Genomic DNA, 243,793 nt, shown 5'->3' with positions numbered 1-243,793 from the left:
GGACAGCTGTATCATTTATATTCCTTCTGTAGAAGAGTATAAACCAGCCAAGGAAACCATTTCCCAGACTAGCCCTACACAAGCACAGGCTCCTTGGCAAAAACCGTGACATTGGTATTTGGACCTCACTGTCCCTCCTAAATCTGAGTGGCCACAGTTCTTTTTCTGATCAGCCAGCTCCCATGAGTTAACTTGCCATCGATCCATAGTGCTGCCAAGAGTCATCTTGCCTTAAGAACCATGTAGAAAGCTTTCTGGGTGGCACCTAAGTTGAACTGATGTGCTGGGAGGTACTGTAAAGGATCATGGATAATGAATTCCCCCCCCACAAAAAAAAGTCCTCTTTCAAATCACTTTCAAAAGGTCACACTAGGAAGGAGTCAAAGGGCAGTGTAAAATTATTCTAACCCTAAAAAAGCAGGATTCAGTACAACAGACCAGTTTATTCTGTATTTTTCAAACATTACTTAGTTTCATATTCTAAGTCCAGCTCCCAGATCTCCCTCCTCCTGTATTCAAGGTGATTTCCAGATAGCAGGTATAGCTCTCCTAGTTTAATGACTCAATTTCAGTAACAACCATAGCAATTTTCTCTGCATAAGAAAGAGAACAATACAGATTTGCTAGTGTCGCCAGGCATATAATTACAATGACGGGATGGGACTCAGTCATACATCTCTGAAATTCCTTTTTCCAATTATTTTCCAACTATATTTCTATTTCCAACTATGGAATATGTTACAATTCCTAACTACTCTTAAGTGAGCCCTTATGAACTAAAAGAATTTCCGCAGCAGTTTTTTGGATGAGAAAGCCATGAGTTTCCTTATTATGCATCTCAAATTACAGAGCCTAGTCATATTGTTTAGCACACTAGTTTTAAAGCCCCTTATGAAGGAATACTGGAGTTTATATTCAAGCTATCAGATGATTTAGCAACCTCCTTAACTACCTTATGATGGGGGCAGACACACTAAAAGAGAATGTGTTTCATGAAATGAAGTAGCTGTTCCTTTTATCACATTATGCATACGGTTCCTTGGAAGCGTTTGAAAAATCCTACCTGATTTATAACTCTGCTATGGCTTAAAATGCTATTAACAGTACGTTAAAGAAAGTTGAGCTTCCTCTTTTCAAAAACATATCTGCTATAGTCTCTGAAAGCAAAAGTAACATGCTGCACTTACATTTTTCCAATCCAATTGCATAGTTGAGGCAAATTCATTTGTGCTTTGTAGCAGAACTCACAGTAGGTGTTCAGATCTAAAAACTTTGATTTGTAAATGCAAAGTCATGGTCAAGATCACCTTTGCCTGGAGTGTACACTAATGAGATGCATCGCTGTAACACTTCCGTGATTTTGTTAACCACGTACCTTAGCCTTATAGGTATTGGAGCATGAGCATGAAATTAACAAAGCAGAAATGGTAACAAGTCTACCTAAACTCCTCCTTCTTGGACAGAATTGGGAGAAAGGTTCTCAGCCTTGTTGAGGTATCCAGCCCTCAATCAATAGTGGCTGTGTATACTGAGCTTTGTTGGTTTGAGGATTGTGTCTTTAGAGGTTAAAAAAAGGAAAGAAAGAGAAAAAGGCACAGGTGTTTCTCAAGTCGCCAATATTCAACTCAGCCAACAAAACTGAAGTCTTCAAGTGTCAGGAGGGAGGCTACACGGCAACAGGGCTCTCTTCCAGCCTGGGGTCTGGGGAGGAACTTACTGCTTCTGGGAAGGGCCCCGGATAGGTCTGTGCTGCGTATTGGATCCCTTTTCGCAGACAAGCCTCTTCATGGAATTCTCCCTGCGTGCTGAAAGCAGGGCAAGATCTAGTCCGGGCGTGCTTATCAGCACCATCGGGGTGGCCCACCATCTCACTCACAGTGCCCAGAGGGAATTCTCTCCACCTTTGCCTCTGCAGTGCCTCCTCCTTGTATTTAATGGAGTACCAGGCCAGAAAAATAAAAATAAAGCCAACAAATTTGAGGCCTGCGGCCAAACCAAAATAGACAAAACGAAATGACGTCACATTGTACTCCCAGCAAGAGCCTTGCACTCCACATTCCTGTTGCCAGAGCATGCAGGTGGTGTCAATAACTGCTCCAAAATAAATTGGAGTAGGAATGTATGCTACAGGTGTAGAGGGGGGGAAAAAAAGAGAAGAAAAATATTTAGCACATCTGATAAGAGAAAACACATCTGTAAATTAGCAAGGTATTTTGTGTGCTCTGAATTCAGTAGAGGGAAGTGGTTTTCTTGTGTCACTTGATTTTTAAAAATTTGTCACATGTTGTCATAATACATTTATTATAAAAATGTCCAGTAAATTGTGGATACTTTAAATCTTCCAGTTTGCAATTCAGTCAGAATGTGTTACTGATTTTTAGGATCGTAAAAACGTCTATTGCAAAGAATGCAATTTGGGAATCCTTTTAAACATAAAAAATCAGATTAACTATTCAATAGGCTATACTAGAAGCCTTTATGATCCACTAAAATTCAGTACACTGAGTTCCTATGGGTTTGAGTATTGGATGAGGAAAGCATTGTCTCTTATAAGTCAGAAATCATATTAAATGGCAACTTTAAAGGCACTTGGGGTACAGAAATAATTCACACATAAAATTCATCTTTGAAGCTTAGAAAACATCTGTGGTGGGTAATAGTAACTTCATTTTTGGGCCATGATATAGACATTTATTTAATCCTAGAATAAAGAAAGTCTACCCAAGTAGACTTCCTTCATCATGTCACTCCCTTTGCTGAAATGTGTCCCTATCTCCCACTTGTTCACCTTGCATTCAACTATCTATCCCTGCTTTAAATTCCTGACTCACTTGGATACCACTATATCCCCACTACCTTTTGTATATACTGCCATTTTTCAACTATCACACTGTTTGCAAACTGTCATCCATAAGCTAGTTGATGGCCATGCCTTTTATTCTTTGCATCCCACTGACCAAGAGCACAGCCCATGGATCCTCAATAAAAGTTTATAAAAGGAAGTAATGGCAGGGCAGGAGCAGGGAAGGAAGGAAAGAGAGGAGGGAGGAAGGGACAGAGAACAGGTAGGCTAATAGCCCAGGCAGCTATGGATGATATATTTTTAAATATGATACATTTATTTAAAAGGAGACATGTTCACTATAGTTAAATTTTAACACTTTTTAAATACTTAAAAGTATTTTTTTGCTTTGGAATTTGGGGCAATGGAAATTGGCTTGTTGGCAGAACTGTACTTTTTTATAATCAATAGAACCTAAGGTTGCATTAAATAAGAAGTGCCTGAAGCGTTCTCCCTCCTGATGTTTCATTTCCATCTGTCAACCTACCTTTACCTCAGCATCCAGATCAGATCAGCCTGACTCCAGGGCATCGGAGACAGGCCAGCAAAAACAAGGAAAGATTTTTTTCTTTTCCTATTCAACTACCCCTTTGCTGAACAAATTTTCTTAATTGAAAATAACTTTTTAGTTTTCAAGAGAAGTATAAGGCATACTTCTTACTTATATCAAACTATGTCAGAATTTCCTTTAACCAGCATGCTTTGAAAAATGGTACCTTCAATGTCTCATTGGTACCAAAAAAGACAAGCCACACATTCAGCACAACCAGAAGTCTTTGATGCTCACTGGGAAGTGCTTATTCTCAGGCCAACAACATTAAACAAATTGAAAATTCCAAAGATGATTAAGGTTTCAAAGGGTCAGATGATACCATTTTAAAATGTTTCACCTTTCAAAACTGAAATAAAAAATTTGAATCAGAAAACTTTTTTTTTTGTCCTGTGAACAATGATACTGATTACTGTGGGAAAATAACAGCTGTAGAAAATCAGACTACCACTTAAAAAAGAAAAAATATGCCTGATGCTGCGGAAGTCAATTAAAAATACATTGAAATTGATCAAGAGAATGGACTACTACTTCACACGCTATTTCCCATGCATTGTTCCAAGACATCACAGGGTGATGCAGTGTTTGTAAAAATCAAAACAGCATTCATGCCCACGTGAGCTCTGGGACCTTCCATTTAAATACAGCGCTAAGGCGCTTTTCTTGTTAATAAGCATAGGGCAGTCCCTATCGGTCAATTTGGGCATCTTTCTTTTTTAGAAAATTTTTTTTTCTCAGAAAACTTGATAGGTACATTCTTTGCCCAATCCAATAAAATTACTGGGAAGAAGAAATTGAAATTTTCACAAATAAAATGAGCACTACTCTCCATCACTTTCATGTAAAAAAGGCATAAAGGTACAGAAACGCTGGGATGATAAGCCCATCATGATTGCTCAGCTCAATATTTCTTACTATACAAAATTCTCTGGGGAATTTAGCCCAAGTTTATGGTCACAGTGAAAAAGAAGCTGCCCTAAAGTCAGTTTTGTTTTGTTTTGTTTTGTTTCATCATATGACAGAACCAGTCAGCTTTTAGTTCAGATCTGAAAATGAGGAAGTTGTGCCCTCACCACTAACCTGTAAACTCCTCGCTACTACAGTGGTAACAAATGACTTGACTTGCCATTTTTAAAGGACAGTGAGAATTTGCCATCTGCAAAGAGGAACTAAGAGGCACAGTTGGAAACTGAGGGACGTACCAAGTGTTCGCAATAAAACAAATTGCATTCCCAGAGCAAAAGGTCTCTCCTCATCTTCTACAGACCTAAGGAGAAGGGAAAGAGAGAAATGCTTAAAATCGTAGCCTTGAGAAAATGACTGTCAAATCAAACCTGCTTAGCGCAGAGCCAGGGACCAAAGAGATGCTATGCCAAAGGATTTAATTTGCTAGAACTTATTCACAATAGCCAAGCAAGACTGCTGATGGCTAAACCGGTGAATAAATGTATCCCCAATGAAGATACCAGAGAACTGCAGTTTACTCTAAGTGTTTCCATGTAAATACTGATGGAAGGGCCAAAGGGTCAGGGCTGAAAGTACAGGAAGTGGCCCCTGCTGAGCTCCCCAAATCAGTTTTGTTAAATGTATAAAGCATTTTATCCTACTGCATTTTTTTTTTCTCTGCTTGCCTGTATTTTCCTGAATGGTGTGAACACTGAAAATTACTCCCCTAATTTCTCAAGGAAAAGTGTAAAGAAAAAAAATTGTTAATATATAGTTAAAGCAACATATAGGGAACAAGTCAAAAGTTAGGGAAGTAATGAATCCCTTCCAGCCACCTCATTTTTTCTTCTTTTCCTAAAACTTACACTCCAAGTAAATTCCCACATGACAGAAAGATTAGAGTCTATTGATTTTGTAATTAGCAAAGATTAAAAGGCTCCTTTTACGAAGTTTGAGGTTAGATGCCAACTGGTGACGTGCCATGTTTAAACACTATAAATTGGGCAGCCCTTATCTGGGTGACTGAACGTATCTTGCAGAATTAAAGTTAAAAGAATAAGATGATTTAACATCTCCCATAGAATTAAATAAAGGTCAAAGAATTAGATCATGAATGATTTGTAGTTTTCAGTAATGAAGTACCTTCTCCTTTCTATCCCATAACGTGGGTCCTCGGTAGAGAATGTAAAATTCTCAAGGACCAGTGCACTTGCCATCTTTTCCCCACCTTCTTTATTTTCTCAGAGCATTTGCCCAGTGCGGCACACAGAGTTGCTATTCCATTAAGTATGTGCTGAGGGGGGAATTGAGTAAATAAACTATCAGGACTTTCAAGTGCTGTCATCTATTGTCAAGGAAGGAATTGGCTGGGAAACCTCTAACTCAGCATCCCACAGACAGGAAGCCAGATTATGCAGAATAGGCAGGGAAGCAGCCCAAGGGGCCTGCTAAGAAAGCCATCCCCGCAGCAGCTGCTTCCCACCAGGTGCCCAGCGTTGTGGGGGAAGAAGAGCCAGAGAGGACACAAAGAAAGAGTAAGGACTCCTTTCCTTTCCTGACTCCATCATGCACGTATGCCCACAGTCCCCTGAAACTGCTGTGGGTGTGTTCTGGTTCCTCCGCGCTGCCTCCTCCTTCCTTTGCCCACCCCAGTCTTCACTGCAGATACCAGCATCTGACTGGAATGTGCTAGTGGCAACCTTTTTACTAGGACTTCCATTAAGGTAAATTCCATATTCTTATATAAGCAAAACAAACAAAAAACCCACAAATGGGATCTATAATATGGCAAAGAAAGCACAGTGTGAACTAAAAAAATCCCATTTTTCCAGTCTGCTCTTTCCTTGTTCAACTCCGAAAGTGTATGATAGTAAAATTAATGAAAGCGGCACTTTGAGCAGCAGGCCCAGCATAAGCTGTCAGTGGTCTCAGAGATGGGAACTATCTCCAAGGTTGGAGATAATATTTTTTTGCTGTAGGCAGGATTTAGCCACTTCACCAAAATGACTTCCTGCTTCCTCAGGGGCCGGGCTCCTTGTTGCTCACGTGGCACCAGCTCCTGAAACAGAACCTTTTCACGTAGAATCCTCAGGAACCCAAAGCACTCAAAAGAAGTTACACTGAACTACAGGAATAAAAAAAACCCTGACAAAAGAAAGTACGGGAGTGTACAACATGACAACTTCTCCCTTTCTGACATAGGAAAACCCACCTCTAAGTTTGCCAGGCAAATACCGGAGTGCTTTTCCTGCCCAATCCAGTTTTGTTTTCCTCTGTGCATTGGCCCCCAGTCCTGGAATAGGTATCTGGCAATCCTGAGTGTATAAGCCACCCAAGAAGTTGGCTGCTGTTCTCACCTGAGTGTTACTATGATGGCTGATGGCTGAGCACATGCTGTGATGAAGGTGACGATGAAAAGAAAAACTAAGAACGGGATGAGGGTATTGCAGGCCCGTTTGCACTTCCCAGACACAGCATAGCCATTCTCGCTGAGATATGTTTTGACAATAACCACGCGGAGTTGACTGCGCTGCCCCACGGTGGGTGGAGTAATCACTTGCCGGCTTTGGACACAGGTGCATTCAGTATAATTCCTTATCTAAGTGACAGATTAGAAAGATCAGTCAGTTGTGTGCCACTCAAGAGCAAAATTCAGCACAGGAAGAGTCAGACAGAGTTTAGTTCAAATGTACTCCAATAACTCCAGTATTCTAAAAGACACGAAATATTACTTAGAAATAGCTTCCTCAATGTTAACAATAAGTGTCCCAAGTGTGTATCCAACAAGACCCAGATCTGCTGGTCAAAGTTGTTTAAACCTAAACTTTTCTAAGGGGCTTACAACACTCAACATTAGAGCATTCGCATGTTGTGCACTCATGTTTGGTCCTAGTTAAATGCTCCTTCCATTGCTCTTTAACTCCTGGGCCCTTCCATAAGAGAAGCCCTCAAAACCAGAAACCAAACTGTGCTTTTATTTGTGCCCACCAGAGCTCCTAGCACGACCCTGCACGCAGAGTAGCACAACACAAATGCAGACCATTTGTAATGACCTCCATTCTAATAACAGTGCACATAGATGGTATTGGCTGTTGCATTTGAAACCAGCTAACTCAAGGGACTAAAAAGGTGTTTCAATGAAACAACCAATTAAGCTTCTTGCCTATTATGTTGCTTTTACTGAATGGACTTCAGCTGAACTCACTGCCACTGAGACCTCTTAAGTCAGAACAAACGTGAAGCTGGGATGCTACGTGGCCGTCTGAGCTCCAGAGACTGCTGGCTCTTTGTAAGAATGAGAGCTGTGTGCTAGAGGGCTGGCTCACTCTCAGGGAAGGACGTAGCACCAGAAGGACAGGACCATTGTCTCTTTCAACTTGATCACACACTGGAGCGCACCAATTATATAATGGGGAATCAGCGGCAGGGATTCTCAGGTTATCGCTTTTATTTAAAACTCAAAAGTCAAACATGACATTCCAGAAACATGCAGTCAATGGGATAATGCCTTATCACCAGCCTCCTACAATCTGTTTTAATGCAAAGAATGAACCAGGCTCAATAAGGAACTGAACAGAATATGAAAATCTTTCCCCACAGTATTACAGCCTATTTATAATTCACAGGGAAGGGAATTCTCAAAACAGCTTATTCTTGAACTGACAGAAATAGCTTTACTCTGAAAGCTAAAAAAAAAAGAAAGAAAGAAAAAGAACCGATAATCTATGAAAAATGGCCACTGTCCATCTTCCCTGACTCTCAGCAAGGGAGGTACACTCCTGTTCTCTTCAGTCAGCACCAGTGTTGTCATCTTGACCTTCAAATCCATCACGAGGGTGCTGTCGGAGGAACAAATGAGAGGCCCCGCACTCAATCGTATCAAGTTTCACTGAGTTGGCACCAAACGCAAAGTAGGAGAGGGCTGATATAGAAGCAAAGAGCTATACCCAAACACTCCAACCATCCCTGGGAAAAAATAATGGTATTCCATAATTGTCTTTCCTCTGGGTTTGTGTCAGAGGTATGTTGTAGGTTATTTGAAGTTTCTTGATAAGAGAGACTGAAGTCATGTGTTTTCCTGTTAATTCTGACACACTTGTCACAGGATCCTGGATTAACAACAGTACAGAAATTTGTGAAATATACGCACCCCGGTGCTAACATTACCGCTATTAACACAGCCAGCCAGACAGGGGTTAAAGTACGTAATTCCATCTGATCCACAGACTGGCTCGTACTCATGTGTCCTACAACCACAGTTAACATTACAGCTTCCGGTCAGGTTCCTGTGAGGCGTGGTGAGAGAGGGTCTAAGAGAGAAAAGAAGCAGATTGAGAGTAATATTTACTAAAATAAAACTAACAGGGAAGTTCTTGACATCAAGTCATTTGTTTGTTTTAGAGAAGACATTCCCATTAAATCAAAGCTCCGGTACTGTGAAGTGGCCACTCTTGATAATTATTTGTATAACTTTAAAACAAAATATAAAGGAAAATGTTACAATTTTCTGGTACCACAGATTCAGCACTTTTGTATCAAATTATCCATCCTGACTCAATGCCATCCCCCACCCCTTAGTGCTATGGACCTGTCTCAACCTCTGGGCACAGCAGTTCCCACTGCAGACACTTTGTTCTAGGTCTTAACAAATCTGGGTCTCAATTCCTTTAACTGTAAAATGAAGGAAATAATTTGGGGGGGGGGAATTAATATCATTATGAGGGCATAAACATGGAATCCATGAATCACAGTTGTCAACACAGACTCCATTGCCCAGATAATTTAATTGTTCAAGACTAAATGATCAAAGAAAGCCATGAGACTCTAGACAATCATTATTAGTGAGTCTTGGCTCCTCACTTGGCATTAATACTTCCGTTGACTAACTTGTCATAAAGGCTTTCATTTATGGCAAGGTGACAGGCAGTCCCTTTCCAGGAGGGTAAGTGCTGCGTGCTGCAGCCCATGTGCATTTTCCGCCCCTGTGATGGGTTCACTTCAGGCTGAGGAGAGGTTACTTGCACCATTATTATAATCCAGTCTGTTTTCTGGAGAGTGAGTGAGAATCAAACAAGATTTTATATAGAATTCTAAATTCTATTTTATTTCTCACTAATATTGCATAATGAACACTTTCTATCAACTATGTCAATATGAGGTTATGGAATTATAAATTTGGTCCTGAGCTTAATAATATTCATAGGTGCTTTTGAAATAAAAGCTTAAATAGATATTACATAGTTTTATAGATTTCATGTAGATTTGTTTAGATCTCAGTTATAAAATTTAAAACTCATTGGACAGAATTTTGCTTGTATGTCATATTTCCTTGATATTCCTAAAATGAAATAAAGTCTTTGTCTTCAAAAGAGCCAAAAAAAAAAAGATGGAATCGTGTCCTTATAATTAGAAATGAGCTCTAAGCCTATAAATAAAAGCAGCTAGGATATCCCCAGCTGGTGTGGCTTAGCTGGTTGGGCATCGTGCCACAAACCAAAAGTGTGCCAGTTCCATTCCCGGTAGGGGCACATGCTGGATTGCAAGTTCGACCCCAGGTCAGGGCATGTACAGAAGCCAACCTCACATTGATGTTTCTCTCCCTCCCTTCCCCTCTCTCTAAAATCAAAAATAAAATAAAATAATTATTCAACATAGAACTGAAAGTTCTAGCACAGTGATCAGACAAAAAAAAAAAAAAGAAATAAAAAGCATACAAATTGGAAAGGAGGAAGTAAAACTGTCATTATTTGCAGATGACATGATAGTGTACATAGAAGACACTATAGTGAATTTGGCAAAATAGTGGGATACAAAGTCAATATTTAGAAATCAATGGCATTTTTGTACACCAACAATAAAACACCAGACAGAGAAACTAGGGGGAAAATCCCATTTACTATAGCAACATAAAAAATAAAGTATCTAGGAATAAATTTAACCAAGTAGGTAAAAGACTTGTACTTGAAAAACGGTAGAACACAAAAGAAAGAAATTCAGAAAGATACAAATAAATGGAAGCACATACCACATTCGTGGATTGGAAAAAATAACATCATTCAAATGTCCATACTACTCAAAGCAATCGAAAGATTCAACACAATTCCTATTAAAATACCAATGGCATATTTCACAGATCTAGAACCAACATGTATTTCAAATGAAACCAAAAAAGACCCGAATAGTCTCAGCAATCTTGAAAAAAAAGAACAAAGTAGGAAGGATCACAATACCCAATATCAAACTATACTACAAAGCCATTATAATCAGAACAGTCTGGTACTGGCATAAGAACAGATATAAAGATCAATGAAACAGAATAGAGAACCCAAAAATAAACCTAAGTCTCTATAATCAATTAATATTTGTCAAAAGAGGTGATAATCATATAATGGGGTAAAAATAGCCTCTTCAATAAATGGTGTTGGGAGAACTGGTCCATGCAAAAAAGTGAAACTAAACCACCAACTTACACCATACACCAGAATAAACTCAAAATGAATACAAGACTTAAATATAAGTCGTGACACAAAAAAGTCCTAGAAGAAAACATAGGCAGGAAAATTTCAGATATCTCACGCAGCAATATTTTTGCTGATATATCTCCTAGGACAAGGGAAACAAAGGAAAATATCAAATGGGACTACATCAAATTAAAAAGCTTCTGCACAGCTAAAGGAGCCATTATCAAAATGAAAAGGGAACTGACCATATGGAAGAACATATCTGTCAATAATACATTGAACAAGGGTTTGATCTCCAAAATATATAAAGAATTCATATGACTCAACACCAGGAAGACAAACAATCCAATTAAAAAATGGGCAAAGGACCTGAATAGACATTTCTTCAAGGAGGACATACAGAGGGCCCATAGACATATGAAAAGATGCTCAACATCACTAGCCATCAGAGAGATGCAAATTAAAAAGCACAGTGAGATATCACCTCATACCTATCAGAAAGGCCACCATCAACAATTCAACAAACAACAAGTGCTGGCAAGGTTGTGGAGAAAAGGGAACCCTAGTGCATTGTTGGTGGGAATGCAGACTGGTGCAGCCACTGTGGAAACAGTATGGAATTTCCTCAAAAAAATAAAAATGGAACTGCCTTTTGACTCAGTGACTCCACTGCTAGGAATATACCCTAAGAATCCCAAATCACCAATTCAAAAGAACCTATGCACCCCTATGTTCATAGCAGGGTTATTTACAAAAGCCAAGTGCTGGAAACAGCCTAAGTGCCCATCAGTAAATGATTGGATCAAAAACTGTGGTACATTTACACAGTGGAATACTATGCAGCAGAAAGAAAGAAGGAACTCCTACCTTTTGCAACAGCATGGATGAAATTGGAGCATATTATGCTAAATGAAATAAGCCAGTCGGTGAAAGACAACACCATATGATCTCACTTATAAGAAATCTAAGGAACAAAATAGAATCAGAGGCATGGAAACAAGGAACAGATTAACAATGATCAGAGGGGGAGGGGGAGGGGGATAATGGTGGAAAGAAGGGGAAGGGACTAATCAAGGAACATGTATAAATGACCCATGGACATGGACAACAGTGTGGGGATTGGCTGTGGAAGTGGGGGGTTCGATGGGCAGAGGAGGGCAAAGGGGGAACAATTGGGACAACTGCAACAATAATAACTTAAAAATTATTTTAAAAAAGAATTTTAATAACAAATACAATTAAATTTCTAAAAAATTTTAAATAGCTAGTATAATCCAGAAACACACACATCTAAGATCCTCTAAGTAAACTTTTTTCTTATACTTTTCAGAGCTTTCCTTTACTATTAGTAATATTATAATAAATAAAAGAGTTTGAATGGTGTCACAAGATTTAAATAGTAGGGGGTGGGGCACTTCAGTAGGTTAAGCTATCTGTGAGGCACAGATAAGGGGATTAATGGTTAAGAGAATTTAGGGGTGACCTGACCAAAAATACCAGTCACCCAGAGGGCTGGTAGTAGCCTACTATCTAAATACAGTAATCCCTCTCTATATCGCGGTTCACTTATCGTGGGATTTTTACAAATATTACATTTAATTATTTATCCTGGATTTTTCCCTATATCGCGGGAGTTTGCAGTACTGTATACGTATGTTGTTAAAGTTACATAGGTTTAATAGTGTAGAATATGTTTAAGAACATAAGTAGTGTTTATAAAAGTATGGAAAAGGTTAATAAGGGACTGGAAATGGTTTATAAGTGTGTGGGAAGGGTTTATAAAGCCTTAAAATATATGCAAATACTAAAATAAATGTAAGGTTCCCATTTCGCGGATTTTCAACTATCATGGGGGGTTCTAAAACATAATACCCGCGATAAGTGAGGGAATACTGTAGACCGTGTAGCAGGAAAGCAAGCTCAGGAATGCTGACAAGGAGAATAAAATGCACCTGTGTGGACTTCCGGCCAAGATGGAGGCTTAGACGGACACGCTAGGTCTCCCTCTACAACTAGAGAGGAATACAACTACTTCAAAACAAAGGATAACTAGAAATTCCAGAAAATAAAACTACATGGAAGTCCAACATATGAAGTTATAAACCAGCGGCGCCCTTTGGGCAGGTAAGAGTTAAAGAGGGCAGTGCTGTTTGCGGTCGCACCCGGAGCGGCGGGCGGCGAGGAATCCCGGCTGCGCAAGCCCCTGGCGGTGCGCGACCCCGGCGAGGAGTCCTGGCTACGCAAGCCCCTGGCGGTGCGCGACTCCGGCGCTGGGGAGAGCGGCCGCCGCATCACCTTGAACAGTGAGGCCCAGGGGGGCGGGAGGACGGATCCCGGTCTCCTAGCTGAATAACTGTGTGAATCCATCTTGGACCCCCGCCCCCAAAGAAAGCACCACAGGGCTGCGAAATAGGTCGCGGACAGGCAGGCGCCGGTCGCTGATTTGTGACGCCAAACGGCGCCCGCCGGTCGCTGGGTCATTACGAGTACACAGGCACTGCCCCCGACAGCCGGCCCAAGAAAACAAAACGCATCTGTCAAAATGAGGCAGACAACTATAGAAATACCGGTGACACAACTCACCAGACAGCAGATAGAGAACCTGACAGATGAACAGATAAGAAACCTGTCAGAGGCTCAGTTCTGGGCCATTGTTATCAGGTGGCTTACAGAATTCACAAAAGAGCAGGAAAAAGATAAGAAAGAAGCGAAAAACATTCATAACGAAAGGAACAAAACCACATACGAGACAGATGGTGAGGGAAAAAAATCCAGAGTTCATTTCAACAAACTGGAATATGGAGAAGGAACAAGCAGTCAACCAATGCAGAGAGAGGAAATGGGAAGCAACAATGAGAGGATCAGAAACCTCTGGGACAGCTATAAAAGGCCCAACATAAGAATCATTGGTTTGCCAGAGAATGAGGAAGATGAACTAGAACTTGAAAAATTGAGTGAAAATATAATAAAGGAGAACTTCCCAGACTTGGGGAAGGGAATAGACTTGCAGGTCCAGGAAGCAAAGAGAGTTCCCAAGAGACTGGACCCAGGGAGAACCACTCCAAGACACATTATAATCAAAATGTCAAAAATTAAAGATAAAGAGAGAATCTTAAAAGCAGCAAGAGAGAAGAAAAGAATTATGTACAAAGGGGTCCCAATTAGACTATCAGCTGACTTCTCAAGGGAGACCCTACAGGCAAGAAGGGACTGGCAAGAAATATTCAAAGTAATGAAAATCCAAAACCTACAACCACGAATACTCTATCCAGCGAAATTGTCATTCAGAATAGAAGGACAGAGAAAGTGTTTCCAGGACAAAATAAAACTGAAAGAGTTCATTAGATCCAAACCACTGTTATATGAGATGTTAAAGGGACTGGTTTAAAAAAAAAACAGAAGCTAGGGAGATGAAACAAAGGCAAACTAAATAGGCAACGAGAGTGGAAAAGGAACTGTGGGTACGGGAAGCATATTGGGGGGAGGTCAACAGGGAGGGGGAATGGGGAAAGGGAGGGAGATGATATAGGAATTGGGGATCAAGGTAGGAGGGAATGGAATAGACGGAGAGAGGTTGGGAGGAACTGTATGCACAACTAATGGACATAATCTAAAAGGGGGGGACAACTGGAGGGAGGGGGCCACCGGGTGGAGGGGAGCAGAGGGAAGGGAAATTGGCACAAATGTAATATTTTAATCAATAAAACACATTAAATCTGAAAAAAAAAAAAATGCACCTGTGTGAAGCTAAGGCAGAGTCTGAATTAACAGACTACAGTATATCTACTTAATTTCTATAGTCTTAGTACTTTGGAGCACTAAACCTATACTGAGAGAAGTAACTTCAGGGGAAAGTCCCAACCTCTGAGATTTTGGAGCTACGAGGGACTGGGTGGGTCACTCCATCCAACAGTCACTGCTGAACACAGACAAATGAGAAAACGCTTCCTCATCATCTCATAGCTCAAGAAATCATCCCTAGGTAAGTTGTAGCCCAGGACCTCAAGTTACAAAACCAGAAGATGATATAATAGGTTTTAGTTTAAGTTCAAAGACCTGACATGATAAATGAGAGGTAATAAAGCTAGAATTACTAAATTATTTATGAAGACAGTACTGGCAAAAAATTCCATATGTGGACATCAGACTTAACCCCATTTTTAAAAACTATTTGAAGGAAAGGTAAAGTGAGGAGCAATAATTCACATTATGAAATATGCTTATATTTAGTAGTACTTAAGCTGTAGTTTTCACAGTAAACCCTGACTCTTTGGCGTGAAATACAGTTCAGCAGACACCGAGGGGAAGAAAAACACATTTCCTAATTAAAACTGCAGGGAAATTGGGGATGCTGGGAATGTAATTATTTCAGCTGGAAATGGGCCAGGGCATTAGTTACAGTTCCTAGGGTTTTTTATAGGGACAAATCATCAGATTCTTAAATCTGAAGTTTCTTTTTTTTTTTTTCCTTTAATTTTATTTTATTTTGGTTAGAACGCTTAACATAAGGTCTATTCTCTTAATAAATTTTAAGTGTACATTATTGTTGATTGTGGATATACTGTCATACAGCAGAGCTCTACAGCTTATTCATCTTATTTCAGTGAAACTTGATGCTGACTGACCAGTAACTTCACATTTCCCCTTCCCCCAGCCCCTGGCCACCAGTATTCCACTCTTCTGATTCTATGAATTTCACTATTGTAGACCTCATATAAATGGAATCATGCAGTTTTTTGACTTTCTGTGACTTATTTCACTTCAACTTATTTGTGGTTTATTTCACTTAGCATAGTGTCCTCAAGTTTCATCCACATTGTCGCATGTTGTAGTACCCTTCTTTGTAAATCTGAATAGTATTTCACAGTATGTATGCATCCCATTTTCTTTATCCATTCATCCATTGATGGGCATTTAGGTTGTTTCCACAAGTTGGCTTTCAAATCTGAATTTCTAAGGGAACCACTAATATCACATCAGGTTCAGTCTACAAAAAGGCTAAAAAGGAAGAAAGTTCATCCTTCTGAAATTTCCCAGCTCCACCCAGGCACCTAGATGCTTCTTGAATACGTACTCAACACTAATTCAAAGATGGGTCAGTAATTAAGTACTTAAATGTCAAAAAATTCAATGTGCTGGTGAATCACCAATTAAAATTCCTGGTAAACTTCCGGCCAAGATGGAGGCCTAGACTGACACACTCCAACCCCCTCCACAGCTAAGAAGAAATACATCTACCGCAAAACCAGAATTAACCAGAAGTTCCAGAAAATAAAGCTACATGGAAGTTCAACGTATGAAGTTATAAACAAGTGGCGCTCCTCCGGACGGGTAGGAGGAGCGAAGCCGGAGCGGAGAGGTCAAGCTGTGCTGGTGGCAGCAGCTGCAGCGACGGAGGCATGACAGTGGTAAGCATAGACATTCATATTTAAAAAGAGGTAAGAAACACCTGGGGAGCATCCCTGGCTGCAGACCAGACCTGTCAGCTCACGACTCCAATGCCAGGGACAGCAGACACCCATTGACTTGGACTGTGAAGGCCGGAGGGGGTGGGGATGGAAGAAGAAGCTCCTGGTCTCTCAGAGGAGAGTAAACGGCAAGAATTCATCTTGGACACCTGCCCCCACAAACAAAATGCCACAGCGTGATAAGAAGGGTCACCCGGTAGTGACGAGTATACGGGGCTCCGCCCCCTATAGCATAGGAGGTATGACAGCCCCGCCCAGGAAGCAAAGGTAAACACAAAACGGTCAGGATGGCACAGATCATGATAGAGATCCCAATCACACAGCTGACCAGACAGTAAATATCTAATCTAATGGATCAGCAGATAGGAAATCTTTCTGAGGCACAGTTCAGACCTTTGGTTATAAGAAAGTTTACAGACCTAACAGCAGATCTTAAACAAGACAGGGAAGGAATGAAGGCTAGTCCTGCTGAAATGAATGAAAACACATATGAAACAAGTGGTGAGGGAAGGAAAACCAGGGATCAAATCAACAAATGGGAACATAGGAAAGGAACAAACAGTCAACCAGTGCAGAAAGAGGAAATGAAAAGTGAGGAAAATGAGGATCAGAAACCTATGTGACAGCTATAAGTGGGCCAACATCTGAATCATAGGGTTGCCAGAAGGTGAAGAAGAACTAGAAATTGAAAAATTATGTGAAAAAGTAATGAAGCAGAACTTCCCTAACTTGGGGAAAAAGAAATAGACTTACAGGTCCAGGAAGCACAGAGAGTTCCAAATAAACTGGACCCAGGAAGAACCACACCAAGACACATTATCATCAAAATGTCAAAAATTAAGGATAAAGACAGAATCTTAAAAGCAGCAAGAGAGAAGAAGAGAATTACATACAAAGGGGTCTCAAGACTATAGCTGATTTCTCAAAGGAGACTCTTCAGGCAAGAAGGGACTGTCAAGAAATATTCAAAGTAATGAAAATCCAAAACCTACAACCACAATTACTCTATCCAGCGAAGCTGTCATTCAGAATAGAAGGGCAGAGAAAGTACTTCCAGGACAAAGTAAAACTGAAGGAGTTCATCAGATCCAAACCACTGTTATATGAGATGTTAACGGGACTTGTTTAGAAGAAGGAGGATCAAAACTATGAACATTAAAATGAAAACTGTATCACAACAACAACAGAAGCTAGGGAATTGAAACAAAGGCAAACTAAGTAGGCAACGAGAGTAGAAAAAGAACTATAGGTATGGCGGACATATTGGGGGGAGGTCAGCTGGGAGAGGGAAGAGAGGAAGGAGAGGGAGATGGTACAGGAATTAAGAAGCATAGTAGGAGGGAGTAGAGTAAACAGGAAGATGTTGAGAAGAACTATATGCACAACCAATGGTCATGGACTAAGGGGGGGACAACTGGAGGGAGGAGGGTCACTGGGTGGAGAGGAACAAAGGGAAAAGAAATTGGGGCAACTGTAACAACATAATCATAAAGCATATTAAAAAATAATTCCTGGTAAAACTGCAACTCCTCATACAAACTTAAATAAATGGAGTTTGCTTATATTTGGTGCTTCTTCTTTGTGGTTTTTTTTTTTTTTCTTCTTCATAATAGTTTAATAATCAAAGCCATTGCTTTAGGAATCAGAGAAGCCTGAGTTCATATCCTAGCTCTACCATTTCCTAGTTGTGTGACTCTAAGAAAGTTATTTGATCCCTCTGAGCTTCTTTTTTCTCATATTTAAAATGAGGAAAAAATTGATTGCTTATTGTATATGGATTTTATAATTCTCTGTAATTCTAAGAGACCAGAACTATTATTAACCCATATTAATGATAAGGAAATTGAGGCACAGGGGTTAAGAAATTTGCCAAGAACCTTATTCAATCCTCACAGTCATTCGACAAGATAGATATTATATTATCAGTATCCTCACCTTGAAGATGTGAAAACCAAGCACGGAAAGGTTAAATAATTTGCTCGTGCTCAACAGCTAGTGTGTGGCAAAGCCGAGGTGAGAATCTCGACCAGCTGCCTTGAGAGCTGCAGAGCAAAAGCAGTACATGTGCAGAGCACTTAGCTGTATGCCTGGAACTCAGATGTACCAAAGTATTAGAAAACAGGGCACTACTGAAGGAAATGGATACATTCTCTGGCACTCTTTTAGTTAGGAAGTGGTGTGAGCACTTAACTGTGCACCTATATGAAATACAAAGTTTAAAATAGCACCATCGTGATATTTAGAAAGAACACAAACTCTGAAATAGATATTCTGGGTTGGATTTGGTTCCACTCCTTGTTAACTGATGACTTTGAACAAATCATTTCACGACTAAGCCTCAGTTTCTTTAATTGCAACATGTGGATAATAATCTAGACAGTAGAGTAAGGTTGTAAGCATTAGATAAAAAAGACATATTAAGTGCCAGTCACCATACCTGAACCAAACAATGCCTAACAAAGGCCCCTCTCTTCACTGCCACTCCCTTTATCTCTCTATTGGCTTCAAAGAAGAAAAAAATCCCACATGCAAGTCTCAAAATCATGCAGAACAAGAAACAGTTTTTATGAGGCAGGCCAGCCACGTACTGATGAGCAGGCTGTGGACCGCACAAGAGCACTCAGCCAAGGGGGCACAGAGGCTGAAATGTAACTCCCACCCTGATTGGAGAAAGGGTCCCATTATTATTCACACAAAGGTAACCGCCACTCAGAAAGTGGCACACCTATGAGACTGTACATCCCAAAGTGTTTATGCTAATTCAGTTTTAGACTATCTTCCTAGAAGCACTTGGAGAAACCAGAGGAATTCCCCAAGGACACTGGGTTTTGGCTTTGCTGATTTATCAACTTCACTGAGGTCAGCCTGCAGTGCTCAAATGACTAGATCCTTACATCAGCGTCCAGCACTCCTAACCAAGTTTTTCTCTGCTGAATACAATTAAGTGAGAAGAAGTACATATATCAGAAGTCATAAATTTAGATAATTCAGATGTTTATTTACATCAAGTTCTAACTAGTTACAATATCAATTATGGGTAACATCCCTGAGGAGACATAGATGCCAGAACATTCATTCATCTTTCAAAGAAGAAAAAGGGAGTGGCTTTGCATGATCTAGAAGAGAAGGGAGTAGAGACAAAAAAAACTCTTTTCAGCATATACTGAGTGCTAGGCACCCTGCTAGGACATATCAGAACCCTTCCTTTATATAATTCTCAAAATCAAGGCTGCAAACATTTGTTTATAATACTTGAATGCTTCAAACTAGAAGTTGAGGATACGGAAAGGAGAAATAGACATTTTATTTTCTGCCCTCTGAAAGTATTTTAATTTTTCAACCATATGTGTTTTACTTCAGTTGTGCTTATAACCAGATGTGATTCACATTATCACCAATTTTACACATGAGGAAACCAACACTCAACAATATTAGGTAATTTTTTGCAAGGTAACTCAGTTAGAAAATGATGGCACTAGTACTTGCCTTTGAAAATAATACAATTTTTGACTGAGAAGTTTGAGGGAAGAGGGGAGAGAAGTTCAAGGAGTTTATTCCTAGGATCTCTGTTTACTCAAAAATGCAGAATAGCAGGTTGTCCAATACAAGAAACAAGACTATAATTTTATTAACCTATGTCACCCCAACAAATTCAATTTTTTTAAAAGAAAAATAAGAGTAGTGTAAGATAAAAAACTTGAAGAAAGGATTCTTTTTTTTAATGGAACAACCATCATGGGGCATATAGGAAAGGAAACTGAGGAGACGCAAGGAAATGGATTGCCCAGCAAAGATGAGGGTGTGCTAAGATTGGAACTCATAAATCTGTAATGGAGCCAATCAGCTCCATTATATAATTTTTGCCCAGTCATGCTGGGGAGTCCAGAAATCAGTTGATTCAGGACTGGCAAGTGAGATGTGGTGTTAAGCTAGAGCTTTAAAAGGCTTGAGGCAACTTGCAGTGTAAAAACAGGTAAGACCTTTAGTCAGCCTGCTTTCCATTCCTTCTGAAGACGCGCTTAAAATAAAAATAAGATTAAAAGAAGTAAACTGGCAAAGAGCAATGGAAAGAGAGACACCAAACTTCATGAAAAGAGTGCCTCGATAGGCATAGGTTTACGTGAAATGATCAGAGGCCACCATGGAGAGGAGCCAGACAGCCCCATAGGACGGACCTCCACAAGGCTCGGAGCTCCAACTCAGCAGATGTAATGAGGGCAAAAGGGAATGTGTAGCTGAGAACAATGGGACTCATTGCAGATCTGAGAAAGAAAAGACCTGGATCTGAGTGCTTCCATTTTCCTCTATTCACCCACCTTCATCCCCAATTAATAACCCAGACATTCACCAGGGAGTACTTCTCTAAAAAATTTGGAAAAAAAAAAAAAAAAGAATTAACTAAGCTTCTATTCTAGATGTGAACAACTCAGAATAAAACTTTCTCAGTCTTGTATTTGGGGGCCCAGGGGTGGGGTACATAACCTGAGAGATGCTAGACTGAGTGTTGTAAACCTATAAAGCTCAAAATCAAATGATAAAATGTGAGGCATAGAAATAAACTTTTTTAAAAGCTAATTATATACACAGAGAGATCTGCAAAGATATTACTCCCTAAAACAATACGAGGATGCTTTCAAAAGAAAAATCTCAGAATACAACAACAAAAAGAAAAGTATCCTCAAAATAAAAAGTTTATGTAAGACATAGAAAACAATATTTGGAAATGTTTCTCATAGCAGAAGACATCAGAAATATGAGAGAAAAAAATTAAACACATAGGCAAACAGACCATACATCTGATTTATAGAGGAACACAGAAAAAATGAAGAGGAGGGACAGAATAGAGCTATAGTAGAAAAAATTTCCGAGGTAAAAAAACACAAAAAGAGTATATATTAAAATGAGAGAGTTCAGAGAGTACCTGGTACAATGAATGAACAAAGTCATTTGCCAAGAAATTGATTCATATATTCATTCTTTCATGCAAAAAACATTGCTTTGGATGATGGGGACAAAACTATTATGGAAAGAGGTATAATACCTGTTCTCAAGAAGTTCATATTTTGGTGACAGAAGACAAGAGCAAAACAAATAATTAAAAAAGATAAGTTCTGATAGTGCTAAGAGCTGTGAGGAAACTAAAAAGGAGTAATGTGATAAGGAATGAGGGAAGAGTCTCCTCGGATTGGGCAGAGAGGAAAAGACCCTGTTGAGGAAGTGACATCAGAAGGGTCTGGCCAAGATGGAATCTGAGGGTAAAGCATTTCTTAGGAGATTTCAGAATGCCTGGAATAAAATTTTTTTTAAATCCTTAAAATATCCAAATAAAATTGGCCCCAGAAAAATGAGAAGTAGGACTGGTATTAAATTCCTTATCAGCAACAATAAATGTTACATTAGAAATAAAGTGACTTCCAGCCAAGATGAAGACCTAGACAGACATGCTGCATCTCCCTCCACAATTAAGAAGGAATACAACTACCTCAAAACTAGAAACAACAGGAAGTTCCAAAAAATCAAGCTGTGTGGAAGTCCAAGAAACAAAGATATAAAGAAGAAACATTCAGCCAGACAGGTAGGAGGGGTGGAGCTGGGGCGGAGAAGACATGGTATGGTGTCGGCAGCAGCAACGGCAGCAGCAGGCCAGCAGAAAGTGCAGTCACACATTTTAAAAAGTCAGGAGGGACACCTGGGCAGCACTCCCAGCACTCCCAGCACCAGACCAGATGGCGAAATTCACAGTCCGAGCATCTGGGAAAATAAAGCCTCATTGCTTCTGAGCAACCCATGAGGGTTAGAGCAGAGGAAGAAACTGCTGGTCTCTCAGCAGAGTCCGCTTGTTTAAAGGGACCTCATGGTCCTAGAACATCTGCAGACCCACCCACTCTGGGAACCACAGCCAGGGCAATAGCTAGAGGGGCACCAGTCCCATACAGAAGTGGGAGAAGTGCCTGGAAAAGGGGCAAGTGCTGGGCAGGTGGCATTGTTCCCTCTTGGACCCCTCCCCCACATACAGTGCCACAACATGGTGAAACTGGTCGCCTTGTATTGACAAATACCTAAGGCTCCGCCCCTTACAATGTACTAGGTGTGACAGCTCTACCTAAGAAACAGAGGCAAACAAACACAGGAGTCTGTCAAGATGAGGAGTAGGAGAATTAAGCAATGAGGAGATGGCCAACCTGACAGATGAAGAGTTCAAAACAGTGGTGATAAAGATGCTCACAGGCTTGACAGATATCCTTAAGTATGGCAAACACATAAGGGAAGAAATGAAGGCTTTGCTAAATGAAACAAAGGAAAATCCACAACAAAACCATGGTGAAGGGAAGGAAACCAGGGTTCAAATCAGTTATTTGGAACATAAGGAAGAAAAAAAGTCAACCAGTACAGAATGAGGAAACAAGAATTGAAAAAATGAGGAGAGGCCAACTGGGACAACTTTAAACGTGCCAACATCCAAATCATAGGGGTGCCAGAAGGAAAAGAGGAAGAGCAAGAAATTGAAAGCTTATGTGAAAACACAATGAAGGAAGACTGCCCAGATTTGGTGAAGGGAATAGACATACAAGTTCAGGAAGCACAGAGAGTCCCAAACAAGCTAGACCCAAAGAAAACCACACCAAGACACATCATCATTAAAATGCCAAAGGTGAAAGATAAAGAGAGAATCTTAAAAGGAGCAAGAGAAAAGAAGACAGTTGCCTACAAAGGGGTGTCTGTAGGACTGACACTGTTTGAGCTGATTCTTCAAAAGAAACTTTGCAGGTAAGAAGGGGTTGGCAAGAAGTATTCAAGGTGATGAAAAGCAAGGACTTACTACCAAGATTACTCTATCCAGCAAAGCTATCATTTAGAATGGAAGGGCAGATAAAGTGCTTCCCAGACAAGGCAAAGTTAAAGGAGTTCATCATCACCAAGACCTTATTATATGAAATGTCAAAGGGACTTACTTAAGAAAAAGAAGATCAAATTTATGAACATTAAAATGACAACAAACTCACATCAACAACTTAATCTAAAAAATAAAAACAAAATCCAGTGAAGCAAACCAGAACAGGAACCGAATCATAGGTATGGGGATCATTTGGAGGGTTATCAGCTGGGAGGGGGAAAGGGGAGAAATGGGGAAATGGTGCAGGGATTAAGAAGCATAATCAGTTGGTACAAAATTATCAGGGGGAAGTTAAAAATAATATAGGAAATGGTAAAGCCAAAGAACTTACATGCATGATCCATGGACATGAACTAAGGGGGTTGGGATCGCTGGAGGGAAGGAGGGTACTGGGCAGAGGGGAACAAATTGAAAAAAATTGAGACTACTGTAACAACATAATCAATAAAATATACTTAAAAAAAGAAGTAAAGCAATGGCTTCAAAGTTCTCAGAAAAACTATTTTTTACCTATAATTCTATACCCACTCAAATTCTCACTTAAATGTGAGAGAAGAATAAAGATACTTGAATCCACTTACAGGCTTAGAAACATTTTCTTGCCATGTACCCTTCTCTAGGATGTTATCTAAGGATTTTTCTCTGGCCACATGAGTTTACAAATAAACAAAAGCTAGTAGATACAATTGAGATCTGTGAAAAGAAGTTCTAAAATATAAATTATACCAAGAAAGCAACAACTGAAGTAAAGGATGGAGAGATCCAGGGAAAGGAAGAAGTCAATAAACAGAAAGTGTTATTGAAAACTTAAAAATAAAGGCCAGAGGAAAGGGAAAGAAGGACAGGCCTTTAGGACTCAAAGATAAACAACACAAGAAAGTTGTGATCCAAATATGATAGAATTTTAAGGAGATTCCCATGTCTGCTCAGTATCATTTCTACTCTTAGCACCTTCCTTCTCTTACGTCTCTATTTTCTGGAGAAAATGAACTAAAGGAATGACACTTAAGAGTACCAGACGTAAAGGAGCCCTTTGTTGAGATACCAGAATGATGATGACAGGGGAATTAGGTAAAAGTATGCAAAATGAACAGGAAGACCTGCCTGCCACTTCCTGCCAGTTCTAGAATGCCAGCAGCTAGGCTTACAACCCCAAACTCACCCAGCACGGCCCCAGCCAACAGACTACAGCCTCCTTCTGTTGAAGAACTGAAGCACTTCAGCAGTAAGACCTAAGATTCTAACACTGAGCACCCCACTGAAAATGCCACCTGTCTCCCCTCTAATTATCCTGCAGTGAGATCCACCAAATGACAAGTCCTGCCCTCAGACACAGAGCACCTACTCAGCTTTTTAAATTTGCATTCTTCAGTACTAACAGAAAGTAAGGATCATCAGAAATTCCAGAGAAGCTTCTAACACAATGGAGACAGCAAAATAAATAGAAAGTAGGCATTTGTACTATATAGAGACAATCCAGGAAAGAAAAAAATATCTAAATAATGTTGGAGAAATAAGAGATGTTCCATCCATGAGGTAAGACGGCTAGGAGCAAGGAACAATAAAAAATCAAGAAAGAACTTTGAGAATTAAAAATACAATAAGAATTCAGCAGAAGACTAGAAAAATAATTAAAATCTTTTCAAAAAGTCCATTCTGTAAAGTAACATGATTTTTCTAAGTACTTTGCTGTACATCTGGAAGTAATACAGAACAATAGTAAACGTAAACTATAATTGAAAAATTAAAAAAAAAAAAAAAACATATAAAAAGCTCACCAAGTGCCCAGAAAAAAAATTTAAAAAACCCCCCAAAGTGAAATAGTAAAATTTGAGAATACCAGGAATAAATGGAATCTCTAAGAAAAGGAAAACTAGGTCATATATACAAGGACTGGGAGGGTCGGGAAAGCCAGGCTCCCCACAACAGCATTAGAAACTAAATAACTCACCTATTACAGGAAACTAATGAATAACACAAACAAATGAGCAAAATTGAACCAGAGGTATGTAAAAAAGAAGTAGACTAACAGTAACAAGGGGGGAGGGGGGAGGAAGAGAAGGGTGTAAGAAGGGGAAGGGTCAAGTAAAAAAAAAAAAATGTATGAATGACCCACGGACATGGGCAACTGAGTGGAGACTGAATGTGGGGGAAGGGAGGGGAAGGGTGCAGGGAAGCAAGAGGGATAAAAAAGTGAGACAACTGTAATGGAAAAACAAACAAAAAAATTTTTTTTAGTGGTTGAAAAATGAAAATATGAAGAACGGAAATGCCAGTTCAGTGAATATTAGGACAAAGATTTTCCTTCACGTTGTATATTTTTCTCCCTATTTGATCCCTCCAGAGTTTGGCATTCTAAACAAGTAAGTAATGACATAAGTTCCTTTGCATAGAACTAATAAGACCAGTTGTTAATAAAGGTTCCTTTTTTTTTTTGACCAAGTCTTTGACTGGAATGTCAAGCCTAAAGGAAACATACTTGGGCTCAGGTTGTTACCAAAAAGCCCTGAGGAACTGGGAATGACTTTCAAAGGTAATAAAAGCCCGTGAGATAAAAGGCCTGGTACCATGGTTGGTTGTGCGGTCCACAGCAAACTTTCCAGGGAAGGAACGAAGGTTGTTTTCCTGAAAGATGGCTAGAAGGGACCTTAAGGCACAATGAAAAACCAGAAGGACTTGGAAAAAACAGGTGTGTACAGGCAAGGATGAATGCCAGATATGTGACTCAGCTTCTGTGCCCTGAAGAACAGACTGAGGATCACCCCAAATATTCCTTGGGTAAGTTCCAGCAAAGCAGAACTAAAGATCATAAGTGATCATTTGCTGCTCTTGTTATGTTTATGCAAACGAACAGGATAAATTAAAAATGGACTTAATGTAGTCCCTTTAAAGAAAAGGAGGGTAACCTTAGGGAGAAAAATCATTATTCAAGGAAAATCACAATGATCAGTAGTAGAGTATAAAATAGGGCAACTACACATCTTAAAAGTTTCTTCTCATTTAAAATATGGTTTCACTTGAAAATTAAACCATGTCTGTGATATCACCAAAAGAGATTCAAGTTGCAGGCAAATAGTATTTCAAGTGCCTTGCAACTGGATGTCTTCCCAATAAGACAGTCTTACAGATTTAGAGACTTGTTTGTGGGTTATGTTACATAAATTAACACGTGTTTTCTGTTTTCAAAGGACATAAGCCTATGATCGAATTACCTGAGTGATTGTCTGTACGCATAAGCCTCACTTAATCCTCTCTGCAGCGCTGCCTCCTGAGACTCAACGGTTTGGCTGAACTAAATGGCTGGGTTGGTGAAGAATGGGGTGGTCTGTGGGCTTCACTTTAAAACTGGTTTCTCTTTTCTGTCCTAATGGCTTGGACAGAAAAGGCCCAGAGGTGTGAGAGGGGGAAAACCTAAACTATTTCCCTCAGCCCAAACTAAGTATAATGGGCCAAGGGGTTTTGGACAGGTGAGATGTGCCTAGCACACCTTCCTCCAAAGAAGCCCTTTTTTTTTTTTTCTTTTCTTTTTTTTTTTCTTTTCCTTTTTTTTTTTCTTTCTCCTAATATGGAACATTGAAAAATTAATCCCTGCCTTTTGTCATCTAGTAGTTATGGATTGAATGATGTCTTTTAACCCTTTTCGCCAAATCTGTTGCCCCCAGAACACAACAAGGATGCCAGCCTGTTAAACCAAGCATGCCGTTGACCAGAGACAGCCAACTGACCTGGAGTCTGCACGATCCTTCCCCATGTGGGAAGGACACCCTCCCCTCCACACCCCCACTCTTATTAGGGTTTTCTAGACCCAAGGGTAGGTAGGACGACGACCATGTCCAGCTTGAAGCAGCTAGAGGAGCTTGAGACCTTCGCCCATTGTCCTTTACAAGATTACAAAGGGTCCTAATATTCGAGGGGGGGGGGATAGTTATTTTTTACGAACCAGGGGTATGGACTTGGGGGGGGGGATTGCTGGGGGAGGGAGATGCTGGGTGGAGGGGAGCAAAGGGGAGAAAATTGGAACTGTTGTAACAATATAATCAATAAAAAACATTAAAAAAATAAAATTAAAAAAAAAAAGAAACTAAATAACAATTGAGCAAAACTTTAAAGTTCTGAATGAAAGTGATTCCTCCAAAATTCTTTACCCAGCCAACAACTAGGCAACCAAATGTTAACAGTTAACAACAACAAAAGCTCTCCCAAGAAAAAGCTACAGCCTTCACAGCCTTCACAGCCTTCCTGTAACAAAATGAGGAAGCTCTGCTCTAACATAACGAGGGAGAAAATTTTTTTAAAAAGAGGCATCTACAGAGTCTCACAAACAAAAGATCAGTATGGAAAGATGTTAATGGGATTCCCAGGGTGACAGCTGGACAGCATTCCCAAGAGCACTGTGTCTAGCAGAGCCAGCAGATGAGGGCACCCATGCAGATGACTCCATGGGGCAGAGGGGGCGAAATGGAGCCTTAGGTCATTGGGCAGGTGAAAAATCATACTAAGATATTTTGAGCTCTTAGAGCACGTGGGGAGCTGAATGCAGATTCAAAGAAAACAAAGGAACTGGAGAGTATTATGCTTTCTGGAATAAGTGATGCAGTGAAAGACAAATACCACATGATCTCACCTATAAGTGGAACCTGATGAACAAAACAAGCAAATGAGCAAAATAGAACCACTGACATAGAAAGAAGGAACAAGCTGACCAGAGGTGAGAGGGGAGGAGAGAGGGGGATAACCAAGGAAAAAATGGGAAGGGTCTAGTCAAGGAACAAGTATCAAGGACCCATGGACATGGACAACAGGGTGGGGATTGACTGTGGGAGTGGGGGCGTGGGCAGGGCAGAGCAATGGGGGAAAAACTGGGACAACTGTAATTGAACAATAATAACATTTTTGAAAATGAAAAAATATATATAACTTTACAAAGGAAAAAAGAAAACAAAGGCAATGAAAATAAGGCAATTATTAATTCTAGGAAAATCAGTGTTGCACAAAAGAGGAAATCTAATCATAATACCTTACCTGTGGCTCAGCAGCTAATAACACTGTCATAATCATAATGTGAAAATATCAACAGAGGAATTGACCACAAGTTGTGAAGGGAAAGCCGAAGTCCTCATTTACCAGGATAGCAAGCCATGAAAAATGTCTCAATTCATATATTATGCCTTACAAATATACAGATAAACACCAGAAGAGACACCTAAAAAAGAATTTTAGCCTGGCTGGTGTGGTTCCGTGGGTTGAGTACTGGCCTGCAAACCAAAGGGTCGCTGGTTCGATTCCCAGTCAGGGCACATCCTGGGTTGCGGACCAGATCCCCAGTTGGGGGCATGCAAGAGGCAACCACACATTAATGTTTCTCTCTCTTTCTCCCTCCCTTCTCTTCTTTCTAAAAATAAATAAAATCTTTAAAAAAAGAATTTTAAAATCATTGCCCCTGGTAAGTAGGGTTATTCAGGAGACTGCTGTTTGTTGTTCTTGCTTTTTAATTCCATTTGTGTTTTCCAATTGTAATAAAAATAATTTGATAGAAATTATTCTTAATTTATTAGTTATTACTAATAACAATAGCTAAAGTTTAGTGAGCACTTACTGTGTGCCAAATATTGGGCTAAGAGCCTTATAGAGGTTGTTACTCATGTAACCCTTGCCTGCAACCCTCTAAGGTCATTACTATTGCTATAGACTGAGTGTTTGGGTCCCTGAAAAATTCACATGTTGAAACCTAACCCTCATTGTGATGTTATTAGGAGGTGGGGCCATTAGTGTATAATTAGGTCATGAGGGTAGAGAGCCCTCATGATTGGAGTTACAGATGGTACCTGATTTATGATGGTTTGACTTAGGATTTTTTTGACTTTGTGATGCTGCAAAAGCAATATGTATAATAAATTACATGAGACAGTCAACACTATATTATAAAGTAAGCTTTGTGTTAAACAGTTTTACCCAACTGCAGTTTAATGTAAGTGTTCTGAGCACATTTAAGGAAGGCTAGGCTAAGCTATAATGTTCAGTAGATTAAATGCATTAAATGCACTTTTGATGTATGATATTTTCAATTTATGATGGGTTTATCTGGATGTAACCCCACTGTAAGTCAAAGAATATCTGTAGTACCCTTATAAAAGGGAACCCAGAGAAATGCCTCACCCCTTCCACCAGGGGAGGACACAGCAAAGGACAGCCACATAGGCCTAGGAAGCAGGAGCCCACAAGATGCCGTCAGCTGGTGCCTTGATCTTGGACTTTCCAGCCTCCAAACTGTGAGAAATAATTTTCTCTTGTTTTTAAGCCACCCAGTCTATGCTACTTCTGTAACAGCAGCCCAAACAGACTAAGATGCTATTATCATCACCCCATTTTATATGACAATACCGAGACCTAGAGTTAAGCAACAGGTCAAGCAAAGTCAAGATTCAAATTCAGATTTGACTCAGTTAAAGGAGCTCTTATTCCATAGTGGTCTATAATTTTTAAAAGTTTTATTTCTTAGGCCATTCTAATAGGCACTGTCAAGAGCCCACACACCTGGTACATACACACATCATCTCCTGGTGGAAAAAGAACTCTTGGGACAAATGGCCGCCTTCTGTCATCTCAATAAGCTCTGATGGGCTGTTTCTTTTTTCTTTCCCCTCTAATATTCTAGATTGGCTAAATGAAATTAAAGCCTTTGTTATTCAAATTTCAGGTGAAGCATTTTATAATATAGAACTCCACTGAGAATCAAAAGGGAACAGAGTATTTGTCGGTACCAAGCACCAAAAACTAGGCACTCAAGTTCTGTCCAGTGAGTAGATCCTAACAAACCCCTGTGCACTCATGATATAAAAGTTAAGGTTTTCAGAGCTCTCAAAGAATAGTTTTCCACCTTCTTTTGGCAAGGCTGTAGAAAACCAGTGCTTACATCCATTGCTGGTTGTGGTACAAATTGGTACAATACTGGGAAGGCAATCTGGCCATATTTATTGCAATCCCATTTTGGGAAATTTATTTTACAAATATGCAGCACACAAGAGAAGTGATATATGCAAGATGTTGTTTATTGCAACATTGTTTTGACAATTGAAGTTTAAAAATAACCCCACTGACCATCAAATAGAGACTGGTTAAATTAGAAAATAAAATTAAATGAAATCTTAAACCGTGGTTAACAGCAGTGATTAAGGACATGGGCCCTGTAAATTTGAGGTTAAGTCCTGAGTAATATGCAGCATAGCCACCCTGGGTCACAAAAGCCTTCTATTAAATTTTTAGGGATTTTGTTAACTGCTTATTTAGGACAGTCGTTATTAAGAATTAAATAATATAAGTTTACAATTTAATAAATGTTATTGAAAACAAAGATATATATCAAATTCATTACCTCCTAATTATTTTATTTTACTACAATTTACTATGGTCTGTACTCTGGATCAGGCTCTGTAAATCTATCACATGTGTGTGATAAAAATATTATATAATGGTGTGTGGCTGGCATCTCCCCCTAACTCAATGTCTGCACATTGGTAGCTTAAAATCAGCCATGGTGGGAATAATCACACCTCAGAAATTGGCAAATGCTACCGATTGGGTTATTTAGTTTGTTTGTTTGTTTTTTGAGAAATAGAGATTTGTTAGATATTTATCAGCACATCACACACACACACATGTGATCTGTACTTAGGTTTTGCCATCTGTAAAATCAGGAGAATAATAGCACCTACCTGATTGGGTTGTTGTGAAGAGTAGTAAGTTGTTATATATAAAGCACTCAGAAGAAATGTTTGGGATGCAGTGGTGTCAACACAAAGGTTAGCTATGTTGCAAAGCATTACTGCTACAGAAGATCTTCAAGCTGTATCTTAACATTTAAAAGAAAAGCTCAGCAAAGTGTCTATAGAATGCTATATTTTGGATATAAAGCAGGGAAAATTGAAAATACATATTCATAGTCTCTTATCTATAAAAGCCCTGGAAGGATGCACAAAGTATGAATTGAGGTCGTCACTTGGTGTGTCTTTGGTTGGAGAAATAGAGTGGAGGATTTGGGGAAGAGCTAGACTCTTGACTATCTACTGCATTGCCCATTTTGTTTCAAAACTACATCAATGTATAATCTATTCAAATACCACGTTTAAAAAAAGAACAGGTTCCTTAACTCAACAAGCATTTCCTCTTCATCTACTATAATCAAAATGCTATGGGAGACATCGTATAAGGATCAAAAGTGACACAGATGGCAGAGAGTCATGGCCTCCATCCTCAGAGTGTGCATGCTCTACTTGGAAAGAGGAAATGCACAGAGATGGGCTTGGAGGGGAGGCCACAAGTCTGCCCCCAGACATAAACACTTACATCATGATCGCGATGACATGGAATGGCTCTTCTGAGATACTTACCCTGTTGTGTAAGGGATGTTTATGCCTCCTAGATTAATACTTTCACATCCAACAATGAACAGGGTTGAAAAACACAGTAAAGACACACCACTGCAGATCATTGCTAGTTTTGCAGATTCTCTTGCACCAAGTTTCAATTTTTTAATAATGTAGCCTCCCAGGACAATACCAACACCGGCACTGGGGACAATAATAACACCTGCAGAGAAGGGAAGGACAGGATTGATTTATTTTATTAATTTATGACTTAATTAATTTATTAAGTATGTATGTTATTATTTATTTTCCAATTACTTTGTTTCCACTTACTAGTACTAAGGTAAAGAATAAAAGTACTGTAACAAAAATTGGCAGTTATAAAAATAGTCAGTGGGGATGAGCATAGGGAATATACTCAATAATATTTTAATAACTATGCATGGTGTTAGGTGGGTAGTAGACTTATCAAGGTAATCACTGCGTAAGTTATAAATGTCCTATTACTACGTTGTGCACCTGAAACTAATATAATATTGTATGTCAACTGTAACTTAAAATTTTTTTAATTATTTTTTAAAAATTATTTTTCAAATACTTCAATTAATAAATCTTCAATGTGTGTGATTTTATAGTATAATTTAGTTTCAACACATACAACCAACAGAGGATTCATTTCCATTATATAAAAAAAACTTTCGTGCCCTGGCTGCTGTGGCTCAATGGATTGAGTGTCGGCCTGCGAACCAAGTGTTGCTGGTTCGATTCCCAGTCAGGGCACATGACTAGGTTGCATGTCACGGTCCCCAGTTGGGGGACCATGAGAGGCAACCACACAGTGATGTTTCTCTTCCTCTCTTTCTCCTTTCCCCCCTCTCTAAAAATAAATAAACAAACAAATAAATTATTAAAAAAAAAAAAACTTTTGCAAAGCAATACAATAAAGGCAAGCCACCCATGGGAAAAGTAAGAAAAAGTTGAATGGGCCCTTCACTAAAGAGGAAATTCAGCTAACCCATAAACACATAAAGGCGCTCAGCCTCATTAGTAAGAGGAAAATACAAATTTAAGCCACAACGAAAAATTACTCTGCACCCATCAGGTTGATAAAAATGTAAAAGTCTGCCAGTACCACAAGCTGGCAGATATACAGAGCAATGGGTACCCTCAGGTGGGATGTAAACTGTGGCCCCCGCTTTGGCATCATGTGGTCAAGGTGAAGATATGCACACCCTGTGACAGGCAGTTCCATTCCTGGGTCTACACCCTGAAGAAACTGACGCACATGGGGGCCAAAAGTGTATGAGATATCTGAAGAAACGTAAGGGCCAAAAGCTGGAAATGAACCAAATGTCCATTGATAGATAAATAACATGGAGCAAATTCATATAATGGAATGCCACATTATAGCAATAAAACTCAGAAACCTAATTACACTTAACTATGTGGATGAATCATACAAACACAATCTGGAATGAAAGAAGCAAAACTCAACAGAACACATGTGTGACTGCATTTGTATAAAGTTCAAGAATAGGTAAAATGAAATGCTATTGTTTAGAAATATGCATACTGGTAGTACAACTATGAAAAAAATCCAGGAAGTAACTACCATAAAAGCCAAGAGAGCAGGGGGATTAGGTGGGATTAGAAAGGGCACAGGGGGCTCCTGGAGTACTGAAAATACTCCATTCCATGACCTGGGTAATAGGTGCACCTGTGTTCACTTCATAATTATTCATTATCTCTAAACTTTGTTTAATATACTTCTCAGTGCATTATATCTCACAGTAAAAAATATTTTTAAATAGCCATAGTGCCTGCCCCAAGAACTTTTTAATCCAAAAGAGAACCAAACAAAAAATTCAGAACATGAAAAAGGAATTATACAATGAGCAGGGAGAACACAGGAAAGGGAACATCTGAGTTTTCCCTGTGAGAAATCATGGAGGGCTTCCCAGAAGTGGCAGTATTTGAGCTGACATTCGACAGATGGGACAGAATCTGTCCAATGCACCAGCACAGAGACAACATCCTACACAAAGGAAACATGTGCAGAGGCATGAGATAGAATTGCGGAGTCAGAGCAGTCCACATAAATTGGGAGTACGGAATGCAAGCTGCCAGGAAGTGGTGGGACATGCGGAAGAGAGATAAGGAAGAGCCAGACCATAATAGATCACAAACAGGAGATCAGGCTGCACCTGTGGGCAACTGAGACACCACTGAAGAATTCTTAGCCAGGATCTGCCCTGAGATGGAAGACGGCTTAGATGTGGTCAAAACCAGAATCAAAGACATGGTCAGCAGGGTAACCACAAAGGTGCAGGAGAGCCACAGTCAGGCTCTACACCGATGGCATGATAACTTAGCGGAGGAGGACAAGGACAGAGATAGGACTATGCACAGCAACCTGGGTGACAGTCAGCTAGAAGTGCCTCACACAGTTGCACCTGGGCCGCGAGCTGAGGAGAAGCTGGGCTGGGGCATTTATAGCCTATAGCACAATTCATGGCACAGACTGAACAAAGAAAAGTGAAGGGCCAGAACCAGAGTCCTGGGGAGCGCCAGTGTTAATGGGGGATCACAAAAAGATGAGCCCACCGAGGAAACTGAAAGTGAGCAGCCACAGGGGGAGAGGTAATCTAGGACAGATAAAAGTTTCAAGGGGGAGAAGCCTGGGCTTTGGAGTCAGAAACACTGGAAGTCAAATCCACACTCCATCTTTTGTAGCCATGGGATCACAAACAAGCATAAACTTCCTCAATACTCTAAACCAGATTTCTGAACTATAATAGAGATGTCTACCTTTCTTGTTAAAATGAGGATTACTCACAATATCTGTAGACAGAGTACCCTGTATACTGTACACAGTATTACTGTAGTTATTACCAGTACAGTTGTGCCACAGAAACCGAGCAAAGAGAGTTTCAAGGAGAAAATGAAGAGTGTCAAGTGCCTCAAAGAAGTCCCGCAGGATAAAGACTGAAATGAAACAACCACGTCACTGGAGATCTTGGCGAGAACAGTTTCCAGAGCACCGTGAAGGCACGGACCAGATCTCAGTGGGTGAGTAGTCAGCCATGAGGATTTGGAAGTTGGAATCCACACTGGCTTTCCAGAACTTTGGCTGGAAGAAGGAGGGCCACGGGCCCATACACAGAGTTGGGGCTTTCAGTGTCCTGTTTGTTTGCTAAGATATGGAGAGGGCTGAAGCCTATGTATATAGAGTACTGGGAAAAATAGGCTAAAAAGGAGTGGGAGGTAGGAAGTAGGGAAGAAGTTCACTTGATATCAATGCAAGATCCTTGTGAGGTCGGCCCAGACGATCAGGTCAGCCCTTGATGGGCAGAGGTCCCTTCCTCTGTGCTGGGGGGAGGGCAGGGGCAGGGAGAGAGAGTTCACTGGGTGGGTGGTAGTTTTCTTGTTTCCTTATTTTCCCATTATTTTGGAAACATAATGTCATACATGTTGCGGCAGAACAGTTGAAAATCATAGGAAAGTAGGAAGAAACAAAAATCCACTGCTTACACATTTCACTCATTTTTTTTTCTGTCTTTTTCCTTTGAGAATTGATAACATGCTGCCAATTTTTTTTATATAGCTTCGGGTGTTTTGTTTTTTTTTTCTGTATAATTAAAAATAAAAGTGATTCTTAGAGGAAAGGGATACTGAGACTTTAAATGTGGCCAAGGCTTGGGATAACCTTCGTGGGAAAGTAAAGAGAGCAGAAATAGGAAATGTGTTACAGGCGTGGCACGTGCGGAGAGCGGCGGGCCCAGATGAGGCGAGGTTCCAGAGGCCTGCAGCTGCGTCCGTGCGCGCGGTCCAAGCGCTCGCAAAATGTGTTTAACAGCCCTCGCAAAGGCGCAGAGACAGAGGGCTGGCTTTATCGAAAGTCAGAGCCCCGCCTGGCAACCAGAGCTTCATTTTGTAATCCTCACTACAGTCCTGATTTTATAAAAATCAACAACAGCCCTTGTACAAATGAGGCAACTGACCGCTCGCAGAAGTGACTTGACCCATAGTGTACACGGGAGGGAGACTAAAAAAAAACTGAGGTCTCCAATTCCTAGCTCTGTACACATCAGCACAGCAGCCTCTTAGAATCAGCAGGTGCTGGGAATCTTCTGGGTAAACTGACCAGAGCTCTGTCTGGGTTCACAGGAGCTGGCATATGAATTGTCTGTCTCAGTACAGAAAGGTACACATACTGTCAACATGATGAAGTAGGCAAAGCTTTACATTTAGAATGAAAATGACACATTAATAAAATTCCTATTTCAATTGAGCAATTTATGGAGTGACAAATACTGTGCAGACCCCCGGGACAAAAAAACAATCCTCATGCTCATAGCTGTGTTATAACTTAAAAGCAGTATAATTTATTTGACTATACATCCTAAATAGTACTCAGATCTTAAAAACAGGGCATTTGTCATTAGTCAATATGAGGTTACATCAAACAGAGTAAACACCTATTAAAATGTTCTCCTAATGTCCCTCAGCATCTAAATCTCACCACACTATCAACACAGAAAGGTTCTGACTACTCATTCCTGCCAATCTGTGCATTGCTCAGATCTCCTGCCTAAGAGACCCAAATGTCTCCTTGTTGGAGTTTGTGGCCTATGGGATTAGTGGGAAGATCTGGGGCTGGGGAGCAAGAGGATAGGGTACGCTAGCAGAACCTTCTCACTGCCCCCTGACTCTGGGAAACCAGCTTTGCTAGTTTGCGGTTAGCGTATAGAGAACATGGGGTGCTGGGAGTTGGTTTTCCCAGCCGCCGCCACCCTGCCACCTAGGCCCCACAACTTCCACACTCCCTTGTGCAGAGAGGGAAATGATTATCTAAGATGGGCTCTCCAGGCAGAAACTGACTCACTCAGATTCACCTCACTGACTGGTACTCTCCTTCCCTTCCCTCTGACCCCAGACCTCAGCCAGCCAGCTGCTCTACTGCCTCTGCTCCTTTGAGCCTCTGCGTCTGATCCACCTCCTTTCTAGCCCCAGAGGGATGGTTATGCTGTCCTGGAATTTTTGTCCCTCATGCCCTCTAGTGGCTCAGATACGGGGAGGGAGAATGGGGATGCCCAAGGGCATCTGATCAGCTGGTGCCCAGGGACACCTATGGTACAGGTATGGGGGGAGAGGATGGGGACCAAGAAAAATGGGAACACGTGGAGCAAGCCCAGGACCCACCTAAACTAACTGGTAGAGGAAAGGAGTCAATGCAACTCCAAGTATCTAAGAGATAAATCGAGGTAAGAGTATGGGCAGTGTAGACAGATTCCCTGAGTTTGAAACTCAGCTCTGCCACCTACAAGATGCATGTTTCTGAATGCTCCTAGGCCTATCATTTTCTCACCTGTAAAGTATGGGTAAGAATATTATCTTTCTCATAGGGTTATTAGGATTACACAAGTTAAGACATATGAAGCGCTTAAAACAGTGTCTGAGCAATCATCATCATCATCATAAAGAGTATGAACATCAGCAGTATCTGCCTAATATTATGAGTTTAACATTTGCACAAAGAACTATATTGGAATTATAATTAGGCAAATGTCTCTATGCTATTTAATCTACAGAATTGAATTTAAGCTATGATTAATGGTCTAACATTAACCTCTATGTTCTTTAATATGTAAACTTTTGTATGATATTTACCTTGTAAGTCTTAAACACATAAACCTGTTAGCTATTTAGCTACTGTGTGTATATATATGAATCTAAATAACTCATTTCTGCATTAAATCTTAAAAAGTCTTCTTACCAGTCAGAAATCTTTCATCTTCTCATGTATCAAAGCAAATTGATATGTCAGTAGTCTTAACTCTGTTCTCTTATGTCACGCACTATTCAATTTTGAAGTTTTTACTTGGGGTCACAATATTGCATGCCCTTATAAAGTGTGGTTGCATGGAGTTGAAAGGTCTTTAAGAAAAATGATATTCAGTAAATTACCAAATATTAAAGCTAATGGAGGAATTTTTCCTCTTCATGCCAATTTTTGTCAATGTATAGACATTACCTACCTCCATAGACACATAAAATATACCTAAGCTTAATACATGATTTGGAGCACAAGAAATCTTGGACTGAAGGAGAGGTGAAGAAAATTAGGTGACTCACGCATTATTAAGAATGTTTCATGGAGAAAGGTGAGAAGAAAGGGGAAACAAACAAAAAAGACTGTTTTAAGTTCAGGAACATCAACTGTGCTGTAGCTGTTACTATTATTAAGAAAAACAACAGTGTGCTCTCATGGTGCACAGTGCTGACCCTCGTCGGGAGGTCTGCCACCATTAGTGTGTTTACTTCTCTGTCTTTCCTGTTAGCCTTAAGGTTCCAGTACACAGTAAGGAGGTTGTCTTTATCCTTCATACCTTCCTAGCACTTACCAGGACGTGGTAAATGTATGGCTGAATGTACTGATTTTGTTATTTATAATTTACTACATAAAATCTCCAAATGACATCAATTTCTCTGCTCACTTATATCTTGTTTTACAAATAGGAAATCTAAGATATAATTTGGGGTGAAAACATGTTAAAATCAGTATAAAACTGGCAGACTCTGAATAGCTACACTGATGCCTGAAAAATCTGTTATCAAAATTCAAACTTGAACATTATTAGAAGTTTAACTGCCATTCCACTAAATGTGGCAAAATATGTGATGTCTGTAGTCTTCTGACACCTCTTCTGTTGTGAAATCACAATGATGCAGAATGTCCTGTGGTGGATTGAGTTCACATAGACTCAGAATCTTAGATGTCCTCACAACCTTTTCTCTAAACTCACTGACCCTTTCTGTGTATTCTACACCCGAAGTTGAAAATAGATGCCTTAAAAACATAAACTATGAATCAGTAAGAAAGATCACTGTAAGCTGCTATGACTTTCAGGTTCTGCTGCCTCCTTAAAGAAGATGGTTAAGGCATAGGGAGGGAAAGGGAGGGGATAAGAGGATGAGCACCTGGAAAAGAAGGAAGTTACCATTCATTCTTACTGCTGTTCCTATGTATTCATATTCTTCTCCCTCTCTCCCTCTTTCCTCCCATCTCTTTCTCTACACACACACACACACACACACACATTGATGTTGAGGATATACCAGGTAGTGTAATATCTACTCTGCGTATAATACCTCATTTAATTCTCAAACATGTAAGGGCTTTGAGTTGCTCTGAAATTAGAATGTGTCCTACAATCAACAGTATCTCAGCTCTGTGCCACAATCTAGTTAGAAGCATTTTTCTCTCATCATCATTCAAAATCATGGTGCATCTCACAATGAATGATGTCTTAGACTGGGAGAAACCTAGCATTCTTTCCACATCACAGATGAGGAAACTGAAGGAGTGACGGAGTGGGGGCAATGAACTCAGGCTTATTTCACTTTTCCAAAGACTAGGCTTCTGATCTTATGATACCAAATCAATGTTTTTCTATCACCAGAGTAAATTACTTTACTCTGTTAATCTTCCACTTTCCCTTGAAAACATTTTCTTGTAGGAAATATCTATTACTGTCAGCAGGGAATAAAAAAGAGATGTTAAAAAATTCAAACCTTGAAGCAAGAAAATTTTAAATGGTCTGGGAATAGACAACATAGTGAGTACACATTTTCACTAACAATACATAAACCCACAAAGTATCACAAAAGCACAATATATCTTTTTCTCGTTCATATATATCAATACTCACCTTGTGAAAAATCTCAGAAATCCCTTCACAAACAATGAAAAAGTGGTATCATTAGAATTAATTTATGGTAACTTTTTAGTAATTCAGTAACTGTTTTAAGACAGAGAACAGACTAGATCTTGAAGTCCATATTATTTCACAATATAACACTATGTCAAATTGCAAAGGAGGAATAGCAAAGTAGAGAATGATTGACTAGATTAGGAGAGACAGCAGGTGTGTGCTGAACTGAGTAGCATATTCCACAATCAAAGCTTCCAGGACCCGAAGAGAAGGCTACGGGCCCAGAGGAAGAATTTTCAGGGAGGTGCTTTAGGCATTTTCTGGAGGCAGATGAGCTGGGGTAGCTGGCCTCACACCAGGCTGCAGTAGACAGCCTGTCTCAAGTTGTGTCCTCTCTAGTTTCAGATAGAAGACAAAAAGCCAGAAGAGAACCTCTCCAGCCACAGCTTCCTCTGTTAAGTACCCTATGACAGCCACAGTGTGGCTCAGATGGGACCACCTGCAGCTAACAACAGAGAATGCTGTGAAATTTCTAGCATGGCCTTACTGAAATTACCAATCGAGACTTTCAAAGGAATTACACACTTCTGCAAATCTTAGCTTCCCTCACGTCAGCATGGAGATAGCAATCTGAAGCTCATATTTAATTGCTACTTGGGCAAATGGGTCTCATTCACCAGAATAACACTTGCTTCAACTCTGCCAACACAGGGAGACACTGTGCAGTGGGAGAGAAATCTGAGAACCCCAACCTCAGGTGTCAAGGTCTCAGGATCACCGAAGGAAATGTATTAAAAGGTACATTCAACAGAGAAAACAACCACACTTTTCATTCCAGGTTTCTGCAGAGCTCTGGCTAAAATAATACAGAAAAGCAAATGTCAAGTGTGTCATACAAGGGATTCAAAAATCAACTCAAATTACTATTTCATCTTTTACAGCTTAGAAACCTAAAAGAGTTTTCTTCTTCTGGGCACTAAAACCACAGAGGGCACAAACAACTCGAAATGATGAAATGCAAAATCAGAGCATTTACTTCCATTTTTCACTGGTTCTGGGTAACAAGGTGAAATAGCAAAAGCTTTAAACAAGTTACTGCAAAAGGACAGAGGGAAAGCCTCCTGCTGAAAACATTTTACTGGCGAATAACAGGAGCTCATTACCTTTTTGAGGGACCAAAATAAGCTGCAAATGAAGACCTTGGTATTGAGTTACAGCACTTGGTTTCAGTTCACAGAGGCAAGGCCTACCGAGGTGGACCAGTGCCAAGTGCAAAACCCTCTTCGGAGGCCCTTCGGGCGAGATCCATTTTCTGTCAGCAGTTTTCAATGTCTCCCCTTTCCATTGTTGTCCAAATCCAGCAGCTCTCAGAACTTTCCTATCTCCCATTGAGACAGCATCATTGCACCCGCTAATAGCTGAGCCTCAAAAGCCTGAAAAAGCTATCCTCACCCTGCGAGAACTAAGCAGATTTTTAAAACTCTATTGATTGGGGGGGAAATTTTGACACACCTAAACTGTGCTTGTTAGACTATCATTGTCCCATAAAGGCTGGGTGGAAATTTTCCTCATTAAAAAGCATGTTAATTATGCCAAGTTTATAGGCAGGGCCAGAGCAACCACTTAATAAACATAGTCAGGACTTCCGGCCAAGATGGAGGCTTAGACGGACGCGCTAGGTCTCCCTCTACAACTAGAGAGGAATACAACTACTTCAAAACAAAGGATAACTAGAAATTCCAGAAAATAAAACTACACGGAAGCCCAACATATGAAGTTATAAACCAGCGGTGCCATTTGGGCAGGTAAGAGTTAGAGAGGGCAGTGCTGTTTGCGGTCGCACCCGGAGCGGCGGGCGGCGAGGAGTCCCGGCGGCGGTCAAGCCCCTGGCGGTGCGCGACCCCAGCGCTGGGGAGAGCGGCCACCGCATCGCCTTGAACAGTGAGGCCCAGGGGGGCGGGAGGACAGATCCCAGTCTCCTAGCTGAATAACTGTGTGAATCCATCTTGGACCCCCGCCCCCAAAGAAAGCACCACAGGGCTGCGAAATAGGTCGCAGACAGGCGCCGGTCGCTGAATTGTGACGCGTACACAGGCACTGCACCCTACAGCTGGCCCAAGAAAACAAAACGCATCTGTCAAAATGAGGCAGACAACTATAGAAATCCCGGTGGCACAGCTCACCAGACAACAGATAGAGAACCTGACAGATGAACAGATAAGAAACCTGTCAGAGGCTCAGTTCTGGGCCATTGTTATCAGGTGGCTTACAGAATTCACAAAAGAGCAGGAAAAAGATAAGAAAGAAGCGAAAAACATTCATAACGAAAGGAACAAAACCACATACGAGACAGATGGTGAGGGAAAAAAATCCAGAGTTCATTTCAACAAACTGGAATATGGAGAAGGAACAAGCAGTCAACCAATGCAGAGAGAGGAAATGGGAAGCAACAATGAGAGGATCAGAAACCTCTGGGACAGCTATAAAAGGCCCAACATAAGAATCATTGGTTTGCCAGAGAGTGAGGAAGATGAACTAGAACTTGAAAAATTGAGTGAAAATATAATAAAGGAGAACTTCCCAGACTTGGGGAAGGGAATAGACTTGCAGGTCCAGGAAGCAAGGAGAGTTCCCAAGAGACTGGACCCAGGGAGAACCACTCCAAGACACATTATAATCAAAATGTCAAAAATTAAAGATAAAGAGAGAATCTTAAAAGCAGCAAGAGAGAAGAAAAGAATTATGTACAAAGGGGTCCCAATTAGACTATCAGCTGACTTCTCAAGGGAGACCCTACAGGCAAGAAGGGACTGGCAAGAAATATTCAAAGTAATGAAAATCCAAAACCTACAACCACGAATACTCTATCCAGCGAAACTGTCATTCAGAATAGAAGGACAGAGAAAGTGTTTCCAGGACAAAAATAAAACTGAAAGAGTTCATTAGATCCAAACCACTGTTATATGAGATGTTAAAGGGACTGGTTTAAAAAACAGAAGCTAGGGAGATGAAACAAAGGCAAACTAAACAGGCAACAAGAGTGGAAAAGGAACTGTGGGTACGGGAAGCATATTGGGGGGAGGTCAACAGGGAGGGGGAGTGGGGAGAGGGAGGGAGATGATATAGGAATTGGGGATCATGGTAGGAGGGAATGGAATAGACGGAGAGAGGTTGGGAGGAACTGTATGCACAACTAATGGACATAATCTAAAAGGGGGGGACAACTGGAGGGAGGGGGGCCACCGGGTGGAGGGGAGCAGAGGGAAGGGAAATTGGCACAAATGTAATATTTTAATCAATAAAACACATTAAATCTGAAAAAAAAAAAAAACATAGTCAGCCCATTGATAGAATGTGCTGTGTTTCTTTTTTTTATTGACAGCTTCATTGAGCTGTGATTCACAGACCATACAAGTCACCTACTTACATAAATGCACAATTTGATGTTTTTTAGTATATCAGAGATATGCAACCATCACCACAATCATTTTTAGAACATTTTCATCACCGCCCCCCTCAAAAAAACCTGTATCCATTAGGTATCACACCCATTTGCTCCCAACTCTCTCCCTCAGCCTGAGACAACTACTAATCTATTTTTAGTCTTTATAGATTTGCCTATTCTAGACATTCTATATAAATGGAGTCATACAATACCTCTGCCTGGCTTCTGTCACTTAGCATAATGTTTTCAAGGTTCATCCATGCTGTAGCATGTATTGATACTTTATTTCTATTCATGGCCAAATAATAATCCATTATACTGATATACTATATTTATCCATTCATCAGTTTATGGACGTTTGGATTGGTTCTATTTTGGGCTATTACTAATAATGTTGCTATGAACATGCATGTACAAGTTTTATGTAGATATAAATTTTCATTTCTCTTGGATATACTCCTAGAAATGAAATTTCCGGATCATATGGCAACTCTATGTTTAAGGAAGAGCTAAACTGTTTTCCAAAGCAGCTGCACCATTTGACATTCCTACCAGCAGAGGGTGAGGGTTCCAACTTCCCAGGTCTTTACCAGCCATTGTAACTGTCAGATAATATCTAATTATAGTCATCCATGAGGGTGTGAAGTGATATCTCATTGTGGTTTTGATTTGCATTTCCTTGGTAACTAATGAGGTGGAGCATCTTTTCATGTGATCATTGCATATCTTCTTTAGAAAACTGTCTATTCAGATCCTTTGTCCATTTTTTAAATGGCTATTTGTCCTTTTATTATTGAGTTGTAAGCATTCTTTATATATTTGAGATGCAAGTCCCTTATCAGATTTATGTGTTGCAAATATTTTCTCCCATACTGTGGTTTTTGGGATTTTTGTTTGTTTGTTTGTTTTACTTTTTTGATGGTAATCTTTGATGTGCTACAGTTTTTAATTTTGAAGAAATCCAGTTTGCCTATTTTTTCATTGTTTGCATTGTCTAATCCAAGGTCACAAAGATTTATGCCTATATTTATTTCTAAGAGTATTATAATTGTAGCTCTTACATTAAGGTCTTTGATCCATTTTGAGTAAATTTTTATATATGATGTGAATTCCAACCTCATTCTTTTGCTTGGAGCTACCCAGTTGTCCCAGAACCATTTTTTGAAACAACTATTCTTTCCTCATTGAATAGTCTTGGTATTCTTGTCAAAAATCAGTTGACCATAGATATATGGGTTTATTTTTAAAGTCTCAATTCTATTCCACTGATGTTTATGTCTATTTTAAGGATGACACAGGTTTGATTACTGCTGCTTTTTGTTAAGTTTGAAATCAAGAAGTCTAGGTCTTTCAACTTTGTTCTTTGTCAAGATTGTTTTGGCTATTGTGGGTCTCTTGCATTTCTCCATAAATTTTAGGCTCAGCTGGTCAATTTCTACAAAGAGTCTAGTTGAAATTTTGATGGGGATTGTGTTTACTCTGTCTGGAGAGTACAGCCATCTTAATAACATTACATGTTTCAATTCATGAGCATGAGATATCTTTCTATTTATTTAAGTTTTCTTTCATTTTTAAAGTATTTTGTGGTTTTCAGGATATAAGTTTTGCATTTCTTTCATTAAATTTAGTTCTAGGTATTTTATTCTTTCATGCTAGTATAAATGGAATTATTTCCTTTATTTCATTTTTAATTGTTCATTGCTAGTGTATAGAAATACAATTGATTTTTAGATATTAATCTTGTATCTCACAACCTCACTGAACTCACTGGTTCTAATAATTGTTAGTGGATTCCTTAGGATCTTCTCTATAAAATATCACATAATCTGTGAATAGAGATAGTTTTATATCTTACTATCCAATATGAACACCTTTTATGTCATCCTCTTGCCTAACTGCCCTGGCTGGAATCTCCACTGCAATGGTGCATGGAAGTGGCAATTTCCACTTTTCCTGATTTAGGAGGAAGGCATCCAGTCTTTTAACAGCAGGTGTGATGTCAGCTGTGGGCTTTCTGTAGATGCCCTTTGTTACATTCTGTTTTTAACCTTCAATCATCTCAATAGCAGTTGAGCTAAAGTTCATTTTGTGTTTTTTACAAAGGTGTTAAGCATGACTTTCAGAAAAATTATAAAAAGATATAGTTTGTAAACGTATATTTAAGTTAGCAGAAAGCATTTATTGAGCATCTACTATGTGTTCTATGTGTTGGGTCCTTTACTAGACTCTGGAGATCCATGGTTAAAAAGCTGGCAAAAAATCCCATCCATCTTGAGTGTACAATCTACTGTGGGGAAAAACAGACAATAAATAAACCAATAACTAAGCAAATTGTACTGAATGTTAGAAAGTGAAAAGCACTACAGAGAAAAATCTTCAACCCAGCAAGGAAAATCAGGCGTTCTGGGAGAGGCGTGGCATTTTTAAATGAGGGACACTGGGTTAGGTCTCAATGATAAATGGCCATTTGAGCAAGAAGTTGGAGAAAAGGTAGTAAAGCATGCACAGGGAATAAATGACCCCCATTTACGCACTGTTCTCCTCTACCCACTAAAGTGAGTTTACTGAGAGCCAAGACTATTAAAGAACATTTGAGAACTAGAAGAAAATTAAGTTAATTAACAGCCTTCCTTGCTCTCTGAATGAGATAGCTTATCCAAAAAATATAAGAACTTTGGGGAAGACAGTGACAGCTGGAATGGAATTCTCAACCAGTATGCTACATATTGCACTTTTTATCCGAACATGTTGTCTTTTTCCAAAAGACACGCATAATTCCACTAGATAATAAAATCCACAATTTGACAGGCACAACTCAAGTTTTATGAACAAAAAAATACTCTAGTAAACCAATGGTCTGAGCAGCTTTGGAGCACACCAAAATAACTGTTGATGAGAAATTAGGCTTCAGAAATCCATTAATTTATCAACCTTATAAAAAGTAGCCATTGGGTAAAAAGCATTAGAAGAAAAACATGTGACATGGTTCCTGTGCGCCTTCCTAATGTAATAGTAACAGGCTACACCAACTGATCTGTCTCTGAATCTCTCAACAAAACACCAGTAGTCTCCTCCCCTTATTGTTCAGATTGTCTCTATTCTTCGTTTTGAATAATAAAATCATATATCTTCCAATAAAACTTCTTTTTGGAAGATAATCATATATCTTGAAAAGCTAAAAGCATAATAAAAAAGCAATAAATATTTTAAAGTTCACCCCCAATGACATGTGAACGATCAAAGGAAACAAGCACAGTGTAGCAGAGGTCAGTGCACTGTACCTTCCAACCAACAGTCAGAGGCCCCTCTCCCAGCTGATGGTCACCAGTTCAGTCAACCCCTGATGTTACATTAGGGGCACTTCACCAGGATCAAAGCTATCCTTGCACCTCCTCACATTTTTATTGTCACCAAAATGAAGACAAGTGTCAAAAAAATGTAGTTGGAGAGAAGTAGCTGATGTCTTAGACAACTGGGCCGGAACCAAAAACAACCACGTGAGATGGGGAAATGGACAGAATAAAAAAGCAATTTGACAGGCACAACTCAAGTTTTAGCCTGTTTGAGCAAGAAAGAACTTTGTGGTTTAGTGTTTACTAACATGTGTTTTAGTGTTTATTAACATTAACAGGAATAGTTATTCCTCTATCATAAGAAATAGTTTGGATAATTTATTTGTTTATTATCCTAGAATCAGAATCTGGAAGAGTTCTGTGGCAGAGATTGTTACCTGCCCCTGAAAACTATCCTTCTGTCTTCTACAGCAGGAGAGGGCAAGTTATTTTTTTGTTGTTGTTGTTTTTGTTTGTTTTAATAAAGGGCCAGATCGAAGTCTTTTCCACTTTGTGGGCCAAACAGTGCCTGTTACAACTATTATTGTAGCTAAAGTAGTCATGGAGGTGTATAAAAAAAATGGGCATGACTGTGTTTCAATAAAATAAAATTTGATTTGCAACAATAAGCAGCAGGCTAAATTTGGCCCAACACCCCTATTTTAGAGTACTAACTTGGCTTATGGCCACCTGGAATACAGACTACATTTCCCACACTTCCTTGCAACTAGATGTGTCCATCTGGTAAGTTCTGACCAAAGTGATGTAAGCAAAAGTAGTACAGCCATTCATGTCTCTCTTCCTTCTATCATCCTGATGCTTGGAACGCAAAAGATCCATGGAATCTGCTGGACCTCTCCTTTGGACCATGAGGACAAGAGTCCATGATGGAGAAGAAGCAGTCCTGTGCTGCCTTATTCCAGATTTTTTTGGGAAGAATCACCTATTTTGCTTAAGCCTCTGTTACTTTGAGTCTCTAATATTCTCAAAAAAATAATCATAAATTAACACAGGAGCTCAGATCATCTCTTCAACTCCTTCGTTTTATAATTGGCAAAAAAAAAAAAAAGAGAGAGAAGAGGCTCCCCTGACCAGTGTGGCTCAGTTCACTGGGCATCATCCTGCAAAGTGAAAGGTCGCCAGTTTGATTCCCAGTCAGGGCACATGCCTGGGTTGCAGGTTTGATCCCTGGATGGGCACATACGAGAGGCAAACAATCAATGTATTTCTCTTATATCGATGTTTCTCTCCCTCTCTTTCTCCCTCTGATCCCCTCTCTCTGAAAATAAATTAATAAAAAAAATTTTTTAACAAGGCTCTGAAAAGATGGGCGACAACATGGATCAATGGCTTGTTAGCCATATGCTAACAATGGCTAGTCAGAATCGAGCCCTAGACTCTAAGTGTTCTGAATCTAAATTCAATGCTTTTTCTACATTTATACAAGGCTAATACTCCCATAAACACTTGTTTAAATTACAAAGGTTTGTTATTTTCCTTGTGTTATTTTTTTTTCCAACCATTTAAGCCACTTCTGTTCCCCAGGAATGAATGTTCAGTTTTATTCTAAAAGTAAAAGGAAAAATATTTTTTATTTATAGAAACTTGCTTTATAGTTCATTCTTCCAAATTCTATTTATTTCAGCATGGGAAGTGTTTTAGACTAATTTTCTATGTAAAACAGCAGAAAAATCCTCAAAATTCCTTTGAGCAAGCTGACTTCAACTTGAACCAAAATTAGCAGCAATGACCTAACATCATATGAGAGAAATAAACCGTTATAGTTTTTTCAAAGCACATTTGTATCAATTATTTAATTGAGCAGGTAAAGCAGCTCTATGAACAAGTATTTGTCTGCTTATACAGATAAGGAAACAGATTTTGAGAAAATGAAATGACAATGTAATCATCATGACAAGTCTTAAAGCTCTTACACTAAATCTTTATCCCATGAAATGGATTACTAATTATGCACATTTTCCATAAAATTAAGCATTAAGGAAAATAAGACACATGAATGATATCACCAAGCTAACAGAGCACCAGGACACAACGATTTCCAACTCAGAGTTCTTTCCGGTCTGAGACCAGAAATCCGCTACCTGAATTCCAAATCCATTGTTGCTTCTAAAGCTGAAACCTAGTCTCTTAACTCCTACTTAACTCTTTCAATTAGGTACACTGTTTTGTAAAACAAACTCAAACCTACTGCACAAAAAGGCAGAAATTTGTTAACATGGGGTATGTGTAAATGTGTATAGGTACACATAAAAAGGTTAGTATTTCTGATAGCCAATATTTTATTTATTCCTTACATTTCTAAAAAAATAAAAAAGGATTTGAAATGGAAGGTTGGTATTTTAAAAAACACATAAACAGGATTATGAACCAACAGTAAAGGTAACTGACAAGAAGTATATCATCTCTTTCTTCGATGTTTTCTCCCCAAAAAAGAATAGGCACTCAATAGTTTAGGGTAATTTCAGAATGCTTCTCAGAAACAGCAGCAAACACCAAGTCACTAAAAATATCACTGTATATAAATATCTATTCAATTAAAAAGTATTACAGAAAATAATAATACCATCGAAATTAACAGGACTATTACAGAAGCTCTTCTTCTAAAAAATTAGTGTCCATATTTTATATTAATCACTGGTTGATCCTAAAATTCCTCCACAAGGGACTCAAAGCTCTCCATAATATGAAGCCAGTCCACTATTTGTTCTTTTCTATTTCCTCTATCAAAACTCTTTCATTTATCTTCATATGCACCATAATGCCTATCAGAGTAGTCTGCTAACTGGTAGGCACTCGGGAGTCGCTCAATGAGTTCAGGGAATGTACACCGTATCCCTAGGTTATGACCCTAGATGAGCTGGGAGTGCACAGGATAGAGCAAAATTCTCCACCGGGCAGACAGTTTATATTAGCACAAGATTTCTACTGATACCTTGTTCTGAGATTCTTGGAAATCTGATCTAAACCCAAATAAGCCATCTATTATTAGTTGTCAGCACTGAAAATGCACCTGATGTTCTCACAACACTTGAGTCAACTTACAAAGCTGTTCTCCTAAACATTTTTTAAATTCTCTCTAAAAATCTTTAATTAATGTGCAGAATGCTTTGCTCAGCAAAGTTCATGTCAATGACTCTATTCAAGTAAACAAAAAGTTTAAGTACAGTTAACAGTTTGCTGATGTACATATATAAAATATCTGTGTCTTGTAACTATAATACCAATCCATTGATTATGTAAATAACCATCTCTGAGAGCAAGGCTGACATAGGAACAAAGAAAAACTTGTAATTTCATGAATACAGATGTTCAGTTAGAAAACCTGACCAAAGAATATGGACATTTACACAGCTGTCCTACTCTGCGTTATTACTGAATGATTCCACCAAGCTCAATTCCATTTCTAAAAGGATTTGTTATTTATTTATATGGAAGATATTTGAACAAATTTCTAAAAGATGGTACAAAATAATATTGAACTACTCTATATAAAACAATTATATACAAGTTGTTCTTTGGATAGGTAAGAGAAGTATGCACCTAGAATGTTTTTAAATATTTACTTTAATTAGAAAACCAACATAAATTATATTCACCTTTATTGCAAAGAAAGATATGGGAAAACTTTCAATACAAAGACTTGAAAAAAATAACTATTAGCCTGAAATCCAATCAGTCTAACAGTAACAAATCCAAATGTTCTTCCTTCTGGCCACAATGGGAATTTGAGCCTGGCAGCAAAGCAAATCTTCTGTGGTCCACTGTGAGATGGTTCAGGTTACAAAAGGACATTAACTTCTGAAAATGTCTAAGCACATGTTTCATTATTTAGTTGAAAAGAATAAGGTACTTCCTGCCCGTGTGGCAATAACCATATCCTGACCATACTTCAGAGCCAAGATATTCATTAGCTCTGGATGTGATATTCATGAGTTAACAGAAAGTATCTCTGAGGAAATGACAGATGGTGGCATGAGCTGGGAGTCACAACAGTTTGTCTCTCGACCCAGTATGCCACTACCCGAGAGGCCACAGATCCTTCAAGTAGTGTCTATACCTTTACTTACCTATCTCTAAAACTGGGATAACAATATACTCCATCCCCTATTTTCCTCCTTCTCTCATCTCTTTCAATAATAATCCTGATTCTCCTGTCCTATGATAGAGGACAAAATATTCGATGACTAGAGAGGAAAGCAGGATCATTGTCATTACTGATTAATTTTATTATGTTGCTCTTGACACTTAATAACTAATTTTTAACTTTTTAAAACTTCACACCATCTTATAGCCAGTAAAACTGAGGCAAGAGAAATTAGTTAACTCACCCAAGGTTACATAGCAGAGAAATGGCAGAGGCAGCTCTTGAATCCAGAGCTTCTGACTCTAAAATCTATAACATTTCTCTTATAAAATGCTGGCTCACTGCAAAGCAGGAAGGGATCACCTTACTTACTTATGGACCTGCTAAAATGAAATCATGCTCAGTAAAAACTTTCTGGATTCTCAAAGGAGAAATTTAATCATCAAGCTACCTTGCTCCTTGATAGTCCCTCCAAAAAAAGCAAAAAGTGGAACAAGTTAACCTCATTCCATCACACGCATCAAAGGAGAAAATGAATCTATATATATATGAAATTTAAGATGCCAGGAAAAGGCATTACATATATCTGTCTAAAGTGAAATGGTAAGACAATGACTAACTTCAATGCCCACAAGAAGTTGCTCACAAAAATCAAAGGATTTTCAGGGTTAGCAAGGGGAGGTGGAGGGTGGGATGTCTGTTAGTTGATCTTTGGTGAGAGGATATTTAATTCAATCCCTCATTCCCAAGATAAAACCGAGGGTTGGAAAGATAAATGTTTATGTTCCTTCATTCATCAACTCTACTGGGTGTCCCCTGGATGCTGGTTGAACCAAGCACATGATGCGCTTTGTAGCAGAAATGCTCTCACTCTTCTCCTGACACTTCTTTCCCCAGGGTTTGACTCCTTTTGGAAAGCTCTCTAATCTTTCTCAGCTCAACTTTTATACAGAAATGAATCCTGCTCTGTGAACACAATACAGTATTTTTTATGACTAAGGCTCTCAAGAGCCTCTGGACCATTCTGAACATCAATGATCATCAAAAGGCAATGACATTCCTGGCTGCTGTGGCTCAGTGGATTGAGCATTGGCCTGTGAACCAAGTGTCACTGGTTTGATTCCCAGTCAGGGCACATGATCAGGTTGCACACCAGTTCCCCAGTTGGGGGCATGAGTGAGAGGCAACCACACAGTGATGTTTCTCTCCCTCTCTTTCTCCTTTACCCTCTCTCTAAAAATAAATAAATAAATACATACATACATAAAATTTTTTAAAAAGTGTCTCTCCAAATAATGATACCAACTCAAGTATTTTAATCTCATTATATTTTCAGTGTCATATTATCTACTTCATGCCAGTCATTCACTGAATATTTAAGGAACACTCTGACACCACAGTAGTAATTAAAATTTTCTTTCCTCAAGTACTTTACATACTAAAATAAGAGGCAGGTGATAAACAAACCAAAAATGTGGTAAAATGCAATAGAAGAAAAGAATAATAGAGTAACACAGTTAGAGAATGATTAAAAAAAAAAAAAAGGTCAATACTTGAAGCCTTTGTATGTCATATGTTTGTTGGACTGTGGTGAAAAAAAAAAAAGGCAATGAATATGAATGTAGAAATTGGGAGAAAACTGGGCTGAATGTCCTCTGAACCTGAGAATCCCTTATAAGTGATACTTGACTTTCTTTTTCTCTGTGCGTGTGCCTGCACACATGTGTGCACATGCAAAACAAATCCCAGATGTAAGGACTGTGCTACTAATCATCAAATATGAAACAAACACGTTTCCATTTCATTTAATTGAGAAATTTGGTCAACTGACACTTCACTACACTGTATTTCAAATATATTAAATTATAACACTTAAAATGTCTCCTTCCCCATGAGAGTTGTGAAGAATAGACATACTTGAAGTTGAAAAGTAAACATTAAGAATACATAAATCAGAGATGCAAAGATTTAACCTTAGCTCAACACTGATTCAGCTAAAATCACTTACACGTATTATGTGTTACTCTTAAAGCAACTGCACGTTTATCATTTATATTAAATCTCCAAGCCTCCTTCAGTTCAGAGGAAATAATCCCTTGGCCCTTCACATAATCAAAAAGAAACAAAAGAGAAATAAACTAATAAAATGCTACCTATAGAAGAAAGAGAATCGGAGGAAAGTGGGATAGAAGCAAGGCCTATTTGAATGTCTTTTGCTTTATAGTTTTGACTCTCAAATCATATAAATGCCTTACATAATGTAAAAAACAAATTAACTGAAAATATAAAAATACATACGAAGAAACCCAAAACACTAATTCAAAAAAAATATGTGCACTCCTGTGTTCACTGCAGCGTTATTTACAATAGCCAAGATCTGGAAGCAGCCCAAGTGTCCAGCAGTAGATGAGTGGATAAAACAGCTATGGGACATTTACACAATGGAATACTACTTAGCCATATAAAAGAAGAGAATTGTAGCCTTTGCAACAGCATGGGTGGACTGGAGAACATTATGCAAAGTGAAATTAGCCAGTAAGAGAAAGACAAATAGCATATGATTTCACTCACATGTGGAATCTAATGAACTGAACTAACAAGCAAAATAGAGACAGACTTATAAAGAGCAGGATGACAGACAGCTCTGGCGGTGGGAGTGGGGGTTGGGGGTGGAGGGATTGAGCAAAAAAGAAAGAGAACTTATGGACACAGACAACAGCGTGTTGACTGCAAGGGGTGGGGTGTGAGTGTATGTGGAAGAGGGTTTAAGGGGGATAAATGGTAATGAGAAAAAAATACAATAAAGATTAAACTATTAAAAATATATGAAAATAAAGTAATTCCTAAAAACTGAAAATACATTAAAGCAAATAAATTCTACATCATATCAGGTGGCAGGCATAACCCAAACAAAGAATTTTTTCAAGTAAGTTTAGGTCACAGTATTTTGCATATTCATAAAAGATAGCCATTGGGGAAAAAAAGAACCATAAACAAGTCTAAAACTGCACTTCATATTTCATAGTTAGTAATAGTACTGATAGTTGATTTGACACTGTTATATACATACATATATACACACTTGTAAAATAATTTTGTTAAAGTCATTAGGAAAAAAAGATTTTCAGCATTGGAGCAAAGAGAAATAATAAATATCAAAGAAGTAATAGCCTGTCATCTTAAATTTGAAGCAGAAATATCAGTATAACCTCAAGATCTGTTTTTCTCTGTTCATTAACAAAAGTCCTAGAAACAATGACAACCCTGCAGCAATGAGTACCCCTAGTGTTCAGATGGTGATCTCCAAATACCATTTCCTCTAAAAGGAACCAGGCTTCTTGAGAACTATGACCCCAAATCTAGGGCAGGAAACCTGAAATAAATGACTCACTTCTGTCGTACTGGAAACCACAAAGACTACTGAGGTATTGGTGTTAACTTGAAGGGGCTCCCAGTAGCCAAAGACGGGCAACTGGAGCCTCAAAAAGAATCATAACTACAATGGATTAAAGCACATAAAACATAAATAGCCTTGAGTTAGATCATCATTACATTTTAAAAATTTATCAGTCCCTATGCAGATTTGTTACAATATAAATTCTTACTCTAAAATTGGTAAAAAAGGGAAAGAATCACAAAAAAAAATGCTCTTTTGGATAACTGCACATAAAATGAGTCTGGTCATTTGGCGAATTGATTTAGGACAATTAAAAGGAAGAGCGAGCCTGGCTGGTGTGGTTTAGTGGGTTGAGAGCTGGCCTGCAAACCAAAGGGTCACTGGTTTGATTCCCAGTCAGGGCACATGCCTGGGTTGCAAGCCAGGGTCCCAGTTGGGGGCACGCGAGAGACAACTACACATTGATGTTTCTCTCCTTTCTTTTTTCCTCTCTTCCCCCTCTCTAAAAATAAATAATTTTTTTTAAAAGAAAAGGAGTGAGAGAGAAAGAGTCATGAAGCACAGCAATGTGGACACCCCTCCCTAACATCCCCTGGCTGCCTCCTGCCCCAAAGGTTTCTGCTGCTTTGTTCCTATGGTCAAGACTAAAATAGCCTCTCCTTACAATTTTATTTGACTATATTACTTCTCTTAACAGGTGTAATTTAACAAAATGCCTGTGAATTATCGCTCTAAATTAGACTACTAGAAGTTCGTTTTAATTCAGAAAACTTAATGAAACTTTTTAATGGAGATTTAAATGCAACACAGTCTCACAACATAAAAGGGGAGACTAATTTTTATTGAGCATTTACTATTACCAAATGCTGTAAGAGAAAATTATCTCATTTAACTTTTTTCAGTAGCCCTGAGGTCACTCACATTCTACAAATGAGAAACTGAGAAAGAGTGGTTAAGTGACTTGGCTAAAATCACACACTTAGTTAGGCAACAGATCTATAATCAAAAAGATGTCTGTGGACTGCATCAGGCTGCCCGTGGCAAAGAAAAACAGATAATCTTGATGCTGGACATGGCGAAAGGGTGTGGTGATGGAACATTATTAAAAATACCACAACAAGGGGAATAACTTGTCCCCTCGTAAGAAAATAATATAATTCCATGAGGACTATAAGAATAAGTTTATTTGGTATATGCAGCCATGGAAAAGTTAATTCCATTCCAAATTATTATTTCCTAGATAAGAATACAGACCTAGAGAGGAAAACTGATAAGTCTGAAATCACAGGAGGCGCTAGTGGCATAAGGGCAGAGCTGCTGGCCCCCTTAAGTCCTAGCCTTGGGGTAACTTCAGCAGGTCCCGAGTCAGCCTGAGCTTCCTGCGGCATGTGTAGGACACGGATCCCGAGTCACAGTGCGAAATGTGGTGATTAATGGTGCTGCTATGTAACACTAGATTCGAGGAGTTCGGGCATGGTTCATACCAGCTTGTCATCATTGTTAACTGATGACAGTGACCATGACGATTTGCACCTGGTCTTGTTAAGACCCCCTAGGGAGCTCTAATGTTGAGGCTGGTCACAGAGTAGGAACCTATGGGACCAGCAAAATATTTTTTTTAATGTAAAAATATTTTTTTTAATATTAAAGGTATTACAAAAATATTAAAAACTCCAACCATGGCTCCATTTTGAACTCTGGTTCTTGGGTGTTTCATGCACATGTAGACAGGGTCTGATAGAGCGTGGGTCCTACCACACCCTTCAGAGACAGCCTGTGGCTGCAAAACCCATTCTTACTTCAATGCTGTTGTCATATAGTATTGTGTATGCTCACTGTCATTTTGGATCCCCTGACTTTTCTTAAGCAATTGTTTAACTGCCACTATCAGTGCACTGGCTAAGAACTTGCCACATCACATGGTAGGCACTCAAACATGTCCTAAATTAATTGGTTAATGAACAAATACAGAGAATCTGAGTATCTTGACTTAATGTCCACTATCACCTTCTATAAGTTTTAATTAGCATTGAAGAAAAACAAATGTAATTTAGTGTGATAAATACCTCTCTTCCCAAAAGACAAAGAGCCTATAATTGTCACTCTTGTTTCCTAACAGTCTCTAGTCATCTCAAGATCGTTTAAAAGTGGAGCAGTGAGGCGACTCAGCAGCTGCTGCAGGCTGCTGATCGGAGGGACCTGCCCCTTCTCTCCGAAAACACACTATGCTGCATGTGTGCATGGCTCACAGAGTCAAATATCAGAGCTTGACCTTGGAAATGGGCAGCAAGGCTAAGTACATCCATATACCTACGATAGTCTAGTTGCATTTAGAAGTGTGATTTCAATATTTTAAAAAATCTACATATACTGTACATTTATAAAATTAGTACAAAAGTGGATTTTTAAAACTACTCAAAATATTGGAGAGCTGGCATAGAAAAGTTGTCAATGACCTCAGAAGAATGAAACAATCGAACATGTGTACGCCTCTCGTGTGTCTAAAGACATGGTGACTCCCAAAGGCTGCAATCTGAGCTCGGTGCTACCACGTGCATCTCATCGGCCACATCCCAAATGAGTGGTTGAAGATGGATGGCAAATATTTGGTTAATTAGACAACCATAAAAATTAACTTAATTTTTAAAAAATCACGCTTCAACCTAATCCCTTTACCACAGACATATATATCTTGGTTCTACTCCAAGGAAAAACAAAATAGAGTTTTCCAAGGCTGTTTGTCTTGTAAAGACAAATTAGCGCCTAACATCATAATTCCACACACCAGAGGGCAGGATTCCAGGAAAGCAAAGGTGATGCTCAAAGACCACGGGGCTCTGAAAACAAGTTTTGTGACTATGGCTTCCAGGCTGTTGTAGAGTGGGTGGAAGTTGAATCTTAGAATACTATTTCTCTGGAAATAGTAAAAAAAGAATTAAAGCTGACTGCAAGTGATGACAATAGCATGTCTATTATATTATTTCAATAAAAATCACATAGAGATATACACACTCCAAGGAGTACAAACTTTAGCCTCCTGGCTCTCTTATTTGCATGTACTTAAGCAAGTTATTTAAACGTCCCTAGACCCCTGTTTCCTCATCTGGAAAATGGACATAATCAATAATACCTACTGCATATGCATTACTTACATGAAGTAAATTATGTTATCCATATAAAAATGCTTAGTGTCTTCTACTTAACATACTAACACTCAATAAATGTCAGCAGTTTATTATAATTGTTGTCATTACAGCTGTTTCATTCTCTGACCTGTTCAAGCTGCATGACTTCAAGCGTAAGGTGCTTGGTGGTGGCAAATGTAGCTCAGCCCCAGATTGGAAAACCACTGGGAGCGTGGTGGCACACAGGACCCACTTCACACACTGGTTTTCCCGTGGGGAACCAAGGCTGCATTTCTATAATAGCTAAAAAGCTTGCTTTCTGCTAAAGAAGCCCCTCATCCTGGGCTGAGAACAACCGATGTTCAGCGTGTAACCTTGATACAGTTTCTTAGGGCCTCTAATAACAGGATGTGGTTAGACGAGTTATCCTTATCATCCATGCATGTGTAACATTCTTTTCTCTGTTATATAAAAGTAATAATCATATAAGACAATGATTGGCACAATGATTCACAACTTTCTTGGATGTAATCCACCTAAAGAGTTAATAAAAGCCTGTTAGGGCAGGGGCAAACTGTGCTTTCTCCTCTAGAAAGTGGCCAGTTTTGTCCCCTCTTCTCCACAGGATTCTTGTAGTCTGTGTGCATTTATTCATTTCATTCACAACGCTGTGGACCCTGCTGGTCATTATTAATAATTTTCTTTCCAATAATATATGATTAAGTTATATTTTCTAATGCATATTGTACCTATATACATTATAGGTACCTGATATTATGGGTCACCTGATCCTCACAACACTGACACAGGACAGGGGAAATTCTACGCTCATCACACAGATAAACTTCAGAGTTACCTGAAGTTGAGGGAGGTAAGTGACCTGCCCAGAGTCACACAGCTAGGAACCAGCAGCGGCAAGTTCAAAGCTGCTCCGACTAACTCCTCCAACTGGGCTCTGCTGATTATTTCAGGCTTTTCCAAATATCAACTTCATAATATTTAATTTCAATCAATAAATGTGACCCTAAGAGGTTTTGCAGAAAAACAACAAACGAAAAAGTGTACCATGAACACAGACCCGCTGTTGCACAGATGCGATCAATTAAGGTGTTTCAATGACACCTTCATCAAGCCCTGGTACTGCCACCTCCCTCTAGAGCACAGGTGCCCCAAAGTGATGACAATGTAAGCCCAGTGGCACCAAAGGCCCTTGAGCAGATCTCTCACCGCTAATACCAGAAAGCATTCACCTCATCCCTCCTGTAAGTCCCCCACCCCGTCCCACTGTTTGCCTTTAGAACCCGCTCTGTTTTCCTCCTAAGGAACAAATTTCTCCTTTTCTTTTTTTTTTTTTTTTTTTTTTTGCCAAAACAAGCCTTACTCTTCCTTGTCTCTGCCTTTGCTCTAGCTGGTCCTCTACAGGGAATGAAACGCCTTCCCTCCAAACTCCAAATGGCCAAATTCTACTTTCCGTTAAGAGCTTGGTTAAAAGCATTTCCTCCATGAAACATAACTCAAACATACCACTCCACCAGCCAAAATAATCTCTGCAACCCAAATTTTCTATCAAATCATTAAAAAAGCTTTTTCTAAACTTATTACACAAGCTTTCTCCCTCCTCTTAGATCTGTAAGCAACTCACGATCCCGATTTGAGTCTTTTTACACACACACATGCGCACAAAGCTAAGTGCTCAGAGCTGGCGCTCAATGACTATGCAAGAGAGGAGGTGAGCAAAGGCCCGCCTTTTGAATCGTGTATGGCGTTTCATTTCTACCATATAACTCAACACAGGCAAATTGCTATGAAAGATCAAGATATTTATCCAAACTATTTTTTTAATAAAAAAAAACTTTAATTTGAAAATTGTCAGATGAGAAATTAAACTGAAAATAAATAGGCATAACCAATGAAATTCAAGAAAAAAATTAAAACTTTTAAAATTCTTCAAATACATTTATGAATTCTTTGTGTTACTTATATGTGTAGACAAGGATTCAGAGAACAAAAGATGAAATTATATTAGGCCTTAAAAAATACAAATCTCTGCTCAGAGAGTAAAGAATCAGTGATAACAATTCAAAATCAAGCTGAATTTTAGAACAAATTATCGTCTTTGTTTAACTTTACTATGACAGGCCACCCTCTATTCTTAATCGACCTGAATGTCTCTTGACTATTTTTATTTATTATCTATCTGGAAAGGAAGGAAAAAGTATGTGAGCTGGGAATAGAAAGCCTTTTATCAGAACACAGGAGACTACCAAAACATTGCATAAACTGCACTGGCAAGGATCCCCCAAAAATGCTAATGACAAAAGCAGAATAGGATTGGTACTTTGTGACACTGCTCCTGTATTTCTGATGTTAGAATACAGATGAACAAATTCCATGAGTTAATTTTATTCAATCCTGCACCCTCTTCACCACGGGGGCCATACTCAGTGACTACTGCCTTGACCCCACCACTGTGAATTCTGCAGCCAAATATCCCAGGTCAAGTTGAACCCTTTACTCCATTTTTGTACAAAGGGTTGTCTATCTAGCCTTTGCCTCTGCAGTAATTAAGAGCTGGCCTGGTTTATATGTGTTCATTATGCATCAGTTCTTACCTAGCTTGGCACTGTATGTACCCTAGCCCCAACAGAGCTAAATGGCACATCTGGAGGGGAGTTGGAAGATCCAGACAGTACTGCTCTTGGCCGGTCTCGAACAGGACACACAGGATGGACTAGCAATATTCCCAATGTGTGTCCCAAGGAACACTGTCCATGATAAAGATGCCTCTTAAAAAATTGGATTTTGTGGTCAAATAAATTTGAGAAAGACTGTACTCTGAATCTTCCTTGGGGAGTTTCATAATGCACATTAGCATATTAAAGGTTATAAGTCCTACAGCAAAGAACTCTATGATACTTTGCTTCACTCAGCAAGTTTCAAATTTATTTGGCTATAAAACTTCTCAGTAACACTCTTAAGTTTGGGAAATACTTGAAATTACATATAACAGCTATGTGGCTTCAAACATAGCTACAAGCCAACTCCTGGTTTCCCTGTCTAAGAATTGTTGTTCAACAAAAGTGTAGTGTAAGAATTAAACTAGAAATGGGAGGTTAAGATTTTCTGACAACAAAACTAACCTGTCAACCTTAATATAAGGAAAACATTAAACAAGATAAAAACAACATGTTTATGACACAATTAATACAATGGTCCACAGCAGTATACTCTTTATAAAAAATAAATTTCCTATCATGGACCCACAACCCAATTATGTATGTCTTTATGTGCAAAGTGAAAGAGAAAATGAAGTGATTACCTAAATATTCCAAGTCGACATTTCCTTTCTACTATAATATAATTTTGCTTGTTAATTGTCAGATAATTGATGCTTGCTGTGTTTGGATATGGACATGGAGAAGAGTGAGAACAAAAGCCACTGGAAAAAGTTATCACAATTCTCCACTTAACCATTCAAATCAACTTTCTTAATATAGTGAGCCCTAGGTAGATACAATCATTGACCATCTTCGAAACCATTAAGGAAATATCCAGAATACCATATGATATCGTTACGGTTGGTAGTTAGCTAATTATTAATAAAGGAGGAAGGAATCTGACATTCTTGAGTCTAATGAGCTGGGGAGCATGAGCCTGTTTGCTTAGGTAGGAAGCTACAGCTTCACAAACTCCAGGGGATCATAGCAGCGCCCCACCAGGATTGATACTTGTCCCTTCTCCTCTCTGGCACCAGATTGTTGCCGGGAGCAGGGAAAGGTAAGCACATGCAGAAGAGAAGTCAAAATGGTGCAGGTGAAGGGGCTTGACCATAGAAGCCAGCTGGTCTAACCTGAGAAAGGGCTCAATTGGCTGGGGGATGGACCCATCAGAAGCACACTAAAGCTTGGGAAGTTATTTTGAAAAAGCTCTTGGTCCTTCCCAAGCCTGAGATAATATAATCCCAAGGAACAAAGAAGAGCTCTCGCTCGCTCTCTCTCTCTCTCTCTCTCTCTCTCTCTCTCTCTCTCTCTCTCTCCCTCCATACACACACACACTCACCCAGGCACTTCCACATTCTCTCTCCATAACCATGTAGCCCTAGCAGCCGTGTGGCTGACAGTCACATGGACTCCAAACACAGGCTCCAGGAACCTGGATGTGGCAGCACAGCAACAGCCTGCTGCCAGGAACACCAGCTTAGCTAGCTGGATGATGAGAAGGGCTAGACTGGACTACGCTTTAATATGGCACAGACACTCTGGAAACTGGCCTTGTTTTGGCCTTGCTGCAGACATGGTTGGACCTTTTTCCATGACAGGACAGATGGAGATTGGCCATGGTCACCCTTCTACTTCCCCTTGAATAAACCCTGCCACACCACAATCTCCCCGCATGGGGTCAGTGAAATGCTCTTCTCTCGGTCCTATAAAAGAGCCCAATTTCCACCGGCAACAATATAATACACTGAAAATCCTCTCAATATTTAAAAATTAATGTTCCCACATTTCTGAGTGCCCAAGTTACTATGAAAAGATTTGAACACTAAGGTACATGTATCAAAATCTCCCAAAATCAGTTTTTTCAGACGTGAAATAATTTCTAAAACAAAATTCATGACATAATTTCTAAACCAAAATTCATAGATTTCCTTTATAAATCCCAGCATCTCCAATAATTCGATTAAAATCTGTTCACATTTAGGCAAAGAAAATCCTGATACCACAGAACTGATTTACATTTCAAATGATCAATGTTCAAAAACCTAAAACTGTAAGACTCATGCCAACCCCTCAAAGGATTTATGCAGATTTATATTTGAATGTTATTGCCTATTTCATTCTTTTTAACTCAGAACCATAAAAACATAAATATGAAAAATTCTCCCTTTCCAAAACAGTTGGTAAAATCATCACACAGTAACACAATCTGAACCAAAGAGAAAACATTCCAAGACTTTCTTCTCCTGAAATGTGGAAGTCCAGGGAAGATAGCTGTTAATGGGCTTTCTTAACACTTTGGTGTTAGGACGAATGGTAGTTCTCTTCACTCATTGCATTTTAGTTTAGTGGTCAAAAATGATCATGTTTTGCAGAAGCTCTGACGGCGGTGCCTTACCAGTGTAGATGCTGGCATTGGAAGCCGGGATACCAAACTGGGACTCGATGAACTTGGGAATGAAGGTAATGAAAGCAGTTACAATGGCACTCTCAGCTGTGTATGACAAACTCACAAAAAGGAATGTCATGTTGCTTAAGATCCTGACAGCTGCTCTTGGTAGGTCTACAAAATGACAAAAATGACAAATGAATGTTATAAACAAGGGATGGAAAATAAAACTGAATTGTTTTTGAAATGAACTGGAAATAGCCATTCAGCAATATTTGAGAATATTGAATAAAGAATAAAAATTAAAAAATCTGATGATTGATTAGAAAGTATCCCCTTTATTAAATAGATTTGGGGAATGGTTAATTTTCAAGTAGTATAAAGTATTTTCAAAACATACCCATACACAAATATCCTTACAAAAAGTATCCAACTTAAGATTCCTGTTTCAAAAACTATTTAAGATAAATTATTTGCATTTTTTATTTATTAAAACAATGTTATTCTTTGTTAACATTCAAAAATCTACTAAATGTGTAAAGTATACGCAATATATACCTACACTTTCCACTTCACTCAACTAGCATTTCCCTGAGAAAATGACTTCTGGGTTGCCACCTCCCTGACACCCACAAAGTGGAACTAGCACATGATTAGACATCCAGTCTTCCAGCCTCAGGAGATAGTAGAGCTAAAGGGCACATGGGATAAGGCCACCAGGTCAGGCACTCCCAGGGACTTTGGAACAAAGAGAACAGATCTCTGAAGGAGCAGGACAGCCCAGAGGTGGGGGCTCAGCACCCACCCAGTTCCCTCTCAAGGAAGACAGAAGTCCATTCCTAGAGTGGAGGCATTTGTTTCACAGAACTTGCCATACATATGCTTCAAGATGTATGTGCTAGTATTCACATGTCAGCATTGTTTATAACAGCAAAATTTCAGGGGGAAAAATACCTAAATGCCCATCAATGGGAAGTGTTTAAACTATGGCACATATAATAAAATATTATGCACTAATTAAAACTGAAATAAACCCTAGTTGGTGTGGCTCAGTTGGTTGGAGCATCATCCTGTAAACCAAAAAATTGTGGGTTTGATTCCTAGGCTGTGGGTTTGGTTCCTGGATGGGATTTGTACAAGAGTCAACAGACTGATGTTTCTCTTTTACATCAATGTTCTCTCCCTCTCTCTCTCCCTCTCTTCTCCCTCTCTAAAATCAATAAGCATGTTCTTAGGTGAGGATTAAAAAAAAAAAACTGAGATAAGCTGTATGTACCAGCATAAAAGAAACTCCAAGAAATATTTTTATTAATGAATAAAGCCAGATGCTGCAAAAATATATATTTTTTGCAGAAATATATTTATGTGTGTATAAATATTTAATATATTATATAAAGGCATAATATATAATATATCATCTTAATATATTAATATTAATGTATTATATATTAATATATTATATACTATATGTTTACATATATTTAAGTAAAAATCAAACAAACCTAAAATGTATTTATATACAGTCAAATGTGTACATTTCAATATATATAACACTAAGAAATTCTGTGATTGAAAGTAAGATTGATAAAGAGAAATAAAAAGAAATTTTTGTGTATATAGTTTTATATTTTTTGCATGTTTATAATGTGGATTAACTCACATTCACATAATCTGTACATACCTTCATGGAAAAGGTAAGCTGTATTATTTTTGACATGTATAGTCATCTCAGTTATCAGCACAGTTTTTGTTATACTATGACATAATAAAATCATTTCATAAAATTAAGCAAAAACAGTTTTTAAAGCTATACTTTATAGCCTATTCACAGGAATTTAAAACTTAGGAAGGTAAAACTATCATTAATATCATTTTTAAATGTAAATTAATTTTCATGTTCTATAACTTAAAGTTTAAATGAACATTTAAAAGAAAAATTAAGACGCAAACTTAATTTTTAACATGATAAAACACACCAGGAAAAATATAATCAAAGTACATAAAATTACCCTATATTCTCTTATAAGCACTGCAAATCAAAATGTTATATCCAAACTTTAAAAATTAGACAGTTAAAATTTCATATTAATATTTAAAGATTCAGCTGTTATATTAAGTTTAGCTGTTATATTGATAGCAAACTTGAATCTGAAACATCTGGGGAAAATATAAAATAAATTATTTTAATCCAAGAAGATAACATATGTATCACATGAATATTTTAAAAGATACTATTTATATAAAACTAGTTTTTCTTTTACACCCATTTGGTATGGTAAAACAACTTTCTAATTTCAAAGATAAAAATACATGTGATGTCTCTCTCTTCTCTTTCATCAAAAAAAAGTAAAAGCCTGCTGTTATTTAAGAATTTAGCAAAAATTCAGACTTTCACCAACTTTAAGTTACTCTTTTTTTCTTCTACCTTCTTCTTTCCCTTTTGTTGGGGCTACCTTTTAGCCTACATGCTCTGCAGGAGTGGGGGGCCAGGTATCCAGGGTTGTGTCTTTGGCCGATAGGGCTACATACAGGGAAGTAAGCAAGTAAGTGTAGACATTGAGAATAATGGGAAATGGTTTTTAACTGCCAGAGAAGGGAGTTACAAATATTGAAAGGGAACAGTTAGATATAAGATTGAAACTGGAGGTATTTGTATGAATTCACTAGATGATAGATAGATAATAATCAAGCAATGATAGATGATAGATTTGTGTGTACGCATGTATACAGGGTGGGGCAAAAATAGGTTTGCAGTTGGCAAATATGCAAAACAGTTTATTCTTATATTATTCTTTTTTAATTACTGTATTATTTTCTATATGAACAACTATAAACCTACTTTTGCCCCATCCTGTATACACATCTCCTAACTCTGTCTACTAACAGGGCTGAGAAACGAGCCTGGTAGCAATGAGCCCACCTAACACCCAGTTTTTGGTTTCCCAAGAAGCAGAGCTCCTTGGAGAACTGGCCAACTTCAGAGTTGTGCAGAGAAAATACAAGATGAGCCTGGAAAATCTTGCTGAACAAAAAAGCAAAGAAGTACTCAAAGAATGATGGGCACGTGTCAGAAAGACAGAAGACAGCATGAAGGATTCCCAATGGCCAAATGTGGAGCAATTTGAGCTCAACTGATACTAAAAATGGCAAGTGAAGTTGAACAGGAACAAGATGCGGTCAATCCTCATTATTCACAGATCCAGTTTTTGCAAATTCAACTGCTCACCAGGATTTATTTGTCACTATAAAGCCAATGCTAGCAACACATGGACTTTGGGGGGTGTGCACAAAATGGCAAAACATGGGAGCCACAGGATGCACATTCTTGGCTGGGGCTGCACAAGGTCCTCTTGTTTCAGCTCTCATACTATAAACAAGCATCCTTTTCACAACACATTGTCACATATTTTGCATTTTTGTGCTTTTAGTGATTTTATTGTTTAAAATGTCCCACCACCCCCAAGCATCATACTGAAGTGCTGTGTAGTGTTTGTAAGTGCAAGAGGCTGGGATGTGCATTACAGAGAAAATGTGTGTGTTAGATAAGCTTCTTTCAGGCAGGAGTTATAGGGCTGACGGCCATGGGTTCAGTGTTAATGAATCAACAATTATATTAAATAAGGTGCCATTGAACAGAAACACACGTAAAACAAGGTTATGTATTAACGGGTTGGCCATTATGTTTGTAACAGGAATCTAGCCCTGTATTTCCCCTAGAGCAATGTTGCAGTATTGACTATTTCAGTGTTCCTGGTGACTAGATAGAACACAACTTCTGCAATCAACTGTATACAAAGTACTTTTAAATTATTTATCACTTAATAATTGCAATATACTTATTAACTTTAGAATGGAGAGACCTGGCAGATACAATCTTATCCAAGTGATAAAAGTTCACCTACATGGAAACAAGGCAAAGTAACACTGTGGCCTCTGTTACAAAGCGCTGAGCACAGCATCATTTTGGTGCTATGCCTACAAAAGGGCATAAAACAGGGAATGACGTCATTAAACCCAAGTTGAGCGATAAAGAACATAAAAGACCAAAAAATGATGATGAACTTGTCCAGATCAAGAAGGATGAAAAAGACACCAAAACTAAATACATATAATCCTGTATTGGATCTTGGACATAAAGGGCATTAATCAGTGACATTTGAATGGGGCCTCTGGTCTAAAGGATAACATAGGACTGATGTGAACTTCCTGACTTTGATGGCTGCCCAGTGGTCACACAGGAGAGTGTCCTTATATTTAGGAAACACACTGAGAAGTATTACGGGGCAGTAAAGTATCATGTCTTCAACTTCTCAGATGGGCCAAAATGTTAGCAATTGGGGAATCAGTGTACAGCGTACTTAGGAGTTCTGTGTGCATCTTCCATGGCTTTTATGTGATTTCAAGATCATTTCAAAAACACAAAGTTTTAAAACCGAAGTTAGCAAAGGAGCTGCTAAATCCATCAATTTGCAGCCAGATACCTAATTTTTATGCTGCAGGACATAGTTTAGACAAGTTTCTTGGTATTGTTTGTAACTGGGTCTTTGTAAAATCAAAGAAGCGGCAAAAAGCATGAAGGAGAGATGAAATCATGATAGTGATCTTTTTGTAATCATTGAATAAGAAATCCTAAAATAATGGCAAGCTGGCACTAAAACCACAAGACTTTTAGAATATTTACAATGGTGTGTAGCAACACCTCCATCTAGTTTCAAAGAATAAGTTTTTATTGTAAATAAATGTAAGCATCTATGTTCAGGAATGAGTTTGGAACTCATTTTTATTTTAGTCTTTTTAATTTTACATTCTTTCTAAATGCTTTACCATGAGCACTTGTATTACTTCTATATTTTTTAAAAAATTTAAAAATACCTGAAATATTAAAGGGATGCAACAACATGTCATTTTCCAAGAGAAGCTTCCCTAGCTCAGGCAGCTGAGAAATTCCTTCTCCCTCTTTCTTCAAACTTCCTTAGAAGGTGACGTCTCCATTTTAAGATTTATGTTCTATTATATCTATTTCCCTTCAACCTCCCTGTAAGGACATGGACTGTAACTTTTCATATAGGTATCCTGAGTTCTTTATCCTATAGCAGTTGATCAATAAAGGTATTTATAAAAGAGAAAGAAACAAATAAGTTTTCTTAAGATAAATATTTCTAGGACTAGTATAAATGACCCTTGGACATGGACAAGGGGGTGGGGATTGACTGTCGAGGGGGGAAGTGTGGGTAGGCAGGCAAGAGCGATGGAGGGAAAGGGACAACTGTAAGAACAACAATTTAAAAAGTAAATTAATTTTTTTAAAAAACATAGATACTGCCAGGCATATACCTCAGTAATTAGAATGATATTTGGGCACCAGTCTAGTCCTTTCCTAAAAGTCTTACATAATGCCAATTTCTTAAATAAAAGTAAAATTTGAGGGAAGTCTCACTTGAACAAGCAGATAAAGGTGGTTTAAATGGACTAAGTCAAACATGACATAGAATTCATATTAGGCAGAGACAAGACCAACGGTGAAAATGGGAACACCAGAGTTGGGGTCCTTGTTATATAAAAGGTTGGGATTTTTATTGATAAATTATAAAATAATACGATATGGCCAGAATATAGAGTGCTTTCCAAAGCACATGTGCAGGACCCAAGGTCTTGGCCGCAAAGGTGGAGAGAGGGATGACGAGGCAAAGAGAGGAGGAAACACCATATGATAATTATAGTAGAGTCAGGCCAGGTGAGAGTATGCTCTGGCTGCAACACCTGAGCTTTTATATATTAATCGTTTTTTTTTTTTATTTTCTGTATTTTTCAATGTTTTGACATCTTAAAAACCTTGCTGTCTGGAGAGAGACTGACTACCAATTCTCAGAGGTAGGAAGGGCTCAGCTGAGAACACATCTTTACATACACACCAACCAATCCTGAGTCCATAGCCCCGACCACCAACTTGTTTAACTGTCGCACACCAAGTCAGTGTTTCCCCAGGGCCAGGCACCAGACAACTAGAGGCCACCCTCCAGCCCAGAGCCCACTGGAATTATTCAGACTAGTTGATCATAAGCTGTTCGTTCACTCTGACCTGCCCTGTCCTTCCCATGGAAGCCTCCATAAAGTCTCTGGCCCTGGCTTCCCCTCAATTCCTGTCTTTCGTTTCCTGACCAAAACCTGGTGCTTCCCCTGTGGCCCTATATGGCATGGCATGATCCTTCTCTTGGGAAATATAAGTAATAAGCCCTTCTTTCAATGACACTGATCTCTTTGTGTCATCAGTCACCTCCATAAATTAAAATTATAAAATCATTTCTTTTAACACCTCTCCACAAAACTCCTTCACTCCCTTCTTTTATAAGTACTCAGAGTGAGTATTTACTTTTTCCTTTATCTCAGCTCTTTAAGTTTTTACTACTTGTATACTTTATAGCCTTCTGGTGCATGAACAAGTAGGTGGAAACATACCATCACCATGCGGTGAGCCCTCAGCAACTCCCTTTATGGCCTGTGGGTCTTGCACCACACTGTGTATTCCACAGGTGTAGAACAGATACAACTTTTCAATGTCTGTTACCCAGGAGCATCAAACTATTTATTTCTGTAAAAGCAGAACAAAATTTGCTCTTCATACATAACAGGGCCAAATAGGACCCAACTGTTCCTACTCATTTTCACTTCCTCCATCTCATTCTTGCTCATTTTCTTTGAAACTCATGATCCCCTGGGCTCTCCATTAAAGTATTCCAATATTTCCCATCCCTCCATAACACAATGCAAATGAATCCCCTGCCACCAATAAAGGAGTGGAAGGTACTGAATGACCCTGGTGCACTAACAGTCACCTCTGGGCAAGCACATGGAGCTCCTGAAATACTTACCTGCAGATAGTGGGCAGCCAAGAAAGCTGTGGGGCCCAAAATACATCATTAATGGTTGCTGGCCAGAGTACTATCCTACTTGTTTAAATCTGGCACTAATGAGTAAGTATATACATGTATGTACATATGGTATATACTCCACTGATGAGTAACCCCACAGTCAATTTGCACTGAGTATAAAGAAAGTGCTTTCATTTTTAGGAATTCTTGGCCAGTCCTGTTACCATTTACTTTTAACTTCATAAGTTGTAGATTCAAATCTAAACATTCAGCTCATCACAAGAAAACACATGCATATCAAAATGTAAAAAAAAAAAAAAAAATGAAACAAAGAATTTGAGATAAAGAAGACATAAGTTTGTTGGGCATTGTCCCGCAAAGTGAAATGTTGGGGGTTTAATTTCTAGTCAAGGGCATATGCTTAGGTTGTGGGTTCAGTCCCCAGTTGGAGCACATACAAGAGGCAACCAATTGATGTTTCTCTTTCACATGGATGGTCTCACATTGATGTTTCTCTCCCTCCGTTTCTCCCTCCCTTCCCCTCTCTCTAAAAATAAATAAAAATTTTAAAACCCAGAGAAAAGAATTAAATATGTATATAAGATCCTTCCTAGGCTTCAAATTTGACTCCAAAGCAAAAAGTTATATAATCATCATTAGCAGAAACATTCTAACTTCTTCATGGAAAACAAAACTTCTCCTATGTTCTAGAGCGGCGGTTCTTGCAGTGTGGTCTCTGGACGACTAGCGTCAGTATCACTCAGGAACTTGCTAAAAATGCAGGTCCTCAGTCTGCACCCCACACCCACTGGAGCAAAAACTCTGGACCAGGCCCAGCACCCTGGGTTTTAAGAAGTCCTCATGATGCTTCCTAGCAGGCCAAGTTTGAGACCCACTGTCCTCAAGTAATAGGGTTTTATATAAAGGGGACTGAGCCATGCTCCTATGGAAAACTGGGAAATTCAAGTACCACCCTTCAATAGAAGCTGGCAACATAAAACCAAAGTGTAATTCAGCCAAGGAGCAAATGCACTCTGCAAGAGGGCATGGCCCTGGCTTGTGGCTCTTGGTCATCCCTCTTTGCTGAGTCAAGAATTGACCCTAGCATATTCCATACTAACTGGTTCTTAAATGCCTAGCTATGGGCCACATGCAATGCTTCTGGATGTCCTTGGGTAACTCAGATTGAGAATCGATTCCTTCTGCCCTTCTCAACTAGTTCCTCTCCCCACTCCCTGAGGTTGAAACCCTGAATCCATCCTTGATACCTGTCTTCCCATCATTCCCTTGTATCAGTCATCACATGCTATAAGATACAATCTCTCCCTTTTCTCTTCATCATTCAATAACTCATTCATCAAATATGTACCGAGTATCTACTAGATGGTATAAATTCATTAAGGAACATGTGGACAAAAATATTCCTTGCCTTCATGGAGCTTACTTTCTCATTGCAGAGACAATAATATAAAGTAAAATAAATCATGTTAGATAGTGATGACTGTTGAGAAAAATAAAGGAGGAAAGGAGATAAGAAGCTTTGGAGAGAAGGGTGGAGATTTTTAAACAGGATGATTAAGGAAGGCCTTAAACCATTTGAGCTACATCATGAAGGAAGTGAGGTGGTCTGAGATTGTTCCCAGCAAAGGAATGGAAGCCCAAAGGCCCTGAGGTGACAGTATGCCTGGCACACTTGAAGAACAGTGTTAAATTGAAGCAATAATCAAAAAACTCCCAACAAACAAAAGCCCAGGACCAGATGACTTCACAGGTGAATTCTGCCAAACATTCCAAGAGGAACTAGCACCCCTCCTTCTCCAACTATTTCAAAAAATTCAACAGGAAGGAAGGCTCCCAAGCTCATTTATGAGGCCAGCATTATCCTAATTCCCAAACCAGATAAAGACACTACAAAGAAAGAAAATTATAGCCCAATATCCCTGATGAACATAAATGCTAAAATCCTCAACAAAGCATTAGCAAACTGAATACAGCAATGCCTCGAAAAGATCATACAGCATGAACAAATGGGATTTATTCTGGGAATACAAGGTTGGTATAACATTCTCAAATCAATAAATGTGATTCACTGAACAAAATGAGGATGCAGAAAAAGCTCTTGATAAACTCCAACACCCATTTATGATAAAAACTCTCAGCAAAGTGAGAACAGAGAGAACACACCTAAACATAATAAAGGCAATATATGAAAGCCCACTGCCAGCATCATACTCAATGGGCAAAAATTATAAGCATTCCCCTTTAGGTTGGGAACAAGACAGGGATGTCTGCTTTCACCTTCTTATTCAACATAGTACTGTAAGGCCTAGCTATAGCTATCAGATAAGAAGAAGAAATAAAAGGCATCCAAATTGGAAAGAAAGAAGTAAAACTGTCTTTATTTGCAGATGACATAGATAATACCAAAGATTCCACAAAGAAACTACTAGAACTGATAAATGAATTCAGCAAAGTAGCAAGATACAAAATTAACAATCAGAAATCAGTTGCATTTTTTATATGTCTATAACGAGCTAACAGAAAGGGAAATTAAGAAAACAATCCTGTTTACAATTATTTCAAAAAGAATAAAATACCTAGGAATAAACTTAACCAAGGATGTAAAAGGCCTATACGTGGAAAATTATAAGACACTGAAGAAAGAAATTGAAGAAGATACAAGTAAGTGGAAACACATACTCTGTTCATGGATAGGAAGAAGTAACATAATTAAAATGTCCATACTACCCAAAGCAATCTATAATTTCAATGCAATTCCTATCAAGATTCCAATAACATATTTCACAGAACTAGAACCACAAAAGACCCCACATAGCAACAGCAATACTGAGAAAGAAGAACAAAGTTGAAAAAAATCATGCTACCTAATATCAAACTACACTATAAAGCTATAGTAACCAAAACAGCATGGTACTGGCATAAAAACAGAGGCATAGATCAATGCAACAAAATAGACCAGAAATAAACCCATACCTCTATAGGCAATTAATATTTGACAGAGGAAACAAACACACACAATGAGCTAAAGATAGTTTATCCCGTAAATGGTATTGGGAAAATTGGACAAATAAATGAAGAAAAACAAACTAGACCACCTTCTTGAACCACACCCAAGAAATATTCAAAATGGAATAAATACTTAAATGTTAGACTCAAAACCATACAAATCCTAGAAGGAAACATAGGCAGCAAAATTTCAGACAGAGCTCATAGGACTATTTTATCAGATTATCTCCACAGGCAAGGGAAACAAAAGAAAAATAAACAAATGGGACTACACCAAACTGAAAAGTATTTGCACAGCAAAGGAAAGCATCAACAAAATGAAAAGACAAGCCACAGAATGGGAGAACATATTCGCCGATACATCTGATAAGGGATTGATATCCAAAATGTATAAACTTATGAAATGCAACACCTAAAAACAAACAACCCAATTGAAAAATAGGCAAAGGACCTGAATAGACGCTTCTTCAAAGAGGATGTACAGATGGCCAATAGGTATATGAAAAGATACTCAATGTCACTAATCACCAGAGAAATGCTATTTAAAATCAAAATGAGATATCATCTCACATTTGTTAGAGTGGCTCATCAATAAATCAACAAACAACAAGTGCTGGTGAGGATGTAGTGAAAGGGGAACCCTTTTGCACTGTCAGTGGGAATGCAGACTGGTGCAGCCACTGTAGAAAGCAGTACAAAGATAACTCGAAAAGTTAAAAATGGATCTGCCTTTGACCCATATATCCGAAGGAAGCCAAAACACTAATTAGAAAGAACATAAGAACCCCTGTGTTCATTGCAGCATTATTTACAATCACTAAGATATGGAAGTAGCCCAAGTGTCCATTAGTAGATGAGTGAATAAAACATCTATGGGACATTTACACAAAGGAATACTACTAAGCCATAAAAAAGAAGAAACTTTACCCTTTGTGACAGTATAGATAGAATTGGAGAATATAAGTCAGTCAGAGAAATACAAATACCATGATTTCACTCATGTGTGGAACCTAATGAACAAACTGAACTAACAAGGAAAATGGGGACAGACTCATAGATGGAGAGCAGATGACAGCTAAGTGATGAGGGGAGATTAACGGGTGGAAGAATTGAGCAAAAAGGAAAAAGGACTCGTGGACATGGACAACAGTATGGTGATTGCAGGGGAGAGGGAGTATAAGGATAGTAAATGGTAATGGAAAAAATACAATAAAAATTAAATACATAAGTAAATAAATAGAAAAACAACAACAACGATGATGAGCCCAATACGGTTGGAGCAGAATAAACAAATGGGACTACAAGAAAAAGATGGAGTCAAAACAAGTAGCCAGGGGTTAGATCTTAGCCCTAGTAGGTTGTATAGAGAAAGGACTTTTCTGTGAGTGAGGTGGATAACCACAGAAGCTTTGAGCGAGGAGTTGCATTTGAACAGGAGCCTTCTGGCTGTTGAATTGAAATAATTGAAAGGGCCAGGAATGGAAGAGGGAGACCACTTTAGGATGCTTCTGTCCTTTCCTTCTCTATTCATTAAAACCATCATCACCTCTCACTCCAGCTCCGTTCATAGCTTTCTACCTGGGTCCCTCCTTCCATTCCACTTCTTTCCCTCCATAATCTGCCTAAAGGAAGGCTGTCGGATGTCTGCTCATACCTCCCCACTGCCCATCAGGGACAACTTTAGTTAAAGGCTAGAATTCAAGCTCTCCACACACAATATGGCCCTGTCTTATCTTCTGAACCTTATCTCCCAGGCCTTGGCCACTCATATACAACACACCAACCACAATGATGTGTTTAGCACTTTCAAATACATCTGCATCGTCTGACCCTGGCTTTACTCATTCTGATAGGCATACTCTCACCAACCCTCTTCTACCTACTGAAATTCTCCCAGTCTTCCACAGTTCACAAATCCCATCTCCTCCCATGAAACCTTTCTTGATCCCTCAACTACATGTCCCCTCACCTGCCTTTGAATCTCACACTAGCGTGTCTAGCCTCCTTTATGGTCTTTATATATTTCCATCTGTCCTTGTCCTGTCTCCGTCAGTGGACTATAAGCTCTCAGAGGGCAAGTCCTGACTCTCTCATCTTCATATCTGCCACAGTACAGAGGACAGAACCTTCTATAGAGTGAACAGTTGTTTAATTAAATAATGACGTAAGTTCTGTAATTTTCAATGGACTCTTTAAATCCGTTCATCACCTCAGAGTAACTTTTTTTATTTAGTTAGTATTGTAAATGCATTACACTCTTATACAGATCAAGTTTGGCAAAGAAAACTGTTATATTTTATGCTAAATTATAATGCTAAGCAATTAAGCTTAAAAAATTTAAAGTGGTCACAAAAATGAAATTGTTTTTATGATTAACTCCCATCAAAAGTTCTCCATTTAGGAAAATAAACAGTTAAAATTGGAAGACTAAAATGCTCGACCTTGAACCTCAGGAAAATTGATCCACTTTAATATTTTAAGTGTTTATTTTTGTTGGTAAGATTTTGATGCAATCAAAGCTAATCTCTTTAGAGAAAGGTGGTGCAGACACACTAAAAATTCTTTCTCCTTTCTGGTGTTTTAAAACAGTCTTATTCTTGCATAATTTATAGTAAGAATCAAGAAATACTGAGTCAGACTTTCTCAATATCCATCATTACAAAGTGAAGGCAGAGTGGAAAGTATAGTACATTTTCTTCTAGTATTTTCTGCAATAGAACTTGCCAAAAGTGCACCCTTCAGTATGGCCCAAATCATTTTCTTTTAAGGGAGTAGTAACTTAGCTATCTTTCTTCCTCCTCTCTGAAGAAGCTAATATTGGCATCCAAATTTCATATATAGATAGGGTGGGGCAAAAGTAGCTTTTCATATGGAAAAAATAATACAATTAATAAGTAATATAAGAATAAACTCTGTGTTTTGTGTACTCACAACTGTAATTGTACTTTTGTCCCACCCTGTATAAAATAAAGACCCAAAGAAGCCCTGCTCCAGAAAACAGAACAAGGGAAAAGAGGATCTGGAAATCAAGCTCAGATTTAACTCAACAGGAACTCTTAGTAACCATATATTATTCAAGACCTTAATAATGAACCTCAGTTTTGTAATACAAACTTATGTGAACAAGAGAATGATTCTCAGAAATCTGATTTGTTCTTTTGAAAATCAGTTTAAATACTATAGGACTGATTTCATTACCTATAGATGATAAGTATTAGGTAATCTAAAGGAAGTAAATATATGCAAGATAAAAATGAATTAACTTTATATATTTTAACTGAACATTATTCCAATATTATCAACATCATTTAAATCATTTTTAGCATTTTTAGGATTTAGCATTTTTTGTATTTTCATTTTATCAAACCATTAAAATAGAATTCCTGTTTAATAGGAAAAAGTATCTCTTGAGGTTGTGATTTAGATACAATTAGAGAATCCAGGACAAGTGCAAGTAATGAAAGAAACCAGCTCTATGTCTGAATCAGGATATTGAACCACAGAAGTGACATCAGTCATCTCCATTAAGGCATAGATAGGGTGAAAAAGTTGAGAATTTTTCAGAAATACTGACGTGAAAATCAGAATAGAAACAGATTTTATAAAACAACTACCAATCACTATTAAAAGACTCCAGTTACTCTTTCTTTTAAAAGAAAATATCCTGACAAAGAAGGATATGACATAATGATAAAGGGAGCAATCAAACAAGAGAATATAACCCTTGTAAACATTTATGTACCCCACATTGGAGCACCTAAACAGATAAAGCAAATCTTGATGGACATCAAAAGACATTGACAGTAATACAGTCAGAGCAGAAAATTTTAACACCTACAGACATCAATGAACAGATCTTTCAGACAAAAAATCAACAAGAAAACAATGGCCTTAAATGACACACTAGATCACATAGTTTAATTGATAGCTTCAGAACATTTCACTCCAAAGCAACAGAACATACATTCTTTTCAAGTGCACCTGGAACACTTTCTCGGATGGACCATATGTTAGGACACATAACAATTCTCAATAAATATGAAAAGACTGAAATGATATGAAGAATCTTCTCTGAAACAAAAACTCAATCACAGCAACAACAACAAAAAGAAACCTGAAAAACAAAGATGTGGAGGCTGAATAACATGTTACAAAACAATAAATGGGTTAACAATGAGATTAAAGGAGAAATCAAAATATATCTTGAACCCAAAATATATGAAACATAGCAAAAGCGGTCCTAAGAGGAAAATTCATAGCATTCCAGGCCTATCTCAAAAATAAGAAAGATCTTTAACAAACAATTTAATTTTACACTTAAAGGAACTTGAGAAGAACCACAAATTAAGCCCAAAGTGAGTAGAAGGAAGGAAATAATAAAGATCAGAGCAGAAATAAATGAAACAGTCTAAAAACACAGTATAAAAGAGCAGTGAAATCAAGAGCTGGTTCTTTGAAAAGATAAACAAAATTGACAACCCTTTGACCAAACTCATCAAGAAAAAAAAAAAGGAGAGGACAAAATAAATAAAATCAGAAATGAAAGAGGAGAAGTAACAGCGGACACACGCACACAAAAATATACCCACAAGAATTGTAAGAAAATATCACAAGCAACTCTATGCCAACACATTGGACAAGATGGAAGAAATGGATAAATTCCTAAAAACATCCAATCTTCTAAAACTGAATCAGAAAGAATCAGAGAATCTGAATAAGGAGATTACAACTAGTGAAATTGAAGCAGTAGTCAAAAACTCCTAAGACCAGATGGCTTCTTAGGTAAATTTTACCAAACATTCAGAGAAGAACTAACACCTACTTTTCTCAAACTATTCTGAAAATTTTAAGAGGAGGAAAGAATCCCAAGCTTATTTTACGAGACCAGAATTATCCTAATTCCAACCCCAGACAAAGACACTACAAAGAAAGAAAATTATAGGTCAATAACACTGATGAAAATGGATGCTAAAATCCTCAACAAATATTTGTAAACTGTATCCAGCAATGCATAAAAAGATTATACACCATGGTCAAGTAAGGTTTATTCTGGAGATGCAGAGTTGATACAATATCTGCAAATCAATAAATATGATACACCACATAAACAAAATGAAGGGTAAAAAAAATATGTGACCATGTCAATAGATGCAGAAAAACATTGATAAAAAATTTGTAACTCTCAGCAAAGTGGGAATAGAGGGAACATAGCTCAACACAATAAAGGTTATATATGACAAACCCACAGTCAATATCATACTCAATGGGAAAAAACTACAAGCATTTCCCTTAAGATCAGGAAAAGACAAGGATGTGCACTTTCACACTCTTATTCAACATAGTACTGGTAGTCCCAGCCATAGCAATCGGACAAGAAGAAACTTAAAATGAGGAAGCAAACTGTTTTTATTTGCAGATGACATGATAGTTTATATAGAGAACCCTAAAGATTCCACCAAAAAACTACTAGAACTGAAAAATGAATTCAGCAAAGTAGCAGGATACAAAATTAATATCCATAAATCACTTGCATTTTTACACACTATTTATGAACTATCAGAAAGGGAAACTAAGAAAATAATCCTATTCACAATTGCTTCAGAAGGAATAAAATACTTAGGAATAAATTTAAGCAAGGATGTAAAAGACCTGTACTTGGAAAATTATAAGGCACTGAAGAAAGAAATTGAAGATGATACATGTAAGTGTTCATAGATAAAAAGAATTAACATCATTAAAATATGCAAACTACCCAAAGTAATCTATATTCAATGCAATTCCTATCAAGATACCAATGGCATATTTTGCAGAACTAGAACAAATATTCCAAAAATTTATATGGAACCACAAGAGACCCCAAAAGCCACAGCAATCTTGTGAAAGAAAAACAGAGTTGGAGGAATCATGCTACCCGAATCATGCAAACTATACTCTAAGTCCATAGTAATCTTAACAGCCTGGTACTGGCATAAAAACAGACATATATTCAATTGATCAATGGAGCAGCATAGAGAGACCAGAAATAAATCCACGCCTTTACAGTCAATTAATATTTGACAAAGGAGGCAAAAAATAATATGGGGTAAATGTAGTCTATTCAATAAATGGTGTTGGGAGAAACAAGATGGCGGAGGAGTAAGTGGAAGCTACACTAACTTCCTCCCAGAACTAGTCTGGATTTACAACGTAATTTTGGAGAAATCATCTGGAATAACCAACCGAACACCAGCTGGAGAGAAGTCTTATAACCACGGAGAGACAGAAAAGGCCGCTACATCACAACGTGACCGGTAGGGAGTGCGGAGACGCAGAAGGGCTGGCTGGGTTCACACGAGTGGCAGCTGAAGGGACTGAGAAACAGTTCAGCAGCCGGGGGTTCCCCCTGAGAAGGGCAGGGTCTAAACCCCCAGGTGAGCTTACCAGTCTACAGCAACAGAGTGGAAAGTAAAATAGTATCCAGCTGAGAAAAGCGAAAAGCCACAGGGTTTCTTGCTAGCCGGAAAGAAACAGCTGGAGAAAAAGAGCTCTTAAGCGGATCACATATGAAAATATTCTGCCCCCACTTACCCTGGGCACAAGCAGAGGGAAGACAGAGAGGACAGGAAATGCTTGGGGAGAGTTTGGTGTGGTGGCTTTGAGGGGAGAGCTGGGGAAGCGGCCGGCCGGGTCCCAGTGCTGACTCATCCCCACACTGCAAGCAGACCATTCCCCTCCAAGTGGCATCAGCCTGAGGGGACGCAAAAGCCCTGCCTACAGAAATTAAGCTGCCACACCCACGGTCCTTAAGCCTGACGGCTAATCACAGATTGAATAGATTAACAACTAAAGGAGTCAGACAAAGGCAGTAGATCCCTGGAAGTCTCCAACAGGCCGCCTAGGCCCAGACTGGTACAGGATCTGACGCCACCAGGGGCAGATCCAGGAAGTGCAGATCATTCTAAGAAGCACCAACAAACAATAGGAGTCACAAAAATGGGAGACAGAGAAACAACCCCCCATCGAAAGGAAAGGTAGAGTCCCCAGGAAGAGTGCTAAATGAAACAGAGGGGAGCAAACTATCAGATATGGAATTGAAAGCATGGATTATGGAGAAGCTCAATGAGCTCAGCGGAAACTACGAAGAACTCCAGAAAAACTACAGTGAACTCCAGAAGAACTATAAGGAACTTACTGAGAATTATACCAGCATCAAAAAGGACATGGAAGCTATCAATAAGAGCCAGGAGGAAATGAAGAATACAATTTCTGAATTGAAGAACACAGTAGAAGGAATTAAAAACAGGCTAGAGGAAGCAGAAGATCGGATCAGCGAGCTGGAGGACAATGTAGACAAAAACTCACAGACAGTGCAACGAAACAAAAAAAGACTGAACAAGACTGAAGAGGCTCTAAGACAGCTGCAGGACAACATGAAACGTAATAATATCCGTATCATAGGAATTCCAGAAGGAGAAGAAGAAGAGCAAGGAATAGAAAACCTCTTTGAAAAACTAATGACAGAAAACTTCCCTAACATGAAGAGAGAAAGAATCATGCAAGTCCAGGAAGCACAGAGGGTCCCAATGAAGATGAACCCCAACAGGCCCACTTCAAGACACATCATAATTAAAATGCCAACATTCAAAGACAAAGAGAGAATCCTAAAAGCAGCAAGAGAGAAACAACTAATAACATACAAGGGAGCTCCAATAAGGCTATCATCAGATTTCTCAGCAGAAACACTACAAGCCAGAAGGGAATGGCAAAATATATTCCAAGTAATGAAAAACAAAGGCCTACAACCAAGAATACTGTACCCAGCAAGGCTCTCATTCAAAATGGAAGCTGAAATAAGGAGTTTACAAGACAAAAGAAGGCTAAAAGAATACATCTCCACCAAACCAGTACTGCAAGAGATGCTAAAGGGTCTGCTTTAAGAAGATGAAGAAACAGAGAGAGACAGAGAGGAACACGAGTACAAAGGGGGAAAATGACAATGAATAAGTACTGAAAGAAAGAAGGAACTTCTACCATTTGCAACAACATGATTGGAACTAGTGAGAATTACGCTTAGCAAAATAAGGCAGGCAACAAAAGAAAATTACCTTATGCTATCACCTGTTACAGGAAACTAATGAACAACACAAACAAATGAGCAAAATTGAACCAGAGGTATGTAAACGAGGAATAAACTAACAGTAACAAAGGGGGAGGTGGGAGGGAGAGAAGTGGTAAGAAGGGGAAGGGTCTAGTCAAAGAACATGTATAAATGACCCATGGACATGGACAACTGGGTGGGGACTGAATGTGGGAGAAGGGAGGGACAGGGTGCAGAGAAGCAAGAGGGGGAAAAAAGTGAGACAACTGTAATGGAAAAACAAACAAACAGAAAAATTTTTAGTGGGGGGAAAAAATAAAAATATAAAGAATAGAAATGCAAGTTCAGTGAATATTAGAAGGACAAGGATTTTCCTTCACACTGTATATATTTTCTCCCTATCTGATCCCTCCAGAATTTGGCATTCTAAAGAAGTAAGTAATGACCTAAGTTTCTTTGCATAAAACTAATAAGACCAGTTGTTAATAACGATTTTTTTTTGACTAAGACTTTGATTGGAATGTCATGCATAAAGGAGACATGCTTGGGCTTTGGTTGTTACCAAAAAGTCCTGAGCAACTGGGACTGACTTTCAAAGGTAATAAAAGTCCATGAGATAAAAGGCCTGGTACATTGGATGGATGAGCGGTCCATAGCAATCTTTCCAGGGAAGGAGCGAAGGTTGTTTTCCTGAAAGATGGCTAGAAGGGACCTTAAGGCACAATGGAAAACCAGGAGGTCCTGGAAATGACAGGAGTTTACAGGCAAGGCTGAATGCCAGGTATGTGGCTCAGCTTCTGTGCCCTGAAGGGCAGACTGAACGTCACCCTAAATGTTCCTTGCGTAAGTTCCAGCAAAGCAGAACTAAAGATCATAAGTGATCATTTGCTGCTCTTGTTGTATTTATGCAAATGAACAGGATAAATTAAAAATGAACTTAATGTAGTCCCTTTAATGACAAGGAGGGTAATCTTAGGGAGAAAAATCATGATTCAAGGAAGATCACAATGCCCAGTGGTAGACTATAAAGTAGTGCAGCTAACCGTCCTTAAAGTTTCTTTTCATTTAAAATTTGTTTTCATTTGAAAGTTAAACTATGTCTGTGGCATTATCAAAGATGTTTAATTTACAGGCAAGAAGAATGTCAAATGCCTTGCAACTGGATGTCTTTCCGATAAGACAGTCCTACAGATTTAGGGACTTGTATGTGGGTTATGTTACATAAATTAACATGTGTTTTCTGTTTTCAAAGGGCATAAGCCTACGATCTCATTACCTGATTGTCTGTACGTATAGGCCTCACTTAATCCTGTCTGCATTGCTGCCTCCTGAGACTCAATGGTTTGGCTGAACTAAGTGGCTGGGTTGGTGAAGAACGGGGTGGTCTGTGGGCTTCACTTTAAAACTGGTTTCTCTTTTCTATCCTAATGGCTTGGACAGAAAGAGCCCAGAGGCCTGAGAGGGGGGAAATCTAAAATATTTCCCTCAGTCCAAACTAAGTATAATGGGCAAAAGGGTTTTGGACAGGTGAGATGTACCTGGCATACCTTCCTCCAAAGAAGCCTTTCTTTTCCCTAATGTGGGACATTGAAAAATTAATACCTGTCTTTTGTCATCTAGTGGTTACGGATTGAATGATGTCCTTTAACCCTGTTGCCCCCAGAATACAACAAGGATGCCAGCCTGTTAAACCAAGCATGCCGTTGTCCAGAGACAGCCAAACAACCTGGAGTCTGCACGATCCTTCCCCTTGTGGGAAGGCCACCCTCCCCTCCACACCCCCACTCTTATTAGGGATTTCTGGACCCAAGGGTAGGTAGGACGACGACCATGTCCAGCTTGAAGCAGCTAGAGGAGCTCGAGACCTTCGTCCATTGTCCTTTATAAGATTGTAAAGGGTCTTAAGTCTGAGAGGGAGGGATTGTTATTTTTTATTGTTAAAATATTTAACTAATTAATTAATTATTTTAAAAAAAGAAGAAGAAGAATATATGAAAGGGTGAGGCAGGAGAGCTTGTATGTACGACCCATGGGCATGGACTTGGGGAGGGGATTGTTGGGGAAGGGGGGTGCTGGGTGGAGGGGAGCAAAGGGGGAAAAATTGGAACTATTGTAACAATATAATCAATAAAATATACTTAAAAATAATAAAATAAATGGTGTTGGAAAAATTGGACAGTTATGTGCAAAAAAAGAAACTAGACCACCTTCCTACACCATGCATGATAATAAACTCAAAATGGATTAAAGACTTAAATGTAAGGCTCAAAACCATAAAAATCCTAGAAGAAAACATGGGCAGTAATATCTTGGACACCTTTTGTAGCAACATTTTTTTTCTGATGTATCTCCTTGGGCAAAAGAAAGAAAAGAAAAAACAAATGGAACCACATCAAATTAAAAAGTCTAGCAAAGCAACGGAAACCATCAACAAAATGAAAAGGTAACTCATTGAATGGGAGAACATATTTACCAATGATATATCTGATAAGAGGTTAATATCCAAAATTTATAAAGAAATTATAAAACTCAACACCAAAAAAAAAGAAGCAATCCTATTAAAAATGGGCAAAGGACCTGAATAGACACTTCTCCAAAGAAGATATACAGATGGCCAATAGACATACGAAAAAATGTCCAACATCACTAATCGTTACAAAAATTCAAATTAAAACCACAATGAGATATTACCTCACACCTGTCAGAATGGCTATCATCAATAAATAAACAACAAGCACTGGTGAGGATGTGGAGAAAAGGGAATCCTAGTGCACTGTTGGTGGGAATAGAGACTGGTAGAGCCACTGTGGAAAACAATACGGAGTGACCTCAAAAAATTAAAAATAGAACTGCTTTATGATCTAGCAATTCTACTTCTGGGAATTTATCTGAAAAAATAAGAAAACACTGGTTCAAAAGAATATATGCACCCCTGCATTCACTGCAGCATTATTTACAATATCCAAGTTTCAGAAGCAGCCCTATGCCCATCAGTAGGTGAGTGGCTAAAACAACTATGGTACATATACACAATGGAATAATACGTGGCCATAAAAAAGAAAAAATTCTTACACTTTGCAACAGCATGGATGGACCTGGAGAGTATTATGTTAAGTGAAATAAGCCAGTCAGGTAAAGACAAGTAGCATATGATTTAACTCATGTGGAATCTAACGAACAACATGAACTAACAAGCAAAACAGTGACAGACTCACAGAAAGCAGGCTGACAATGGTCAGTGAGAGTTGGGTGGTGAGAGGGATAGAGGGACTGAGCATAAAAGAAAAAATCTCATGGACATGGACAACAGTGTGGTGATTGCCAACGGCAGGGGGCTGGAGGGAGGTGGCAGAAGGTATGGGGGATAAATGATGATGGACAGAGAATGAGTTGGGTGGTAAAGACACAATACAGTGTACAGATGATGTGTTGTGGATTTGTGCACCTGAAACCTGTATAATTTTGTTAACCAGTGTCACCTCAATACATTCAATAAAAAGGAAAAATAGAGAAAACATGAAGCTGAACATAGAAAAGATGGCGGGAAGCAACCCCTAGCAGTACAAGAAGACACCCAACAAAACGGTGCATAGATTCAACCTGTAAAAATAATTTTAAAACTTTGTGATGACTTCTACCACTTTTGAACCTATCTGTCTAAGTAAGCACATGTCCCCCCAGAAGCAGGTCCTGGGATGAGGATTCAAGTCCAAGTCTTTTATTTGGGAGGTTCAGGAAACGCTGGAGAGGGAATGTGGGCATGATGCTCAGGCAAAGAGGGCAGCCTGCAAAGGATGGAGAAACACACATAGGAATCGTCTCATTGGTAAGGGTAGGTAGCTGGGTGTTTATCAGCCATTGGTTAAGACTGTTTTGGGGTTGGGGGAGACCAGGGCATTCACTCCTTGGCATGTGAACCTGTCTCAAGCAGGAGCCCTGCATTTTCCCAGCCTACAAAGAAAGCCTTCAGGCAAATGATGCAGGTCCTGGCAGATGGCAGCCTCCACCACTAAGAGAGGAAGGCCCAGAGTGTGAATGCAGCCCTTATAACATTGTCTGCACCGCATCCCACGTTGTTCCCATCAACATTCATTTCTGCTGCTGGTATCTGGTATCAATCTTCTCTGTCTTTTCTTCGCTATTCAATAGAGCATATGTTTCACATTCAAGTGATCTATTTCTAAGCTATAAAACATAGCATGTTAACTTACCTATGCCTTTATTTCTCCCCTTGAGTTTACTTTATACTCTCTATAAGACTCTAAGTCTATTCCTGTATTGTAAATTTTTTTAAACATCAATCTTGCTTTCATCTAAATTGTAAAATTAAATAAATAAATAAATAAATCGCTCCTTTGGTAGCAGCCATCCTAGTCCATAATAATGTCCACAAAAAACGATGGGCTGGTCCTGGTTCATGGAGTAAGAGCTCAGGCTATGATGGAACCTAGAGAATTCTTTATGTTATGACAGTAGAAGTCCTTTTGGCAGTAGCAAAATATACACTGTCACCAAATGATGAGGAGAGTGGGGAGGCCAATCTAAAACCTAACGGGAAAGAAGCATGTCCAATGAAATGTCACTTCACTTGCTTTGAACGGTACAGTCATTAAAAACAGCCCCATCTAAATAAAGATCATCATTCTTGGGCTGTGCGATAGTTCCATAATGTATCAGCAACTTCCTGCTAGTCCGGGCAGATGTCTCTTTTCCTTTACTGTGTATGTAGTCCAAGTGAGATGATCACGTACCTAGTAAATTTTCCCTAAAACAGTAAGCATTTGACAAATATCATGCTTCATAATTTCGTAAAAATCAATTCAGAGAATTCAGGAAATAGCAGAAACTAAGGGGAGTGTAGCATTGTAGGTTTCTTGGGTTGAAGAAATTTATTGCCACTCAGCTGATATATTGACTACTAGACAAAGATTGGCTGGTTGAGATTCAGTTTAATTGTTTAGGTTTGAGGTTGCCTAATCTAGCTTTAATAAGGTCATTATTTTTAAGAAAAGTAAAAATGCAAAAACAGACCACTACCCATCACTAAGACTTTTTAGATGTTTTTTACACTGTGGTTGGAGCCCCAGCCCTTGGCTACTCTTGTCTCCATCCACTTAACAAGCATTGGCAGAGTCACTGTTGAATGAGATCCCTGACTAGTGTTAGGCTTTATATAGTATTTAAGGAAGGATCAGGCCATACCACCAAATCCACTGTTCCCCTGAAACAAACCACTCATTATATAATGCAATAAGTGCAATATTTTTAAAAATCAGACATCTCAAAATATAGTAAATTACATATATAAATGTATCTTTGGATCTAAAGCAGTTCTTCCCAAACTATCTGTGGGGAAGAATAATTTTTTTATTATTATTATTTCCAGTCTATACTTTTGCAGAATTCATTAAAGATAAATCATTAGAAAACAATTTTTTTAAAAAACATACAAAATATAAGCCCAGTTTGTTATTATCACCATTTAATTCAATAGGCATAAAATGACTCTGTCAAATGTCTTTAAAAGTTTCACAATCCTTACTCTCAGCTTCAGTACTTATTTCATCAGAGACCAGTAATAGCTGTGGGCAGCACCGGCCTGGAACCGCAGTTTGAGTCACACTGATCTGAACGACCATGCACATGTTTATTCAAAAGACATACTTTACCTCTGACATTCTTTCCAAATCCCATAGAAGAAACTTTCTTGTCCAGTTGCTCAGTATTGTTCGATTTCTCCTTCATAACATCATCATCGCTAATAGCATCAACAGAATATTTTTTCTTTTTCTTTTTCTTGTGTCGAGGTGGAAGCTTTTTTGGGAAAGTAAACATTGGGAATATCACAAGAAACATTGCAATGGCACAAAGGAGGAATCCACTCCACCTAAAAAATTGGGAAATGTGAATAGTATTTACAGCTTTTGCATTGTGAGAACAAATTAGCAAAGTAGAAATTTGTGGTGATAAAATTCTTCAAAAAAATTTTTTTGGCCTTCATCAATTATAAAGCAGTAGGAAGTTGAACAAAATAAGAAAATATAGAAATCCTCCCTTTCTGTGGTATAAATGAGAAATCCACCCAAATATACTTGTATTATAATGAACATTATAATAAGCAATCTGACAAGAATTTCATTCAAGTATTTTTAAGCACATGTGCTAGTTCTGCTACAATGTATATTTTATAATAAAACGATAACACATAAATTTAATAGAAAAATAATACAAACACTATAGTATGCTTTATGGACCAGTAGAGACCTTTTTATTTTCTTGGAAGAAAATCATTAATATCTCATGTAAAAAGTATTTTAAATTTCTGATGACACTTTTTCTGCAAGCACTTAATATATTGAATGCTCTTAGCTGGCCCTCACCACACTTAGCCATGAGGGCCAGCAAAGATAGTTCATTTAATTCTTCACTTCAATAATTAGAACCTAGTTATAAGCAAGCTAAAAAATATATCTCCAAGAAATACAAGAATATGTACAATTAAGTGTTAGATCACGTGGTATAGAGCATGAATCCTGTTAAAGTCCAGAGAGGGGAAAAGTGTGTCAAAAAGGTTCTCAGGAGAAGTAGAACTTGAGTGTTGTTGAATCACGAATCTGTCTTTGAACTTGTCTGAGGTTACCATACTGCAGAAACTAGGAAGCAAACACAGACAGAAGAACTCAACCTCTAGCCCCGCATCAGAGCTCTGTGTTCATGACTTCTTGCCTGCATAATTCCCCAGGGGCAGGAATTTCTCAGTCCCCTTCCACACATTTCTTAGCAAATAGCCCCTGGTCCTACCTAACACAGTCACTGCTTTCTAACTAGGATTCCTCAACTCCAAACTCTGTCCTTAAAGCTTCCAAGTTCATGAATGCTCAGACTCTGTTCCTCTGTATCAACACCTTGTCAGTTGTAACTGCAATGCAAGCAGCATTGTAAGCATGAATGTTGGATTCAGCTCAGTAAGAATATAAATCAATTGCAAAGTGAAATGCACTTATAAAATTAGTGTTTCAATTATAGTGCAGTTAGTTGCTAAAGGTCACAGTTTAGCTGAGAGAATCATTCCTAGAACCATCATTAATAATCCGATGTGCTATTTTCAAGCATATTTAGTTATATCAAATAAAGATTTTAAGACAATCAGAAAGCGGCTTTATTTTGAGAAGATTGCTCAAGGACAGACCTGAAGCAATCTCAATTATTCAGAATATAATCACAAACCCAGTGCCTGACATGGATTAGGTACTGAAAAAAATTTCTTGCATAAATACATTGAATGAGATAAGTTTTGAAAAAAATAAAGTCATCTTGTCTGCAGGAAACATAGCTACTATAATGTCTGGCCCCTCTAGTTCTTGGCTGCATGTGAGGCCTTTACTAACCTGGCCCTCCTCATCAGCCTTTCTTCAATCTCTTTCTGCACACCTGACATTCAGTCTTCCCAATCCTCAGCTCCCTAGACCTCTCATCTCTCTCCACAAGGGGGCAGGCAGTATAGTGTAAGGGCCAGTTCTTGAGCTGTGGCTTCAGACTGACCTGAGTTTTTATCCTGTCTTTATCACTTACTAGCTCTAAGATCCCGGGGAACTTATTTTGCTTTCCTGAACCCACTTTCTTCATCTGAAAGAGGGCCAATAGTAACTGTTCTGGAGTAAACAAAATTAATAAGACAATGTACAAAAGGAATCTAATAAAATGCCTGCCTCTTCAGCAATCAATTCTTAATAGCTCATTTTGTTTGTTTTTATGTAGCTCTGTACTCAGACTCCCTCACCCTCAGCCAGAGCCACTGATTTAAAATTATATGCAAACATTAAAGATACACTCATAGTAGCCTAGACTGAGAGTAAATATAGAAGAAGGAGAATAATTGTAGAGCATAAACAATAATACAAAAGGTTTGGGACATTTCTAAGCAGAGCAAAGCAGCCCACATTCTTCAGCGTTCTACAGTAACAAATCATTGTTAACACATCATATAATGATGATGCTAAAAGAAAAAAGCTGAGTAAGACAAGAAATGTGCATTATGTGTTGGCAAAAGAAATATGAATAAGAGCCCAAATTGAAAAGCCAGGGGTCTAACTCCTTTTTATGAACCATTCCTCAGAGACTGATCACTAAGTGTATCAACTAAGACCTCCCTGGACTCAGTTTATCCCAGCTCTCACTGACTCTGAGGCTTTGGGCAAGTTATTCAAATCACTGAGCATAATATTAGTGACTACATATAGCTGTTATAAGGCTTAAACAAAAACATGTGTATACCTCCTAGTATAATGCTTGACACAGGAAGCGCTCAATAAATGTTAGGCTTATTCATTCATTCCTTCATTCTTTCAGCATATATTTATTGAAAAATATATCATTCTACTAGGCATGGTATAAAATAACATTGTAGCAAAAAACTGTGTCTTTATTGAAGATAGAAGTCTTACAAACATGGATACTTGATAAATAAAATTTATTTTTAAATAGATTTCTATGATATATTTCTATATTGAGAAATCTTAGTATTTGTAGAACTAATATCGGGCGACTAACGTGAATAAAACTACTTGGACATTGATGAAATACAAAGGAATGAATAATAACTAACACATTATATAGCAAGAACTATTTAGAGCTCTACATACATACTCATTCATTCCTCACAACTCAGTGAAGCTGGTACTGTACTTCCATTTTCTGGATTTAAAAAAACAATAACGACTGAGGCACGGAGACGTTAAGTAACTTCCTCAAGGTCACACAGCTATTAGGTGGCAGTTTGGGATATAAAATCAGGGGACTATGGCTTCAGGGTCTGTACTCTTAATCATTCCACTTTGCTACCAGTTGGGTTGATATCTACTAGGAAACTTTTTAAAGATAGCATAAAGCACTTGTAAGCTGAAAACTCCTGTTTCCTTCTTTCTACTTGCCTCTAGCTGGTCCTCTTTGCCTTTCTCTCTGCCACCAGATGTCCCCTATTGCCATGCTTTTCTCATGGACATCTATACAGAATACAGAACATACATTGGACATTTATAAATATATTTTAATAATCTAGTTTTCTGAGAACAAAACAAAAAGGTCCTTATTCTGATTTGTTTCAAAGCTTCAAAGAAACAGTAGTTAAGACCAAAAATTTCACTATCAGTCAAGAACTGAAAACTCCAGTGTTAGTCCCTTCATGCTGACAAGGGAACTTCCTTTTGTATAATTTCAAAATTCTACCAGGCCAGGGTCATCTAGATCTTAGCACTTCCATCTTCAAAGAGCATTACTTAGGAAAATAAGAAGTGTCCTATAACCTAATTAATATTTTTCACTGCTTTGAAAATAGTGTTAAACATCATTCCCACAAAGCTCAGAGTTATGAGATTATTATCTTGTAATGAAGCACAGAACACAATACTCTAAGAAACTTTAGAAAGTAATTAATGTCTGATACTGCAGTATTCCCTTTGGTATAAAATGAAAATTTCTTATCAACGTATACCTATTACTAAGCCATGTTAAATGAATTTAGGACTCCAGTACTCCTTAGTGCTTACAATCATGAAAAAAGAACTCACATTCAAGTTGAGGGCTGTGAAGGACTCAAACACTGCCCTGGCTATCTGAATAAATAACCAAATACGCAAAATGGAGTTCTCGTTTTCTAAGTCCCAAACATTATTTACTTAACAAGACCACTAAGGGTTAGCTACTGGGACAGTAGCTAAATCTCCAGCCTAGGTAGGGAGCAAACTATTATCCACTGAAAAGATTAACTGTATGTGCTGATGGAAAAGTAGAGCTAGCGTTCTGGACAGTGGGGGAGGGTTGACAAACAGAAACACAATATAGTAGGGAAGTGGGGGGAAATTTTTTAAAGGCACAGAAAAGCTCATGAAGGCTTTGACTAAAGTACACAGGAAAGTCCCAGCATAGCCACATCACTCTTTTCCTCCATTCTGCTCTAAAGGAAATAAACGCCTCCATCTTCAAGAACCGGGATTAGGCTCTTATTCCCGAACCCTCTGTGTCAGTTTCCTGTTGCTGCTATACAAATTACCACATGCTCCGTGGCTTAAAATAACACACATGTATTATCTTATAGTTCTGGAGGCCAGATGTCTAAAATGGCTCGGTAAGGCTGCATTCCCTTTGGAGGCTCTAGGAAAGCACCTATTTCTTTGCTTTTCCAGCTTCTAGAGTCACTCTGTGGCCCAGGGTCCCTTCCCCTGACTTCACAGCACATCAATCCAACCTGTGCCTCAATCACCATACCACCTTCTCTTACTCTGACCTTCCTGCCTCCTCTACTCACTTATAAAGACCCTTGTGGTTATATTGGGTCCACCAGGGTCATCCAGGAAAATCTCCTCATCTCAAGATCCTTAACTGAATCACATCTACGAAGTCCCCTTTGCCATGAAAGGTGACACATTCTTAAATTCTGGGGATTGGGACACAGATAACTTTGGGGAATTACTATTTTGCCTACTACCCCTCCTAGGGGACTCTTAGCTACATTTTTATATACCCACTGGGGAAACTTTTATGTTAACTACAAGGATACTATGACTCTATCATTAATAGTAAGTTAGATGAAAAATTTAGTAAACAGTTCTTACCAGTTTCCAATGAAACGAGGGTCATTCTGGTCAAGGTGAACAGGATTTTTGGGATCAACATAAAAACCAATAAGAAGTCCACCTAGTAAATATCCCACTGCAGGACCAAGAGCTCCCATGACATACATGATGGCTGAGAAGACAGAAGGGGAAATGTGAAATACAGCAACATGTTCCTCAAGTTTCAGTAGTTGTCTAATTGCAGTCATACCATGCAGATGCCATAGTTAAATCCAGTTAGCAACTTCTAAAAAAAGAGTAAAAAGATTCACTCTCCAGAGAAGTTTAGAGATTGTGTCTGGGTTGACATTTGGGTTTCAAATCATGGCCTTTATTTCACTGTTGTCTGCTCTTCTCTTAGAACATCAAAATCATTTGGAGAACTTATTGGTTGATTTTATTTTGTTTTTTAATATAAGTGTTCAGGACCTAACCCAGACCCACTCAATTTAAATTTCTGAAAGTACAGACTTGGATGGTTAACATGGCAGTCACTGGATAACCAAGAGAGGATAAAAGGTAGTCTCAACAATAAGGAAAAGGAAGGAAAGTAGATGTCACTTGTCACAGCTATTGATGGTTCTAATTGGTTGAGGGAACTCAAGGTCGAATGTTGTCATGAAGCTGGATTCAGTGGAATTGGCAACACTTCGTAAGCACCCTCCAAGCACTAATATTTTCAAATCACCACTTTAGAATCAAAGATCTCGCAATAAGCTTGGTTTCTTGTTCATTGAGGAATCTTATTTAAAGATTACTAAATCTCCTTAAATAGCATGAGTGAGAACCCAAGTGGAAAGCATCCACCTACAGCTGAATTAAAAAATAATTTTTTAAAGCGCACATCTAAATGGGGAGTTGGGTGGGGTCTTACTGTCAGGAGATCAAAAAGGTTGTCATTCTATCCAAAAAATTTCACCATCAAAATGGGCTTATAGCAAAAAGATAAGAAATTCATTGTCATTTTTATCTTGTTTTCATGCTGTGATTTATATTTTTTAAATAAATAATATTTTGCCAATTTTTTAATTTACAGGTAGGGTATGAAACTCCTCGAAAGGCATAGAAAAATCTAGCCACACTCCAAACCTAGTGTTTGTCCTGTTAAAACTCAGTTACTTGGGGACAAATCAACAAACACTTCTGAGGAATGATAACAAACTCAGGTGTTACACGTTTCTCATTTCTAGTGCTGCCCTGCATTTTCATCACTGAAGAAATAAGTAGAGCTCCATCTCCTCTCAGCAGTACTTTATTTACCAGAAAGCAAATGGAATAATCAGAATAGTGGCACCTTTCTTTATAATCTGCACCTGAGTAAACTTTGAATAATCCTGGCCCTTCTGTTCCTAATAGCTACAGACAGTGATTTAACATCTGCTCTCACTTTTCACACAGTTTCAATAGAGAAAGCACAGTGTTTATTTATTTTACAGCATCATCTTGTAACAATGAGACATTAGGTTCTTGGACTTCAACATCTGTGCTTGAAAATGCAGAGCAGAGGAGGCACAACTTCAAGTGACTGGTATTCTTTTGGAAGCATGCTTTTAATAAAACAAAAATAGAGTTTTGATAAACACCTTGTTAACCTCCCTGCTGATAGCCTAATATAGAACTCAAGAATAGAAAGTATTTTTCCAATCCCAGGTATTTCCATATGCATATGAAAACAAAATTTATGTTTACACCTCCAGGCAAACCAGCACCCAGTACAACTTAAAACTGTAAGGAAGCCAAAATGTGACATGAATCATCTCCCCAAAATAGCTCCTCTGGCATGAAAGAGACTGTCTTACAAACACAGATGGGAAAAGGGGTATTTCTGCCAAACTGTTTATGCCTGGCGTGCTGGGAACAGCCTCTCCGAGCACCAAGCTGCATCGTGCAGGGTGTGTGCTACAGACCCGCTGTTATCCAGTGATGGGGGATCCACACCTTAACCTCTTCCTGAGATGCAGATGGAGCTTTTTTAAAGTCAGCTGTGCAATCCAAAAAAAATTATCTTCATTGTAAGTCCAACAAAATCGTTCTCATTAACAGAAATAAATATATACATATATGTTTACCTATATAACTATACTGTATGAGGCATATAGACCCCTGGCTGGTTTGGCTCAGTGGATTGAGCGTCGGCCTGCGAGCTAAGTGTCGCTGGTTCGATCCTCCAGTCAGGGCACATCAGAGAAGGAAAACTCTGACTCCAAAAAACCTCCGCTGCCTTGCGGCATACCTCTTCAGGGGAAAGGCTAAGGGAGTAAACCCCGACAGAAAATCCGGAGCCGGAGTCCCTAAGGCGGTTTGACGTTGTAGTCAACACCGGCAACTCCTGCGGCGCACCTGAAGCCAAGCTGTATTGACTCCGTCTTTCCCTTGGACCCTTCAGCTGCGAAGAGAGGGGGTGTCTGCTGCATGGGCAACAGCAGACCCTCCATATCACCCTGCCCAGGCTCTGTAGCTTCAGCTTCACTGGAGAGGACACTCCAGCGTCATCGCAAGATGTCGATTCAACACGGGAGGAGACAGATACCGTGTCACTCCCGAGTCGGACTGCACAGCCATTCTCGGCGGTGCAGATAGACTCTTAAGAAGCTACACCATCGTCTCTCGAGACAGACGGCTGCCGACAACGATGAGGCATATAGTATCATAAATACTATATTTAACTATGTTTCTTATGTGTATGTTATACACATATATGTATATCTGTGTAACTATAGTATATATAACTTATGCTTATGTATATTTATAAATCTATATCAATAATATACATAATTTATCAAAAATATATAATAACTCACTGATGTGGTCCTATTTCATAAATAAATCATTCTGGCAACTGAGTTAATCTTATCCATTGATTAACCAATGGCACTCATTCAGAGCTTATTAGAGGATCAAACTGTTGAAACAAACACATATCATTCACTCCCCAGTCAAAAATTCACAATCATCCCTCCAGAGTCTAAGATAAAAAAAGTCTCAACTGCTCTACCTGGAGTTCAAGGGTGGGACACACTGGCCTCCTGCTGCTATTTCAATCTTCAGACCTACTGCCTGTACTCAGGGCTCCAGCAGATTGACACTCGGATCAGGCCTGAGCAGAGCTTTCTCCTTCCTGAGCAGTGTCCCCCCGGGGCCTATCTGAGTCCCACCCAATCATCAAGGCCCAGCCAAGTCCAGCACTGACGATCCTCCTGAGTAGCCTCTCTCTCCAGCACCTCCGTAAACTATACAACTTACAGAGGTTGTTCACATGCATGAAAACCCCCGCCTTCTCATCACGCATCCCAATCAGTAAAAGGTTTTAAACATTTGCCTCCAGTGTACTTTTCAGTAAAATAATGTATATATCATTAGTCTCTCTCACTGTTCACATCTAATACATCAGGAAATCTGCTGGTTCTACCATCCAGTCATATCCAATATCCACCCCTTCTCCTTACTTTCACCCTGGTCTAAGCCACGATTGCCACTCATCTGGAGAACCGTCCGAGGCCTCCCAACTGGCCTCCCTGCTGCTCTCCTGACTTACATTGTCAACGCAGCAATGCGTTTAACATGACAGGCTTAATGGTCCTCCAGAGCCATGAGCCATGAGCCATGTCATGTCACCTCTTTGCTCACACTTCCTCACAGGACAACTGGTACAGAGCATCTTTCTGAAGCTAAGCCTGTGCCTATGCCAGTTCTTATTATTCTTTTGAAATAAACTTCACAGTTTTTTCTAATGATTATAATACATTATAGGGATTCACTGTAGAGAAACTCTCAAGAGCATAAAAAAAATTTTTTTAATCACCCTAAACCCCTAACTCCAGATAATAATACTAATAGTAATAACAAATGTTTTTTTACTATTTGTATACTGTATACATTTTAAACAGAATTATACCATACTTGTTCTATAAAACATTTTTCACATAAATATCTCAAATATTGCTTATGTCAACGAGTGTTATTCTAGAGCATTTGTTCTGGCTAAATGGTGTGTCGTCATCTGGCTGTGACATACTTCACTAATAATCCCTGACTAATCCCCACTTTGTGCTCACAAATGTCTGATTGGGGTTATTCTTCTGAAGGTTGTATTGGCCTATGAAGAGCTTTGTCACCACCTATGATGCATAGAACCAGACGTGAGGATGACTATCCCAGCCCCAAACCAAGCTCCACTATACACTTCTGTGGAAATAAGAAGCCACTCTTTACGAGAGAAGGTCTAAAAGGCCCCCTTCAACTGGGTGGAGGCAGCTCTTCATCTTCACCTTGAACATCATGGTTGGTTCAGTAGAGAAACCACTCTTGGGAAGGTTGACCCCTCACCTCTTTCCTTCACTTATTTTTCCCTAAGCTGTTTGACCTTTAGACCTTCCATTTCCATTTTCTTCTTAAATTACTTTATACCTTATTCTGTGATCACATATGCTTTTTACATTAAAGCACATTAACTTATATTTTTAATCCCATTTACCTTCATATTTTAACTACTCTCCTTTACTTATCTTTCACTATAACTAAATGTCTTAATTTAACACCATAAACTGTTTTACTTTTTGATCTTGATTTATGCTTTGACACATTTTATTTTTTTTAAACATTTTTCTTAGGGGTTTTCATTGTTAAAACTAATTTACAAGATTTTTAAAAATTATTTGTCTCCTATTTCTTATACCTTATGTAAGTTTGCTTACTTTTTTAGCTCTCGTTATATGAATCCTTGGTTACACTCCTGAATATTTTACCATATATTTTGGTGTTTAGCTGTTTCCCTTTCCTTTCTCAGCCTTCTGACATCTTCTTTTGACAGACTTTGTTTATCTTAGCCTTCTCTTATGTTTTGCTGTTTTTGACCAATTTCAGTAATTGCTCATTGGAAGCTGGGCCCAACCTCACATCACCTCTGGCCCGTCTCCTGGCTGCCCCTGTCCTGCTCCCATCTGTTAGCGATGGTAGCCTAAGGGACTCACACTGAATTCACTCCAGGTGTCACTTTGCACAAGGCACATTTGGTCAGCTGCACCCTATGATTGCTCTCTCACGTTGTCCAGTAATGAGGAAGTGTGAGTTCCAAATCCAAGGTCTCTGATGAATAAGCACTGCCTCTAAGACAAGCCAGCCCCATAGAGCAAAACAGACAAGCCAGAGGGCTCTTCATTCAGCTCCTGCTGGCCTGGAGAGGGTCCTATGGGTTGAGCTTCCCAATCCTACTCAAGAGAGAAGGCATAACATCATCCTCCAACACTCACCTGGCTGAGGTTTACACCTTCATTCCTGACAGAGTCCGAAGATGCCCCTCCTTCCTCATCACAAAAGCCCGTCTTGGTTGCATTGGGAATCATCTCAAATAGGGTAATTCTTTGGGGTCTGCTGCAATCCAGGGGAACAACTGTCTGAACTCTACAGTCTATATGTTGAATAACTCAACCTGCCTCTTACTCACACAAAATGATTCAGGGACTCCTAATAGTGACCAGCCTGCCATCCATAGCCTCACTAGGTGTGGGAAACTGAGGGGCCCAATCAAAACCAGCAAAGGTCTTGTATTACATGAAGTGACACAGTCACCTCCTTCTTCCAGGTCTCTGCTCCACTATCACTCCTCAGAAAAGACATCACCTGCCACAATATCTACATGTGGCACCTCCAGCCCCAGCACTCTTTGCCGCCCTGCCCTGCTGGAGTTTTCATTATGGCACGCACCGCCATATGCCAGGACATTTGTTTGTTTGCTTAATTTCTGTCTCTCCCACTGGAATGTCATTTCCATGAGAATAAAGACTATTTTTCTCACTGATGCCATATCCATGCCTAAGCAGTCTAACCATAAGTGCTAGTGAATATTGTTGAGTGGAGAAGAGATAAAGACATGGACTTCTGATCTTCAGTAAAGTAACAAAAAGTCGGAGCAGATTCATCCTTGCAACAGTGCCTTGAAGAGCCATGTGTGGGCACCTGCTTCCTAGAGCTGTGGGGCTGCCCTGTACTTGAGAGCCATCTCTATCCTCCTTCCCCATTAAGTCCTCAGTCATGCAGAGTTGGTTTCTGTGCTTCATGGCCACAGAACCTCAACTCTTACCCAGCCTACTCCAGGCCTGACTCTGACCTCTACCAGGCTGTCCATGGGCCACCACCCTCTGGGGTTCCAGAGATCTCAGAGCGTCTTTGGAACAGACCCAGATTTGCAGGACCCTCATTTAAACTTGGTCCCTAATTTATCAGACTCTGTTTCCATGTTGCTCCCCACCTCCCACTTTTCCTTGCTTTCTGTCCATCGCTTCCTCATGTCCCTGCTGGCTCAGACCCACTTTTTCGGCTGCCCCACTTGCCACTGAGTGCTGCTGAGAACTGGTGTCAACAGAGGCATGGGGTTACACGTATAATTTAGGCTCAGTCTCAGGACCTGGGATTGCACCCAGGATGGTCACACAGAGATGTTTCGCATATGTGTCTAAGGTCCTCAAATGATTATTAGACACAGTGAGAGCAGGTCGCCCTCTTAAATATGTCTGGTGTCACAGCTACTGCAGAGGACAAGAGGACATGAAAAGCAATCCGCCCATCACTGCCATCTTACAGCAGCAGGGACACCAACTCACATTCAATTTGCATAATTCCTTGAAAATTAGCCAAGGGACTTGAGAGCATCACATTTAAAGAAATCACTCTTTCCACTCATACGCACAGACAGATAAGAGACCTTTGATCTTGGTTATTTTGAGCAGCAACTTTTTTTCTCTTAAGTGATTCAGTTATTTTAACACAGATCTGAAACCAAAGAACAGCTGCCTCGGCCATCTGGGGATAAGTCTATCACTTTGCTAAAACACCCAGAGGCCACCTTAGGTCACCACTAAGAAGGGAAAAGGGTTTATGTAGATTCAAAGTATTTTTTCCTCACTACCATAGTGAGAAATAGTTGGTTTAAATTCACTCTCTGCCTCTAGAAATATTTTCAAAGTAATTTGTACTCTAAAAGGGAACAATCAAGTACATGTATAAACAGCCAGTTTCACTTAATTCATAACTGTTACAGAAACAGGGGAGTCCAAAAACAAACCCAAGTTTGCGGCTGAGAGATGGGGAAAAGGAGGCAGCTTTCAGGATGCCTTTGCATGCCTGGGGCTAGTGGCTGGAAACTTTGTTGCACAAAGATCTTCTTTGAAACTTCCAAGGCTCAGGAAGATGGGAGGGGCCTTGGACTGTGGGATGGTACAGAAGGAGCCTACAGAGCCTACGTAGGGTTCTGTAAATGGTCAGAACTGTTTGCAACACCCACTGCGTCAGAAGACGCAGTCAGGGATATATAAGCAGCTGCGGAAATTTTAGGGCGTACTCCCTCCAGGCTGCTTTAAGAAGAGGCTCTGGCCATGTGGTTTTGAGAAGGAGAGGAGATCCTTGAGGTTTGCAGGAAGAAGGCAGTTTACAAGGAGGCTGAGAATCCAGGCGGTTCTGCATTGAGAGCTGGAGGGCACCACAGCACAGAATGGACCTCCCCAATCAGAACTGAGTGATTGGCAGCTACTGGTAAAGCTGAACTGTGCCTAGGAAGTAGGGAAACGGTGTTTCTGACTTTCCTATGACTGGCCAGGTCTGGTAGGGGGAGGCAGAACTATGTGCAAATAAACAATTCTTTTTCTTTTCACTAAACTCTGGTATTGAGAGTTATAATTCTGGCGGTGGGCAATCGGACCCCTAACTAAACAGCCCGTGGGTTCTGTTTCAATTGGAACAGCCCAGGGGTTCTGTTACATAACCAGGGCATGAGAGAGGGAAGTATTTAATAAGCTGTGGCTTTAAGACATCAAATTTGATCACCTGTAAGTGCCTTCTATCTATAAACTTAATCCAGTAATCAGGAAGAACCACAAGGACAGCTATCAAGAAAGCATAAAAAAAATATGTGGAAGTTTTAAAATTATATTGGGGGCAATAATATGTTTTATTGAAAGTTAAGTATGGATTCCCAGTGCAAAAATAATCAAGACATTAATAAATTCAGGAGAAACTAACTTCATTAATTACCAAAGAAATAGAAGCTACAATGAGATACAACTCTAACTTCTGGTACAAGCTTTTGGACAGCAATTCATGATATATATCATGATGACATCACTGTTACATATAGAAAAACAAACAATAATAGTGATTAACTATATTTTGAGGCATAATGCAAATATTAATTTTAATGTTTAGTAAGTTTTTATACCTAGAGGAAATACTTACTTTTTAAATTTAAGTAAAAAGAATACAAAATTATGTTGCTGTTGTGATCATGATTATGTAAAAAAATAAAAAAAGTTAAATAAAAAACACTGTCTACAAAAAAGCTACAAGAACTAATAAGTGAGTTTAGCAAGGTTGTAGGATACAAGTTCAATATTTAAAAAATTCATTATCTTTCTATATACTAGCAACAATCAGAAATTAAAACAATACCATTTACAACACTATCAAAAATATAAAAAACTTAGAGATAGATCTGACAAAATATATACAACACCTTTGCACTGAAAATTACAAAACATTGCTGAAATTAAAGCTCTAAATAAATGGTGAAGCATGCCTAATTTGTTGATCAAAAACCCAATATTGTTAAAAGGTTAATTCTCCCAAAATCAATCTAGAAATTCAATGCAATTCCAATCAAAATTCCAGTGGGCTTTTGGTAGAAAGTGACAAAGTGATCCTAAAGTTCATGTGGAAATGCAAAGGTCACAGAACGGTCAAAACAATTTTGAAGAAAAAAAACAAAAGCTGGAGAATGAAGAGTATCTGATTTTAAGACTTATGAAAAAGATACTAAAATCAAGACAATACAGTATTGGCTTAAAGACTGACAAATAGATCAATGGAATAGAAAAGAAAGTCCAGAAATAGACCCACACAGCTATATGGATACCTGATCTTTGAGAAAGGTGTAAAGGTAATTCAATGGAAAAAGGATAGTCTTTTCAACAAATGGTGCTGAAATCATTAGATATTTGTATGCAAAAAATTAACGCAAAATGAACCAAAGACATAAATATAAAACTTAAAACTATAAAACTTCTTGGAGAAAACAATTTTGGAAAAATGTTTTTCAGCAGACAATTTACCTAAGAAAATAAATAGATGGCAAATAAGCATATGAAAGGTGGTCAGCATCACCAGTTATTAGGAAAATACAAATTACAACCACAATGAGAAACCACCAAACTCCTCTTCAAAGGATTAAAATTTAAAAGACAAACTATTCCAAGTCTTGGAGAGAATGTGCAGCAACTAGAACTTTTATACACTACTGATGTGGAATATAAAATGTTCCAGCTACTTTGGAAAACAGATTGGTAGTATCTTAAGGAATTAAAACATAATTATCATATGACTTGACCATTACATTCCTAGGTATTTTTACAAGAGAAATGAAAGCCTATGTCCACCCATAGAGTTACATGCAAATATTCATGGCAGCTTGATTATAGTCACCCAGAAGTGGAAACAACCAGAATGTTCACCAAGTGGTAAATGGATAAACAAATTGCAGTATATTCATACAGTGGAATACTACATAGCAATAAAAAAGGAATGAATTATTGATACATGGTAAAACATGGCTACATCTCAAAATAATTCATGCTGTATGATTCAATTTATAAAATTCTAGAAAATGCTAACTAATCTAGAGTCTGTGGTGACCTGGGGGTGGGAGAGATCAGCAGAAGGAAGGGATGACAAAGAATCTTAAGAAAGCTTTTGGTGACATTGGATACATACATCCAATTGTGGTGAAGGTTTCCTGGGTGTATATATGTGTCAAAGTTTATCAGATTATATACTTTTAATTATTTTTTGTCAATTTTATCTAAGAAAAGACAAATGTTCTAAAAGTGGTTCCACAAGTCTAAATTTACTATGTCATTGAATTACACACTTTAAATGGTTAAGTTTTATGATGCATAAGGTATGCAGCAAAAAGTCATTTAAAAAAACTAAAAAGACCAAAGGGAAACATGCTACATAGTAAAAGTTGTTTGTTCAAGTAGTGAATTTACAATAGGTTTTTTTAGTGTGTTCTTTATACAATTCTGTAGTTTTAGCTTTTTCTAATTGAATGCAAATATAATAAGGGAAAATTTTAATATATCTCCTGGAATTAGTATGTTTATCTCTTTTAACTTTTAATGCTCTAGCCATCAAATGTGTCATCTTTGTGTAAACTTAAGATAAACATGTATTTTTTAAAACTCGAAGAAAGTCATTACAGGTTAATGGACTTGTTTTATTTGTTCTCATATCTATCATATCTACAGTACCTCCTGCAGGGGTGCCTAACACAGAGTGAGCATCCAGTAACTCCGATGAATGAGCATACAGTATTTATAAAGCAATCCTTCCATTTTCCTTAATATCTACCCAATACATCAGGATGAATTCTCTCTAGCTAAGTTATTATAATAAATTAAGGGTCAGCAAACTACTGGCCAAATCAGTGAATAAAGTTTTTTGGAGCACAGCCACATGTGTTCATTCACATTTTGGGTGTGACTACTTTCACACCACAGCAGCAGAATTGAGTAGTTACTACAAAGACTGGATGACCTTCAGACTCAAATATTTATTATCTAGTCCTTTGTAGAAAAAGTTTGCCAGGCTGTGCAATAAATTATGACAGTCATTTATGGTTCATTTAGTCTATAGGAGTATCAAATAAATGTTTGCACACATTATTTCTTTCCATTTTTACCTCTAATGTAGTTATAATGATCTAAGCTATGGATATACAAGGTCTATACAGAAAGGACCTCACACAGTTCTCCCAATCGCCATCAACTGTCCCATAGTATTTTCCTGAATCTCATCAACAATCTGAAATCTCTTCCCTTTCAAAGATGGTATTAGTTTGGGGAAAAGCCAAAAGTCACAGGGCACCAAATCTGGGCTGTCAGGGGCTGAGTCATCTGGGTGGTTTGATGTTTCACAAAAAAACTCTGCACAAGAAGTGATGCGTGAGCAGGCGTGTTGTCATGATGAAGCTGCCAATCACCAGTTGCCCATAACTGCAGCCTTCTGAATAATCCAAATAGTTTCCATGAAGGACTATTCAAGCTTAATGCATTTTGAATGCGATGGACACACAGTACACATGTTCACTCAATGATGTCTAATGCCCCAATTCACTAGTGCAGTGAAGTCATCATTGTTCACACATGCCCATTCCAGTCCCCTCTCCTTAACTGCCAGGTTACATTCATGTCACACAAACTGTTCTTGTTATATTAACAATAGTTGGACTTCTTCTGGACAGACCTCCTATACACAGAGGTATGGGTGAGTCTTTGTTTAAATGCATATCTGAAAAAGCCACTTATCTACAAGTGTTATATTATGAACAAGTTATCTATGTAAATTAAAATTTATAAATGTAAGAGTAAGGAATACTTGTATGAAAAGAAATTCATTTATAAAGTCCATTTTTCCAGTGTTGACAATTTGTCTCAAAGACTCAGTTTATAAGAGTATAAACCTCAAGTAATATTTTAGTTGAACTATAATTCATTGTGAATTAAAATATCACAACTATTGTCTATTGGTGACCTTCCAGAAACTACAATAAGCACTTTACGTCTTTTGTGCCATTTAACACTAACAGCTTTATGGGGGGGGGGGGGGAAATATATATATATATATATATATATATATATATATATATATATAATCCTTCCCAATTTACAGATGAGAAAATTGAGCCCTGAGAAGTTACTAAGTGGTAGAGCTAAAATTAGAACTTGTCTGTATCTGAAACCAAAGCTTTTTCATTTATGGACATATGTCTCTAAAATACAAAAAAAGTAATAAAAGTTTAATTAGAAGTATGTAGGGCTCAGGAGATAAATGGCAATAGAAAAAATACAATAGAAAATAAACTATTACAAATCAAAAGAAAAAAAAGAAGTAAGTCTCTACCACTGAAGAAATTAGTCCCATAAGAGCTGAAAATCTCAAAATATGTTCACAGCCGTTAGTACCAGGATTGTTAAAAGCATTCTAAATGAAAAAGAAGCTCATTGTTTAGATTTCTATCTCCAGCTTCATCACTAATTGGCTGTCATGGAATGGCAGAGAAATGTACATTAACTGAAAAATATATTCCAAATATGTTGTATGACATTTACTTCAATAATTAAGGTGAAGTCTCAGAAGAGTGTACCATCTATTAAGGGCAGATTAAATTTATCTCCTGGGAAGGGAAAGTCTTGCCAGGAAACACCTTCCAGGTAAACAAGCGTAGGTATGACACACTCCAGTTTGCTTTCCAGGCGTTCGAAAAAGCATGATTCTGAGTCTACAGCAACACTTAGGCACAAGTGAAGAATGTCATGTGCAAATGTCTGGACACACATCGGCATCATCATGGCCTTCCATTGACTTTTAAGTGATATAAACTTTTTAGAACACTTTTAATATTACTCCTTTATCCCCAACAATCCACTGAAAGCTAGAGTGAGGCTGCTTACAGTAGGGCTCACTGTAAAGTTTATTGTTGTATTTAGAAAAGTGTTAATGGTCAAAGTCTACAGTCACCGACAGAACTATTGCCAAAAGATGACACTGGGCATCTATTCTATATGTATATATATATAAAAGATACTGTGCTAAATGCTTTTATATGTATTTTCTCACTTAATCTTCACAACAACCTTATGCTGTAGGTACTATTATTGTTCTAACATAAGGTATTTTCCTGTGTAACCACCTCACTGATGAAAGAAGAGAATCAATTCATCTGAATTAAAAAATAGATAATCCCTGACTCTTTGTTATATAACAACAACAAAGGTAATTTATAAATACAAGCAGTTTTACTAAGTTAATATGCCTGAATGTTTCATGTTTCTTCTGTCAAACAACAATTTCACTGAGTAAGAATAAATTCTCATTTGGAAAGCTGGACTAGAGTCAATTTTTATGAGGAGGAAGGATGGTAAATGACCAATCTAATATCTGGGATTTTATTTTAAATAAAAAGTAATAGTCAATGTCCCAGGGGCAATTATGATTCAACTAAACATTTGAGTGGCTTCAGCATCAGACATCTGTGACTGTCAGGGACCGGCTCCATGATCTTAGACAAGATACTCAATCCTGAAAGACAGGCTTTCTCATCTATAAATAGAGAACCATAATTTATCTACTTATAAGAGTTATTAAGGGAATAAATGAGATAATGCACATAAAACCCTTAACACTTACTAAGTGCTTAGTCAATGTCAGCTATAACTATTATCATTATTACTTTTATTATTATATCTATATTGATAGTTAAAATTATGCTTCTGAGACAATACAAGACTGTAAAGTATCTTCAGAGCCACCAAAGAATGGCAATGTTATATTCGGTATCATTTTAGTATTAAATGTATTAATTGAAGTCTTCGAATAGGGAATTCACATAGATGGCTATCAGATAATCAGAATATTTAATTAGCCAAAGCACCCTATTCTCTAGTGATTCATTAATCAGTAGTTATTTGTTGAAATTACACTGTATGAAATACCTGACGTTAAACATTATGAGAGATATATGTGTGGAATCTAAAAACAAAATAAATAAACAAACAAAACAGAAACAAATACAAAGTACAAAGAACAAATTGATGAATCCCAAATGGAAGGGGGTTCACGGACTGGGTACAAAAAGGTACGGGATTAAGAAGTACAGCCTGATAGTTACAAAATAGTCATGGGGATGTAAAGTACAGCAGAAGGAATATAGTAAAAAATATTATCATAATTATATATAGTGTCAAGTGGGTACAAGACTTATAGGGGGATCACCTCATAAATTAATATAATTGTCTAACCACTATGCTGTACACCTGAAACTAATATATCATGTGTCAACTGTAATTGAAATTTTTTAAATTTTAAAAATTACTAGTGATAAAAAGGGCCATGCCCCTTCCTATAAAAGGTTTTTGAGGAACTTTTTCTCAAGAAACAAAACACACAAGAAAAGGTAATTACCAAAATAAGGCATTCTATGATAAGGGCTAAATAGTGGTTCTAATAAGAATTTGAGAAGACTTAAAGAGAGAAATGGAAGAAAACTAATACTTTAAATGTCTCCTCTGTGCCTTTCAAACACGATACCTAATCCTCTCAAAAAATATCTGAATGATAAGTTGAATGAGTTCCCACTTTATAGACAGATCTGACCTTCAAATGTTAAGGAAAAATATATACCCAAGTTTCAATCTTAGTATGTAGTAGATTCAAGACCAAGTCTATCTGACTCCAGAGTCTAAACATTTACACTACATCACATGGCCTCCCGGGTTTAAATGAAACTACAAATGAAATCTCACTTTACACAACAAATATCAAAATCAAACCATACAAAAAAAAAAAAATCATTGTTAGTGTTCTCCCAGCAGAAAGATATTGATTTATGCAACAGTCAAATAATAAATAAGAGGTCCCAACACTAACCCCAATCTTTAAGACGAAAATTCTCAATTGTCATAGGAGCTACTATAATTTTTAGAGCAAAGTTATTAAAGATGTTTTCATAAATTTACTATATAAATTTTTCAAATTTACTCACACACTTTATCAAGGTCTAAAGGACATTTCTAGAGTAATCTCATCACTTACAGGGCATTAATTCTGAGATCTGACTAGAGATAATACAGCTACTATGTAATATTTAAGAGTTCAAAATGGGAAGTTAATATACTTCTAAAAATACCAAAGAAACTAGTATATAAAAATGTCAACTGTGATCAGCAAAAATGGCTTTGATTTCTGTCTAACTCTCTCATACTCTTTTTAAGAGTTCTGCATTTTGTATCCGGGACAGCCTAAATAAATAATATCATTTGCTATCAGGCAACTCTTTCTTATATTTTAGTTCATCCTCAATGATAGAGGTTTATCACTATCTTTTGAACCCCATGACCCATCCAGCCCTTCAAGTTCCAACTACTTTCACGAAGTTTCACCAATAGGCAAATATGGTAAGGGGGCAGGGAGCAGGTACTTGCTAAGATCATTTTTAAAAATAAGAATTCTAAGCTGTGTCTAGCAGGCTTCAATGCTTAAACTATATTTAATTACATTATGCACCAAGTTTTCCTGTGTCATACTCCCTTGCAGTTCAGCTGGAATTTTGGTGATACTATTAATTAGTGAGAAAACTTAGAAATAATTATTGATTCCCTTCAAGAAAATAAACTTTCCATGACCTAGAAAACATACACGCACACAAAGAAATGAAAAGTTAAAACACGTATCTGGTCATCTGGAACCCCTCAGCTAATGATCTTGCCTAAAAGTATCTAGATAATTGAGGGAAAATTATGATTATGTCAAATATTCGGGGGAGGATCTGAATTAATGTATACTTTAAATAGTTAAATAGTCTAAAAGATATTAAGTAAAAGGCTTGATGACCTCAAGTAAATGACTACTCTGTGCAGGAAAATAGTAAGTAGTTAAGGTTCCACTTTTTGGCTATCTATGATTTTGGAAGTGAAAGTGAAGGCTCATTGAAAATGTCAGTAGACTGAATTTGCAAATCTCCCTCCATGGGAAAAGGCATGAAGCTCCTTCATGACCCAATGCTGAGCAGTCTCCACTAAGGATTTGCTTCATCTCTCATTCCCAATTAGGACAGACTGACACTAGAAGCATGAAATCAGGAAGCTTCCATCATTTCAATTCATGGCATCTAGCACTATGACACATCAGGGTAACTTTATTCTAACTTCTGGTACATTTCTGAAAAATCAAAATTCAGACCTATCCACACCCAAAACTGACATGTCCTTTTCCCCCACTGGAAGATGTGATGATTAATTTTATGTGTCAACTTGACTGGGCTATGGGATGCCCAGATCCCTGGTGAAGCATTATTTCTGGATGAGTCTGTTGAGAGTGTTTTTAGGAGGTTAGCTTTTGTGTCAGAAAAATGAGGGAAGAGATCACACCCATCAATGTGGGTGGGCACCATCCAATCCCAAGGGAGCCAAACAGAGCAAAAGGTGGAGGAAGGGCCAATTATCTCTCTCTCTCCTCTTGAACCAGGATTCCTATCTTTCCCTGCCCTCAGACATCAGGGTTCCTGGTTCTCAGCCCTTTGGATTCCTGACCTCACACCAGCAGCTGCCCAAGTTGTCAGGCTTTCAGACTCAAACTGAATGATAGCACTGGCTTTCCTGGTTCTCCAGTTTACAAATGGCAGATTGTGGGACTTCTGGCCTCCATAACCCTGTGAACCAATTCCTGTAAAAAAAGTCTGAATCTCTCTCTCTCTCCATATATATAAAGTATATATAACATATATGTATATGTACTATATATTTACTTTTCAATATTTATATATAAATATATCATACATATATATCTGCTCTTGGTTCTGCTTTTCTGGAGAGCCCTGACTATGACTAACACAGGTTTGCCTCAGTTATCTAATCTCTGTCTGCCATGTGACGATCATGACTGAGCCATAGCTACCACTGAACTGAAAGAAGCCATTAGCTTCACGGACAGCCCTAGTCATCAGCATCTGCATGTGCTTATGTGCCATTGTAATTAATCAAGGTTCTCCACGTGAGATAATGATATTATATAAACTTAGGTCCACAATCCCTGAGCCCAAACTCGAGGCTGGATGTGTCTTGGAATTAAGATTTTTTCACATTTTACAAAATTAAAACAGTGAATAATTCTGTCTATTATGTAACTCCCCCAGCAGAATGTGGAATGGTGCTCCAAAATCAGACATGCTATTGCTTCTGCAAGAAAAATGCATAAATAGTCACACTAAGTATGATTTAAAAAACCAGGCTCCTATCAGATCAGTCCTAATTTTTCCATAAAATGAGTTGCAAAACTAACGTTTGAATTTCAAAGTTATTAACAGAACATAAAGTTAACAGGAGAGGAGTAGTAGCAGTAGAAAATGCTTGCAATTATTATTACAAGAGCTGGAATCTGAGAACAGATGTCAGGCACCAACTACGTGTCCTCCAGAGGGTGTTTTACTCAATCAATTAAGAAACACCTGGGGGAAGGTAGAAGAAGACATAAGGGGGAAAAATGGTGATGGAAGGATATTTGACTTGGGGTGGTAAACTCATAATACAATATACAGATTATGAATCATAGGATTGTACACCTAAAAGTTATATATATGCTTATTAAACAATGTTGCCCCAATAAATTTAATAAAAGAGTAAAAAAATAAAATTAATAAAATAAAATTTTAAAACACCCTCCTAAATCATGGATTAAGTCCAAATTGTTATTAGCCCTTTTTTGACCAGTCTTCTCTTTTTGAACATTACTTCTCTCTCTCTGATTATAGGATTTAATATGATTAAAGGTCTGCATAGTAAGTCAAGAGGTAGATTTAAAAACAAAATCACGTAATTTCATATTATTTCAGGAGATTTAGAAAGCCACAGGATCAACCCTTAGGTTATTCACCAGTTCTGCTCTTTTGGCCAAAAATGTATGTTGACAATCATCCCTTTAAAACAGCTTTGCTTCTTTTAGTGAATTTCTGTATGCTTATCCCATAATTATGAAATTTGTGCTTATTCTAATTACCACTATGAGAAAAAAGCTTGATTAAAAAATAAAAGGCTATAAAAGGGCTCCAAGTGTTCATATTGAATTGGATAGTAATTCGCTGAGTCTAAAACAGGCATACAGACCCTGTGCAAATCTCATTACCTGTCCTCAGCCACTGTCACCACAAGCAGCTTAAGTGATCCAGTCTCTGCACTCCACATTTACCCTAGTAATTTGGATTAGTTCTCATCCAAACGCTGCCAGCTCAGCTTGAAAACTGCCAGCCCACATTATAGCTTGTGGGATTTTTTTATAAACATGATATTCCAAGAGTCACAAACATTATAATATAATGTGACTAGAGTGATGGGAATAATAATCCCTTATACCTCCAGTGAATAGTTCACTCTAACAACCTTGGTATAAACAGATTACACCTATAATTATGATTTTTAATATTCATTTAGTTCAAACAATGAATCAGATATTACAGTATGATGTATGATCATTTTATGCTTTAAATAAGATGCTTCCCTACTGTGCATCTTAATTACAGAATGAGGGCAGCTTGCCAACTAAAACCATAGTCTTAGTACAATGGAAAATTATCTTCTCATGCATATGCAAGTCTTTGCTGTAGCAAGTGTCCTAGGTTGGGTTTCCTCCAGAAGTAAGCCCTAAGAGCTCTTCCTGAAAGACCTGGGGTGACCTCTGAAAATCATTGGCTATTCACTTGGCCCAGAAAACCCCATGAAATCATGCAAATCAAGAGGTTTGAATGTTCATGTTCAGTTTAAGAACACTTGTGAAACTGCAGTTTCACAGCAGAAAAACCACCAAGTATCTGAAGGATGTATGCCATTCTGTCATTACAATGGTGGAGTTGGCAGGTGTGCCCAGGCCTACTAGCGGGGCTGGACACAGGGTCGATGGCCCAAAAAGAGTGAATTTTTGCTGCACATGCTTAAAAATGCAGAGAATAGTGCTGAACTTAAAGGTTTAGATGTAGATTCTCAGCCATTGAGCACATCCAGGTGAACACAGCTCCCAAGATGCAGTGCAGAACTTACAGAGCTCATGGACGGATTAACGCATACATGAGCACTTCCTGCCACACTGAGATGATCTTGCTGAAAAAGAGCAGATTGTCCTAACCCAGAAAAGAAAGATGCACAGAAGAAAAAGATATTCCAGAAGAAACTGAAGAAACAAAAACCTATGGCCTGGGAGTAAATTCAGCATGAAATAAATGCTAATAAAAATAATATGTATAGCCCTGGCTGGTGTGGCTCAGTAGACTAAGCATCGGTCTGTGAACCAGAAGGTTACAGGTTCGATTCCCCATCAGGGCACATGCCTGGGTTGCAGGCCAGGTCCCCAGTTGAGGGCGTGCAAGAGGCAACCAATTGTTTCTCTCACATATCCGCCAATGTTTCTCTTCCTCTCTCCCTTCCCCTCTTTCTAAAACTAAATAAATAAAATCTTTAAAAAAAATGTATATATAAAAGCAGACCCTAAGACAAGGATTTGCATGCAGGTAGTTTATTATGATCCTGTAATACATTCAAACTGAATTTAGGGATATAAAACAGTATGAATCCATGTCGTCGTCGTCGTCGGCAGCCGTCCGTCTCGAGAGACGATGGTGTAGCTTCTTAAGAGTCTATCTGCACCACCGAGAATGGCTGTGCAGTCCGACTCGGGAGTGACACGGTATCTGTCTCCTCCCGTGTTGAATCGACATCTTACGATGATGCTGGAGTGTCCTCTCCAGTGAAGCTGAAGCTACAGAGCCTGGGCAGGGTGGTATGGAGGGTCTGCTGTTGCCCATGCAGCAGACACCCCCTCTCTTCGCAGCTGAAGGGTCCAAGGGAAAGACGGAGTCAATACAGCTTGGCTTCAGGTGCGCCGCAGGAGTTGCCAGTGTTGACTACAACGTCAAACCGCCTTAGGGACTCCGGCTCCGGATTTTCTGTCGGGGTTTACTCCCTTAGCCTTTCCCCTGAAGAGGTATGCCGCAAGGCAGCGGAGGTTTTTTTGGAGTCAGAGTTTTCCTTCTCTGATGTGCCCTGACTGGAAGATCGAACCAGCGACACTCGCAGGCCGACGCTCAATCCACTGAGCCAAACCAGCCAGGGTCATGAATCCATGTAAATATATATAAAAGTGTCTCTGAAATTTTCTCAGACATATTTATTTGTATACATATAATAATCTATTTCAGTTCTCTCCATGTATCTATCACCCACAGAATATGTTTTGTTTTCAAGTAGTAGAAACTGGCCTGGGACACATCACTACTTGTTCTTCTTGGCCAAAGAGCTCGAGCTACCATATAGCATAGTCAGCATCAGCCAGTGACTGGAGTGAACATGTCTACACAGTTGTTGGCTTCTCTTTTGTCCATTTACTTTGTGTTCTGTGAACAAGGTTGACATGTATTGTCCAAAACAATATACAACGAGTAATAGTGCTGGATATCTGACAAAAAAAACCCTAGGAGGAGAACCAACATGGATGTTAAAAGGTCAAGGATACTGAGAATGAAGATCAGTGGGCAGGTGGATTGGTGAAGAAAGCCCTTTAATATTCTGAGGAGTCATAAACATGACTACAACTCATGAGGACCCCTCAACAACTGAGAAAGTGGGAACTGGAAAGAACTAAGGCCAGAGACAGGCATGACAGGGCATCTGAAGAGAACAAAGAGCCATTGCCAAGACTGCCATTATACTAGTGTGTTCCCTTCAGATATATTAACATTATTAAATAAAAGGGAGGAAAGAGGGAGGGAAGAAAGGAAGGAGGGAGGGAGGGAGGGAGGGAAGGAAGGAAGGAAGGGAGGGAGGGAACGAGGAGGGAGGGAGGGAGAGAGAGAGGGAGGGAGAAAGGAAGGAAGGGAGGGAAGGAGGGAAGGAAGAAAGGAAAGGAAAAAGAGCAAAGGGCTGAGATTTCCCTGTTCTGCAAGCCCAAAGGTTCTCTGATCACATCCACTTACTCTCTCTTCCTTTCTGGCTGGGCTCCTATCACCACCCGCCACCTGGGAAGGGCCAGCCTTGGGGGTCCTGGGGTGAGTTTCAAGGCAGTAGAAACTGGAGGCAAGGAAAGGCATATAGCCAGCCAGCATGATCACTCTGCAGGAAGCGGGAAACAGAACTGTGAAATCTCTGCAAATCAGGATGCCATCACAACAAAATGAGTAGGTGCTATAAATCCAACATGTGGATATACTGAGTCAGGAGATGTCTTAGCTCAGGCTGACATACAAAATACCAGAGACTGGGTGACTTAAAGATCCAAAATTTATTTTTTCATGGTTCTAGATACTAGAAGTCCAAGATCAAGGCACCAAAAGGATTGTTTTCCGGTGAGGCCCCTCTTCCTGACTTGCAGATGACCACATTCTCACTGTGTCTTCAGATGGCCTTTCCTCTGTGCATGTGTGGGGAGAGAAAGCTCTGGTGTCAATTCTTGTCCTTATAAGGATAGCAGTCCAATTGAATTAGGATTCTATGCTTTTGGCCTCATTTAACCTTAATCATCTCCTAAAAGCTCTAACTTCAATATAGTCACATTGGGAGTTGGGCTTCCTCATTCATTTTGGAGGGACATAATTCAATCCATAACAGAAAGTGAGAGCTTGTTTGGAAAAAAGCATTTGGTTGTTAAATTGCAGCCTTTAAAAATTGTGTTTTGTTTGTTCATTTAGAAGAAAAATATAAATTCATGACAAATTGAAAAATATCTGAGAAGTGATTTGTTCCTCCTTCCAAGTCTGCAGTGCTGGTCTGCAGTTTTTTCACTTGATGCTCATTCAGCACTCACGTGTGCCAGGGGCCATGTTAGGTCCTGGGACTGTGGAGGTGACAGAGAAACAATGTCTTCCCTTCCCTCATGGTTTGGTGGAATAACATCTGGGTCATAAGCTCCCTGTCATTAATTTTACTAGTTGGAGTTCATTTTTAAAATCCTATACTCAACAATTTAATGGCCTCTTCTAATCAGGGAGTTACAGAAGGCTTGCTTTGAGAGACAGTCAAGCAAATATTGATCTGACCATTAAAAGAAGCTCAGATGATCAGGATAAACAACATTATAAATAGCAAAGTAAAAAATAAAATATCTACATTGAAATTCTTTCCTTTTAAAAAAAGGCAGGCTTTTTATTCAAGCATCTATTTTTATTAAATATTAAAAATACATGAAGTCATCAATCAATATCTTTTGTATACCCCATCTTCTGCAGGACAATGGATATTAAAAATGTGAGCACCGGGACTTCCGGCCAAGATGGAGGCTTAGACGGACACGCTAAGTCTCCCTCTACAACTAGAGAGGAATACAACTACTTCAAAACAAAGGATAACTAGAAATTCCAGAAAATAAAACTACACGGAAGCCCAACATATGAAGTTATAAACCAGCGGTGCCATTCGGGCAGGTAAGAGTTAAAGAGGGCAAAGCTGTTTGCGGAGCGGTGGGGCGGCGAAAAATCCCGGAGGCAGTCAAGCCCCTGGCAGTGCGCGACCCCAGCGCTGGGGAGAGCGGCCACCGCATCGCCTTGAACAGTGAGGCCCAGGGGGGCGGGAGGACGGATCCCGGTCTCCTAGCTGAATAACTGTGTGAATCCATCTTGGACCCCCTCCCCCAAAGAAAGAAAGCACCACAGGGCTGCGAAATAGGTCGCAGACAGGCGCCGGGCGCTGACTTGTGACGCCAAACGGCGCCGGTCGCTGGGTCATTACAAGTACACAGGCACTGCCCCCGACAGCCGGCCCAAGGAAACAAAACGCATCTGTCAAAATGAGGCAGACAACTATAGAAATACCGGTGACACAGCTCACCAGGCAGCAGATAGAGAACCTGACAGATGAACAGATAAGAAACCTGTCAGAGGCTCAGTTCTGGGCCATTGTTATCAGGTGGCTTACAGAATTCACAAAAGAGCAGGAAAAAGATAAGAAAGAAGCGAAAAACTTTCATAACGAAAGGAACAAAACCGCATACGAGAAAGATGGTGAGGAAAAGAAATCCAGAGTTCATTTCAACAAACTGGAATATGGAGAAGGAACAAGCAGTCAACCAATGCAGCGAGAGGAAATGGGAAGCAGCAATGAGAGGATCAGAAACCTCTGGGACAGCTATAAAAGGCCCAACATAAGAATCATTGGTTTGCCAGAGAGTGAGGACGATGAACTAGAACTTGAAAAATTGAGTGAAAATATAATAAAGGAGAACTTCCCAGATTTGGGGAAGGGAATAGACTTGCAGGTCCAGGAAGCAAGGAGAGTTCCCAAGAGACTGGACCCAGGGAGAACCACTCCAAGACACATTATAATCAAAATGTCAAAAATTAAAGATAAAGAGAGAATCTTAAAAGCAGCAAGAGAGAAGAAAAGAATTATGTACAAAGGGGTCCCAATTAGACTATCAGCAGACTTCTCAAGGGAGACCCTACAGGCAAGAAGGGACTGGCAAGAAATATTCAAAGTAATGAAAATCCAAAACCTACAACCACGAATACTCTATCCAGCGAAATTGTCATTCAGAATAGAAGGACAGAGAAAATGTTTCCAGGACAAAATAAAACTGAAAGAGTTCATTAGATCCAAACCACTGTTATATGAGATGTTAAAGGGACTGGTTTAAAAAACAGAAGCTAAGGAGATGAAACAAAGGCAAACTAAACAGGCAACGAGAGTGGAAAAGGAACTGTGGGTACGGGAAGCATATTGGGGGGAGGTCAACAGGGAGGGGGAATGGGGAAAGGGAGGGAGATGATATAGGAATTGGGGATCAAGGTAGGAGGGAATGGAATAGACGGAGAGAGGTTGGGAGGAACTGTATGCACAACTAATGGACATAATCTAAAAGGGGGGGACAACTGGAGGGAGGGGGGCCACCGGGTGGAGGGGAGCAGAGGGAAGGGAAATTGGCACAAATGTAATATTTTAATCAATAAAACACATTAAATCTGAAAAAAAAAAATGTGAGCACCCTCAGAAACACTCAGAGGGGATAAACACATGAAATGTTAAAAGATACAGAGATTAATAATATTTCAATTTTTAAAAAATCACAAGCCAGTGTGTGATTAATTGCCAATGAACAGAAAGGGCCAAAATGTGAACATGTTGGGCAAGGATGTATTTAAGCAAGATCTTCAAGGATGAATAAAATTTGAACATAAGGGGACAGGAGGGTGAAGACATGTACAGAAATATGGTAGGAAAAAACCATCAGTAAGGTAAAGAAGGACTATTTGGGAGAGCAGGGAAAGAGCAAATGTAGAGAATCTTCCACATCAAGCTGCGAAGTTGGATTGTAGCCTCAGTTATGGGGACCCAAGGAGTCCCTGAAAGTGTTTGAGCTAATTATAAAGCAACTCAAGTTCACTGCGTATGTGATATGAAAAAAAAAATCAAAAACATAAAAATCACTCCAAATCCTGCTACCCATAGATGACTACTTTAACACTGTGTCTATCCTCTCAGTCTTTTTTTTTTAATGCCAATAATAATAAGAAGAAGGGAGGAGAGGAAGCAGAGAGGGGAAAAAATGGCTAAGACTTATGGACTGCCTAGTACATTCCAAGTGCTTGTCTAATCTCTTGATATGCATTAATAAAGTTATTCTCTGTAACAACCCTATGAGATAGGCACAATTATTTTCCCTTTCTGCAGATATAGAAACTAGAGCCCAGGGAGCTTAAGAAACCTGCCAAAGTAACAGAGCTTTGGACTCTAAGCCCAGGCAACTCAACCAGACCTGGAATCTTAGCCACCATGTAGTATATCACCTCTTATACTACGTGCTTATATAATTTATATCAATTTGAACACATAATAATAGAACATATACCCATTCATTCATTTTTTAACCAAGTCTTTAAACTTCGCTGTTCACAAGAACAGCAGAATTTCTTAGGAAAAGTCCATTAAGGTGAGGGTGGAAGGAGGGTAGGCTGCCAAGCGGCATCTTTTCTTTAAAATAATTATTTTCCTAGTAGCTGTTACCCATTTGGTCTCTTGGGGTTTCCCTGGTTCACTGAATCCAACAGTCAGGAGAGACTACATTATGTTGCTGTCACAAGCAACCCAAAACATTTTAGGGATCAAACCTTTGTATTTAATTACTGCTCACAATTAATAATCTATCAAGGGTCATCCAGGGGATCTGCTCCATGACTTCTGATGCCAGAACCCAAGTTGATGGCACCAGAAAGTTTTTGTCCTTCCTCTGACAGAGAAAAAGAAGGCCTTGGAGGGTCTTGTCCTGGCACTTTGTGCCCTGGCCTGGAAGTAGCACCTGTTACTAAACATGACTCTGTAGTCAGAACTTGTCACATGGCCCCATCCAACCACAGGGGGACCAGGCGTACCCTCTGCCAAGGGCACAGAATTGGGGAGAACCCACACCTTTGAGCACCTCTGACTTTACATTACCTGTGCATATTCTGAGGCCCTGGAGCCCTCAGTTCCAAGCCACACTTGGACAAAGGTTCTGTTACTAATATCCCTTTAAGGCAAATATAGATTAAATTAGCTGAATGTAAAGGTATATTTATAACACCAGCTTAAATTAAGAGAGTTGTAAAATCCTTAAGTAAAATAAGCCCAGAGAACACCAGTCCAATGTAACCCAAACTAGTAAGACTAAAACCCATGTTTTATTTTTGTTGTTATTCCCTCAACAATTCCTCAGAAAACACACAAGAAAAGGTAAGTTTTGCTGTTGTGATTTACTGTTTACATTCAATTATGATTTCATTAAAATTGAAAGCTGCGTTAAAGTATTTTTCATCAAAGTACATTACCATAGCTCTCAGTATTTCTATGTTTCTTATTTTCGTTACCAATATTTTATAATTCAGAGTTTTACATTCTCTTGCAGGTTTTATTTTAATTGTTAGCCTGCAAAGTGTATTCATTTGCAAGCAAAAAAAAGAGAGTCTAAATAGTAGTATTTGATGAATATATTTACCTGTGTCTCCCAATGTTTTTCCTTTGCCTTAGCTGACACAAACCCAGCAGTCAAAAAAAAAAAAAAAGATACTATCAGTAGCCACACACCCCAAGTGACTCCAGGGTCATTAGAAAGAGACAGTGCAATTGCCTCATTTCATAAGACCCACGGAGCTCAGGTGACTGTTCCACGTCTCCGGTTAACAATGTGCTACAGCAAACAGCGAAGTTTCACATCTTGTCTTCCACCTCCAAACTCAGTGTTCTTTCCACCACACGATGTCACCTCAAGCTTCATTATTTTGCACAAGTCATTTAATTTCTCTGGCCCTCAGTTTCCTTAGCTGGGAAATGAGGGAGAAAAACTCACAAGATAAAGATTTCCCAAATGGATTTCAAAGAACACTAGTCTCTGAGCTGCCTGTGGAATTAAACATTTTGTGCTTGTTGAAGTTTGAGGAAGACCAAATGCCTTAGTCCTCTCCTGGAAATTTATAATTGCTTTCAGCAGAGGAAAGGCTTTAAGAAATTCTGCAATAAAGAGAAACATTTAATAGTGTCGAGACCAGTGTTTCCTGAGCATATGTGGTAACAGCAATGCTGTGTGTGTAACTCATCACTGACCGCTTCCTTCTCTGATCGCTCTCCCTCTACTTGCTCCCTCTACTCCAGTAAGACCAGCCTCAAACACCCAACCCCTTCCAGCCCCTCGGACCAGCTGAACCTCTGCCCAGATGCTCCTGTCTCCCCCAAAAGATCTTCCCTGACTGCCACTCCCCTCTGGTTTCCTACTTGACGTCTTTCTCTTCATAGGCCTCATACCTGCCTACAGTGACATGATGCACTGTCTGCCTCTTGCACTAGAACAAAGGCTTCTGGAGCCCAGGAGTTGGTCTTGGGCAGTGCTGTGATCCCCAGCACCTAACACACTGAGAAAAGTGGAATCACAATAAGTATTTCTTGAATGGATAAGCTAATGAGCCAATTAGCAAAGCCTGTGAAACCAGTGTTCAGTAGAACAAATGGAATTGTCACCAGACAAGGGGCACTAGTATACCTGGACACTGGACAGAAATACAAATTCTCAGGTCCCACCTTGGACCTACTAAACCAGACCCACTGCAGGGGAGGGAGACCCAGCAACCTGGGTTTGAACAAGCCCCCAGGTGACTCTGATGCTCACTAAAGCTGGACAACAACTGGTATGGATTATCTTTAATTAAGATAAATGCAACCCAGGAAGTTCTAAAATTTTTTTATTAAGATGCTTCAAACATTTTATAGGGGAATGGACTAATCTGTCAAGTTTCCTTAGAGTCTTAGAATTATCATATAATGCAACATATTGCTTTTCCCTACAATGAAAATAAAGCCCAATTAACACACAGTGTCCCCTGAACTTAGAAAAATTGGTTACCCTAGAACAATTAAAGCACTCATTAAGACTAGGTTCCTCAAAATAAGAAACACACATAGAGAGAGAAAGACTTTCTCATTATAACTTATTCCCTTAACTATATTCTCAATGATAATACAGAAAACCTAATTAATCTTGACATTGAAAAACAGTCCAGAGGATGATTTATATACTCGCGATGTTTATCTATTTTCACTTTCTATTAACTGAAAATGGGCAATAGGACAATTTCTCATAAAAGTTCTATTAAAAGGTGCCAAATCATGATAGCATTATTGGACCAAAAATCCTGGGGTAAAAATATCATTTACAAATCACAGCACCTTCTAAGTCTTCCAAAACCTGGCCCAAACACACTGCCATGCTCATTCAGGAAGACTCTCGGTTCCTGACAAACTGAGACTTACAAGCTCCACACCATGCCTCTCCCACTTCCTCTTCTTCTGTCTCCTTCATACCCCTCTCACCCTCTTTGGACAAGCCCAACCCTGGCCCTCGCTTAAGGTGAACTACCAGCCCCAGCCAAAAGACTGTCTCCCTCCTGGGAGTTTGAGAGCGCCCAATGACAGGGACTGCCCAGTCATCATCTGATGCGTGTACATTTCATCTTCTCTTATCATCCCTACTTTCAGTGAGAGAAGAGCAGCGTTTACACATTTATCCACCCTTCCTCACCTGTTCTCTCCCAAACCTGCCATCTCGAATCATGGGCTTGTTCCTTGGTTTCTGTGGTGCCCAAAGCTCTAGCTAAAAAACCTTCCTACGCCTCTCAAGGGATTCCACCAGCCAGGCGAGTCCCACCCTCACCTCTTCACCTCCCAATAGGCAAGCAGAAGAAGGGAGGGAGCAACCACAAAGAAATCCTGATGTATAGGAGTCTTGATATAGGAAAAGGGCATATTTATAACATATGTGTTGTTAAGCGTATCAGAGACCAGGGTAGATGTTATACCTGGCCAGGTATATGTGAGTTTTTCACTGTCCTCTGGGAGTAGATATTAGAATTCCAAAGAGAAGAAGAGAAGATGTAGGATAAAACCAAACCTGGAAGCAAGGCATTTTTGTTAGGATCTTAAATCTCTATTTTAGAAATCAATCAGCTTCATGTATTTTCTGAGTTTATCTCCGTCTTTTACAAGCTACAGCCTACTTTAAAGAAAACCAGAGAAGGGGTCATCTGTTCCATAGTTGTTACCACATAGAGAAGGAGGCTACCCAGCCCACCCCCAGGCCTCAGTCGTCGTCGTCGTCGGCGGCAGCCGTCCGTCTCGAGAGACGATGGTGTAGCTTCTTAAGAGTCTATCTGCACCGCCGAGAATGGCTGTGCAGTCCGACTCGGGAGTGACGCGGTATCTGTCTCCTCCCGTGTTGAATCGACATCTTGCGATGACGCTGGAGTGTGCTCTCCAGTGGAGCTGAAGCTACAGAGCCTGGGCAGGGTGATATGGAGGGTCTGCTGTTGCCCATGCAGCAGACCCCCCCTCTCTTCGCAGCTGAAGGGTCCAAGGGAAAGACGGAGTCCATACAGCTTGGCTTCAGGTGCGCCGCAGGAGTTGCCGGTGTTGACTACAACGTCAAACCGCCTTAGGGACTCCGGCTCCGGATTTTCTGTCGGGGTTTACTCCCTTAGCCTTTCCCCTGAAGAGGTATGCCGCAAGGCAGCGGAGGTTTTTTGGAATCAGAGTTTTCCTTCTCTGATGTGCCCTGACTGGAAGATCGAACCAGCGACACTTAGCTCGCAGGCCGACGCTCAATCCACTGAGCCAAACCAGCCAGGCCTCAGTATGAGTGTGGAAATAAGGCAGAAACAAAGTGAGACAGCTTGGGGGGTGAGGGGTGAACAGGCGTGTCAGTGCCATTGGTGAGTTACTCACCACACCTGAAGGTCCTCGAGTTAGAGAAACCTGGGAGTGTCTGGGTTCTCCTGCATTAAGGGTGAGCCCTCACAGTCAGAATAATATGTTATCTGTAAACATACAGATAAATATGTTTAGAGACCACATGTTAATTCCTTCTCACCAGAAAACGAGCACCATGCTTCAGGCTTAGGTGGTCCTAAAGGCAGCAGTCACTGGGTAGAAAAGGTGACTTGGAGCTCAGACCCTGAGACTACTAAGAATCACCCTTCAGACCACCCTCCAGTTAAGAACAAGCTGTGTTCCAGAAGAATGTTTGTCACTAGCCACACTCTACCAGCCACTAAACTCAACTGGACTGCTAATAACCAACCTTTTTAGAATGTAGCTTGAAACATAAAAAAATAAACACATTTTTTAAAAGTCTCTCACTGGAAAATCCCAGGGCTACTCTGTGTTCTCAGATATACTGCTACTGGCTTCCCTGAAAACCCCAGGAGAGGGAGAGAAAAGAGGAAGAGGCTCCTGGTTCCTTTTGACTCAAATTGAGCTTTGCTAGACCTTAGAACCCCAACATCAGAGCCACTGCTAATTCCATATTTAAAACTACTCAGTTATATTAAACATATGTTAAAATATATTAAAGTTGCATTAAAACTAGGTGGAGGACAAATGTACGATGAATTCTGCTATGAGGAATCTCCAGACTTACTTTCATAGTAGATTTCTGAATGTTTTCAATAGGTATAGTCACAAAAAGCATTCAAATTTCCAAAACAGCCCACAACAGTCTACTTTAGATACAATATTATGTGCCAGAATTCTTTTTAATTTTAATTTTTTAAGTATATTTTATTGACTATATTGTTACAATAGTTCCAATTTTTTCCCTTTGCTACCCTCTTCCCAACACCCCTTCTCCCCCAGCAATCCCACCACCCCCAGTCCATGCCCATGTACCAGAATTTCAATACAGTATTCCCTCACTTATCTCAGGTATTATGTTCCAGACCCCACCCCCACCCCTGCGAAGTAGGAACCTTAAGTTTATTCTACACTCTTAAACCTAAGTAACTTTAACAATATACGTATACAGTACCACAAAATCCCATGATAAAGCGAAAAATATGCGATAAATAATTAAATATAATATCTTTAAAAATCCCGGGATACAGTAAGGCCACAATAAGTGAACCACAATATAGCAAAGGACTACTGTATATGCACCAGAAACAGACTTCCTTTCCCCCACTTAAATAGCATCCAGAAGTTTCCCCTCATATAACACACCTGCTGGGACATGAGGACCAGCTCCACACAGTTTTGGGGGGCCCAGGCTTGTTATCACAGAAGTTTCAAAAATGCGTAGAATGAGGTAGGGAACTACACACAGTAGATGGTAAGCAAGATACAAGAAGACTAGGCCACAGTCATTCCTTTGAAAGGAAATTGTTTCTGACCAGGATTTCTCCAGGACAATAGTGTTCCAGGATTATCTGGGAAGCTTTTAAGAAGTATGGGCTCAAGAAAGTGACTATGGTCCTACTAACTCAGAAAGCCCACACAGGAATCAGCATTTTTATAATGATCAGACAGGTGCAAGAAGCTCATTCTACACTATGTTCATTGAAGTATTACTTACGATAACCAAGATATGGAAGCAACCCAAATGCCCATCAATAGACAAATGGATAAAAAAAAAAGCTGTGGTGCATTATACAAAGAAATATTACTTGGCCATAAAATAAATAAATAAATTTTTTTTAGGATCTCAACATTTATGTGTCAGTATGGATAGACTTAGATGGTCTTATGTTCAGTGAAATGTCAGAGAAAGACAAATGTCATATGATTTCACTTATATGTGGAATCGAAAGAACAAAATAAATCAATAAACAAAATTGAAAAAAAAGAAGGAGCCCATTCTAAGGCTTTTGATATCAGAATTATGGACTGACATTACATTTTCCACGCCCCAGTTCTCAAATACCCATTGAGCCTTTGCTTACATATGGCTTCCTCTAAGGATCTTTTTATTAAATACCTCCTACCCAAATGCAATTCCATGCAGTTCCCTTTATTTATAGCACTTAGCATGATTTGTAATTACTTGTCCCTTACCTGTGTATTGTTTGTCTCCCCATCAGACTGAGCTCCATGAAGGCAGCCCTGTTTGTGCCACACCTCAGCATCTAGCACGAAATGTGTGTGTCTATGAACCTTTGATGAATGAAAGAACGTTGTCTTCAATTCTCTCATTTTTTTCTTACGGTCATGTGTATAAGATAGGTGGAGTACTAGTTATTATTCACAAGTGCATGAGATGAATCAGAACAGCTGGGTGACTCAAGGTCACAGGATGATTAAGTGGCGGAACTGCGTCTAAAACTAAAACCTAGGCTCAAGCTTCGGGTTTCAATCCGACTCCTTTCCAGTCTCCAATGCTGCCTCCCTTCAGCTAATATCAAAATGTGGTTCCTGCTTATTAATATCCAACTGACTGAAGCGATGGTGCCTGTGTCTCAAAGTCTTACATTTATCTGTTTGACAGGCAGTTTTGCATCTCAGAAGCATAAGCCACTGGGAGCTCATGTAGAAACTTTGAACACATTCTATTCACTTATCAGAGAAACAATATACATGATTTAGGGTGAAGGAAAATGAAGTTCATTAGAAAATTATGGCATAATAAATTCTAGTTCTAATAAAAAGAAAGATGTATCTTATGAGAGAAAGATTATTTAGCTACAGAGAAACCTGTCAAAAAACTGATACGAGAAGAATCCTTTGCTGGAAATAAAGGAAAGCACATTTAATGGAAACCTGAACATAAAAGGGAGGTTAATGAGTTAAATATAATGAGTTTATTCTAACTTAAAAAATTTACAGGAAGCTAAAAGGAATATCCTATAAAGAAGAAATTCTGGAACTAAATGGATAAAAACAATTAAAATAATGAATAAAAATGCTGGTCATTAAAAATCTATTTTTAACAATAATGAAATTAAACTCACCCATTAGGAATTAGGATTATTAACACTGACCTTGACATATCTGTACTTATATTTACAAAACTGATATTTGATCACAACAGTAGGTTCAGATTGTACAAAGTCACAAGGGAAATCAGTTACTGTGCCTATTAACACAATGGCAATTTTCTTTAAAAAAAAGAAACCAAGAAATATTTCAAATTATATTGACACATATATTTATAACAAAAAATCTCTAATAAAAGAATAATATAAAAGAGAGCATGAATCGTAACAAATTAGCTATTTTTGAAAACGAAAGAGTTTTTATTGAGTAAGTGAGCAGACAAATTAACTCTCGGTAAGCCTTCGACTGTAGGCCTTCCAGGGTCTTCTCTGAAACACTGATTCCGATTGACTCACATTAAAGCAGTAAAAAGTCTTTAACTCAGCAGGAGTAAATTAAAGCAAAGGATAATAATCAACCAATCACGTTTTTAAGAGTCAGGGAACGTACCAGTGGGAACCCACAGACATAGTAGTAAGCTTGAACTGTGACGTTAATGAAATGATTAATAGCCCTCAAATTAAAATCACAGCTGATGCCAAATAAAAAAAAGGAGAAGAAAACTCAAAAGGGAGAGAGAAACTTACTAGCCACATTCTGTGATCAGTGAGAAGTAAATATCTCACATAAGAACATACATGTGTGACAGACAGCAATGTGGCAGTTGCCAGAGAAGGGGGTGGGGGAGTGGGGATTGCAGGGGACCTAATATATGGTGACAGAAGATGGTTTGACTGCAGGTAGTGGCCACACAGTGCAATATACAGACCTAGTATCACAAAAATGTGCACTTGGAACCTATATGATCCTATTAACCAACGTCACCCCAATAGACTTCATGAAAATTCTTTAAAAGAATATACACAGGAGAGATTTTAATGGACGGATATGCTCTTAAAAGGTACAGACAAGGTATGTTTTCTACAATCATAGCTAGAGGAATTTATAAAATAGCAACAACAAAAAAAAACTAATTGTAATGTAAGAAATTCATCCTCCCACCTGAAAAAGGTATGTATTCTGTTTTTATTTTTGCATATCAGTTTTTCTTAAAGCAAGACAACCTACAGGTTCAAAACCGAGCCCACATAATCTGAAATCACCCATTAAAGAAAATGCGCAATAATCAGCATGTACTTCTTAGCCTATTAACTTAGAGCAACAATTTATCTTTTAGGTATTTGAAAGTATATCAAAACCAAAAAAGAAAAGGAATACTTCTTTTTTAAACTAAATACAATGGCCAGTGAAACACATGAATATTTTGTTTGGCATACAAATTTGAAACAAACAAAAAAAGACAACCCATCTATCAGGACACTCTGAAAAGACCTAGAATCATCCCAGTCATTTAAAACCAGCTGGGTCAGAACATTTAAACACCCCACCTTTGCAGGACTACTTACAAGGTGTACAAGGTGATGGTTATAATTGCCATATCATCGTTATTATGCCAAGTTAATTTTTATTATTATTATACATTTTCCATGTAGTGATATAGGGTATTACCTGAAGTGAGGTTTTTTTGGAGGGGGGGTTAGGGGAGGAGAAGTTCTGTGTTTGTTCTTTGCAATGGGGATGGGTGAGCATTGCTCCTATTCCCTGCCTCCTGGAGGTCAGTAAGTAACCTCATTTGCAAGTTGACAGGACAAGGTGGCAGTGCATTATGGGACAGGGCAATGGTGACTGACTCAAAAATAACTCATGGTCATGAGACTCATTAATATTGGGCTGTGCCTAACCCAGTGAGTTCACCAGCCACAGACACAAGATAATCCCCCTATCGAGGTGTGCTGTACACAGCGAAGCACCTGCGTGTGGTTTTGATGTCAGAATTCATGCCAAGACAAGGGAGTCCCATGCCCCAAACCCCAGTGAGGTTCTGAGAGCTGAGCAAGCAGTCTATATACAGGGGCAGTGGCCAGCATCCAGAAAAAGCTAGTAGAGAGCAAAGTTCTGCATCCTGGTGAAGTCATAATTACAATCCAAGGAAACAGTCCACTGGAATCCACAGGGACTGGGCGAGGAGAAGAACATAAGGTCCCAGGCAATGAGGATGAATGGGAGGTGCTAGGGAAGAGCAAACTGGTTGAGAGTTTGGGGTAGGAAGTGGAGCTTGTGGACTTTTTCCGAGACATTTGACAGGTAGCCAAAAGCCTCAAAAGTGGATAGGAAGGGAGTTGGTGCCAGTGCACACAGGAAAGACAGGAAGCAAATAATGACAAATACTAATAACTTGACCATTACCTGTGACATACCCCTGGCTGGTTTGGCTCAGTGGATTGAGCGTCGGCCTGCGAGCTAAGTGTCGCTGGTTCGATCTTCCAGTCAGGGCACATCAGAGAAGGAAAACTCTGACTCCAAAAAACCTCCGCTGCCTTGCGGCATACCTCTTCAGGGGCAAGGCTAAGGGAGTAAACCCCGACAGAAAATCCGGAGCCGGAGTCCCTAAGGCGGTTTGACGTTGTAGTTAACACCGGCAACTCCTGCGGCGCACCTGAAGCCAAGCTGTATTGACTCCGTCTTTCCCTTGGACCCTTCAGCTGCGAAGAGAGGGGGGGTCTGCTGCATGGGCAACAGCAGACCCTCCATATCACCCTGCCCAGGCTCTGTAGCTTCAGCTTCACTGGAGAGGACACTCCAGCGTCATCGCAAGATGTCGATTCAACACGGGAGGAGACAGATACCGTGTCACTCCCGAGTCGGACTGCACAGCCATTCTCGGCGGTGCAGATAGACTCTTAAGAAGCTACACCATCGTCTCTCGAGACGGACGGCTGCCGATGACCTGTGACATCATGGTACAAACCACATGGTTCATTGATATGAATCCAAACTTTTTTTCAGACATTGCCACCTTTCAACATTTGAAGCAAAACCTTTATAAGCATAATTAAATATAAAAAATAAATTAATCAGGCCTTTACTTCCTTTTATCATCCATGCAAACTCTGCATGGAGCACTAATAGGCTGTAAACTCACTACAGTTAGAGAAAGAAGGAAAAACAAGAAGCTTTGATAATAATCTGTCAATTATCATTTGACCATGGAAAACTAAGGATTTGGAGAAATGCAAAAATCCCTACTGCAGTGATAGCAAGGTATGGTCATATTTCTGAGAGGCAATATGAAGCAAGGCCTAAAAATGTAGCTATTTCTTCCACTCACTCTGTTTTTTCTCCTGCACCCCCAACTCAAATATACACACACGAACATAGACTGTGTGCCCTCTATGAGAGAATTAGATCAAGAAGGCCCATTTCTGTATTTCCCAGGCACCGGCTCTCTGCTCCTTCACATCCTCTATCCCACCTCCCCACCTACAATAACCACTCGAGCCAAGATATAAGTGGACTATTCATGAAAATCATAGGTCCGCTCCAAGAACCACAAAATGCTCTGGTTACCAGAACTTGCTGGCTGGGGACCTGATCAGAGACTATTAAATCTAGAATAGGACAGAAAAGGTGTAAAGATAGCCTGTGAGCATATGTGCATAGAGCCACCTCCCTATGATCCTTAGCAATTAAATTTGATTATAGACAGCAGCTCCCATCATAATAATTATCAGAAGCCCACAGCAAGAGCATCTCATCAGGAAGCTATTTGTAACCCAAAAGCTTTGTCTTCTTTCTTCCTTGGGTCACTCTCTTCCTGTAGGGAGATAATAGCCACTCCAGACCCAAGGAAGCACAGAGTCCATGCATTACAATGGGGAGTAAGAAGAGGGGGTGATGCTTCCCGAACAGGCACTGCCTAGTTAAGAACACCGGTGATGTAATAAAACCCACATGCCTAGTTCCACCCGGCTCAGGGCCAGCCTAACACACAGTGACCCAGGCAAGGACAATCAATGCAGGTACATTGAATATAGGTTGTGAGGTAGGCAACCTGTTCAGAAAAGCCACAAGAGAAGCTGTACCCTGCCAGCTACAATGAAAGAAAACACCACTCTCTTCTGGAACAGGATTAACTTTTTTACTTAATGACAGCCAACTTTTTTGAGTGTTTAACCATGTGCCAGGCTGTGTTAAGTGCATCAGGAGCCTAAACTCACAATTAGCCCACAATGATCCTGGTATTAACAGAGATGGGGTTGGACAGAAGGAAGCCACAGAACCTGCCCCAGGTTACACTGGCACTGACAGAACTGGGATTCGAACCCAAGACAACCCAGCTCCAGCATCCAGAAGATTTTACAGCCTCAAATATGCTAGCTTCTGTATTTTGTCACAGTGGGCCCAGAAGAAATCAGAATTTAATCCCAGGAAGGCCCTTTGAGACTCTTAATTCAATTCCATCTGTTTACAAATATGAAAACTAAAACCCCGAGATGTTAAGTGACTTGCTAGACATCACATGGCCTGTATAACATCTCAAATTATTCAGAATAGATAGTGCTAAATAAACAATCAAACTAGATTTAAATTCCTTGAGGATCAGGATCCACATCTTACGGTTAGTTTTAAAAATACAGTATATGGTATATAGCGACTACACACTCCTACTGCTCCAATCCCTAACCAAGCTTTCAAAAAAATCACCATAGATTGGATTAGAAGTCTTCTGGTATGGCCAAACAAGATCATTTTGCAGAAAAGGAAACTGAGGTCCTAAAAGTGATGTGATTTGTTGTAAGTCATGTCCATAATTACAGTTGAGTTTGCATCAAATTACTAACTAACCATCTATATCTGATTTATCATTTCTACAAGATGGATGACTTGAAAGGTTTAAGTCCTTAAACTGGTCATTCCCAAAGTGGTAAGTGAATAAATAGGTGTCGCATGAGAGTACACATGATGGTCCCACAGGCCACTCCCAGACAACAAGGGCTCTAGAACAGAAAAGGAAAGAAAGAGTACAGAGAGGACAACATTGCACAACCAGAAACACTTATTCTAGCCATTGGGAGGAGCTCTGCCCAGCCCCTTCCCTTCTTGCCTTTAGCTACCACTGACCTCCACCATTCCTAAAGAAATTAAGCTCTCTCTTCCCACTGCCCATGATGCCGGAGGGAAGGAAGGCTAAGGGGAAGAAGGTGGCGCCAGCCCCTGCTGTTGTGAAGAAGCAGGAGGCCAAGAAGGTAGGAGATCCCCTGTTTGAGAAAAGGCCCAAGAATTTTGGCATCGGATAGGACATCCAGCCCAAAAGGAACCTCATCCACTTTGTCAAATGGCCATGCTACATTCAGTTCTATGAGTGTCTCAAAGTGCATCCTGCAATTAACCAGTTTAACCAGGCCTTGGACCACCAAACAGCTACATAGTTGCTCAAGCTGGCCCATAAGTACCGACCAAAGACAAAGCAAAAGAAAAAGCAGAGTTCGCTAGCTCGGGCTGAGAAAAAAGAGCTGGCATAGTGGATGTCCCCACCAAGAAGCCACCTGTCCTTTGAGCCGGGGTTCATACTGTCACCTCCCCTGGTGGAGAACAAGAAGTCCCAGCTGGTAGTGACTGGATCCCATTGAGCTGGTTGTCCTCCTGCCTGCCCTGTTTGGAAGATGGGGGTCCCCTACTACCTCATCAAGGCCACTGTTGCCTTCACACAGGTTAAGTCAGAAGACAAAGGCGCACTGGCTAAGCTGGTGGAAGCTATCCGGACCAATTACAATGCAGATGTGATAAGATCCACTGCCACTGGGGAGGCAACGTCCTGGGTCCAAAGTCAGTGGCTCTCATTGCCAAGCTAGAAAAGACCAAGGCTAAGGATCTGGCTACCAAGCTGGGCTAAGTGTACACTATTGAGTTTTCTGTACATAAAAGTAATAAAACTTCTCCTTCAACCAATTAAAAAAAAAAGAAATTAAAACTAATTTCTCTTGAGTCTCTCAGAAATGAAATATTTAACTAGAGAGATCTTAAAAGCTGGCAAAACCAAATCTCAAATCATTGTCTTAAGATTTATATATTTTTAAAGTCAGTCTTTCCCACAGGATAATTTTCAAATTAATCTCAGGAAGATTTTTGCATCTTGTTAAAATTTACTCTGTCCTCCACCTACAGGAAAGTCATTAAAATGCAATTCAAATCAGGAAAGGTTCCCCTTCCAGCTGGAATTACACACCAGGGACATAAGCATATTTCTAGACAAGATACTGGCAAATATCATTCACCCAATAATATAAAAACACTTTGCAAATAAGGACTGTTGGTCCATCTTTACACATTGATCAGAAGGTGATTTGCAGCCAGGAAGTCTCAGGTCTGTAATTCACTATCAACAGTCTCATTCACTTAGTTCGCCCCTCTCTTTGTAAAACAAAAATAAAAACTTAAAAGTTCTATTTCCTTCATAAGAATTCAAGGTCAAAAGAAATAGGAAAAAACCTGACAAGATCAAAACCTATTATTATTATTGAAGTATTGTAGCTAAGAATTTCTTCATGCTGGTAAGTCAGGAACTAGACAATTCAATTTCATATACTTGCAAATTATGTCATTTCATCATGGAGAAAATATTACTTACGTGAATATGCTCTTTACTTTTAAGTAATAGTAACCTGCACCTGTCTTTCTAGGTTATATTAGGTAACAGGGATTAGCATTTTTGCATGGTGATAGTTCCACAAGCAATTTTAACTCCCAGGAGGGGAAGTAGACTTTGAATTTCCCATCAGGTAATACACAGCTGCCTGAAATAGGAGCAAAAGGAATGCCTGATTCCCCACAGACAGCTGTCATATGGCAACATCGCTCAAGCCACCAGGGGCTGGAGGCCCTGCTGAAGAGACATCTCCTCTCCAGAGCCAAGACCCAAGTTCCAGAACAAGCCCATATCAACCAGGGCTAAAAAGGCAAAGAACTGGAGAATTTAAGGGACCATAGGAATCTAAAAAGCCACCAGCCTTGAAGAACATTCCTTAGATCGCTCCTTTCTGCTGTTGGACACCCCGAGTAAATACCATTGAAGTCTCCCCATCCTGCAGTTGTCATGCCTAAGGCAGAGATTCCCAAAGAGCCAGAGCAGCTGCGGAAGCTCCTTATTGGAGGTTTGGAATTTAAAACAACCAATGAGAGTCTGAGGAACCATGTGGAGCAATGGGGAACATCACAGACAGTGTGGGGGAGAGAGATCCAAACACCAAGCACCCGGGAGGCTTTGGATTTGTCACGGACACCACTGTGGAGGAGGCAAATGCAGCCTGGAATGCAAGGCCACACTTAACTGTGAAAAAGAATAGTTGTGGAACTAAAGAGGGCTGTCTTAAGAGAAGATTTTCAAAGACCTGGGGCCCACTTAACTGTGAAAAAGATTTTTGTCATTGGTATTAAAGATACCGAAGAACATCAGCTAAGAGATTAGTTTGAGCAGTATGGAAAAACTGAAGTGGTTAAAATCATGACTGACCAAGGCAGTGGCAAAAAGAGAGGCTTCGCTTTTGTAACCTTTAATGTCCATGACTCTAAACAAGGTTGTCATTCGGAAATACCGTACTGTGAATGGCTACAATTGCAAAGTAAGGAAAGCCCTATCTAAGCAAGAGATGGCTAGTGCTTCGTCCAGCCAAAGAGGTCGAAGTGGTTCTGGAAACCTCAGAGGTGGTCATGGAGGTGGTTTGGTGGGAATGACAGCTTTGGTGGTGGAGGACACTTCAATGGTCAAAGTGGCTTTGGTTGGTGGCATCTGTGGTGGTGGTAGATATGGTGGCACTGGGGATGGTTATAATGGACTCGGTAATGATGGAAGCAATTTTGGAGGTGGTGGGAGCTACAGTGATTTTAGCAATTATGACAATCTTCAAATTTTGGAGCCATGAAAGGAGGATACTTTGGAGGCGTCCGCCCCTATGGTGGTGGAGGCTAATACTTTGCCAAACCACGAAACCCAGGTGGCTATGGTGGTTCCAGCAGTAGTAGTAGCTATGGCAGTGGCAGAAGTTTTAATTACTGCCAGCTATTAATTACAACACTTAGCAGGAGAGGAGAGCCAGAGAAATGACAGGAAAGCTACAGGTTACAACAGATCTGTGAACTCAGCCAAGCATAGTGGTGGCAGGGCCCAGCTGCTACACAGAAGACATGTTTTAGACAATACAAATGTGAATGGGCAAAAAACTCGAGGACTGTAACTGAATAACAGATTATTTTAGTTCCTGTTCTGCGGAAAGTGTAAAGCATTCCAACAAAGGATTTTAATGTAGTTGTTTTTTTGTTTTTGTTATTTGTGCCCATGCTATTGATTACCAAATGTAAGTTTGATCATGATGCTGAATAAAAGTGTCTTTTAAAAGTTAAAAATAAAAAATAAAAAGCTGCCACCCTTGCCTCCTCATCTCCTCTATAGATGACGAAGTTAAGAACTCAGCCAAAGTCACACACCAGAGGTTTATAAACTTGTCTTGCCCTTTCCTTCTCCATAATTTTTAAAGTTAAAGCTTAGGCTTTGGATGATTAGCTTGGACGCTGGTTTTGCCACTTTTTAGATGACCTTGAGCACATTATTTAACCTTGATATCCTCATCTATAAAACATAAAAAGTAAAAGTAGCTGCCAATTTTTGAGAAGGAAGCCAAGAATGCACAATGGCAAAGGAGAGCCTCTTCAACAAATGATACTGGAAAGCTGAATGTCCACATGCAAAACAATAAAGTTGGACCCTTACATTACACCATACACAAAAATCAACCCAAATCAGATTAAAGCCCTAAATGTAAGACCTAAAACTATTAAACTCCTAAAAGAAAATAGGGGAAAAGTTTCTAGACATTGGATTTGTGATGCTATCTTGGACATAACACAAAAGCATAGGCAACAAAATCAAAAATCAACAATGAGACTACACCAAACTTAAAAATTCTGCACATCAAAGGAAACAATCAACAGAATGAAAAGGCAACCTACAAAATTAGAAAAAACAATTGCAAATCACATATCTGATAAGTGTTTAATGTCAACTGTAATTTTTAAATAATTTTTTATTTTTAAATAAAAAATGGCAAAAGGCTTATACATTTCTCCAAAGAAGGTATACAAATGGCCAATAAGTACATGCAAAGATGTTCAACATTACGGAAATGCAAGTAAAACTAAAACAAGATATCACCTCACACCCATCAGAATGGCCACTATCAAAAAGCACAGAAGACTTACTTCCAGCCAAGGTGGAGGCATAGACAGACATGTTGCGTCTCCCTCCACAACTAAGAAGGAATACAACTACCTCAAAACTAGAAACAACCAGAAGTTCCAGAAAACCAAACGGCATGAAAGTCCAGCAAACAAAGATATAAAGAAGAAATACTCATCCAGGGAGGCAGGAGGGGAGGAACCAGAGCAGAGAGGACGTGCTGTGGTGGCGGCAGCGGCCAGTCAGCAGAAAGCGCAGTCACATGTTTTAAAAAGTCAGGAGGGACACATGGGGAGCTTTCCCAGCTCCTCACCGGACCTCACAGCTAACGGTCCCAGCACGCGGGAAAATCAAGCCTCATTGCTTCTGACTGTGCAGACCAGTGGGGATGGGGATGGAGGCAGAAACTGCCGGTCTTAGCAGAGTCCACTTGTTTAAAGGGACCCCATGGTCCTAGAACGTCCGCAGACCCACCCACTCTGGGAATAATGGCCAGGGAAGTAGCTAGAGGGGGACCAGTCCAGTGTGGAAGTGGGAGAGGTGCCTGGAAAGGGGCAAGTGCTGGACAGGTGGCATTGTTCCCTCTCGGACCCCTCCCCCACATACAGAGCCACAACGTGGTGAAATAGGCCGCCCTGTACTGACGAATCCCTAAAGCTCCGCCCCTTACAATGTAACAGGAGTGACAGCTCTACCTGGGACGTGGAGGCAAACAAACACAGGAGCCTATTAAGATGAGGAGACAGAGAAGTATGGCCCAAAACATGAAACAGATCAAGGTTCCAGTGGGATAACTAAGCGACAAGGAGATAGCCAACCTAACAGATGAGGAGATAGACAATGTAACGGATGCAGAATTCAAAACACTGGTAATAAAGATGCTCACAGGCTTGACAGATATGCTTGAATACAGCAAATGCATAAGAGAATAAGTGAAGGTTATGCTAAGTAAAACAAAGGAAAATCCACAACAAAACCATGGTGAAGGGAAGGAAACCAGGGTTCAAATCAATGATTTGGAACATAAGGAAGAAAAAAACAGTCAACCAGTGCAGAATGAGGAGGTAAGAATTTTTTTAAATGAGGAAAACTTCCCAAATTTTGGGAAGGAGATGGCCATACAGGTCCAGGAAGCACTGAGGGTCCCGGGCAAGCTGGACCCAGAGGGGTCCACACCAGGATGCATCATGATTGAGATGCCAAAGGTGAAAGATAAAGACAGAATCCTGGGGACAGCAAGAGAGAGGCGGAGAGTTGTCTATAGGGGGTGCCTATAGGACTAGCAGCTGATTCCTCAGAGAACACTTTGCAGACAGGAAGGGACTGGCAAGAAGTATTCAAGGTCATGAAAGGCAACCTGCAACCAGGATTACTCTATCCAGCAAAAGCTATCATTTGGAATGGAAGGGCAGATGAAATGCTTCCCATGCAAGGTGAAGCTAAAGGTGCTCATCATCACCAAGCCATTATTATATGAAATGTCAAAGAGACTTACTTAAGAAAAATAAGATCAAAACTATGAACACTAAAATAACAACAAACTCACAACTGAATCTAAAAAACAAAAACAAAATCCAACTAAGCAAACCAGAATAGGAACAGAATCATACGTATGGAAATCATTGGGAGGGTCATCAGCTGGAAGGGGGGAGGGGGGAAAATGGGGAAATGGTGCAGGGACTAAGAAGCATAATCGATTGGTACAAAATAGACAGGGAGATGTTAAGAATAATATAGGAAAGGGTGAAGCCAAAGAACTTATATGCACAACCCATGGACATGAACTAAGGGGGATGAGATTCCTGGAGGGAAGGGGGGTACTGGGAAGAGGGGAGCAAAGGGGAAAAAAATTGGAACTACTGTAACAACATAATCAATAAAATAAACTTAAAAAAAGCATAGAAAATAACAAGTGTTTGGTGAGGATGCAGAGAAATTGAAATCCTTGTGTACTGTTGGTGGGCACATAAAATAATAGAGCCATTATGACAAACATTATAGAGGTTCCTCAAAAAATAAAAATAATGTTACCATATCATCCAACAATCTCACTTTTGGGTATATATACCCAAAAGAATTAAAACTAGGATGTCATAGAGATATTTGCACACCTTTTGTTCATAGCAGCTTTATCCATAATAGTCAATAAGTGGAAGCAATGTAAGTGTACATCAACAGATGAATGAATAAAATGTGGTATATACATAAAATGGAATATTATGCAGCCATAAAACAGGAAACCCTGTCATAAGCTACAACATGAGTGAACCTCAAGGACATTATGCTGAGCAAAATAAGCCAATCACAAAAGGACAAATATTGTATTATTCAACTCATATGAAATATCTAAAGTAGTCAAAACCATAGAGAGTAGAAAGGTGGTTGTCACATGGTGGGGGAGGGGAATTGCTATTTAATGGGTATAGAGTTTCAGTGTTATTAGATGAAAGAACTAGAGATTTGTTGTACAACAATGTGAATATATTTAACACTGTTAACCTGTACATTTTTAAAGGGTTGATGATAAATTTAATGTTATGTGTTTTTACCACAATAAAAAAGAAAAAAAGTAGCTGCCACATGGAGTTGTTCTGAGGATAAATTAAGATGATGAAGCATTTATTTTTAAGTATATTTTATTGATTATGCTGTTACAGTTGTCCCAATTTTCCCCTCATTACCACCCTCTGCCCGGTACCCCACTTCCCTCCAGCACTCCCCCGTTTTAGTTCATGTCCATGGGTCCTGCATCTAAGTTCTTAGGCTTCTCCATTTCCTATACTATTCTTAACATCTCCCTGTCTACTTTGTTCCTATCAATTATGCTTCTAAATCCCTGCACCATTTCCCCCATTCTCCCATTTCCCCTTCCCAGCTGATAACCTACCCAATGATTTCCATACCTATGATTCTGTTCCTGTTCTGGTTGTTTGTGTAGTTTACTTTTGTTTTTGTTTTTTAGATTCAGTTGTTGATAGGTGTGAGTTTGTTGTCATTTTACTGTTCATAGTTTTGATCTTCTTTTTCTTAAGTAAGTCCCTTTAACATTTCCTGTAATAATGGCTCAGTGATTATGAATTCCTTTAGCTTTAGCTTTTCTGGAAAGTACTTCATCTGCCCTTCCATTCTAAATGAAAGCTTTGCTGGATCTTGGTTGTAGGTCCTTGCTCTTCATCACTTTTACTACTTCTTGCCAGTCCCTTCTTGTCTGCAAAGTTTCTTTTGAGAAATCAGCTGACAGTCTTATGGGAAGTCCTTTGTAGGTAACTGCTTTTCTCTTGCTGCTTTTAAGATTCTCTCTTTATCTTTATTTAACCTTTGACATTTTAATTATTATGTGTCTTGGTGTGATCCTCTTTCAGTCCAACTTGTTTAGGACCCTCTGTGATCCCTGGACTTGTATGTCTATTTTCTTCACCAAATTTGGAAAGTTTTCTTCCATTATTTTTTCAAATACATTTTCAATTTCTTACTTCTTCCTCTTTTCCTTCTGGCACCCCTATGATTCAGATATTGATACATTTAAAGTTGTCCCAGAGGTTCCTAAGCCTACCCTTGTTTTTTGTTGTTGTTGTGGTTGTTTTGTTTTGTTGTTTTTTAAATTTTATTTATTTACTTTTAGAGAGGGGAAGGAAGGGAGAGAAACCTTGATGTGTAGCTGCCTCTCATACACTCCCAGCTGGGGACCTGGCCCACAGCCCAGGCATGTGCCTTGACTGGGAATCGAACCAGTGACTTTTCGGTCCACAGGCCAGCACTCAGTTCACTGAGTCACACCAGTTAGGGCCGTCATCATTTGTTTTTTGGGTGTTTTTGTTTGTTTGTTTTGCATTCTTGTTTCTTCTTTCTGTTCTGCTTGAGTGTTTATTTCTTCCTTTTGTTCCAAATTGTTGATTTGAATCCAAGCTTCCTTCCATCACTGTTGATTCCCTGTATATTTTTATTTCATTTTGTGTATTCTTCATTTCTTCCTTTTTTTGCTGTCCTCTATGAGTTCTCTGAGCATCCTTATCACCAGTGTTTTGAACCCTGCATCTGATAGGTTCGCTATCTCCATCTCATTTAGCTCTTTTTCTGGAGTTTTGTTCTGTTCTTTCATTTGGGCCATATTTCTTTTTCTCTTCAATTTGGCAGACACCCTGTGTTTGTTTCTGTGTATTAGATATAGCTTCTTTTATTCCCTGTCTTAGTAGCATAGCCTATGTAGGAAAGGTACCTGTAAACTGTGTGGGGCATAGCCTTAGGTAAAATTGTCAAGGCAGGACCACCTGCTTCACTGCTTTCTGGCTCTGTGGTGAGGTGCTCAGAGAGGGGACAATGCTGCTGCCTGGCTTTTGGCAATTTGCCCCACACTTGCCCCATTTCACCAGTCACTTCACCCTGTTCCTGTATGGGATTGGTGCCCTTCCAGTTGCTGCCCTGGGGTTTGCATATGTTCTAAGAGCATGCAGGCCCTTTAAGCAGTGAAAATCCAACAGTTTCTTCCACTGCCCCAACCCCCACTGGTTTTTACAGCCAGAGGTAATGGAGATTTATCTTCCCAATGCTGTAACCCTGGGCTGTGCAGTCTGGCCTGGGTCTGGGATCGCTTGCTCCCATGGTATCCCTCCCCTGAATGCAGGACCATCCATTCTGCAGCCCCTGCTGCAGCTTGCCTGAACAACACCGCCCCCTTCCCCCTCTCCACAATTCCAGCTCTCCTACATGTCTGGATGAATGTGGCTTCTTTAAACCCTTGGTTGTTGGATTTTCATATAGCTCAAATTTCTGATGGTTCTGGTTGTTATATGATCTGGTTGCAATTCTTTCTATGGTTGCGTGAGGAGGCTAAGTGTGTCTACCTATGCCTCCATCTTTTCCAGAAGTCTAAGATGATAAAGCATTTAGCACAATGCCTACCATATATTGAACACTCAAGAATATTTGCTGTTAAAAATAGCCCTTGGTATCCCCTACCTATAAAACCATATCAGGTTATTGTGTTTTTTAGTTAATTAAGCACTGATTTAAAGATAAATTCCAGGCCTTATAACCCCCAATTAAATTTATCTTACATCTCCTCTTGAGGTCCAATTATTAGGTTGGTGAGCTCTGCTTTGGAATGCTGATTAATTGCTTTATAGTTTTCCAGAATCTCTCATCTCAATGTTTTCTTTTATTAAAGCCACCATCACTAAAACAGCACGCCACTTACAGACACACACAGGAGCACACATCATGCCCTCTTCAAGGGTTCCAATATTCCCAACTCCAATAATAAGGTCTAAAAATCTCCATGGTTAGAAACTTTTTTAAGCTGATGGGAACCGAAGTCACAATAAAAAAACAAAACCCTTCATATTTTTAAACTTAGTAAAAATAATCTCCTATGGCACACTATATTATTTCTCACAATCTGCTAATAACAATATAGTATACATACTATAAAATCTATTGAATGACAGTGTAGTAGTGAGCAATGCACAATTAATTTGTATTTCCTATCCTTGGCTTGCAAGAAGTCCTTTTTATCTACAAAGATATGTTGTTGCTGGGTCTTTTCCATCTAAACATTCAGTGCTTTCTGATTACATGACCTAGAAATTTCTATTTCCAGTTTCAAGATACAAAAAACACAAGATAACAGAGTAGTTTGGATGCTTAAGATGAAAAATGTTTAGAGTATCACCATGGACCATTTTTTGCAGAATAATTCCTTGTTGTGGGTTTGTTCTGTGCACTGTAAGATGTTTAGCAACAACACTGGCCAAAACACCACTAAACAACAGTAGGCCCTCTCCAAGTTGTGACAATCAGAACTGACCCCAGACAGTACCAGGTGTGTCCCCTGGGGGCAGGAGGAATCACCCTAAATTGAGAACCATTGTTTCGAATGACCTGTAACCTATGCAGTTTTTCATATGGAACTGAGATTCAGAAAACACAGCATGTGAGTACTGTGAATGGTTTAGCAGGAGGAGAACTAGGCAGCTATGGAATCCCTCTTCTTCTTTTAGAACAAGGAGAGGTGGAAAAAGCTGCATGAGAACACTGGCTCCTGCAGGACAACCCAACACAGCAGAACACAGCAACATGGACCCACAGTCTTTATTTCCGAACATCCCAGTCTCTTCCCCCCTCAAAAAAACAATTGAACAATCCAAACAGCCAGGTATGTTTCTTCACCTTCATTTGTCTCTGAAGACTTCTTCCCTAAAATGCCTACTCTAAAATCCACTTTGCCTCAATTTTTCTTCTCCAAAATCCCTATTTCTTCTTTCTAAAATTATGCCAAGATGGAAAACTTGCAATTTCCTCACACCTGAAAAAAGTTCTCATAATTTATATGCAGTCACACATCAATCAACACATGCTAGAACACTGTAGAGGCTAAGATAGTGACTCTACCATCCAAGGACTTGGAGTTTTCCAAATTTCATTTATATATTAATAATTTTTTAATACAGATTGATTTATAATGTATAAATCAGTTCAGATGCAAACAAGTTAGCTAGCTATGAGTTTGGTAAATCCTTTAATCTTTTTTTTTACCATCATAACCATTGTTAAGTGTATAATTTGATAGTATTAGGTATAGTCACATTATTGTGCAACAAGTCTCCACAACTTTTCATCAAACAAACCGAAACTCTGTACCTATAGAACACTGACTCCCCTGCCCCTGGTAACCACTATTTTATTCTGTTTCTATGAACTTGATTATTCTGGGTACCTCATACAAGTGCAAGGATTCAGTATTTTTCCTGTCTTCTTGCACTTAGCACAATGTCCTCAAAGTTCATCCATGTTGCAGATAAAGATGTCAGAATTTCTTTCCTTTTTAGGCTGAATAATATCCCATATATGTATATGCCACATTTCTTTATCCATTCATCCATTGACAGACACTTGTGTTGCTTCCACTTCTTGGCTATTGTGAATAATACTGCTATAAACATGGGTGTGCAAGTATCTCTTGGGGACCCTGCTTTCAAATCTTTTGGATACCTTAAAGTGGGATTCCTGGATCACATGATAATTCTATCTGTAATTTATTGAAGAACTGCCATACTGTCATCCACAGCATAAATCCTTTAATCTTTTGCAGTCTGGGTTTCCTCACAAGTCAAATGATCATTTTAAAAATGGGGCTGAATGAGATGATCTCTAGGACACGTACTGACTAGACCATTACTACTGGAAAGAATTCAGCCAACCAGGCCAGCTCAGCCCCTTTTCTGCCTAATAATCCTTTGCCAAGGAAAAACTTCTGATCCCCAGCCTGCAAAATCATTTCCAATACATTCACAACACTCCCAATTCACTGCTGAAATTCCTAGGTTGTTTAAAAGGAAAAAAGCAGAGCCAAACACATGGGTTTGTCTGCTTTTCCTTCACCAAGAGGCCTCATGAGGTGAGCTTACCTGGGGTTGCAGAGCTCACAGACTTACCTCTGACATGCAGAGATCACCACCAGAAACTCTGCAGCACAGAGCCTTCGGGGTGGTAAGAGGAGAAAAGAAAGTGGTGTTTCCTTTGGTTCATGTCAAAATGAATGCCATTGGTCCGAGGCCACTTTCTCTCACTGAACTCAGCAGTGATCATGATGTCACACAACTGTGACATTCAAAAAAGTAGCCGCAGCTTATGAAACACCTCAAATGGACATTTTGCCTCTGCAAATGCAATCAGAGGTGCTGGGGTTCTTCCTGATGAAGTAAAACTTTGATCAGCAGCTGGTTTTGCCAACAGTGGCTCCGACCCCAGCCCAAGGGAGATGTCCCACTCATCCAAAGAGTCAAACATCTGTGATCTTTGGACTCTTGCCACCCAAAACATGGCCATTGGACCAGCAGCACGGGCCTCGCCTGGGAGCATATTAGAAATGCAGGATTCCAGGCCCCACCTCAGAAGGACAGGGGCAGAATCTGCATTTTGAAAAGATGCGCGGGATACACCCACACATTTAATGTTTCAGAGGGACTGTCTGGAACCACATGGATAACAGAACTCATAGCAATGTGAAAAACATATCATAAATACCACCAACATGACTGTTTGCTGTTATTTGCAGTGGGCTGAACACACTAATGTGAACCCCGCCATCTTTTCCACAATGAAGCAGTAAACCCTTACAATTTTCAGTTAGAATTTAAAGTTTGTTTATCAGCATTTTGGACCAAGTAGTTTGTTTCACAGGTGAAGGTGAGCCTCAGGCAACTGCTATATCCAGTAATTGCTATGCCCATTCTGACACAGATTAACTGTCCCAGGCACATGGAAAACTCACTACAGTCTAACGTACAGCTGCCACAGGCCCCTCAGTGCTGTGTCCATTCTAGCTACTTCTCCATGTGTCCGGGGTCATCGTCTCAAATCCCTCCATCACCATTCTTCCTCATGTGCACTTTCAGTGGAGATTATTTTATTTATTTATCCATGATTTGTACAGATCCTGCTTCCCAAAAGGATTCTATGTGGCTTACAAAGATAAACACATTGTAAACAAGACGAGCAAAATTAAGTTTTAAAAGATTTTTTAAAAAACAGCTAGAAGTCTTAGGGGATGATTCACGGACCCACTCTTGCTGTTTCTTGGCTCTCCACCCAACCCCCTTGCTGTTCCTGCCAGGAAGGGAGAAGAGAATCCATGTAATTGATGGACTTGAAAATAAACTGTGATGCTCAGCTCGACTCCTCCTTTTGCCTCTTGTAGAGGAGTAGGCACATGGAAATAAAAATCCTGCCCTGTTTCTTCTTGGCATATGTCTGACCTACGTACCACAGCCTAGCCCACGCAGGAGACCCAGGGCTGGCACACTGGGGAGGTGTAGCATTGCCTTGGATGGATGGGTGAGTCTATTTAATGCTGGGGTTATTAGGAAGTCCACTTGCACAAGTATATGAGCTACACTCTTCAACCTCACTTCTATCACAGTTTAATTCCCTTGATTCATTTCTCAACTCAGAACTCAAGTGAGAGGAAAGGGTGCTCATTATTGGGCCCTTAGAAAATCCCACAAAAAAAGATCAGGAAAACTAATGCCACAAGCCACTCAGATTAGAAAATAAAAAGCCTGAATTTTCTGGCTATTGAGGCAAAAGAGAAAACACGACCAGTGGCACAGATACAACTAGAGGGTACTCAGTACTCACACTACCCTTATTTCCCTTGCCTTCTTCTCCCATAGAGACTGGAAAATCTAAAGCTTGCCTTCCTCAAAATCATGTTAGCCAGAAAAGGCTAGGGGACTCCATTCTGGTCCATGGGACAACCTTGATATTAAGTGGGCACAGTGGTGAAATTGGGGATACACAGAGCCTTCAAACTTCAAAGGAGCTTTGAAGGGGCCCAAATACATGTTACAAAAATGTTCAAACATTAAAGAAAGGTGGTCAGTCATCAATGGCTGGCATGTAGAAAGTTCTGGTTACAAATCTTGGATTATCAGAAAGTTCAATTAATCAGAATGTAACACTGCTGCAACACTGATCCAGATTTTCCTGTACAATGATTCTAAGGACTGATTTCCTACAAATGTTTCTTGCCTTTTTTCCAATTATAAAAAGATATTTTTATGGGTTTTCAGACTCAGAGTAAAATCTCTCTTGCTCCCTTCACTGCCCGCACTCTAAGATGAATCTGAATGCTTGCACACACAAAATCCCATTTAGTCCACAAAATATTACAGTAAGGAAACAAATGTAATAATCCTCATGTAGAAAGAGAGGCTGGGAGGGGTTAAGGGATTGGTCTGAAGTCTCACAACTAGACATTGGCAAAGCCAGACTGCAATACAGCTCTCTGCCTCCTCCAGTGCTCTTTCTAAGGCACTGTGCCTATTCCAACTCTTCTCTGGGGTGTGAAGTCAGGGCGGACACACCAGGGAGGTGTGTCCCCACACTACTTGGCCAGTGGCCAGCCCATGCTAATCATCACTTATCCTGAATATCACCCAGTCGAAGTTGAAGCTTTCTATTCTAGAAATGCATCTTTTTTTTTTTTCCTTTTCCCACCTGGTTAGCCACTCTTAATTCATGAATTTCTTGTCCCCAGACAATCACAGTTTCTCTCTCCTTGAGATACAATTACAAATCATGGTGTCATTGCTAACCTTACCTCTTAATACCTACAAAGCTTTCTCTGTGCTCTAGGTCAACACTAAACCTCTCTCAATGCTGAAGGAGTTTGGTATTTAGTGGGTATAAAGGCTGCTGTATCTCATCTATAACCACATCCTTCTACAGTTAAAGCTGCCAGAACGTTAATATTGCGCTTGCAAAAGATTAAGATATACATTTACACTCCATTTCAATGGTTTTAACATCAATTGGTATATTTGTTTCTGCCTGTAATTACTAACCTGCTACCTGTTTTTTTTTTCCTTCTGTGGTTGTAATGAGAAGTTAGAAAGACTGACAAAAAGGTTAAGAAAAAGGTAGGTAGTGAAAAGGATAATCTAGAAGAACTTTGTGAAAAGTACCAAAGATATTTAACTAGTTGTTTATTAGGAAAAAAATTTCCACATCAGAATAGGTTCTAAGAATATAGTAATCCCTCCCATTTGAATCTGTACAGAAGTAATCTATAAAGCCTACTTCTTAAAGGATTTCAAAAATGATCTTGTTTTGTTGACTTCAGGCCAGTCCTGCATCCTCGGCACCATTGTGAGAACTCCGCTGCACATGGCATGACCTTTGGTTTCAGTTGGCTGTCTGAGCCTCTTGCAAAAAGACATGCATCATGGAGGGAAGCTCAAGGGCTCTGGGGTTAGACAGGAATGGGTTTGAAGCCCAGAAGCAATCACTGAAACTCCCTGAGCCTCAGTTTCCTCGTGCATAAAATAGGGAAGTCAATTCCCATATCATAAGGCCATTGGGAACCCTACATAAAGCAATCCATGGAAGATTCTTGGAACTCAAACCACTGGAGCTTTCACTGAGATCCTTTTAATATGAAGCAGAATTCTCATGAGTTTCCTACGGCAATCATCAAAATATTTTCCAAAAAAAATATTATTAGTCAATATCTAAAAAAGAGGAGGGGGAGGAGCAGGAGGAGAAGAACAGAAGGAGGAGGGAAAGGTGAGGGCAAAAAGCAAACACTGTTTGCATAATTTTCTTCCCCTTGCATGTGTTCACACCCCTACCTTCAATTGTCAGTATTTCTTCATTACTCTGAAAGCTCTTCAGGTGCTGGAACTAGGTCTCATTTTTGGTCTTCCCAAAAGTAGCACAGTGTCCAGCACAGAATAAGGGCTCAACATGCACTTGCTGTTTTTCTTCTTAATGGGCAAACCACTACCAGAAAAGTTAACTTTTGGGGTTCTTATTGTGTAGGACTCTGCTTGCATTTTTTGATGAAAGAAATTTGTGTCACTGATACCCAGAAGTGGGGTAGAAGGGAGAGCCAAGTTTCCAAAGTAAATAGAAGCAAAGATCAGCAAGAATATGGAGGTAGGTTCACAGAGTCAAAGTATTACTCTGGAGATTACTTATTATTTCAGAGGGAAAAATGTATCTTTACAATGGAAAGACCTGGCAATCACCCAGTCAACCAAGTGATTAAACTTTGCATCATCAATGAATGGGCAGGTGCATGTAACATAAAACACACAGCATTGGCCATGAAGTAGTCCGTTCAAAAATGTTTTGTCTGAGTCTAATCAAATCTTTTTACTGAACTTACAGCATACAAGAAATAAATGGAATGGACAAATAAGGTAAGTGACACCATGAGGAAATAACCAGATAAATCTAGAATGTGGAACACTCCACAAATCAACCAGCCTTGTTCCTTCAAAAGCCTATGTGATGGGAAAATAAAAAAGTTGAGGCACTCCCTATGCTAGATTATAAGATGTTAATGAGCCTAATGCAATGTATGAGTGAATCTTGATTAACTCCTGGCTTGACAGATATATATATACATAGAGAGAGAGAAATAAATTGATTGATATATAGATATATTTATATATATATTTGGCCCTTGGCTGGTTTGGCTCAGTGGATTGAGCGTCGGCCTGCAAGCTAAGTGTCGCTGATTCGATCTTCCAGTCAGGGCACATCAGAGAAGGAAAACTCTGACTCCAAAAAACCTCCGCTGCCTTGCGGCATACCTCTTCAGGGGCAAGGCTAAGGGAGTAAACCCCGACAGAAAATCCGGAGCCAGAGTCCCTAAGGCGGTTTGACGTTGTAGTCAACACCGGCAACTCCTGCGGCGCACCTGAAGCCAAGCTGTATTGACTCCGTCTTTCCCTTGGACCCTTCATCTGCGAAGAGAGGGGGGGTCTGCTGCATGGGCAACAGCAGACCCTCCATATCACCCTGCCCAGGCTCTGTAGCTTCAGCTTCACTGGAGAGGACACTCCAGCGTCATCGCAAGATGTCGATTCAACACGGGAGGAGACAGATACCGTGTCACTCCCAAGTCAGACTGCACAGCCATTCTCGGCGGTGCAGATAGACTCTTAAGAAGCTACACCATCGTCTCTCGAGACGGACGGCTGCCGACGACGATATATATATTCAAGGGCACAATTGAGGAAATTTGAATATGGAGTGGATACATGAGGATATTACAAAAACAATTATCAACTTGCTTAGGATGTTGAAACTCCTACAGTTATGTAAAAGAAAGTCCTTAACTCAACTTTTTCTTTGCTTAAAAATTCATCATAATAAATGTTAGAAAACATGCAGGCCAAGTAACAAACAAGATATTCCTCTCTTCCCTAAATGGAAATTTCTTTCTCTTTCATTTAATAACAAAAGTGAATTAGAAGACTCTTGAGTTAATGCATTTGGGCCAGTTACTGGGAACTATAAGTGGCTCAGATACCATCTCTAACAGATTCTGGGGACAGCAGGTGTACTGTGGAAAAGTAGAGCCCTCTTAATTGGGTATCATTTTCACTGTCCTTTGAAATCTTATTATTCCCACACCAAGGACCCTAGGAGCACATAGTTAATAAGTTGTTAAATGTGCCTGGTATTTGCTTATTTATCATTTTTGTATAAAGTAAAATCCTTTATCTTCTTTTTGTTGGACTCAAGTAGAGAAACAAATATCGCATCCAACATAACCGCTATTCATCCCTTCCCAAGGGTTCAAATCCATCCCTTAGAGCAGTGGTTCTCAACCTTCCTAATGCCACAACCCTTTAATACAGTTCCTCATGTTGTGGTGACCCCCCAACCATAAAATTATTTTCATTGCTACTTCATAACTGTAATTTTGCTACTGTTATGAATCGTAATGTAAATATCTGATATGCAGGATGTATTTTCATTGTTACAAATTGAACATAATTAAAGCATAGTGATTAATCACAAAAACAATATGTAATTATATATGTGTTTTCCGATGGTCTTAGGTGACCCCTGTGAAAGGGTTGTTGGACCCCCAAAGGGGTCGCGACCCACAGGTTGAGAACAGCTGTCTTAGAAATTCCGTTTTGGCCTTGCCCGGATAGCTCAGTTGATTAGAGCATCATCCCCAACACGCAAAGGTTGCAGGTTAGGTCTCTAGTCAAGCCACATACAAGAAGTAACCAATGAATGAATAAATAAGTTGAACAACAAATTGATCTCTCTCTCTCTCTCTCTCTCTCTCTCTCTCTCTCTCTCTCTCTCCCCTTCCCCTTCCCTCTCAAATCAACAAATAAAAAATTTAAAAATAAAGAAAGGAATAACTTCAGTTTTGAAGGGGTAGCTAGTACAGGGAGGTGCTGACAACCACACAGATTTCTAGAAGCTACATTTTCCTACCAGCTGCAATGGCTACCCAGCCTCACATGAGAACTCTGAACTTAACCCAAGCACCCCCATCCATAGGAGCTGACTCATGCAAGTCAACTCACCCAATCCAAGAACTACTGCTTTCCAGAAAATAATAAGGGATCCTGCCCCTGAGTCCATTTAATTGAGGGTCTTCAACCAGCAATAAAAACAGCTTTTAATAAACTTGACAACTTGTGGTGTTGCTTCTACATAAAGATAGCCTCGTCATATGATATCACTCAAGTTTGTTTGTTTAAATGATGCAGGATATGGAAGAAATGTAGGTATGGAGGCAATAAAGTATGTTTTATGTAGTCTGGGTACTTCACCACCTGAGCTGCTGGGGACAGGAAGAAGAGCCCTTCTAGAAGAACAGCTATCAGAAAGTAAACTTGATTAATTAGAGCTTTTCCAAAGATAGGTGGAGAGACAGAGACTACCTTATAGTTAGAATTTTTTATGACTTGGGAAAAAAGTATAAAGTGTGAGTCTGAAAACTAGTTCACAGCTCTCAACTTTTTGATTCTCTCAAACTTAAACATCCCATCCTAAAGCCAAAACATAAATAAACTAAAACTTAATGGTTATAGTACATATGTAGTACATTATATATAGATAAATATACATAAAATCTCCAAGAAAATGTGAAAGAAAGTGTTTCCTTTTGGGTTTTTGACTTTACACTCATTTGAGAGGACAGGAAAATCTTACCTAGGTACAAGGATGCATTTTCTTTCTTGACATTGTCATCTAAGTAGGTTGGTCCCAGGGTATAAATAGGTGTGGAACCCATTCCAATGAGAATCTGTGCACAAACGAATAAAGCCACATAGACCCAGTGACTATTTCCTCCCGAGTCCTTCCGGCAGGCGGGAGGCTCCAAAGTCCCTGTGGAGTTGCCATTCTGACAAAGGCCGTCATTGGAGGCCGAGGCATTCAGCTCTTGGATCTGGTAGGGAGGCGAGATGAAGTGAGGTAAGGCGAAGAGTACGGCCCCGATGGCGATGAGAAGTCCACCCACAGCCAGCCACAGGGGCCTACGACCCCGGCCACCAAAGTAACTGACAAACACCACCACCACCAGGCTTCCGATGTCAAAGCAGCTAACCAGAAGCCCTGACTCTGAACTCTTCAGACTGTAGCGCCTTTCAATGGTGGTGATGACACTGCTCAGGTACCCGGAGACCATTAACGCCTGGATGAAGGTCAGAAAGCACATGCAAACCAGGAAGCAACGCGAATCAGTGAGGACCACATAGAGGCACCTCCTCCCCTGAAGCGTGGCCAACGTGGAGGACACCGACATGGCTTTGCAGACGTCCACCCTGTGGCTGCAGTCCACGAGCCCCGCCATCTCTGCCGAAGTGGATGGGGCAGAGAGGCTGGGGGCCAATCTGCTCAGGCTTTGTTTCAACTCCTGGTGGCCCGGGGAATCTGTACAGCCTGGCTTGGCGCCCACACCAGTGGGGTTGAGATCGGGCCGACAGGAGGTGCTGTTCAGGGCAGGTAAACTCTTGGACCTAAAGGTCTCTGGTTCGCACTTCTGTTGGACAGCTCCTACTGTGGCCGGGGTTTCGAGCTGCTCTCCCACCTGGGGCTGTAGCCCTGTGCCTCCGTCCATGGCTCTTCGAATTCAGATTCGACCCTGATCGCATTCAAGGACTCCGGAGCTTTTCATCCACCGGCACTAAGGGCCGAAGCCAGGCCAACACAGTCGTGCCCACCAGTGACCAGGGCTGGGGGATACAGAGCCACGCAGCAGGACATCCTCACAAGCAGGATGGCACCCAGGGCATCCTGACCGAAGACGTGGCTCCGAGGCTCCGCAGCCTAGTGCCCCGGGGTGCAGGGGTCCTCGCGGTCCTGTGATGAGCTCTGCTCGGGGTCCACCTCCCGGAGGTAGCTTGCGGAAGGAGCCTTGAGCGTCCAGGGCGCATCCCCTCCGCCGCCGCTCGGCCGGCCGCCCGGAGTAAGAACGCCCGGTGCCCAGGGTTGGGGCATTTAGCGCCGATGCCCGTGCTGCATCCTGCCCGTCTGGTGGGGCCAGAGGCGAGCTGCTGTCGCTGCCTCGGACGCAAATATGCCAACCTGTAAAGCAAAGAAAGGACTGTCAGCGTAGGGCGTCTGCGGTCAGGGCTGGCGTCCCAGTGCCCCAGGGGCCAGCGCGGAATGACTCCGAAGGTCCCAAATGGGACTGAGGGCTTAGTGAGGAAGCGAAGCCCTGGAGGAGGAGGCGACTGCAGGCTGCAGCCTCTAGTGCAGGAACAATAAGCAGCAGGCAGTAGGCAGAGACCCTCCCTCATTGTCTACAGAGGACCTGCCCCTGCCCCGCCCCTTTTGCCTTTAAACAGTGCATCTGCTTTTATATGTTAATAATTATCAACCTGGCAGATCTGACTCAGAGGCAGTGTCTTTTATTTGAGTGAACTAATTGCAACCTTTTGGTACTCCTACTCCATTACTCAAAATAGAAAATGCCCGAAAGAACAAAGGAAAGTTTTTTTTTTAATAATAACAATGCATTCTCAGTCCCAATTTTCAAAAAAAGAAAAGGGGAAAGCTACGTGTGTAGAAATGTGTGTACACACTTGTGCTCAGACACATGTGGGACTGGATGTGAATCTTCAAAGCCCAAGGCAGCCGCTAAAAGGTCAACGTGCTTGTTTCTTTATTCCCAACACTAAAAATAACACCCCGCACGCGGAAGAACTATTCAATGACAAATACCAGGAGCGTTTGAGGCCACAGCCCACACCAAGTCTCAGCGCCCAGTGTCAAGCGAAACCGAAAATCAATTTGCCCTACGGATGGGTAGGGAAGCTACAACCAAACAAAGAAATGCGGACACTGGAGACCACGGAGCAGTCCTGCCATGACCAGGCCGGCAGAGAGGCATGCTATTTACATCAAGCGCACCCCGTGAGGGTGGGATGGGGGTGAGTGTGCGCACGCGCGCGCACACACACACCCACACCCACACCCACCGGCATGTATTTGTAGGAACCCCTCGCGCGATCCCACACCAGGTTGAATTCAGCGAGAGCCGAAAACAGGTGCGTCCCTGGGGTAAACCCCCGTCGGGGGACTCCCACTCCATTCCTCTAGCGGGGAGGGGGACAGGGGACGTGGTGCACCAGGTGGGAAAGAAAAGCAGGACTGCGCTGCATTGGGTTTTTCATTCTGCGGCGCGCTTTTGTGATGCTGCCCAGGAAAAAAAAAGGAGAGAGCAAGGGAAAGAGGCGGAGAGGCTGGGCGGACAGGGGCCGCCGCATCGGCGTCTCCCACGGCATTGCTGGCCAGACCCGCTCCCAGATTCCCCGCCAGCCAGTCTCTCACAGCCCGGACTTCCCCGCCGCCTACCCGCCCAGGAGCCTTCCCGGGAGAACCCCACCTGCGACCGCACGCCAAGCCTGGGAATCCCCACGAACACCCTTCCGCGCCGGGGGCTCTGGGGCCCCTGCCCAGGCAGGCATCCACAACTCAGCACAGACTCGGATGGACAGGGAGCTCTTGGAGCCGACTTGGAATCCCAGGGACACCTCCTGCGCGCGCGCACTCACACACACACAAAGCCCGCTCCGGAGACGACCGCGCGGAACAGCTCGCCGCGCTGTGGGGGCGCACGAGCCGCAGCTACTCACTCGTGAGTCTGTCGGTCAGTCTGGCTGGTTGAGAGTGCAACCGCTCGAGGCACAGACTGGGCCAGTGAGGGAGTAGTTGGAAGCTACCTGGGGAGGTAGCATCGGTCCAGCCACCGAGAAATTAGTGAATGAGACTGTGATTCAGGCTCAACTCTTCCCCCACGCCTCGCCTGTCACCCAAGCCTCTCTTCCTCTCCAAACTGACACCCGCGCACAGAGACGCGCCGGGAGCAGAGCAGCAGAGGGCGCAGGCGCGCGGGCGGCCACCCAGCCCAGCCCGAAGGCGGTGAGCCACCCAGCTGCCCTTCACCTGTGCGACAGGGAAGGGCGAGGAGCGCTGAAACCTCTAGGGAGCAGGTATCCCAAAAAGTCAGCTGCTGAGACAGAGAGTCTATTCTGAATAAAGAAAGTATCTCTGTTCATGGGCACTCACAATATCTCAGAGACCATAGTAGGTTCTTGGGACCAAAGATGATCAGGACAGGAGCACTCTACTAAAAAACCACGGTCTTGTGCAATACTCCTGTAAGTAGCCTAAAGCAACGCAGTCAATTCTATACAGGATGCTACTGGAGAGCCTAAAATCCATTAACATATTAGAGCTTCATTTCCAGGCAGAAGGCAGAATGCAGGGATGGGGCAGAGGACTGGACTGCGAGAGTGGCAGAGTAGAAAAGGTCAGCAAGGGCTTCAGAGATTCTGTACTGTCGGCACTAAAGGGCTAGTGGCATTCTGCCTCACTCACCAGAAAGCTGGTTCTGGCAGTGGTGGGTGAATCGAGGCCACACTGAGGGCACTGCAACAGGTTAGGAAGCAATCTCTGAGCAAAATGTGATGAGGCAGTAAATTACAGAGGAACTGGCTGAAGATGCACTGAGAAGTTAGAAGTGGCCAGACTTGGAAACAGAGGTCATCGTGCATGAGAAAACGGACCAATGCAGGATGTCTCTCAAGTTTAACACTTGGATGACTGGGTGGCTGAGGTCCAGTGAAAACACGAGGGGGAGAAACATGCTCCTGGGGGAAAGATGGTTCTCATTTTAGAGGTGTTGACTTTGAAATGCCTTTGGGACATCCAAGTGTACATGCCCCATAAACCATTTGATATATGACACACAGGTAGTTTGGACTAGGGACATGGATTAGGAGTCAACAGCCCAGAGCTGGCATGAGGTCAATAAGGAAGATCATGCAGACAGCAAACAGGATAGCTGAAAGAGTCCATGAGCTGTAACAAGTAGGAGGACCCTGTTAAAATTTAACAGAGGGAGATTGTTCTACAATTACTGCTGACTACTCTGGCTGTGTCCTGCAATTACTGTTGACTACACTGGCCCTCACTGCCATACCAAAGTCACTTCACTGGGCCTGGCCTTATGCAATGAGAGCATTGTCTTCACTTTACAGATATAATGAATGAAGTGTAGAGAGATTAAGTATCTTTTTAAAGGTGTACAGCTAATCTGCAGATGCTATGAACCCGTGTGCTCCTAAAGTCCACGCTCTTAGTCCTGACTCAATACTCTCTCCCTTACAATAGTGAAGCAGTTTGACTTTTCAGTGCATCTTATAGCTGCTAATGATCTCACTTTGCTTCAACAACCATTGTATCTACAGTTGACACTTAGAGAACATCCGGTGCCACTGTCCCCAGATCTCCATCGAACCTCACATTACTTTTCCACAAACAGGCAATGTGACTCCAGCAGCCACCCCACCCAGTGGGCAAAGATTTGTGGCACTTCTTCTACCTGAATACTGATCTGCATTTATTCAGGGTTCAAACAGAATCAATCCTTCGAAGCTCTTTGGCCCATTCTCTCATTTCAGCCCCAGCCCAGACATACAGTTGTTCTATATAGCAAATTCAGTCTGTTGTGTCAAGTGCCAGCAGAGGACTTCCTTGATGAAAAGTCAAATGGCTGTGTCCCAGAAACATTCTGTGTTTTCTCATGGTCAATTGCCATACTTATACTAAAAACAACTCTAAGAACATATAGATTTTTCTCTTTTTTTGCCACAAATAGAAAGATCATGATTTATAGACAGAATTTAAAAGGCTCAATTAGCTATTCATATAGGAAAGAAGAAGAATATATTTAGCAAGAGACATTTCTTCTGTTTTGTCTTTCATAGTTAAATATGACCTTGGAAAAGGCCAGGTGTGTCTCCATCAGCCCTAATCTTTGGATTCATAGAGTGGGGTTCTGCTACCCTCATGGTTTGTGCCACGTAAGAGAGTATGGCTCTCTAGAGCAAGGCACCTGCCTTGTCAGGTGTATTGGAAGAAGAAGCACATGACTGAAGACTCTTCAAATTTCCAGGCTTGCTTATGCTCCTTCTAAGTCATTAAAGAGTTAACTCACACTTAATTTAAGTTGCTTCTTTCCCAATCTTCATACAATAATGTGGTAACCATCCTGGCTGGTGTGGCTCAGTGGATTGAGTGCCAGCCTGCAATCCAAAGGGTTGACTGTTCGATTCCCAGTCAGGGCACATGCCTGGGTTGCAGGCCAGGTCCCCAGTTGGGGACATGCAAGAGGCAACCAATCGATGTATCTCCCACACATTGACATTTCTCTTCCTCTCTTTCTCTCCCTCTTCTCCTCTCTCCAAAAAATAAATAAAATCTTTTAAAAATAATAATAATAATATGGTAACTTTAGGAATTACCTAGGGCATTCAATGCGCTTAAAATCTAGCTGCTCTGGAAAATGGGACAGGAAAAGCAGAGGGAGCCTTTTCTCCATCCACTTCTCTTCTTCTTTAAATAGGGTTCACCTTTGAGTTCTCCCAGACACAAAAAGAACTGAGTTTTGGTCCAGAATATTTTATGGGCTTAAAATACAATATATAATTGCCTCAGCTATAACTGATTTAGGTATTACTTGTTTAAAAGGGAGCAAATTATATCTGTAAGGTAACCATTTTTTTAAATATAGAAATGCAAATATACTCACAGACTCAGAAGAGGTATCCAGATTATTAAGCTCTGTGACATATTTAAACTACATCTATATTTTTGATTTAAAAAAAAAAAAAAGTTTATGCTATAACTGATTTCCTCAATTTCTTTTTTTCTTTTTTGAATTTAATTTAATTGTAATTGAGATCTAATTGATACATAACATTGAATTAGTTTTCAGTATATGACATAATTATTTGATACATGTATATATTGAGAACTGGTCACCACAGTATGTGTACTTAACACCCATCACCATACATAGTTACAAGTTTTTTTCTTGTGATGAGAACTTTTTTTCTACTCTTAGCCACTTTCAAATATACAATACAATACTGTTAACTACAATAATTATAAACTCTTAACAGAACTTGGCATTTACACCTTTGCTTAGAAGTAAATTCCAAGCTAGATAAACAGAAGAGGAGCAGACCTGGCCCTGGGGTACCGTGGAAACAAACAGTCACTCCAGCCCTGTGGGTTGAGGTCCCTGCAAAAGTTAACAGTGTATGCTGACCAACTGTGTCAGCTTTAGCACTGCAAGTCCCACAGCCCAAGAAAGCACAGTCTTATGAACACTGAACACATGGTCACACTGTAAAGGAGCCAGACAGTTGGGCAGTGCGTTTGGGAAGCATGCAGGACAAGAAGACAAGACTATCAGTCAGGACCTTCTAGAAACTGCCACCTCCCTTAATAAAAGCAAGTCAGAAACTCCATGACTAGTAATGAAGAGAGAGTTTCCTGTGAATAGGAGACATTTGTCCCCAAAGATTCATTCACATTCCCTTAAAAGATGTTCAAAATTACAGTGCCACCTTTTCCTAGAAAAGGAAGGAGGAAGGGCAGGCAGGACAAGGAAGGAGGTAGGAAAGGCAATGGGCCTTGGGCCCTAAGCTTCTCTGCACAATCTTGGTGGAAATGCTAAGAACACAAGACTCTGACCATTCTTTTTGGGGGCCTTGTCTTAGGGTTGTGTTTACAGCCAACAGACTTGAGGAATGAGAGAACACTTTCCCCTGGAAGATGCAGGCTTGCTTTGGCTTGCTTCGGCTTGCTTCAGGGTACCTCCCAAACTCAGGGCTCCTGCAATGCAGTTTACCACTTGTGCAGGCAGCTCCAAGGGACTCTATGTCACACCGTGGGGCTTAGGGGGCATGGGGAACAGGAACAAAATCATACTGGCACTTTCTGCTGCTTTTGCCACAAGTAACAACATCCATTGTCTCTGACTCTCTCTCCCCATCATCCATAAACAGTAGGAGGCTAACTTGTTAGCTTGGATGCAGGGTAAAATCTAGACCCTACACAGTTCCTGATAGCTCCCACTCACTCCCCACCCCCCGTTTTAATATCGTAACCCAGATACTAGCTTCCCTCACACTCTACAATATCAGGGCCAAACCCAGAGCTTTTAAACAGATCCTTCCACAAGTCTAAAGGCTACTAAAGGAAAGGAAGTACAGGGGATAACACGAAACTGGGTTAGATGTGTTGGTTGCCACTCAGCATGCAGCCCTGAGCTTTCTATTCTTTCTTGAATGGCAGAGCCTGGACAGCGAAAAACAAACAAACTAAAACCAGAAAGAACTCATTTCCCAAACTGCCTTGCAGACCTGAATAAGAACTGATGCACTCTTTTGAGTTTTGGAGGGTGGAATATGGAACGGGCCACATCCTTTTGGCTGTCTTATGCCAGCAAGCAGGTCCTGGAGACATGGTATTTTTCTGTTTCAGTTTGCAGCTGTTCAGACTCCAGCTTCTGGGTGTTGAAAGGCAGTTGTAGCTTCGGATCTTTGAATCCAGCCAGAGCAGTGAAGGCCTTTGATTCCCTGCCCTCCAGACTGTGGCAGATGTACCAGCTTCTCTGGAAGGACAGATCTGCAGTGTTCTAAGAGTCATTCTGGCTGCCCAATCTAAAGACAATTTTATCCATCCGTTCCAGTACATAACTTTCACTAGTGACTCCCTTTCTGCCTAAAAGTCCAGAGTGATTTCTCTGTCCCACACCAGGCAAAGATCAACACACTAGATAGTTGGCCTGTAAATTATCACTCACTCATCCACAGTTTAGGGTCCTTCTATCTAGCTCTCAGCTGCCTCTCTGTAACAGAAGCCCCTTTGGGGATCTACCTCAGGAATGACCCAAATCCATCTGTAGATTTCTCAAAGTCTGGATCCAGAGAGCAAAGCCAAGAAGAAGCTGGAATTCTTCTCTCCATTCTACCTTGTGGATTTGCATTTCCTACTTAAGGATTTGCTAATTCCCTGACCTCAGGTTCCCATAAGTAAGTAAAGACTGGGTATTGGATCACTGTTGTTTTATGAGATGGAATCAGGTGACTTTAAATTGAAAAAATCTTAGGGATTAGGGGGGTGGGATGGGCATAGGAGGGCAAAGGGGGGGGGCAGGACAACTGTAATAGAATAACAATAAAAAAGAATCTTAGGGATTATTTTGTCCAAAATTCACAAACCTATGGCCAATCAAGCTGTGGGTGAAGCCCACGAATATGTATTTTATTTAGTTTTCAGAATTCGGTGCCAAAACTAATTTAAAACCTAGGAGATTTCAGAGGAAAAATCCAAGTTTCTAGATTCTTAAAATTGGGCATTTGTCACATTAGGTTCAAAGTCCTCTGTTACCTATCTGGCCAGTATAAGTCTCTATCAAGATCTCTTAATTTAGGTCAATTTCTATCATGACTTTCCCACCCCAGTCTTAAAGATGAAGAAACTGACACTCAAGGACGGTAAGTAACCTTCCCAAAGTTTCATCAGCAGTTAGTGACAAAGTCAATGAAGGATGACATGGTACAGTGACAATTCTGCCTCTCAACAGCAACATGACATATATGGTCTCTGTTCCTCACAAGCCCTAAAAGGCAGATAACATTGTCCCCATTTCACATTGGAAGAAATGAGTTGAGAGAGAGACTAGGTAACTTGTCTTAAACCACAAGGATAGCTGGTCAGCAGCGGAGACAGTGTTCAGACATACATATACCCTAGTCCTTTTATGACACAATCAGTGTGAGATCCCAGAGCCAGACAAACCTGCTTAAAATTTGGCCTGGCCGTTGACTGGCTTTGTGATAGCAAGGATGTTACTCACTCAACCTGTCTGAGTCTCAGCTTTTTAGTCTCTAAACTGAAATGAACACGTATCTAACAGCACTTAACACATTGCAGGAATTACAGTGCCTATGTATTGAGTGCCAGATTTTGTGCCAAACTCCTAATGCTAGAAATAGTTGCTGTTATCTACATTTCAATGGGAGAAAATGAGATTGTAAAAGAATACAACTCCCCTAGGTAGTAAAGAACAGTTTAGATTTGCCCTCCAGCCCAGTCTTACTTGTGTCTCAGCTGCACTCTCCACTGGTCTCCTGATAGGGCAGGGGGTACCCAATTGGTGCTCAATAATTAATAGTTTCTTCCCTTACCCTTACTCCATTTAATTTGACCCTTGTTTTTTTCTGTCTTCTCCATTCTAGTTTTTCAAGAAAAATATGAGTGTTTCTCCTCCAGTCTCAGTAATGTAAACATACTTCTAGGGTCAAAATTGTTAGACAAGTCATCAGAGTAAACCATGGTTTTTACACTTTCATTTAAATACTGTTATGGGCTAAATTGTGTCCTCTCCAAAATTCATATACTGAAGACCTAAACCCAGTACCTCAGAATGTGACTGTATTTGGTAATAGGATCTATAAAGAGGTTAGTAAGTTAAATTGAGGTAATTAAGGTGGGCTCTAATTCAATATCAGTTCTAGCAGAGGATTGAGAGGACCATGTGGGGACACAGACAGAACATAAATGGCCCATCTATAAGCCAAGGAGAGAGGCCCCAGACAAAACCAACCCTCTTCATTCCTTGACCTCTGACTTTCAGCCTCTGGAACTGTGAGAACATGAGCTTCAGCTGTCTACGTTGTTATGTAGTACTTTGTTATGGCAGCCCTAGCAAACTAATAAAAATATTGATTTAAAAAACATAGTCAAATACTGTTAAACAATTTATTTTAAAGGTTATTCTTAAAGAATTTTCAGGATTGTAAACACTTCTAACAATAAGAAAAAGTAGAATTAATTGGAAAGAGATGAACTAAAGAAAAAAAAAATGCATGGTACCCGGTTAATCAGAGAAAATGTTCTCTATGTATTTATCTTAAAGAGAGGGGGAAGGAGGGAGAAAGAAGGAGAGAAACATCAATTAGTTGCCTTTCACATGCCCCCAACCAGGGACCTGGCCTGCAACCCAGGCACGGACCCTGACCGGGAATTGAACCAGGGACCTTTTGGTTTGTGGGCCAGTGCTCAATCCACTGAGCCACACCAGCCAGGGCTCTTAAGAGTCCATTTTAATGCATGAGAAATGTTACAATGATTGATAGAGAAAAATACTGTGATCGGGACATATTAAAAAATAAAAGCAACTTGCATCCAAGTAATGTAATCTCTAAGTAAACAATTTAAAAGAAGATAAAAAGTCAAATAAATGTATCCAGCTTTAAAAATAAAATATATTATACTGTCTAAAATGAAATGCCAGTTACAAATCTTACAACATTCCTAAGATCTTAAAGTATACAGGAAAACATAGATCTGGAAAAAGTGGCAGACTCCTAAGGAACTAGTGGTCACATTTTTTCAGTGTGTCCAGGTTGTCCTCACTCCAGGCTCTGGAACTAAGGCCATGTGTCCCCAGAAACCCCAGGCCACCTGCCAGTAGTAAAGCCACATGATAAACATGGGACATCTTCCTGGAAAATCATCTTTATGAGATTTTGGAAATAATATGATGAAAAAGAAATATATTATGGAGTAAAAATTAAAACTCAGATATATATGTATTTTCAAATAAAACAGGACCCTTTTAAGAAATGTGATGTTTGCTTAAGGTTACTTAGGGCTACCGGCACCCTAGACTCCCTGGAGTATATGGCCACTCCCTTCAGTCAGACCACTTTTGTTGAAAAGTTTAAGAAGTACCTTTATCTGATTCCAGTCTTATCCTTAGAAGGTGAGATTTTATTTAGAGGGCCTCAGGGAAAAAATTATCTCAACCACACACTTTGAAATTTTCTTAATTTTGTTGACACTACTGTTTTTCAAACAAAATACGCCTGAGGGATTATGCTATTGAGCATTCACACTTCCGTATGGATTGCATCATTCATATTTTTTCTCAATATCTAAAAGTAAGCATGTTTCGAAATTCAGAGGTGGGAGGGGAGGTAATCAGGGCTCTCATGGGAAAAATAGCCAACTGTTTTGGGTAATCTGAGGGAACTGTTTACCACGATGTGGCAAAGTGTGGGGAAACCACGAGGATGTGCCATACCCAGGAGTGGGCAGCCTCACCTGTCCCACACCATGCCTCAAGGGGTGGGGAGGGAGCAGTTTTCAAAAGTTGGACAGAGATCACCATATGGCCAAAGCCACAGATGGCAGCTGTTACCTTCAGTAGAAAGACAAGGTCAGCCTGCAGTGACCCTGCAGGGAGAAAACTGGGTGAATAAGCACAGTTAGGTCTTCACTCCTCTAATCTCCAGCTGAGTGGAAGCCACTGGAAGCCAAGAGAGTGAGGGAACTGCCCACTGAAGCGATCTGAACAAGTCAGCCTCCAGGGCACGGAGCGCACTGCAGGGAAGGGGACGTTGAATGGAGGGGAAGCACAGCCTGAGGACTGAAGGGGAGCAGTGAATGGGTGGCGCGTGTTGACAGGGGACTGAAAGGCTGAAAGGACTGAGCGTGTTTAAACACAGCAAGACCTTGAGTTCTATTTTCAAAACTTAAAGCTTTACTGTAAGAACAGATTTCGAAAATGTGAATGGCAGGTTTTTGTTTGAAGTACAGGAGAACATTATAGAGACTAAAGGTGAATAAAATGGAGGCGTGCAGCCTTATGAAGCAGGACACTGAGCTCCTTGTGTGGCAGATGGTTAAGTCTGCCCAACAGTCTTTCCCCAACCCTCTTCCATGTCTCTGTACACGTCTATGGCCACATCTACATCTAGGCACATCCCTGGCCCAGCGGCCAGAAGAGCAGTCACGTGGGATAACTAATCACATTCTCCTGACCAAGCATAGGCCTGGGTCCCAAATCCTTCCCTGGGCTTGTCTAAATGGAAGATAAGAGGGAAAGTCATCTTTCCTTTCGCATCACCACGCTGGAATGTTTCAGGTCTGACCCTGCCTGAAGCCATATGTTCCATGGCCCATGGAAAATCCCCGCCGCAGTGGGGAAGGAGGCCATGCCCAGTGAGGAGTGATGGAGAGAAAGCTAGTGCTCACAGAACAGAGGAGCCCCTCCTATGAGTTATCCCTGAGCTTAGTGCATTCTGTCCTTCCCTTTGATGTGGATGAGGCAAAACAACTACCCCTTTTAGTACAGTGGTTTGAATTTAGTTTCTGTCACTTGCAATGAAAAGAATCCTGACTAATGGTATGGCTTGCACTGTGTTCCCCCAAAAAGAAAGGTTGAAGTACTAACACCCAGTACCTCATAATGTGACCATATTTGGAAGTGGGTCTTTATAGAGGTGATCAAGTTAAAATGAGAGTGGGCCCTAATCTAATCTAACTGGTGTCCCTATAAAAAGATGAACTTTGGAGACAGACATACAGAGAAAACACATGTGAAGAATGGAGCGAGGCTGTCACAAGCCGTGAAGCACCAGAGGCACAGAGCACAGCCCAGAACAAGCCTTCGCTCACGCCTCATAAGGAACCGGACCTGCCAACACTTTGTTCACTTCTAGCCTCCAGAACTGTGAGACAATAAATGTCTGTTCTTTAAGAAATTTGGTTTGAGGTACTTTGTTACAGCAGTCCTAACAAACTAATACACCCATATAATCAGGAAGTGGTAGAAAGAATTCGAACATAGAATTGGACAAGGTGATTTTCAAAGTCTTCCACCTCAGATGTGAAGATTTCAGATACAAATCATTTCAGTCTCTTTTCATTGAGAATGGCATGTGAATAGTTGCTAATCCAAAAATTGCCTTCCTAGTCTTCCAAAGGAGCCACACCAAACCTTATCTGTCAGCCAAGCAGCATTTATTAAATGCTTGTTATTTGTACTTATTAAATACAAACACTAAATAAGAAGACAAAAATAAAAGAAACCATTTTGGAGGTCCTCGTGACTTATATGGGGAAAATATAATGGACATGCATAAAGCAACTTCCATAAACCAAGTTTTCAGAGAGTAGAAACTGGTATCAGTAATTCATTATCACTAGTGAAGCATCTTTGGAGACTCCCTGTGGCCCAGTCCTAGAACAGTCTGTTGGAGCCTTATTTCCAAGCATTTTGTATCATACATCTAGAGTAAAAATGAACTTTCCTAAAGTATGGCAAAATCTTTGTTTAATATATTCCTGAGACCTACATAGTTCTCCAAATATGTAACCTACCTATTAAAAAACTGATAAAAAGTTAAACCAATACGAAATTGAATTTTTTGATGAGTTTTTGGTTTCTAAGTTGTTGACTTGGAAGACTCCATACTTTTTTTAAAAAAACTTCTGTTGCTCATTTGTAATTTGTATTACAGTAGTCAACTTACTCCACTGTTGCTAGTTTGAGTAATAAGGGATTTATTGAGGAGTAGTATCCACCTTATGGGATCTCCAGGAGGGTTGTGGAAGCAGATGTAGGTACTACACAGCCAGACACACTATCTGGAAGAAGGCCTTCAGGACTGTCCTGGCTAGTAACCCAGTGCTGCCACCTCAGGTCACTTGACACCTGCAATGTTAGGGACCAGAACCTTGAACCTCAGCCAGAACTGCCCCAGATGGACCAAATGCTTTAACTCCTGTTCCCTGCAAGGCCACTTCTCTGCCTGGCCACTGCCTCCTATGGCTCATTTCTTCCTCCACATCCCTTGCCAATGTCCCTGTTCAGCAGAACCACCACATTTGTGCCCCCAGCTACAAAAGGGCCCAGGAAGTGGAGATCATAGCTTGCCAGACCCTCTGGATAAGAAAGCATGTAAGAAAGGGGGACCAGTCCACTGTATCTGCCACAAAACTGCCTTCAGAACTAGTTTGTCCACCATAAGAGAAAACTGCATTTCAGTGTTTTATAGTCACACTTGGCTTTGACAGAAAAACACTCAGGGGATTTGATTAGACACTTTGCCTTATTGGCTCTAGAAATCATTTTAGTCTCCAAAGAATAAAATCTTACCCCAAACTCATATAGTTTCAATGATTGAAGGTATTCAAAAGATTGTACCATAAGTTATGAAACTTTTTCCAAAAGAGTCACAAAATGTTTTGGCGATGGTGGTAATATTGGAAGTGATGTTTAGCACCTAAAGATCCTACTTGAGAAGGGACAGTGCTCATCAGGCTGAAGACATCCTGATGTGCTTGCTTTTCAATCAATCCTAGCAGTGACAGACATTCCTCATTGGAGAGATCTGCCAAACACCTGACAGTAAGCAAAGCTCATCACCATTTGACTTCGTACCAGAATTCTTACGATCACCTACCTTTATCACCTACCTTTCAAAAGCAGCCGCTCGTTAACAGGCCTTGCAAACAGCAAGACTTCGAAGACTCAATACTTAGATGAAAGGCCTCTCCTCACACAAGCATGCTTTAAAAAATCTTATCTCCATTTCCCCTTTGGTTGAATCAGCCTCTTTTTAAGATTCTAACGATGTAAAATCAAGTTTTAATTTATACGTTCCACTGCATATTCTTAGACAGTATGTGGAGCTCATGCAGTTTTGCTCTGCCAGTACAAAATTGTGGACAAGATCAAAACCCTTACTCGGAGTTCAGACTTAGTTCTCATTTCGGACAATGGGTTCTCTTTACGGATGCATAGGTAAGTAATTTCCGGTTTTGCCCTGAGTGTGCACATATTTATTCTTGTAAGTACCCATCAGGTCTATATAATTGGGGGAAGGAATAAAGAGGAATATGACTATTTAAAACACACTACTTTAAATGACTTAGGCATCATTTGGCCAAAGAGATTTTATTTATAAATGACAATGTACACCCTCCACCAGGGGTATCATCACAGCAAGGACCTTGGCAGACATGAATCAAGGACCCTGGCCACTGCATAGGCTCTCTCGGTCATGTCATTAACCTTCAGTAAGACAATGCTGCTTCATCTTTTAAATTTTTCAGATTCCACTCAGCACCCCATGGCAGAGTTCGTCTGTACCTACAGTGCTCCTGCCTCTTGTAGATTCTCAATATACACCAGGGCACAATAACCCTAAGGAAATGACAGGACTCAGTCAGGTGTACTATAAATACAATGAAGTTAATTAAGCCTCAGAGCCTCTCACATGCATGACTCCTGGGAGGGTCCCTATACATGTGTACACATGTTCATGTTTTTACAAAATTTGCAAAGGTGAGATGTTCTAAATGTAATCTATAAAGACCTTGGCCTCTTTCCAATACAACTTCCTATTCTGTCTCTTGGTGCTGGAATTGCCTTGGGCATTTGTGAGATCTAACTACGGGAAAATAGGGCAAGGAAACCATTTAGTTTGTAGTATTTTCTGATTACATCCAGGCACAGCTGGATTGTGCTAGCAGGAATGGCATCCAGGAATATACATAAAAGGCACTAGACCCACTCAATCATATTCAAGACCAAAAGGCTGTAGTGCCACAGGCCACACTGTGACACTTGCCTGCCAATTGCAGACAGTGAGTAAGAAATAAAATGTGAAGTATACTGTATAGTTGGGGTTCTCCAGAGATACAGAACTAATAGGTGAATAGATAGATGGACAGACAGATAGATAGATAGAAGAGAGACATGCAGAGAGAGAGATTTATTATAAAGAATTGGCTCATGCAATTATAAAGGCTGAGAAGTCCCAAGATCCACAGTCAGGAAGCTGGAGACTCAGGAGAGCCAATGGGACAAACTCCAGTCAGAAAGCCAGCAGGCTCCAGAACCAAGAAAAGCCAATTTTTCAGTTCAATACAAAGGCAGGAAAAGACCCATGTCCCAGCTCGGGCAGAAAGGGTTCCACTAACCAGCTTTTTTGTTCTATTCAGGTCTTCAAGTGATCGGGTATGTCCCACCCACACATTGGGGCAAGCAATCTGCTTTATCAGTCTACCAATTCAAATATTAATCTTTCCAAAAGGACTCTCACAGACATATCCAGAATAACATTTAGCCAAATGTCTGGCATCCCATGGCCCAGCCAACTTAACACATAAAATTAAACACTACATGTACCAACCCAGAAAATCCTGCCAAACCTCACAGCTCATATGTGATGAAATCTCAGTAGAAATTTTCCCAAATTTGGCAATTCTAAAACTTACATAGCATACCAATAATAAACTCTGAAGCTGGAACAAACTTTTCCAAACTACCCCTAATAAAAATCGGTCAGGCCCTGGCAGGGTACAGGAGGCAGCCAATCGATGTTTCTCCCTCACATTGATGTTTCTATGTCCCCTTCTCTCTCTCTCTCCCCCTTCCTCTCTCTCTAAAATCAATAAAGATAAAATGAAAAAAGAATAAAGTTTTAAAAAATAAAGCAGTTTCAAAAGACTAAGTTTTTAAAAAGTGTTCATTATAGGAAATATTACAAAATTGTTGTCAAATGAAGAAGCAATCAAAGAATACCCAGTTAAGAGTGTAGAAAAAAAAGTATCAAAGATGTATATCTGGTAATTAATAAAAATGTTATCTTATTTTTCTAGATCATTTTTATATCTGTGGTATTTATCAGCTTTTTAAAATTTATAGTTTGTTGTGATTTCTTTTTTATTCTAAATAAAAATCCTTACTGTGCAGCGGGGAGCAAAGGAGAAAAAATTGAGACTACTGTAACAACATAATCAATAAAATATACTTAAATAAATAAACAAATATCCTCTTTCATATCTAATATTGTGTTTGTAATTTTGCATTCTTTTTATTAAAGATGCTCTCTGACATTGCATATAGCAGGAAACCTACACTTGAGAGGTCTAAACAATTTCATTAAAAAAAATTTTTTTCACACTGTTAGAGATATTTCTGGTCAATTTGTTTCCACCCTGACTACACATTAAAATCAACCAAGGAGCTTTTCAAAAATAAACAATACCTGGGTCCCAACACAGACCAATTAAATGGGGATCTGTGGAAATAGAGCCTGTCATGGTATTTTCTAAAAGTTCCCCTGTTGACTCTACCCTGTTGACAGTCAGGTTTGAAAACCCCTGTTCCAGCCTTCATATTACAAATTATGAAATAGAGGCCCCTGGGAGGCTGGAGCTCTCCACGAGTTCCTCAGCCAGTAAATGGTAGACTTGACCTTAGACCAGGAATTTCATAAACCCAGACTGAAACACAACACTGGCACATTCTTTATTTAATCAGAGGAATGGTCACATATGCTATTATGGTAGATTCCCAGAAGTGCACTACTCACAAAGGCTGTGGCCAGGAAGACTAAGAGATTAATGTTTTGAAATCTTTAGGTAGAAACAGACTGCTTACACTCCATATTCATTCTTCTATGGCAGGGCAGTTAAACCCTTCAAATGGTTTAGAGCTAAAAGGTAAAGGATGGAGGTTATAATCGGACTTGAAACTACTATGTTGACTTAAATGTCAAGGTCATGCCAAACTAAAAGCTCCTAAATATAGGTGTGCTATTTTTAGCAAAATAGTTCATTCTGTTTCCATAGTTTCACGTAAAGTTTGTCCTACATTTTTATTTTTTTAAGGCCTTGTTTATGCTCTATTATGTAGATAACAAAAGTCACAAAGACATCCTAGAACTTTAATTTCTATTTAAATGCCCAAGTAAAAAATCATAACTACCTCTCCTTCCCTGGATTTTCATGGTTGGGAATCACTGGACCTGAATGAGCTTTAAGATCCCTTCCAGCATAAAAATTGTTTTATTCTGTAAAATAATAAAAGTCTATCATTTCCCTAGTGTTATTATTATGACTTAGTATTTGTTGGGAGTCTACAATGGGTGGCCACAGTTGGCTTTTTTATTTAGTAGTTGCTATTTTTTAAATGGTTTTATATGGTTCCTTTATTGTATACAGCAATATTTTAATTTTTTTGAAAAAATACTAGCTGTTATTCCCACCTGATATCCTTGGCTTGAACAGTGAGATGAATATCTCATCCTTTGAGAATAAGCAATGGTTAGTCCATCAAAAATATGTATATATTTTAATATACATTGTATTTTGGTAATTAAGACCATAATGTCTGATTTCACAATCTGTCTTAGAATCCTATGTATGTAGGCCTTGTTTCCACAATTGTAAACCTTCAACTTTCCATCTACCAAAGTTAAGCATCTAAAATAAAATGTCTATATTTGTTAGATGGAATAAATTAAAGTCCAAATTTTTAAAAATTCTATTTATAAAATTTTCTCCGAAGGCAACTTTTTAAGACACTCCTATGAAGTGAAGAATATAGTCTACAGCTAATGGAGACCTCACCACTGTCTTAGTCTCTTCAGGCTGCCATAACAGGAATATCAGACTGGGTGTTTACATACATCACAAATTTATTTCTCACAGTTGTGGAGGCTGGGAAGTCCAAGACCAAGGCACCAGCAAATTTGGTGCCTGGTGAGGGCTCAGTCCTGGTTCAGAGAAGTCTGTCTTTTCTCTGTGTCTTCAGATGGTGAAAGGAGCAAGGGAGCTCCCTGCAGTCTAAGAGCACTCATCCTACGATGGCACCAACTCATGACCTAAGCATCTCCCAAAGGCCCCACCTCCAAATACCATCACACTGGGCATAAGGATTTCAACATGTGTATTTTGAGGGGACACAAACATTCTGTCTATAGCAACCACTGATCCAGTCACCTGGGAGTGATGGTTGATTTTTACTCTTTCTTAAACCCCACCCTCACCCAGCATTCTTACTGCCACACCGTTCTGCATACTCAATTACCTCTTATTTGCTACTTATGTTCCTTTCCCACTACTGCTGCCTTAGCCTAGGTTCTTATAATCTCTCCCTGTATCATTACAATAACTCCCTAAGCCTTTCCTTCTCCTTCTGTTCCCCTCCAATCATTTTTTTCCTAATGCTAAATACCTTTTTTTTCTAAAATAAAAGTCCCTTCTTACTGTACTCTACCCTCAGGTGCAGCTTGTCCTGACTCTCAGTTGCTCACAGTGGATAATATAAAGTTGGCCACTGTGGCCCTGGCTAGTGTGGTTCAGTTGATTGTGTGCCGGCCTGTGGACAAAAGGGTCACTGGTTCTGTTCCCAGTCAGGGCACATGCCTGGGTTGTAGGTTGGTCCCCAGTTGGGGGGAGGGGGTGTGTGAGAGGCAACCAAACAATGTTTCTCTCACACAAATCAATGTTTCTTTCCCTCTTTTTCTCCCTCTATTCCCTCTCTAAAAATAAATAAATAAAATCTTTTTTAAAAAATGAATGATTTTCAAATTAAAAATAAATTAATAGAGGGGAATCCTACAGGCCCGCATGGATGACCTGGAGTCTCCACTCCTCCTTCCCTCTCTCCCCTCTCTTTCTCTCTCCCCTCTTTCTCTCCCCTCTTTCTCTAAAAAGCAATAAAAATAAATAAATAAATAAGTAAAGTTGTCCACCGAGGAGTCTCCTCCTTCTGCTTTAGCAGCAACTCTCAATATCCCCCCACATTTACCTCCTGTGCCACAGCCATACTAAACCACTTGTTCTTTAAGTTTTGTCCTGCCTAGAACTCATTAGCATCCTTTAAGACTTGGCTCAACTGTCAACTCCTCTCTGAGGCTTTTTCTAACCACAACCCTCCCATCAACCAGAAAGAGTTGACTGCGCCCTCCTATTCCCCATACACACACTGCACATACTTTGCAGAACACTTTATTTTCTCATATATTTGCCATCCATTTCCTCTTCCTAGAAGGAAGGCTCCTTGAGGGCAAAGATAGCATCTGATTCATCTTTACGTTCATAGCAACTAACTCAGAACTTGAACCTAACTCAGGACTTGACATGCTGTAGATGCATAATATTTATTGGATGGATAAGTTAAATATAGTAGAGTGGGGTGAAAGTCTGAAGACAACATCAGGTAAATATCTTGTGTAATCAAATCACTCTTTACATTTCTAAATTGATTCTAAAGGACATGAGATAGGGCATGTGGTAAAACAGCCATAATTATTAAGGGCTACAGGGATTATCAGGGAAATAGTAAGATTGATCCCCAATGGATTTATGGCTTATAACTGTCAGAAGACCAGCTCAATTCAACATGGCAACTAATTTCACCTTGTGGTAACCCCTAGCCTCATTATACGTTCACTGTAATACACTAGCATTCTAAATGACATCACAAGCTGAAATGGAAGTCCATATAAAGACACAAAATGGCCAATGGGGCTCTTCCAATAAGTCTCCACCCCTTTTCCAGAAAAGTTCTAAATATTCTTTTCTCTTATTGAATGCCCTACTTCTCAATTAAAGGAGCCTCAATAAAAGGAGTAAATCCCACTAGCGAGGGGCTGCTCTGTCCTTGAAGTAGCCACTCTCTTCATGCTTCACTGATAAACTCTTCCACTTTAAACTCTATGCTGGCTTGTGTTTGAATTGTTTCCCAGGTGAAGGCAAGAACCCACAGAGAGTCACAGACTTCCAAGTCTCCAGACCTCTGAAAGTCCTGCATCACATCCACGGTTTCTGGATATACATTATCATCCTTCAGGAGGTCCAACTAAGCCAGTTTTTTTCCCATCTCTGGAACAAATTACATCTTTAAACCTCAAATAAAATATCTGCCTTGCATTTTTTGGCTATATTGTTTTCAAAAAGTGAGGATTTGGAGTGGGGCAGGAAAAGGATGATGGTAGTGCAGAGTATCTGTGTTTGGATTTACTTAATTTAAATGTGTGTAGTAATATAGAATTCCATATAACTGTTTACAAGAATAGATATGAGAATAAACCATAAATCCCATACAGAACAAAGGCTGTTGATAAAATAGTATCACTTAAATGATAGGTCAGGTCTATCCACAGATAAATAATAAAATATCCATACATAGGATGACTGAGGAACAACAAAAACTATGCTCACAAATATTTTCATAATCAACCTGCTAAGCTTCCCTAGGCTCCTACTCATATTGTCACCAATACCCCTCGAAGATGGACTATATAAATCAGAGATATCTCTTATGTTTCATCTTAACTTCATTCAGCTTTTAGTGGCTGTCATGAATAGTGAGTTAGAATGGTTGTAAGTCCAAGTGCGGATTCAGAATGGCAACAGTGCTGACGTTAACCAATGAAGGCTGCCATGCCATGTTAATATAAGCTGTGGCACGTGAATCCTAGAAGATTGGAGCAGAGTAGATGCTGATGAGGAGGAGGAGGAGGATGGCCCTGAATTGATTTCTCAGATTATCATCAAAAACTTCTTAGGTCAGAATGAACAGCCAAGTATAGCAGTGAATAGGAAACATACAATGTTTGCCAGAACTAGAGTGGCTTCCCCTGGTGTGCAGCCAAATGAAGCTAATTGATCAGGAAATCATGGGGACTCAGGAGAGCTGACTTGAAATCAGTATATAGGCCTGACACTGGCTAAATCTAAGTTAGCAAATAAGAGTTCAATTGGTTCTGGGAAAAGCAAGATGCGAGGAAGTGGCTAAGGACCAGAAAGACAGAGCAGGGACTGGGCACTGAACAGACCAGGCTCCCCTTCTGGAATTGGCGTATGAAAGCTACCGGCTAGCATGGCAAGAAATCTCAAAAGAGTTAGGCCCTGAGGAAATGAGATTCAATTAGGAAAGACTTTAATTTGAGAAGGGAAATGGTGGGGGCACAGAACAGAACCAAAAAAGATCTGAAGAGGGTACCACAGACTATGGCCTGGACAAGCGGGAGACCGCATGGAGGGCCAGTGTGAGGCAAGGTGAGCTCTGCCTAAATCAGGGAGGAGCACAGAGTGGGAGACAAATGCAGGCAAGCGGATGTGTGGCACCGGCAGCCCCTGAATCTATGGCAACTGATCCCATTGTCCATACTCCTTCATGTGGGAGAAGAAAATCAATGAAAACATAGAAAAATAGCCTTTGAATTTGTCAGCTTAGAGTGCGGGCTGGGGACATGAAAGAGATCAAACCGAGCTTCATTCAGCAGGCCCATTCTTGTGAGCAGTGCTCATAGGAGATTTGATGAAAGAACAGGCTGAAACTCATGGCTAAAGTAGACCCTGGGGGATTATCAGTTAACATTCATTAGCATGGGAAGTGAGGGCTGGATACACTGCATGGTAAGCCACAGAGTCAGGCACAGTCTCAGAATCGTCATTCTGTGGCAGGTGGACTGCCCAGGCAGCTGGAAGGATAGGTTCTTTGAATTGTGTGAGGAGAAAATGTCACAATCCCACAGTAATGATAGAGCAACAAAGGAAAAGGATCTCTCTCGGCTGTGTTTAAAGAGCTAACGGTGCCCTTTGGCTCTGTCTAGTTTCAGAAATTATACACTCTTGATAACAACTAAGCTGCCCCAAACAAAGGAGCCCTATTTTCCATTCTTCACTTACTCTTACTCCAATCTGCAGAAGCAAAAATAGAATGCTGTTATAATACTGGTCATAACAGGGAAGAGAATGCCTCAGGCAAGAACATAAATGGAAAAAATACATTATATTTAGATTATAAACATCACAGATTAAGTGATTTATCTAGCATATACAAAAATAAAACCATGGTTTAACAAACTGGCAAGTAGGATTTACCATTTCTAAAACAAAGCTTTTTTAAAGATATGAATGAATGAAACAGCGTTAAGATAGAACTGCCCCACATGATTCATTCTTCATTTTAACCATAGATGGTTAAAAGAAAAATTTTCACTCATTTTTTCAGAATAATGATTATGGTTACTGGATTACCACAGTAATCCCCCAATTAACATTTTATACAGTGAAAAGCAAAATTGTGAAAAGAATTTACAAATTCTTAGGTCCATATGTACAACAGTTCCTTGACACTTAAACATACGGTAAACGGTTGAGAACTGCAAACTGTAACACACAATGTTCTGCTGTCTGTTGTCTTTAGTACCTGCAACCATAGTCATAAAGCAAGAAGGCTTTGAGTGAAGATTTAAACTGAATTTATATCCACAGATATTTGAAATGAGAGCCAAGAATACTCAATGGGGAAAAGATAGTTTCTTCAATAAATGATGATGGGAAAACTGGATATTCATATACAAAAGAATGAAACTGGACCTCTAGTTTACATCACTGACAAAAATTAACTTGAAATGGATTAAGGCCTTAAATGTAAGATCTAAAGCCATAAAACTTCTAAATGAGAGTATAGGGGAAAACTCCCTGATGTTGGCCTTGGCAATGATATTTTTTGGATATGACACCTAAAGCACAAGCAACAAAAACGAAAATAAGCAAGTGGGACTCTATCAAACTAAAAAGTTTCTGCACAGCAAAGGAAACCATCAACAAAATTAAAAGACACTTATGGAATTGAAGAAAATATTTGCAAGCCATATGTATGTTAAGGGGTTCCTATCCATAATATATAAAGAAGTCATACAACTCAATAGCAAAAGATAATAATAATATGATTAAGAATTAGCAAAAATCAGACACTTTTCCATAAAAGACATACACATGGCCAAAGGTACATGAAAATGTGCTCAACATCACAATCATCATGGAAATGCAAATTAAAACCACAATGAGACACCACCTCACACCTGTTAGAACAGATACTAAAAATAAGACAAGAAATAACAAGTGTTGGAGAGGATATGGAGAAAAGGGTACCCTTTTACACTGCTAGTGGTGTGGCCGCTATGGAAAACAGTATGGGGGTTCCTCAAAAAAGTAATAATAGAACTATCATATGGCCCAGCTATCCTGCTTCTGAGTATATTCCCAAAGGAAACAAAAACACTGTGTCAAAGAGATATTTGTACCCCCGTGTTTGCTACAGCATTATTTACAAAAGCCACGACATGGAAACAGCCTAAGTGTCCATCCACAGATGAATAAAGAAAATGGGATATGTATATATAACAGAATATTATTCACCCATTTCAAAAAAGAAGGAAATCCTGCTATTTGTGACAACATAGATAAAACTTGAGGGCATTATGCTAAGTAAAATAAGTCAGGTATGGAACACAAATACTGTAATGTCATACTTATATGTGGAATCTTTATTCATTTAAAATTTTTCCCCAGCTTTGTTGAATTATAATTAATAAATAAAAATTATATATATTTAAGGTATACAACATGACAGTTTGATATAAGACCCCACTATTACTAGTATAATAGTTTTATAAGTTCTTCTGGAATATTGAGATTAAAAAAGAAATAGAGAAATTTCTAAAATGTTATAAACCGATGTCACCTCAATTTTCAAAAATACAGAGACTCCAGGAAAAGTAGTGTGTCTTACATTGTCATCTTTAAATAACTAACACCTCCCCCCAAATATATATTTTGCCTATTTAACAAGGAGGAAATATAGGAGAATGAGTAATGCAGTTAAACTAAGATGTGGCTAGGCTCATTATATAACTCTCTTTCTAAAATAAGAAGTAAAAATAAACTCAGTGCATTTTCTACAGATTATTTAGATACCCAAGATGTTTATGTCACATCAAAAAAGAGCTTTAAACTTCCAAATCCAAAAGCATAAAATTTTGCTTTTCATCTATTTAGACTATGAATCTGGTCACCTTCCACTTGCCAAAGAAAAATATTTAAAGCAGCTTGGGGTGTCAGGAGCACTAATCTCCTGCACCCCAACAGAGAAATTCTATTACGTAGACAGATTCAGACATTGAGTAAATTACCTGCACAGTTAACTGTAAATGTGATGACTCAGAGAGGAGGGAGAGCGAGCGGGGAGAGAGAGAGACAGAGAGACTGAGAGAGAGGTGTGCTTGTCAGAAGCCCCAGCCATATTGAAATGAGAGGTCAGGAGGGGAAGGTGGACAGTGTTCCCAGCACTGGCATTGTGGGTGGTGGGGAAGGACAGGCACAAAAACCATGGAATTAACTAGTTTCAAGACTGGAACTCTGGCATTGTCTGTTGTTGCCCCAAAACTGACTCAGCCCTCCGGGTGTGGGGAGGCTATTATTCTTGTCTGCAGACAACTTCCAGTGACCTTGGAAGGTCCCAAAGTGAATCAGAACTCCAGATGCCAGAGCACGCTGATTCTTTTTTAAGAAACCCCCATATGCTGCCCTGGCTGTGTAGCTCAGCTGGTTAGAGCATTGTCCCAATATACCAAGGTTGCAAGTTCAGTCCCAGTCAGGGCACATACGAGAATCAATCAGTGAATGTACAACTAAGTGGAATAACAAGTCAATGTCTGTCTGTCTGTCTGTCTCTCTCTCTCTCTCTCAAATCAATAAAAAAAAATTAAAAAGAAAGGAAGAAATAGCTCAGGCTGGTGTGGCTCAGTGGATTGAGTGCCGACCTATGAACCAGGGGGTCACCAGTTCAATTTCCAGTCAGGGCACATGCCTGGGTTGCAGACTGGGTCCCCAGCTGGGGGCATGTGGGAGGAGGCCACACACTGATGTTCCTCTCCCTCTGTTTCTCCCTCCCTTCCCTTCTCTCTGAAAATAAAAAAATAAAATCTTAAAAAAAAATAGACATAAAGGAAATATGACAAACTGCTGAGAGTTAGTGAAGATAGTTGGTAGATATGAGTCCTTATTATATTCTTTCAACTTTTTTGAATATTAGAAAAAAACCTATATAATAAATAAGATTTTGGATTTTTAAGAAAAGCAAAAATATTGATAATAAGGGGAAAAGAGAGAAAGAAGAAAAAAGAATTAAAGCAACAAAGAGAAGGAGAGAGAAAAAAGAGAAAGAAGAAAGTTCCCTCTGTTTGCAGGACTAAGATTCCTACTACACAGACTCCCTTGTGCTCACTGAAAAGCAGATTGTCTTCAGCTCCTTCTTTTGGGAGCTACACAAACATCCAGACAAGACCATCTCCACGGAGAACCACAGCAGAAAGCTGTGGAGGTTTGCCTGGCCCAAGAGCACCAGAAAGAGCCACTGAGATTTATATACTATTATTACAATTTTCCAAAAGACAGAATCTATGAGCTCTTGTTATATATTTTATTGCTTGTAAGAGGCCCTGTAAGTTAAGTTGACATTAACAGAAAAGGAAATAAACTAATTTCAGGTCCTAAAAGGTTAAAACTTGGACTAGAATACTCGTACAACATTGTTTTAGTTAACAAAGCCACTTTGTACTTAAGGACAATTAAAAAAAAAAAAGATCAACCCTGGCAGGATGGCACAATTGATTGGACCATCATCCCATACACCAAGAGATTGCTGGTTCAATTCCAAATTGGGGCACGTAAGGGAGGCAACCAATCCATGTTTCTCTCTCATATTAATGGTGCTCGCACACTCTCTCTCTCTCTCTCTTCCTCTCTAAAATTAATTTTAAAAATCCTTGGGTAAGTATTTTTAAAATTTTATACAGAACCATTTGATATGATTCCATATTACTTTTATTCCTATTTCTTAAAAAAATTAAAAGTATTTATAATGAACTGTCTTTAATAAATAATTGATGTTCTTCATATCACCACTAATATTTAAAATTACAGGTCTAGACTCATCATGTTTTTAAAAATGTTTTTAAATGTCTCAATATGCTTGCCTTCCAAAAGCATGACCCATTCTGAGGAACACAGGATACTTCTGGGGTTGCATTTATCTACTATAAAAATAACACTGAGTCAACATGGGCTTGTAGAAGTTGATTACCTTTCTCTTCCCAACACCATGTCTTTAATCTGGGAGCTGACCTGATATATAGTAGAAACATTTCAAAAGGCAATGTAAAACAAAAGCAAGATTCCTGAAAGTATTATATTTATTTAATCAAAGTAAACAACAAAAACAATAAATAATATCCCAAAACATGTTAATGGCTTAAGGAATTTTTCAGTAACTGCCATGACGAAGTAACCGCTTGAGCTAATGCCGACCCTTAAGGAATTTTTAATGAGAAAGAAACCTTAGTTTAATTAAACCTATGAGTAAACCATATATTAGACAAAAATTCACTCTAAACAGCCCCCCTCTGAGCACCTCTTAACTTTTATCAGAGTTTAGAATTATATGACTCCACCTAGAAAAGGGATAAAAGCCCCAACCTACTCACCATACATTAGTACCTGAGTGCTTTTGGCAAAATATTCTCAGAAAATTGTTCATCTGACCCAGAAACTAACCTATTTAAAAATGCACCCAGTAACCACTGAGTATAGTGGGTTTTCATTAATTTAACAAGTACTGGCCTAATGCAAATCTGTATGTAGTTAAAAATAAAATACCCCTTTATTTTGCTTCTCAGTACAGGACTGCTACACATATGGCAATGTTACTTTCAGAATGATGGATGTCTACAGAATAATTTAAGCATAGTAATAATGATAACAGGACAAAAAACTGCATGCACTTTGCTCACACAGTATTAAGGTTAAAAAAAAAAGAAGTGAAAGATGCAGTGTCCATGCACAATTGACAGTGGTTAAAAACTTGTGACTAAGCAAGACTGTAACTGAGCAGGGGAGGGATCCCCAAATCCCCACAGCCCATGGTTGATGGAGGAGGGAAGGAGATAAACAGCTTTGAAGGTACTCGGCATATCTATAGCAAGATGGTAGCTAGATAATAGCTGTGCTGCAGCCCAGGGCAAAGGGCTGCCACCTAAGATACTTTTCATAACAGTGACAAGGTGATAGCCTAGCCTTTCCTGAAGGGAAGCTGTGCTACCTCCCAGTAAAATGGCAGATGATATAGTTTAAGATACTTTCCATGATAATGAGATATGGTGCTGGGGTCAGCATTTAAAATTAGTAGAGAGCCATGAGGAAGGGGGCCATGCAGTTTGAAAGGATGTAGAAGGGCCCTGTCCTCCATGAGAAGAATCACGATGAAAGGGGTATGAGAGAGGAGCATGGTGGATAAGCAGGGTGTAGCAGCCCCATGAGAAGAAGCAGCCACGCAGTTTGTAGCCAGGATTAGGCCCTGCGGCCTGGGATAGGAAGAAAGCAGGCATGCGGCTGCTCTGATCATTCCCGCTATACCTGATTCCAAAGTGACTAAGAACTCCTCCTTGCAGACCTGGACTCTCTCTGAACTCTTGGAACTCAGGACATATTTTTGGAATTAGTGATTATACACAAACAAAAATCCCTAAATAACAATGTTCTCAAACTGTGCGTTTAGACACCGTGGGGCACCACAGCAAATTCACAGGTCATTTTAAAATTTTTGAGAGACACCAGCATATGTTGGATGCCATGTAAACTGTTAACTTGAGGCAGGTCACAGCTTCAACATTAGACCATACATTCCTTTCAATGCTGTCACATCTTTACAAAGCTAGGTTGTTGGCAGTTGCAACAACCACATAAAAAGCAAGAACCACATAAAAATGAGTGTGGGAATGCAGGTGGCAGCGTCCCATCTGAGTCCAAGGTTTAAGAAATCAGGCACAGCCCAATAGACACAAACATTTTATCTATAACTTTGGTTATTTAAGAATAAAATTAAAGTATACATTTTTTCCTTTCAATTTATGTGTGTATTTCTTTCGAGGACTGCTGAACACTATTGCTTGAACCTAACTACTCAGTAAGAGGAACTGGGACACTCAAGGGTCCTGTGAACTGAGAAGGTTTGGGAATCTTTGGCCTATGACTTTGCAATTGAAGTGATATGTCAGTTTTATGTGCCATGTTTTATTTTACATGTATGTGTATGTCAGTAGTATTCCTAAAATGTTATATGTGTGTGCAAGTTATGCTACATAAATAGGTACAGGAATCCTTTAGTTTTTCAGAATCTAGATTTCAACCTGATCATCAAGAGTTGATGACTGTTACGGACTAAATGTTTCTGTTTCCCCAAAAATTCATGTTGAAGCCCTAACTGCCAATATATTTGTAGGCGGGGGGATGGGGTGGGGTGGGCAATGAGATTAGTTGCTCTTACAAAAACAGGAACAGACACTGGAGAAGTTGCTCTCACCACCCCAGCTCACCCCTTCCCCTCCCCCATGTGAGCATACAGCAAGGAAGCAGCTGTCTGCAAGCCGGGAAGAGTCCTCACCAGAAAACAAACCCTGCCGAACCTTGATTTCAGACTTTCCAGCCTCCAGAACTGTGAGAAGACAAATGTCTGTTGTTTAAACCACCCAGCATGTGGTGTTTTGTTATGGCAACCTAAGCCTTAACATTCTGAAGGAATATAAGAAGAAAAATCACAGAGATATTTACAGAGTGGGCCACTCTGATGTGGAGGTTAATTGCCAATGAAAAATATCTTTGTTTAAGGTTTATTTTATTCTCGTTCGAGAGAAATGGGAACGGAGAGAGAAGAAAACAGTGATGCAAGAGAGAAACACTGGGAATCAAACCGGTGACCCTTTGGTTACAGGATGATGCTCCAACCAACAATGCCAGACAGGGCTCAAACTAAGTTAGCACACCCTGGACCCAGGTGAAAGAAGAGTAGAGTGGGGACAGCAAACCTTACTGGAACTTGCCAGATGTCATCAAAGGAGTACGGGAGATGGGTGACACCATGTGAAGCTCCGTGGGCGGGAATTGTGCCTATTTGGTTCACTGCTGTATCTCAGCATGTTAGCACAATGCTTGACACCCAGGAATATTTGTTAAATAAATGTTCTAGCTGGGAGGTTTAGGGAGGTGTAATAAGTCTATTTTTGTCGAATGCATTTGAAATAGATGATATCATTATTAACCATTATTTGAGATGGTTGCCAGATGGGATGGGGGTTGGGTGAAAATGGTGAAGGGACTAAGAAGTACAAATCGGCAGTTACAAAACAGTCATGGCTTGTAAAGTACAGCAGAGGGAATATAGTCAATAACACTGTAATAACTTTGTATGGTGCCAGGTGGGTAATAGATTTACCGGGGGACCACTTTGTAAGGTATGTAAATGTCTAACCACTATGCTTGCTGTGCACCTGACACTAATATAATATTGAATGTCAACTCTAATAAAAAATAAAATATCTTTTAAAAAACTATTTGAGAGTACTTTTGCAATTTTCTCTCATGGGTATGTATTTCTGATAACAGTTAATTACATATATAATTCCATGTTTTAAGGGTGTGGTCTGTGACCATCTGTAACAAAATCCTCTTGGCTTCCTGGTTCCCTGCATGACCTCCTGAGTCAGAAGCAGGCCTACCCAGAGTTCCCAGGGTTTGAGAACTGCTGAGCTAATGGGCCTGGTTTCTAAATAGTTTAAGTTCTCTTTAGACAATTTAGGTCTGTCGTCCAGGATTTATGTTAGCTCTGTGTTTCTACACACAAAATCATTAATATATTGTCGTGTTCTGGCAGAGCTTCATAAATACCTGGAAAATATTTTCTAAAGTAACTTTTATTCCTACTACCAAGAATTGTGTGTTCATAATGGAAAATCTGTAAAATACAGATAAGCAAGAAGAAGGAAAAATAATCAGAGATGACCACTGCTAACTTTTTGGAATACATCTGCTAAGTAACCACAAGAAAATATAATTTTTCATTCTTATCAAACTAGAATTATATAAAGCATGTTGTAACCTAGTTTTTTTTCCCCAAAAGTCAATATATCTTGGATATTTTCCTATGCCAGTAAATAGTCTCCCATAGCATCATTTAACTTTTTTTTATTGTTGTTCATTACAATTGTCCTATTTTCCCCCATTGTACTCCCCTGCTCCACCCCACCCCCATAGGATCATTTTAAGGGCTTCACAGTATTCCTTAATATAATAACTCACAAATATATTTTGTCCCAGAGGTTCTCGATCCTACCTGCATGTTATAATTACCACCTCTGAAAAATGAATTCTGGATCTGGGAGTGGAATCCAGGCACCAGTATTTTTCTGAAGCTACCCAAATGATTGTAATAAAAAGGCAGACCTGGTCCTGGCTGATGTGGCTCAGTGGATTGAGCATCCACCTGTGACCAAAACGTCACTGGTTCGATTCCCAGTCAGAGCATACGTCTGAGTTGCGGGCCAGGTCCCCAGTTGGGGGCGTGCAAGAGGCAACCACACATTGATGTTTCTCTCCCTCTCTTTCCCCTTCCCTTTCCATCTCTCTAAAAATAAATAAAATCTTTTTTTAAAAAAAAAGCAGAACTGAGCCCTGGCTGGTGTGGCTCAGTGGATTGAGCACCGGCCTGCAAACCAGGTCACAGGTTCAATTCCCAGTCAGGGCACATGCCTGGGTTGCAGGTCAGGTTTGCCAGTTGGGGGCACACGAGAGACAACCAATCAATGTATCTCTTGCACATTGATGCTTCTCTCCCTCTTTTTCTCCCTCCCTTCTCCTCTCTCTGAAAAAATAAATAAATAACATCTTAAAACATATATATAATAGTAATGAACTAACTGGACCTCCAATTCTCACCAACAGTATTTTTTAATAGTAAACATATGCATTTGGTTTATAGAATTAACATTTCCAAGTGGCCAGGATGCACAAAATAATAGCACATTCCTCAAAGGAGGGGTGGTTTTTGCAACTTCAAAGCATTCCCCAGAGAAAATGTTCTCTACGCAGGAAGTTCATCTGTAAGTGGACCATAGCCTCCTGTACTGTGTGGATGAAAAACCCCTATCATCAGGGAACCTGCCATTTCAGGTCCAGACACAGGTGAACAGTGAACTACAACCACAAAGCACATGCAGACAGTAGTGTGTGAGCAGAACAAAAGGTACTTAGTGGCTGCAGAGTGAAGGAAGCTTCACAGTCAGGAAAGTTTTCCTGGAGGTTCATTAGAACTGGCCACTGCTCCTTCCCCAGACCTTCTCCCTCCATCACCTAAACAAGGACCCACCAACATTTGCAAGTAACACAAGAGACACAGGCAGTCCAGGTCATTAGTAACAAAAAAGAAAAAAGAAGTTCAAGTTTAACATCAGACAAAGTGGAGTTCAAGTCAAAAAGTTTAAGACACACTTTATAGTACAAAACGTATCACCCATATAGAAGACAGAATCATTCTGCACCTTTAAAAACTCTACTGTATAGCACCCAAATATAAAAAACAAAACTGTTAGAAATACAAAGAAAAGCAGATACTGCCCTGGCTGGTGTGGCTCAGTGGATTGAGTGCTGGCCTGTGAACCAAAGGGTTGTTGGTTCGATTACCAGTCAGGGCACACGCCTGGATTGTGGGCCAGGTCCCTAGTTGGGGATGTGAGAGAGGCAACCATACACTGATATTTTTCTCCCTCTTTCTCCTTCCCTTCACTCTAAAAATAAATAAAATCTTTTGAAAAAATTAAAAAAGAAAAGTGGATACCCTCAGTATCTGTTGGGAGCTAGCTATCTGTGCCCCCCCCCCCAATGGAATTCTTTTTCATTCTGTGCATCTGACTTTGTTTACTGTTAAGTAAAAATACCTAAACTGGGAGAAGCCTACCTACTATATTTAGAATTCTTGATGTCTAATATGTGCAAAACTTAGGAAACATAATTCTTAAGTAACTGTCTTAAGGAGACATATTTTTGCCGTTAAATATAGAAGGGTCAAGTTGGAATGAGGCCTTTAACAAGTCTCCTGTGCTTTGGCATGATGGACATACACAATGAATCCCGGCAGAACTCTTAGCAGATTCTAATAAGAGGAAGGAAGGAAGGAGGAAAGGAAAGGTCAGGAAGGAAGAAAAGAAAAAAGAAATAAACCTTTATCAAGTAGTAAGTAGCTAGGTGCTTTCACAAACATTAATTCTTAATTACGAGCCCTTAAGTTAGAAATAATCCCCCCAGACATCCATCCTGAGCAGGGCCAGAATTCTTTAAAGCCCTAAAGCTTTGAACATGAATTAATTTGTCCTCTAAATCCAGGTCTCTCTGACTCAAAGGATGTTAATGCCCAGGGGGGTTATGAGATCAAGATCTGTGTATACATTTAAATTCCTTATCCTGACTCACTTCCAAAATAGATGTCAAAACATCTAGCCTTTAAATTCATCTAGAGGCAGATGTCTTTTTTTCTCCAGTTTCTCTTTCCTGTGTATGGGACTGAACAGTGGAACAGATACTGAACACTCACTAAATGTCCATTAATGAGTGATGTTATTCGGAACCTTCACTGCCCACATTGTTGGTTCATATACTCTGCACTTGGATAGAGTAAGAATTAGCTAAAGAAGTTAAAAGCATTTGCTGTTTGAAAGAGGTGGGCATGACTAATATCTTCAGACGTTTGAAAGACTGAGATGCTGAAGAGAGTTTAGCTCTACTCTGCACATCCAGAGGGCAAGGCTAGGATGTGGAGGTGGCAGGGAAGCCACCTATCAACTAGAACTCTTCCACATGGGTTGGGCATGATGTGCAGCCCCCACAGAAGTGTTCACGCAGAAGCTGGAAGAGCATCTGTTGGGAATCCATGACTGGGAATTCTGCCTAAATTTGAAAGATGAACTAGACCAGTGACTCCGAAATACATATCCAGATATGAAATTTCTACTGATCTTAGACAAAATGTTTTAAAAAGGAGAAGAAGAAGTATGTCATGAATTATTACTAGAGCTTGTATATTTGAATTTAAAGGGTTGCTTTTTATCCTGAAATAATACAAAATTTTTCTTCTATGTTAATGGTTAATAGAATTCAGAAGTTGGGCCCTGGCTGGTGTGGCTCAGTGGATTGAGCACAGGCCTATGAACTAAAGGGTCTCTGGTTCAATTCCCAGTCAGGGTACATGTCTGGATTGAGGGCCAGGTCCCCAGTTGGGGGCGCATAAGAGGCAACCACACATTGATGTTTCTCTCCCTCTCTTTCCCCCTCCCTTCCCTTCTTCCTAAAAAAAAATTATTTTAATCTTTAAAAAATAATAATTCAGAAGTTGGGGAACTACTAACCTAGATAAACTCAAAGGTTATCCTGTTGTTCAAGCCAAAACCTTGGTGTAGGGTGGTCTCAAAGCCTCCAGTCTTCTTCTTCTATCAACACTCACATCTAACCATTACCAGGTCCACAACATGTCCCCAAAGCGACCCTTCTCCCCTGCATGATGGCCCTGCCCCAAGCGTCCCTCATCTCTCTCACCAGGACCAGGTTCCTAACTGGTCCCCCTGGTCCCACTTTTTGCCCATCACTTCAATTCATTCTCCACTAGCAATTAGAACAATCAAAAATGTAAATTAGGTCATGACTTCCCTTTAAAGTCCCTCAAATGGCTTCACCTTCCATCTAGAATAAAATCCAGATTCCTTACCATTAGAGAAGACTCTACAAGATCTTGTCCTGCCTCCCTCTGCAGCTTCAATTTTTGTCCATACGGCCTTTCAGTCCTTCAAACAAACCAACCTGGCATCTGCTTTAGGACTTGGCACTTGATGGTTTTTCTGGTTTGAACTCTTCCCCTAGATCTTCCAGGGCTCTTTTCACCTCCACACCATTCGAGCCTCAAATGTCACCTCCTTTAAAATCTTCCAGGACCACTAATCGAAAGCAACACCCTTCACCACCCCAGGGCCTGTTTATCAACATGCCTGTTTTTTTTTCTTATGGCACATATTTATAGTTAAAGCTGTCTTGTCCACTTGTTCACATGTGTGTTGACTGTCTTCCCTTCTATAAGGACAGCTCCTTGAGGACAGCAGCCATATCTGCTCACTCATTTCTGTGTTCCCTGCAAAAGGATCAGCACCGGGCAGTTGACTGGATGAATGAAAACCATCCAACTCTAAGATCCCAGGACCCATTTCATCTTCCAAATTACCTTTATGTGAACAAATACACTTAAGAAAGCATTATTGGGGGGCTTAGGGGGTTGAGGATCGAGCAAAAACGAAAAAAGACTCATGGTCATGGACAACAGTATGGTGACTGCAGGGGCAGGGGGTATAAGGGGGATAAATGGTAATGGAAAAGAACACTAAAAAAATAAATAAAGCATTATTTATTAGAGAAAAAAGGCAATGTAAACTCTAGCTCAGATCCACATCATAATATAATTTATAATCAAGTTGTAGCTGTATTTTTGTTTGTTTGTTTCACAGTGAGATAGGGATCGTGGCAGTATTTTTGCCTCTTAAGAACAAGTAGAAGCAAAGCTCAAACAGAGAAAAACATAGGTTCTCAAAATACCAGTGTCTCAAACTATACTCAGAGATGGACTGGGAAATGATAATAATAATATAACACTTATAAAATAGCTAGCACTTAAGAGTATTCAGTACAAGGCACTCACCCGAACACTGTCTGTGAGCTTGCTCAGCCTCACCACAGTCCTACGAAGAAGACACTATTACTATTCTAATTCAATAGATGGGGAAAATAACCATTTAGCTCCAAGTCATCCCCAGAAAAAAGTGACCAGAGCTCTATCTAACATTGTTTCTCATACTTTCATTGCTTGGTTCAACGCTCTTTCAGATGCTTAATCTTTCCAGCTTCTTTCAGTGTGATTTAGAAAGTGGAGAGAGAGGAAATCTCTATGCCTTCTCATGCAAAGATTAATTCCACTAACACATATAATGTCATGTCATATAATTTTCATAACAGGATGTGACTTTTTTATTTTGGTGAGACAAAATATGCAAATAAGCACAGACAATGAGAATGCACAAGATACGGTGAAAAAGCCACACAGGAACGAGGAGCAACGGAGCCTCGCCGACCTGTGTCACGGCAGCAACCTGCAGAAAAGCAGCCTCTTTGGTGGAATGCACCGAGTCAGGATCCCGCCAGGAAGAGCTGCGCAGCTGGCCCGGATCAGGCTCCAGGCGCTGATTCTGCAGGGAGGTCCACAGCTTCCTTTCACTAATCCCTCTCCTGCCCACATTCTGACATATGTCCGACCACAAGACTGAGAAGGAAAACACTCCGCTCAGAAGGTGGCCCTTAGAGTCCCGCCGGGGTGACAGTTTTTATGTGGCAGTGAGCAGCAACATGGTGGCTAGCACCTTTTCATTCAGAGCACCACTGACATATGTCTAGATGCAAAAAAAAAAAAAAAAAAAAAATTCCCCCTTCCCAGATCAAGTGGGTCATTTGGTGGGAATGACACCTGAACAAGATGAGAGAGCAGGGGATAAATATTCAGGAGGTGTGAAAGAGGTACGTCTCCATTTATCTAAATAACAGTCGAAGAACCTTATCCAAAAAATCAATTCTGCGAAGAAGGCCACAGCTGCTGAGTGGAGGCTGTTGACCCATCCTATTGTCCCAGCAATAACAAGGGCAGAGGCCAAGGCTTGGTCTCCTGAGCTCCAGCTGACTCTGGGAGTTTAAAAACCAGGTTTCAGATCAATTTCTAAATGGACAGATTTAATGTGTTGGCATTTGCAGCCAAGAAACACATTTATTTTATAGAATGCATTTGTGTTCCAGAAAGACGCTAGGCACATCAGCTTCACATTGCTGACTGGATTTTGTTTCTCAGGGATTCAACATACCATTTTTAAGCTGGTCTCTGTCTTTTTAAAGACAAGCTGTACATTACATTTATTTTTAAAAAGTAAATAGCTAATAGTGATAGTTACACAACAATGTAAACGTACTGAGTGCCACTGAACTATATACACTTAGAAATTATTAACATGGTCAATTTCATGTTAAGTATATTTTACCACAATTCAAAATTTTTTACTTGTATATGAAGACATATTTGAATATTTCAGCTTTGAGTGCAGAGATATAATAATGCTGACAACAGTAATTTTACATAAACGTATTTCAATATTAAATGACAAAACAGCGAATAAGGAAGAGAGTTAATAAAAACAAATGTGAAGTGGTTGTTTTTTTTCAGGCATAATGTTTGCATAGGAACCTACAATTTTTCACTAGCACAGAATGAAGGCACTTTTTACTAAATATTGGGTTCAATATTTTAACAAATCAAAAATCAAATCTTTTAAAATTCTGATTTATTTCAATTGTCTAAAATGATAAAAATGCTGTGCTTCAGTTAAATTTCATACAAAAATACCTTGAAAAGTTGTCAGATTTGCTTGGCGTCACCAACGGAACAGAACATAGTCTAGAAATAAACCCAAATTCATTCAGAAATTTAGTGTACAATAAAGATGGACTTATTAGCCCTGGCTGGGTAGCTCAGTGGGTTGGAGCATTGCCCCATACACCAAAATGTTGTGGGTCTGATTCCCTCTGTCAGGTCATATACCTAGTTTGGGTTTGGTGTATGGGAGGCAAGCAACTGATGTTTCTCTCTCACATCGATGTTTCCCTCTCTTCCTTCCTTTCAATCTAAAATCAGTAAACATATCCTCAAGTGAGAATTTTTTTTTAAAGGTGGATTTTCTTTTGATGGTTGCCAGATGGGAGGTGGAACTGGGAGGATGGTGAAAAAAGGTAAGGGAATAAGAAATACAAATTGGTGGTTACAAAATAGTTACCAGAATTTCCGGCCAAGATGGAGGTGTAGGCAGACATGCTGCATCTTCCTCCACAACTAAGAAGGACTACAACTGCCTCAAAACTAGAAACAACCATAAGTTCCAGAAAATCAAAGTGCATAGAAGTCCAGAAGACGAAGATATAAAGAAGAAATACTCATCCAGACAGGTAGGAGGGGTGAAGCCGGGGCAGAGAGGATGCAGTGTGGTGATTGCAACAGCAGCAACAGCAGCAGGCCAGCAGAAAGCACAATTACACGTTTTAAAAAGTTAGGAGGGACACCTGGGGAGTGTTCCCAGCCCCTCACCAGACCACGCAGCTCACAGTCCCAGCACTGGAGAAAATCAAGCCTCATTGCTTTTGACTGTGCAAACCAGTGGGGGTTGGGACAGAGGCAGAAACTGCCCGTCTCTCAGCAGAGTCCACTTGTTTAAAGGGTCCCCATGGACCTATAACATCCTCAGATCCACCCACTCCGGCAACGACAGCCCGGACAGACGCTAGAGGGGCGCCAGTCTGGTGCGGAAGTGGTAGAGGTGCCTGGAAAAGGGGCGAATGCTGGGCAAGTGGCATTGTTCCCTCTCAGACCCCTCCCCCACATACAGCGCCCCAACGTGGTGAAACAGGTCGCCTGTTACTGATGAATCCCTAAGGCTCCGCCCCTTACAACATAGTAGAGGCCACAGCTCTCCCTGGGACATGGAAGCAAACAAACATAGGAGACTTCTGGCCAAGATGGAGGCCTACACTGACATGCTCCATCTCCCTCCACAACTAAGAAGGAATACAACTACCGCAAAACCAGAAATAACCAGAACTTCCAGAAAATAAGTGGAAGTCCAACATATGAAGTTATAAAGAAGTGGTGCTCATCTGGACAGGTAGGAGGAGGGGCGAAGCCGGGGAGTACAGTTCAAGCTGTGCTGTCTGTGGCAGCAGCAGTGACAGAGGCAGGACAGCGGTAAGCATAGACACCCATATTTAGGGGGAGGCAAGAAGTACCTGGGGAGCACCCCCAGCTGTAGACCAGACCCGTCAGCTTGTGATTCCAAAGCCAGGGAAGGCAGACCTCCATTGCCTTGGACTGTGAGACCTGGAGGGGGTGGGGACAGAGGAGGAGGAGGCTCCTGGTCTCTCAGCAGAGAGTAAATGGCAGGAATCCATCTTGGACCCCCCACCCTGACAGAAAATGCCACAGCGTAGTGAGACGGGTCACCCAGTTGTTCCAAGTGCATGGGGCTCCGCCCCCTATAGCGTAGGAGGTGTGACAGCCCTGCCCAGGAAGCAAAGGTAAACACAAAATGATCAGGATGGCACTGATCATGATAGAGATCCTGGTGACGCAGCTGACCAGACAGCAAATATCTAATCTAATGAAGCAACAGATAGAAAATATTTCTGAGGCACAGTTCAGAGCTTTGGTTATAAAAATGCTTACAGACCCAACAGCAGATCTTGAACAAGATGGGGAAGGAATGAAGTCTAGTCCTGCTGAGATGAACAAAAACACATATGAAACTAGTGGTTAGGACAAGAAAATCAGAGATCATATCAACAAATTGGAACATAGAGAAGAAACAAACAGTCAACCAGTGCAGAAAGACGGAACGAGAAGTAAGGAAAATGAGAGGCTCAGAAACTTATCGGACAACTATAAGCAGGCCAACATCCGAATCATAGGACTGCCAGAAGGTGAAGAAGAAGATCTAGAAATTGAAAAATTATGTGAAAAAATAATGAAACAGAACTTCCCTAACTTGGGGAAGGAAATAGTTACAGGTCCAGGAAGCACAGAAAGTTCAAAAAAAACTGGACCCAGGGGGAACCACATCAAGACACGTTATAATCAAAATGTCAAAAATTAAGGATAAAGAGAGAATCTTAAAAGCAGTAAGAGAGAAGAAAAGAATTATGTACAAAGGGGTCCCAATAACACTGTCAGCTGATTTCTCAAAAGAAACTCTGCAGGCAAGAAGGGATTGGCAAGAAATATTCAAAGTAATGAAAAGCAAAAACCTACAACCACGATTACTCTATCCAGTGAAGTTGTCATTCAGAAATGAAGGGCAGAGAAAGTGCTCCAGGACAAAGTAAAACTGAAGGAATTCATCAGATTCGAACCACTGTTATATGAGATGTTAAAGGGACTTGTTTAGGAAGAGAATCAAAACTATGAACATTAAAATGAAAACCGTATCACAACAACCAACAACAGAAGCTAGGGAATTGAAACAAAGGCAGACTAAGTAGGTAACGAGAGTGGGAAAAGAATTATAGGTATGGAGAACATATTGGGGGGAGGTCAGTGGGGAGGGAGAAGGGAGGAAAGGGAGGGAGATGGTACAGGAATTAAGAAGCATAGGAGGGAGTGGAGTAGATAGGAAGATGTTGAGAAGAACTATATGCACAACCAATGGGCATGGACTAAGGGGGGGGGGACAACTGGAGTGGGGGTCACTGGGTGAAGGGGAACAAAGGGAAAAGAAATTGGGACAATAGTAATAGCATAAACAATAAAGCATATTTAAAAAATAATAGTTACCAGGATGTAAAGTACAGCATGGGGGATACAGTCAGTAATATTGTAATGACTATGTATGGTCACAGGTGAGTACTAGATTTATTGGAGTGATCACTTCATAATTTATAGAAATATCTAATCACTATGTTGCACACCTTAAACTAATATAATTTTGTATATCAACTGTAAATGAAAAATAAAAAATGATTTAAAAAACAATTTAAAAATGGACTTCCAAATAAACAAGGAAAAGACAGATTAAACAATAAATAATACATGACAATGAGTAGCCATCTGAAATATTTAAATTAAAATAAAAGATCTCTACCTCATTTAGAGACCAAAATAAATTCTTAATGAATAAAATATTTACATATATATATATATATATATATATATATATATATATACACACACACACACATGCAGTAGGAGAAGAAACATGGAAGAATTTATCTCAGAGTTAAAGAAGGTTAAATAGAAAAAAATATCCAAAAGTCATAAAAGACTATATCAATGAAATAAAAAGAAATGACAAAATATTAGGAAACTATTTGTAGTAAATATCACCATAAACAATAAACTAATACTTTATTAATATACAGAATACCTATATCAATAAGAAAAAGACCAATTAGCAGAAATAGGTTAAAAGGGCAAATAGTATATATAAAAGAAATACAAGGGTCTTTTATACATATAAAAACATGCTCCATTTTACTTGTAATAAGAAAAATGATAACTAAAACTACAATGAGATACCATTATCACTATCATATTAGCAAATACCAAAAATATAATGACATACTGTGTTGGTGAGAAAATAGGGAAACTAACACTTTCATACACTGTTGGTTGAAATAAAAATTTAAAAACTTCTTTGGAGGAGCTACATAGAAATATAGATCAAAAAATGTTTAATGCATATTCTCTTTGGACTAGCAATTCCATATTTAAAAATTTATCCTGCAGTTAGGCTCACACTAAGAACAAATGCTGTGCGCACAATAACTTTCACTGGAAAAAACAAGATGTCTGGCTAAAGAAATGCTCAGGTAAGGAATGCTATGTAGCTATTGAAATGTCTTCTACCCAATATACATAATGAAAAAAGCAAGATGCAGAACAGCATGTATATGCCACCATTTGTATGTGTGTAACTTTCGGAAACACAAACACATTTATACACACACACCACACACATAGCTCAAATGAGCAGGAGTCTTCTTTGACATGATACAAAGCAACACCAGTAGCTCTCTGCTCCTCCTGTTGGACAGACAGCCATGTATTCCTATGCAGTGCCAGAGGCAACCCTGAAACATGATGGCGAAGGTCAAAGTAAACAGATTTGGCTGTATTGGACACCTGGTCACCAGGGCTGTTTTTAACTCTGGCAAAGTGGACATTGTTCCCATCAGTGACCCCTTCATTGACCTCAACTATGTGGCCTAAATGTTCCAGTATGATCCTACGCATGGCAAGTTCAAAGGCACAGTCAAGGCTGAGAACAGAAGACTTGCATCAATGGAAAGGCCGTCCCCATCTTCCAAGAGCAAAATCCTGTCAATGTCAAATGGGGTGATGCTGGTGCTGAATATGTTGTGGAGCCCACTGGTGTCTTCACTACCATGGAGGAGCCTGGGGCTCACTTGAAGGGTGGAGCTGAAGGTCATCATCTCTGCCCCTCTGTGGATGCCCCCATGTTTGTGATGGGTGTGAACCATGACAAGTATAACAACTCCCTCAAGATTGTCAGCAATGATCCTGCGCCATCAACCAATTGGTCCCCCTGCACCATCCATGACAACTTCAGCACGGAGAAGGGACACGTGACCACAGCCCATGCCATCACTGCCACCCAGAAGACCGTGGATGGCACCTCTGGGAAGCTGTGATGTGATGGCCAAGGGTCTGCACAGAACATCATCCCTGCTTCTACTGGTGCTGCCAAGGCTGTGGCAAGGTCATCCTGGAGCTGAATGGGAAGCTCACTGGCATGGCCTCCCATGTCCCCTCCCTGATGTGTCAGCTGTGAATATGACATGCCACCTGGAAAAAGCTACCAAATACAATGACATCAAGAAGGTAGTGAAGCAGGTGTCAGAGGGCCTCCTCAAGGGCATCCTGGGCTATACTGAAGACCAGGTTTTCTCCTGCAACTTTTAACAGTGACACCCACTTCTCCACCTTCAATGCTGGGGCTGGCATTGCCGTCAATGACCAATTTGTCAAGCTAATTTCCTGGTATGGCAATGAATTTGGCCCAGAAACAGGGTGGTGGACCTTATGGTTCACATGGCTTCAAAGAATAAGCCCCTGGACCACCCGCCCCAGCGAGAGGCAGAGAGGCTTTCAGCTGCTGGGGAGTCCTTGCCCCAAATCGATCCCCCAACACATTGAGGATCTCTTGACTTCCACTTTCCATCCCAGACCCGCTGAAGAGGGGGAAAAACTTTGGAAGCCCTGCCTTATCATGCAACATCAATAAAGTTCATCGTACCCAGCCAAAAAGAAAAAGAAGAAGAAATAGCAGTTGCTCTGTGAACAGGGAATGAAGAGCTAAAGACTTAAGAGAAAAGCTTCCTTTTCCTTTAACTCTTAGGATCTTTTAAATTTTGTAGCATCATCAATACCCAGACCCCAAAAAAATTTCTTAAAGGAAAAGCTAATCAATATAAATATCTTACCTACCAACACTGATTAATTAACTTCAGATTGAAATGGTTGAACTGACAGTTTTAGAAAAGAAACTGAAATACCACCTACCCGTGTGACAATATAGCATAAAAGCAATGAAAATTCAGTTTCATTAGGCATCAAAAATATGTATATATAAAAGCAAAGACAAATGAGTAGAATTGAATTTTTCTTTTGTCAGTTGTCTCAAATATTTTAAGTTTTTAGAAAGTTTTTGGAGTAGGAGGACAAAACAATAATTATCCATATTTAGGGAACAAAAACTTTAAAAAGTATTTTCAGATAGAGGTAGGTTTTAATAAGATTTAAAACACAGCTCTCAGGTTCTCCCCACCAACACCTAAGCTGTCACCTTAACATAAAAATTTTCAAACATCATTCTCATCCCAGCCAAGTACAGCTATCAATAATAAGAATGTATCTGAATAGGCAAAAACTGTGGTAAGTAGCTAACAACCCTTCCAATTCAGCCATTTAAGATATTAGCTTCACTTTATTGTTTACAGGACATGGTTCCTTCTAAGACCAGCCTAAGGGTCCTGAGGAAGTAACACAAAGCTGGAGCCCAGGCCTCTGTGTTGCTGCCAAGGGAAGCAAAAGAGCCCAGGCAGATTCCCCCAGAGGGGTTGCTAGAGGGCCCAATGCTGCCAGTTAAGATCAGGGACCCTCAGTTCCTGGGTTGGAATCCCCACACCACCTCTTACTGGGTGGTCTTGAGGAATTTACTTAACCTCTCTAAGCTGTCTAAGACTAAAGCTTAAGAACTCCTATTTATAAGTTCATTCACTTTGTTCATTTACTATTTACTTAGAGTAAATTATATGTCAGGCCCTGGCAAACAAGATGAACAAGATTTCACCTCCCTAAGAATCTAATGTACAAACAGGACCAGTAAAATCTAGATAGAGTTGAAATGGAAATCAAGCTCATCATAAAATAAGCCACAAATAACCAAGAAACAATTTCAGTGGGAAATGACTTTGGTAGATGGTTTTCCAGAACATTTTTGTGATATTATCTAGCATAAGGTAACATTGATTATGAATACTTTTGTACAGTAAATGTAATTGTTTAAATTAAATTTCTAGTGACATGAACATACATCCTAGATCCCTAATTAATTTTTTAATTTTTATTTATTGTAGCATATATTTTTCACATAAATATTTCTCCTTGACTAAGAACCATATAGTGCTTTAATATAAATAACGTATAATAGCCCTGGCCAGTGTCAGTGTGGTTCAGTTGGTCAGAGCATCATCCCATGCACTGACAGATCACAAGCTTGATCCTTGGTCAAGGCCCATACCTAGGTTGCAGGTTTGTCCTCTGTGCTGGTGCAGCACATACGGGAAGCAACCAATTGATATTTCTCTCCCATCAATGTTTCTCTTCCTCTCTCTCACCAATAAATATATGCTTCGGTGATTAAAATATTAAAAAATAGAATAATGTATAAAATATATATATATATATATATTCCTCTTTCTTCTAGAACTAAGGATTTTGCCAGGCCTCAGTCATCATCCTAGACAGTCCCATTATCTACTTTCTGACTACAATGTTACACCTGAAGTAAGGAATACAAAAATAAGAAACCTGGCTGAAGGTACACCCGCCTTAGAATAGCCTTAAAATAGTTTTATTTATGTTGAATGAACTTATAATGTGACTTTTTCTTAAGTGTGGTTTGTTTTTCTAAATTAATACTCAGCAAATATTTGAGTATCCAGAAATCAACTGCATTTTTAAAAAGATTTTATTTACTTTTTAGAGAGAGGTGAAGGGAGGAAGAAAGAGAGGAAAAGAAACATAGATGTGCGAGAGATAGATCAATCGGTAGGCTCTCCCACTCTCCCAATTGGGGACCTGGCCTGCAACCCAGACATGTGCCCTGACTGGGAATCAAACCAGTAACTTTTTGGTTCACAGGCTGGCACTCAATCCACTGAGCCACACCAGCCAGGCAGTTGCATATTTATATGCCAATAACAAATTAACAGAAAGGGAAAAATAAGAAAACAATCCCATTCACAATTGCTTCAAAAAGAATAAAATACCTATGAATAAATCTAACCAAGGATGTAAAAGTCCTGTACACAGAAAATCATAAGATGCTGAAGAAAGAAATTGAAGAAGATACAAATAAGTGAAAGCACATATAATATTCATAAGTAGGAAGAATTAATGGTATTAAAATGTTCACACCACCCAAAACAATCTATAGATTCAACACAATTTCTATCAAGATTCCAGTAATGTACTTCACAGAAGTAGAACACATATTTCAAAAAATGTATTTTGAACCACAAAAGGCCCTGCATAGCAACAGCAATCCTAAGAAAGAAGAACAATGTTGGAAGAATTATGCTACCTAATATCAAACTATACTATTAGGCCATAGCAATCAAGACAGCATGGTACTGGCATAAAAACTGACACATAGATCAATGGAACAGAATAGGGAGCCCAGAAATAAACCTACACCTTTATAGTCAATTAATATTTGACAGTGGAAGCAAGCACATACAAGTGGCTAAAGATAGTTTATTAAATAAATGATGTTGGGAAAATTGGACAGATACATGCCGAAAAATGAAACTAGGCCACATTCTTATACAACACACAAGAATAAATTCAAAATGGATCAAAGACTTAAATGTTAAACCCAAAACCATAAAAAGAAGAAAATATAGGAAGCAAAACCTTGGATATTGCTCATAAAAAATGTTTTATCAGATATATCTCCTCAGGTAAGGAAAAGAAAAGAAAAAAATAAACAAATGGGATTACATCAAATTAGAATATTTTTGCACAACAAAAGAAACCATCAACAACAAAAACCCACATAATGGGAGAACATACTCACCAGTACAGCTGATAAGGGGCTAATATCCAAAATTTATAAAGAACCTACAAAACCCAACACCAGAAAAACAAACAATTCTACTAAGAAACTGGCAAAGGACCTGAGTAGACACTTCTTCAAGAGGGACATACAGATGGCCAATAGACATGTGAAAAAATGCTCAACATCGCTAATTATAGGAGAAATGCAAATGAAAACCACAATGAGATATCACCTCACACCAATCAGAATGGCCATCATCAATAAATCAACAACAACAAGTGCTGGCGAGGATGTGGGGAAAGGGGAACCCTTTTGCACTGTTGATGGGAATGCAGACTGGTGCAGCCACTGTGGAAAACAGTATGGAACATCCTCAAAAAATTTAAAATGACCCAGTGATTCCACTTTTGGAAATATAGTCAAAGGAACCTAAAACACTAATCTGAAAGAACATAAGCACCCCTATGCTCATTGTAGCATTATTTACAATCACCAAGTCTCCATCAGTAGATGAGTGGATAAAACAACTATGGGACATTTACACAATGGAATACTACTCTGCCATAAAAAATTTAAAATTTTTAAAAAGGAAAGGAAATTCTACCTTTGTGACAGCATGAATGAACTGGAGAACATTATGCTAAGTGAAATAAGCCAATCAGTGAAAGACAAACACCATATGATTTCACTCACATGTGGACTCTAATGAGCAAACTGAACTAACAAGCAAAACAGAGACAGACTCCTAGAGAGCAGATGATAACTAGTGGGGGAGGGCGCAGGTAAGGGGGTGGAGAGATTGAGCAGAAAGGGAAAAGGTCTCACGGACATGGACAACAGTGTGGTGATTGCTGGGGAAAAGGGGACATAAGGGAACTAAATGGTAATTTTAAAAAATACAATAAAGATAATAATAATAATAATGTTCTAGGTGCTCAAAGGTAAAATTGGAGGTGGGGGAAAATTTGTAGGTCCCAGACAAGTTGTTCCTTATTAATAGAAGTTTTGCTCTAATTAAATCATCAACAATATAAACAATAAAAAATTGATTGTGACCCTGGCTGGTGTGGCTCAGTGGATTGAGTGCTGGCCTGTGAACCAAAGGGCCACTGGTACGATTCCCAGTCAGGGCACGGGCCTGGGTTGCAGGCCGGGTCCCTGGTTGGGGGTGTGCAAGAAGCAACCACACAATGATGTTTCTCTCCCTCTCTCCCTCTCTCTAAAAATAAATAAATAAAATCTTTAAAAGAAAAAATTGATTTGGGCCCTGGCCAAGTAGCTCAGATGGCTGGAGCATCATCCTGTATACCAAGAAGTTGCAGGTTCAATCCCCAAGTCAGGGCACATACCTAGGTTGTGGGTTCGATCCCCTCTCAGGGCGCGTACGGAAGGTGCCAATCAATGTTTCTCTCACTCTCTTTCCCTTCCTCTCTCTCTAAAATCAATGAATGCATTCTCAGGTGAGAATTTTTTTTTTTAATTTTAATTGATTGTGCTTTCTGTCTTTACAAGAATGATGTAAAAATGACTCTTCCTCTTATTAGTAGGGCAGGCTGTCTGCCTTTCTTCTTGCTTCACAGAACTATGCCAGCTTGCAGCTCTGCAGGATCCTTTTCTACCTAGCAACCGATCTAAAACAAAAACAAAAAAACAAAAACTACATTGGCCAGATCTCTACTTGGAAACAAGAATAAATTCACTAGTCTTAATTTTAGCTACTGGAATTGCATCTTAGCAGAGAGAAGGAAAAGACTAATTTCTAGAGCTCATTACCTCTAACTTCTGGGAACTCCACTGAAGAGAGAGAGTCACAGTGGAGAAAGACCTGAGGTAATGATACATTTAACCCTTTACTCAACAGAAATGTCTGCTATTGTCTAGTTCATGTAGCACATGGTGGAAGAGGGGATAATAGACTTAAAACGTGACAACACTTTGTTGTGATATTTTGGTGTGAGCTCATCATTTGTAGACAAAGTCCTGTGGTGTGCCTGTCACTGCCCATGCTGAGCAGGCTCAGAATGGGGGAGGGGGGGGCAGGGGGGCCTAGCACCAACACTTTAAATCTCCCTTTCAAGGTTTTCATAGCAGTTTTATTCATATCTTATTTATCTTCCCCAGAACCCTGTATCAGGCCATAGAGTGATTTAGTGACTTATTCAAGGTCATAGTGAGTTTTCAACAAGTCCAAGAATTGAGTCCAGGTTTCCAACTTCTACTGGCTGATCCCCTCACTCCATGTCTCGCCCTGTTCTATTCTCAGACAGTGTTGATGCCCACACTGAAAATAGAATTCCTTACTACTGCCAAAAGCTTGTCCCTTCATTGTCCCATAGACAGGGAGTCAGGATAAGACAGCAATGGCCTATCAGGCTTATCTCCAGGTGTTCCCTGAATTATGCTGCAAGGTTTAGAAAAACAATAACACAAGACACCCAGTTAAATTTGAATTTCAGATAAACAATGACTATTTGTTTAGCATAAGTATGGCCCATGCAATATTTGGGACATACTTATACTAAAAATGTATTTGCTACTTTTCTGAAATCCAGATTAACTAAACGGCACCTGTATTGGATCTGGCAACTTTGCCCCAACTTGTCCCCGCATCTACCCTCAGGCCCACACGCAGGAATGCAACAAAAGTAGGGAACTCACCCAGGACACAGAAAACAACGCAGATACTTAGGAATGCTGTTCTCAACTCAGTTATGCAAAATGGTTCTCCAATTCAAACCTCAGAGGTTTAGGCTCTTAGATATTTTATAATAAGCCTTAAAAAATGTAATGATATTTATGGAGTTTTTTCCTAGTTATAAAAGTAACATGTTTGCATTTTCCAAAGATGACTACAACAGTATCTCCCATCTCACTTTTGTACAGTGTGACCAAGTGATAGTGTCGATGTCTCTTCTTCTTTAAACAGAGATGAGCTCGTGATTGGTACCCAGTACCAGTAGCAGAAATAATACCCCGCAGCTTCCAACGCCAAGTCAGAAAAGTCAAGGCAGCATCTGCCTTAGTCACTGTGCCATGCACCCTTGGAGCCCTGAGCTTCCACATAAGAACTGCACTGAGGCCACCATGCTGGGAGGGAGCCATGCCACATGTAGGAGCTGCAACGGGCAGATCTGGTGTTCCAATCCCCCTGGCCCAGGGTTCAGACATGTCAGTGAAGGGCCTTCAGATGGTTGCAGGCCCCAGATGTTGGGGCATCCCCTGACTTCAAGTCTTCCCACCTGAGTCTGAGACATGATAAAGCAGAGACAAGCTGACCCTGCTATGACCTTTTCAAAATTTGACCCATAGAACTTGTTACCATTGTAAAATAACTGTTGCCTTCACCACTACATTTACCATGGTCTGTTATCAGCTAGGAACTGAAACATACCACATGCTCATTGCAGGAAAAAAAAAATCATTTGTAATTCTACATGCAAAGGCAATATGCTTTCAAATTTTTGAGGTATGTGCTTCCAATCATTTTCTATGGCTATAGGCATACTTTTTTCTTTTTAAATGGAGCACAGGTCTGATTTTTAGTTTCAACTGTATTACTTGAAAAAAACCTTTTGAGCCCTGGCCAGGTAGTTGGTTAGAGCACTGTCCCAAAATGCCAATGTTGTAAGTTTGATCCCCGGTCAGGGCACATACAAGAATCAACCAATGAGCCCTGGTGGTGTGGCTCAGTGGATTGAGTGCCAGCCTTCGAACTGAAAGGTCGCCAGTTCGATTCCCAGTCAGGGCACATGCCTGGGGCCGGAGGGCACATGCCTGGGTTGAGGCCATGTTCACAGTTGGGGGCGTGTGACAGGCATCTGGTCAGTGTTTCTCTCACACATCAATGTCTCTCTCCCTCCTTCTCCCTCCCTTTCCCTCTCTATAAAATCTTTTTAAAAATACAGGGAATCTATAGATTTTGGGCTTCTCACAGCCACTGAAAGCTGGAGATAAAAGAACAATGTCTTCAGAATTTTGAGAACAAAAATGTTTGCAACTTAAAGTAATTATCAAGTCAGACTCTCTATCAAATAGATGACAGAAGAGGAAAGATATTTTCATATATTCTAAATCACATATTCTTTTGTACTCTTTCTCAAGAATGTACTGATTTTTTCTCACCAAAAAAAAATCAACCAATGAATACATAAATAGTAGAACAACAAATCAATGTCTCTCTCTCTCCTTTCCTCTCTTGCTCTAAAATCAATAAATCTTAAAGAAAAAATTTTAAGTTAGAAAAAATAAATAAAACATGTTGTTAAAAGAAGGAAAAATGTCTTTCCATCTCACTGAACAATTTTGTCTTTAACAATAATTGCAATAGCTGTTACTAAACATTTAGGCTGTTTGTTATTCTTCATTATTATAAATACAGCTGCACCAAACATCCCTAAACATACATCTTTCCATTCATCTGATTTTGCTTTAAACAATTCATAGGAGTAGAATTGCTAGGACGCAAGGCTTGCATATTTTTAAGGCTTGATACATACAAACTTTCCTCTAGAAACAGCTATTCTTTTCATTAGTGGGCTAAATTATTTTATGCTGCGAACAACAGTATATGATTGCTCACTTTCACCAGCAACAGATACTGTAGTCTGATTATTTTAAATTTTGCCAATTTTACCTTGGCAAGGTGGCTCAGTTGGTTGGAGCGTTGTCCTATACACCAAAAGGTAGCAGGTTCAATTCCCGGCTGGGGCACTTATGGTAGGCAACTCATCAATGTTTCTCTCTGATGTTGATGTTGCTCTCTCGCTCTCTCTTTCTCTCCTTCCCTCCCTTCTAAATAAATAAATAAATATTTAAAAAGAAAAGGAGCTCTGCTGGGGTTTCTATGGTTCTGGCAGTTTACCTGCATTTTGACTACTGCCCTTCTTTTTTTTAATAATTTATTTATTTGTTTATTTTTAGAGAGAGAGGAAAGAAGAGAGAAAGAGAAACAGCACTGTGTGGTTGCCTCTCACTCACCCCCCAACAGGGGACCTGACATGCAACCTAGTCATGTGCCCTGACTGGGAATCGAACAAGCAACACTTGGTTCGCAGGCTGACGCTCAATCCACTGAGCCACAGCAGCCAGGGCTTACAACTACTGCCCTTCTTAAAAGGAACTTAAATATGAGCGGGACACAAGTATTACTGAAGAGAACTCAGTGTGGACTCTACATTCCTGACCCTGACCTTTGCCCAGCCCCTCTCAATCCTTTCATATTGTAATTAACTCCTAATTAAAGATGACTGGGAAAGAGGAAGGAAAGAAGGAAGGGAGGAAAAGAAAGAGGTCAAGGGTAGTACTCAGTTAACACAAAAAGAGAAGTGACTAGAAACACAGGCATTAATAATAAAAGTTATTATTATAAAAATAACCAATATTGACTCAGACACTTTGCTAAGCACTTTATATGCATTTTCCCATAATTCTCACAATAACCCTTTAGAGAAATTCATTTACTATGTCCAATTTACAATTGAGGAGACAAGGCTTGCAGGAGTCAAATGGCTAGTAAATGCTGTCTGTTGAAGCCAGGCCTCAGCCTGAGTTCTCAAACACTAAACATTACTGCCTCCCCTGGACAACGTGCTTAACCTCTCCAAGCCCCAACTTCCATACTTGGTCTTAGGAAGATTAAATGACATCATCTATATATAGTGCTTAGCACAGTCCTAGCACGAAATACATCCTTAATAAAAGGTATATCATAAAATAAAAGCTTGCTGTTGAGGATGTAGAGAAACTGGAACCCTTCTGCACTGTTTGTAGGAATATGTATTGGTGCAGCCAGTACAGAAAACAGTATGGATATTCCTCAAAAAATTAAAGGTAGAACTGCCATATGATCTAGCAATCCCACCTCTGGGTATTTATCTAAAACAATTAAAATCAGAGTCTCGGACAGACACTAGAACTATTCACAATGGCCAAGGTGTGAACACAACCTAAATGTCCATCTGTGAATTAATGAATAAAGAAAGTGTGGTCTGTACATATAATGGAATATTATTCAGTCTTTAAAAAGAAGGAAATCCTGTCATATGCTACAATATGGATGAACCTTGAGAACATGATGCTAAGTGACATAAGCCAGTGATAAAAACAAAAACAGCCCTAGCTGGTATAGCTCAGTGGGCTCAGTGTTGGCCTGCAAACCAAAAGGTCGCAGGTTCGATTCCCAGTCAGGGCACATGCCTGGGTTATGGGCCAGGTCAAGTACGAGAAGCATCTGATCAACGTTTCTCTTGTACATCAATGTTTCTCTCCTTTTTATTCCTCCCTTCCTCTCTCTCTAAAAATAAGTAAACAAAATCTTAAATCCTTGTTAAACTGTGTGACTTATGGGCAAATATCCTTCCTGAGCACAAATTTTCTTTAAAAAGAAAAAAGAAAAACAAATACTTTGTGATTCCACTTATATGAAGTTTCTAAAGTAGTCAGAATTATAGAATCCAAGAGTGAAATGGTAGCTGCCAGGTGGTGGCAGAAGGGGAAATGGGGAGTCACTAAACAATGGACATAAAATTTCCATGAAGCAAAATGAACAGGCTCCAGCAATCCACTGCATGACAATGTACCTGGAGTCTGCAATAATATATTACACACTGAAAAATTTGTGAAGAGGGTAGATCTCATATTAAGTAGTCTTGCCGTACACAAAGAAAAATAAAATTAAAATAAATGAAATCCAATGTTCATAGTTGTTTTTTTTTAAGTATGTCAGTGTCTCATCACCACGTGACCTCTATCACACCAAGAGAATTACACAAGCTTATAAATATACCCCTCTGCGCCAATACACATTATTTCCTAATCACATCCCACCATGAGATTTTAATAGTACAGATATGCTGTTTATGCACTGTGTCCCATTGGACACACTCTATTAAAATATCTAAGATATTGTTTCCATCCCCACCAAGAATCAGTGATCACTGCCTTGAGAGTGACTGTGCCCCACCCTCCTCCCAAGCCTCCCTCCTTGAGAATGCTTGGGCTCTGTAACAACAAAAGCCTCCATGGAACACATGCCTCACGTAACCTTTGATACCCACATCCTAATGTGATTCCTCTGAACAATATTGCGATGCAGAACACAGCACATGCAGAACATCCACTTAAACCCAGCCACTATTGTGAAATTTGGAAGCTTCATAAAAAAAAAAAAAAAATACACAAGCTAAGGCAAAAATATGGATCACTTAATTTTTTTAATTTTATTTTTAGTGTTGGAGGAAATTGGTTTTTATTCATAAGGGTGAAACCTTGCAGGGTGGGGATGCTGGGAGCATTCCAGATCACAGCCCTGTTCTCCCACAAGACCTAGCACATCCCTTGCTCCCCACCAGGCTATAAGCCAAAAACAAGCCCAATAGTTGCCTATATTCTTATCTTAAGCTGGCTGTGCAAACAGTTCTCCAGTCCCTCTGGAAGGTACACACTTGTGGGTTTCAAAGCCACCATCCTTTTGGAGCAGCTCTTTCCTTCAGGATCTGGGGTACATTGTCCTCAGCCTCCACGTAATAGTCCAGGAAAACATGTGCTGTGTCACACTGGATCATGGTGGAGTGCCAGGGAGCCACATGTCCCAAGATAGTGGCTTTTCTGTTTGTCTGGAGTCCTAAGAGATCAGATAGAGTCTGGGTCCGCAAGGCAGCAGGTCAGCATCTTGCAAGGCAGAGTCCTTGGTGGCTTCGGCGTCAGCATGAGCGGTCACTATCAGAGCAGCAGCGTGCCGTTCTCTCCCTTGTGGCTGCCCGTTCCTCACTACAAATCTCAGCATGGCTGCTCTCTTTCTGACCACCTATTTATTTCTAACATTTTTAAAGAGGAAAGAATTATCACTGACAAGTTTTTAAAAGATGAGCCTGGCCAAATATGTGGTGTGGGCTAAATCAATATGACCTTCCATGTGTTTTCCCAACCATTTTATGATATATAATCGATCTAATGATGAAAACTGACAAAAAATGATGCTACACAATAACTTGGAGTTATTAAATCATTGGCTAACAAGTCTTCGGCACTGCACTGCAAGATGACAAATTCTCTCAGTCCTCTAAATTTTAATTTAAATAATCTAATGTTCTGCTTAAGGTCAGGAAGATCTTATGTTCATTAATTGTGATGAGGTGGAGTTTTGCTGAGTATTAAGAAATAAAAATGATCATTGAACAAGTAGGACAGAGGATAATCCTTTGCTGTAAATAGTATCCTCAACCAGCTTGGAAGGTTTACCGTGGAAGAAAATGTACTCAGGCATGTGCCAGTGACCTGCCACTTTGCCAGAATATTCTTCTTCCTGACATGTGTTTTGGGCTGAATTCTTTTTCTATACCAAACACAGCCACATTCCACCCTCTAATTATTTCTAGTGAGTTGTACCTTGGTAACATGCCCCCAGTCTACAGTGATACAATATTAACAGAAATAGCCATATGACATTCATATTTATTGTAAGAATGTTGTTGCAGATATTGTTCTTTATTTAACACAAAGTCCTCTACAAGACAGAAGAAATCTATCTTTGGTTTCAGCCCCAGGAATAGTTGTACTTCTAAGCAGCCAGTTTATTATCAGGTAAAAACCATGAACAGTAGAAACCTGGAATTTGCAGATTTGATCTTTGTATTTTCAACTGCTCTAAAGAAACAAGTCCTATCTAGCTCACAACGGCTGTAAAGCTGGAGTGTGGTCTGCCTGGCTATAAGTGAGCGTGATGCCCCCAATGTGCACACATTTGTACAGCTTTGTTCACTGAGGCATGCTGTGACCCTCCTTGTTCTTCACCACATGTCCTGTCTGGTCATGCTTTCCTCCTTAAACTCACTGATGGAAAACTCGGAGTCAGTTTTTAGGCCCCTTTCTAAGGTTCATTAGACTTCACTGCACCAGCTCTGGGTTCAACCCCATCCTTTTTAATGATTCCATCTGAATGCAAATAAGTGTAGAGTTTGCAGGTGCCCTACCAAAGGGCCCAGTGGTCGGCACAATGTCATTTCACCTTGAACAAGGTCAGAGAGCTCAGCTCTGTGGGAAGCCCTGCGGTGGGCTCGGCAACAGGACAGAATTGAGCAAATGGGGCATTTCTCCCCGGCTCAGGGCCGCGCCACGACCGGAAATGCTCGCTTCTAGAAAAGAGTTCCATATCGGCTGAGAAAAGGGATGAGAACAAGTAAAGAGGAAGTGGAAATACTCATTTTTACCCCACGCTGAGAGAAAAGGGTCATCTTTCCCAGCAAATGAGGGGGAAAGACCGAATTCTGGCACATTGTGTTGCGAGGATTACTTCCGGGTATTTCCAGCAGAGGGCACTCCGGTATCGGTAGAAGGAACAGTCTAGTGGTCCTCTTCCCAGGGGAGAATCCAAAGTGTACATGTTGGTTACCCACCTGGCTCCAAAATTTCTATAGAGAAGGCACTTGGGGTAACCTGCTGGGGGGAAGCCAGGAGGGATTCGAAGGTGTGTTTATATAGAAGAGGAGGTGGAGTGGAATTGCCCATAGAAATCGTTGGGGCTTTAATAGCCCTTCCCAACAAGTCACCCCTTAGAACAGTCCCCCCAAACAGGTAAAATATTCCCATCAATTAAGACCTATCTTATTAATAATTTCCCCCGATATGTCATATCACTGAATCCTTCTGAACTTTGGATATTCACTCAATAAGCTAATTTTAAGCACCTGTTACTGGCAAACAAGACGATTTCCATGGAGGCTTGGAACGTGTAAATTCAATCTCTGTCCACGTGAGTTTATAATCCAAGAGTGGGGTCTAGACAACTACACAAATTGCCATATTCTGCAAGTCAGAACATGACCAACACTCTCAGAAAGGCACAAGTAGATTACAGCAGAAAAGGATTGTTCACGTGGAGCTGCATAGAGTAATGAAGAAACTATTGTGCTTAGGCGCTCACTAGCCACTACTCTCCGCCAGTCTCCAGAGACCTACCCACCTCTTATTATCATAGACATCAAAATGCCCTCTGAGGTGAGAACTGGTAAAATTCATTGCAATTAGCCTTGTAGATATAGCTTCCAGACTTGATACTAGGACCTTGTGTATCTCTTTAATTTATTTTAAGAGAGATGGGAAGGGAGAGAAACATCGATGTGTGAGAGACACACTGACCTGTTGCCTCTTGTACACCTCCATCCAGGGACCTGGTCCACAACCCAGGCATCTTCCCTGACCGGGAATTGGACTGACAACCTTTTGGCTCACAGGCTGGCACTCAATCCACTGAGCCACACCAGCCAGGGCAGGACTGTATGTGTCTTTAATCCTCATGACAACCATACAAGGTAAACACTACTATTCTCACAGATGAAGAAACTGAGCTGAGCACCTGTTAAATGTCATCATAGTCCAGATTTGAACCTAAATCTAAGACAGAAGCCCATGTGGTTCTCATTACTCCATTCTGCCTCTCTCAAGTGTAACAGACCCCTAGTAATTGTATTTTATTAAGACAATGTTCTGATGGGAAAGTATTTAAGAGCCAAAGGAGCAAAGCCTTGGTAAACAGTAGACTTTTGGGAGAGAAAGACGGGACTTTTCAGATGGTCCTAACAACACGTCCCAGAGACACACAGGTCTGTGATTTATTCCTAGGTCTCGGGTTTCTCTGGCTGCACTTTTTCCCTCAGCAAAACCACTAGTTAGCAGCCTTTTTGGAATATGGAATATTAATAACAGTAATTCCCAGCTGGCCTTAAATGATTATCTAGGACCTTTGTACTGAAATCCAAGTGCCTGAAAAGGAAAACGCCGCCTGTCTTTTTCCCACAAGTCCTGTAGGTGGCGCCCATGCACTGGTTTCAACCGAAGGAACCCAGCTTGCCCTTTCAGGAATCAGACCAGACACACAGCATACGTCAATGTAAAAACTCCGTTTATTCTACGAGAGAAAGAAGGAAGGAAGTTTAACCTTTCTCCCTATACCTTCACCTAAAAATTCTTCCTTTTAATAAAGCTTATGTTCATCAGCAGGGACTATATCCTGTGCACGGAAGAAGTGCCAGCGCCCAGAGACACCACTGAGCCTAAACACCTAACTTCTAAGGATCCCTGTCTCGCATCTAGAAAATGAGAAGGGTGATCTAGACAGCTTCTAAAGTCTCTTCACATTCATGAATTTTATTTTGTTTCCTCCCCTAAGCACAGAAAAAAAGAATCCTGAATGGTCCCTAAGGAGGAAAAAAAGGAATTTGTAAAATCAAAGTTGAAAGGGACTGTGAGGGTGATCCAATTCCAGAAGCCATTACATTCTTGGAAATCCTTTACCATATGTCCTAAAAAGGCGGTTGCAGGACAACTGTAATTGGACAACAAAATTAAAAAATGAAAAGAAATAAAAAAGGGTGTTGCCCTCCAGGAGTCATCAGTTTACTAAGTCACAGGAAGCCCACATGACTACTAAAAAAGTTCTGAATGCTGATTTCCATCCTGGTACTAATCCTACATTCTCAGGTTAAGTCTCATCCCACCAGTCAAGTGTCTATTTATCAGGAAGAGCAATACTGCCCCCACTTCATACATTCACATATATGCACACCCCCAGCCTACCTATAACCCCTTTAATCCTGCTAAAGGAAATAAAATACTCCAGGTATGTCTAACTAAAGTGAAGTAAACAAAACTGTCAACTTTCTTGTTCCAAATACTGTACCTTTATTATTTCACATTATTAATAGCTATGTTGCACTACAAATTTCAAAACAACTCTAGTCAATAAAAACTTCTGAAGCCACATGGCCCAATATGGCAATTGAGCATTTGATATGATATTCAATTCAGTTATTGGAAATATTTTCAATATGTTTGAAAAATTCAGGTATGTGAATCTACTTTTTCAACTATAAATTTTATGAAACCTAAGTACAGATCAAGTGTTTCCAATGAAAATTTAGCTTTAGGATGGATATGGGCTAAAAATGTAAAATACACACTGGATTTCAAGGATTTCATGTAAAATATATAAATACCTCAATAATGTTTACATTGATTACATGTTGAAAAGAAATTTTAGACTGAGTTCAATAAAATTTATTATTAAAATTAATTTTATCTGTTTTTTACTTTTATTAAGGGACCTACTAAAAAATGTAAAATTAGCCCTGACCAGCATGGTTCAGCTGGTTGCGTGTCTTCCTGCAAAGCAAAAGGTCACTGGTTCGATTCCTGGTCAGAACACATGCTTGGGTTTCGGGCCAGGTCCCAGGTTGGGGTGTGTGCAAGAAGCAACTGATCAAAGTTCCTCTCACACATTAATGTTTCTCTCCCTCTCTTTCTCCCTCCCTTCTCCTCTCTAAAAATAAATTTCTAAAAATCTTTTTTAAAAATTACATTTATGGCTTGTATTATTTATTAGATCATCCTATTCTAAATTATACCAAGTAGCTGCCAGTCTGTGAGTCTCTCCTGTGCAAATTTGTCCAGTTGGGTTTTCAGACTGCATTGTAGAACTTTATATTAATCCCATTTACATTTCTGTTTCTCAGATCTGATTTATTATTCTAGCCAGGCCATATGGGCTTTTGGAATTTTGATCCTATATATTTGTAACTCCCTTCAACTTCTTGTTATCCCCAAATTCACAAATTTGATTAAGTAAGATTTATATTCATCCAAGTCTCTGATTAAAATGTTGACAACATCAAAGTTGAAAACATTATTAGAAATCACTTTTTATGTTAGAAACAACCCATTAATTAGGCATTACCTCGGATGTTGGATGTACTTTTTTTTTTTAGCTAAATAATAATTCACCTAATTGTAATAGCATACAGTTCTTACTGTATTGCCCTGATCTGCTCCCAAAGAAATGATGGATGGGAAGGGGGTGCGGGCAATCAGAAGCTCTGGGGCAATTAGCAAAGCTCTGTCCAGGGTCAGGGGAGGCCTAGGGCTGGAGGTGAGGCATCTAAGAAGATGAAAATCTGAGGTAAGCAAGACTGCAGCTCGAAAGAGCAGACTCTCCCAAACTGGTCTGGGCTTTCTGATAATAGGGTGAGAAATGCCCCCGGGGCCTGAATGATAGAATTGAGACCCGCACATAAGCTTGCCAGGTGGGAGGCAGGTACACCTGGTGCAAGTTCAGGGTGAGTCATCCTTTCCCTTTAACTCTCAATTCCCTTTGTCTCCCTTTCTTAGGGTCAGAGAGTCTTAAAGTCAGAGGAATCCTAGACATCCTTTTATTCAAACTTCTAGTATGTTCTACAACATACTGTACCTCCCTCAAAAACTGGCAATTCCAGCCATCGCGTCATTGCTAAAACACCTCCACCAGCAGGGGGCTCATTTCATTGAGCAAAACAAAAACTTGATTGTTAAGGAACCCTTCCTTAAATGAAGTGGAAATCTGACACCTTACAACCCCAGCTCACTGGTCTTATTTCTGCTTTCTGAATAAACCTAATTCTTCTTCCACTTGACAGTTAACAGTGATATTTCAAGGCAGTAAATGACCCTCTTAATTCTGTTCATACGGAGATGATATAGTACCTTCAGTGATGCTTTATTTGGCGTGGTCACGAATATCTTTGCCTCTTCACCTCCCAGGAGCCCTCCTCCGACAAAGCCTCGTGAGCGTGTCTCACTGCTCATGAAATGCAGCGCCCAGCACTGAGCACAGCCCCCTGTGATGGGCCACCTCCCTTCCTCTGGACACTCGACTTCCTCTAACAGTTGGATTGGAGGCAGTCACATTAGACTGATAAGGCATTCAGAATTTGCCATCTACTGACTTGCACAGATGATTTTACAGCAATGCTATCCATTGCACGGGTACTCCCCTGCATGTATCTCAGACAAGGCTAATCGATGTGACACATTGTTCCCTGGAATCCAGGAGGATACTCAGATTCCTTCTCCACACAGGTTCCAGTAAGCACTGACAGTTGGCACACAAACACATCACAGTCTATTTGACACCTATGTGCCAAGTTAAACTGCCCCTCTTCTGTACCTCTGCAGCTGATTTTTATCTGACAAATCAAAGGCTTTTATATATGTCCTTGATTGAATTTATTGATATTAGATTTAGCCCATCAAGTCCAGTTTCATCATCTGCATTATATAGTGCTTAACTGGACATCTATGACTCAATCTAAATATTTCCCTTCGTCTTATTTTTCTTCTAGGATTGCTCCCTAATGGTTACTGGAAATTATCTATTTTATTACCTAATGTAGTTATCGAATAGAGTTTTATGTTCCTATGACATTAGCTGCTTTTTAAATTTATCTAGCACGGCCTTCTCTATTTCAATGGTAAACTTTTATTGGGACTCTATGGGATACACGCAGTAGCAGTCTGGATGGCCCAAAATATAGTGTGCAGTGCTCACTCTAGCCTCTGCTAACGTCAGCACGAAGGAACCTCTTCCTTCTCTTAAACCGGCCAGATCCTCTGTTCACCTCAATAATGTCTCACCAGGATCAGCAGGCTTCATGATCATCAACTAACATTTTCCTGTGTCATTGTCATTGTCATAGAAGCTGTGAGGGCTGAGGCACAGGACATGAATCCTGATAAGCTTAGTTTTCTCTGTTGGTCTCCCACACGGCTGTGCGTTGAGAGTGTAGAAATGGAATGTTCTGTATTTGAAGTCTTGCACCACATGCAACACACTCAGAGAGGGAGACAAGGAATCATCCATCACACCTCAACCTCCGATTCCCAGAAAACTGACCATCGAACCTACACGTTCAGTAATTGGAGGTTCTTAGGAGCAAACCAGACCTTTGGGGGAGTTGCACTGTTGTGGGAAATTACCAGTGGTGAGAAACTCAAGCGGCACTCAGAGAGGCGGAGGAACAAACTTTTATTCACGCATGTGAGCCCAGTGGAGTAGCCTCGAAACGTCTGAGCCCCAAGCTGCACATCTCACGGGTTTTTATGGCATTTTGCCAGCAAGTTTGGGACTCAATGCTCATTGGCAGATTGTTCACAGGCAAACTGTTCATTGGCAGATTGTTCGCGGGCAAACTGTTCAAAAAGTTTTTCTGATGCAAATACAAGCAGTTACAGAAACGGAACATGGCTATTACGCCTTTTTCTGATGCAAATATACAAGCTCAGTTACAGAGACAGAACATGGCCATTATTTTCCCTATCAGCATTTCAGTGCACTGGTCTTTCATCCCAGAAGCAGTATTTCAGTCAAACGGTGTCTTAGTGGCTAAGAGTGTGGGTTTTCACACACCCAGCTTAACCCCACTATTACAGAAGGTGAAACTACATTACGTGGATCTTGAGTCACAGGCCAGACTCACCATAGACGTGCAAAAGGATAGAACATGATTCACATAACTCCATTGCCTCTCCTGTCCTTTATTCAGCTGCCATATGATTGGGGAGGTGATACTCTGTCCGACAGACTAGACTCTAATTGAAATTACCCAAAGACAACAGTGTGATGAAGTGGTTTGAGCACAGAAGCTGCAAAGAGAGATCCATTTTCCAATCCAACTAGGAGGTTAATGATTATATGTCACGTGGAAAATCATCACCTCTTTGTTAAAATGAAAACTAAGTCCAAAGGCATGTTGCTTTGTGTTGGGTCAGACCCTCTAACCTTTAAGGGGAGAGGTCAAGGCCTCATTCCCACCTGGCACGCTTGCCCCTTTAAAGGAGCTCTGATAAAGGTTAAAATAATGTCCAAAAGATGCATAATTTGGGAACATTATAGAGAATGGAACTTTCCATGGAAGGAGAAATAAAGCTCAAAAACCCCTGCACCCACCAACAAGTATAGAAAAGGGGGACTTTGGGGCCCCTCCAGATTGTGGGGTGCTCTCCGCCTAGCAGGCCCAGCTGGACTCCCGTGGAACCCAGGTTGGGAAGCACACCCATAGCAGGCAGACTGCAACTGGTGCTTCTCTGGGCCTTAGGATGCAAGGAAGAAATTCTGAGATTCGCATATTATCCTCCTCAGCTTATCAACAGGAAACACCTGATGGGAATTTGGGGCAACCTTGTAACAGTAATAAAAAATAAGACTAGAAAGAATATTTGCATGATCCTTTAGCCCAGAAACCAACCATCCCAATAAGAACTGGCAAAGGACTTGGACTGGGAATATGGTAACCTGTCTTCCAAAATGATGAATATTCTAGAACCAGGTGGCACTATAATATAATGAACAGCCTTGGCTGCTGTGGCTTAGTGGACTGTGCACAGGCTTGCAAACCGAAACGTTGCCTGGGTTGCAGGCCAGGTCTCCCAGTTGGGGGCATGCAAGAGGCAATGAATTGATGTTTCTCTCACACATCAATATTTCTTTCCCCTCTCTCCCTCCCTTCCCCTCTCTCTAAAAATAAATAAATAAGATATTTTTTTTTAAAAAAAGAAAAAATATTGTGAAGAATAGAATCCTGGAGTCAGGTGGGCTGGTTTTCCATGTTGGCTCAGTCTTGTACCTACTGTGTGACCTTGAGCCTCAGCTCCTTCATCTATAAAGTGAGGAAAATACTATCCACTTTACAAAAGTTGGATTAAAAGGCTTGAAGCTCAAAAAGAGATTATCAGGGGGGAAGTGAGTGCAAAGAAGGACCTCCTGAAATATCACCCATTGAGATTATAATGAGCTATACAAGACGAGGTTAGAACACAGGGATTTGGTGTCAGCATAATCAGGGCCTTTAATTCATATTATAAATACCCACATGGAGCCTCAGAAAGGCGAGCATTAGAGGACGGGCCCCCTGGGGCAGCCCCCAGAGGGAAGAGTTAAAAACTGAGGAAGCTTCTGGGTAAGGTCACATCAATTTCTACCTCCACCCCCGGCAGCAGTTCAGAACCTGGAATGGACTAAATACTATGTGCTGGTGGTAGAAAAGACGAGAAAAATCACAAAATCCCTGACCTCGTGGTGCTTATGTTCTAGCATGGAGAGACAACAAATAAGTAAATCATTACAACTATTATACAGTGGCATAAATGTCATGAAGACAGGGCAAGAGAAGACGATAGAAGGTGTTTTGATGTGGGACTTTAAGTGGGCAAGAATTTCTCCTCAGAGAGACAGCAGTTGAGTAGAGAATTGACCCAAGTGAGGAGCAAACTGGATATGTGGGAAATGAGTTCTGTGCAGAGGAATGATAAGTGCAAAGGCCCTGAGGCCAGAGCCCTTGGTAGTCAGTGCTCTGAGGACTCTGGGGAGGAGATGGGTAGAGGCTCAATTAAAAAGGCAGCACACCACCCCACACCTGCACTGTGCTATCACCTTCTAACAAACGTTTTTCTTAGATAGTGTACTTATTTTCACTATCTCCCTTGCCAGAATGCAAGTTCCTACAGCACAGAGATCTCATCTGTTTGCTTTCCTGATCCATGTCAAGAATCTAAAACTAGTTCTGTGCGGAGTATAGAATACACAATAAACAATTGGTGAATGAAGGAATGATGTGTAGGCCAAGATAAAGACATAGGATTTGTTCTAAGGGCAAAGGGACTTTGAGTAGAAAAATGGCATAATCAAATTTATTTATTTTTGATTGCTTAGCTACTGTGAGAAAGAAAAAGAAGACCAAAATTGAATGAATGAGTGAATGAACAAACAAATGAACTAATGAATGAATGAATGAATGGAAGAGTGATTGAATAAATCCCAGGGTCTGCAACTCCTGATTTTTAGGTGCCATTCAAACCAGAAGCTGATCTGCTAAAATTAGAGAATTGAGCAATATCCTCACCACATGCCACCCCACTCCAAGCTCAGAGGAACCCTGAGAGAGAACCTCCCAGGAAAAGGCAAGGGATTTCCAAATGCTAGCAAATCTCAAATCTTCGGTACTCTGAATTTCACAGAGAGAAGCTGAGTGCTGCTGTGGTTGCTGTCTGGAGCAGATCGTGGGAATTTGCAGAAGAGGAGCCAGAAAAGGACCAGGGCAGCCAAGGGAACCTGGGACCAACTGAGAGACCTTCCCTGAGACATGCCTGGCTGGGGATCCCACCAACTTCCTCCTGAAGAACTGAAGGCCCAGCCAGGGCTGCATTGTAAGCTCTCTGTGCTCAAGCCAGTGCTCATAAGTCAAAGGTTTCCTCCCATTGTGCATCCAGCCATTCCAAATTAAACTTTTTGATGTGGTAAGGTCCTGAATTAAAGAACATCTTCAGGTATTGATGAAGTTAACAATCTCATAGGGAGAAGACATCTGGAAAAATTTTGCCCAGATTCTTATGTGCAGAGTACAGCACCTCCTGCTTAACAAATGGCCCCATGATACGCTCTGGGAGTGCTACCAATGTTCCACACACTTCCTTTTATATGTAAGATTATTTTGATTAAGCAACTTTGTTCAAGCATGCGTGATAAAGAGCAAAGGCTCTGTGTCTATTCCATATGGTGCCATATTCACTTTTTTTGGCATTTAACTTTTAAATACACCAGTGACTGTTCACCTCATTCCATATCAATGTTTAGGCTAATCAAATGAGCATAAATGTTCACATATCTACTTCTTCTTCAAAATGTACCTGTAGTCTTTCTTTGCCTCTTACCTTCTGGTTTCCTCTTGTGGTTTCTATAATCCTATGCTATGTAAGTGATATTTTACACTTCCTAAAACCTTTCAAAAGCTTGAAGTTTGGTAAATCACAGTATTGTCTTTCTCCTTTGGAAGAAGGAATTGCAGTCCTGTCTCTTACCTAAATCATTTTATGGGCCATTAATTGAATAGATAATGTTTCTCAGCAAAGGCTAAAGGGTCATTTACCGTTTTCAACTTGACAACTACCCCTGATCACAAGAGAACAATTGGAGAGAAGCGACATCAAACTTTCATGAAGAGTACAGGCCTGGCTGAAATCAGAAAACTACACCTTTTAGTCTCTTCTGCATTTGTAGAACTGAGATAACTACCTATTTTTTCACAATAGTGAACCTTTAACTGCAAGTTCTGCATATCAAAAAGTCCACTGGTGTTGTGAGGAAGAAGCCGCCATTCTAAACAAAAGCCATCCAAAAGCCCGCCATCCCAAAAAGCCCGCCATGAGGCAGCTCACCCCCACCCCTACCCCGCCTCTAGCTGTCCTAGACTCCGGCAGCTATCAGGAGGTTGTGGCTGGGCCAATGGCCAACCTGCTGGCCATATAAGGAGGCAATTTAGCCTATTCTGTGCTGTTTCCACATTCCAAGCCTCAGAGCTCCTTAAAACTCACCCCGCCCTGACCCTGGAGGCTGGTGTCTGACTACAAGACACCAGTGCACCAGCTTGCATACTCAATAAACCATCTTGTTCAGCATTTGCCTGCTGGCCTTTTCTACCTCTGCCTACCCCCCAAAACCTAACAGATATGATAGTTTGATTTTAGAAAACCAAAGAGAATATATTTTGCTCTTTAAGATTCAAGAAATAGCCCTGGCAGGTTTGCTGAGTTGGTTAGAGAGTCCTCCCAGTACACCACCGTTGCAGGTCCAATCCCGTCAGGGCACATACAAGAATCAACCAATGAATGCATAAGTAAGTGGAACAACAAATCAGTGTCTCTCTGTCTGTCTGTCTCTCCACCTCTCTCAAAAAAAAAAAAAAATCAATGTTTTTTAAAATAAGAAAGAAAAAAAAGAAGAAAGAGAAATTCTCTTGTTGGTCACACATTCTCCTCATCCCACTTCATCTTCAAGATACAAAGTCATGAATGGAGCTCCCAAGAATAAAGAGCAGGATGGAGAGCTTTCCCAGAAGAGAGATTGAAATAATGCAGAAACCTGAACTGGCTCACTTGAGACTTACCTTCCCATTAGAGAAGTGAGCACTTCTCAGAGACAGGGTGGGGTCTTAAGGAAAGTTTCTATTTTTGCTTAAAGAATGAGGATTAAAGGAAGTCCTTTGAGGTTTGATATCCAGGACAAAAGCCTCAGCCACATTTTAAGAATTTACATTTGCTTCAGCTGACCTGTGTTTTCTCCTAGGAATTTCAAACTCAGTGGTAGAGACTGAAGGATACAGCAAACCCATCAGAGAAGGGAGAGGCTGAAAGCCTGTTATGGGTGGAATTGTGTCTTCCAAAAACCTATAGTAAAGTGCTAACCTTCCCTCACCTATGAATGAGACCTTATTTGGAAATAGTCTATGCAAATGTAAAATGAGATCATTAGAGAGGTCCCTAATCCAATGTGACTGATGTCCTTATAACAGGGAAGACCACTATGTGAACACAGAAGCAGAGATGGAAGTTAAGCCAAGGAACTGGGGCCACCAGAAACTGGAAAAGACAAGAAAGGCTCCTCCCCTAAAGGTTTCCGAGACAGTAAGTCCCTGCCAATGTCTTGATTTCAGAGACATGGAGACTCCAGAACTGTGAGAAAATAGGTTTCTGTTGTTTAAGGCACTCACTTTGTGGGACTTTGTTACGGCAGCCCTAGGGAACTAACGCAAAGCCCATTACCCACAAATCATACCCAACAACATATGTTCACATCACTTTCTTCCATATTTATAGGAGAGTTGTTGAGCTAAGGAGGTTTTCTTGAAGAAATAATTGCCTATCATCATTTCAGATTCCCCCTATGTGTTTACAAATTTTTAAATCATAACCTTTGCCCTGGCCCTGTAGTTCATTTTGTTAGTGTTGTCCTGGTATGTCAAGGTTGGGGGTTCCATCCCCAGTCAGGGCACATACAAGAGTTAAACAATGAATGCATAAGTAAGTGAAACAAAAAATCTTTGTCTCTCTCCTCCTCTTCCTCTCTCTCTCAAATCAATAAATTATTTAAAATGTTTTTATTATTTTTAAAAGATTTTATTTGGTTTTAGAGAGAGGGGAAGGGAGGGAGAAAGAAAGGGAGAGAAACATCTATATATAAGAGAAATATCGATTGGTTGCCTCCCTCATGCCCAACAGGGACTTGGCCAGTGACCCAGGCAAGTGCCCTGACCATGAATCAAACCACTAACCCTTCAGTTCACAGTCTGGCACTCAATCCACTGAGCCACACCAGCCAGGGCAAAAAAAAGTATTTTTAAATTATAACCTTTATTAATGAAATTGTCTCTGGCTGGAAGGTTGTCCTTTTAGTACACAAACATTTCTAACCCTTACCCTCAATCTATTTTGTTCAGATGTTCCTGACTCAGATTCCTACAAACAAATTAAAAGTCAGGAGTAATGCATCATGATCCAAGGAAAGTGAATGGATTCTACATGTGCTTTTTTTTCCTCCTTGAAGGTCAGCTTTGCTGGGGGATGTTACCAGGTGGTTTCAGAAGCTCATTAGGCTTTTCAGAATTCCCTTGTGCTCCCTGGAAGGCCATTAAAACTTTGCAGCCATTCCCTACAGTAGCCGGGGAGGGTCTGAGAACCTGTCTGCTGCCTTATCATCTCTTTGAAATGAAACAGGACAGGGCTCTCAGCTCCCAGTGTGAATATAGCATCACAGGTGTGATTGTCCATCTATCTCTTATGAGTCACCTGCCTCTTTAATGCAGTGAACAGACTAAAAAGAGTGCGTGCAAAAGGCATGAAACACCTAACTAATGAGACACCTGATGAGTTCACTGCTAGGAGTAACCAAAATTAATTGACTAATCGTCCTCCCTGGCCAGGCTTCATGAATCAGTGGGAAAAAATCCACAGATTAAGATTTGCATGACATGGGGAAATTGCTGCTTCCTTATTCCACTTTCAGATAAAAATGTTAGCAGGAGTTTTTTTCAACTGGGTTATGATCATACTGTAAGAGAGCAGTCAGACCCTCAGAAGTTGGGGGATGGGACTCAGTGGAGCACAGCCATTTTCCTGAGAGATACCTAGTTTCTTAGTTGTGCAAATAACTATGGCCGCTCCAGTGCCAAGGAGATGGGAAGGGCTTTGAACATAGAATGGTGATTAAAATGCTTACGGGGCCTGCACGAGACTCTGCCAGTAGCCAGAACTGGTCAACATACCCACTGTGTGACAGGCTGAGGTCAGGGATTTAAAAATAAGGTGGCAGCCATTTAGCAGAAGAGAGCCACGTGGTCTGAAAGAGAGCAGAAGCACCCCACCAGCCGACCATAAAGTCAGGTAAGTAAAAAGGTGCCGCGCAGTTCTGGACTAAAAGCCGAAAAACACCGTGACACAGGTGAAACCTCCCCAATCAAGCACATATGAATGGGAGCTGCTGGTAAAGCCGAACTGTTGGGAAATACGAAGCCATGGACTCCTAGAGGGAAATGGTACCTCTGACCTTTCTTTTCTGAAACTGGCCTGCTTTGGCAATGGGAAGCAGGACTATATGCTTGTGGGTGTTTTAAAGGGAGTGGGACTTAATGGCAGAATTCCGCCATTAATCTAAATCTGTATAACCTTTAAATAAACAATCCCTTTCCTTTTCACCAAACTCTAGTTTTTTTGGCAGCAGGCAATCAAGCCTGAACAGTCTGAGGTTCTGTTTCAGTACCACATTTTTAAAATCTTACGAGAACAAGAAGAAAGTCAATTGTCTAAGAAAATAGTTAAGGAACTCATGAAAGGAAATGGCACATAGCACATATAGTCCAATAATGTTGAGAATTAAGTACTACACAGTGAATATATTTTTGGATGAATACTGGGGAAAATTTTGAGAAGTGAGAAAATACAGACATATTAGATCTTGGCCGATAAGTTTTGAGCACTCAACAAAAATGCTATAATACTGCACAGTGGACCCCTCTTGTACTATCATTTGTGTGAGGGTGGGTGTGAGTTCTGTCCAAACTCTGGTTATAGAAATAACTCCCAGGTTTATGGAGGGACCTAACCTTGCCCTGGTCATGGCTTATTTAGTCCCACTGGGAACCTGGCTCAAATTGTGTCAGTAGAAACCTATCCTCCTTGGGAAACCTTGTGCACTGTTGACGGGAATGTAAATTGGTGTATAGAAAAAAGTATGGAGTTTCCTCAAAAAATTTAAAATAAAATTACCATAAGATTCAGCAATTCCATTTCTGGGTATATATCCAAAAGAAACAAAAACACTGTCTTAAAGAACTATCTGCACAGCCATGTACATTGCAGCATTGTTTATAATAAGCAAGACGTGGAAACAATCTAAGTGTACATCAACAGGTGAAAGGATAAAGAAAATCATACACACACAACGGAATACTTTTCAGCAATAGAAAGGAAGGATATTCTGCCATTTGCAACAACATCGATAGACCTTAAGGGCATTAGGCTAAGTAAAATACATCACACAAAGACAAATACTGAACTACTGTATAGTCTCACATATATGTGGAATCTAAAAAAAAAAAACCAACTCGTGGTCACTTAGGCAACACATATACTAAAACTTGAACCATACAGAGAAGATTAGCATAACCCCTGCTCAAGGATGACATGCAAATTTGTGAAGTGTTCCATATTTAAAAGAAAAGAAAAAACTCATTGGAAAAAAGGTCAGATTTGTGGTTACTAGGGACAGAGCGTGGGAGTTAGGGGAGAGAGAATTTGATGAAGGTGGTAAAAAGGTATAAATTACCATTTACAAGACAATTAAGTATTGTAGATGTACAACATAATGACTAGAATTAACACTGATAACTGGTGTTTGAAAGTTGCTAAGAGAATAAATCCTAAAAGTGTTCATCACAAGGAAGAAATATTTTTCATTTTTTTAATCTGTATGAGATGATGTTAACTAAACTTATTGTAGTAATCATTCACAATATATGTAAATCAAGGTATTATGCTGTACATCTGAAACTTATACAGTGCTCTATACCAATTATATATCAATAAAACTGAAAGGAAAAATTATTGAATTAAAATTTAAGCCTTGGTCAGGTAGTTCAATTGGTTACAGTGTCCTCCCAATATGCCAAGGTTGTGGCTTCGACCCTGGGTCAGGGAACATATAAGAATCAACCAATGAGCCCTGGCTGGTGTTGTTCAGTGGACTGAGCACCAGCCTGCAAACCAAGGGGTTGCTGGTTCGATTCCTGGTAAGGGCACATGCCTGGGTTGCAGGCCAGGTCCCCAGTTGGCCTCTTAAAACAGGCAACCAATTGATGTATCTTTTCCTCTCTTTGCCCCTCTCTTCCTGTCTATCTAAAAATAAGTAAATAAAATCTTTTTTTTTTAAGTCAACCAATGGATGCATAAATAAGTGGAACAACAAGTCGATGTTATTTTCCCTCCCTTCTTCTCTCCCTCAAGAAAAAAAAAAAAATTAATAAGAACCTTTTTCTCCTCAATACATGATTAGGACCAAAAGGGAAATTTAGCTTCTCCAGGTAGTTGAACTTATAGTATCAAAAATCAGACACTGAGGTAGCCATTTTGTACCCTGCTGTGTGAACAGAAAATGTCAAGGAAAGAGGTTGCAGAGAGAAATGAATGAAGCAGAGACCTATGGGGAATATTGGTAAGAGATAAAGAGAAGACAGCTTGAGTATATTCAGGTCCCTCCTCAGCTTCCATGACACCTGTTTTCTTACAGTACATTCTAACTCAAGCCAGTGTCTGTACTTGTAGTCAAGACTCTTAGCCAATACTCTGTATAAATTCTGAAAATGAAACTACTAGAGCCAGAAGCATAGAATTGGCTCCCTATTTACTTCTTCCCTTCCTATAATTTACACCTTTTATTACTTCAAGAACCTTATTTGAGAAATATTGAGTACACACATATATGAAGCTTCCACAGTCTGATTAAAAACTAATGACATCATTGATATTTGCAAATAAAATGTAAGTTTTCGATTAAGTGAGAACCCACTTGAAAAAAAATCAGTTCAAAGATTTATAAAATCATAACAAAGTACACATCATATATTATTTACTATTAAAAATGCTATACTTTGTGGTTAGATTGATAGAAATAAAAATCTTCTTTAATTACCTTTAAAAAAAATAACATGCGTATGGAAAATCCAATATTCCAAGCTGGAGCTGTTTTTGGTAATAGCTTCATGGTAGAAAGAATCTAATCAATGTCATTCATATGCACCAGACCCCGTTGGCACAGCACCAGTGTTTGGCATGCCCGGAGGAATAGTTATTGCTCCCTCTCTGTGCCTAATGGGAAGTTAACTCCCAATGCTCTTATTTCTCTATGCCATTACTTGGGGTGAAATAAAGCAGTATCAGATCAGGTTTCTGAATTATGTTAGTTTTATGTAAGAACTGTTCTCCAAGCCTTGGCCAAAAGTTCACTACTTCCAAATTCATGTTTCTTCAAGTTTTAAAATAGTATTTAAATGCACAGTTTAGAATCATCTTCTATGTGGTCCATTAAATAGGATCAACCTAAATTCAAGCATATATTCTTGTAAAACAACGTACTGTTGGTTCTAGAATGAACAAGTCATAAAGATACTCATAACCATGACTGGATATCTTTGTCTTATAAATAACATCCTACTGGTCACCAGGAGAAAGGACAGAATGTAAGTATTAATATATTTATTAATTTATGTGACATTTATTGAGAACTTTCTGCATGCTAATATATTGGTTAAAGATTAATAATAATAATACCATCATTATCTCATTTAATCTTCATTGCAATCCCATGAGGCCAACGTTATTATCTCCATTTTATAGAAGAGGAAGTTGAGCCAACTTTTGATGAAAGTCACAGAGTTAATAAGTCAAGTGTGGCTCTAAGACCATGGGTTTTCCACTCTGCTCCAATAGTTTTAACAAGTTCAAACCAATAGAAAACTAGGAAAGATGTAGATAAAAAACAATGAGACGTCAGTATATAGCAGAGGAGTTGTACGGTGCTTTGTGGATTACATAGAAGGGTCAAACAGTTACTCTGGGGAAATTGATGGTGGAGAGAAACTGAACAGTATATAAGAGCTCAGTCCTCAGGGAAAAGGAGTTATTATCCAAGTCAGTAGGGAGGGGGAAATCAAGGAGTTTGTAATTTTCCAACCTGTGAAAATGACAACATGAGCCCATACATAGAGGCTTGGAGCAACCCAGATCATTCAGGAAACCTCAAGCAGTGGGTTTATCTGAAATGATGGATACTTGGCATTGAAGATGGGCAGTGCGGAGGGGCCAGATCATAAGGTGTCCTATTAAGCCTCACTAAGAAGTTCAAAATACATTCTGAATGCAGTGGGAGGACCAGAAGGAAAACTGAAAGCAAAGAAAAGATTTGATCAGGGTGTGTTTTGGAAAGTCATTCATGGGCTCTAAATTAAGGTAATGACTATTCATTGGAAGAGGGAAAATTTGACAGATAATTTAAAGTTGAAATGGAGGACAAAGAAGGGAGGAGACCAGGGTCCCGAGTAACTCTCAAGTTTCCAGTGATTCCATTAAATGATGATAGAGAACTCAGGAGGGATAGTTCATTGGGCAAGGAGTTGAGTTTGAAATATAAAGATATGCATTGGAGGACTTAGGGCCAAGATGGAGGCCTAGACAGACACATTGCATCTCCCTCTACAACTAAGAAGGAATACAACTACCTCAAAATTAGAGACAACCAGAAGTTCCAGAAAACCAAGTTGCATGGAAGTCCAACAAAGATATAAAGAAGAAATACTCATCTAAACAGTAGGTAGGGGTGGCAGAGCTGGATCAGAGAAGATGCGGTGTGGTGGCGGCAGCAGCGGTGGCAGTGGCAGGCTGGTGGAAAGCACAGTCAAACATTTAAAGAAGTAGAGAGGGACACCTGAGGAATGCTCCCAGCACCAGACCAGATTGCACAGTTCACAGTTCCAGCGCCAGGGAAAATAAAGCTTCATTGCTTCTGACTGTGCGAACCAGTGGGGGTTGGGGCGGAGGAAGAAACTGCTAGTTTCTCAGTAGAGTCTGCTTGTTTAAAGGGCCCCCATGGTCCTAGAATGTCCACAGACCCACCCACACTGGGAATGATACCCACGGTAACAATTAGAGAGGCACCAATCCCATACAAAAGTGGATGAAGTGCCTGGAAAAGGGGCGAGTGCTGAACAAGCAGCATTGTTCCCTCTCAAACCCTTCCCCCACACAGAGTGCCACAACATGGTGAAAGAGGTGACCCTGTACTGACGAATACCTAAGGCTCTGCCCCTTACAACATAACAGGTGCAACAGCTCTACCTAAGACAAAGAGGCAAACAAACATAGGAACCTATTAAGATGAGGAGACAAAGAAGTATGGCCCAAAAGAGGGAATGGATCAAGGTTCCAGTGGGAGAACTAAGCAATGAGAAAAAGCCACCCTAACAAATGAGGAGATAGCCAACCTCACAGATGTAGAGTTCAAATACTGGTGATAAAGATGCTCACAGACTTGACAGATATGCTTAAGTATGGGAAATGCATAAGGGAAGAAGTAAAGGCCATGCTAAATGAAATGAAGGAAAATTCACACAAAATCAATGGTGAAAGGAAGGACACCATGGTTCAAATCAATGATTTGGAACATAAGAAAGAAAAAAACAGTCAACCAGTACAGAATGAGGAAACAAGAATTGAAAAAAAATGAGGAGAAGCTTAGGAATCTCTGAGACAACTTTAAATGTGCCAATATGCGGACTTCCATCCAAGATGGAGGCCTAGACTGACACACTCCATCTCCCTCCACAACTAAGTAGAAATACATCTACTGCAAAACCAGAAATAACCAGAAGTTCCAGAAAATAAAGCTACATGGAAGTCCAACATATGAAGTTAGAAAGAAGTGGTGCTCGTCTGAACGAGTAGGAGAGGCAAAGCCAGGGCGAAGAGGTCAAGCTGTGCTGGTGGCAGCAATTGTAGCAAAGACAGCGGGACAGTGGTAAGCACAGACACCCATATTTAAGGGGAGGTGAGAAGTGCCTGGGGAGCACCCCTGACTGCAGATCAAACCTCTCAACTCGAGATTCCAATGTGGGGGAAGGCAGACCCCCATTGCCTCCAACTGTGAAGGCCAGAGGGGTTGGAGATGGAGGAGTAGGCTCCTAGTCTCTCAGCGGAGAGTGAATGACAGGAATCCATCTTGGACCCCCGCCCCCCCACAAAACACCACAGCATGGTGAGAAGGGGTGTCCGGTAGTAATGAATGCACAGGGCTCTGTCCCCTGTAGTGTAGATGGTGTGACAGCCTGCACAGGAAGCAAAGGTAAACACAAAATTGTCAGGATGGCACAGATCATGATAGAGATCCTGGTGACGCAGCTGACCAGACAGCAAATATCTAATCTAATGGATCAGCAGATAGGAAATCTTTCTGAGGCACAGTTCAAAGCTTTGGTTATATGAATGCTTACAGATATAACAGCAGATCTTAAACAAGACAGGGAGGGAATGAGGGCTAGTCCTGCTGAAATGAATGAAAACACATATGAAACTAGTGGTGAAGGAAAGAAAACCAGGGATCAAATCAAGAAATCCGAACATAGGAAAGGAACAGTCAACCAGTGTAGAAAGAGGAAACAAAAAGTGAGGAAAATGAGGAGAGGCTCAGAAACCTATGGGGCAGCTATAAACAGGCCAATATCTGAATCATGGGGTTGCCAGGAGGTGAAGAAGAGGAACTAGAAGTTGAAAAATTGTGTGAAAAAATAATGAAGCAGAACTTCCCTAACTTGGGGAAGGAAATAGACTTACAGGTCCAGGAAACAGAGAGTTCTAGAAACACTGGACCTAGGGAGAACAACACCAAGACACATTATAATCAAAATGTCAAAAATTAAGGATAAAGAGAGAATCTTAAAAGCAGCAAGAGAGAAGAAGAGAATTATATACAAAGGGGTTCCAATAAGACTCAGCTGATTTCTCAAAAGAAACTGCAGGCAAGAAGGGACTGACAAGAAATATTCAAAGTAATGAAAAGCAAAAACCTACAACCACGATTACTCTATCCAGCGAAGCTGTCATTCAGAATAGAAGGGCAGAGAAAGTGTTTCCAGGACAAAGTAAAACTGAAGGAGTTCATCAGATCCAAACCACTGTTATATGCAATGTTAAAGGGACTTGTTTAGGAGAAAGAGGATCAAACCTATGAACATTAAAATGCAAACTGTATCACAACAACCAACAACAGAAGCTAGGGAACCAAAACAAAAGCAAACTAAGTAGGCAACGAGAGTGGAAAAAGAATTATAGGTATGAGGAACATTATGGGTGGAGGTCAGTGGGGAGGAGGAAGAGGGTAAAGGGAGGGAGATGGTACAGGAATTAAGATGCAAAATAGGAGGGAGTAGAGTAGATAGGAAGATGTTGAGAAGAACTATATGCACAACCAATGGGCATGGACTAAGGGTGGGGGACAACTGGAAAGAGGGTGGTCAATGGGTGGAGGGGACCAAAGGGAAAAGAAATTGGGACAACTGTAACAGTATAATCAATAAAGCATATTAAATAAATAAATAAATAAATAAAACATTTACAAAAATAAATTAATAAATAAAAAATGTGCCAACATCTGAATCACAGGGGTGCCAGAAGGAGTTGAGGAAGAGCAAAAAATTGAAAGCTTATGTGAAAAAATAATGAAGGAAAACTTCCCAAATTTGGCAAAGGAAATAGACATACAAGTCCAGGAAGCACAGAGAGTCCCAAACAAGCTAGACCCAAAGAGGACCACACCAAGACACATCATCATTAAAATGCCAAAAGGTGAAAGATAAAGAGAGAATCCTAAAAGCAGCAAGAGAAAAGCAGAGAGTTACATACAAAGGGATGCCTATAAGACTCTCAGTTGATTTCTTAAAAGAAACTTTGCAGGCAAGAAAGGACTGGCAAGAAGTATTCAATGTAATGAAAAGCAAGAACCTACAACCAAGACCACTCTATCCAGCAAAGCTATCATTTAGAATGGAAAGACAGATAAAGTGCTTCCCAGACAAGGTAAAGCTAAAGGAGTTCATCATCACCAATATATGAAATGTTAAAGGGACTTATTTAAGAAAAAGAAGATCAAAATTATGAACATTAAAATGACAACAAACTCACAACTATCAACAACTGAATCTAAAACATAGAAACAAAATCCAACTAAGCAAACCAGAATAGGAACAGAATCATAGGTATGGGGATCATTTGGAGGGTTATCAGCTTGGAGTGGGGAGGGGGAGAAATGGGGAAATGGTGAAGGGACTAAGAAGCATAATCTGTTGGTACAAAATAGACAGGGGGAAGTTAAGAATAATATAGGAAAGGGTGAAGCCAAAGAACTTATATGCACAACCCATGGACATGAACTAAGTGGGGTGGGACTGCTGTAGGGAAGGAGGGTACTGGGAAGAGGGGAGCAAAGGGAAAAGAAATTGGGACAACTGTAACAACATAATCAATGAAATTTTTTTTTAAGAGTATGCATTGGAAACAATAAGTTTGGAACGTAGGAGCAAGATCTGGCTGGAACTGCAGAATTTCTGGGGGCTGTAGAAAGCACAGAGAATGAAATCACTCAGAAATGGCATGATAAGAGAGAAAAAAGCTAAGGAACAACCCCACCGTGACTTCATGCAGTGAGTGTGTGGCCAGCACTGGAGCCTGACACACACTGGGCTATCTCCCATCTCCACCACAAAACAGAACTGAGAGGATCAAATGAGACAGCACATCTAAAGAACTCATGCAGTGCCTGTCCCCAGGCAAATACTCCCTAAACTCATGCAGTGCCTGTCCCCAGGCAAATACTCCCTAAATGTTGGTTATTGTCGCTACAGGAAAACATCTCAATGTTTTCACAAGTTTATGAGTGTGTAAGACTTTCATGTCCAATAATATATATTAAATAACAAGAAGAAGAAGACAACAACCACAAAAAACAAGGTGACTACAACAAAGAGGAAGAGGAAGGAGAAGGAAGTGGAAGAAGAAGGAAGAGGAGAGGTTTACTTCTATTAAGCACTTACTAGATTTCAGAGTACTGGGTGTTTTGCATTAGTCTCTTCAATCCATGTAGCATTTCTCTCATACAATATTATGTTTAGTATCCTCATTTTACAGATGAAAAAAACTGAAGTATTGAGAGGTTAATTTACTTGCGCAAGGTCATACATTCATTGTTAAGTATGAAGGAAGTGGGAAAGAAGGAAGAAGTCCTTGGCCCAGAACAGAGCTAGGAAAGGCATCGCCAAAACTGCTTCCTGCACTTGCTTGTGTGACTCAGTGGATTGAGTGCAGTCTGCAAACCAAAGGGTCATCAGTTCGATTCCCAGTCAGGGCACATGCCTGGGTTGCAGGCCAGGTCCCCAGTTGGGGGTGTGTGAGAGGCAACTACACATTGATGTTTCTCTCTCTCTCTTCCAATCTCTCTAAAAATAAATAAATAAATAAAATCTTAAAAAAAAAAAAAAAAAAAAACTGCCTTCTGTTTCACATGCCACATACCCACCAGAAAATGTCTATACATAAACAATGTCATTGAGATTGCTCTATTTAAAAGTACAACTGAGGTAAAATCACCACCTCATAGTCCTAAAATGAGGATTGCCAAAGGTGCTATAAGTAAAAAGACTTCTAGAAATTTTGTTTTGTAAATGTATGACATTAGTTGATGTTTATCTTGCCTCTTTACATAAAGTAACAAAAAGATAAATTATGAATGATTAGGCTATATCTGGTATACCATAATTGTATTCAGGAGTATGAAAAAGATTGGTATATCTTAGCATTATAAAAGAAGAAATTTACAATCCCACATAATTTCTATTTTTTTCCTGAACTGCTTTATTATTTGAATGGCTAGTAATGTAAATAAAAAAATTTTTTTAATGCTTCTTTTTCTTGCATATTTATTTGCATTTCTAAATTTACTTAACAAAAGATTGTCTTATTTGCATAGCTCAATCTTGACTGCAAAGCCTATAGAACATACTGGAAAGGAGACAATAGCCCTGCAGGGTTAAGGTATTAGAGCTGTGACTACCTTTTATTGTTTAAAAGCTGGGATAAGTGCTTCGTTTTAACCTAAATAGAGACCCCACTAGCACAAAAAAACAAAGTCAGTCACAAGTCCAGACAACTTCTTCACACAATAACAAGGAAACCAGAAACTCTGAAAACCCCTAAAGGTTTTTTAAACTTGCCCCTCAATAATAATAATAATAATAATAATAATAATCATCGGTGTCCCTCATTGCTAACCACAGCAAAGAAACTGCAATTATTTTTACATGAACTAGTTCAAATTATTAGCTCACAGTGTTTGGTCTGGGTCTTTCCTAAAGAAGCACTCAAGTCTCATCTGTAGATTATTAACTCAGTCCATTCCAACCTTTTTATTTTTTCATGAGACACTCATCAATGAATGGATTAATAGAACCACAATGGAAAAGTGGAACATTTGTGAGCAATAATTTATCCTCTAAAAGAATGATTAACTGATAGATCCTACTGAATGCCAAAATCTAATAAAAAATCAAATTATATTCTTAAACTGATACAGCATAAAAAAAAAGAAAAACAGTTATATTTATAAGTCCACAGAGACAAAGCCTGGAAAAGTATGATGTGAACTCAAGAGTCAGTGGTTATGATTCCCAATTAATTCTCCGGGAAATTTAGTGAACTTAAGTCTTATTCCTCATCTAACGTAGTTTTCTGATCAAAAAGAGAAAGCTAATGCTAACCAAATTAAAAAAATATTGAGAAGGAGAGTAAGATATTTCACACATACTTCTGTAATATTTGAGTTTTGGATGATAAGAAGCACACAGCACTTCTGTAATCATACAAAGCAAGAATTTTTTAAAATTAAAAATGTTTGACAAAATGCTGACTGCTTTATTCACTATTTTTTCAAAAAAGAAAAAAAATGTATGCAGGATGCAGGCTATCTTTTTTTCTCATTTACTCTCTTTTTAAGTATAGTTGGTATATTATCTTATATGTTTATATTAATTTCAGGTGTACCATATAGTGATTCGACATTTGCATACCTTACACTGTGATCACCTCACTACGTCTAGTAACCTTCTCTGTCCCCATGCAAACACCACAGTATTATTGACTATACACCCCCTTCCCCTTTTCACCCATCCCCCTACCCGCTTCTGGTAACTATCCCTTTCCATCTCTGACTCTATGAGTCCGTTTTGTTTTCTTTTAATGCAACTATTCTATGAACTTTGTAGTTACTATTTGTCTCTTACAAAATTTCTGTGAGGTACACCTTTCCAGATTCTGCTTTTTCATTCCATTTCTCCACCTCTCACCCTCACACTCCTCCAAAATGTTGTGTAGACAGAAACATCTTTTTTTGAGTTATTCCCCTGAATGGTGTATAGAGCCAAATCACCGTCTTATTTCTCCTCCAAGGATAAAACCTAAGTCTAGAAATCTTGAAAGAAACCATGAAGCACAAGCAGTTTGAAAACAGAAGTTTCATTTGATTACATTCTTTTTCCTTTCATTCTGATTGCCTTTGCCTAGTTACTTGTAAGTTTAATTTACATTTAATTTTCTATTTGACTGTTCATTATATTAACACAATGTTTACACAAAGACTTTAGAAAGAACTGGAAACAGCTCAATTTGTATCATCACTGAAGATGACTCTCCAATACTTATTTTCCTCCCTCTGTAAAGAATTTAAATTTTTCTGCCTAAAGATCCTGAAAAAATTTTTTGCTTTTTCCCTTTCTTCATGTTACATATGCACACTTTACACAGTGAAACAATAATTAACAGTTTTCACAAATGCTCCTCTTGCCCGCCAACCTGATGTTCTGCATTATAACCTTTCTCCTATGTCTGTGGCAACGAATAGAAATGTTTATCTTTAAGTGCACCCTAGGCTACCATAAGTTCTCTGGTTGATATTTATTTTTTGTTTTATTTTATTTTTTAAAATGCAGCCATTATAAGTCCTCTGGCTGATGTTTATATTGTAATACACACATACACACACACAAATGACAATGACAGAGCAAATGAACGTTTTGTCCCTTGCCAGAAAAAAGCTAAGAAGCTAAGAGGTAATGAGTTTTATTAACTCTCATAATGTCTGCAAAGTAGCGCAGCATCAAAGTATCGGATCTCTTTTTAGTCATTCCCCAGAGACCTACTTACAGGAGCAAGGGCATCAATGCCTAATTGATCAGCAAAAGGCCAGCAGATGCATTCTGCGGAATTCCAGTCACTAGCTGGGTTCTCCTACCATTTCCACTGCACGTGCTGAACCTACAGCGCTGCGCTGTACCGGAATCAGCCACGCCTGTCCCCGAGGTGAGTTCAAAGCTCCTGTGGAATCGGAATATCTTTACAAGAGGTTGTGTGGTTCCGTGGCCTGGACGGAAAAACTTCCTAAGTCATTCTGCTCATTTGCAACGAAAAAAAGACTTGAAAACAAAAATGAGTGAAACAGAACTTTGAAAGCAAAGAAAAATGCATTTGTTTATGTATCGGTAATTCTAGTACATGAGAAGAGCAGAATTAGAGTCTTTCCTGGACTTGTTCAGGTTTGGAGGTGGGGTTGTTTGTTCTCTACTTGTGTTCTCCGGTTAGTGTATTCAAGAAGTATGGCTTGCCTTGTCTTTGACCGGAGGTAGCGCTATTAACATATCCGCCCTGAGTAAGTTCCTCCACTGAAGTAACTCAGTTTCAAATGGACTAGAATCAGTGGTTGTCAGGGTTGGACTCCCAGACTTGCAACAGCATTTGGATCTGGGTAGGAATGCAAATTCTCAGGCCCCACTGAAACTGGCACTGTGGGTTGGGGCCCAGCAATCTGTTTTTTGTTTGTTTGTTTGTTTGGTGTAAACAAGAGAGGAGGGAATGGAGGGAGGGAGAGAGATAAACATCAAAGTGAGAGCGAAACATCCATCAGTTGTCTCTCGCAAGGCCCCAAGCCGGGACTGACTGGGTTTGCAACAACCCAGGCATGTGCCCTGGCCAGGAACCGAACCAGTGACCCTTGGCTTTGCAGGACAAAGTTCAACCAACTGAAAGACATGAATCAGGGCCCAGCCATCGACTTTAACAAGGCATTCTGAGGCCTGCTAAAGTTTAAGAAGCACCAAACTACTCATATCCTGGTGATAAAAAATAACCTGGGGCCCTGATTTAAAGGAAAGATTCCCAGAACCCTTCCCTGGAGACTTACTCAGTGGAGTCTGAATTTTAGCCAGCAGCCAAATGCTTCTTCTCTTCAGGCAAGTCTGAGAAGCTCTGGATGGAGCTATCTCTCCTGGGCTACATTCTATGTCTGGTTTTTCTTTGTGACTTGAGTAGAACAGAATTTTGAAAGAGGGAAAGAGAACAGAGGTTGAGATGAAAAAGGTAGGGATTAGAATATGACCCGAAGGACAGGGAAGAGAAAGAGATTGTGTTTCCATCAGAACAGAAACCCTTGCCAGTAAAAGAGAAAGGGATGAAAGGAAATTGGCTGAATCAGTGAGCCTACGTGTGGAGATATAACCAACAGGGAAAGTACACTTCGGTTAGACTTTGGTTACTAACTGACATGTCTTCCAAGCAAGAAGGAGATAAGGAAAAGAGTATATAATTGACCACTTACCTTGTTGGGACAGTCTTAAATCACTGTCCCTAATTTGAGGGACTGGGTGTGTGCAGTGTTGTAATTTAAGTGGTGCAGACAGCTCCGCCCTCTACATTAGATTTCTGTGTTGACACTAGAAACAGTGCCAGTGAGTAGAGCCCGTCTGAGGTGCTGGCCAAGGAGTAAGCCCAGGAGGACTTCAGGCTTCTGCTGACAAATGCCTAGGAGTCCACCCCTCAGACTTCTTTCGATAGCTTTGTGGGTCTCTTTTTAAAATGTAAGAATTAAGTCAAACTTATCACAAGAGTTCTGCTGCTGGCCCTGCATACATCAGACACTTTTTGCAAGGAAAAGATCTAAGGCCCATGTTTAAGTAGAAGAATGCCTACGTTTCATTTTCCTTTTAATTTTTATTTATTTATTTTAGAGAGAGAAACATCAATTTGTTGTTCCACTTATTTATGCATTCATTGGTTGCTTCTAGAATGCCTACATTTTAGATGGTATAAGAGAGCCCTTAAGGCTGTCTTGTTTGTTTAAAATGGATAGGGAACCAGGTTAGAGGGTATGAAGATAAATAATAAATGAGCGACAGCTCAAGACCGCAATTAGGCCAAGGTTAATAAGCCTCAATCCCACTGGGTAAAGAATCTCTCTTTGGAAGGAGACACTACATACGAGTATGTGTATTTCACTGATGTACCTGTTGGCATGTCTTTCATTAAAAAAAGATCTCTAAAACAGAATAAAATCAAAAGAGTATAATCTTGATGAAATTCAAGAGCCTATTTGCTCAATGTTAAGTGATTCATTTGGGAGAGAAGTGAGCTTTTGAGTCCCTTCTATGCTAGATTACCAAGGTTGGATTGGCAGTTGCTTTAACTGTTAAATTTATTCTAATTTATATTGCATGCAATAAACCGGTGTAACATAAATTAGTGTGTAAATTTTTAATCCATCTTTGTCACAAAAGCATTATAACACATTTATCCTCAGCATCCCTCATCTGCCCTCATCCATAAAACTCTATAGCTGAACTCTTGTGAGAAAGAATATGTAAAAGCAGATGCTTTGTTCTGGTGTGTGTGTGTATCTCATCAGGTCCTCTTACCAAGTTGGCTAAAGAATAATTTTCTGCTCCTTTTCCATGTCTCCCTGTGATCACAGGCAAAAGGACATTGATAAGAAATAACCACTTACAATTCTCTTTTAAAGAGTAGGATGCAGAATTTAAGTTTTCTTAATCAACAAAAGCCAACTGCCACCCTGGCTGATGTGGCTCAGTGGATTGAGCGCCAGCCTGCAAACCAAAGGGTCTCTGGTTTGATTCCCAGTCAGGGCACATGCCTGGGTTATAGGCCAGGTTCCTGGTTGGGGACGCATGAGAGGCAACCATACATTGATGTTTCTTTCCCTCTCTTGCTCCCTCCCTCCCCTTCTCTCTAAAATAAAATCTTTTTAAAAAAATCAAATGCCAGCTTCTCATTCTATACAATTTATGCATAGAGACCTAAACAAAATTTTCAGGAGTTAAAAATAAAGCACAAGCCCTGGCTGGTGTGGCTCAGTGGACTGAGTGCTGGCCTGTGAACCAGAGGTTCGCTGGTTCAATTCCCAGTCAGAGCATGTGCCTGGGTGTGGACCAGGTCCCCAGTTGGGGGCGTGCGAAGGGCAACCGATCAATGTTTCTCTCCCCCTCTTTCTCCCTCCCTTCCCTCTCACTCTATAAATAAATAAAGAAATAAATATTTAAAAGAAAAATTTTAAATACAGCACAAAATATATCTCCCATTGTACAGCTCAAGAGCTCCAGAAAACCACAAATGTGTTCAGCCAAGTAATAAAGGGATGAAGGATTAAAAGCAAACAAACACACACACAAACAAAAACACCCCAGGCCCAAAGTGCATGAGGTAGAGGACAGATCTACAAGCACCATATGGCTTTTCTTTAAATACTGAGCTTTATTCACTTGTAAAGACTTAGCTAAAATAAAAGATTCTAAAACTGCATTTCTTAGCCTACAATGCAATCATTTCCCATTTGGTCATTTGACTAAAAGAAGGGACAGTGGCGTTTAGCACTGGGAATGAAGACTATGAGAGCTATTTTTGTTTCTTTCCCAATAAAACTCATTGTTTATGTTTTTTATTGAGTTTATTGGGGTGTCATTGGTTAATAAAATTATATAAGCTTTAGGCATACAATTCAATAACACATCATCTGTATACTGTGCTGTGTGTTCACCACCCAAGTTAAGTCTTCTATCAGCATTTATTCTCCCATATCCTCTTTTACCTCCCTAGCTACCTTCATTGTTCATGTTTTTAATTGACTCCCTCCCTTCCCCTCTCCCACCAAAGCTGAGAGGTTTCAAGAGTTACACAAATTGAAGAGGAAACTACACAGTTCAGAATAAAAAGACTTTTTTCCTTGCACTTTACCCTTTGGGCTCAACCCCATTATTATTATACTTTTCCTAAAAGCCAATATGATTATTTATTTAGCCTGTTAATATGTCAACTGGGAATAGAGTATACAACTATTTAAAAAAAGCATGAATCTGAAAACTTGGTCAAGCACATAATAATAACCCACCATCAGAAAAGACATATTCTAGCATCCAGGTAACAGCCAATTAATTGTAATTATTTTTATAGTGATTATTATATACACTCAAACTCAAGTGTGGAACACTTCAAGCTTGCATTAATTAAACACCTTTTTAAGCATCTGCAATTAGTTTAGTTGTTATATGGGGTGACCAAAAAGAAAACCTGTGTACAACTATCAACTGCAAAGCCATACTATATGTTATCTGAAAGTAAAGGTATTTACATAGCAAACTCTGTTACTCAATGAAATAAGTTGGAGAACGAAGTGTTCTGATGATCAACTAGCCTCATTAATGATTAACATGTTCATCATATTTGGATTATCAATTTTCAAACAACTGAAATACAATTATTAATTTGATGACATCAGAAATATAGTGAATGTAATATATTCTTTTCTTGGTGGGCTTCTGAGTCATCATTAAAAATGCCAGTCATTGTGTGACAGAAATGAAAAGGTGCAGTGGTACAAAAACAAAAAGACAAACAACCAAATTAAAAATGGGCAAAGGGCCCTGGCAGGTGTGGCTCAGTGGATTGAGTGCTGCCTGGTTTGATTCCCAGTCAGGGCACGTACCTGGGTTACAGGCAAGGTCTCTGGTTGGGGACGTGTGAGAGGCAGCCACACAGTGATGTTTCTCTCTCTCTCTTCACCCTCCCTTCCTTTCTCTCTAAAAATAAATAAATAACATCTTAAAAAATAAGATAATATAAAAAAGGCATAATTGTTTTTAAAAAACACGGGCAAAGGACTTGGATATTTTTCCAAGGAAGTTATACAAATAGACAACATGCACATGAAAAGATACTCAACATCATCAGTCATTGGGGAAATGCAAATCATAACCACAATGAGATACCAGGAAACAGAGGTTCAGACCCGTGGAGCAGCAACAGAGGTGGCGAGGACCGCTCCGATTCCAGAAGACATTTGTGTGAGGCACAGGCAACAGGTCCTGCTGACAGATTCAGTGTGGGCTGAGACAGGGCGAAAAACGATGCCAGGCTTTTTCTCCCTCCCTGCTTGCTTACTAGTTTGCTTGCTGAAGGTGACAGTTTCAGTCACTAAGATAGGGAAGTTGTCAGGTGGAGCGGGCTAGGGAACAAGGTTATGAGTTTGATATTACAGGAGTTACGTTTGAGATGTCAGTTTGACCTCCCAGTGGAGATGTTGGGGCAGGGCTAGGTTCCCGGAAGCGATTCGGCCTGAAGAGATAAATAAACACAAGATTGTCCACATAAAGATAATTTGCAAAGCAATGAGACTAGAACAGAATAAGTCCAAGGACTAAATATGCATTGTTGTGAAAAATGGTTCTTCTGTTTTTTAAATCAGTAAACAGAAATCTGTCTCATTCTTTCTAATTGCTGCATTGTGTATTCGGTATGGTTATATGAGTTTATGTGTCCATTTCCTTACTGTGGGTTATGCAGTTTTTCCCAATGTCTTACCATTTTAAACACCACCATACACTTCCCCTTTATGCACCTGTGAGTGCTTATACAAGGTCATTAGTACCAAGAGAAATTAAATATTCTTTGAAAGTATGACTTTAAATGACTTTCTAACTTACCATACTGTTATGGGTTGACTTGTTTCCCCCCCAAAAAGATATGTTGAAATCCTAATCCCCAGTTCCTTAGAATGTGAACTTATTTGGAATGGGGTCATTGTAGATGGAATTAGTCAAGATGAGTAGGGTGGACCCTTAGTCTCACATGACTGGTGTCCTTTTGAGAAGAGAAGACTGACACAGAGGGGGGAGGCCAAGTGACAACGGAGGCAGAGTCTGGAGTTACGCAGCTGCAAACCACGGGATGACAAAAATTGCTGGCAGCACAGGAGCTAAGAGAGATGCATGGAACAGATTTTCCTATAGATCCTGGAGAGAACACGGCCCTGCCCCCATTTTGGACTTCTAGCCTCCAGAACTGCGCGAGAGTCGACCTTTGTTGTTTCAAGCCGCGAAGTTTGGGTTATTTTGTCATGATATCCATAGGAAACTAATTCACAGATACACCGTAATTTATTTAACCACTTTTCTATTTTTGTACATTTAACTTATTGCCAATTTTCCTGCTATTGCATACTATTACAGGACAAGAAAATCCCTCCTCGGGGACGGGGGAAATAGTGGCTAACTATATATATGGCTCACTATGTACCCAGAACCGTTAATTCTCACAACAGTCCTGTTACGTGGGTACAATCATTTTGTTTTAAAGGTTTTATTTATTCATTTTTAGAGAGATAGGAAGGGAGGGAGAAAGAGAGGGAAACATTGATGTGTGAGAGATACATAGACCAGTTGCCTCTCACACGCCCTCAACTGGTGACCTGGTCCACAACCCAGGCATGTGCCCTGACTGGGAGTCAAACTGGTGACCCTTTGGTTCCCAGGCCAGACCTCAATCCACTGAGCCACACCAGCCAGGGCTACACAGGTACCATTATTATCTCGGTCTTCTACAGATCACACTGAGGCACACAGAGGTTCGATGCCTTGCTCCAGATCACAGGACTAATGGAAGAGCACAGCAGGTTTCTAGCCTAGGCAGGCTGGCTCCGAAGTTTGAGCATTAACTACTTGTTAACCAACACTGAGGCAAAGATGACATCTTTCCCAATAACGCTCAAAACAAAAACTGAAATTTATACATGTACAACTGAAAATTATAATAGAAAGTACTGTTCCTAAATTCAAGTCAAATTGAATCTAGCAAGAGAGAGAGTGTGTGGTGATTCATGGACAATTCAGGGGGAAGGAGAGTCCCACGGGATGAAAGGTCCTCAGACTCACCCCCAACAAGATCATCTGTCCCCCAACAACCTCCTGATTGTAGTTTAGTTTCCATGTACGTCTGCCTGCAGAGAGAATGTGCTGTGCTCAACAAATACGGCACTGAGTGCTGTGGCAGGTGCAGGTCTCACTGTCAGTTAAGATATTGGCCTTCTGGGTGTGTGAGTGTGGCGGCGAGGCAGGGTGTTCTTCTAAAGGCATAAGAAGGTATTCTGAAATAGGTTTTGAACTCTCGCGTGCAGTTCTGAAGCTATCCTTTCTGAGAATCCTGCTCCATTACTGAGGGTAATGAGAAATGCATGTGTGTATTGAACAGAAAGCAAATTGGAGGAAAGAGCTATAGATCACTTAACCATGCAGCAATGAGAGTGAACTTTAAAAGTCATTAGATGTGTTATGCAATAGCTTCATCAAGCTGCTGAGGGATTTGTGAATTCACTCATAATTCATAAGCAGTTGTTAAATGAGTTTTCGGTTGGTGTTACAAGGGGGAGTACCTACTTATCTTATTCTGAAAAAATAAATAAAATGTACAAGAAAATTAGGGTCCCAAAATACTCTTTCTTTGGGTGCTTTTCCCCAAGTATGTATTTATTCCCAACTTGTTACCATATCAAACTAAAGAAGGCAATAATAATCAGGTGTGTTCATAAGACCTCCTATAATAATTTGCTTTATCTGGTGGTGGAGTTATCCAAATGATCTATTATGTTTTTTAAATTATATTATTTTGGGATCTATGTAATTATGTTTCTTAACCTAATAATAAAAATTAGTTTAGAAATGTTCATTGAAATGAACAAACAATGGAACTTCATTCTTTTAGAAAAACTAGAGCCCAGTAGGATGTGCAGGAGAATGTTTTTACTGTTCTAGATTTCAAAGAAGTTGAAGAGAAACAAAATGAAACAAAACAAATCTGTAGGTTTTCTCTATTTTCTTGAGAACTGAAGATTTAGGAAGGTGTTACCTAAATTTAAAATGGCCCCCTTCGTGTCACTAACCATAACTGTCACTGCCAACATCAGGACCTTGCCTGGTAAGGCCCACGCACCTCCTTCTAAATAATATTGTTAAATATGCCCTGATGGTAGGGCTCAGTCGGTTGAACATCATCCCCAAAAGAGAAGGGTCTCCAGTTTGACAGCCAGTCAGGGCACATGACTGGGTTGTGGGTTCAGTCCCTGGACAGGCCACAAGGGAGAGGCAGACAGCTGATGTTTCTCTTTTGCATTGCTGTTTCTCTCCCTCTATTTCTCCTTCCCTTCCCCTCTTTCTAAAAATAAATAAATAAAATATTTAAAAAGTATTGGTAAATGTATAAAATACAAAGTATTTGCCCCCCACAAATAATATTAAACATATAATATTCAAATATAGTCTGTGGTTAGAATCAGAGGATCCATGAATTTGAGTAGGGATAAGTGCACTTTTAGTTTCACTAATCTCTAGCTGAAATTTATCAGTTCCACTCAAGACAACAGAAGAAGCAGGCAACAAATGACCATAGAATTTTCAGCATCTAAGACTGTTATTAAGAGAAACCACAAGATTTTCATATCATATTACTATTGTTCCATATATCTTGATATATAATTTATAAATAAATTATAAATTTAAAATATAATATGTATTACAAGTTGTATAATATAAATTATATTAAATCATAAATTATATAATATAAATGTAAAATTGCATAATTGTATAAATTATATATAACAGTATATAAATATATGATACTGTGAAATTTCTTCAGTTAGATCTGCTGCTAAATCTTGTAATCTAATGTATTAAGAAAGAAGTCAATAAAAAAATTTTTTTTAAAGGTCAATATATTAATATATCACATTTTAAATATTTTAATAATATCTCAAAATAACTAGTTTCTCTTGAAATCATATATATTTATATATATATTTTTTTATCAATAGCAAAATATACAAATCTTAGAGGTTAACTCAAAAAACTTTTACATGTGTATATATCCCTATAACCACTATTTAGTTCAACATGTAGAATATTTTTATTGTCCCAGAATGTTTCTCTATGCTCCCTCCCAGTCAATTACCCACTTACCAACCACTGTTCTATTTTCTATAACCAAAGCTTAACTTTGCCTGATCTTGAACTTCATATAAAGGGAATCATAGTGTATATATTCTTACTCTTGTTGCCTGATTTCTGTTCACATGTTTTTGAGATTCATCCATGTTGTTGTACAACTAATTTTTTAAGTAGTACTCCAACATATGAATATGCTACAATTTATTTATCCATTCATTTATAGATAGCTACTTGTAGTGAGTCCAATTTGGGACTATTATAACTAGGGCTGTCATAAATGTTGTGGTATAAATCTCTTGGTGGACACAGGCACTAATTTTACTTGGGTACTTACCTAAAATGCCATTGGTGAATCATAAAGTAAGTATATGCTTAACTTTATTAGAAACTGCCAATATTCCTAAATGACTGTAGTATTTTACACTTCTATGAGCCAGGTATGAGCACTCTAGCTGCTCCTTATTCTTGCCAACACTTGATATGTTAATCTTTTTACTTTAGCTATTGTAGTGAGTGTGTGGTAGTATCTCATTATATATATGCATTTAAAAACATTCTGAGCCCTGGCTGCTGTGGGTCAATGGATTGAGCATTGGCCTGTGAACCAAGTGTTGCTGGTTCGATTCCCAGTCAGGGCACATGACTAGGTTGCATGCCAGGTCCCCAGTTGGGGGCACGTGAGAGGCAACCGCACATTGATGTTTTTCTCCCTCTCTTTCTCCTTTACTCTCTCTCTAAAAAAAAAAAAAAAAAAAAAAAAAAAAAAAACAGATAAAAGTAAAATAAAGTAACCTTGTAAAAAAATAATTAATTAATTAAACAAAAAAACATTCTGGGCAGGGGAGTCATCACACAGACACATATCCTCGTCGTCGGCAGCCGTCCGTCTCGAGAGACAATGGTGTAGCTTCTTAAGAGTCTATCTGCACCGCCGAGAATGGCTGTGCAGTCCGACTCGGGAGTGACACGGTATCTGTCTCCTCCCGTGTTGAATCGACATCTTGCGATGACACTGGAGTGTCCTCTCCAGTGGAGCTGAAGCTACAGAGCCTGGGCAGGGTGATATGGAGGGTCTGCTGTTGCCCATGCAGCAGACCCCCCCTCTCTTCGCAGCTGAAGGGTCCAAGGGAAAGATGGAGTCAATACAGCTTGGCTTCAGGTGCGCCGCAGGAATTGCCGGTGTTGACTACAACGTCAAACCGCCTTAGGGACTCCGGCTCCGGATTTTCTGTCGGGGTTTACTCCCTTAGCCTTTCCCCTGAAGAGGTATGCCGCAAGGCAGCGGAGGTTTTTTGGAATCAGAGTTTTCCTTCTCTGATGTGCCCTGACTGGAAGATCGAACCAGCGACACTTAGCTCGCAGGCCGACGCTCAATCCACTGAGCCAAACCAGCCAGGGACACATATATACACACAATATTTAAGGACCTCTGTAAAAAAATTATGCTCACAGGTTACTAGAATCAGTAGAATTTTCCCCCCAGGTAGCCATGAACATTTGAAGAAAATTGTTTTATGTTCTTTCAAAACAGAAGTATGTTTTAAAACTTTTTAATTGAATTTATTGGGGTGACATTGATTAATAAAATTGTATAGGTTTCAGGTGTACAATTCTATAATACATTAGCTACATACTGTATTGTGTGCTCACCACTGCAAGTCAAGTAAGAAAATTTTTATTCCTGTACTAGAACCCATAATTTTTTATAGTTACAATAATTAGATGAGAAGTAAAATTTCAACAGCAAACCAAGTTGAATTACTTCAGGATAAGATAAGGTCCCTCCTTGTTTCCTGAGGAGTTTCTAATCTAATAGGAAAGTTAAAAGATGTTCTGGTCCCTAACTAAATTAAAGAATAATTTAATGGTTTTACCAGACATGAAGTATCAAACAACTTGGCATGTACAAATCAAAAAAAAGTTCCTTTTTTACTTCCAATTTATCACAACATTATTTCAATCTTATTGTTTATTTAAATTTTTTAAAAGTTCATTGATTTTTAAAAATCCTCACCCAAGGACATGCTTATTGATTTTAGAGAAAGAAGGGAGGGAGAAAGAGAGGGACAGAAACATCAATATGAGATAGAAATATAGATAGGCTGCCTTTCATATACACCCCTACCAGACTGAACCTGCAACCTAGGCATGTGCCCTCACTGGGAATCAAATTCACAACCCTCCAGTCTGCAAGACGATGGCCAACCAACTGAGCCACACTTGCCAGGGCTAAATTTATTAATTTGAGAGAGAGAGAGTGATTTGTTGTTCCACTTATTGATGCATTCATTGGGTGATTCTTGTATGTGCCCTGACCAGAGATTGAACCCACAACCTTGGCATATCTGGATGATGCTCCAACCAACTGAGATACCTGGCCAGGGTGTATTTCAATTTTTATAAGTTAAATGATAAAAGTGATTAATTTATCATATTTTCTTCAAAATGCCCAACTACTTCTTTCCGCACCAATCAAGGAAAATTGGTGGAGGAAAGAAGACGTCACACTCAAGTGAGTGATTAAAGGGCATTTAAAAAGGGACTATGTACAAAGCAGAGAGAGGAGCTAAAGAGTATAGAACCTTGCTATAAGTAGCGAGACCTGGGGGGGAGGGGGGGTAATGAAGGGCAGAGAGAGGGAGCCACTTCCAGAGCCCAGCCTGGGTGGCTGCATGTAGAGTGTGACCCACTTCCTGGCACTCCTGCCCTTGTGTAATTCCTCCCCTTGGTATGGCAGGGCCTCTGACTTGCTCCTAACCCACAGAACACGGCAAACAAGACAGCGTATCAATTCTGTGACTATGTTGTTTAGGGCAAATGCCCAGTTCTCTCCCATGCCAGCCTTGAAGAAGCAAGCTGTCGTGCTCTGAGCTGCCCTAGAGAGAGAGCCACATGGCAAGGAACAAAGGCAGTGTCTGCCAACAGCCAACAAGAAACTGAGACCCTCAGTCTGACAGCGTCCAAGGAACCATGTTCCACCAACAACCATGTGAATTTGGAAGCAGATCCTTCCCTGGTCAAGTATTGAGATAACACTGCAGCCCTGCAGACACCTTGACTGTAGTTTTGCAGAAGACTCAGCTCAGCTGCGGCTGTGGAGTCATGAGCCACAGAAACTGTAGGATAATAAATGTGTTGCTTTAAGCTACTACAGTTATGGGGCTATCGTTCCATAGCAATAGATAACCAATACAAACAGAGACAATCAAGAGCTGAGCCTTCACTAGAGGGAAGCAGACAACCTGTGGCACTACACAGAGGGCGAGGGTGGGGCGCCAGCGCCCCAACCTCATTCCCCTCCTGCTGGAGTTCCCAGCTGACCAGGCTCAAACGGAAGCCAGAGAGAGGGGAGCCCATTACTGCAGTCCCTATAAGCTGTCCTTCCAGGGCACAGGCAACGTGAAAAAGCAGTGGGCAATGAACCTGAAGATAAACACACAATAATTTTACTAACCCTTGGTTTTAAAACTAAAATACTTTTTAACCATATTCAAATTAAATACATGAATGACTCCTACACTAACACAATCATATGTCAAGGAATACGTGACAGGCATCTATGTAGTCATTTTCAGGTTATAGAGCTTCATTAAGTTATGACTCTGGTAAAGGCACATTGCTTTGTCAAGGATTAAATAGGAGAGATAATAAATGAAATAGAAAATACAATAAATAATTCCTAGAAAAAATTAATTAAGGAAATCCTACTAGTTAACAATTTAGAGGATGTGTTCTTTAATATAAATGTAGATATTAGAATTATTATAATATAAAACCCAAGGTATTTTAAATCTAGTAGTCATGCTTCTAACTGTGTTGTTTTAGAATGATAATTATTTCCAACAAAATGGAAAGTTTCCATAAAAGGTTCTTTTTCTTCTGGAACCATCATGAAATGTCATTTAGCTGAAAGCAATTCACTACCACTTTTGTGAAGTGATTCCAGGCTCTAAGCTTTAAATCCATCTTTTGTGGAGTTTTGTAGCATTTTTTCAATAACCCACATCAATTTACAAACTGAATGAGTGAAAAATTACAATGAGAGGACTTCAAAAATTCATCTAAAAAGTATTACTAATAGGGAAAATTGCATTTGATAGTAAATTGCTTTCCCTTTTCAAAGAGGAACACAAATTAAAGATAAAACTATATCTCTAACTTGAGAGTAAACTGTCCTAACTTAATTAACCCATCAGAGCAGGTCACCTGGCTGTTCCTTGGAACTGCACAAAAATTGCTTCCTCTCAATCCCAGGTGAAACTGTCTTGTTAAATAAAGGTGACATAAGAAGAATGAGATGCAATCAGAAAGAGAACTGTCCTGTAAGAGACCTGATTCTGGTAATGGAGAAGCCACCCAGGTAAATCACAGCACTGTCTGCAGTAAAAACACTATTAAGTAAAATTAATGTTTTGCTCTAAAAAATGCTTAGCTCTCAAAGTTTCTTTCAGAAAAAGAATACAGAATATGATGACTAAAGTATTAAACTGTGTTTTTTAAAAAAGAAGAATGCAAAGAAAAAAAATATAGCTTGCAGCCTTCAAAGTGTCTTTTCCTCTCTTAACAAGGTGTTCTAAGGCCCGGTAATGCACTGTTAACACGAACAAGTAATACCTTAAGGAAACCATGTGCATTACTTCACCCCAAAATCACCGTGATAATTACCTTCCTGACGTTCATTTGGGTAAAAATGATCCTTCATTAGATTTATGTTTTCAGATGCTGGACCACTAAATTAGGTGGTTGTCTTCCTAATTAGCCGCCTCGGGACTCACCTGTGCATGTCCTATTCAGACCAGTGGTGCAGGAAAAAACTGGAAAGCAGGGGAGGAGTTTATGGGTGTTAGATAACGTTGGAGGCAAGATCAAGGAGCCACAGGACAGTTCTGGAAGATGCAACTGAGATGTATTTTCATAAATAACAAGGTTCATAAATCTTCCTAACAAGAACTTATGAACATTGAAGTTCAGCTTCACTACCCTCTGGGAGACTACTGTTTCAATTTTCCAGAACTGCTGCAACCAAGTCCCACAAATTGGGTGGCCTATCACAACAGAAATTATTTGCTCACAGTTCTGAGGGTTAGAAGCCAGAAATCAAGTGTCGGCAGGGCTGCACTCTTTCCAAAGGCTCTAGGAGAGGATCATTCCTTGCTTATTGCAGCGTTTGGTGGCTTCGGGCATTCCTTGGCTTGTGGCTGCATCATTTCAGCCTCTGCTTCGTCTTCACAAGGTCTTCTCCTGTCTCTAATAAGACACTTGTCATTGCATTTAGGCCCACCTGGATAAGCCAGGGTGATCTCATTATGAGATCTTTAACTACATCTGCAAAGACCCTTTTTCCAAATAAGGTTACATTCATGGGTTCTAGAAGTTAGAATGGGGACATATCTTCTTTGGGGGGTCCACCATTTACCCCACCACAGCTACTGAGTTTGAATATTACTCCTTTGGATGTTAAATATCCTACTCTCTCATTAAAGTGATGACAAATCACAGCAAAAAACAAAGGCCAACCTTATGCGAGGCGTCAGGGAGACACAAGGACAAATGCCTTGCTTACATCTACTTGGTTAGTTCTTTCCTGATTATTTGTTAGGACGTCAAATCTTGTAGGTTAGCTTAATTCAAAGCAAGCCATGATAACCGAAAGTTAATTTGATTGAAGAGCCTTTGGTGAAATCTCTTCCCTTGACTCAACTTTTGTAGTATCTTTGCAGGCCCCTCTCCCTGTGAATCGGTCCATGCACCTCATGGTCTACCACTCCTAAGTCCTGAATTGCATTTTAACTGATAATCAGGTTCCCCATGCCGAAAAGACAATATTTGGCCAGTTTCACTTCCTATACCGGACCCCAAAACTGTCATTCAGTTATTGGCTGACATGCTACTTTCCAAGCTTCAAACCTTCTGATGGGGTCTCTCTATTCAATAATGCTTTCATTCACTCATAGCCCTGTGTTCGTTAGGTAACCAAAGTTACAGAGCTGCTTAGTCAAATGACATCTTTGAGTATTCAAATTCAAGTTTAAGTCAATAATATCATCCCATTAAATGCACTTGTTTTTAACTCAGAGGATTTCTAACTCAGTGGGTCTGTACAACAGCTATTCCCATTTCACTCTTAGGGCACTCCTTTTCACGGCATACTCATCATTCTCTTTTGACCAGTATCTGAACTTTCTTTCTAATCCCTCACGTTGTAAGACTGAGCCACTGCCTCGTAAATGATATAAATATGTATAGCAATATTATATACATACATATATATGCAAATGTATGAACACAAATACATACACACACTAGATCCTCCTTTGCCCAGCCCAGCCTCCCTTGCAGTGTGGTCATGGGTACAGACCTAGGCTCTGCCAACAGACACATCTGCCAGGGATTTTAAATCTCAGGATATAAATGTGGAGGCAGAAGCAACCTCACTTTCAATTAATATAATTGAAAGTCAGTCTTGGCAAATGAGAGATCACAAATAATTTTTGATGATTTTTAATTTTGAGAAGGACTTTTCTGCTGATAGAAATGTTAGTAGAATTGAGAGTAGTTTATAGACTGGCAATCTATAGTTTATTGGGGTGAACTTCTGGTAAATTATTTCAAAAAATAAATTTTAGTACATGTGTAGGTGGTGGTTCTCATGGAAAAATTTTTCTAAAAAAATTTGGCTGTTCCTTCACATTAATTAGAGGGTGTACGTTTATTTATTTTATTTTTATTTATTTCTTTTTTAGAGAGAGGAGAAGGGAGGGACAGAGAGCAAAACATCAAGGTGCGAGAGATATATTGGTTGCCTCTCACATGACCCCAATTGGGGAACTGACCCGCAACCCTGACATGTGCCAAGACTGGGAATCGAACCAGCGACCTCCTAGTTTGCAGGCTGGCGCTCAATCCACTGAGCCACACCACCCAGGGCATAAGTTTAATTTTTGAATGCAAATGTAGCAGTGACATTTTAATATTTCCTCTGACATTACCGGTAACTTGGGATTTACAAGAAACCAAAAGCAGCTTCATGATTTGTACATAATTGCAACTGTCTCTTTATGCATTCTATCACTGTATCCTCAACTGCAAGAAAAATTTTAATTTTAAAACTGTCTTCCTCTTTAAGAATTGGTTCCTCTGAAACATCACATGAAAATAGTATTCTTGTCCTGGCCAGGTAGCTCAGTTGGTTAGTGTCCACCTGATATGCAAATGTTGCGGGTTCGATACCGGGTCAGCGCACATACAAGAATCTACCAATGAATGTGTAGATAAGGGGAACAACAAATCCATATTTCTCCCTCCCCTCTTCTCTCCCCGGCTTCCTCTCTCTCTTTAAAATCAATAAATAAAAATTGTAAAACAAAGAAAAGAGTTGGTCATCGACTGTGACCATCTTTAAATTTAATTTCTTTTTCTAAGGCTATGAGGGCTATTGGCTTTGCAACGTGGCAGCAGTTTTCAAAACCAGAGCTCCTAAATTCATTGAACAATTCTAGTAATCCCTGACATGCTTTATTACAATGTCTATGCATATGCTTTTGTCCTGTAATTACTTACTGGCAGTGTGCAGGCGGGGGGTGCTGCAGGGACTGGCTCCAAGGGCAGATGTGTGCAGCCCCCTCCTCTCTCCTGCTTCTGCTGCTGCTGTTAACTGTCGCCTTCTCTAATCTGGTCCAAATCTGCCTCCTGTGGCCCTTCGGCCCTGCATAGGACCCTGGCCAATCATGGCCCACAGTGTGGTGCCCGCAGGCCAATGTCCCCACCCTGCAGACAGCTTTATTGCTTCATCGGGGCCTTTACTTACAAAACACAAGTTCCCAGATAAAATTACTAAAATTTCAAGACAGCAGCAGCAGCAGCAGAGCATTAAACCAAATGCGAGGGGCCCTCGCATCCGTGGTATCAGCTGGACAGTGTGACATTTCCACCCAGCTTTCAGTTGAGAAATATGTTCTTATATAAGGCACATTTCAGATGAAACAAGCAACTGAGTACTTGTGCCTCTAAAGGTGATGGGGACTCTGGAACTTATTGCTTGTGCCCTTGGGCAAGCTGTTTGACCTCTCTAGTCCCCAGTTTCTTCATTTGCAAAATAATGTAACATTGGGGAGGGATATGATTGCGGCAGAGGGGGTGGGTTGGGTGGGGGAGAGAAATTGGGGGAAAAGGGGACAACTGTAATTGAAAAACCTAAATAAATAAATAAATAAATAATAATAATATAACATTGACCAATGTTAATTTTCTAGCTTTGTACCTTGGCTACATAAGAGGGTAAGAGGGTAACAGTAGGGAAAGCTGGGTGAACACTCATTAGGAATTTATCTATACTGTTTCTGAGGCTTTTCTGGAAACATAAATTATTTCAGCAGCAGGTGGTTCGTCAGGGAGGGAGCACCCCCCACTCAGTATCAGAATTAGAATGGACAGGCACTGACAAGTCCTGGCCTCTGCAAATTAGCTGTGTGTCCTTCAACTCAATGTTTAACTTCTGACCCCTGACCTTCTCAGGAGAAATGTAGACACTGGATTAGTCTTAATGTCCTTTCTAGTGTTAAGATGTAAGAACAATTGAAGGGCTTGTAGATTCTTATTTAGCTCCTTTGCTCTATCTTATTTTGATTGTTTTTTTAATTCATGCTTTCCATCCACCTCTTACCCCACCCCCACCCCATCCCACCTCTCCTGCTGTTTTCCTCTTATTTTCTGTCCACTCAGTATCTCTGGAGCTCATGCAAAGTTAGTGCTTACAAGTATCCACTACATTTACATAAGGAGGACAGCTTTTACTGTAGGAAGAAGCCCATTGCTAGCGCATCAGGTTGAAAGAAGGTTCTTGTCACCCAGCGCTCTCATCCCAGCCACTTTGAGCTAAACTGGTATCCCTCAACCTTGGTGGCACATTGCAATCACCTGGGAAGCTTTTAAAACTCTGATGCACCAGTCCCACAGGCAGAGATTCTGATTTGATAGGTCTGGGTATGAGTAGGCCAGATTCCACTTTTTATATTCGGTGCATTTGCAACATTTATCAAAACAATGGCTCAACTGACATAGTCTATCTTAATGAAGCATAATTCACTCTTGTATAGAACATCCAATGCACATGTTATATAATCTCCTTTCAAGTAAAATCATGGTACAAGAACATGCAATAATATATTAATCACACAAACATCAATTGGTGTAGTTATATATACTTTTGTTCATAAAATATATACAATAGTACATTTCAAAGAGATTACAAACTCCAATGGAACCTAAATTGTTTTATAACAGCTTTATTGTGATATAATTCATATACCATGCAATTTACCCATTTAGATGTACAATTCAATGGTTTTTAGTATAATCACAGAATTGTCAGGGACCTAAAATTTCATCTTTGTTATACAGGAGAGCAAATGTGAAAAAGCAATAATTTCCATTTGATTATGGCTGCATTTTCTATACAAGCAAGCTAAGAAGAAAGAAGATAATTACCAGTGATAAACTCATCTTTAATGAAAAGTAGCATCATTAATGAGGAGAAAAAATGTCAGTTTTCTCTCTATACTCATTCGTCTTCCCTGAAAGTACATGGAACACTTCCAAACAGTGATGATTAAATCCAAAATTTATATGCTCTGCTTTATATACTCTTTGATTAATCCATAACAACTAATTACCATTGCTTACCTTTATTATTAGATTTTCCCAGCACCATTACACTCCTGACTAATGAAAATCCTAAGAAGAGTCTATTAAGAGCTTGCACAATATCATTCTAGCTAATGCTGAATGGTTAATTGAAGGCATGGCCTTGTGATAGATGAGACCGCAACTACACAAAAATGAGTCCATATAA

General features: G+C 39.9%; 1 protein-coding gene, 1 non-coding gene and 2 pseudogenes across 2 annotated transcripts; 3 read left to right on the top strand and 1 right to left on the bottom strand.

The window, feature by feature from the left end:
• Positions 1-1,654: 1,654 nt before the first annotated feature.
• Positions 1,655-148,924, bottom strand: SLCO5A1 (solute carrier organic anion transporter family member 5A1). Its single transcript, XM_090283591.1, is given in 10 exon segments — positions 1,655-2,124; positions 4,595-4,659; positions 6,695-6,936; positions 8,488-8,647; positions 31,549-31,747; positions 61,759-61,923; positions 85,392-85,609; positions 90,333-90,465; positions 145,710-147,086; positions 148,640-148,924. Coding segments are annotated over 9 exon segments (2,562 nt in total). The 5' UTR covers positions 146,620-147,086; positions 148,640-148,924.
• LOC150004285 (large ribosomal subunit protein eL8 pseudogene) lies at positions 127,177-127,901 on the top strand (annotated as a pseudogene).
• Positions 148,925-186,885: 37,961 nt separating the features above from the next.
• LOC150004283 (glyceraldehyde-3-phosphate dehydrogenase pseudogene) lies at positions 186,886-187,962 on the top strand (annotated as a pseudogene).
• Positions 187,963-214,346: 26,384 nt separating this feature from the next.
• On the top strand, positions 214,347-214,453 carry LOC150004282 (U6 spliceosomal RNA). The gene has a single exon (XR_016512469.1). It is a non-coding gene; the product is annotated as a U6 spliceosomal RNA (small nuclear RNA).
• Positions 214,454-243,793: the final 29,340 nt, after the last annotated feature.

Source organism: Furipterus horrens, unplaced genomic scaffold (assembly GCF_987537825.1).
Source record: "Furipterus horrens unplaced genomic scaffold, mFurHor1.1.pri manual_scaffold_7, whole genome shotgun sequence".
Taxonomy (NCBI): domain Eukaryota; kingdom Metazoa; phylum Chordata; class Mammalia; order Chiroptera; family Furipteridae; genus Furipterus; species Furipterus horrens.
This window is presented reverse-complemented; position numbering and strand designations above follow the sequence as displayed.